Raw genomic sequence first — 245,602 nt, 5'->3', positions numbered from 1 at the left:
GTTTAAAAAAATAAACTTTTCCTTCATTTGCTGCTTATAAAAAATTCAAAAAAAACAAAAACAAAAACAACATAAATTGTTTTTTTTTCTATTTTCAATTGGCCATAAACAATGACGTACAATATAACAAGTAGAAATGTTTGGCTAATCTCTTAAATATAGAACTCGTTCATGGAATAATGTTTTAAAAATAGATTAATTAGTTAATCAGCCTTAAACTTTAAACGATAAAAACAAAAGAAAAAATGCCTGTGGCTCGCACTGGGCTGGGTTGTTGTGGGCCAAAATATGAATTTGCAGTCAATGTGCAAATATGCCAGACACTAAATAATAAACAATGAAGAAATGTTAAATAAATTATTCAAGTGGGTGGGGTCCAACACCCAGCACCCGGAAGAAATTCAATCAATAAATAAATTAGAAATCAAACTGGTGGCCACAGCTAAACAAATAAACCAAACCAAACCAACAAGCCGATCGACTGACCAACCAATTGTCGAAATGTCAAATTCCTGACCATAAATAAATAAAATGACTTAAACAAATAAACACAACAAAAAACAAAAAAAAAAAAAAATACTAAAACCACAAACAACAAACATATAAAACTTCGCAGTCGTCGCACTTTTCTTTCTTCTCCAACAAAAAAAAAAAAAACATAATAATTGTTAATAAAATAATTCATTTTCAATGTCAGACATCAGCAAAAGTAAAGTATTTAAATTGCAAGAACACTTGCACTCTGACAATTGAAATATGTGTAGATCGTAATTGAAACGGATCGACTATTTGAAATATTAAACACAAATATGCCAAAAAACGAGACCCAAAAGGCGTTCCAGGGGAGTAGAAGAGGAGAGGGAACATTTTGTCTTGTTTGTCGGTCTTCATCAAATTACACGTAACACCAGAAGTTTGTGTTAATTTTGAACAAAAACTTACCCAAAATTGGTATACCCTTTGCAAAAGTGTTGAGATTTTTGTTTTCTAACAATTTCTTTTATGAGGAACTTACAGGGCTGTTCAATGTTAAAGCTTTTGTGTTTATACAAAATATTGAAAAAATTCCCACATCTGTTTTAAAAGCCATTAAACTAATTTATCCAAAGACTTTTGGAAAACATTTCCTGATGAACATTTTTCCAATATTATTAAGGGAAATTGAATTTAGTAAATTTTCAAGACCTGAAGCCTGAGAAAGCCCTACAATGTTTAGAGAAATGTTTCGTGATAATTCAGATTCATTTAAAATAAAATCATTTGTTCTTTATATTTATAAAATAATACAAAATTTCCCAAACTATCTCTAATATAAGCACAAATCTTAGATAATGTATTGATCTATATAAAATGTCTTAATGATATTTGACTTGATTTGCTCTTCAAAAATGTTTTTAAACTAATTCACATATAAGTTAAGAACCGAAAAATTAGTCTTACTGATTGTAAGATAGGGTAATGTTTAGTTTGACTACTTGGGGCCTTTAATATCGACTAGACTTAAAGATATATAAGTTCTCATGCTCAGTTTGGTAAAGTTTCCTCAGAATATACATATATAATTCGATAAAGATTGCACAATAACTAATATAAGCCTAATCGCATAACAAAATCTTCAACATAAATCTAATTTGATTAATGTGGCTATATATATATAGTCTAAAAAATATATTCACAAACCTTTTGATAAACTCGAAAAGGCCCTTTCTTTCGAAAGAGTATAACGAGACAATGACGAACTCAGAAAGTGAGAGAGAGATAGAAAAAGAGAGAAGACTTCTTTTATGATATGTCTGTATGTTGAATCTTGTTTGTCGGTCTTGAAATGAAAAAATGAACGTTGAAATTTAATTCAATTGAATTTGTGGTCACACTTCCACTTGTTATGAAGACAAGCCAATTCGATTTCGTCATAACCTGGACGAGATGGGATGGTGATGTCTGTGGGAGTTGTTGTTGGACCGGGATGATGGCGTGCCAAAATGACCCAATTGATATGCCATTCAATTCATTTATATATCTATTTCAATTTTTCCCAATTTTTACTAATTTGAAACAGGCCGCAACGAGAAAATATTTTGCATACCAAAAATTGAAAATTCCATGAAATTCGTGAAATGCAAAAAAAGCTAAGAAGCTAAGAAAATTTTAAAATAAGGTGCAATTCGAGTGAAATATTTCAAGGTTATATTTATATGGCTACATTTGACCTCCGAGAGACATACACCCACCCACCCACACCCATGTACACACACACACACACAGCCCATAGAATTTCGACAATTTGGAGATGCAAAATTTTACAGGTATCAATTTGGTTTCGCTTGATGCCATTTCAAATGTTTATCCTTTTGTGGTCCAAACCACTCGCCCCTCCCACCCTCAACTTCAGGGTCAAAGTCCCCCAACAAAAATTAAGTAAATAAATGAAAATACCACACAATAATTGCAAAAATAAACATCGAATAATAAAATGATCTGCCAAATATTTATGCATTTCAATGTTTGGCCGTTGCTTGCAATTTAATCACTTGCCAAAATAATGCATATATCGGTCTGTGTGTCTATATCTTATCCAATTTATAGCTACATATGTACAAAAGAATATTTTCATGGCCATTGCCCTTTATCCAAAAGTTTGAGGTGCTAATCAGGTGATGCAGGGAGAAGCTAAATTGGCTTCATTCAATGAATGGTTTGCTTATTCAAAAATACAATTCTTTTCACTTTTTATCGATCTTGATGATCCACAAACAAATATAGGCCAAAATATTAGTTTAATTTGAATAGATTTTTAATATGTATTAAAATTAAATTATTTTAAATTTTATAATATATATAAAAAACATATGTTATTTTAATATATATTAAAATAATTAAAAGTATATGTTTTTTTAAGTGCTCTAGAACTTTTTAGGGACAATATTTTAGTAAAATTATTTCATTATAATAGCATATATGGATGTAGAAATATATAATATAAATTTCAGTCCAAAACTTTGGGTTTTGAAATTCATGGACTTACAGTTAATCTTGTCTTATATCTTAACTTATCTTATCTTATCTTATCTTATCTTATCTTATCTTATCTTATCTTATCTTATCTTATCTTATCTTATCTTATCTTAAATCTTATCTTATCTTATCTTAAATCTTATCTTATCTTATAAGCTATGAACCGATTGGAGTCAGGTTCAAACAAGGTTTTCGTCTTCTTTTTATGTCTATATCATAGCGCGAATAAAATGGGTTTTATAACGTTTCCTGTTTCAGTTACAAACGAAAAGTTACTAACGAAATAATGCCTCTTAAAAAAGCGAATTTGGGTCGTCGTACTCCCAACGCAAAAAGAATCAGAAGTAATGTTTCGAAAGGGACTGAAGTAGAGCAGGAATTGGTACGAGAGACGGAGCGGCTAAGGCAAAGGCAGAGGATCCTTATGAATCCAGCTGAAAGGCGTTCAGCCAGGCTTGAGCATGAGCGAGCCCGAGAGTCGGGGTCTGCAGCAATACAACTTTTAGTTGCTTGGAATGTCCGTAACTTTTGGTGAATTCGCCCCTGAACTGTTAATGTTAATTACGCAGTCAACTGGCCAAAATTTATTTAGAATCTGGAATCAACAGATAAAGTTGCGTTCCACTAAAAGCCAAGACAACTCGACCGCCAGCACAAAGCTCTGATTTGTTTACCTCTATAATATAGAGCTCTTATTTATATTTAATAAGCGCACAATACGCGTTAAAAAAAAAAAATTGGGTTTTCCCTATTTCATTCACATATTTTTTATAAACATTCAATTGAATACAAGTTAATTTATTCCAGCCCTATACAATATATAGCCCATTTTGTCCGATATGAACGAAACAATGACGAATAAATTGATTGCGAAATATGGGAATGCCTATCTTAACTTTTTGCGTATCGTATGCGATATATAATTGATAAAGTGGCTTATATATTACTTTTATATATCAAAGTTCATTAACAATCCCTTATAAAGCAAAGTTAATGGAAGTAGACAGACTGATAGGCATATATGTACTTTCTTTATAGATTAAATCGTTTTAGTTTTCGTCATTAATTACCTAACACATATTTCTTGACGTTTTGTTTCTATGAAACTTAATAAAAAACATTAATCAAAAGTACAAATTGTGAAACAATCATTGCTGATTAACACAAATATTTTCCAATAAAAAAAAAAACAGAAAACAAAAGGAAACACAACAACAATCAAATTGAACAATGTAAATTTATATCAACCATCGACGCCCAAAATGCTGATAAGGAAGTTACAATGTTTTGCATGGTTTTCGTTTTGGGGGATTGGTGTTTTTATACCGGCTACTCACAGGATGAAAAGGTATATTAAAGACGCTAAAATTTCGGTCTAGGTAAGTCCGTTTGTCTATTCATGCGAAAGGACACATTGAGATAATTGAGTCATGATTAAAGCTAGAATCATTCAATTTGGTATATAATCAACTAAAATTTGTTTTTAATTTGGTCAGGTTACTTTTAATTTAAAATATATGTAATTTTCTTTCACAATTTTTGACATTTTGTTAAAAAATCTTGAATACCATTATGTTGTTTATATATACATCTACCCATCAAATTTCATGAGAATCGAATTGAAAATAACCAAGTTTTGCTTATAAATAGAACTGCCAAAAACCAGAGTTGGTCCCTAAAAGCGCTAAAATGCACTTGTACGTGAAAGAGTGAACAAGATGGCCTAAGATATTTATAGAATTTTTGAAGTGTTGCATGGTATAACAAAGTCGATGCGACAATTTCAATTGATTTTTGTTTATTGTTGATATTGAGTGTACTTGAACTAGTTCTACCTATACCTAGATAAGTTTTGTATACGTTGTAAATATCTTCCGGCTCGAAAAGATGTTAAAGACTATCTGATAAGCTATATAGCAAATAAGTGGGTTCTCGATTGGCTTTTTGAATTTGAAATCGACGCACTTATGTACTCGTACATATGTATGTACATACGATGTTTGTGTCCAGTTCATAAATATTTTATCACATGACTGACTTCACTACATTGGAATGCCGCAATGCTTGCCGATTGGTGAAGGGGGACGGATAGGTGGAAAGAACGTAGAGAGAAGTGCGTACGCTTGAATATCAATAGGTATATATTTTCGATTTACACATGCTAATTTCTAATGGCCCAAAGCAATCGATTGGCGCTTGTTCGTTCAAGCGAGCCAATTAAGTATGGAATAATTATGTTTAAATATCGTATATTTAGTGAAAATAGGAATAACTAATCATGATAAGAATTGTTTCGTTTTTTCGTTATTTGATGACATTTTAATTAACTCGCATGTCTACATGTGAGTCGAGGCTAAAGGCGGAAAGGGGGAAGACGCCAAGAGACACTCACGTTCGGAAGTTCAAGCTAATTGAATGCAATTTTAATAGCTCGAAGTAACGACAAATAGCTAGAGAGGGAAAGAGAGTTAAGTGTCTGAATGATTGGTCGCAAATGTTGTCATACTCAAAAAGATAGAATAATGAATAGTAGGTGAATACTATATATATAAATATATATTGTTATTTCTATGACTAATTCATTGTGATTGTCATCGGGGATAAGTGGAATTTTCAAACTGAATAGTTCTTAATCACCCACCATCAAGGTGGAGCCGTTTGGAGTCAATTTTGGGGTGGGGGCGGGTGTCAGTCTAAGTCCGTAATTCGATATAATATGAAGGCATTATCATGGTTTTGCATAAAAAAATTTGTGTGCCTGTCTGCGGTTGTATTCTATTTGCTTTTATTTTAATATTGTTGCCTTTTCACAGACAGAAATTGGTGATAAAATTTAAGTTTAATGTCAACCAAATGGCGACACTGCGACTTAACGCCGTCTCTCCATCTCCTTTTCCATCTCCATCTCCATATCTTGACTTCATTCTCATCAGAAATGATGGCTTTATACCATTTTTTGTTTATTCTCCAGACATTGGAGTTTTGGTTAACCAAAAGAGAAAAAAAATAAAAATAAAGAAAACAAAGACTTGTTTTTTATTATGTTTACTTCATGGACAGTTTTTTTTTCTTTTTTGTCCATTCTTTTGTTAGTGTTATGTTTGTTCGCATTAAGAATTTATGATTCACCATACTATATGTATATGTATTCATGGCTATAGCCAAATTTCTAATCAATTTTCTAAGCACATAAAATGCAAAATTATTAAAGCAACTAAATGGTATTCATTGGCTTTATTTAGTGGAAATATATCGTAATTTTCAATACCCTAATAAAAATCGTCATGTTTATCCATCTAATTAGTAAACAAGACACTTTAGACAGAATAGTTAAAAGAGTATTAGAACTCAGATTCAAATAATTCAAATGTTCACGTATCATTATTAAACACTTTTCAATTTCCTTACATCTCTATTTTGTTTTTATCTGTTGTCCTTATGTATGTAAATGACGATCAATTAGAGCTTCTGCAATGTACTTGTCGCCTGAAGCGAATTGTGAAATCTAATATCGAAAATTTTGTTGTTATTAATAATAAGCTATAAATAATTTTTGTATAAAATGACCATTATCAGTCAATACAGATGGGTTTATTCCATAAAACTCGACAAGATCAGATGAATTTGAAAAATATCTAGGCACAAATATCATTTTACAGAAAATTTTTCAATGTTTTAAATAGAATAGGTTCAAAAATCTTTTGGGTGCAGATAATACCACAATTTCTGTCGCTGCTAAAATTAACAAACCTTTTCCAAATTCTGTTAACATAAAATGTATAAATGTAATGTATAATGTATATATGTAACAATTCGAAAATTTTCTAATATTTCCACGAAGGGATTGAAACATTTCTTGGTTAATTTACTTGAGAGATACCAACAGTTTAATGATAGAAAAGTAAGAAAATTTTTCCAAAGTTTGAACCCTCTAAGCCTCTCGCGTTTTTAAGCACATTTTAATTTTAAACAATTTTTGAAATGCACTAAAAATGGTCGGTGTTGATGATTTAATGAAATACTGAGTGGTTTGAGCCACTCATGGTGGCTAGAGGGTTAAGAAAGAAAAGACTAATAAGAATCTACAAATAAACAAATTTTTGCAATCCTTAATTATTCATTCATGTACAAAATATATCATAGAAATTCATTAAAAGTTTCCTAAAGACTCATATAAGACACAGAATTGTAATGAGATTTCCTGTCATTTTCCTTAAAGCGATTAGTATTATTTCCTCACCTCACTTGAATTAGAGACAGAGTATTGCAAGGTCGTCACTAATTTCGTATTGTACGTCATTCCTTAATGGTTGTGGGTAGATTCATTCATAAACGTTTTTGCCCTACTCATTGATAAACAAACCACAAATTACTTTCTGCTAGCCTTTTGTTTGTTTTACCCATTTATTAGCTAAATAGTCATGTGTATGGAATGGAACTTAAAATGTGGCAAAATTTATACAAATTTTCATTTTTTTTCGCTTCAGTTTTATGTTTTTTTTGTTTCCTTTTTTTTTCTTTTATGCAAATTATTTTGCTCATTCTTCAGTTTTTATGCAAAAAACAGAAGTTGCCAGAAATGAAGCCAAGTGAAATGACAGACTCATTTGGCATCAGATAAATCTGGTAAAGAAAAAAATATTGCTCTAAATTGATATGAATATAACGAGGAACTAAACAAAAAAAACACAAATATTTCTCAATTTCGCATTGTTTATAAATTTAATTCAATTCGATTTTGGCCTTGAACCCAAATTGGATCCAATTATATCTTATCAATTTCTTTATTTTTTTTGGCAAGTGTGTTAATATGTGAAACCAGAGCCAAAAGTGAAGCAAAGTTTGTTCATTTGGTTCTTTTTTTTTTAATCTTTATCACAAATCTTTCCCATGGATCGATCCTTCTTGTTTGTGAAGAGAGAAAATAAAGAAAATGTAAAATAACAAAAAGGAAAAAAAATGACCGAATTTGGCAAACAAACTTACTCAATTGGGAGGTGGTAAGTGTATGGGGTGGGATGGAGAGAAGAGGGCAGAGAGCCACCTACACTCGAGCGTCGCTGTTAACAGCAGCAGCAGCAGCAACAACAACAATCGCAGCAGCAGCAGCAGCAACGGTTTTGTTCTCTCCCTCGATTCTTAGTGAATTCAGTCAGCAGCTAGCCGCGATCGGAGTAAGAACACAAAACGCGATAAAAACCAAAGTTCGAACCCCGCCAAAAAAACAAAAGACAAAGCCAAAAATTATATTGGCTTTGCTTTCCCAAAAAACAACAAAAGTGCTGAAATATTTTATACAATTATAAAAGTTAGTATCAAATTACCAAAAAAATATAATAATAAACTGCAAAATGCAATTAGGCAAAAATAAATAAAGGGCCAAAATGCCTCAGTGTCTTAACTCTAAATACAAATATTTGTCATTTACGGAAATGATGAGCGCAAAACTTGAATAATTAAATAATTACCTACTAAAAATGGCAAAATTACCATTAAATTCTGTGCTTAAAAACAGTGTAAAATTAAACAAAAAAAAAAAAGAAATAATAATAATGATCTCTAATTATGTAGAAGTTTTATATCAAATTCTAGATTTTGTTTTGTTAAAAATATTAGCGAAATGCAAAAACCTTTTTAAAAGTTTTAACCAAAATGTAAAATGTTTTTTGAAAATGAAAAAAAAGTGTAAAGCGTTTTTCCTTCAACACGAAAAAACAAAACTAACTTTCTTAAAAAACATTTTTCATTATTCTGCTAGATTTTTCTTCAAAACAAAAAAAAAACCTTCTTAAAATAAAACATTTTGCAAATTTGTTAAAACTTTTAAAAAGGTTACAACATTATGTTAAATTTGAGCAATATTTGAAATTTTTTAAAATACTAGTTAATTGAAAACAAGCAAATTTTCCATAAAAATTATAAGAAAAGATACTTGTTTTCACATTTTAAATTTAAAATTGTGCAAAATTTTAATGATTGTGTCTTCCCAAGTTATCCCTTCAAAGTTTACTTGAAAAACTTTAAGTATGTTTTAAAGAAAATTATTTGTATGCACTAAATTTAATTTAATTGCCAATTGATTTATAGGAAACTGATAAAAAAATTAATAAATTTTTTAAAATTTAATTCAAATTAAAAAAGTAATAATGAAAGTAGGAGTAAAATTTTTTTAATTTAATTAAAAGTAATGAAGAATGAAGTAATATAATATTAAAGTATAAAGTAATGAATTGAAGCATGCAAACTTCTTGAGAGGATATTAAAAATATGAACAGCTACCTAAATTTATTGAAAAAATCAGAATAAAAAAATCGCTTAAAAATTAAACATAAAAAAATCTTTATTTGCTTCTTGTGCTGTGACAAAATTACAAATAATAAGTACTTTAAATAAATTAGAAAAAATATAGAAAAACATTCAATATTCGGCAAAAATAATGTTTATAAATTCTAAGATATTTGCAGTTATCAAAACGTTTCTCGAATTATAACAAAAAACACTTTAATAATTTCTGAAATTGCAACAAAAACCAATTAAACGTAAAAAAATTATTATAAAATAATGCCAAATATTTAAGAAATATTTGCAACAAAAACAATAAGAAAACATAAGAAACATTTGGCAATTGAAAAAATATGTTTATTTTGTAAAACTATTTAAATTTACAGCTGTTGATTTAATAGAATTTTTAGTAAAACGATTTTTTAGGTTTGAAATTTTTTAATTGATGAAATATTTTTTAACCCTTTATTTGCGGATATAGCTCATAAAAAGCCTGCCTAACTATTTCAAATTAGTGTAAACTATTTTAAAAATTAGCAAAAACTAGTTCCACATTTAGTTTACTATCCTTTTACAATAATTCTTTAACAAAAACTTACAATTTCCTGTATGTCAACTCTCTAAAGTTGTTCAAAAGAAGATAAATTAATTGCCAATTGATTTGCCAATTGAATTGCTAATTAATTAACAAAACTCAAAACTTCAAAACTTTCAAATTAATTAACACGAAATTAAAAACGGGTTCACCATTAGTGAGCCACAACAAAAATAAAAATAAACAACTGATAAAAGTAGAAAACGAAAGAATATAATAAACCAAAACCAAAACAAATTGAATGGGAGAGCAAAAAAAAACCCAAAAAAATCAAAAAGAATAAATTCCAATAAAGAACCTTTCAGACAAATGTTTGAACACCTTTTCAGAGATCAGAGACAACGTCAATGATTCAATTTGCTATTTATGTACTAGACGAAACAGGAAAATCTATTTGCATTATTATTATTATAATTCTCCTCTTTTTTTTTCGTTCGGATTTTTAAATAATAACTCAAACAAGTTTCAATTTTTGTTTGTCGTCAACGGGAGGGAGACTGCAGGAGGAGAAGGTCGAAGCGGAGGAGGAGGAGGTGAAGCCCGCTTCTTTTCTACTCTACTACTAAATTGACCGGACTTTGTTTTTATGGTTTTTTGAATTTTTTTTCGCTTGGGTGTGCTCAAAATTTTGGATGAGTTGATGACTTAGTTGTGTATTTGTATGTTTTGGGTGTTTTTTTTTTATTTTTTAGAGTTTTTGTTTATCGTATTGGGGCATGAAAGTCGAAACTATTGAGCTGACGTCATCAGAAACGGTTGAAAACCGTTAAACGATTTGGTTATTGTTGGTTTTGCAATGTTTTTTTTTGCCTGTCATGAATAATTTATTAACTCGAAATTTCCGAGTTCATTTAATGCGTTCTAATCGCCATCAAGAGGGTAATTTGTTGACACATTGCAGAGGAGAAACAAGAATGTTTTGCTTCTAATCTAATCTGAGATACATGAGATTTTTTTTTGTTTTTTTTGCCAGAAAATATGCAAATTTCTTTCTCTTGCTGATAAGATAAGGGTCACTTAATTAAAGAATGCTTTTGTTTTTGTTTTATTCCTTTTCAGTTTAGTCAATAATTATGTTTGTGAACTTTAAAGTGGCGGCTGGCCTGCTGCTAGTGGTGATCCAGCTGGGTCTGGTGGTTCAGGCCTTTGATCATACACTGAAATTGGATTTCCCAGGACCATATTGTGCACGAGAGAATACCTGTTGCAAGGATCGTCGCGATGGCTGCGCCTTGCCCATATCAAGTGAGTTGGAAAATGTTGTTAATCGAGTAAAATGTGATTAATTATTCATTTTTTTTAGCCTCTCTGTGTTATTGCGATGAGTTCTGTGATCGTGATGAGGGCGGCGATTGCTGTCCCGATTATCGCTCCTTTTGCTTCAAGGAAGCGGATCCCATTATCAGTTGTCTACACAATGGCGTCTACTTCCACAAATTCAACAATACGCGGGATAATTGCAACGAATGCCGCTGTCTAGATGGCGGACGAGTGCAATGCGACACCGATTTGTGTCTCACAGATGATGAGCTCATCCACAGTGTCAACTCGATACACCGCTTGGGCTGGTCGGCACGCAAATATGAGGAGTGGTGGGGCCGCAAGTACAGTGAGGGTCTTCGCCTGCGTTTGGGCACCAAGGAGCCAACTTATCGTGTCAAGACCATGACAAGACTGACCAATCCTACGGATGGGTTGCCTGCATCATTCAATGCCGTTGACAAGTGGTCGAGATATATCTCCGAAGTACCTGATCAGGGTTGGTGTGGCTCCAGTTGGGTATTGTCCACCACTTCGGTGGCCTCTGATCGTTTTGCCATTCAGAGTCAGGGCAAGGAAGTTGTCCAATTGTCGCCACAGAATATTCTCTCATGTACACGCCGCCAGCAGGGATGCGAGGGTGGTCATTTGGATGCTGCCTGGCGCTATCTCCACAAGAAGGGTGTCCTGGATGAGAGCTGTTATCCCTATACCCAGAGCAGGGGCACCTGCAAGGTGCGTCACAGTGGTTCACTCAAGGCCCATGGCTGTCGACCAGCTCCTGGTGTTGATCGCGATAGTCTCTATACAGTGGGCCCCGCCTACAGTTTGAGTCGTGAGGCTGACATCAAGGCTGAGATCTTTCATTCTGGTCCAGTTCAGGCCACCATGCGGGTATACAGAGATTTCTTCTCCTATTCCGGTGGAATCTATCGTCAAACGGCGGCCAATCGTGGAGCACCAACTGGTTTCCATTCTGTCAAATTGGTTGGCTGGGGTGAAGAGCACAACGGTGATAAATATTGGGTGAGTTAGGTCAAGATTCTAGAACTCGAGAACTTTCTAATCGAAAGCAATTATCTTATCTTTTAGATTGCCGCCAATTCCTGGGGTCCTTGGTGGGGTGAACGTGGATATTTCCGAATTCTACGTGGTTCCAATGAATGCGGCATTGAGGATTATGTGCTGGCCTCTTGGCCCTATGTCTACAACTATTACAACACAAAATCTGTCTAAAATGAGAAAAACAAAAACTATCTAACTACCACGCCCAGCGAATTCTAAAAAAAAAAACAAAAACAAAACCGAGTAATCTCGAGTAGTTATGATACAACAAAGAGGAGAAAAAAAAAACATCAACAACAACAAATTAAAAACTAAAATGAATTATCTCATGCTTCTGAAAATTTTCCATTTATATTATGGCACCACTCAAAGTGAATTAGGCGCTTTCTATTTTGTAAATTTTTTTATATAACCTATGCTTATTATGCTTAGAAATTTTAGTAACTAAAAATGTTTAGATTTAAGTGTAAAGCAACCACCACCTAGCACAACCACCAAGAACACCACCAATACCACCACCACCACCACCAGACTCTGATTCAAACCTAGACCCAGCAAACGAATCCTTTCATCCTTAAGGATAACCTACATCTATATATATAACACGAAACTGCCACCTTGATAACTCCACACTGCTCCATCCATTCAAAAACAAAACTCCCAACTCCCAGAAACTGCCTGCTTGTGATCGATGGAAGGATATTTACTATCTATATACTATATATATGTATATTTAGATGGCCAATAGATGAGTTTAGAATGTGTGTGTATATTTTATGAGAGATCTCATTGCGCAAAATACGATATGTATACTTCTGGCAATGAACAAAAAGAAAAAAGAAGAAAAACAAAACAATGATAAGAATTGTACTTGTATTTGTATTGTAAAATGGATGCTAAGTTATGTAATTGATTAATAAACGAATTATCATACATGTTGACAATTTACATTTTTTGACTTTTCAGAATAGCTAAAGTCGTTGGAAAGGTTTTCGGCTATAATGCTGACCCTGAATTCCGGAACTAAAGCACTGCTAAAATTTGAACTAAAACTAAAGTTGCACATTGAGAAGATAACTCCAAAATAGACATCATCTGGATGAAAGAAGGGATTACCAAGGCAAAAGAAGACTTAGAAAGCACCTAACGAGAATGGAATGACTTTCTTTTATAATTGTAAACATCAGTGGTGGATATTTGGGGGGGTTATTTTAGGAAAATTCTAGTCCTAAGAACACAAGTTTTGCCTATGAAACGATTTCCCCTCCAATAGCCGATAGTCATCATCATTAACCATCATTATGGTCGAAATAGATCTAGTCTGAACACACACAAAAAAATTAGTTATAGAAAACTATTACCATACTTTCATAGTGAACCAGAGAAGAATATTATTTAATGAATATTTAATCAAGTTGTACGAACGAAATTACTAAACTTTATATACATTCTTGACCATTATCTTAGTTTTCGACCTTTAATAGACAAGATCGAAGCTAATATTCCACATAAAATTTCAGAGTTCGACTTTTGTATTTTTCGTAAATTAGAACTTGTGCTCCGCTATGCCAAATGGTATTTCATTCTTATGAAATTCAGAGCTTTTTTGATCAAACACTAATAATTAGTTTCCCAAGGATTAATGCTTAGAAAATCATTTCCTACAAGATGTAATTTTTTAAATTAAACGAAATAAATCTATCCTATAGAGCTGATTACCTCAAATAGAGCTGAAGAGGTTAAAGATCTTAAATATTAAATTTTACTTCAAAAGCTACTTGTCTATATTAAAAAAATAAAAAATATTTGTCAGGCAAATGTTAGATTGCTAAGATTACTATACTTACTTATTATTGATCCATATCTGTAACTTTAAACTTATATTATCTGGAATCTAACTTATAACCTATATAAAATAGTGAAATATTTATGCACAAAAGGAACGAACTCGGATATTTTAAATGTTGTCCGTATTTTCTCTCTTAATTCACTTGTAATTCTCAACTTGTTTTGGTGTTAATAGCATTTGTAGATGATATTGCAAATGTAAATTCTGGTGATGAAAGAACTTAGCTTAACCTGCTGACCTTTTGTACTGCGTTTGATTTGGTAATCTTACTTTTAACACTGACCAGGCTCGAGGTCACATACCCAAGGCAAAATTTCAGGAAGGCTGAAATCCAATCACTTTTGTGCACAAATAATTTGTTTTTGTATTTTAGCTCATTTACCTCAATTACAGGGTATTTAAAAGTCAACATTTTAAATGTCTTTTACAATATATCGTTTTGCAAACAAAACTATTAAAGATTGAAAAATGACGCCCCCAAAGTTTTTGCACAGAATTCACAGACAATACCCAAAGCCCCGACTTTCCGTATGGCATTTTACTATCAGTAAAAACATTCGACAACCAACTAAGTTTGGCATGAACGTGTTCACACTGCCTACATGAGAATGTGTCCATGACTGTCACTTCACTTATTGTTAGTAGTTAGTTACAGAAGTTATTTAAAATTGTACTAGTTTGGGCTTTGTTTACATCATGCTAATAAGTTGAGCATTTTGATTTAAAAGTAAGTTAACTGCAATAACTACTTCAAAATCTTATTAATAGAAGAAAGGATGATTCGAATAGAAGTAAAAAGGGGATTTCGAAATATTATTAATAACCATTTGTAAGTGGTTTTCTATAACATAAATCTAAGTCAAAAAACAATCAAAATTTTAGTTTTTGCGAAAACAATTTATTCTTAACTTTATTTTGTCATACAAACAAACAAATAAATTGTTCGATCATTGTGTGTGTGGGTGTGTGTGTGTATATAGTTATTATATGTATATAATATTGTATAATCATTTTCATTTCGAATTCTCTTTTCTTGTTGTTTAACAATATTTTCTCACATGTGGATTAAATAATATAAGAATAAAATAAAATATATATATTTTATTTAATACCTAAATACAATTTTAAATCAGAGAAATAATTAAGAATGTGTATATATTTTTTTTTTTTTTTTTGCTTTTTGCCATGTACTATATCCTTTGCACTTACAATTAAATAATCAGATAATATAGAAAGTTAAAGAATCGACAGGAAGAGTTAAAGAAATTGTTTAAAACTGAAGAATTATGATCAATAAGCATTTGCCCTAAATTTTGTTTTTGTTTTGGAATATTTCGTTTGTTTTTTCGCTCGGTTTTTGCTTAGTAGTACAAAAATAGGCCAGACAGACGTAGATTCAGCTTATGATTTTTGCTAATTGAGAGTGATGCCAGCAAAGGATACTTCCAGATTGGCATCATTGGACTCCATGCGACTGCGTAAATGGGCTATGGTATTTTTGTAATGGCTCTCAATTTGTTTTGTCTCCTCACTTGGTTCCAAATTGGGTAGCTCCTCATTAACCTTGGCAATTAGCTTGATAATTGAAGAGTGAGTCACAGTTAGTAGGGGAATCTTTTGTGGTTAGGTGATTCAATTACCTGATTCAGCATGGCCACAGTGATGAGGGAATTGCCGCGTTCAAAGTAAAAGAGATAATGATTCAATAGCTCCACATATAGCTGCACTTGTACTCCGGCGTCTAGACATTGGGAAGCAATGCGTGCTCCCTTCTTAAGGCAGTCCAAGGTACGCTTTTCATCTCGCATTTCCTCTCCGTTTTTCCTGCAAATACAAATATTTAGTATTATTTGGATAAGAGATTTTAAGTTTAATTTGTTACTCACTTGCCACTCCAGAATAATGACGCACAGGCCACAACGCCACGACATTGATCTGGCTTCTTAAGCAATTTGGAAGCAGCTAGGGCACAATTTGTGCGCAATGGCTCAGCGTTTTCCTCGCCAAAACAGGACATTTGCTCGAATGTGGACATGATTAGGGTTATGGCCGCCAATTGGGCTTTGGAATCGGATATTTCATCTTCGTAGAGGGAGAAGGCCTGTGTCATGAACTCATAGGCCACTGTCTCATGGTTGGTATAACGTATCTCTCCAATCACCAATGCTCCCTGCAGATATAGACGTAACGCCAAATCGGGTAAATCAGCCTTGGCCAAGGCACTAATCGTGCTATGACAATATTGTATGATCTTTTGACACTTTTTATCCCAATTTTCATCTTGTTCGGCAATGGCCTTATATTTAAAGGCCAATTGGTAGGCAGCAAAGACCAAGGGCGGCAGAACATGCTTTAAACGCTGACCTCCACCGTTGCCCAGATGTTTGCGGGCAGTTTGAAGCATTTTATATTGCATATCTGGTTCGTCGGAACGCAATAGATGTATAAACCTGGCTACGACGCCTTGCTCTTCGGCGAATTCCTCGGCATCGGTACTATTGCTGCCAGATCCACCACCCAATGGATTATCCTTATTCGTTAATGTCTCGTCATCTTTGATCAGAGGCGTTATAATGGTCAATAAACTGTCAGCCTGATCAGCAGTGGATACTGTAGTCTCATTTTCCAATATATTCATCACCAAATACAGGGCCAACGATTTACGCGAAGTGTAATCGAATGTCTCGAGAAGGGGGCAGAAATTATGCAGCTGAATAATGGTCAAGGCGTTGTTATAGAAATCAATGCAAATTCGCAGGAGTCGGGATAACTCCTGATTAACCGACAACAGATGTGAAATACTAAAACAAAACGGAGATTGGCAAATTAAAATTGAACCTGCTTCAATGTGACTCCAATTTAACTCACTTGTTCATGTTCATACGCTGGAGTATTTGTGCCGTAGTGCCCAGCACTTTATCCACATAATCCACACGATCCGGATAGACTTTTTGGGCCAGACTTAATAGAGCAACCTGCAGCGATATTGTATCCTCCAATGGCATGTCCATCCTTGTCTGAACAATATTGGCCACCTGCACGCTAAACACCTCAAACAGTTCCACCTCGGCGGGTATAATGGCATCGATGGCATTGCCACTGGACTGCAAAAAGAAATAAAGTTAACCATTGGACTTGTAGCTTTCTAATAGGGATTACCTTGCCACTGCGTTGATTATAGGCAGCCAAACGTTCAATTAACGATATAATAATATTCTTAACATTCACTCCCGTCTCCAGTTGGGCACATGATTTCAGGAATGGATCCAGAGTCTGCAAATGGAACTCATCGGGAAAGACCTGAATAATGCACTCCATCAAATACTCTTGGGCAATTGCGTCACGACAGCTGACCACCTGTTCCAGTATGCCCGGCAATATTAAACGCTGATATGTCTCCAACGTGGCAGATTCCAATTGCGAGAGACGCACCAAATTGGTGCCCACCAATATTTTAAGTTCTTCACGCTCCTTCTCCCGTCGCGTCTTCTCACTTGAGTGTCCCTGATGCTGCATACGGACCCACAGTTTATTCATTTCCGCAAAATTCGTGAGGACAAAATCAATGGCATCATAAACATTGCCCTCGTGCTCATTGTCCGCCACAAGAACATCGGGCAGAATGTTGCGGGTGCACTGAAGCAAATAGTTGCGCAGGAATAGACCTCTAAGTGGATGCTGTACACCGCGACACATCTCAACCAGATCCTTAAGAATACTACGCTTCAGTGTCGAATCATTCTTGATATAGACAATGCCCACTGTGATCAGGAGATAAAGGCGTGGCACTATGGTGTGCGAGTATTGGACCAATTCATATAAATCCGTCTCTTTATTGCTTTTCTCGCTAAGATATATCTCCATATGGCATAGTTCGTTCGTCACAGCCATATCTATAAGGGATTGAAAGGATATTACTTAATCGAATGAACTAAATATATACTTTTTTCGCGATACTCACACAACTCGTAGTAACTCTTTGGCGATAGCAAAGAAGTGCGCAATTCGCTTAACATGGTGCTGGCACATTTCAGTGCATCCAACATACGTTCTTTGTCCAGAAAATGATTCATCTGGAATGCCTGCTTGCGGGCCGCACCTACCGCCTCGGCCAGTAGCTTCTCCTGGTCATCCAAACCATTGGGCATGGTCTGGAAAGAAGTATAGCAAACGGCATCGTGTGTTACAGATGATTTGAATAGCTTGGAGCCTTGCGAGCTTGACATTGACACCGAACAGAGAACAGAGCAAATTTAAATGTGACACAAGTAACGTATAGAGAAAAAAGAAAACAATATACAGAACAAGATAAGCCTTCTTTTTATATGTTTTGAGCGGAAAGCAGAGTTAGAACAATGTCACTCAAGTGAAAGTACTCAAATGAATGTTTATCACAATCCATATTATAATATTATCCTACACAATACAAGTTTCTTTCGCCTAACATTTAAAGCAGCTCATTAGGCTGCCGGCGTATACATATTATTAACAACTTTAGTTAGTAAACAGAATTTTAGTTACAATTATCAGAAAAGCAATTTGCAAATAGATATTAACAAAATTGTTTTAACTCTTGTGCAGTTCGACATTTAGACAATGATAAAGCTTGAGATTTACAATTCCGCTACCGAAAGCCTCCTCATTCAGCCTGGCTGGGAATGGAAGGCAATCAGAGAGTAGAGTAGATAGTATTGAATATTTTTGGTGTAAAGGAATTAATTACCCTAGCATCAACAGAATTGGGTGCTTGCCCGCTATACGAGGATGAGCTCCATGGGTACATTGTGGGTGAATTTTTTTTTGTGTGTGTAAATAAGGGGGGCGGGAGCTGGAGTGGCGGGGGCGTTGACGTCGTCGGCAGAGGTCCAGTTAAAAAATGTTGGAGTCTCTTGTTCTCGATTGGTTAGTCAATTTGCACGTTCAATTCACGCTTCCCGGCATCTGGTAGGCTACAGTGTAGAGGGCGGCGTACTTACCATTATCAAAATGTAGCAAATTTTTTAATTTTCCTAAATGTTTCTTTTGCAACTTTTCTTTTCGGGATTTTCTGTTCAACGTTTATCGATATCCAGATATCGATGTCTCAAATTCGAGTATATTATCGATACTTCTCACGCTCCATAACGTCGAATCTAGTGCTAAGGCGTGAGTCGAAGTGCTAAGGCCTGCGGCGATAAGTTAGCGATTGTTGGCGATAAGTTATCGAGGGCAAGTGTTTTAAAATAAAACGGTTGGGTATATATATATTGTAGTATACTTTTAGGGATAGAGTTAGTCCACATATTTTAAGTGATAGATGTTAAGTAGATAGAACTTGTACTTAGATGCTTCGCTTTATATAGCGTCCCACTTGAACTTTCAACATGTTACCAGATCCCAACTCTGATACATCTGTCAATTTAACATTTAAGCTGAGCAACCCAGTATTGTTGATTCTTCCATATAGAACCAGAGCTTAAAGTTCAAAGATAACACATTTTTCTTTTGTTTTGTTTATACACATTTATTACACGTAGAATAAAATGGAATATTCATTTGGATTCAAAGTTAAACTCTTAAACTCGACCTTATTACCAGTGTGTTTTTTTGCCTATTGTTTTTTTTTTTACAATTTTCAATTGAACTACGGCTCGAATTTGCTGCAATTTTTTGTGTTGGGACAAAAAATGAAAATTACATCTAGATTCTAGTAAATATATTTATGTATATATGTAATAGGTATGTATATATAGTAATGCATTTATGTATATTACAATTAGGTAAGTATGCACGTTTTTTCTATATGTGTTTTCCTCCAATTTTTCTAGAGTTTTTCATATTCTCCATCAATTAAGGTAAATTCCATTGTGCTGCAATATATTTTTTTTTGGTTTTTTTTTGGTATTGATATACATGCATTTGTCTTTTAATTCACATCTATAAGTTGAAATCGTGACATTTTTTAAGATATATGATTTATATTTGTATATATATTGGGTTTTGAATAAAAATCGCAAAAATTTACTAACTTTTTGTTGAACTTTTATGTGTGTTCCTTTGCCTTTTGCATTTTTGATATATGTATGTATATCGTAAAACTAAAAAACATTTTCTTTTTTTGTTCAATATTCCAATTTTGAAATGGTCCCGCGACGACTAGTTAATGTTGGAGAAACCTCTGGATTATGACCAAAATGGGTTTCAACTGGCAATAAATAAATTATGAAAATCAAAAAATTATTCTAAAATTTCTACACAAGCCCGAAAAAAATGTGTTTCTTCCATATATATGTATATAATTGTGTTTAAATATTCAATCTATGCTTTAAGAATTAACAATTAATTAATAAATATTTAAGATTATATTGAAAATTCAATTAAATTTACCATTTCAATTATACATAATTAACAATAAATTCTATTCGGCGCACAAAATGTTTTTGTTTTTATGCCAAGACTTTTTGCAATAAATCAGTACAATTTTAATTTAATTTATTTTGGTTTCCTTTTGTTTCTCAATTTTGTTGTGTCTCATAATTTATTTTGCTTATAAAATTATTGCTTTTTGATTTGGATTTCCTTTTGTAAAAATTATTTAACCGCTTTTACCTGCTCCACCAAAACAAAAAACAAAACAAAAACAAAAAAAAAATAAATCAAAAGAAATATTTAAATGTATATATATTTTTTTTGTGTTTTTTATAAATAAACTAAAATTAGGTACATAAGATTCTTAGAAAATAAATGTAATTTTAAAGCATAAAAATACAATATTTACAAAATCTTCGGGCACTTAAAGAAACCCAAATGAAAGGAGTCTATTGGTAATTTCTTTTGTTTTTTGTTTTGTTTCAATTTTGAAAACCAAAATTTGTAGAAATAAACAAAATTCTCTCAAGCTGCTTAGAGAACATGGAGATTCTCACAGCTTTTGGACTTGGAATCTCTCGTCCAGACGCGTCCCAATAGACCTTTGACCTTAAGACTGGTGGAAGTACGAGAACCGCGATATTTGCGAGGACTGCAAAGGACAAAAGGTGCAGATAAATATATTTTCTTTTCTATTTAGAATTTTTTCAAGTTTAAGTTACCTGCTGTGGGCACTGCCTGGTGGTGTACCAGCTCCTTCGCCCAGAGGTCCTGACAGAGGACCCAATGGAGTATTGGCATTCAGACAGCCAGCACTGAGTGGAGAGCAGGCGCGACGCTTTGATTTGCGGATAGAGCGCTTACGGAATAGATCCCTGTAAGAATAAATATTTAAATCATATGTAAAATAGTATTCTTTGCTGTAACTCACCTTGACTTTTCGGGATTCTCTAACTTAAGACGTATCTGCGACAGCAGACCCACCAGCAACTCATCCACATTGTGATTAATGCCCACCGAAGTTTCTATAAATTTACAGTCATACGCCGTGGCCATGGCCTTGCCCTCTGCAAAAAAAAGGGAAGGAAGTAATGGGAAAAATGTTATTAAAATATGAAATAAAAGTAAGTATGCTTGGAATAATGGTAAATCTCTGTAGCCTCTATGCTTAAGCTCTCTGTTAGTTAATCAAATCGAATGACTTCGCTTAGTTAACTCAGTTAACTCTCCCAAGGTGCATCATAAAAACCAGAATCAACAAAAACTTGGACACGTCTGGCGCAAAACACTTGTCGTAAAAATCTGAAGCATCCACTCGCCTTACATCCCATCCCATGCCATTGGCTTTGCCCCGCCCTTGAGTTTCTTTCACTCATATATTTTGTCACTGGGCCCAACATCCCGGATTTTTGCCATTGACATTGGCTTTTATGACAAATTTTATTAACGATGTGCCGAAAGTTGTTCTACGCTTTCGCCTTTTATTAGATTTTGATAGCCCATGTTTGTACGTTATACTTATTTCTCGTTTTATTAAAAATCCTACACACGCTTTAAGCATTCAACTTGCACCACGACAAAAGAAATAAGCCTAATTAAAAGTAAACATTGGCAACTGAAAATGGAATCCTGGTAGCAAGTCAACAATACGAACTTGAAATTCCCTTCAACTCGCAGTGAAAACTTAGAGTTTGAATTGATTTATTGCCAAATTAGTGCATTTTTAACCCCCAAAAGTATGCTAGGCACAAGTTTACTGGTACTTCTATTCAAAAAAGAGTTCGTAGGGTTTCCTTTTGATACTTAGAGAGAATATATAATCCGCAAAGGATGTCAGAGAGTTTCTTTTAGTTTTATACTTCTCAACGACTTTAATGTACCCTTTTAGCACACGGTCAAAAAGGTACACAAAGTGGGCGAAACTTTGCTCTCTCTTTCTCTCTCTCTTTCTCTCGCAAATTCATTTCAATTAAATATAATTTTGCCAAACATCATTAAGTATGCCAGAAACAACAGGCAATGCTAACAACAAAAAGAAGAAGGGCAGCAAAAAGGTAAAACTTCTAATGAAAAGTGGGGACAAACAAATTAAAATTGTATGAAGGGGCTCTTAAATGATTTCAACGGCAGGAGGACTAGCAATTAAAAACAACAACAAAAATACTGTTTGCCAAAAGCTCTTAAGCCAAAGTTTTAAATGGGGAGGCCAAGAATTTTGTACATGAAATTTTTTTCGTGTCTCTCTAGTCTCTAAATTCAAATTCAAATTCACTTAATTCCATTTGCTATTGCTGTGTGTTCGAAACGATGATTATGAAAATTTCGCAACATTTTTGCTCTTCACATAACTAAAGCATGAAAAATTCTATAAATACTTTATGAATTTAGGATGGAGGGCCTTTAGGAGTAACTTCCCCTAAGCTAAGTACAACAATAGGCTTAAGGGACACAGCAGTGTGAGTGAGTGGAAGGGACTTTGGGGGGACAAAAACCACATGCCTAAGGAGCAACAAAAAAAATGTAATCAATTTTTCTTTACTCTCATCTTTTTTTTGGCTTTGAGCCGAAACAATTTCCTTTACCCCCCCTGATAAAAAACAAAAAAAAAATGGCAAAAACTTTACCTTACTTAAGCGACCATTAAAACCATAAATGCAATTTAACACAAAAAATATTGAATTTCTTAGACAAAGTGAGAGACAACTCTTAGTGGTGGTAGTCGACTTTTAGTTACCCTGGAAAATGTTACATATTCTATTCACTTTTTAAGGAATTTCACAAATTAATCTTGTTATTATTGTTCTTACTAATTGTAAAAAAAGATCAATTTGGGAGCCTTCGGTTGAATTAGGGAAGAAGAAGTTAGATAGAGAGGAGTTATTAATCGATTAATTTTTAATCTACATGGTTGCATTCGATCAATTTTAGTATGCTGTGTGACGCTTTTTAAAGACGAAGCTTGGCTTGACTTACTAACTACTTTAAGAATCCAAAGGTCATAATATATTCATGGAAGTAAGCACTTAATACGATTTATTAATGATTGAAAAGATACATGGATATCAAGATGAAAACTGTCCAGTTATTGATTTTCAAAGTAACACATCAAATGGGTCCTAGACTGATGACGGAGACGATGATAGAGAACATTTTAGTTTTAGAGGTTTTAATGCAAACTGAAAGTTTAAATTCTGGTGCATAAACTGATATATAAATCGGTCGAAAATTGGCACTATTACAGGTTCACAAAGTTAGGGTTATTTGAGATTTTTAATATTTTCCGTGTAAAAAAACTTAATTTTTACTAAATCGTCATTTAATACCCTTGTCTTGCTCTTTTCTTGAAAGTATTGGGCAATAATTGATAGAGCTGTTTGATTTTAGATAAGGAATATATAGTTAGTCTTTATTCTCTTCTCTATAGTTTCTATGCAAAGCATAAACATTAGAAATCAGTTTGCTTTGCTTTGCTTTTAAAAGTCTGACAAAAAACATTTTCTATTCTGCATTGCCTTTATAAGAGCTTACTACACTTTTTGTTATAAATGTATATATATGTATATATATATGAACTCTCTTATGTCCATCTATTTGGTTAGTTGTTAAAAGCCAATTGAGCTTACCTTCAGATGTAACCAAACGACTCCTGGCCAAATCCGCTTTGTTCGATACCAATATGACTGCTTTCTGTGCTATATTCTGATTGGTCCATAGAATTTGAAGCACCTGTTCGGCTATATTGAAGCTGCTCCGGTCCGCGGCTGAATAGATGACGCAATAGCCATGCGGATCATAGTTGGTCAAGCATTCATCCGGCTGTATGTGTATATGTGTGTGTGTGTGAGTGTGAGTGTGTTGAAAGGGAAAGAGGACAACAACAAAATGACATTGAGTGAGGTTGAGTGCTGAACTGAGAGTGCTGAGAGCTTGTTTTTTTTCCGTTTTCTGCTATGTATATCCTACATAGTGGATGGACTGATGGGAATGATGCTGATGCTGGTGGCTCCTGTGCATGTTAATGGCATTATGAAAATGCCACACACAGACACTCACACACAGACAGACAGCTACATAAATTGAGTGCGATTGACCTTAAAGTTTTTGGCTTAACCCACTCAACTTTCGCCCTTTTAGGATTTACTACTATGATAAATGTTTGTGTACTTACCGTCATATCGGTATAGCCATGATCAATGAATATCAATTCGGATTCCTCGCCACTGAGTAATACTGATACGGCCTTCTCACCAGATTCATCATCTATATATACACACAGATATGTAATAATATTTAATAAATAGTTAGATACTCGTCTCAATTATAATTGAAAAACCACAGAAAATGGAAACATAGCCATAGCTGAATATTAGTTAGAAAGTATATGTATTAATGGCCAATGAATATGCAAAAATAAATAAATAACATTTGGAAAGTGCATAACTTTATACAGAGAAATATTTTTGTTGGTTTTTAGTTATCGAAATATTACATTAGGATTAGTTCATGGCGTGTGGTTTTGAGCTATGTACAAGTGTTGAATTGGCATTCCAATTTCGGTTTTTGGAACTAGGAATTTTTCATATTTTGAGTTTTGCGAATGCATGCTTGGGTTTGGAATTTCACATATTCGAAATGGGAAAATACTTCCCAACCACCCAAAAAAACCAAAAAAAAAAAGAAAACAGGACGAATGCATTTGCAGCATTTGAATTGCCCCCAAAGGTATGCTATGATATGCAATATGGCAAGTGCTTTCACTGTGTGTGCAATGTATTTGTGGTTGTATGTTTACATGTGTGAGTGTGTGTGTGTGTATGTGTGTGGTGTGCATGTCTCATATTATTCATTTAGCATTTTTAATTAAAAACCAAATGGGAAGAGAAAACACTTCAACTCTTATGACAAAAGCCACAAGTGTACACTTGACAAAAAAATAAAAAGTAAGTTATTTTTTCCCATAATTGTGCGAATACTTTTGACCCTTTAAGAAATCATAAATTTCAAAACTTTTAGACTAATAAAACTTACAACAAGTCTCTCAATAAAGTGAAATCTCAATGTTGTAAACATTAAAGTTCCTAAAAGTATGCCACAATATAACTTTTTCCATTCATTGACTCTACCAGATCGATTAATATCAGAATCAAATTTTCAGTTTTAAACTCTTTTACTTTCAACAATTCTCTACTTAATTACAAAAACAACTTTTGGAGTTGCCTTCTTTGGGATTTAAAGTTTTTGGGCTCCCAAAAGTATGTTAGGCAAAAACTCAACTATCTCAGTTGTTAAATTTTAAAGTTCCTAAAAGTATGCTAAGACAAAACTCATTTCCCTGAGATAATATACTTAACACTGACCTATTCAAATATGTTTCTTAAACTTGAAATAGTTCTTCATTTTTAAGTTTTAGTTAACATTTTTCAGTGTAAAAAGCTTATGGTAAAAATATGTGCCTTCTGTTTTCAATAACCGCATAAGCTGATTGGATGTGATTAAATATATTATATTATTTGCTATGTCAATGCCTCTTCTCCATTTAAATGAAACGAATAATAATTGAATTTTTGAAATGAATTTATGGCAACGAATTCTAATTCGTCTGTATGCTAGGTCCTCGACTGCATGAAGGGGGGGAATCAATTAAGAATCTGAATCAAAATCAAAACGCCTAGCCACCTAATGGCCTTAAATATTAATTATGTTTGAACAAAAAATAACGTTTCCCAACAAATAGTCATAAATCAAATCAAGAAACAAAAGCTGAAATCGAAATGATTCAACAATCGATTGTTTTGTTTGTTTTAGCCAGACTGCGGTGCGTATCGGAGAATATTGGAGGAGAGTGAGAGAGTAATGGTGGGTAGAGAGGAAGCGGAAACTACTTTTAGGCCTTTTGTTCTTATAAGCCGCTTGGCCTAATTATTTGGCTTAGAAGCAAGGGATTCATTGTGTGACAGTGGACTGTGTGGATGTGTTCCAAAGGACGGGGTGTGTGAGTGTGAGAGAGAGTGTGTACGTGTCGTTTAAAAGATTTAGGATCAAAGAGTAGTAGATACTTAAGTAAATCGAATTGAATTTTTTTGGATATATGTAGGTACACAGGAAGAAAAAAAAAACGCAACGCTTAAATGCAATTTTCTATGCTAATTATAAGTGGAAATTTTGAATTGGTCTTTTGTTGATACCCTTGCAGATAATTATAAGTAATTATACGTTATTTATTTATTTATTTATTATTCAAAAATTCTGCTGTATTTAGAAATTACAGCCAATCTTAATACTACCTATAGCTTTTAAATTTTAAGTTTAGTTGTAGGCAATATTATTAAGTTTTAAGAGGCCCCTAAATTGTTTTTACTTATTCATTCTACGAAGCCTTTTTGGAGACATTTATTTGTAATCCTCAACTAGTTTAAGCATTAAAAGGCGGGCCATGGGCTTTGTAATCCATTGTTGAATCTAGGTCTGCGAAATAGGGGAACATTACCCCTTAAAGTAGGCAATATGGACAAGTACTCAGTATCTTAAACAAATTTATAATTTTTCATATGCCTTGTAATCTAAAATATCGCTATAATCAATTATGGCTTCAAAAATTGTTTTTTATTCCGAAATTTCTTCATAGGTTGTAAAAAGCGATTCCTGCTTGCTTATTGCATATTTTATGGGACTACTTTTCCCCTATTTACAGTCATAGATAAGCCACTGGTGTAATCTTGCCAAGATTTGAAACTAATAGGTTTAGACTAATTCAAACCAATCGGACAAGCAAATTAATATAAAGAAAATGTCTTGAGATAGGGGTATTAAAAATGAAAATTGTAGAATCCTGGAAATATGAATACAATGCTCTGAGACATCTTCATAATATTATAATAGTTTATATTCCCATAAGATTTGATTACAGTTTAAAACTTGCAGGAACAACTCATAATATAATTTTCATAGGGAAAGTAAAATAAACAATTCAAGTATGAAATCAAGCAAAACTATATTTAGTATAATATATGCAAGGGTATCAAAACTTCGTTAGAACGAAGTATATTCTAGAATAATTTTTATTTTTTGTAATTTTGTAAGCAGTTGAGTAGCATAAGTAATAAGTATTTGGAATAAATATTATTAAATAGTTAAAAATATTTTGTGATTTTTTTTTTTCTTATTTGATTTTTGTTTTTATTTATATTTTGTTGGATTTTGTTTCTTTTTACCGTCAGCGGCTTTTTCAATATGTATGCGTATATCAGAGTTGCCTAGATCTGATTTGCGTTAAATTTTCGAAGATATTTTGTGTTTTAAATGTGTTGGTTTTTATTTTTTTTGGTTTGTTTGTTTTTGTTTTCAATGAGGTTAGTTTTTTGTTGTTGTTCGAGATGATGCGAGATAGAAAGAGAGAGAACACAGATAAATATCACACACAAAGATTTACAAAAAATTCGATAAAAATATCACAAGAGGGGGGGAGTGGGTGGGGGTTTAGCTAATTTGTTTTTTTTTCTAGTTTGGCGTGACGACAAAGAATCACAATTTTGCAGTGTGCAACTGATTTGCATATTTATGTAAGGATGTTGTTGTTTTTTTCCGATATTTGTTTGCCCATATTTGATCATTAGACCATTCACTCCAAAAAGAAACATAAAAAAACAACAAAAATTTCCATTTTTCTCTTTCAATTTGAACTTGAAAAAAAATATAAATAAAACATAAACTGTTCTGTGTGTTTTCCACAATTTTCCATGCGAGGAACTCATAAAACGCCAAAATAAATTTTGGGAAAAAAAATGGCAAAGACACAAAGAGAGAGAGAAAGAGAGACGGAGATAGAATTGGAAAATGCCAGGGCAACAAACAAAATGAAATACAAAGAAATAAAAAAAAAAATCGCAAAACACAACAAACAATCAAACACACACAAATGGACTGGGCAGGGTCATGACGGGGGGAAACCAGACAAACCACTAGACACACACACAGAGACACATTGGACACATTGGATGGGGTTAATGCAGTGCAAATCCATGGCGGTGGGATTAACAACACGGGTCAGCTAATGCAGGACTCATCACAGGATATATTTATTTTTTTAATGGGAAACTATCAACAAATAGATTAGAAAACTGTATCTCAACTCACCAATACTTGTGTCATAGGCATGCAAATACTCTGAGGTCATAAACTGTGAGACCAATGAACTTTTACCCACTGCCGGGCCACCGAGCATCAGGACTCTGAAAGGCAATAGAAAGTGACAATGATCGATTTGATTCAATTCGTTTAGATTGTGGTAAAACACAAAACTTACCTGTAGGGACCATTGCCGGGATTGGATGTGCTGCTCTCTCGACTGGAGGCCAATGATGTTCTGGCTGATGTTGAGGTTGGAGCTGGCAATTGTTGTTGTTGCTGTTGTTGTTGCTGCTGCTGCTGTTGGGCTGTTAAATGCTCTGTGCTGGAATTTGAACTTGCCACACTATTATTGGAACGACTGCGACGACTCTTTAGGGAATCACCACGATTAACCACACCCTTGCCCGTTATGGAGAAATGACGCAATCTATAGTATTCCTCCTCAACGCCAGTATTAGGCATCGAAGCCACTCTAAGCATGACAAAAAAAAGAGAAAGATTAACAAGAGATTAGCCTAATCATTGGTTGTGGGGAACTTACCGAGATCTTTGTTGGGGTAAACACAATTGATTTGGTCGTCCAGAGGCACGACTTCCGGGCATCTTAACAGATTGTGAGCGGCTGTGATGAGGTGAGCCATAGCTACAGAGGGGTAGACAGAAGAAGGACATTAAATATAAGCTAAAGTCAAAGTCACGTGTGTTTGGGTCCTTGAGCAACTGTTTTAGCCTCAATTACATGGTCAACAGGGTGCTAAATTGTTGGCAACGTGACAAACAAAAAGCAAAAAAAAAGAGAGAATGAAACCAAATGAAACGATATCCTGGCACGCAACAATGCATAAGTAAGTGAAAGCCATTAGAGCCTTGATTTTCAGGCATCTCACATACGTACATGCATGGCTAAAATATGCTTTAAATTTCAAGAACAAGTACGTATGTATATTTTAGTTGCCATTTGGCAAGGTGACTTAATCAAGATTCCATCGATGCATCATAGTCATCCTTCTCAACTCATCTCAGGTGGATTTTTGCCTAGTCAGCTTTCGATCTCTCTTTCTCCCTCTGTTGACCATAATCAATTTCAACATTTTAACTGCAGGCTAAGAAACTACGTATCGACCAACAGGTCGTATGGGTAATATAATCAGAAAAAGAAGAAAATTTAACTGATGACCGTAAAAAGCGAATGAAGAAAACGCAAAAGAAGAGAAGAGAGAAAAAGCTAAAGCAATTTAAATTTGATTGCTTTCAATCGGAAATTAAATCTCAAACTGAGCTGGGTCATAAAACGATAACGAGAACCGAGTCCAACGAGAGAACAGGAGAAATGTCAAAGAATCTTTTACTACATATATTGAGTTTGAGTTTTTGTGTTTAGCTTACCGCATTTCAAAATCTCTTAGCTCCTCAATGGTCAGCGTATTGGTTACATCCAACAGTTGCCTCATATTCTCATCCCGCTTGTGTTGTTGTTGTTGTTGTTGGTGTTGCTGCTGCTGATGATGATGCTGCTGCTGATGTGAATGCGGATGATGCTGATGCTGATGATGTCCTCCATGCGGATGGTGAGTCAATTGTTGTGAGTTACGTTTACGGGCATTCGCTGCGGCCGCTGTCAATTCTTTGCCCTGCTCCACACTGATGAAATCTCCCTCGTTTTTAATCAGCAACGTTTCCACTGTATTGTCCAAACTAAGTGAAGGCTAAAAGCGAAAGCAAAAATGAAACCGAATACTTTAGTGAGAATTGTTCATGCCTAGATAACTTTATTCACACCAAGGATATTTCCCTTTCTTTTCTTTCATTTTGGGCCCTTTGGCTCAGGGGTAGGCAAATTGAATGGCTTTGCGTGTTTGCCAAATACTTTTTCAACTCCTCTCCCAACCCCCACCCCACCACACAATAAAAGTGCTTAGTACAAATCTCTGCGTTTTCTCCCCCCCACCACTTAACCTACATTAGCCCACTCTAAATGAGTCTAATGAGGGTCTATTACTGCTTTTGGCAATTTGCTTAACTTTGCCAAAGATATTTCAATGCAATCGACTACGATTATTGTTAAAAAAAAAAAAATAAATATCTATAGAAAATAATTTTTTTGCAAAAATTTGTATTTTGCATAATTCACTTGAACAACTTTTTTTTTTGGCTAATTTCAAATTTTGTTTTGTCTACAAGTCGAAAGAAACGAATAAATTTCAAGCAGGTACAAATTATCTTGAAATTTACGTAAGCAGCAAAAAAACTTTTACCATAAATTATTACACCAAACACACTCAAACACACACACACACACGCATCAAAGTTTTACCTGTTTTTGTGGAGGGATAATTTATTTGGCCCAAAATGGTGAAATTAATTTGTATATTTTATTGGCAGGCCTGACAAAAGCAGCCACAACCAAAACGAAAAAAAAGGAAGAAAAATAGCTAAGAAAAACTTTTTTGCACTACTAATTAATAGGATGAATTTGTGTGTGTGTGTGTGAGTGTGTGTGGTTGTCTTTAATGAGTGTTCCCTGTCGTCTGCTATGTGGCCTTCTATACTTCTAAGTTACCTTTCATTAACACCCAGACTGATCCCTCCCCCTTTTCACTGCTTGCTTCTCTCTCTCTGTCTATATCAAATCTGTTTCAAGTGGCCACAAGAGAAAAGAAAAGTTTCTCTTTCGGTCATGAACACTTCTGGGAGCGATTATGTTGAGATGCCACTGAATAGACTGATACACATTTGGCCTGATAAATTTGATTGCTTTCAATCGGAAATTAAATCTCAAACTGAGCTGGGTCATAAAACGATAACGAGAACCGAGTCCAACGAGAGAACAGGAGAAATGTCAAAGAATCTTTTACTACATATATTGCCCACACATGCTGCTAGCAAAGACTTAAAAAAAGATACAATAATAAAACATTTGTAAACAGAAACAGTTGGTAGTCTAGGGTAGTTTGAGATAAGATAAACTCTTTAAACACCAAAGAGACTAAAGCAAATCTATGAAAATTTAATTAAATTATTCATTGCAAGTAAGTTTAAAAAGTTAAAGTTAAAGTTTTTGCTATTGTACAAGCTTAACTTTGAAAGTTTAGGTAAGCACAAAGCAAATTTTTTAATGGAAAATTTAAATAAAAGAACTTTCTGGTGCTTCTTGTCTTTCTAGACATAAATACTTAAAACTTCTAATATAAATGTATTGGGAAAGCAATTATAAGTCAAACGTAATAGTTTTAGGCTAACTTTCGCTTCATTTAGTTGTAATTCTTAACTAGTTCTAGTAATTGTTGACGAAGTCGTTAAGCTGTCTTAATGTCTATAGTATTTAGTTGTAATTCTTAAGTAGATTTAGCAATGCTTAACTGGTAATGGAAAACTTGCTATTATTTTGTTAGAAAATTCACATTTTCTAAGCATTTGAGACAAGTTTGTTGAACACTTAAAAGTAATTTTCAAAAATTTATAATTTAATGAGTATTCAGTTAGCTTCAATTTTATTTTCAATATTCTTTACAATTCTTTTTTTTTCTAAAAAGGAAAATCTGTTCCATAGATTTCCATACTTTGGGGCGTTCATGTTTCCAATCACTTTTCACCATTAAGCCAAACGATAGCGAATCGAAATGTGTGAAAATATTCATTCTGTTAGTGCTTTTCAATGCTCTTGCCAAAAGGGTATATTTCTTAAGAAATGGAATCGAATCATTCTATTTGTAAAGATATATATCCTTGCTTGATAAATTAACATTGAGTTTTTAGCTGATAGTTTTCAGTAAAGTGTCAAAAAACTAAATGTACTAAAACTAAATATAATATATGCATCTGTTTGATATGATATGGAATAATTACACCAAGGTGGAGCTGTATACTGAAGGCAAGTTATATATCAATTATTAAAACAATCTTAAGTAAACCTTAGTTGAATGTATAATTTAATTTATGTATCTTTAATTTAGTATTATAATTTTATTAGAATGTTTGACAATATCTTTTCCATATGAGACAAAAATTATATTCTGTATCCTTCCAACTTCCACTAACATGACCAAGAGCATAGAATTTTCGACTTTTCCAAATACAGAAAACTTTTTGTGTACGTTTTTATTTTTTTGCTAAATATTGTTTGTTTTTTAAATAGACAAATGAAATGTTAAGCATGCTTTGAATGAACTAATAATTGTGGAAAATGATAATTAAAAAATATTCAAATTCAAATTGAAAATCAACTTTAACTGTCAAATGTTTTTGGTGTTAGCGCGTACGTGCGGCCACTCAGGTTTTTGTTTATATCAATTATGGAATGCAATTGTTTAAATTTTTTTCTTTAGTGGTTTGCTTCTGTTTTTGTTCTTGTTCATATTTATGGGCAATGCAAATTAATGCAGACACAAAATGTAAATCATTAATTTGGCAAAAAAAAGAAGAAAAATGTTTACTCTCTTCTCCAGTGCTAACTATGCCAAAAATATGTGCATAAATTAGTTGGTAATTTGCCAGAAGGCGTCTGCCAGTGTTCAGTTTCACACTTTAATCGGCTGCCTGGCAGGTAACCTGCTCCCAGCCCCTTTTAAATGAAGGGTTTATAAATACTTTTCTAGTTTGTCTAAACAAGTATAAAAATATTCTATGCCTGGCATCATGTAAATTACTTGTTTGGTTTTCCCTTTTGCCCCCACCACAATATTTTCTATCCTCTGGCAATTTTCACTTTAAACGTCGTTCAATCGTCTGTGAAATTCACTTGAATTGAGTGAAGACGGAGTTTAGATGGCTATTTTTATCATCCCGAAAAAAAATTATAAAAATAATATTTCAAAAGAGTAGAGACAGAGAGAAAGAGAGCTAGCGAGAAAAATATATAGACAAACAGATGGAAAATTAGGGAAAATATCTTTATTACTTTGACCGTTTGAAACGCTTGATATTACAACGCTTTATCGACTTTTTATTATAGATTACGAATTTATCGGTGCGATAATTATCAGTGAAATGCTCTCTTTTTTTCATCGTAAATAATGTGTTACCCAAATACCTGGAAAAATGAAACTTTTGAAATTTATGGAAAGCATTGCATCAGTTTTTTCTTTTGTTTCCGGTGACCATTCGGAACAATCCTTTTTTCGGATTGGAATTAACACAAATTCATATATTTTATATTTTACAACAATATTACGAATTATATAGACAATTTCAGTGAGACTTGTGTCATTGCTCATTTAACTTTTGCTGATCTTACGACTTTAAATATTTTATTAAAATAATCTTCTATAATGTTTCAAAATGTTATAATAATTTGCGAACAATCGTACATTTTTCTAGAAGAAAGAGTTTATTTATTTCCTTGATTAGGATTATTTCTTTGAATTTAAGAGATTTTTATATGGAACCATTAGTTAATCCTTTTTTTTTTTGTCCCTAAGCTAAAATAATTTTGTAATTTTATTAATGTAAAGCTTTTTTTCTTATGAAAAAAGTATTCAGACATAATTTTAGTTTTATTAAAATGGATATTGTTGCTTTGTTGTGAACATCAAATTCGAAATCTGTACAGTTTATTGAAAAGATACATTTACGAAACAAATTTCATAAATATCCCTAAATGTTACTCTTAGGATTAGGATACAAATTTTATAAATATTCTTAAAAATACCAAAAATTAAATCCATACTTTGCAGCTGATGGGACGACACTATGTTTCTGGATGAACGTTTTTAAGAATTCTTTTCATTTAAAATGGAGACCCGCCCTAATATAGACTTTTTCTTTTCCCTTATATCTACTTTCTTTTTGGAAATTAATAAAAAACCAAAATGAATATAATTAGCTTTCTGTCTTAATTGAATGTTAATTGGGCTGTTAATAAGTCAAAGGAACTCTAAGTCTACTTAATTTATGCTTTGAGCACTTGAAATTAAATCCTTGGGTCAATGAAGTATTGAATTGAATCCTTGGTTCAAATACGTATTTTGTTTTAAGTATGATAAAAAGGGTAAAGGAAGTCTCTTTTAGATTTATATTTGGCTTATTAGTTAAATATTAAAAAATTATTTTGCGAAGACTTTGTTGAAATAGTTTATATTAGCCATATTGGTATAATTTTTGGCCTAATCGTTCGCCAGTTTATATCTAATGAAATGATTCAAATATAAGACCCAAAAAATGAAATTTCGGACACAAGATATAGATATATCATTACATCACATTTGAAATAAAACAGATGAATAAGCAATAAATGAAATCCATATTGTCTCGTTTTTGGCAATTGCCAAAGTAAATTAATAATTGTTTATGAATGCATTCATCTAGCCTAACAAATAAGCGATGATTTCCCCCCTTTATGGCCAAGTTAGTTGGATCACGCTACCAGTGCATGAATGGAAAGTGCAAAGTCTATTCACCTGTAGCAAAAAAAAAAGGAAATGTTTCCATTTCTGTGAAATGAAACTATTAGCAGCAGTGCTTGGAATTTTCCGTGCAGATGGCTATTTTTGGGTTAAGATCTTGCAACAATGCAATTGCCTATAGAATCTGCACACACACACACACACTTATACTATACTCATACATATACATATATGTATCTATATATCTATGTTTGTTTATTTATAGCAAAGGTTTATTTATGGCTCTGCTGAACTGCAGCAAATGCAACAGCCTTCGGCAACTCACAAATTGGGGTCAATGAATTCTCACTCAAAGACAGAGAGAGAGATAGAGAGAGAGATAGAGAGAGAGAGAGAGAGAGATAGAGAGAGATACAGAGAAGAAGAAGAAAGAAACGTAGAGCAAAATACAAGAAGAAAAGCAAAAGCAGCTAAAGAAATAAGTATGCAAAAAACAGAATCAGGAAAACAACGTCCAGTTGTGCCTATAAATCAGTTAATAAATGACACTTAAATTTCTAGGACAAACGGCAAAATGGGGGAGGGTCAGTGGGTGAGCCCCACACAGAAACACACTGCCCTCCTATATACATATATTCCAGTCTGCTCGCTTGTATCGGGTCATTTGCCCAATTAAAATCTAATCGAAAAACTATCATTAATAATTGCCAACCCAAAAAAGAAAAATCAAAAGCATTTTCCTTCTCTTCACTCGTTTTCTTCGGTGTGTCTGTGTGTGTGTGTGTGAGGGGAGAAAAAGAAAAAGTTTATTTGCCTTTTGGCAATTAGCAGGTTTGTTGCTTGGCCATTGGCTAAATTGCTGCCTTGACCACAACTTATGGCAAATAATTTTTTTTGGCTCAATATTCTTGGGCCAAACGGTTGACCCTGAATCAATGGCTAATGAAAGTCAATGAACCGCCTGGGAGAGTGGGTAAAAGTAGACCTATCAATTATACAATTACTGGGTGACCCATTCAAAATTGGAAAACTGGGCGAAAATTTCTTGTTGCGACCTTCAACTAGGTTTGAGGGGTGATTAAGAAAAGTTCGCAAGCATAATTAGCTAAATTAATTGATTAATTTAATTTGGAAATCGAAATTGGGGGGAATATAAAGAAGGTCAATTGACCAGGTGGCACAGTTCAAAGAACCAAGATAGATTCCATTTCTCTTCTTTTTTTCTATTCTTAAATTTAAAAAATGAAAAGTCATATGTTTATAGTTTAAATAGAAATTCTTGTGCTTGCTATTTAAGTTTAAAAGATTTTTCGAGCTCTCTCTATCATGGCTTCTAAGATTACATTAAAAAAAAAATAAAAGGAATGAAATTACATAAGCTCTTCAAATGGTTTCCTTTCTGTTGCTTTTGCTTTTTAGCCATTAGACTGGATTTTCCTTGCCCGTTTTCCTTGTAAGTTTTTGCCAAGCGAAGGACACGGCTAACATAGGTAAGGGTGCTAAATGGGGTGGGGTCGTGTGGTGTGGTGTGGTGTGTGGATGAGGCGGGAATGAAGTAAAATGCATTTGCTGTTGCTTACTTTGGGCCTGCTTATGACAGCCAAGGCCTAAACAAATGCATTTTCATGTTAACACATTTTCCCTCCGCCTCCGCCACCGCCCTCTCTCCGCTCTACCCACATCAATTTTCATGTCCACTCAATGCAAAATCAATAGGAAACAAGAACAACACAAACAACATTCATGAACAATGGCAAAAATGTTTTTGAAGCTTTCAATGTTTACTTTGAAGGCGGCTAAGCGAAAGGAGGTTGGACACATCGTTGGATACGGTGGGTTGGGGTGTTGCACTGAACAGATAGTTCCCATATATATACACACACACACACAAGGCTAGACCTGACTCGATTCGAGGTGCGTGCTTGCTAATAATTCGCACAAGACTTCAGAGGTTCTTTATTACCTGAAGGTGAACAATGGCAGCAGCAGGCAAAAGTAGAAAAAAGTGAACTGGGTTGGGGGATAGACAAGATATATGATACTAATTTATAGGTTGATATATTTGGAAAAACCCCCAAGAAGGTTGAAGCAAAAAAGAAAACCAAAAGCAAAACAATTACAAAATTTACACCCGAATGAATAATTTAAAAAGATCTAAGGACTTGAATTCACATATATATTATATGAAAAGTACATTTTGTATTAAAGATTCAATTTATTATGACTGCATTGTATAAGGTTTTAATTGTTTTTGCTACATTTGTACATACATATATATAAAGAATATGTTGTTGTTTTTTCTCTGCACGAGGAAATGTTCATACATTTTCCATTCATCTTCATGAATTTTATTTCGCATGAGGAGAGAGAGAGAGAAATGCATACACACTGACAATTATAAGGAAATCGTTAAATATCTAGATATAACTAGACAGCCAAAGAGAGAGAGGGAGAGAGAGAGATGGAGATACAGATAGAGTGGGGCGGAGGAAGTGAGATGGATCATTTCTCAGAGCACACACTTGTTTTGTTTCTGTTTGTGATTTTGATGTTTACAAGTAAATCAAATAAAATAAAATACAAAATAAAGCTATAGTCCGAATATAAAATATAAACAATCTGTGAGGGCAACCAATACTAGATCTACCACTGGCTTTTGGGTCTCGGTCTGGGTCTGGGTCTGCGGGGCATCTCTGCCTGGAAATCATGATAAAGATTTCATTTTTTTCTTCTTTTTTTGCCGTTTTTCCTGCTAGGTAGTTTATTTTGACAGCTGTCAACTGCCTGGCACGATATGTAGATACAAACAATATATGTATGTATGTGTGTGGATACTATATATATATATACTTATGTATGTTTCTTCTGGCAGTTGCAACATTTCAATTATTTAAAAATGAAAAAGAAATTACATGTAATAATAATACCCTTGACAATATTGAAGAATATTGTAGTAATTGTGATAATAAAGAGAAACTTATATTGCTTTGATCTACTTCTATTGGATAACTATGTCAATGTGAAATATCTGAGATTATTTTTAACTGTATTTAAAATATAGTACTTCACAATGTCACGTATAGTTTCTGACTTTAAGGTTCTTTAAGTGAATTGCATTGTATTTCTCTACTAATGATTTGAAAAATCCTCTTTTTAGTTTATTCAAATATTATTTAATCAGTCAATTTTTAAACTATTTTCAGATTACATAATTGTAGAATTAATTTTTACTTGTTACCTAATTCTCTAATCTAATTATATTGTATTGATTGGAAGGGGAAATGTGATCTATTTATAAGTTATGTACCAAATTATTTTTTAGAAGAAATCTATTAATTCTATTGCACTGACTTCTTAAAATAATTTAAAATATTTTTTTGTAATCCAAAACCTAATATATATATGAAAAAATTTTTCAATTCAAATTTATAATCTTAAGTTTACTAAAGAAGAACTAAATATGAAGAACTAAGAACTAAAATTCTTTCATAACAAGAAATCTATCCTAGTCAAAATATTAGGAATGACAGCTTTACAGCGACTTTTCTTTAAGAAAAAATGGTTTTTGAGTTTTAAGTTCAAGCTTTCCACTATGTTTTAAATAAAATATAAATAAAAAATTGAATATTTTTGTATTTCTGTAGTTTATAAAATTTATAAGTAGTAAGACTTGCTGTATATCATACTTAAAAGAGCAAAAATCATAATAATTTATCAGGATAACTTAAATTGGTATCAATATTATTGGAAAGAAAGTAGTATAGAGATACTAAGGGATAAGAGTATTTGCCTCTCTTTCTTTTATAGCAATATATATAATCTTATGTATATTTTACTTAATTTTTTTGGATAACTTATTGTTAGATTTGATATTATATTTATTTCAACTTTTTATGTTTTTTTCAGTTATTTCGAATAAGACAGAAAATGAAAAGGAAAGTTTATATTCCTTATAAACTATATCCTTTTGAGATACATTAGTCACAAACCAACAGCTTTCTATCGAACTACTTAATTTACTTAAAACTTTCAAATGGAAATCCTATAGATATACCTTGCCACTTAATTTCAACTTCCAGGGTATACAGAATTGATTAGAAACACCTAGTTTTCGTGTGCTTTAAATGTAAACCAATAATGCTTTAGTCAGATAATTTTAGTGGGAATAACCGACAAATTGTTATGCATGTTTTTTGCCCCAAGCAAAGTGAAAAACACAGTCATTAGAGTTGGCGTCATTGTCGTCATTGCAATACAAGAGGGATACATGATGTTCAGGGATCAAAGTTATTGAATTGAATGGGCTGATTTTGTTATCTTATCTAACTAAACTAAGTATGTAACAATTATTGTTGCCACCTAGTTGTTAGCCCATTAGCAGGAGGAAATATCAATGAAATATATCCAAAACAAAAACAAAATTATCAACTTTACCTCTTTGCAACGCTTGGACAGGCTGCGGCAGATGCGTTTATAGAATGGCGCCATAATTATATATTATATCGTATTATCTTTTATAAATTCAATAAGTCTTTTATTTATATTCTAATGTAATATGAGAATGTTTTAACTTTCACTTTATATTTAGTCTTTTATGATTTCTTTTCTTTCTTTTTGTTTAGACAAATTTTGGTCACACAGTTTACATTTTCAGCAAATAATATTAAGTCACAGGTAAAACAATACTTTTCATAAAATTTTCTATTTAGTTTTCAGAGTTATTTACGCAGTCAAATTTGAATACTATTTTTCTTCTTTTTATTATTTGGTAAATTTTTCTGCTCTTATTTTTTTGGGTTGATGTTTTGCGGCGGATCGTAAACATTTGAATGAAGCAGATCGCATACGGCACGTTGTTTTTATGAGCTGCGATAAGTTTTTCTTTTTTCCTTTCAGAGAGACAGAGAGATACCAACAGAGAGAACAAGAGAGAAATAATGAGAGAGAAAGAGAGCAGTGGGCGACAGACAAAAGCTTTTCCTTTTTGGACTGGAGAGGCCAGACAAAGAGAGAAAGAAGAGTTTTCCCCCCCAAGTGAATTTTTTTTTATATTCGCGATTGGATATATTAAGTTCGTGGAAATTTTTTGTTGTATTGATAACAGTCACCTATAAAGTGACAAATCTATATATACATATATTTCCCTACATAAAAATATCTATATTTGTTTATACAGCTATAACTGACAAAAGATCCTTTCTCTTTAAAAGTTTTTTCATTTTGTTATAATAGAGGCTCATTATAATTGACTTTACAAAGAACTTTTACTTTAATCAAAGGGATCAAAGCGAATATAAAGTAAGTTAAGTTGCTTCCTTCATTTAACCCATAAAAATTTTACACTGAGGTAGCTTTTTTTATTTTGAAGAAGAAAATTGATTTCAAAGACTTCTTGATCAATTTCTACTAATTTATCGAAACAATTATGCCAAAAATCATAAATCTCGCATTGAAATGTTATATACCAAAATAGCTTTTTTAGTCTGAAAAGCTTTCTTTTCCCATGTTTGTTTTCATTTCTTTTGTTTTCCTTTTCATATTATAAACTGTTTTGGTATTTATCAGATTTATATTCTAACAAATGATTTGATCAATTTTATAAGAAATTGTATGATTTCTTGTTAGAGATGCTCACAGCGAATAGAAAATTGATAGAAAATTGTTAATAAACACGAAAAGGAGAAATGACCAAGTCGAAAACTCTAAAGAGTTTCAGATTTTTTAAACAACAACAATACTAAGTTAATTTCTTTTAGGATCTATATTGTAGGAATCAATTAATTTTTAATATTACTGGAGTCAGAATTAATTTTTGAATTATATTGTATTATGTTGTATTGAGTTTCTTTAAGAAATTAATTAAGATTAAGAAATAATAAAGAAATTATCTATTCTTTACATAAATATTGTTGATATTCCGAGTTAAAAAAAAATAATAGAATTATTGTCGCTTTAAAATTGAAACTAAATTTCGGTGTAATATTTAACATGTTTTACACTTTATTAAAACTTTCTTCTACGTTTTTCCAATCACTTCAGTATACCAAAAATGAATTTAAGGGAATGTGGATTTAGGGAAAATATAACGAATCTTTATTTGAAAACCATTGAACAATTTGTGAGTAGAAGTTTTTAATCTTAATAATGATATTTTATGGTGGGTTTTCTAAACATTTCTACTTTATATTTGCTTCAATTTACTGAAACCACAACTTATAGTCGCTCTTTATCAAATTTTCCTACAGATTTTAGAATTCTGTTTTACTAAATTTTTATATGTAATTTATTTTTTAGCCTAACTAGACTTACTCCTTTACAAAAATGTATCAGCAATTCTGGAAATTATTTCACAAAACAATTTAAAACTCTAAAAAGAAGTATTTTCCATTTTGCATATCGAATACTTAGATTACGATTATAGTACAAAAGAGATGTATATATGTTTTCTTGACTCACCTGCTGCACCACAATGGTGGCTCTTGGCTGTTTGCAAACATTTGCTGCCTCCATGGGATTTGCTGTGACATTGATGGACTCCAAGTGCTGTTGATCGCCCAGATGTTCCTTGTGCTTGGTGCTATGATGATGTTGATGTTGCTGCTGCTGTTGGTGCTGTGGCGGATGTTGATGGTGCTTGCTCTTGAAGGAACGTTTTCGAGTGGAAGAGTCCAGATCTGTGGGACTTAGAGCCTTAAGTGATTCACTACCTACTGGACTGTGCATGTGGAGATTTAACTGGGTGCTGGAACCATGTTTTTGATTTGGGGCAATTTGATCAAACTTGTTGGCTATGTCATCAAATTTATTGAGCTCCGCATAGGAATGATCGCTGGGGGAGGATGAGGATTTGGTTTGCGGATAGAAGGCATCGGATTGGGGCACATATTGTTGATTCTCACGAATGGTTGTGTGTATCACTGAATCGGGACGTATGCGTTTGGAATTCTTGCGGGACGGTGGACGATCTCTATCCTGATAGTGATGCTGTTGCTGTTGTTGTTGCTGCTGTTGCATCTGCTGTTGTTGTTGTTGTTGCTCCTGTTGGGTTAGCCTGGAATACTGCTGAAAAATGTCGACATTTAATTTACGCTCATAAACCGAACAGTTCTCCGTCTCATCGGAATCACTGCTAGTGCTGACTGTCGTCGAGCTGGGGGCAAAGCACTCGCGCTGTATTCTCTCATAGTCCAAGGCCTCGCGATCGAAGGGGAACATAGTCCCGGAGGCAGTGCCGGTGGCCAACTCCCTTAGGCAACGTTCGCTACTTCCGCTCGAGGAGCTCGATGAGTATTTCCTGTGCGAGGCGGACGGTGACAATTGTTGTTGCTTGAAAAAGTTTCCCTCCTTTTGGGTGGGCGGTGCGGAATTAACCTTGGCTATGGCTCCCGTTGAGGAGGTTGGAGTTGGGGTCGTCGTAGTACGTTTGCGTTCACGCTTGGGACTCGACTTGCGACTGCTATTCGAGACGGGTGAAATGCTTGGAGAGATGCGACTTGTGCACCGGTTGTTGGCATTAGCATTTGGGTCACGCTCGCGGGCTCTTAGTTTTTTGTTGCGATTGCTTGAGCCACCGCCACAGCTGGCCACTTCATCCTCTTCGTCCTCATCGGCCTCACTGGCGGCAGCCACAGTATTCGCCCCTCCACCGGCGCCGCCACTGCCATATGATGAGACATTATAGGTTCTTCTTGGACCGGCTGCCTGCTGTGCTCCGCCAACTATTGCCTTCTGCTCCTCCCTACCATCCCTTTCCCTTTCCCTGTCTCTATTCCTTTCCCTTTCCCTGTCTCTGTCTTTGTCCCTAAATGTGAAGTGTGTGCGTCCCTTTTCGCTGCTGCGTGCCGATTTTGGTGACTGGGGTGGATCGAAAGTAAAGTGTTCACGCACTCGTGTTGGCGGTGGCGCCGTGCTGGGCTGCTGTTGTTGCCCTCCTGCCAGGTGGCGCCGCTGCGTGGATAACAACGGAGTGGTTGACGATGACTCGCCCGTCAATATGGATAGACAGGATTCTTGGCTCTGAGGAGAAACAAAAACACACAAACAGAAATAGCAACAGAAAACTTGTTAAATTCAGAGAAAATTAAAATTTTTGCTAGTTCGTCCTTAACAATTAAAGAGTTTAATCAGAGAACATTAAATTTTAATAGTTGCTTACTTCGGTGCTGTCCTGTAGATTCATGTCAGGACGTGGTGGATAACGTGAGCAGCTTGTTAGTTCCAGTTCAGTGCCTCGTCCACCCTCATGTTCCGAATCGATTTGTATGGCGGTAAGCAGAGGTTCTTCCAGAGAACTGAACAACGGTTCACTGGGACCAGAATTGTCGCCTACCCCAACACAACAGGCGAACCCAAAACAGAACAAAAGAAGTGAAAATGTTCGAGCCAAAGCAGATTGATTAGTTGATTAATTAAAATGACTCAGCATGCCGGCCAAGGCCATCAGTCAATCATTGGCCAAACTGACTTACCCAGGTCCAATGAATCGCAAGTCTCCGATGTATCGGTGTGAGTGACATTTGTGATGAGTGTACAGGCCGAATCCGTGGATGTATTGATATTGTTGTCCGGTATTGAGGCCGACGAAGTGCCCATAACCACCAATTTGGGTACACCAGCCATGCCCACGGTTCCATGTCCCATTGCATTGTGATAGGAGCCATTGGAAGTGGTCACTGGATTCATGGGTAGACTATTTAAATTAGAAGTTCCTCCTCCTCCCCCAGCTGTTGCTCCTGTTGTCGTAGACGTAGACGATGTGATCTTGTTCTTAATACTTCGTCCACTTTTAAAGTACAAACGTCGCAAAGCTGTGGCAGTTGATGATGAACCCGCCGATGTGGAACTAAAGCCATCATTATCCGAGCCACTGGAATTGCTACCACCCGAGCCAAGCAGTCCAATGCCGTTCAACTGAGCGGCGGCTGCTTGAGCCGTGGATGGTTTAGATCTGGACATATTAGTAGTAGGTGCTGGAGAAGAATTTGAAGCTGAAGAGTTAGGTGTAGTTGTTGCTGGTGCCGTGCGAGATATAGAATTAGTTTTAGACGGAGAGGAAGCACGTTGAGATTCTTTACTACCACCACCACTGGACTGACCCAAGGCCAGGGCCATCATGGCTGCCGAGCGAGTGCTCATATAACAAGTGGGCGATGGCTTGGTTTTAGCAGAGGAATTGCTTGTTGTTGTGTGGTTACCCTGTGCTGCATGCGAAACGGATATTGTCATGGCTAACAGAGAGAGAGAGAGAGAGAGATAGGAAAAAAAGAACGATAATCAGGTATTAAAAGGCCGAAAAGTATTCCAAATCACACACACACATACACACTTGAGTACTCTTTTGATATTGATTTAGGTTCCAGTTTAATAGACACCCAACTGACCTCAACATTTGCCTATCAAAGCACTGTTTAGCTGTTTAGGATTTTGCTGCCCGCCCTTATTGGGTTCCTCTCCTAAATCAACAAATAAAATCAATAAATTATAGCGTGACAGACCTCTGCAGCACCACCTATTTTCTCTTCACTTCCCTTCCCCTACACACATGTTGCTTTTGCTATTAAATTAAGTGAATCAGTGACTATATGTGGTGGGGGATGCCAAGCCGATTTCGGGGTGGGGGGATCGAATACGCTAGGTACTTTCCCGAGCGCAACATTTTTGCACGTAAACAAAACGTCAAGCGAAATTTGGAGGAAAAACAAACTCAGCATATAATCGAATAATCGAAATGCCAATTCCAATTCCAATCTCATCATAAATTATTGAGTAGAGGTGTCCGTGCCGAGTGTTGAGTGTCGTCTAACCGCTGTCTGCCTCGAATTGTAATTTCTATTTATATGTTTTTGTTGTTGTTGTTGTTTACCTATGTATGTATATGTGAAAATTCCAAAGAAGTTTCTTCCAACAATGGCATAAACGAAATAGTAGCAAAGGTCAAGAAAACTATACACAAAAGTTCGCCCACATTTTGGTAAGCCTTTGACCTAAAAGTTCAACCAAAAACCAAGCAAATCTGCATAAACTGCTTGCTTTAAGTGGCTTTAATATTTTCTTGAAAAGGGTATAATCATTTTCCAAAGGCATTTATATGAAAAACAAGGTCGGTCGTTTATTTCAATCTGCGTCACTCAGTTTCTGTGTCATTAGTCACATTAGTTAACAAAGATTTTAGGGCAAATCTATTATACGAGGTGTAAGTATGCTTTATTTTCAACCTTAAGAGTTTATTTAGTATATAAAATGATTTAAGGCAACTCTAATATCAGTTAATATAAATTATTATCCGTTAACTTTCTAGGGTTTTAGGTTAAGGCCTAGTAGCTACAGCTAGTAAGAAGATTGGGTATAATTTACAAACACTGCCCAATCATATTATAAATAAATAAATAAATAACTTTCTAGGATTATTTCGTTATACCTCTTTTAGAAAAAGGCTATACCTCTTTTGCTGCAGCAAGGTGTATTGGATTTCTATATACTATTAAAAAGATATACCATATCCATAATAGTCTGTTTAGTCATCATTTCTGTCTCTTCCAATGGAAAACATAGTACTTCGCTTTATCAAAGTCGACTGTAACTCGTCTATTTATTGAAAATATAAAATAGTTTTTTACGAACGAGGTGCAAGGTATGAAAACATGGAGGCCAAAATAAGGTTCTATAGTTTGAAATCTTGTTTCCGTTTCATTCTCTGCCTGATAACTTAGCCTAATGTTATCTTTAAGCAGAGACTTATTTTCTTTGAAATGGTGTATTTCGCTTCATTTAACCAATTTTTCCACACAAATCAAAGTTCTATACAGCCATACTTAATGGCATTAATTAAATTCCATCGGATTTAAGTATAAGTATATGAAATGAGTATATAGTTGTATATGTCTAATTAAAAAGGGGAGATTTTTTAGATAAGTATATTAAAATCCCTGTTGTTTATTATTAAATGTGCGATCAGGCTGTGTATTAACACAAGAAGTTTTACACTTTGCAGTTGTAAGGATATACAAAAGTCGACGCACCAGTTTCTATAATTTATTTATAATTTTAATTTATAATAATTTGTTTATAATTTTATACTATTAAACAGACAAGTGGCGAGCTAATTTGAGGTATTTTTTTATTAAGAAAGTAGTTGTTATTTAAAGTAAATTTAAATGAAAACTATATTTTTGTTCTTATAAATTTTTTTCTTCAATTATGAAGAATTGTTGTTACTTAAACATTTTAACGAAATCTGCCTTTTTCTTTTTGCCTCTCGAAATTAAATGCGGTCTGAAAAAGATATAGATAATTTTGAGCAAATCAGGCAAACTACATACATACATAAGCCAAAAAAAAAAAATTATAAAATAACATTTATACTTTTAATGCACTCAGTCAAGCCTTTTCACATTTCAATTAAATCCTTTTTTAAACTCACCTACCAAAAGTGACATTTTCTAACTGCATTTCTTTAATTCATTTTGTTAGCTGCGCTCACCTGCTTATACCTGGCTACACCCTTGCCACATACCTGTACGATCTGACACATTCTTTGTCACCTATCATCCAAGTTATTAAATAATTCAAGCTCACAAATGAAAAATTGTTATTTTTAATAATTAACTGGAATAACTCTCTGACACAAGACACTTTGAGTTATTCTTGCGTGTTAAAGTGTTAAATATCTTAGATTAAAGGAAACCGACAAAAGAAAAACAAAAGTCAACCATTCCAATTAAATATTTATAAGGCAACTTATGGTAACAATGATAGCTGCTTATTAAATAATCATATTTTAAACATTTTTCCCCCAAATGTACTTATATACTCATTGAAATGCCATAACACATAACTCCCGATAAAGAGCTTTAAACCAAAACCAATATGAGGAAAAACAAAGAGTGCCAAGTGTGTGCGTTGTGTGAAAATGGGAAAACTTTTACCTTTGCCACGACTCCTGGATGTGTGGCTGCTGCTGTTGCTGCTGCTGTTGATGGCTCCCGAAGGCGCAGCTGTTATTGGCCTTGGCGTAGGATTGCTGTTGGTAGTAATGGTGGTGTTGGTGGTATTACTACTGGCACTACTGCTGTTGGTGGCATTGGACGCATTTGTCGATGTTGGGCTGCTTTCGCGAAATATGGGCGAGCCGGGCACATAGCGATCAGGCTGAAAGCAAATAAGAAAAAACAAGATATATAGATATGTATTATTTTCATTAGTAAGGCTAAATAGAAATGCATTCAATGTTCATAAACAATAGTTAATGTTTAACTGATAAACTGAAAAGGCGATAAGATATACAATTCATTCCCATTCACTCTCCCTTTCCTGGTCTGTCATTCAATCATTCTGTTGTCAATCTTCTTTTGGTATACTCAGTGGGTTTTTAGTATTCGCCGCTTCGAGTTGTTTCTGTCAGTACGCAAAAATCAATTGAAGTCAGAAACAAAAGAGAAAAGCATTTTTCCCTCTTGTCTCTCTCTTTCTCTCTCTCGCTATCTCCATTTTCATCTTTTTGTTCTGTGTATTTTGTCCTTCCTGTTTATTGGACATGGAGCTGTCAAAATCTATCCACTTGATGTCACTTAATGCCGCATTGCCTCTGTTGCTGCTGCTGCTGCTGGGGGGAGGCGGTTTAACAAATGGTTTGTCAAATCATTTTCTTCTTAACTAAATTAGCTGTTTTATTACGAAATTATTGTTCATCATATTCGGTTGCCAAAAAACAAAAAAAGCAAAAAAACGACACGAAAATCAGGTGAATTTTGTTAATGTTCTTCAACTAGACTTCTCGGAAAGTGCTCAACATGAAAATTCAATGGACTAGGCCAAGCAGTGGCGTCTGAATTGTTCGCCAGAGACCCCCTCTAAGGGGTAATACTTAAATTGTGATAGAAGTCGTATAGTGAATCAAATTATATAGAGTAATCATAGTTAAACAAAGAGGTAACCATTTTGCTATGCTCTCATATTGCAGTCTTTCTTAAAGATTTAATTGAATGTATTGACATATCTTTTCGAACTATTTGGAAGATAAAATCTCATCTAATAATTAAACAACTTTGGATTGGGAAGACAAACCCCCATTTAATATTTAAACCACTTAGGATAGGACAAATTTACTTAGAAATAGAATGCGAGGAAAAATTTTAATAACTATCCCTATTAAATGTAATTGAAATTGGAAATGACAAAATTTTTAGATTTTGGAAGAACTTCCGAACTTTATTAACTAACAATAAGATGAAAAATACAAATGTCATAAAAAATTTAGAAATTTCAGTGGTGTAAGCTACAAAATAATTCTGTTTCAATACCAAAAATTTTAATTAATTGAATGAATTAACAGAAAAGTTTAATACATAATTTTTCATTGTCTACAAAATGCAATTGTCAAGAAAAATCCGAATAATATTGTTAAATTGATTGACCACATGAAACATGTTCATTTCACTATAATTATATAGGGTCTCGATCTATACCAATTTAGAGAATTTCTTTTCTCCTAATCCATTCAATTAATTCAAATTTTTGGTTTCTAAAAGGGAATATATTGGATTTATGGTACCATTATTTGATTGTTTTAATAAAGCTATATAAAATGCTAATGTTAAATATATTCCAATCTAAAAATCAATTTAAAGTGTGGAAGATATGGTATAGATGGATTATAAAATCCCTCTAATATTTAAGATGCCAAACGAAATTCTTCTACCAATTGTTATGAATTTGCAATTTTTATAAAGAAAAACACTTTTTCAAAGAATTTCATTATTAAATCTTACGCACAATATTTCAACAAAGAGTACACTAAATATTTTATCTAACAATGTTCAAAAATAAAACTGATAATATCATAACTATTATGGGGAAAAGATGACATCGAGGGCTCAATGGTTAGATTAACTATTAATTATTAAGATGTCTAAGGACCGGACAGAATCGGATAGACATAGTTAATTTAAAAGGGATTTTATTTTTTATGCCAAATAGTAAGGATTTCCTTCCAAAATCAAAGTAAAATTTCACATGTTTGATATAATTTAAAACTCGATTTCATAAACGATGCCAAAAACATAAGTATTTTCTTAAGTATATGTTTATTTTTCCATTTGCCATTTTATATATTTTTATTCAAGTGGTTTTGAGTGATCACAAATGACGCCTTATGACTGCTTTTGTCAGATTATTATTATTATTATTTCGGACCCCCTCTCTCGCAGATAATTCCCATCGCCTGCCTCTCCCTGGCCCATTGTGATGCCCATTGAACAATTTTGAATGTGTTTGGCAGTTGTTCAGCTGTCGACGTCACTCGCCGGCTGTGGCCGCATTTAAAATTTATTGATTGCTACACCAAAATGAAAAGGAAAATGAGAAACGAATGATACAAATCATTTCTCAAAAAGATTTGAGTGCATAATAGAGTATTTATAGATTGCGATGGGCAATGTCTTGTCTGCCACACAGTGGAAGTAATATTATAAACATTTATCTAAGATACATGATGGCCTGCAAATGTTACAATTTTGAGTCATAAACACAGACATTAGTCCCATTGTATTATCGCTATGATTTGAGGTGCCAAAATTTCCTTTGAATCAAAGCGACTAACATTTGAATACAACGAATTGAAGCGTGCCAAAGGCAAAAGAGAAAAAATTAATGGGAAAATGCAAATATATATAGAACCATATGATGCAGAAATTATAGTGCAAAAATCTCTAAAAATAGTTGCATATATCTAAAAGATTTTCCTTGGTAAAGGGAAACGTTTTTTTCTTGGTTTGCTGTAGATTTGTATTTTGGTTTTTTGGCTGTTTTCATTTTTAAAAAAGTCTCGTGTTGTTATTAATCCGTTAACACAATTTTCACCATGTTCTTGATGGTTGTTTTTTAATTTTTTTTTTTTACATTTCGCATTGACGTCATTGTTATTACACAAATGAGTGAAACTAACAGCAACAATAATATAAACAACAACAACAAATAGATGAACAAAAAAAAAAAAACGAAAATACATGTCGAGGACGTTGTCGTCTTGGCAAATAGACAGAAAGTCTGCTGCCAAAAAAAAAAAACAAAAATAATAAAAACAAAAACAAATACACAAAAACCAACAAATTTCTCACTTTTGATTCAATTAAAAAAAGATATATGTAGATATATATAAATATAATGATTGCAACTATAAATAAATTCTAAGAAAAGCACATAAAAACGACATCAGTGCACATCAGGCACATCATCAGCAACATCATTAAAATTAACATCAACCATCAACTATCAAAAGACGAAACGAACAACAACAACAACACAACGAAAAAAAGGCAATATCATGACCTCGTTCAATATTCATTTCATTATGCTTCACTTTCTATGTTTTTAAAAACTTTTTGTTGACTTTCTTCACCATTTTTTTCTATTGCAGCTCTCGATTGCTACATTTGCAGCTATGTAGAGGGTCAGACCGATATGTCCTGTTTGAACAATGTCAGTTCCCTGCCCGTTATCAACTGCACCCAGAAATATTGCCTCACAGTGCGAGAAGAGTATTTGGTAAGCAAAAAAAAAACATACAACAACAAATTTTGTTAACTTAACAAGTTTTTCCTTTCTTTGTGGATACTAAAATTTCTCTTAACAAACTTAACTCTTCACGTTTTCAGCCGGCAACAGCTGCTGCTGTTGTTATTGCTGTTGCTGTAACAACAAAGTGGCACAAAGATTTTTTTATATGCCACACACTCCCTCTGTTCGTTCCTCTATAAACTCTCGCCCTTTTGTCTTTGGCAACTTTGTGGCTAAAAATGTTGCAGGCACGTAATAGGGAAAAAGGCAACATTAAGTTAAGCTCATAGCTAGAGTAGATTCACCCTCGCCCTGCCCTCCAAGTAATTGAATCTGTCAAAATGCATATATGTATATACATATATAGAGGGCTACATGATATTGTATTTTTGGCTGGGCTCAGGCGGCGTATGAGTAATTTATTCCAAATACTCAGCATACGAAATGCAAAATCAAGTGCTCCATGGGGGAACATGGTCTCGGTCTTGGTCTCTTGTTTGTCTGTCTCTCAGATCATTCTGGGACGGGACTGGCTGACTGTCTGATGAGCTTGTTTCTGTGTCGTCGCAAATGTATTGAGAGCTTCTTCTTTTTTTTTTGGCCCAAACTGCTTTAATTTCTTACTGTAAGCCGGCGAAATTAAACTCACAAAAACAAAACAAAACAAAACAAGAGAAAGTGCATAAAAAATCCATTACCATAATTTAATGGAAAGCCAGGAAGCCATAAAAGATCCCTCCCCCCGCACACACACACACACACAATGGGGATTTTTTCTTTGGAAAGGCTTAGAGAAAGCGTTACAATTTTGTTGGTCTAGATTCTTCCTACATTCAGTTAAGGCGGTGCAAAATTTTTTTTGCATTGCATTTTTGGCCCAGCGGTTTAGTCTATTAGTTACATTTGACTTTTAAAGTAAGTTTATTCAATTTACTTGGATTAAAGTTCAACCAAAAAAACCTATGCGACAACATAGCCAACTAAAACATGAAGAAAGTTATGGTTTATGCAGTGGTGAATGTCATGAAAATAATTGGGATAAGAATTTATTTCAATCTTAAGGAAAGTATAGATTTGAACAACTCTTACAATTAGTTGACAAGTTTTGCCAGTTTATAAATTAAATCAATTCGAATTGAATACTCCTTTTGAAGTCAGGTTTAAACATCAATTAAATAGATTTTAAAAGCTTTTTAACATTTAATATTTTTTATAACATTGCATTAAATAGTTAGACAACTTTTCCTCTTTCTTGTTCTTTTGAGATTTCATAAATCGTCTTTTACTTATGGCGAATTTTCATGTAGAAAAACATGTAAAATAAGTTTTTAAATGTAGTTTTTATACTAAATTTGGAAACTTGGGTCAGTTTATTCTTTTATGTTTTGTTACGCCAATTTTAAGAGCTTTTGCAGCTTATTGTTATTATATTTTGAAATTAATTTTTTAATACCAATTTAGGGAATCCTATGGATACTCTTTTTAGGAACCAGGAACTTTCCATTTTTATGGAACTCATTCATATAATAAAGATTGATCAAGAAACAGGATTTAACCAAAAGCTAAATTTGAAATGACTACTCCAAGTGTGTTTAAACACAAATTACTATAGCTTTTATTTCAAAAGTTTAAGTGTATAAAAGAATAAACATTAAGTTCTTAAGCCTCTAACTTATTAAGTTTTTGTATGATTTTGAAAAGTAATGTCTTGATTTTTATTGGTGAGACTACCAACTAAATTCATATTTATTTTAAAATAAGCAATTGTTAATCAAAATTTTTTAAAATTTGTTTATACAAATAGAGTTTAAAAACTTAATTAAGAAGTTTGAAGAAGTAAGCGATGGTATAAGCTATAAATATAGTTTTATGAAATTGCATAAAATAAAAGAAAAAAAAAAAACCAGGACTATAACAAAAATTTAAAAACCCTGAAAAATCCTTTTAAATTTATGATATAACTTTACGATATAATCAAGAAACAGGCTGACTTTAGGCATGAAGAAAGTGGAAAGTTTTTCATAATTTATTGTTACCATGAACTTACTCAAAAGGATTTCATCACAAATGGGAAAAAGGCTGAGGTTTACTTGATTTTATATATCTATTTGCCTCCAAATTATCCTACTCCTTAAAGTTACTCTTTGACCATGACTAAGCTAATCTAATCTAAATAAAGTTATCTTCTATCTCTTTTGGTTTGTGTGCTTAATCAAGATATTTTCCACGCATAAACTTGCCCACATGCAATGCAATTAAAACTTTCTCCACTCGCCATGACCTTCGAAGTGTGTGTGTGAGTGTGTTGTCTGAGTCAAATCCTTTCTAGTTAATAGATTTTTGCGGTTTTTTGCCTTTTGGCTTTGTTATTGTTTCTTTTTTTTTTTTGTTTTCCTTGTCGTTTTTAGCAATTGACGTAGCCTTTTGTGCGGTCATCTGCAGTCAAGGGCATAAATAACTGCAACCTTTTAGACAAACGTAAATGAAAATTTGAGCCAAGAGTATTAATCAATTGGACTTTGTTTTTCTCCCCCTATCAACCAGAAAAAACCATCACAAGTGAGGTCCTTTCTACGTGACTGCAAGGAGAAGCCTTTGGTGAGAGGAACCAACAACTATTTTAGACATTTGCAAATTGAAACTAAATGAACAATTTCTTGTTTTTCCTTTCTATTTTTTTGGGGGCCTATGTAGCTGGTGAATGGCATCAGGACAGATGACACGTGTCGAACCTATCATCGCTCATGCCAGCAGAACCTCTGCAATGGCCACAACGGACGAGTGAATAACTCAACGACAGGATCTGATGGTGCTGGTTATGGGGGCAATCACAATGGCATTATACCGGGCAAAAGTAATGGCCACCAGCATTGGCAACATCAGGGTATCGGAAGCATCCAGTCTCTTCTTCTCCCACCTCTTATAATTTATCTTTACTGCTGTATATCCTGCCAGTGCAATTAGTGTAAGGGCAAGAGAGAAAAAAAGAAAAACAAAAATGAAGAAATAAACGCAAAAATGTGCTTTTGACTGGCTTTTAAGCCTGAGGCCCCAGACCCAGACCCAGACCCAGCTGCTGGCTAATTAGTCTGGCCAAAATCATATTACAAACTTTGTCTGTCACTGTATACATGTGTGTGTGTGTATTCCTATGTGTGTGCGGGTGGGCGTGGCTGTTATACTAATTGCATTGACCACTCGCTTACCTTTTTGGCCGCACTTCCGTTTTACAGTAGCCTAAATATAAATTCCAGCTAATTGTCAACTAATGGCCTGTTGACATTTTTATGCAATGAAAACTCAAATTAAATGCCAAACACAAATAAAACAAAACGCAAAACGAAAAGCAAGTCAAGTACAAAAATGACATTAAAATTGTTTTGTTGACAATTAATTAGAAACGAAGGTTGAATTGAACACAGAGAAGAAAAGACAACAAAAAAAAACAACTAGTGACGTTTTATCTAGACATTGAGTAGGAAGGGCAGGCAAATAAACTTAAATAAAATATACAATATCTTATTCGTTCATTATACCATGAATATCTAAAGTTCAAGTTCAAATTTCGCCAAAGCTATGTATAATCTCGTTTAGATCCTATGTATTAAATATATAAGAAAACATTTTTGGAACTAAGAGAGAGAGGCTATCCTTTAATATTTTAATCCATTCTATATAATGTTTTCAAGGAGTGTTTGGAATTTCAGTAGAACAATAATAAGAATAAGAATAGAGAAGAGATAATAGAGAAAAATAACTAATATTGAAATATAACCAAAAATATGAAGATTGATTTTAAAGTCGATGATAGACGTTTTATGATTACAATTCAACTTCAACAAATATAAAACTGAATTTTGTTCATATTCATGCTAAGCCAGATGAAAATATATCAGTTTGATAACAGAGAAAAAACAATTTCAGTAAAAAATGCAGAAAAAATGGCTGACAATTTCAAAGTTCACACACTCAATTATCTTGGATATGTAACTCCATCATGTTCCCAATTATGTTTACAGATTGATAGAGCAAAAGAAGAAAAAAAAATGGTACAGAAATTAAAGTGCTGTCAATGGCTTTTTCATTGAAAAATCTGTATATAAAAAACTTGCATCAAAAAGCCTGACTAAAAGCCGACTTTCACATACACTAAAACTAAGAACAGAAATACCTAAAATTTTGTTAAACTTCCATTCAAGTGAGATCTTGAAAACCCAAAAATGGATATAATATTTAGGCCTTGTAGAGACTTCTTGTAAATTTGGTTTTACAAAAGAAGAAAATAAACTACGAGAAATTCGAAAATTCTCATTTCGATTTATCTTATCGTCTATTTTATTTTATAAAGAGTATTAAGCTTCTAATATATTTATACGCATTTACTTAGGGTATTATAGAAATAGATTGCAAAATGTCAAAAGTTTTTCAGTTTTTTTTTTTGTTGCTTTTATTGTGCCAATTTCCACCCACCCACACACACGCACGCACACACAGTCGAGCCGTTAGCGAAAATTCATTATAGATTTCAAACGAATTCCGCTTCACTCTTGAAATCTTCACTCTATTCCTGTCCTGATTCCTGAATCCTGAATCCAGGCTTCAGTTTCAATCTCTAGTGGCATTTTGATGTTTGGCCCAAAAAAAAAAATAAGAAAAAACAACACCAAAAGGCAACAGCCATGGGGATGGCAGGGGGGTATATGGGGGCAGTATGGAATAAACAATTTTTTTTATATTTCTGTTTTGTTTTTTGTTGTTTTTCGTGTTTTTTTGTTGTTTTTTCGGTGTTTGCCATGCAAACATTTTTCGTGTTTTGCAAAGCGCCAAAAGCGTGTCAAGGGAGCAACAGCAGAAAAGCAAAACGGGCGTAGGGTGAGGGGGATAAGGAGAGTAGATGGCGGAAAAAGAAAGCACACACACACGCACACACACAGAAGCAAGCAAACAGTGACTGAAAAACTGTCAGGCCGGCGTGTTGGCAAAACTGGCAACTTTAATGCGTGAAGTCGACAAACAGTTACACACGGAGAGACATACATAAAGCATATGTATACAGTTATGCATGGAAATGTAGGTGAGTGTGTGTGTGTGTGTACAAACAACGAGTCGAGTTTGTGCCAAGGACATGAAAAGTATTTTTGATTTATTTGGTACAATTCAAAATATTAGCCAACGGCTGGAGACCCGAAGTTGTTATACCCTTACTTAATCTAATAAAGAAAGAAATGGGACAAATAAAGAAATGAAGAGCATAAAATGCAACTGATTGGTATACTAAGAAAGTCTTTAGACAGTTTCATTAGGCAGTTTGTTCATGATTTTTGCGAACAGAATTGTATTTAGAGAAGAAAGAACGGTTACGAAGGCTAAAAGCAAGAAACAATGAAAGTATTTACGAATTATCATGACCTCGAGCTTCAAAAAGTGTTTCAGAAAATAATTCACTATCCAGAATAGACTTATGTATGTATATAATAGTTGGTTTCGATAGATCAGTTATTTTCAAAATTGTGAATTCCACTTAAAAAAAGTCACGATTGGCATTAAAGAAAGGCAAAAGGCATTCACTACAGTTCATAAACAGCTTTCAAATTCAAAAGTAATCGACGACCTAATAAAGTTTCAAAACTTTGTCATTGCCATATAAAAATATCAATATTTCGCATCATTTTATCAATTTCGATTGTCTCTTCAATTAAAGTCAAATAATTAGATACCTATTTGTTTTTGGCTTGAGCGATTAAATTAATTAAATTCTAAGCTTCTATTCATAAAGTAATACTTTCAAAAACTTTTAGCATTAACCTTAAAGATCCTTTTCAACCCATCTATGAAACTTTATCTTTTAACTAAGCCCAACGAATACACAGATGATAAAAACTTTTACTTATAGTTTATATTGTTTTTAAAATATCATCCAGTTACATTCGTTTTATATAAACTCATGTACCCCATGTCTGTGAGAGTAAATAAAAAGTAAGGAATGACAAATAATAACAAATCCTTGCAATAAAGCAAAGAGTATTTACCTAATTTGCAAGTGCAAAAAAATTTATATAATATAAACGTGACAAGAATGTCAAATATGCCTTACAAAACTCTTAGATATGAAAAGTGGATTAGAAGACAGGTTAAGTCAAAGTAAAGTGAGGTGACATAAGCTAAATAGAGTCTTGTTCTATGGTTGAGTTTGAAATAAGATCTACTCTAAGTGGATATATCCCTAGAAATCCAAGTGTAAAGTTTTCATAGATTAAACGAACTATTAGTTTAATCTCAATTGTATATAGTCCTGTAATCCTGTTAGATTAAAGTCTGCGATAATGATAGATAAAACATTTTACATCATATAACAATATTCTAGAGATTGATCGCAATGAAATGTAATGCAAAACAATTGATATTATTATCATTTACACGTCGTGTCAGTTAGCCCAACTTATTAACCATCCCGTTGAGATTTTCTCATTAAAGTTGAAGCTTTTAACCACTTTATGCCTGAGAAAACCGCACTATACGAAAAGTTTATATGAAAATTCCAGGAATTTTCTTTTGAAAGTAAATGTAATGAAGTAATTTCAGGTTACATTTAAGTACATACATATATATATGTATATGTACATATGGCTAAATAAGCAATAAAAATTGTTTACACTTTTAAAAGAAGACGTGTGTGTGTGTTTTTGTTGTTGTTGCTTTCCAATGTAATTTCATCTCAATTAACATGCCACAACAAAATGCAAACAATTATTTTTAATTTGCAAATTAAAAGCAGAAAAGAGAGCAAATACTCAACAAGATAAAAGAATGCTAAAAATTTAAAAAAAAAAAACAACAAAATTTGAAAAGAAAATTTGAAAGAAAAACTCAAAAACGTAAGAGGAGATATCTTGAATTTCAGGCGGAAGTAATTTTAACTCAACAAATATTGACTTGATCCCAATTCCTCAGTTGAAAGCATTTCCCAGCGGGCGCCCCATCAACAGTGGGGGGTGTCGGCCTCCATTCTCTTCATTCCATCTCCCCTTCCCCTTTGATGAATCTTGGAGGAGGTGCTGACAATGTGAAATGGAGGTGGAAAGATGGAAAGATTGTACACTTGACAGTAGCCCAACCACATGAAACGATAAATAACAGAGACACAGACAGAGAAGCAGAAAAAACACAAAAAAAATGGAGAGAAATGGTCAGCGATTGCGATTCACTTTTTCTTCTTATACTCTGTATGGGCAAACGAAAGGGGTATATATGTATGTACACAAATTAGGCAACTATGAAAGATGTGCTCGAGAAACATCTAAAGTCTTAGCTTAGTTTTTATCAAAAAAAGTCCACGAAACTTTATATCATTCGTTCTTTCCCTCAATACCCAGTTTCGATAACTTCGATAAGAGATCTTTATTATCGATAAGTCATTATGACTAGACTATTTTAAAAATCGATGTTTTTTTTTTTAATTTTTTGGCTGCCTATCCATCAGTATCTATATTAATTATAACCAACAATCATAAATTATAAAACAAGAGCCATAGAACCTTCTGATCTTTCAATCTTCCCATCTGTGCTCAGTTTCAATAATTGCGATTAACGATCTTCATTATCGATAAGTCATTATGACTAGACAATTTTGAAGTACAAAATTCTCCTTTTTTTGATTTTTGTGACTGTCTATAAACATATATAAATTATATAAATTAGAAACTAAAACTATGATTAATTAGAAACTAATTTTGATATATTAACTAAAAGTGTTTCTACAAAAGATTTGGCATATGCTCTATTGAATGTCCACCACAAATCTATTTGAAAATTGTACCAAGATGAGGCGCCTGAATCATCATCTTTTAATGATGATAATCTAATGTTGAGTTCTCTTTCTTTAAAGTAACTTATTTTATGTCATTTAATACCTAATTAGGTAAATAAACTTGCCATCATTGTACAGGGTATTCGTATGGCATTTCTCTGGTGTATTACCGAAACTTTTCACTTTAGTTCGCATCGGCTGGGGAATTTTCTTTTAAAAGGTGTGTTTGCACATGCAGAAATTGTAAATTCACTTTACCAAATTGAGGACGACATTTTTTGGGTGGGTGTTGTTTAACTGAACTGAGTCAGCGTGGCAACTGAATGGAGGCTCACCTCACCTCACCTATATACAGGCAATTGCCATTCCCATCGTTACACAGCCATTCAACCCTTCTCAACTTCTCTCTCTCTCTATGTCTTTCTGTTTCTTTTAGCCATTCAGTGTCCATAAGGAAAAGAAGTGACCAGATTCTGTTTGGATTCACAGTGGCCTTCTCTTAAGGCTTTCACACACACACAAAGCAATATCTTTGCCGGAAACTATGCAATCGAGTCATTAATATTATCATTTCAGTATTGTTATTGCCTTTGCCCATTCACAAGAACAAAAAAAAAGCCACTGGCGACTCATTCTAAGGGGATTGTCCTATAAAAACAAAATGTCCGAAAAATCGAGGAATTAAAATAAATTGCACAATCGTTCTATATATGTATTTGATAAATTACACATATATACTTTAACAGCAACAATAACAATAAGATGAAGAAAAACAACAACATGAAAAAGAAGAAATTTAAATTCATAAAAATCAAAGAAGGCGGAAAAGTCGCCTGATTTATGCCTTCTGAAGAAACAGCAACAACAAAAACAAAAGCAAAATGAATGAGAATTGCGAATACGAATACAAATGGGAGCAAAGCGACCTGGTTAAAATGGGACGATGGGATAAGTGGGCGTGGCAATGTGTTCAGAGGCACGTCTGATGCGATTCGAAAATAAATTTACACGAATTTTAAACGTGACAAATTTCATGAATATGGAAATCGAAAAAAAAGACACAAAAAAAAGAAAAGACTAACAGCAGAGTCCTCGACCCTATTCCCACATGAATATGAATACATGAATGAAAGCACATTGAATACGGAGTATTATCAATCGAAGGAATGACCGTAGACATGTAGGTACATATATATGTGAGAGGAAGTGAGAAATGCTCAATTTGTCGTTATTGAATTGAAGATACTTTTTTCTTAAATTTATATATGTGATAATATTTGGTTAAACTGATAATATTTGGTTAGAATGCAAATACCAAGTTATATATTGTTTGCTGTGTTGTTATTTAATCGATGCATTACAAAAAAAATTATGGATGAAACATAGATAATAAGTGTAAGGAGAGACGGTCACACTCGCTCTTTTGCTACTCTTCGATCCCGGTATTTGTAATCACTCTCTGAGAGAGAGGTAACTTTAACGCGTCTAACGTGTGGGACAGTCGTTGCTGAGCGTTGAGGAGAGAAGGACAGATAGCGAGAAAACATTAACAATAACTATAATAAATAATAATAAGTACAGTAAAGAAATAAAATAAACTACTATAAATCCAAAGCAACTAAAACCCGAATCTCCTAAATATTCTGACATCGGTTTATTCATCTACCGCCCACATAAGTGAACGATGTTTTGAGTTTGCCTTTCAGAAAAAAAAAATCAAATTCTTATGATTTTGTTTAATGCAAATAACAGGTTATCATTAAAACAACGTCCCACATATATTATTAGTACGGCTAACCCACTATGCGTATACGTAATAATTACGTAATCGCGTTTTTTGGCCCACCTGTTCAACTTTCTATGGTAATTTCATTCCATTTAAGATCACTTGAACTACCACTACAATAAATAAAACTAAATTTAAGATAGCAGTTAGGAAACAATATATGTTTACCCAAAAAACCTGAACAAATAATTCGGTAAATATTTTTAAAATGGAGTAAAAGTAATAATTTAAATTTAAATGAATATACAGAGATTTTGTTCATATCAGGAATATAATTATTATAAGTATTATTATTATTATTATTTAGTGTGGGATATAGTTTGTAACTAACAATGATTTAAACTATAACTACAGCCCAGTTAATATAGCCTAGCATTCGAACCCGGATCAACTGAGAAGACAACTAATTTATCAATTAATCAATCAGAAATCTTAATGTATAGGTGTTTACCTACATATTTATATTTTCTCTTTTTTATAAATCAATCAACAAGTAATTCTCCTTTCCTTTTTTTATGAATTTGGAATTGAGTACTTTGAAAAAAATTTGTTATTTTTAATTTAATTTGACTAGAAATTGTATAAATTTCTGGAATACAATTTTCCATTTGATATTAACCCATTTTGGACCGCGCTTATTTTAAGTTGCAAAATGACTTTTTTAAAAAATAAAACATTCAAACTGATTCGAAAACTGGATTTAAAGGTTTATTCAATTTAATTTTGGTTTATTCAATATAATTGTGGAACTAACTATATACTTTCCCTTGATTGAAACATAGTCAAATATAATACGAAAAGTCGAACAGTTGTCCAAAATGGGACTCAATACTTTTTGCATTTCCAAAGGCATTGCCAAACAAAATTTAAGAAATATTAAATTAAGATTCTATTTTTTTTGAAAGTACTTAGTTTGTTACCTCAATTTCAAAGTTATGGCTAAAAATATTACAACAGAATTTCACATTTGATGGCTTTTTAATGACAGACCATATATTGTATAATTTATATACTACATCAACGACTGATTAATTGGCAAGGGTAGGTATGTCTATAGTATATAAATATCGACACTGAATGAATGTCTAGCTGAAGCATATAAATATATATAATTAAACTATAGCTGTAGTTGGACTATTCATAGATTCAAAACTCATCGACCTTTTTCTTTCTGGCCGTTGTAACAGAATTATTGATGAACACTTTGGCCTATTTAATCAAAATTTCAAATGACAAACGTCACTTTGGGACATTTTCTTTGCTTATTTTTCACTCAAATGATGCATGAAATTTTACTAAACGCGGGCAAAACGCCAGCATACATTAAATCTTGCGAAAGTCTTAACCAACTAACACAGCAAACACACCTTAGGAAGAAGACTTTTGAAAAGGGCAGAGGATGTGCGAGCAAGAGAGAGAGAGAGAGAGGGGGAGAGGTCTGTGGTCTGTTTAAGGGGAGGTAATTTGGCACTTGCCAAGATTCGATGACGTCAAACCCAGAAAAGAAGACGACGAAAAGATTTTCCCCCCATCAGGCAAGCATGAAAATACGGCCAGACATGGGGCACACTTTTGGCTTGGCTCTTTGGCTCTTCCTGCTGTTGCTTCTGGGGTTTGTTTGATTTTGTCTTGAGTGTGTGTGTGTGTGTGTGTGAGTGTGTGTTGTCTTTGTGGTTTCCAGGAAATCCCAATGACTCACTACTTGGACTTTTCATGCTAAAAAAGGGATTTACTTGGGGGATCTTTGTAAACAACAGCTGAAGAATAAAAGTCACTGAAATTTCATACCCAAAAGAAAGACAAGAAAATAATAATGTCAGTGAATCCATTGATGGGAGCCAGTCTAAAGCTTTTAGCTCTTTAGACAGACGCGTGCCATCAGAGCCATAAGATCAGAGATCTATATGTAAACATATGTATATATGACAGGAATATGACTTTATTCTCAACAAAGATTCGTTCCTTTCCGTTTGCATACTTATATTGTCTGACGACGAGATGATGATGAAGATGATGACAATCAATTAATTTCACATATTCTTTAACAATGGAGAAAAGTGCCGTCGGGTGCCTTAATTGTTATTAATGCAAATTGCAAATGAATTAAAATAAATATACTTAAGAAAACAAAACAAAAAAAAAAAACCCCATTTCAATTATGCCACAAGTTGTCCATCAAACCAATTGCAATCAAACTGAAATGATGACGTCAATTGGCCTATTACAAAACACCATCTGCATCATTCTCTTCCACAATTATATCGAGTCGATCTCATGCCTATTCCCACATCTTTGTCTCCATCATCGTTGTCAGCTTCAGCATCCATTGGACAAAAGTTTGGGGCAAAGGTTCATTGACATTATCATAAATTATTCTTGTTATTTCTGTTCTTTGTGTTGCCAAATGCGCTTTGATAAAAATAGTTTCCTTCTCCTTTCCTACTCTTCTACTGCTGCTGACACTCTCTGCCCCTATTCAAATGAAATGACAATTTTTCATTTTGCAATTTAATTTTAGTTGAAATGGAAATTTTTTTTTGGCAAAAGAATTTTTTCTTTTATAGAAAATGAAATATCTTAACCAGAAAGTGCTAGAGGCTAACACTCTTACGAATGTGCATTTTCTTTTATTTCTAAATGAAATACTCGTATACTTTGCAGATTTTATTAGCTAAAGATTAAGTTAGCTAAAGAAACTTTTAGAATTACTTATTAAAATCTGCAAAGTATACGAGTATTTCATATAAATCTAAGAGGAAATGAACCTCAGTTTTTAGCAGTTTAGTTGCTTTAGTTTAGCTTTAGTAAGTTCATTTTATAAGCTCGAAGAAAATAACTTTCCAATCATATAATGGAAGTTTAAAGTCTGTCTAACTCTGATTTTGCAGCCTTTATTTAGTTTTATTAATTCTAAAGGTAAAAACTCTTTTTTTTTTAATTGTATACTCTTTACATTTTTATAAAATGTTTCATATCTGGATGTATAGGATTGATCAACGTTTTTATATTTTCTAAGGAATTTCCATGTTTAAAATTTCTTCTCAGGATTTTAAGCATGGAGAAAAAAAAGAAACAAATTATAGAATTCCAAAGGTTTTTTTCTATTTTTTTCTTCTATTTTTCTGTCATTAATTTTCATAATTCCGCGTTAAATATTTCATGAAAACGCTACCTAGATTTGAATTGGTTTCAAAAGAAATTCCTAAAGCACTTCTTCTGTAGGATAATTATGAAAATAATTACTAAATGAACCTCAAACCATATTATTAATAAAGATTTTAAAATTTATTTAAAGGTTTTACTTCTACCCATTGGAAAAAAATAGTTTTTAAATCTATAAATACCAAATGCATTTACTTAAAAAAAACCGAAATTTATTTACCTAATTAAAAGATAATTAAAGTGCAGTTAATAAAAACACAGAAAAAAAAAGAAAAATCTAAAATTAAAAATGACAAAACATGTCACAATATCTTGCCATCCCCCCTCCTATCCCCTCTCCACTACCATTCTCCTGCTGAGCCGTGGCAGACCACCGACAAAAAAGCTGTCAACAAATTTGTACATTTTCCGATAAATAAGACAAACAAAAACAGAAACAACAGAAAAAAAAACCGAAAAGAGGTTATCCAATTTGTTCAGAGAGTTTCCTTATTTCATTGGCTATAAATACATGTATAAATATTCTTTCGAATATTTTTGCACAACAATTTTTAAAAACTGAGTCAATGCAATGCGTGGGTATGGATGGGATGGGGCGTGGCAAGGCGGGACGGAGCAGATCGTGTGAGTTGCATCCATGGATTGCAGCACATTTCTCGTAATTTTAATGGTTAGTATAAAAATAAAATTTCAAATTGAAAACTGTCACCCACTGAAAAGTGAAATGAAATGAAATGAATAGAAAGTGAAATTTATTTTCATCTCCCACTGTGTGTGTGAGTGTGTGTGTGTGTATGTGTGGGCCGATGGCCAAATGCAAGGAGTCAATGCGCTCATTAAAATACAGTTTCTAAACACATTTGTTAAAAACAAATAAATCATTCACCATCAACACAGAGTGAGAAAAAGAGTGAGACAGAGAGAGAGAGAGAGAGAAAAGGGGAGACAATTGCAAAAGTGCCTGAACTTTTCTCCCACTGAAAATTTCATTGACATATTTTCAATGCCAGTTGTCAGTGTTTTTTTTCTCGTTTTTTTGCGAATAGTATGGTAATTTATCAGTTTAATGAATTCCTCAAGTTCTATGACCGATTTGTATATGTTTACCATTACTCTTGACATTTCCATTCCATTTGCCAACTTGCATTCCGGCAGGCTCTATCTATCCTTTTGCTTTGAACAGCACTTTACATGCAATCCGATTGCATATTAAATTCCATGGCAAATACAATTTGCCAATATAATAAAGTGAAAAAAAGCAACAAGGAGAAAAAAGGAAAAGCCATAAGCTATTTCCACTCAACTAGAGTTGCGCTTTTTCCCCAAGAGCTTGTTGAACGAAAAAAGTTGGATGGGAAGTGGAAAATGTAATCAATCTTAAGCCTATTTCCCTTCTATTCATGAATTCAATTAGGTTCACTTTGACAAGATGATTTGCATATAATTTAGCAACACTGGCCCCAAACAGTGTTTGAGTGCTTAAAAAGTGTCAAATAATTAAATTTTTGTTTTTGTTTTTAATAGATTCTCAATTAAATTATTTATTGGGCAACTACTAAATTAAATTACTTCAACTTAATGAGTGTATGTAAGTAATTGACTGCTAAAACACATTTTAAAGTGTGTCAAGCTAAAGTTAGGCAAATTGTTTCAGGCTTCCATTAAAATTCAAAGCATAAACTAATCTCGGACTTACCAAACTAAGCATCCTGAAATCGATTAGTCTTGATTAAAGTGATTTTTTTTGTTTTTGTGTGTACATTTATGTTTGCTATGCTTCGAGATTTTCAAAATCCAATCAATAAAGGCAATCAATCTGTGCGGTTGATGATTGAGGAATTTGGCAAGTTGGAATGTATCATAGACGAATCTAAATACTCATATGGTTAATGCAATACCCTAAACCACATTCCTCGGTTTAAGATAACTTCAATTAGTTGTCAACGAATGTTGCACAAGACTTAAAGTCACCTGGTGCAATTAGTAAATTTTGTCAATTAGTCTAATAAGTCGAATTTACAAGAAAATTTTTTGTTTAATTTGGTAATTTATTATTTACTAAACCTTTAGTCCCTTAAAAACAACAGCAAATCTATCTGTATGTATGTGGGCTCCTATTTATTCTTGGATTGTTACCCGTAAAGCTTCATAACATATAGATTTATATAGAAAACATATAAAAATTAATCATATTTGTCAAGATGTACTCAAAAAATAGTATAAAAGTAATAAAAGAAAATGAAGCACATCCTTGTTTAATGGTCGATCCTGTTATAAAAACTCTAACAAATTTAGAAAGGAATTAGTTGTCTAATTCCCACTTAAATGTTTTTGAAAATTTCCTTTATTAGATTCCCAACATATATAAATTTATTTTTCTATGGCTCATTACATCATTACATTTCTTTAATGATTAAACTTTTTTGCAAACTCATTCAATTCAAATCAATAAATTCACTTTTTACAATACAAATGATTAATGAATACACAACAATTTGAATCCTTAATTGATATTTTCTATTGAAATGACTTCCAGGTATTTTAAATAATTGTGTTGAATTCTTCAAAGTTTTAGTTGAAAATCAAATCAAACAACTTTTGGCGCATTTGTCAAAGAAATTTTTGCCGAATGCCTGAAAGTATGCTTCATTTTCTGTGTGAAGGTGCGCTCCATGACATTTAGCCATTCATTTTCTCACTTTCACATTGATTGATGTCTTATGTCTTATGTTGACAATTAACTTTCTTTCGATGGCTCACCTGCCAAATTTCGATGTCGATAGTTAAGCCTTAATCATCTCTGATACATTTTGCTTGTGATTTTATCAAGTAGGCGTGTGAATAAAGTAAATGTGTTAACTGAAAGACATGTGGCAAGTCATTCTTTTAAAAATTGTCGCAGCGAGCAGAGCTCTTGAAAAAGTAGAAAATCAGAAATAAAAAATTTTAATTCCTCTCTCTCATTGAGTCGTTGTGTTCCGTGTCGAGCAACAAAAAAAAAAAAAAAAGTGAAAGAAAATACAGAAAAAGTGAAAATCTAAACTAGAAAAACCTGAGATAATTATTTCGCCTTTTCGCATTTAGTAAACGTGCACGTGTCCTTCCTTACAATCCGATCCTTTTAGCCACAATCACATAACGACATATATATATATATCGAAATAGAAAACTTACTAGAATTGCAGCAATAATGGTTACCGATTTCAAGATGAATAAGCCACAAACCAAAGAGGTCCAGTGTCAGCATTCGGCCCGTGAAGAAACCAAACAGGAGGCTGGAACAATGGCTTCATTTTCTCCATTACCCATGACGTCAACATCGATGCCAGCGACTCCGAAAAGCTCACGTGTTGGCATTTTCAATGCCGAGGACTTTCTGTCACGTGCCCAGATGAACGATAAGATTAACAATATCCTTCGCTCACCCACCAAAACGCCAAATGGTGTGCGCCAGCGTTCCGTCTATACCAACAATAATCCATCTCCGGTTAGTTTTTTTCTTCATTTCATATCTTTTTTTTCAATTGAGAGAAGGGAAGGGCGGATAAGTTGCTAAAATACTTAGTTTGATATCTAAAAACCCTTTTTCTCTTTTCAGACAACCACCATGCGGGTCGTGCCTTCGATGTCCCCACAATTGGGAATAGATGGACGCATGAGCAGCGTTTCTTTGAGCACTGGCAGTGCAAGCGCCCTTGAGCGGAGCAGCACTAGCAGCTTGAGCAACCTTAATAGCGCCAGTGTGGGCACAAACACTGCAGTTCTGGCCAAAGAGTGCTCCAGCCAGACCTCGAATGGGGGTCGTCAGTTTCTATCGATGGGCATGCCTCTAACAGCGCATTCGCATACTCAATTTGGGACGACTGGCAACTTTGATGCCGTGGCAATCCCCTTGGAAATGGATGCTGGTTCCATGACACGCAGTGCCAAGGCAATGGCCACTCGCTATAGTAATACAGCCTTTGGCTATGAGAATGAGCCTGCAGCTGGTTATTGTCTGGTAAGTGTGTTTGTGTATGTTGTGTGTCAATGTGTATTATGAGCAAATTTGATCATGATTTCTCATTAGCAATCATCCCATCATACTCAACAGTTCCCGGCACCAATGCCGCCACCACCTTATGCCTTGGGTCGTGTTAGTTCACGTACCTTTGAGTTTGAGAATAATACACCACCACCGTGTCCTGGCTCGGGACCAATTGCCATGTCTAATGGCACCATTCAGTTGCGTCTCAGGGATGGAGTGCGGTAAGAAACAAAGACAGAGAGAGCAGAGGTGGCAACCAATCGAATATCTTACTCCTACTCCTAGCATTGATATGACTCTGGACAAGGCGGTGCGAGTCTTGAATCAGCGTAGCATGGTGGCTGTGGCACTATCTCGCAATTGCAGCAATTCGGCATTAATTCATCCAAATGGACGTATTTTGCAGAGCGGTTCCAAAGTTGAAATTGTCACCTATGACGGCATGAAGGCCAATAATTTTGTGTGAGCAATCCCAATCCCTTCACTACTCCAACAATAATTGAAAGTCAGGTTACTAATAATTCATAGAGAACCAATTTGCTTTGCAGACGCTATGCGAAAATGTGGTATAAAGGTGTTAGCTTTACTAGCGAATCGTGCGCTCTAATTTATCTAGTGGATACAGCTGGCACACGCACAACAACCGACACATTCACTGATCTGACCAAGGACTACACTTTGGCAGTCTTTTACGAGTGAGTTAAAGAGAGAGAAAACGGGAGGGGGAGCCTAACTAGTCAATCAATCATTCATATATACCAATTGCAGCGACTCGCGCCACGGTCCATCATTTGTACACGATGCCCATGAGGTAATTTCAAGCTCATCGTACAGTTGCGCCGAAGATGGCACCGAGGTGTATGACATCAATGGCTTTCGCATCACCCAGGCTCCCGATGGTTTGGTAAAGGTGACACGTCAGCATAACAAATGCCTGATTCGCACTAGTCCAGGCAATGGTTCGGCCACCCTAACCACTCCGGGGATTCATTGTACCGCCTCGCTGGGCAAGACATCGCATCTGTTTGTGCGTCGCAATGAGAAACGGATGCATTTCGATGGCTCTTGTTTCATTGTACGCAATGCTGGCCATTCGGCCGGATTCAATGAGAACAATCTCTTGATTGTCTATTAATCATTAATGCGCAAACAGCCAGAAGTCGGGGGGAAAAGTGCCAAAAAAAAAAAAGAAGAAAACCCTAAAAAAAGCAACCTAGCCCCACCCCCAACCCAAAAATAACCCGTTTCTTATGCTCACCCACTCACACACACACAAACATAGATACACACAAATCCACAAAAATACTCACATTTTTACACCCCCTATGGACCGTAGCGCGGAGAGGGATCAGTAAAGGGAAATTTTAAGGATAAATTAAAAAAGAAGAAAGAACAATCTTCAAAAAAATTGGAAAAAAAAAAATGATATATATATGAGAGACAGCTAATTTTGGAAGGCTCGATAGAACAAGGCGCGAGCAAATGCAAAGGTGATTATAAATATCAAATACTTTTGGTTTGCTCGACGTAGGCGAGAATACAACTCTTAAGGAATTAGTTTTTAGTTTATCTTTTCTTTATTTTATCAACAAAAAAAGTATAAACAAAGAGAACACACCAACAAAAACACACTAAAAAAAACACATTCACACTCAACTCGCAATTAACTCGTAGTGAATAGTAAATAAGTCCGGGCTGAACCAAAATTGGCCCACTGAGCTGCCTACTGACAAAAGACAAAAAAAGAAGAAAAATAAGAAAAAGAATTAAAAAAAAAGAATTTCAAAAAATAACGCTTGGAAAATATCTCGCATCCTTTGATAGAGCTAAAAACCAAACGGTGGTGCCAGCGTTTAATGTTTTCAAACCTAAAACAAAAAAGCCAAAAAAAAAGAGTTCTTATATTCTAAATTTTATTTGCTACAAAAAAAAAAAAAAAACATCCGTAATTTCGATTCAAAATTAAGCACTAAAGTGTTAACAAAAAAAAAAGCTTTACAACAACCATCAAAAAAATGTAAGGAAATATAGTCGATTTTTCCGGGTGGCGATGAATACGTATTAATGATTTATTTTTTACAAATATTTTCGTAGGCAGCTATATATATATATATATAAATATACCTGCATATATATATATATATATATATATATATATAAATATATCGTATATATTTAGTATCAAATTCTGTTAGTTTATAAGTTATCAAGTTGTAAGTGATTAGTTTTTTTAACTAAAAAAGTTATTGCAATCCAAAATATCATGTTCATCCGCCCAATTAAAATCGTATAGTCAATGCATCGATTTGGGAGAAAGTGCAAATATTTAATAGTGCAGTTAATGAAAGTGTTGCATATTTTGGCTAATATAAAACACACATCCATACGCACCATACACACTCACACACACTCACACAAAACAAACGAACACATAAACAAAATATTAAGTGATAGGAAAACTCTCGAATTTGATAACAAAAATACACTCAAGATCATAAAGTGCAACATGTAACATCAAAACCCTAAAGGAAAACTGTAATCTCAACGGTTATTCCCGTAGTATATAGATATATATTTCAACCCAATGAAAAGAAAAAAATGTTAACATATAGAGCCTTACGACAATCTCCAAAGTAAAATGAATAACAAACTCAAAATTTCCCTCTCATGTAAAACGAAATTTATGTGAAAATCGGATGAAAAAAATTATAAATATATGATGTAGAAAAAAATGTAGTTAAAAATAATTTTCATTTCATAATTAGTCAAAATCTAAAAGGCTGGATATGAAATCTGATTCGCTTATGTTTTAAGCTACTTCCAGATGAAGACCGGAGATAAAGTCAAAACATTTAAATTGATAATTACCAGAATTTTTTGATACCAAAGTAAATTTGAAATATAAATTTCGAGAGTTGATTTAATAAAATTTATTTTAAGAAATTTTTCATATAAGCCATTTATTAAATTTTATAAGATACTAAAAGCAAGGGAAGATTAAAGAATATTGCTAACACCCATCAATTACATTTGATTTAATATTTAAGTTGAATAAAAATATTTAAGATTTGGACAACTAGAAAATTCTATTAAAGATATTTATAGTATTTATTTACAGTTTTAGATAAAGTATTAATACTATTACTAAACAAAAAACAAGAGTACTAACAGCAAGGCCTCGATCTGTGGGACTAAAAGCAAATTTTATGGAGAAAAAAATATTTTGAAACTAAGGATTAACAAAGGATAAAAGTGATATTTTATTTATGAAACAACTATTCTTTGGACGTTCGTGAGTGATCAAAATTGAACGAGTCTTCTCAGAGAGTTGAGTAAACATGTTCACTAAACTTGCTTCTTTTTTTCGTGTTCACTTCTTTTTTTTGATCGAACATGTTCACCAAACTTCTTCCTTGTTGACTTCCTCAGTGACTGACTCATTCATTAATTCGACAACTCAGTTATTCACTAATTGACTCAGCTGTTAATTAATACACTTGACTCAACTGTTCAATAATTCACTCAATTCAGCTGTTCACAGATTCACTCGACTCGATTCACTTCACTCGGCTGCTTACTAACTCACTTGTTCAGTTATTATCATACTGAATTTAGATAAGTACATGAACTGTAGTCACTTTTATTTTCAATTTTATTTTTATGTTTTTCTAAAAATTTCACTTTTTAATATCTAATTATTACAATCTCAAAACCATATCTGATTAATTATTTTCCTAATATTTTTATGATTCGATTAGCAATGTACGTAGAAGAAAGCTAAGCTCTATCTATAGACGGAGATTTTTTAATTGTTGCAAACTTTGGACTACTGCCAATACATCCTCTTCAGAGGAGTATAAGAACTGATCAGAAACCTTTGTAAATAATAAAGTAAAAAAAGAATGAACAAACAAATTACTAAGCCAATTGAGGAAGTACCTCAGTGAATGAGCAACTGAGTGAATAAGTAAAAAAAACTTGTTGTCCTATTAAAAAGTTAGTTAATGAACTTGTTCATCAAACTGAGTCGTTTGGCCTCAACGGTAATGAAAATTAAAACTAAAATGTTTACAGAATTTTCGATTTTAGTTCCTTTAATAGAGACCTTTCTGATTGACATTTCAGTGTTGTTCAGTTCAAAGTCTATTTATAGAAAGCAAAGTTTTTTCTTTTACTTCCAAATTTATTGCGATTTCCCTGAAACTAATCAAACTGAAGTCCAGCTAGGCGAAAACATAAAAATGAATTTAGTTTCCATGGCAGTTGACATTTTAGTAAGCAATATAAGAGTTACCAACTAACCTCACTCTGAGTTCATCGAAAACGTTTTATTAATTGGCCAAGATAATTTTACTACAAATCTTTAAGAGGAGGTTCTTCAATGTGTCAAGAGTCGTTTGCCTCATCTTCATTGCTTTATGCCACCTTTGTAGGTTGTGTCTGAGGGGGTCGTAAATTTACCAAAATTGGTTTATGGCCCACATATAAAAAAAGATGTAGGCGGAGCAATTTGCCAAGTACCCTCATGTGACCCTCATAGATTAGTTCTAGTACTAGGAGAACGGAGGAATCACAGTGAAGCTTCTAACACAATCAACTTTTTGAATTTGCATAATATATTAATAAAAAAACACAAAAAAGAAAACAAGGGCGCATATATAGGATACATTTATATTATATAACAAGTTGCATTTTACCTGCAGACAAATCCAAAAACATAAGGATATCGGATCGGCTGTCATATAGACTAAAGCTTCCAATAGGCTGCAGGATGTGGAGACATTTGACAAGGACACCTGATGTGGCTGTTGATAAAGATTTCTTTTGGTATATTGGTTTTGTAGGTGGTGTAAGTGTGGTGTAAAGTGGGTGAAGAAGTGGGTGGTCGGTGTGGATTTCTTGTAGATAAGCATTTTGCTGAATTGTAAGCAGAGTGTGTTAAGGTGGGGTGAAAGGTGCATAAGCCGCAACAACAGCAACAACAACTACATATATATATATGTATATATATTTTTTTTTATCAAAAGAACTTTATTTATAAGTAGAAGGTGCTTATTTTTTATCTGAGGTTATCGAACCGAATAGCTTCTAGTTAAGTTCGTATGGAAGCCTTTTGTTTGGAAAATGTCTCTCTTAGCCGCCAAAAGGACTAAGGACAAACACACACACACAGATACTTCTCGCACACATATGGCATATATTCAATGCTTACGCTTGCGTGACTCCCCAACAAATTCTATAGATGAGGCTGAGCTGGGCTGCTTCTCGTCCTTATGCCAATGGCAAAGGCAATGGTTTGAGGTGAAATTATTATAGGGAATGGAATGAGTTTGGGTCTAAGGAGGGTAACCTCTCGCGTCTGTGCTCAACATCAAACGCTTTTCACACTTAATTGGGCGTAAAATTAAATCAGAATTGATTAAAACACTCGAACGACAACAAGGCGCAAGGACAGCTTTCAGCTTCAGCTCCAACAGCAGAAGCAACATCAACTGCCTCTCTCTCTCTTTCTTTTGGTCCCAAAAGCATAAACAAAGTTTTTGGTTTTCCACATTTTTGGCCCAGCTGACGCATCGCACGTCCTGGAGAAAAAAAGTTTTTCCTTGCTCCAACAGCAGCGACTTTGAGTCGATGAATCTATGTGGAAAGTCAGAGAAAAACTCGGTGGGCGATTTCACTTTTCGCCTAGGCACACTAATTGCTTGGCCCCCACTCGCTGGCAAGTTCATCAAATTCAATTTCCGTTTAGGGTGGAGCTCCCTCCACCCCTTCCTAGGGAGGCGGACATTTAAAAAAAAAAGGGTATGGTACGCCTTTAATTTTGTTGCATTTCGCATTGTAATATTCCTGCCTCAACTTTTTCTCTTACACGCCTCCGATGAATACACATATTCAATCAATTTTAATTCATGGTCATAAATCTCTTCCATGTCCATTTGCATTTGCATACGAAAATATATGTGTGGTCAGGTCATACAGGAGCCCGTATTGAATTCAATTCAATTTAATGCTCCAACATCGAATCGTACGAGCCGATTTCAACTCGATAATTATATTTTAACTGGGTAATGGGCAGAGAAGATGATTCATTTACCATTTCGATTATACTCATTTTTCGAAATGCGTTAAATTTCAGGGATTAATTAATTAAAAGCTATAAATAAAATCACAATATATGGAAAATCTTCGTGCTTTACTGTATAGAATTGACCCTGCATGAACGAAAATTGAATATGTTATAAATCATTTCGCGAATAATTACGTGACATAAATTTTCATGCCGGAAAATTAAATGGGTTTGGCTAGCCAGAACACGAAGGACACGTAACAATTTTACCATTTTCTAGAGGCTCTTTTCTCCGGCTCTGTCCAATTTATGGTGAATTTTCAATGAAAATCGATTAAACTTGTAAGTTGTGTGGACTATAATTTGGTTTTTAAAACGGTTGGTAAGTTTCTATACTCTTTTTATAAGAATAAGAACATATCATTGATTGTTATTCCAACTTTTTAGCGAGTACTTCATACACTTTCATTATGGGATCAGATCTTTTTAGTAAAAAAGGAAGATCAATTATCATTATCCTTAAGTTGAGGGTATGGATAACTTTCTTCTCCTGACATCCCGCTCATTTTTAAAGGTCTACAAAGACATGACATGGCTCAGAAAACTTTGTCCTCAGCGAGTTTTATATTTCAGATACTCTCTGAAAGAAAAGGAAGCTCGTCCCTGCTATTTAATGTCCCCAGTATAATATCACGTAAAAGAAAAGCTCAAGAGGAACAAGAAAAGACTTAATTGCTAAAATGATTTATAGTCGAGCAAGAAGTAAATAGTTAAGCAGTTAACTTAGTCTTTAGCAAGTCAGTCACTTTAACGAACTAACAACTAAAACTGCATTCTGGGTAAGCAAAATAATGTCAAACATAAAACAATTTATCGACTAACTGAATCAGACCCTGAAATCGAGAAAGACTAACAATAAGAGTCTTTAAATAAGTGAAGAGTTAACTGCATGCTTAGTTAAATCAATGCTAAAACAGACGCTTTAGTCTACTGACAATTTTGCCATTTTAAATGCCGACTTCTGTTGTTGTTCTTCATCCATTTTTTATTAAACGTAATAAAAAGCTATGCTTATCAAATATTTTATTGCATTTCATATTATTTTTTATGATTTTACTCTATATATATTTAACCCCTCCCTTGGGTATACTTGAGAACATTATTTCCTTTTGATTTTCACTTTGAAGTCCTTAAACTTGTTCCATTTTGACTGTTGGAATCCTCCTCCTCATACTCTCTCGCAATTGAATTAGGCCTGGCAAACGAAGTTGTCAGACGAGTGGAGTAGTTACTCCAATCAAATAAATCAAATGGCAGCACCTGGATCAAAGCCAAGGAACTTGTCATACACCCACGCATCAGACAGCCAACCCTTTTTGATGGAGTCTGTCAAGATAAATTTCTGATGCGATTGTGGGTGACAATTCGAATACAAAAAAAAAACGCACGAAGAAGTTGAAAGGGCATGGAAGAAAAATGACACATAAATTTCCATAATGGTGAGTGATATTGCCTGTTATTTATGGGGTATATGTCCTTACAGTTAATGCTTGCCTCCTGCTGTCTGCATCTTCATAAATTATTGACGAAATGAATTTGTCAAATGGTGATTTAGGTAAAGTACATACATAGTAGTAGTTCTTGTTGTTGTTGTCTTGAATGCAACTTTGGCAATTAGCTTAATTAAAATTCAATTTCAATCAATTAAATGCAACTTCATCGTGATAAGACTAATCGCCTTTGAAGGCAAATGCATGGCAAAAAGATCAAATCAGCTGGAGTTCTACTTAAGGCAATTGGAAATAACTACCAACTCATGATGAATTTCTGACCAATTTTTTAGATTAATTGAATAATGTTGACTGCTATTAAAGAGTGGAAAAAATAATATGGTTTGCAATTTGATATATTTTACTCATGGTTGAGTTTGTTGCGAACTACGACAGAAACAAGATGTTTATGAGTCTTTAATTAAAGAAGATGATTTCAGCTGAAAGTTTAATGGACAAGGACGACATTCGCTACCATTTGCAGAGTGTTTCAACTTTCAATAAACTCTCAATTGAATCTATTCGTATAAGATTCAACTGAAGTCACAATTGCATTATCATTAGGAAAACAATTAGGTCCCATTGTTAATTATACTAAGCCAATTGGTGTTAGAATTTAGTACGGCAGAAATTTATTAATCACCTTGTTTAGTTTCTTTCAAAAATAGTTTTAAATTAATACTCAAATTCCAATTCGTGGTTTATAGAATGACAAAACCAAATAATTTAGAAAGTGAAAAAATGTTGACTATTCTAGCTCCACTTAATCATACCACTACGTACACCAATAGCACATTGCGTATACGTAAATATAGAGTTTCATTTAGCAACAAAGACGGAAGAAGCCAAATGAAAAGCGATAACCTTAAAACACACATTTTACATTAATTTAATATTATTAATGTATACGACAATTTAATTATACATTACATTATATACATATGAACGTCAAATTAGTTAAGGCAATACAATTTACTTTATATTTGTATATTTCGGCTTTATGACAAATTAGTCATTTAGCTAATTATTTACTTATAAATATAAATTCACCATATAATAGAAGATCTTATTGTTTCGATCGACGTCAATTCAACTTCGTTCTATTTATCTCAGTTTCACAAACACATATCTCAAGATAGTTAATACATTTTTTAAAGACCCCCTTACTAATAAAAGAAAATTGATTTTTTTTACTTTATTTTAATTTCTTACTACCTGAGAATACGTGACAGAAAAGGTTTTGTGAAAATCGCATTCCTTCTCATGTTTCTGGTAACCGAAAGGTCCCCATCTCTCGCTTTAAACGTGTTTTCCCGAAAATAGTGTTTTTCTACCGTTTTGGTAACGTTTCTTACACCAAAATTATTCCGATTTTAATAATTTTGGTCTTAAAATGTTTGGAAAACATACCGCTATAACTATTTTTGAAATTAAACTTCCTTTAATTTTTTAACCTCTTAAAGTTCGAAAAATAACCGAAAAAATTTGTTTACAAATTGTAACTTGAGTAAAAAAAAGAAAAAAATTCGACTCGGGAAAACAAAGCCTACGTAATTCCAAAAATAACGAATGTCTTCTTTTTTATTTGAGATCACGCGTTTTCCCAAAAAGCTGCCAAAACGTTACCTCCTCCATTTTGCGTGGCGAGTCTGCAATGAATTTTCCAGATCGCGGGTGGAATTTTTTTAAAAATATTGACAAAAAGTACGAAAATGTACCATTCAAATAATAACAATTTTTTGGGAGAATTCATTAATTACAGTCTGCGCAATTAATTTCCAAAAAACACCTTCATTTTCGGCCTCAGAGGGTGTCAGACCCCCTAAAGGTGTCAATTTCAAGAAAATGAACTTGTTAGGAATGTCAAATGAAAAAGAAACTACGTTTTAGACTCCATTTTAATCTCACATTAAAGCCAATTTGTTTAAAGTTAATTTTTGTATCACGTTATTTTGTCACAATCTGTTGGCAATTTTCTAAATTAGTGTTTTTGGTAGTAATTCCAAGTGCTACCTAATTAGTAAGGAATCGTTTCCACTATCTTATTTTAATTTGTACATTGCACAGCATCTATTGAAAACACTTCTTGTTTTATGGATTTACGTTTATGAAAAGGTTAATGAATATACAAGTGTCCTAGCTATCTCTAGTCTATATATTATATACACATAAATCACATGAAATCGAAAGAGTAGAAAAATTCAATATACAAAACATTTATTTCAATTTTTTACACACATATGTGATTATTTTACAAAACAACCCAACAGATTAATCCAAAAGGCTCTACAACTCAAAATGGGCTTTCCGTATAAGCCGATTTAGGAAATGCCTTAAGTACTCTAACAAAAATTAACGAAAAACAAAAAAAAAACAAAAAACAAATTGACAAAACATGCCTTTTGTTTGCTAGGATTTCAAATAATATTGTCTAGTTGACATTTTGAAGGACTTACAACTTCAACAACAAAAATAAACCAAAAATTGTTACGTAAGCAATTTTGAATTGCAAATTCCGTGGACTTATTGTTATGGGCCACAAATAACAACAATCAAAATGGGCTGATGTAAAAAGAGGTGTCAACATGATTATAATTGAGTTTAAATTAAACCCAAAATGTCAAATCCCTCAATGCATGCGGCCAAATTGAAGTTGTCAGCTCTGAGTTTTTGGCCTAAAAGTGGCAAATAATAAGCCAATTGTCCTGCTAATTAAACAGAACCTGCCACACACACACACACACACACACACACACACACACAAACACAACAAAAGCAGCCAGATACAATAAGAGTCAAACTTAGTTACAAACTGGCAGGCATCTGTTTCGGATCATAAAAACTTTTGCTTTATCCACACAGATGTGAATGAGACCCCATTGGGGGGAGGGGGTAGATAGAGGGGGCTCTGGCCTGGGTCATGGAAACGTGCCAACTAGAATATGAAACCGAAATCATCATCTGTTCGCAATTCCACCTACTGATGAGAAGCAAAACCTAAATTTATGCATGAATTGTGACCAAAATATTGCAAAATTTGTTCGTGCCCAGCTGGTTTTAGCATCATTCCCATAAAACAACATTTCCATTTCACTTCTTTAGCTCTTCATTTGGCTGTTTTGTTATTAATGTCAAGTGACCCACTAATTTTGAGGTCTTAAATAAATAGGTACCTGCTATTTTTACATTAAAATAAACTACGAGTTAAATAAACGTAGAGATAATAGGACTCAATACATTTTCTTAAACATCTGAGTTGAACTAGGCTTTCTTTCCTTCTTTCTTAATAGATGTTTGTAATGAATTTTATCAATTAAGTGTTTTTTTTTTAACCAGAAAGTATTTTAATGTTATGTAATTTTAAGTAATGAAAGTTACTTCGATATCTCATTAATGTTGATTCCTTATCGAATACAAAACAATCAATTATAAAGTTATTACTCCTAATTTTTTTAATAACTTGAAAAAAAGCGAACGAATGAATCTATTAAATGAAGAATAAAGAATGAAGGAAGGACTTTATCATTCTAAAACTTAGAGTGCTCTAAGTACTCAGAGTTTTTTCTGTATTCATACATTAACAAATTAATTAATGGTGGACTCATTCATTTAAGAACTTATTGTACTTTAAATACTCGGATTACTATAAAATTTCAGTTTGCTTCAGTTCAGTTTAGCTACTGACAAAACTTCTCATTAGTGTGTTAAAAATTTGATGAAATGGTAAGAATTTATTATACTTTGATCAATGTGTGTACAAAAAAGAAAATCCCCTGTAATTTTCCAAGCACTTGCATAAGATTTTTAGCTGTTTTGAATTCTCCATCTATCAAAAAAAAAAGACGTATCAACGTTTGGTACCTATATACATATCTCCCAACACTATCGATAGAGTTAGAGAAAAAGTAGTGAATTTCAAACTGAATATGTATTCATATGTCATTCATTCTGCCTTCTATTTTGAACACATTCATAAAATATTATCTCATTTTGAAACGGGTTAGACTTCTAATCAAACCAAAATTTGAATAAAGCTAGAATATTGTTGGGTGAAGCCGAATCAATCGAAAATAACTCAGAAACAATACTAGACCTAAAAACTGATAATAAAAGTTGGATTTAATTTACTGCAAATACAACTTCACAAGATTTTAGTTATTTTTTGCATTATTTTGTATTTGTAGTGTTATCTATTTCATATTTCAATGTTACACATCAGAAGGCTTAAACGTCACCATCCACTGGACCTACCTTTCCGTCTGAGCTGAGCAGCCCCTAGGACCCACACTGACATTATCCTAATCAGTCCGTACTTATTGTCCTCCAATGCCAACGTTTAATCAAATTTATTAATTGTTATTTATAAATTGTATGTATCATCACATTTTGTAATTTTTGCCATATGTTAACGTTTGATCAAATTTAATAATTGTCCCTTGGATAGATCTTAAATAAAGTAAACAGAACCAAAAAAAAAAAAAAAAAAAAAAAATATTTCAATGTTCGAACATCTAAAGCTAAAACTAAAGACGCAGCTAAAAAGCTTCCGAGATATAACCGAATTACAACCGAGAAAAGTAAATTACTCCCGAATTGATTTCAAAATAAAGTTTGTTTATATTTATGTATATTTTGAATATTAAAACTAGGGTATTTTCAAAGTCAAAGACGTTTCTTATATTGCGTTCTTTTTTCATTATGTTTGATTTTTTTTTTCGCAGACGAACCAATTCTCATTATTTCTCATTAAAATTCATTAACATGTTGGGCGTTTAACTGAAGTGTCCCCTTTGCCCTACCCCCTCGCCCATTCCTTTTTACACTCTGTCTGTCAACATTTTCTAACGATTTTATTTCCCTCGCGCGATTTAATTAAGTCTAATGGTAAAATGTTGTTATGCCATTAAATTGCTTTTGTTGGGTTTTTTTTGTCCCCTTCTTCAGGTATGCAAAATCAAATTACAAAATGTGCGTAAAAAAAAATAATTGCAATTTGTTCAATTGGAAATTTTAAAACTTGATGCTCGATAATGAGTAAAGAACAAAATTATTAATGTAAAACGATTGAACTAGTGTAGAATAAGTTCAGAAAATTATGATAAAATTATGCACATAATGTAAAAATTAAGCAATAAAAAGATATTCAAAATAGCAATAAAAATAAAAAAATTTAAAAAAAAAATCACACTTTCTAGAAGGTTTCTGAATGATTCCATAAAACTTCATAAAATAAAAAAAAATTTCAATAATTTTAAAAAATAAACTAATAAAAAGATGTTCTATACAACAATAAAAATTAGAAATAATCTAACTGAAGGGTATGCTAAAAAGTTCTCAAAGATCCCCAGATACAAGATAATGGATTTGAAAAGACAATTTGATTAATAATGACTTTTTGAAAAAATATACACATAAATTCGATCTTTATTTGTTATTTTGATACAAAAGATCCATTGACAAATATCTTCAAATGTCTAATCCAAATGAGCTAAGAGATTAAAGGTGGATCTAGACGAATTTATAGAAATCGATATTGAAAATTAGATTTTGTTTCCTTTATAAATCAAAATATATATTATCCTTAATTTGCTTTCAAATGAATAAGGCTAAAACTTTTGTTTCGGTTACCAAACAGTACAACTTTCAACTGCTTAAGTATTTAATTCATTAATTCTTTAAAGTAATTTTTAGATGAGAACAATTCTGATTGAAATCTACTCATATTTCCATTGAGTACTCCTCCGAACTCATTGTATTTCATCATGGGATACATACAAAAATTTGTCTCTGACCCATGTATAAATAATTCTTTTCAATAGATTCTTTTAGCATATATACAAATATCCTTTTTTATATTAATTAATTAATTTACACATTTTTACTTATTGGAATTTGGTATCTCAATTAATCAGTTAATGGCAAGCAAAGTAAAAATTTTAGTGCTGCAAAGTGAAAGCGAAACTTATGATACACTTAATACAATATCAATTGAATTTGTTTGATTTTTTCTTAGAAGTAGACACTATTCTATTTGTCTGAATGAATGATTTCAAAATGTACTCACGTGCTGGGCAAGGCCATTGATGTGGTTACCAGCTGGTGCTCCTATTCCACCCCCACCTCCGCCTCCTCCTGCTGATGCTGCTGCTGTTGTTGATGAAGATCCTGATGGTCCTTTATGCTGTGTGGGTTTGGTGGACGATGACGACGAATGTGAGCCAATGACCGGACTAGTATGCGCAAAGCCAGTGACTGTTGTGGTGGAGTTTGTATTGGTATTTGTATTGGAATTGGTATTGGTATTGGTCGATTGGTATCTGTTGTGATGACTGTTGATTAGGGAGGGGGAGGCTGGCGGTGTGGTGGTAGGTTGTTGGGTTGTTGGAATTGAGGGGCCCGTTCTGTTGCGTAAACGGGCCAAAGCACTTCGTAAGCCCTCCGTATTGTCTTTGTCGGGCCCCTTTCCAAATGAAATGCATTCGCAGAGCAATTTTGGATAATTCCTTTTGTCTCTCTTTCACACTAACTCTCGCTCGCTGGGTGCGTGTGTGTGTGTGTGGGTGTGTTTGTTGTGCGCCCCTTTAAATCACTTTAATTTATTTGATTTTAATTTATTTAGTATTCCACTAGCCAGCTTGAAACTTTTTCAATCCAAGTACAAATAAAATATACGAGCCGCCGCCAAATGCAGCAAAAGTTTTCGAAAACCAACAAAAAATACTCATTCCAAAAAACCCATAAAAACTATTGGGCCACAATGAAATAAAGAAAAATCCAAACTTTAGCAGTCACGATTCGTCCAGGAAAAAAAAGAACAAAAAAAAATAATAAAAAATATTCACTGCAAGTAGAAGAAAGAGAGAGAGAGAGAGAGAGAGAATTTACGATTACAAAATATTGAAATATTGAGCAATAAAAATGCAATAAACTTTTAACCAACATCACAAAACCCGACACGGCCATTAATTGTTGAGACTGAATCCAAAAAACGACCAACAAATTCAGAAAATTCAACAACCGAAAAAATGCAAAACAAACTTTTGATTGTAGCCAGAGAAACTTTTCATTAGAAAACAAACAAAACAACAATATTCTGCATAGACATAAACACGGACCCAAAAAACAAGGTAAAAAACAAAGTGAAACAATTAAAAACGACAGCCCCAAGGGCAGAGAATAACAGAGGAGCAAGAGCATGGCCATTTGGTTGCCATTTTGTACCTTTTTGGGTAGTCCCCAAGGATGTGAGCAATGACTTTGTGCTCTAAGCCAAAGAAAAGACGACCGATGTACGCCCTCGCTGGCATTATGAATCAGCTTGTACATAAATGGGGCAGAAGAGGTCGAGATGTGTGGGTGGAAATGGTGTGGGGAGGGGGGGATGGGTGGTGCTCACCTGGAAACATTTTGTTGCCTCTGGCCATGAGTGGAGCTTGGTGCTGCATATAGCCAACTTGACAAATGTCTTATATGCACATGACCATAAAGTTTAGCTCCAGCTTCAAACTAGCAACATGAGCAACAATAATAAGAATAAACTAGATCGTATAACTAACTTTGACTACAAAAAAGTTTTTATACCCTTACTTAGTTTTACATTTTTGCATTGCGTTTAGTTCGAGCAGGCAAATTAAAACCTTTCAAAGTCATTTTACTCAATTTCAATCTACTCTTAGGGGTCGAAAAGAATTCATTTCTACTATATAACTTGGGTTCTTTCTTTGAAAACTTTCAACTACATAAAACTATTCAAGTCGATTTTTAACTCCAATTTTAGAATTCCAAATATTGGCTACTATTTCGAAATATTTAGTATATTATATATAACTTTCCGAAATCAATTAGAATTCGACTAAAACAAAGTCACAGGAAAAAAGGTAAAGTTATTTTAAACTATTCTCTAAAACCCAAAACATTATAAATCTTTAATTCTCTCAATTTTAGAGCCACGTCTTAGAAGTCAAAACTTCTCTTTGGAATGAGATCTATCAACTTGCATTAAAACATTTAAAAATTTATTTTTTGATCGAATTTTGGAGAAAATTGAGGAGATCTCCAAAAATTCGGGTTAAAAATGTGTACGATTAAGCTGAGATGTAATTTCGAATTTTACTTATAAATTTATATATTAATTAATATGGATATTTAAACCGAACTTAAGTCTATAAGTATACAATTTAATTTCGAAAGGTCTTTTTGGTAAAAAACTTGAATTTTCTCTACTGTATTAAGAACAAATTAAAGTGAAATTATTTCCCAACCCAAAAAAAAGGACCCCCCAAAGTTATAAAACATTTCACGTAAGGTTAAATTTATATAAACTCCAACCAAAAAAAAAAAGTATTGAAAAATGTGTTTTCTTATATACAACCCATATCCTTATACATATGTCAATGTAGCCAGCCTAAAATATGGCTTTTGAATGACTTTCCGGTGGGTTAGCCCACATTTTGGTTGCAGTTCAATTACCTCATTCTGTACACGGTTAGGTGATAAATTTGCAACTCGTTGAAGAAGAACATTTTTTTGTGTTTGTTTTGAAAGAAACTTTTTATATGCTTAAAACTTTAACCAGGATGTTTTTCATTGTTTCATTGCATTTAGGCAGAAAGTTTGCCTAGAGCAAGGCTTAGGTGAAGTATGCGATATTATCTTGAAATTGATTAATTGTATGTTGGAATAAATGAAGGCCTAATATGTTAACGACTGCTATAGAATGACCAACAGATGAAATAGTCAAGATAGCTTAAGCTATACTTCACAAGTGCTGTAATGTACCCCGTCAAATGGAGGGCAAAACAAGAAGGATATGCGTTTTTATTTTACATGCTTGCTTGTTGTGTCCTTTGCATTCCTTTAAAAGGGAAAGTTCTTTTCTTTAAACTTTTAGAATTTATTGTTGTATATGAGAACTAAATTTAGATGATTTTTTCCTAACATTGAAACCCAAGCAAAGAATCTAATAGCACATTAAAATTCTTAGCAAATCTAAAAGAAACTTTTCACAATTATAATTTAGAAACAAGAAACGAATGTCTAAATAGCAAACTTTAAGTCTTAGCTCTGACTCATCTGCAATATAAGGGACAGGGCTTTGTCGCAAAAGTTATGAGACAATTCCTATTTAGCCTTTTCCATATGTAGACAAAATTAGAGAAAAGTCTTTGAGACCAGCGGAAATTAAAAGCATTATTCACACTGAAAATTATGCAAGAAGAAAAGCCCATTTAATTTATATTCAGTTGCCAATGTGTGGGATTTTGAATGTTGGAGTAAATATGTGTGGGCAAACTTGAAGGAAGCCCTTAATCCCAAGCCCTTGAATTGCAATTTCTGACGATTGTCTGGCCGCCCCTTAATAGTGAGAGGAGGTAAATGCAAATGAACCAAAAAGTCATTAAAATGCTGCTACTGATAATAATGATTTATGGGCGAATGTTAAACACGACGATGACAATGGACAGGACAATCGAGGGGTCAGACAATGCCATCCAGCCATCCAGGCAGTGGTCGAGGGACAGTTGAAAAAAGGACAAAAACCAAGAAAATTCAGAAGGACCATCACATAAAATCATTTTTCTGGTTATTTTGTAAAAAAGAAATTCCATTTTTTTTTGTTTGTGTTCTTTTCTTTATATTCTTGAAGCAATTTTCCGCACATTTTTACTTATTTTTTGCTTCATGGTGAATCTTTCTGGCAGCCATAGCAATTATTTTCTCATATTACGTATACGCAATGCGTGCCCCAATTCACAGTTAACAGATTTATTCTTCTTTCGCAAGTCAAATTCAAAGTTCTAACTCAAGTGCTTGGACAGAATTATTTGCATAATTTAGCAGCCAAGTCGTGTCTAGACTTATACTGACAAAAGCACGACAAAAAGAAGAAAAAAATAAAGAGATGAGAGATGAAATTACTTGAATTTTGAATTTTCCCATAGGCAAAACGGAAAACGGAAACAGCCAGAAAAAAAAAACCTAATGGCAACGCCTTGATGAGACCACGCATTTATCTCACACTTTCTCTCTCTTGCTTTCTGCCTCTCTCTCTCTCACTTAGTGTGAAAAACCAAATCTAAAGTGAAATTTATAGAATGCGATTTGTCATTTGATTTCTCTCCATCAAACAGGTAAGTAATTATATATCATCATCATCAAGCGGCATTTCAATAATCATATTTTTGCATTCATTACATGTGTACCTACATATGTATCCAAATATATCGAATTTGATTGATGTTTGATGTAACTGCCGCTGATGATGATGATGGTGATGATTATGATGATTATCCCACTAATTTATAATGTGACAGGCGAAACCAAACGCCAAAACAAACAGAAAAAACCAACTCTCATAAATCACACAAAATTATTCGCTCAGGTGCGAAAAAAGTAAACCAATAAATATTGCCATAATATATATACCTACATATATATTTTCTGATGTGCTATATTACTTTTGTGATGAGTTTAAATATTCATTGAATTACAAAAATTGATGGCACAGTCCGACTATATCTTTAAATATTTTAGCATGCATTTTCATGTTTCTATTCGGTTTTTTTTCGGCAGTTTGCTATGCTGACCCAAATATATTCATTTGCATAAATTCGACTCAAAAGTGATTCAGGAAAAAAATTCATAATATTTTTCCATTACCATATATTTATAAATATAGAATTATTTATTCATTTTTATCAACCATCTAAGAGCATTTGTCACAATAAATATTAATGCCTTAAAAGCAGAATATTTAAAAAACAAAATAATTTTTTGTTATGCTTTAAGTTTGCAGCTAATATTTGAAAGTGGCTATCTATCCAGATAGAGAGAAAGATAATGCAGATTTTGTTTACAATTGGCTTTTTGTTATTGGTACTAATTAATATTTTAATTGGATGCAGCCACATTTGTAGATATTATGAACCACAATAAATGTAAAATTCATAATGTTTTACCTCAACCACAATTAACAGGTAACAGAAATTTGTGGGAAATGGTATGAAAACATTGTTAAATGAAATTAAACTATTAAAATTGTTCATATTATGGTTGCCATTTATTGAAAGGTTATTTATTCTTTGTTTTTTTAGCAAAAAAAAAAATATTAATAAAAATGCAAACAGAAATTTAAATGCCATATTCAAATGGAGTAAAATGAAAAATGATTTAACTGCAATTTAATGACATTTTTTTTATACATTTTGTTTAAAATTTTAGTCTTTACTTTGTCACAATTTTTTCTTCGGACAGCTCCTAAAAGCATGCAACAAATTTGCCGAATTCGTACTAAACGATTGAAACTAAAATTTATATGCCTATTTCTATCAATTTTAAATGTAAATTCCTAAAAAGCAAGAACAAACAAAGTTTTGAAAAACCATTCAGGTAGAATTTGCTGCTTATGAAGTGCCTACAGAAGTTTTTGCAACAAGAGAACAACCTGAATTTCATGTTGTAAGGCAAAACCTTTTAGTTTTCCAAAGTGAATCAATTTGTTTAGAGCTCTAAATTAAAGCATATTTGTTATTTATGATTTGGGAAAGCATTTTATTTCCTGTTGCTGTTTGCCAATGATTTAACAATTTCAAAGGACATATATTATTTCAACATTTTTAATTTCAAATTCAACATTGAGATTTTATTTGCATTTAAATTGATATATTTATGCATTGCTTTGATAGAAGTCAACTGAAAGTTTTATAAAAATTGTATCTACTTATAATTTTATTTGATAGCCAAAATAATATGCCAACCACATTGGCTTTTGTTCGTGGAATGGTATTCAAATTCTGTTCTATTAAGTTATTTTAATAGGATTAACAAATAATATACATTTCTTGAAAATATTTTATAAAGAAGCAAATAATTCCCAGAAATTCGACCAAAATATGACTTATAATTACATTAAATTCGACGTATTAATCAAATTATTAAGAACCAATCCTAGCAAAGTCAAACAAAATTAAGTTAAAGCTAATAAATTGAGGTTGATTTTGGTTAATTTTGTATTTTTAGGTTTTACGAAATTTCATTTAGTTAGTTGAAAGAAAAATTATTCCCATTTTACAAAAAAAAATAATTAAATTTATGTGGCACAACCAATTTAGATATCAGCCGTTAAAAGGATTTGAACTTGAATTTAAGTAAAAACCTCACTCACACTCAAACAACACACACACAAATTCACAGAGGTTAGAGACATTTCTTTTGATGTTAAAAATCAACTTTGCCACACTTAAGACACACTTCAGTCTGCTTTTTTCCCTCTAATAGCCACTTAATTAACATTTCTGTTGAGGTTACTCTGAACATATGCCCCGCCCCCACAGCACCCAGCCCCAAACTGGGTTCTATGTATCTCTGATGCTTTGTGTGCACATCAAGACCATTTACTGAGGCCAATTTCCAGTTGACTGAATAGGCCAACATATCATGGTAATGGCAAACTAAAACGCAACAAAACAAAGTCATTGGGCGGGCATCAATGATAATGTTGAAGTCGCTAGAGAATAGGTTAAGTGGACCAAATAGACTCAATGACTTGCTCTTCTCTTTTCTTTTCTTTTTTTTTTTTTTAATTGTGATGATTACTCGAATGTTGGTAAAATAACAAAAGCATAAAAAAAAGCATTTAAACTAAAGAAAACAATTTATGCCATGACTTTGCATTTGAAGGACTTTATCATTTCGAGCTTTTTCTTTCTCTTTCTCTGGGTCTCTCTCTATCTCTATCTCTCTTTCGTTGTCTCCCTTTGTATAACTCTGTTTTTGTTTCTTGTGGCCGCTTTTGACACAGGTAAAGCGATTCTGGCAATCAGTTTTCAAAGGTTGCCAGGGCCAGCAGACACAGTAAACTTTGTGGTTTATACGTGCAGCATATGTAAGCAAGGAGTGTAGTTTTAATACCCTTAAATTTTAGCTAAGTCCTTTGGCTGTGCGATTGAGGTTTGATAAACATTATAAATTCCTATTCTATTCATTTAAAAGCATTTGTCATTCCACGTAGGAAACGTTAGACCTTTAGAATGATTCCTAAGCCAAGCGAACATTAACGTCTCCATAAAACAAACCCGTAACTTTAGACTAACGGTAGCTTAGAAGCCTTTAACCTAACAAATAAACAAATATAGCTGTCTCTCTTGCACTTATAACACTTATGGACGTTCTAAGCGGTCTTCTCGTTCTTTTTTGTAGTTTTTGGCGGATTTCTATATGTTTCTATATGTAGATGTCCTAAACCATCTAGTTACCACAAATGAGCTGCATATTTCAATAGGAAACATAATTACAAAGTTTCATTGAACTACTTAAAAAAGTAAAAGACAAGTTTACAAAAAAATACTGACGATTTCAATTCGATTTCACTATTAATATCGGAAACTAAATCGAATAACTCTTTGCTATGAAAGAGTATAGTAAACCGTCACGGTAAATGTTAGTCCAGAACCCAAACCCTCATTCAACTTTAATGAGAAATTGAAACAAGCAATGGGAGGAGACAAACAGACAACTTGATGATGGTTATTATAATATTCCTTTGTATTGGCTGGGGAAATGAGAATGGTCGGGTACACAAATGGCTTTTGGCTGCAATTCACACTGAATGTCAATGACCAGTAAATGCAGCTTTGTCTGGCATTTTATTATGGCTTCAATCTTGAATAAAAATCACCAATTTTCCAAATACCCTTTAAGCGCATACAAGATAATATTTCTTGATAAACTTGATTATAATTAATGGGGAGCTTATGTCTGATAATTACAGGTTTAGCGTCCTCTTATGCCCCATCTCTGTCTCTCTTTTTCGTGTTTTTTTTTCTTTGTCCCTGTCGATGCAAATGTTGCAATGAGAGAATGTTGCGCGTTTCTCTCTTTACACAAACACATACACAGAAATTTTTTGGCTTAAGCTGCGTATACGCAATTATATATTCTTGTAATTAATTAAAACGCTCGAGGAAAAGAAGGGGCATTTACTTTGTACGCTTATTACGTATTTACCCAGTGCAAGCAATTTTACGGATTATATTCTCTTAATTCTCTCTCTACTTTTTCTCTCCTATCCCTTTCTCTGTCTTTTTTCTTGAATGCTATCTACTTGAATGTTGCACTTAAAAATTCTTTAATTAAACAAAATTTAAAGTAAACGAAATCAAACCAAAACCCGTTTCATGGTATCTCCCTGCATGCGGTAACAGCAGGCGGCAGCAGCCAATCAGCTTGCCATAATCCTAGGAATTTTTAAGCAATTACCATGACAAGTGAAGCACACACACACACACACATACAGACACCTGCATATAGATGAGAGTGTGTGTGTGTGTGTGTGTGTGTACCATAACGACAGACTGATTGATGTTGTTACGCTTAACTGTCACCTGAACACGTCGAACAAGCAAAAGATAGGCAAGTCGCATAGGCAAGTGGATGAGGAAAAGGATGTTGCTTAGCTCAGCATGAAGTAGCTGCTCATAAATCACAAACAAATCAGCGAATCCTTCAAATGACTTCATTAAAAAAGCCTCGCCACACACACACACACTCACACACACACAGACTGTGCGGCCAAGTTGACTCATAGAATACAGAACACAATACAAGGAACTCAACAACGTCAGCAGAACCAGTCAAGTGGGATACTGCCATCGAGGGATTCTTCAAATTGGTATCTGTTTCTTTTCGCCCTCCTCACTGTTTCCTTCTCTCTTTCCCTCTCTTTATCTATCTCTGCCTTCATTAAGAACAATTCGAACCGCACAAGTTGGTTCCAGTCAAACTCATATCCAGCATTCAGCTCATCCCCTGTAGCTCGTCCCTTTTTTTGTCGAGCTGAGAAGCTTTTATGTGCAAATGCTTATTAGCAACACATTCATGTCATTTATGTGTGCCTACTGTACAAGGCTACAGTGAACTCATATTAAATGAATTCCGCAAAAAAGTAAATCTTAAGAAAGTGATTTAGCAATGCTTTGAAGGATAATAACAAATAAGATTTTAGTCTATCGGCATAACCTACTAAATATCCAAGCTTAAACTTAATTGATTCGCCGCTCGTATTTAAAATCTCATTAATCTTATATATAGTTTGAGTACAAAGTAGAATGGAGTTGAATTGATGCAATAGAAAGAATTCTCACATCTTTAGCAGTGGAAGGAAATTAGGAAAATTTTCATTTAACGAAGATTTACTATGTTTCAAACATTTTTTAATAATAAAAGTTGGTAGATTTCTGTTTCCGAGACGTAGTTTACTTAAAATTGTGTGATTTCACCTCTTCAAAATGTATTTTTTTAATCTGCTTCTGTATACTTATATGTCTTTATTGAAGAATTATGTGAATTTATATTTTGGAATCAATTTACTAACATCAATTCAAATATCAAAGTCTATACATATGTACTTTCAAATTAAGGTAAGGTGCGCGAAATAAATAAGAGGGACACTTCATTGCTATCTTATTCTAATTTTTATCTAGCTTTTAACCTTAGTATTACAGTTTAATTTTTATAATAATCGATTAACTAAATGATAGATTCTATATAGGGGCGTCGAGCCAAAATTTTTTCAAGTATAAAAACCAAAAATGCAAATGTTCGTAGGACAAAATACCTAAATAGTTAGTCTTCATATTTTTTCTTTTTTTTTTGTTCGACTTCAAAAACTAACATCTTCTTTAATTCTTCTTGGACTAATTCGCTATTAAATCTGACAGGATGTTTTTTTAATATATGTATATTTCATTTTCAATTATCTCAAGTAAATTACAGCCTTCTTTTTTACCTGCTTTCACTTATTTGAAAATGTCCTATAACAAATGCCATTATACATAAAAAACCTGTTTCGGTAGGATTGTAGAAAAATTACAAGTTTTCTTTAAAATATTTGTTAAGACCTGTCAGAATTTGTTGTAAATCAAACTTGGTTTTTTCTTCAGTAAATATAGAGAGATGGATTCATTTACATTAATCTACATCGACAGTTTGATCGAATAAAGAAAAAACCATTTTATATTGACATGGCTATTGAATCAAAATTGATAAGAGCTCAATTTTCTTACACTATCTTGAAGTTTCTATTTGAAAGTTTTAGCCAAAGCTGACTGACTTTTGCCCTTGATATTTCTTAGAAATGATAGCCTGGTCCCCTTAAACAAGTATCCACTGTATGACCTTTTTCCCTTTTTTTTCTTTCTTGTTTTTACCACCCTGGTATATATTTTGTGACATTCTCTTCGTATTTAGTAAACAATACTCGTCCCTTTTATATGTATATGCCCCACATCCTCATCTCGTTTGCGGTTTTGATTGAGACTCTCCTTCGTAGGGCTATGGCTCAAACGCTTCCTAATTGGAAAGGCAAAATCAACTTTGGCCCCCAAAAAATTTCTTCTTGTTTATCTTAACGAAACCGTAGCGAAATAAGCAAAATTTGTTAGAAATTTTCCTAGAAACATCATCATTAATGACGAACCAAAAAAAAAAAAACCAAGAGTACCTTTAATTTTAAGAGAAAGATGTAACGCCAAAAATTAAGCATGGCAAGTAAAATCCGGCCAATTGTAAAAGTGAACAACACACAAAAAAATAAAAATTGGGAGAACAAAAAAAAAATGCTGACTATAGCCAACTAATTTAAAGTTTAACTGGAAAAGTTTGCCTTGTTGTTGCTTCGCGTTTTTTGTTTTGCTTTGTATTCTTCATTTTTATTATTTCTTGAGCCTTTTGTTTCTCATTTTTATTTCATGCTCAGTTTTCTTTTGGCGTGCCAGTTTTCCTTTTATATATATATGTATATACGTAGATATACATATATATGTATTATTTAGACGCTATTGTGTCATTGTCCAAAATTTCATAATGACCAACACAATGAGAGATATCATGCAGAGCAAAAGACATGAAGAGAGAGCTGAGGGCGAAAACCTTACCAAGTTTTTTTTCTTGAACTCCTTAAGTAGGCATAATGGGCCAGGCTAATGATAATCGTAAATGGTCAACGACCTGAAACCGCATTAGATAGGCTCTAGAAAAGCAAATAAACCTCCGATTATGAGACACTATTTAATCATCGATTCATTAGTGGAAAAAATTGGGAAAACGCCGACGGGTACAAGAACGTGCTATAAATTACTATTACTACTACTACTACTATTAATACTACGACGACTCAACTCACGTGTGTGGGTTGTTGTTAGAGGGTGTCACTCCAAAAAGTATGCCACACTTTTTGTCGCAAGTTTTTAAATTCGTTTTAAGTTTGTTTTTTTTTAGCTATTTTCTTGGTTTTGTTTAAAAATTATATAATTTTTTTCCATTTATTTATGTTTTAGCACAATACACACGCACAACACGTAGACACACACACAGAAACACGTTGATTGAGATTCGAGCACATTTTGTTTGCTTTTTGCCTAACACAAAAAGGGAAATCAAAATTTTCTATATTTTCTTTTTGAATGAGAACAACGACCCAAAGGCAACGAGCGTACAACTGCGACTGAACACTTGAAAGACAGTTTTATAGGGAAAAACCCGACGCAGGCGGCACCTAAAAAAAACGAGTGAATATGTGAGAGGGAGAGAGGAAGAAGGGCAGCGGTCTGGGTGGGTGGTTGGTAAAACAGCGCGAAAGCCAAGTCAAAGCAGGGAAAGCAAAGCAGCTGACACATATTTCGCTTTGTTTTGGTTGTGAACTAATAAATGGAGGCCAACAAGAAGGGTAGTGACGCCGCCTTTGGGGTCTCGGGGGAGCCGGCTCCAAATGTGGCGCTCTCTCTCTCATAGCGCCTGCGCCGTAGTCCTGCTCTAGTCTGCTTACTCTGTGTGTGTGTGTGTGTGTGGAAAAGCATTTTTCTAGGCTTAAAGAAAGCAAAGGTCTGTGTCTGTTTTTAAAAACGGCTCAAGTGCTGTGTGTAAGACTATGTATGCGTGTGTGTGTGTGTGTGCGTACGTTTCGGGACACACAGAGAATTTTTTATTTTGCACAGGATTTAGACAAATCCAAAAGTTCATTTTATTGATTTCCTCTGTTGTCCAAAAAAAAAAAAAAAAAAATAACCTACTGCACCACTAAGCAAAATGAATGATTTCCCTTCATTTTTTTGTTTACGAATTTGTGTGTGAAAGACACATCAAATGATTGAGTGAATGAACGAATGTTTAACGAAATAAGTGGAAGGCAAAAGTCGTGTAAAATACAACTACTACCAATACAAATGCATTTTAGGTTGAATGACCCATCAAGCATCTACATTGTCCCACATTTAAACCCATTTCCGAATCCAAGCCAACCCCTATCCTCTCGTTGCAATTGACATTCTGCCTTTCGCTCGCTGTTCTCGATTCCAAGCGGGAGGCCATCTCCTGGCAAGTAATGTCCCTACACACACACACACAAAGAGACACAGCGACACATGTATGTGTCCTGGCAGCATGACAGACATTGTCAGCGAGAAAGGAGAGATGCGGATCTGTATATGCGGATGTGGATATGACAACTGTAAATGAGCAATTTATGGCGGACTCGTATAGAACTTAATTTCTTTAGCATGTGTTGTGCTCATAAAATGGAATGAATCCCATTAAAACCCTAAGAAACCCTCTATGAAACTCAATTAACATTAAATGAAAAGCTTTAAGAAATTTCATAGTAACAACAAAATAAAAACAAAGTAGTTGAAAATTAAAAACTTTATACTCTTAACAGTCGTTTCTTTCAGTCGTTTGTTATTAAGTTTTAAGTTCAATCAAATAGAGACCCAATATCCCAAAATGGAGATCATGTAGGTGCCATTAGTAAAAGTGTCTAAAGTGTTGACACTTGTTAAAAAGATTAAGAGCAAAATGAGTTTCAGGGTACTGAACATCATAAAGAATTTCAATCGCTAAGTCCTCAAATTTCGGCCTTTATGAAGTTTAGATTAAGATCTTTGGGTAAAACTGACGAGCCTACACGAGTCTGTAATTAATATGCCTAGGTATATTTAAATTTCATACATTCAAATGTAATTTATGATAGCTAAATGCATCAACAAAGCCGACTAATAACCCTTAGAAGAAGTCTAGAAAAAAGGAACCCAAATTTTTTTTACACCACATAATGATGTTAAAAGATTTGCAATTGATCATGAAAGAAAATTCCTTATTATTCCAAGGACTTTTGGATTAATATGCGCCACATCCTCACTACCCCACATGTCACTATTGAATTCGAAAAAAAAGACGCGAATCAAGAAAACACATTTTGGTCCCAGAAGAGCCTATCACAACTTTGTCTGATTTTTTCAGAATTTTAATTACGTTTAAAGATGTTTTCGAATATCAAACATTAGCTGCGATCTACCCTATAATTAATAAAAAAGATTTTCTAATATTAGGAAAAATAAAACCTAGAGTTACAAAATTAAAGTACAATAAGATAAAAGGTCAAGAGGGAATTTCTCATAAAAGTCAAAATAAATCAATATATTCCCCTTATCTAAATGCACTAAAGTTTTCATTCGAATTTGGTGAAATTGATCAAATTAGTTCCCTAATCAAAATATACTTAAGTTATTATTCCTAACAGGTAAACAATAACACCCATTATAAAATTAAATAACACAAATTATAAATCTTTATATGTGGTTATAAGAAATTTTAGCTTCTTCAACTATTAGCAAAACTAAAAAATACAATACAATTCTGCAGGATGTCATATGGATAGTATTTGCCTTTTAGCAACTCCTTCATCCTTTTTGTCATAGCCAAATATACACTTGTAGCCATAACTATTGGGTCTTACGGAAATTGTGCTGAAAATATACTTAGAAATTCTTTTAGAACTCAAATGGGCCAATTTCATTTTTTGCTTCATATTTTATTTTTCTCAAAAATATATCTTCTAACCTCAAGGAATGAGGAATGAAACTTAGAAATTTTATTTTGTTTTTGATGGTTAATTTTTGTGTTTTGAATGATTTTTAAATTTCTACTACTTTTGATTCTATTTAACTTTAAAGTTACACGAGAAGATCTCTCGGAAGTGAAGAATGCCAGTAGTATGCATACTTATTGTTATCTGTGTTATCAGTAAGAAAATGCTCATGGTTTCTTATCGAAAATCAACAATTTAAATACCAACATATATGAGTAATATTTATTATTTGGGAGTTACATCCGTAAAAAACAAATATCTTGTTGTAGTACGACGAACTCTTTCCAGGCCAATAAGCCACGATCCAACTTATCGACTTGTCACTTATAATAGCTTTTAGTGGAAGTAGGACAACCAATAAATGACTCCAAAACATTCATTTGTAAATTATTTGAGTTTCGAGAAAAACAGAACGAAAATCCCAAAATGCCAAACGCATTAAATTCGTGGCCGCCACTGTATGTGGGAAGATTTTTGTTAAAAGTGCGGTTTTTGTTGCCACTGAAAGTTGTCTAACAAAACGCATTCAACTAAACAAAATCATTGCTTCAGAAACACACCATGACATTCGCTTTGCATGTCTTTATTCGAATTCTAAAGCCTAAAGCATACAAATAATTGGTTTGCGCCAAAAATGAAAATATTTGTACACAGATAGAGGGAGACTTGCGGATGATATTGAAGCATATTAAAAACACATTCTTACTTGCATGAATACTCGATAGCATTACAAAATTATTAATTTTCAAATACTTGGATACAGCAGACTGCGCCCATATAAAGATGATGGCATTTTATTTATAATTTTCTATTTATAGCAAAATATGCATGTGAAGCAATGTTCATAAAGTAACTAAGTTTCTTATCATTTCTAAATTTAGAAATTAGTCATACATTCCAGAATGATTTTACAACATATGTTGCATTTAACTAAAGCAACTCTAGTTGATGCTAATCAAATAGACGCGACAAAAACGGAAAAAACAGACCAGCTCGATGAGTTACTCACCTAAGTGGAGGCTCTTTTATTACATATAAACAAACTCAGGAATTCAAGGAGCCAGGTAAACATATTCATATGCCGCACTTCACAAAAGAGTCCTTGAAAATGCAATAAGCATAGAGACCAAATGCCTTAACAGAATCATAATCTAATCACATGAATACTTTTTTGTTATGTGGAAACAAATTTTGTTTATGTTTTTGCTAACATTTTGGGTACTTATATGCCATAAAGTGCTGAAATATTTCAGAGAGTTGAGATGGTTTTTGGGCAAAAACTTTTTGATCAACTGGATAAATTATTAATTAAGAATATTTCGAAATTTTCTGCCCATGAGGTTTACTTATTTTGAACACCAAAGTTACCAAATCTCTTAATTGTCACAAACTTATTTCATATACAAAAACTCTATGTTTCCCAAGTTCATCTTTTGCCTTGTGTTGCCGCTGCTGTTCATTATTTTTATGTAACTTATTTTATACACTGCAAAAAACTAGTGTGTGCTACTAAGAACTGTTAAGAAACTTTGCCTGTTTCTGAATCTATATTTTTCATTTTTAAAGCTTATGTCGAAATATCGATAGGAATTCTGGAAGTAACCCCACCCATAGAATAATTACTAAACAGAAATCAAATTAAATTCATTAGCTTTCAATCCTTAATTGACACATTCCTATCTAGGCCATAATCTGAATAAGAGTTTCACAAACTATAAGTGCTCGTTATATTTTTGGCTTAACCCCTAAAAGTGTGCTGCAAATCACCCAAAATTCCCACAACATAATAAAAAAAACATGACAAATCAAAAAGCCGCTTTTATTTACACACACTTTTAGAAAATCAAACAACAGCTAATCTGAATAAACAAATAAAAATTGGTGACCAGACTAAATGATTCCATGAATTGCTAGATATTAAATACCAACTCCATTTATTTGTAACTACACTTGGAAAATAAATACCATAATTATGTTTTCAGATAAGACCAATGAAATTTAATCAATTACCATTAAACGAGCGAACAATTTTCCATCATAGAAAGTATTGAAAAATACTTTGTAAGTTAATCGAAGCAAAAGTTGATAAAAAGTTGTTCCAAGCGACAAAAACTAAGGCCAAATACTTTAAGTCAATCAAATTTTGGGAAAATACTTAGGATTATCAATATTCTATAATTTCAAAAATTTTTTTAAATATTTTAGAACTCCAGCGTAGAAATAATCGAAATAAAAGTACAATAATTTTTAAAAAATTATCCTCAAAAAATGTTTAAAAAGTGAAAAAGTCTTCCAAGTTTTACAAACATGTCAAATCGGATTCAACTTAACCAATAAAAAATCGGGAAAAGAATCTTATATTTAAATATTTTCAAATTTTCATAGTTAGTTTCATTTCTCTCAGTGTCATATGTACATATAAATTGACATTGACTATAAGCTAGACTTCAAGTTCGGATTTCATTCAGTTAGTTGTTAAACTACTCTTGAAGTGAATAGAATTGAGACAAATAAATAAAACCAATTCCTTTAAAAAAAAATATAACTTCTTACAGACTTTGTGACATTTTGAAAATGTGCAGTGAAGCACAGAGGAAAGCTGCTCAGGTATAAATATATAAACAATTGATAACTTTTTTTTTTAGAAACTTTCTATTGTCGGCTTAACAAAAAGTTTAGTTTCCCGGTATGTGCTTACACAGAAAGGAAGATATGGGAATTATTTTCCATGTTTTCTCACACTTTATGACTCACACATACATATGTACGTATGTAGATATGTAGGTAAATTGGGGTCCAAGTCCAACCAATCAACAACAAAATTGACAATGATGAGACAAAGTTAGCTTTAACACCTCACATAGACATTGATTATGGTAAAAAAAAAACCAAACTCACCAAATATTTCAGATAAGATAAACAAGCAAAACCATTGGGAGAGAACGAGTGATAGGCAAAGAGAGAGCTGAAAAAATATTAGAACAATTTTAGAACCAAAATGTATACAGCCGTTCAAAAAAGCACTCAACGATCAGTTGAATCTATGCCGACCAAACGAATGGTCGTGCTTTTAAACTGAAATCATCGCCTCGACAAAAAAAAAAGAAAATAAACCTGGTCAATAGCTATTGCCGGTTCTGACGATGAGTGATAAAAATATCCGTAGACGGGTTATAACACCCACAAGTGATCCTCAGAATACGGATCCATTGTTGCGACAGCGTGGCTCTACCCATGGCGATGATGAGGTAAGCCAACCTATAACCATTTAACCACTTCACCCTCAATGGGTAATCAATTATACATATGTTTGCCGTGCATCGATTAGATAGACTAATACGGGTATTGCAGAAGGGTGTGGTACCCGAAATATGGTTGGATTTATGAGTAATCCAATTAGATATGTAGATACATACATTTTGGCTTTATCAACAAGGCAAACGCATTACATATCGAATTTGGCCCCAAACCAACTTTGCAATCAGTTATCTAGTCTAGACTAGAAACCTCAATTAACTTTAGTAATCAGCAAATAACTGACTTGAAAATACTTTTAAATTGTAGGGAGGGGATTTTCTATAATTTTATAGACTACAATTTCCTAAGAAATTAATCAAAATTTGAATCATACTAAAGAAATTCTTTATTAAATCTAACCAAAAGAACAGTTTAAATTTAAAATCGTAAAAAAAGAAAGAAATAAGCAATCACCAATTTTTTTTTTATTATTTTCGGTGGCAACCAATTATCAGGTTTGTGAGTACAACATGTTGACCATACTTCTTTTATATAGATAAGATAAGTTTGTGATGGATTAAATCTAACATTTGGTACCCGATACACGCATTTCATGGCATAGAATTGTCGAAGGAGGGGTATTAATTAAGCAAAGACAACAACAACAACAACAACAAAATATAAAGTTATATGCCCTTGTCCATTTAAGTAGAGCATGTTATGACTAATCGACCTATATATATATCTGTATTTCTAACCGATCCTAGCAACCCAATGCCTGTGAACGTGCCTTCATTGAACGCCATAAGATCAAATGGTATTGGGCTCCAGCTCTATTTGCTTTTTGGCTATTTCTTTATTGCGCCATTTCCATACCTGCCTGTCATCAATTGCCACGCCCATTGACAATCGCAGAGGAGGCCAAATATCCGGAACGTTTTATTGCCGAACGCGCGGAAAAGAATTTGCAGTCATTGGTCGAACTAGGACCACGAGTGGTGGGCAGTAAACAAAATGAAATGGGAGCTGTCAAAATTCTAAGTACCAGAATGAATAAATGGCGCACAGATTCCAGTCCAATTCATGATATCGAAGTCGATATTCAGGTGGCATCCGGAGCCTATGTCCATTGGTCCATGGTCAATATGTATCAGAGCATACAGAACATTGTGGTCAAAGTTAGTCCTAAGGGAACGAATAGTACAAATTATTTGCTAGTCAACAGTCATTATGATTCGGTGCCAGCTGGTCCTGGAGCTGGTGATGATGGCGCCATGGTGGCCAATATGATGGAAGTCATTCGTGTGTTGGGCAAATCAAAGATACCTCTCAAGAATCCTGTAGTCTTTCTGTTCAATGGAGCCGAAGAGAATCCTCTGCAGGCTTCGCATGCCTTTATCACTCAACACAAATGGGCCAAGAATTGCAAGTGAGTTTGGAGAGGGAATGTTTCCTCATTCAGTTCAATTTCTAATCATTCTTCTGTTTACTATTACAGAGCTTTGATCAATTTGGATTCAGCTGGCAGTGGTGGACGTGAAATTCTCTTCCAGTCGGGACCTAATCATCCTTGGCTAATGAAGAGTTATCGCCGTGCCATCAAGCATCCCTATGCCTCAACCATGGCTGAGGAAATGTTCCAGCACAATTTCATTCCATCCGATACTGATTTTCGCATCTTTCGTGATCATGGAGCTGTTCCTGGTCTGGATATGGCCTATCAGTATAATGGTTATGTTTATCACACAAGCTTTGATCGTGCTGAGATTATTCCACGTGGAAGTTTCCAAAACACTGGCGACAATCTCTTGTCCCTGGTCCGTGAAATTTCCAGTGCTCCAGAACTCGATGATACTTCGGTGGGTTTTCATTGCCTAATTACTCGAAGAAATGATTCTACAGACTCTTTCTTTTTGCTTTCAGAAATATTCCGAGGGACACACGGTTTACTTTGATGTGATGGGCTGGTTCTTGGTCTTCTATACCGAAGTCGAGGGCATTATCCTAAATGTGATTGTGTCCTTGGCAACTTTGGGTGTGTTGGCCTATGCCATTAAGCTTATGTCCGTGAGCTCGGGCATTAAGCTGGAGAAGATTCTGCGTCGTTTATTGCACACATTTGGTGTCCAGGTCCTTGCCGTGGTGGCTGGTGCCGCTTTAACTCTCTTCATTGCTGTCTTTTTGGATTTGGTGCATTTGCCCCTGTCATGGTTTACACATTCCTGGCTTATATTGGGACTCTATTTCTGTCCCTTCTTCTTTGGCATGGCCATTGTGCCAGCCCTATATTTCCATTACACAAAAGATGTAAGTAGAGAGAAAAGTCCCATTTTGAATGAAAGATTAGAGTATATATATATTTTTTGTGTTCTAGGATAAACTTCCACTTGGCCAACGTGTGCAATTGTTGTTGCATTCGCATTGCCTCTTCTTGGCCTTGCTTACCCTGGTCTTGACCATCTGTGGCATTCGTTCGGCTTTCGTGTTGATGCTGACTTGCCTGTTCTACACCATGGCCTTGATCATCAATTTGGCCACCAAATTGCATACCAAAGGTTAGAGTTAGCTTCTTAATAGGTATTCCCTTAAACTAACAACTTTTTGGTCCTTTTCTAAGATGTTGCCTGGGTCATTACCCACATTGCTTGCGGTGTTCCTCCATTTGTGTTCTTTGCCTACTTCTCGCACGGCTTCTTTGTCACCTTTATTCCCATGTTTGGACGTTTCGGACAGAATGTGAATCCCGATTTGGTTGTGGCCGTGTTTAGTGTGGCTGTGGGTCTACTCACTTGTGGTTTCATTATACCCACATTGCATCTATTCCGTAAATCAAAAACCATTATCTGTGTTCTCTTGGGCATCGCTGTATTCTGCATGATTCTGGCGGTTACCCCATTGGGTTTCCCCTATCGCCCGGAGACAAGTGTTCAGCGATTCGCTGTCCTTCATGCCAAACGTACCTTCCACGATGCCAGCAATAATGTACGTCGCCAGGAATCTGGCTACTTTATTATGCCTCAGGATAGACGCACTTACTCGGTGAAACGTAAGATAGGCTGCCACAACTTGAATTCCTTTTTCTTTCTAAGTTTTCGCTCCTTTTCAGATAATGTTATCAACATGACTTTAGCTCAATCAGCTCACGAAGATTGCCTCAAGGAAACTATGTGTGGTCTTCCTTTGCATAATCAACGTTGGCATAAGACTAGGTAAAACCCATAAATTCAATATAAAAAGTTATCCTTCTAAACCCTTTTTTTCTGTTATAGAGAAAACAGTTTATGGATTCCCGCCTCAGAGCCCAAATTGGGTAAAAATCTACCCACCGTTAAGATTGTGTCTAAAAAGGAAATTTCATCCACTAAAATACGCTATGATATGACTTTAAGTGGTCCCGATCATATGACTCTCTTTATCCAACCCTTGGAAGGAGCCAAGGTCTCTGGCTGGTCTTTCCATCAGGCTCCATTGCGTCTAGGCTGGCAACCACCATTCTTTATCTACTTCTCGTGGGGCATCAATGATGATCCCCTCAATTTCTGGCTGGAATTTGAGGTATATAGCAAAAAAAACCCATAAATTTGGATGGATCTTATATTTGACATTGTGTACATTTTATTAGAAACCCTCTGGTGATTGGAAGAAGTCAACATTTGAGCTTGGCGTCGGCGGTCATTGGACACACGAAAGAGAACTATTCACGGACGATTTCAAAAAGTTTTTGAACAGTTTCCCCAAATATGCTGATGCTGTACCATGGCCGGCATCGTATGAGACTTGGATCTACTAAGATTCTTAATTTTGTAATACAAAAGTTTTATAAATATTTAATAATAAAAGTCAAGAACTTGAAAAATGTTCAATCAACTTGCTTTGTATTCTAATAGTTTTCCCTTTAGTTTCCTTAGCAACAATTTGTATTCTATATGACTGATCGGTCAAAAGCCAATTAATACTTCTTTGAGCCCACTAATTGTTATTACAATCAATCAATTAATCAATCAAATCAGTTGCAAATTGTCTAAAAACATTGTGGTCATCATTAGTATAAATGATTTTGCCATTGTTGGGGGAATAAATTTGCAATTGGTTTTATGACCCATATTTTGTTTATAAATAAAACCATTTTTTTATTTATTTTGTTTGTGCCAAAGTTAAAAAACGCACGCCGCTTGCAACTAATGGGACAAAGATTGCAGATAAGGTTAGATTAAGATAAGATGCCAGAAAACTTTTATTCTTTTTATTACCAACTTTTCATACATGTATTATCAATTGATTCTTAGGTAAACGACCAACGATATTATGTTAAGACCCGGTAACTCAGCGGTCTAACAATTTGATAAACTCTACCGATCTATTATCAATGCACTGTGAGGTCTGTTATCAGATAAATCAGCCGGCTAAGTGAACTTTGAAATGGGAACTCTTAGAAATTATGGTGATTAAACTGGAATTGAGTAAGGTTTTTAGAGGAAATAGCATATAAAAACAAATCATGATGCTTTAAGGTCTTTAATCTCCAATCAATTTCCCAAAGCGCTTTAAAAGATCGGATTTAGAATTAATCATTTGATAATTGTTTTAGTTTTCCATCACGATATACGTGATGTTTCATTTAGAATATTTTCCACATTTAAAATTCAAAGTTATAACTTAAAGAATATTCCCCATCAACACACAGGTGAGTAAAGTAATCACTGAATTGATTGTGACCACACTGCGTATGCGTGATTTCATTGAAATTGAGAAGCAAAATTTGCTTGTATAAGATATACAATGAATCAATGAATACAATGATGAATCTTAAACTAAATCCATTTAAAAGTTAATTTAAGTTTCACTAAAATACTCAAATAAATATTTAATCAAATATAAGATAAATCTGAATCAACTCTTTAAGGCGAATTTTGTAAAGCTTATCTAATATCTACAACAAATACTAAAAACCAATCACCTTTTCAACCCTTTAGAAATTTACTTAATAACTATTTGAATTAGATTAATTTTTCAAGTGATCAATGTATTAATGATTTATGGCTTATTGATTTTTAGTTTTAATAATTTATTAAAATTTATGATAAGTATGACACTTATAAGTACTAGAGGTTAAGAGAAAGACGAGACGATTAAGTAACGAAGCCGATAAAGAAATCATTCGAAAACCTATTCCAAATCTTGGCTCAGTTTCTTTTCATTAAAAAAAACATGCTCGCAAACTTTATCTATTTATTTTTCACCAAGGAAAACCTATTCCAAATTTTGTTATTTTTCATCAATGAAAACCTATTCAAAAACTGCTTAGATATTTTTGACCAACACACAGATAAACATCAAGTAGAGTTTGACGAAGTTCCCCGCGATATACGATCAACAGATTAATACCTCTTATCTATTAAAACCCATAAGCTTTTTAAAATATAAACAATTTTCTCAGCCCTTTACTTTTATAAACCCTTTTGTTAATTCAAATAGGTTGGTACATCCCCTTTACCACAATTCTTACATAATCCAATGAGAGTCCATCCGGATTAATCGAATTTAATAATACATCCCCTTTACCACAATTCTTACATAATCCAATGAGAGTCCATCCGGATTAATCACAAAAGTTTGGTGAAATCAACGTAGGTCACTCAGGAAAGAGATTAAGCTGTGCGACTTGGGCCACTCGTTTAATCTTGCTAATTTTATTTCATAATATATGGCCCAATGGCGACTTGGCTAATTCTAATAGATTTTAGATTTATTATGCACACAGTCCAGACGGCGTGTGGCTTTGTTCTAAAATTTCTAGGAAAGAAAATTGAAGTTAAAAAAAATTACCGAAAATGCATATAAATATATATTTATAAATAACACTCTTAAAATATTAAAGCAAACCTACCTACTTTATTCTCAGCTTCCAGTGAATCAAAACAAACAAATTATTACATTATTGATTTATGATATTTTACAAGTATTTAATTGACCCCAATTTGGTTCGACTCCCCAGGGAATAGAATTTCGTGCTTGCTGACATCTGTATAAATTATATGGCCATAAATATTTGTAGCTACTATACTAAGTATATGGTATGCATATCTGTATAATTCTTACACACACTAATTATAAGATGTCCGCCACAGTAAAAGTTTAATCTAAACCATAAAATCCATACGATAGCTTCTGATGATTATTATCGATGGCAAAGCGATAAGCTTGAGGTAAGCATGACCCTACTACTTGCCTGACTATTTCTACTTAATTCTTGGCCATTGGCTAGCATTGTGTCAGTTCCCTAACCCATGGCATGTTGTACGGTTCTACAATACTAAGCCAAGTCGCGTGTAATTTTTTGAAAAGGTACAAAACCAAACCGAAACGAAAACGAAAACGATACTAAAAGGATTTACTCTCTAATATATATCAGGCGTTATGCCACTCTAAGATTACAATCTGGGGAAATAAATCTAAGAAACGCTGTTCAGTTTTGTGATATTGTAGAAAATGTCTGGCGATAAGCCTAAAATAAGTTCTTTCATAAATTATTCAGAACTAAAAACGTTGAAGAATAAGGCAATTGGATTTAAAGGATTAACTGTGCTTGTGGTGTAACATTTGATTTATGAGTTTTGTGAATTTTTTTTTTCTTCCTTTCATTATTTGATTGATAACGAGTCCAACAGTTTACAAGATCAATTGAAAAGTAATTTGGATTATGAGTAAACATTATTTTTAGTTTCATACATCATTCGATTCGATTAATCGTATCGTAAGTGTGCACTTATTAGATTGTAATAAAACAAACAAAAAATAAACAACTTCATAAATGTTATTAGTGCCAAATGAAACGTGTGCTATAATAATTCAAAATGCCGAAAATTCCCCAAAAGTTAAATTTCTCAAAGTCATTTGAGGAATCCCCAAAAGCAAAATATTGAGTTAATACTCGTATAATATTAGAATCTAGCTAAATCAGATAAAGACACTTTCTTTCTCAAAGTAAATCCATTTGCACTCATTTAGAAAGGTTTTAGAGCAATTGTTACTTTCTTTCTCAACGTAAATCCATTTGCACTCATTTAAAAAGGTTTTAGAGCAATTGTGTAAGAAAATTTTCGCAAGTAGCCTAAAAGTAGGCACTACAATTCACAACTTTTCTCTTACTAAAATTGTTGACAGAGTGTTGTTTGTTTCTTTAACTAGATGACTTTTGACATTATTGACATTACACCCGAAAAGGATGGCCTCAAGTCGAGAATCAAAAAATGGCCATGGTATGGTGCTCCAATCTTTGCCAGCATTTGTTTTGCTCTCTTCTATGCGGCAGTTGTTCCCAGCTTCTATTCGTATCCCACCATGTTGTATACGAGTAATGAGGACCAGCATGTGGATGAGTTTATTGGCGAAAGAGCTATGAGCCAATTGGCAGAATATTCAGCCATTGGCAATAAGATGACTGGTTCGATTGCCAATGAAGTGTACACGGTGAACTTTTTGCTACGCGAACTTGGGGCAATTGTGGCAGATGCTCGCACTGATCTGTACGATATCGAGGTGGAAATGCAATATTCTTCAGGCTCATTTTTCCTCTGGAGCATGGCCATGAGCTATTCGAATCTCTCAAATGTTGTGGTGAAAATCACTCAAAAAACCAATCCAAATGACAATTATTTGCTTGTGAATTCCCATTACGATTCGGAGGTGACTACACCGGGAGCTGCGGATGATGGTGTCATGGTGGTTATTATGCTGGAGACTCTGCGAGTGATATCCAAATCGGAAAAACCTCTTGCACATCCCGTTGTATTTCTCTTCAATGGTGCAGAAGAGGCCAATATGTTGGGCTCACATGGTTTTATCACTCAACACAGATGGGCTCCCAATTGCAAGTGAGTTCAAAGGGGAATCTTATATAATTCACATGTTAATTTCATATATCTTATTTATAGAGCCCTTGTGAACTTGGATTCAACTGGTGCTGGTGGACGTGAGGTTCTTTTCCAAACTGGACCCCATCATCCTTGGCTGGCCAAGTACTATAAGGCCAGTGCAAAGCATCCCTTTGGCACTACTGTGGCTGAGGAGCTATTCCAGAATAATTTCATACCCTCCGACACGGACTTTCGCATCTTTCGCGATTATGGCAATGTGCCTGGTCTGGATATGGCCCATGTGGTAAATGGTTATGTCTATCACACGAAATATGATAATTTCAAAAACTTGGAACGAGGCACATATCAAACGACTGGCGATAATGTCTTGGCTTTGGTGTGGGCTTTGGCCAATGCCCCAGAACTGGATGATACTACAGCCCATGAAGAGGGTCATATGGTTTACTATGATTTTGTTGGTTGGTTTATGGTTGCCTACACCGAATCGGCAAGTGTGGCCATCAATATTGTTGTCTCCATTTGTGCTCTGATCGCCATTGGCATTTCCCTGTTCATGATGACCAGAGATAATGCTGCCGATGCCCCAAAAGCTTTATTCGTACGATTTGGTGTGATCTTCCTAGTACAACTATTGACAATTGGAGTGGCTTGTGGACTTACTATCCTAGTGGCTGTCTTTATGCAGGGAGTGGGTCTTGCTGAGAGTTGGTACTATCAGATATGGATGACCTTTGGCTTGTATTTCTGTACTCTGTTCTTTGTCATGGGTCTGTTGCCGGCATTTTATATTGGCTGGACAAAGGGCAAAACAAATTTAAAATTGGATCAACTGATTGCCTGTTTCATGCATGCCCATTGTGTGATTATGGTTTTGATTTGCATAATTGCCACCAGTCTGGGTGTGCGTTCCGCATTTCTACCCATGATTGGCATATTCTTTTACACGATATCGATAATTATTCAGGTTATATTGAAATTGACCGTGAAAAGTAAGTTCATTTTGTTAATTCTGTTTCATAACTTTTGTAATTTTATATTTTCTTCTTACTTTTTGTAGAGAGTTATTTTGTCACCGTTAATTTGATATGCCAGATATTGCCATACATATACTATACCTACACATGCTATGTGGTTTTGGTGGTCTTTGTTCCTATGCAGGGCAGAGATGGTCCCGATAGTTCACCGGATTTGCAAATATCTCTCTTTATAATACTCATGACTTTGCATTTTGCTGGATTTACGGTAAGATGACCCACCTTAAACAAAACTAAGACAAAGTCAATGATTATTTTTCCTCTTAATAGATTCCCGTGATGCACAAGTTTAGAAAATCAAAGACTGCCTTTTCGATGTTTGGTGTATTGACTATTATATTTATTATATTAGCAGCGACACCAGCTGGTTTCCCCTTCAAAAAGGATGTGGCAGCTCAGCGTTATTATGTTTTGGTAGGTTCCGAGAGATGAATATCAGTTCTAGAGCTCCTTAACAGAATTCTTATGGTCTTTAGCACACTGAACGCGTGTTCCATACTTTGAACAATGGAACCACAACGGATTCTGGCTTCTATATACAACCAGTAGAAAGACGACTTCATGAGCTAGACGACACTACTTTAAAAGCTGCTCGTCCCAAAGGCTGGATCGATGAGTATTGCCAATCTGAACCCTTCTGTGGTTTACCTCTATATAGCGGTCGCTGGTTGGATTGGAAGTAAGTATAACTGAAAATGTTGCTTCACGCTGAAACCAGTTGGGAATTTTAACGACATATGCATATTTCTTTCCCTCTTCTTTCTTGAGTTTACAACTTTCCCTTCCCTCTTTTTAGGGACTCTGCCCATTGGATCGACTCATCGGCACCAGAGTTTCCCATAGCCATAGATCTTACAGTGGCAAAAAATCTTAATGTTCAAAATCAAATAGGCTATAATTTCACTTTAAAGGCAAGTGATCGTGTTATGATCTTTATACAACCGACTGATGGTGTTAAAGTTGTTGATTGGTCCTTTGATCGAACACCTCTGGATGAAGGACACGAACCACCCTATTTTATGTATCATTGTTATGCCTTTGTCGAAGAACCCTTGGAGTTTTGGGTCCAATTGGATTATTCAGAGGCGAATGTAGCGGAAGGTGAAGCCTATTTCAAGATGGTGGTATCCGAACATTTTCTATATCACAAGGATAACTATACAACAGACTTTAGAGAATTCTTGGATACTTTTCCCGATTGGACTTATACCACAGATTGGTTTACATCCTATCACAGTTGGGAGCTTTGAATACGATTTGTGAATACTTAATAAATAATTTAAATTTTTTATTTATATAACTAATAGTTAAAGAGGTTCTTATTCTCTCTCATTTGATGTTTGTTCGTTGGATGACCCTGTGGGGGGGGATATACATACATTATGTATGTTTGTAGAATTAGGTAAGGTAAGTAATTATAATATAATATAATAGATGTAATAATTATCATGATGGCAAATAAAACAATTGCAACTTAGAGTTGCCAACTATTGTAGGAACCAATCCAAGAGGTAATATGCGCCCAGGCTGGGAAAGTGGCCAAGAATTCACGAAAATCTTCCTCAACAAACATATCATCGTGAGTTCTGTGGCCCATTACAGCAATTTTGAATGTTGAACCACTCCAATCCTCTGATTCATGCTATAAAAATTGAAAATTTAAACCAATCAGTTGAAGAAATTTCAAAACTTTGTTTCATTTACATACCTCAAATTCCATGGTAAACTGTAATGGTGTGGGATCCAAGGCATATGACCAGTATACATAATAGGGCGGCTCTATATTCTGTTCCAGCGGTTCTTTGGTGAATGACCAATCTACTAACTTTGAGTTATTCAACGGCTGAATGAATATACTACAATGATCGGGTCCTGAGATTTCCAATGTGTATTGAATATTTGTGGGTGAGTTGCTTGATTTCTCAATAATGGTAACTGTTGGTATATAATCCGTATTTGGCTCTGGGCCAGGAACCCAAAAGCTGTTGGGTCTATATAAAAGAGAAAACAGAATTTATAGAGTAAGTCTCAAATATTTCATCTCAAAACTTACACTGCATTAAGCCAACGTGAACTATAAATGGGAAAGCCACACATAATTTCTGAATCGCAATCAATATTCTCAGATTTGGTATAATTTGTATTTGTGAAAAGTGCCTCATTCACTGACGTAGGGCGACGATCGACTGGTTGAACAAAATAACCAGAATCTGTGCGATTTATACTGCTCTGAGGATCGCCATTATGGAAGGTGCGACTTGTGTGCTAGAAAAAATACAGGAAAATGAACTCTCTAGTCAAGAAAATTCTCTCATAAGCACTTACCACAGCAAAGAAACGTTGAGCTGCTGTCTTCTCCACATAGGGGAAGCCAACAGGTGTGGCAGCAAAAATCATGAAAAGCAATGTGCAAATGCCAAACAATGAGATAATCGTCTTCGATTTACGGAATAGGCAAAACAAAGGTATCAAAAATGGAGCAAACAGAATGCACAATAAAGCCGTAAAGGAGGCCATCAGTATATCAGGATTGGAATCACAATCACGTCCCTGCATAGGTATAAAGACCACATAGAAGGCATAGCACGAATAAGTGTAGAACATAAAGGGCAATATCTGACATAGACAATGTGGTATAAGCCAAAGGAAATCTGTAAATCAATTATGAACAAGTTAATAAATGAAAATATCAAGTGAAGAATAATTTCGCCACTTACTTGTCTTGTGCACACAAGTGGCCATATTAAAGAGCACAGATATGGTATAGAATCCTATGCACAGCATTATAATGAAGGCGGAACGCACATTATAGGTGATCATAACAGCAGTTATTACCGTCAAAATAAGGCAATGAGAATGCATTAAGAGCTGTATGCCATAGGCTAGAGGTAAACCATGCTAGAATAGAATAAAGAGGAAATTAATTAAAAGTTAAACTCTTTTAAGTCACTGCCAAACTCACCTCCTTTGTGCGACTAAAATAGATGGCCGGCAGTATGCCCAAGCCAAAGAACATGGGACAAAAGTATAAGCCAAATAACATCCAAGTCTGTGAGAACCAAGACATCGATAGACCCACAGCATCCAAGAATAAAGCTATGCATATAACCAGACCAAAGCCAAGGCCAACACCGCAAACTTGCAGGGCAGCCAATATACCAAATTTGGCCCAAATGCGTCGCCTAAACATTCCCGTAGTGCTGGACATACTCCATATATATGCCACAATTGTGGCACAGACCAAAACACAGACAAATATATTGATTATTTCGCCAACTGTTTCCGTGTAATAGACAAAGAACCAGCCCATCACATCAAAGAATATCATATGACCCTCAGAGTGTTTCTACCATAAAGTAAAGCAAATAAATTTCGATTTCTTTACAAAGTTGGCGAACTGCTTACCGAAGGATCTTCCAGTTCATGGGCATTAGCCAAAGCTTTAACCAAAGCCAATATATTTTCACCAGTCAATTGATAAGTACGCCTTGGTAGAATATTAAAACGATCGTATTTAGTATGATAGACATAACCATTTAAAGTCTGAGCCATATCGAGACCTGCAAAATGAAATCAAGGTCAATTAGAATTGAAAATTGCATCTAAAACTTTAAGTAGACTTACCAGGAATTTTGCCAAAATCCCTAAAAACACGATAATCCGTCTCTGAGGGAACAAAACCATTTTGAAATAATTCCTCACCAACAGTTGTGGCAAAGGCATGGACAATATTTTTGCCATAATACTAGAAATAGATAATTTTAGCATTACTTTCACAATAAGACCTGATCAAAAAGTATTAACAACTTACCTTTATAAGCCATGGATGATCTGGTCCGGATTGAAAGAGAATTTCACGTCCACCGCTGCCAGCTGAATCCAAATTTATAACAGCCCTAAAAGAAGAGTACATTTAAATGATAACAAAGACTCTATTTTCTTTGTATTCATGACTTACTTGACATTCTGGGCCCAAGGATGTTGTGTGATGAAGGCATGTGATCCCTGCAGAGGATTCTCTTCGGCTCCATTGAAAAGAAAGACCACCGAATAGGTTAATGGTGTCTCATATTTGGTTATCACTCGTAGAACTTCCAACATTATGACACACATCATGCCCGAATCGCCAGCTCCCGAACTGCCAGGCACGGAATCAAAATGACTATTAACCAGTAGACTAGCCTCACTAGTCACATTTTTGGGTGATAGTTTTACAACCACATTCTGTACACTTTGATAAACATTCACCATGGACCATAATAAATAGTTTCCCGATGCAATTTGCACATCCTTCTCAATGTCATAGAGATCCAAGCGTGCTTCATTTATGATTTCCGTAATCTCACTAAGTAGAAATTGTACGGCAACCTGTTCATTAGCTGCACTTCCGACAATTTTTGGACCAATTTTGGATAGTCGAAGCAAAGTATTTTCCGCACGTTCGCCTATAAATTGTCCAGGTTGCTTCAATTCATCCTCTTGGGTTTTCAGTTTGGGCATACGATGAAAACTTGGCACTACAACCAAATAGAACAGCAGAAACCAAAAGGCAGCAAACAACGGGGCCCAATACCAACCGATTTTGCTGCGATTATAGATGATCTTCATGTTCTCGTATTTGGATTTCATTTTTTTCGGTGGATTATGCACTGAAATATCAACAGAAAAAAGGAGATGAACCATAGGTTAGATGTCAGTGAACTTGCTTCATAATTGTCTGACTGGAATTCCATGTGGCTGATAAAGCAACTCATTCATTCATTTTGATTAACGCGTCACTATATATTTTCATATGCAGTGTGACTAAACACTTGAACCACCGATTAAATAATTAGGCGCTTCTGATACGAACTCGGTGCGATTAACTTGAAACTGTCAGAGACACAGAGTCAGAGAGTCACCGAGTCAGAGAATCAGGCGGCGATCTCTATCGACAGTCTGTCCACTTCTAACTTGAGTGAACGTCCGGCATAAATCTATCAATAAATTAGATTTATCAAAATGGGAAAGTAATGAATATTCAATAAAGACCCTACAAAACACACACACACACACACACACATTAATCTATGCCTCAATATCTGAATCCACGATAATCATGTCAAAAGCTTAGCAGGAAATCAATTGAAGTTCGATGAAGTCAAATGATGGCGACTAAGACGAAGACGAAGACGGCGGCATGCCAAATCAAATCAAATCAATACAAATCAAATTGGTAAACAAATTTCTTCTTTTTTTTTTTTTTGTAAGTACAAGTTGTTGAAATGATAAGAAGTCAAACTGGCAGCCAATACTCACACCTTTGACGTGATTTTTTGACTTTATCATTGGGTTTTAGGGGAAACCATTGTCGGCTGATGTGTTAGTAATTTGAATATACAATCAATAGACTTATCAACTACCACAAATAAATGATTCATAGTTAGAAAAATGGACTCAATTTTGACTCGAATTTGGTTTAGTTTATGACATTTCGTCACAACCGGAAATCAAAAGGTAAACATCCCACAACTAACTAAACTAAACGATACAATTTAGTTTATATAAATTTCAAATTATAAAAAAGGAACCCACACGTTTGCATATACATATATATTGTGATCATACAAATGAATAATGAATAATACAATAATGGGATACATTTTGTAATTTTCAGAGATATTTCATTCTTATTTATAGCCAGCTGGGGCCATAATATATTTTTGTTTTTGTTTTTTTTTTTTTTTTATTCTGTTTGTTTAATGTTCACACATGCGATCATAATAACAAAATCAATATGATGAAAAGTTATAATGAAGTGAAAATACTCTAGAAAAATACTCAAAATGGACAAGTTTTTCATTCAAAATTAATTAACTTGAAGTTATAAGTAGAAGTAGAAATAAACTTCTAAAATATTCATTAGATTTAGAGGGTCTTTATTTTTTGTTGAGCTAATTAATTTTATTTTCTTTAGTTTAAAAAGGAAACAATATTTATACACATGTGCAAAGTTGTTTAAAAAACTTTATATAGACCAATTTGTATTTCAGGGCATATATTCTATATTTACATTGGCATAGAAACTGCTTGCATGTGTGTGTGTGTGTGTGTGTGTGTGCCACATGATCGCATAAGTCTAACTAGTTCAAATGATGTCAACTTTTTAGAGGCAAAAACAAGAACTAGGCAAAAGAGTCATAATGACTGCAGGCCATAAAAGTTCTGCCCATAGTTAGAAGGCTAATGATTCGAATGCATGCAAATTGCAATTTGGGTCGATGCGGACACCCATTCGACCCATTTTCATTGGCAATCAAAGTGACCCCAGACGACCACAAAGACGTCGAAGCGATTAAAAGTGAGACAAAAAGAGAAAAACCTACATACATCGAATTGATGATTGTAAGTGGAGCAAGCTAAAGCATTTTTGCATTGCATTTTTCATTAAACGATTTGCATACCAAGAAGTCACAAATATCTATTTGAGGCTCCGACTCCGACTATGACTCCATCTCCATCTCCGTCTTCGTCTTCTATTGCCCACAAATGTGTATTTATTTAAAGAAAGAAAATAGAAAATCCAAATCCAAAGAGGGAGTCCAACTTCAACTTCTTAAGGGGCGGAGTAGGAGTAGGAGTAGTCGGAGGAGGAGGTGAAGGCGAAGGCGAAGGCGTTGCGTCAGGCAATCAAGTGTGACAAACAAACGACCGGCAACAAACACTGCATTGTTTGGATATTCCCCCCCCCTGAGTCGAGCAAGAAAATGTACAAGAAACGAACGAAAGAAACACCAAAGAGGAATATACAAAAGAAAGAACAGAAAGAAAAAAAAAACAATCATAGTATCTGACAGATATATATACATACAGATGCAGACATATGTATGTGGTATAGACGTTTGTTTGTATGTATATACAAAATGCGACACGCTGCAAGGGCCAAAGTCAATAACCTGAAAAGGAAGTTGCGGTTGCACTTGTGGCATCAACAACAACAACAACAAGAACACCATCGACTCAAGAAGAAGCCTTGCAAATGAATTAGCCCAAAAAAAAAAGCAGCTGTTTCTTCTCATTTCTTGTCTCACCTTTAGTAAATTGGCCTTCCTAATGTTTCGTCAATGGATATCCGTTCTTAGATGTCACAAAAAAACCGAAGAAAAAAAAACAACAAACCGTTGGCACGCGAAAATTATTAGCACATCTGACGAAAATAAACTTTGATATTTTTTGAATAAATTTTCGAAACTTTAGGTTTTTCAGAATGCTGAACGACACACACTTTCCGTTGACGTCGTCCAAAAACGAACTGTCGCCTTCAGCGTTTGGCAATGTTCTGATGATATTCAGATGGTCGGTCTGCACGAGCTGCTGCTACTGCACTGCAAGAGATCGCGACAAGAACTGCTCTCCTTAACTAACCCGTTCACACTCTCTCTCGCTGTTAGTCACTCTATCTCTCGTTTGTTGTTGTGGGGCTATTAGAGATGGTGGTGGATAATGATGCTGCTCACTATAACGGTAAAGGCACGTAAAGTATTTATTTTGCGTTATTCCCTTTTTAATCCTTCGACTGTTTCACGCGTGCCGACTGCTTGATGGCTACTAAATCGCCTCATTTTGGATTGAGTTAATTTTATACACCCAAACCTAAACACTCCCCCCCGGCGGGTAACACTTGAATTTCTTTGGCTAAGCACTTGAGCCGCCTTAAGAGCTGCCGCTTCCATTGCTTATCGGTTTTGCAGCTATCGAAAAGTGCTACACCTAATCAAATCAAAAAGAATTTGACAAGCAAATATGGTTAAAAACCCCCAGACATAAAGGGTGCCAAAGGGGTAAAAGGATACAGGTGTAACCCCAGTCTATAGATCAATATATGTTTGTATATAGATATAGATATCAGCAGATAAGCTGATTATGGCGATTGTGACTTCATCAATAATTAGTAGTAATCGCATTTTGATAACAAGTGCTACAATGTATGCCCACAAGCACACGCACACATATACATAGGATTTGCACTAATAGACATCTAGAAGTGGTTTTGACACTGCTTTATAAAATGGCTTAACATGCGATTTAGATAAGGATAAGTTTAGAGGAAAGGAAACCCTTCAAACTGTTTCCCATAAGCATTATCTGTAAGATGATTTGAATAATCAGACTTTCCATTCCAAATGTTATTTGCTTAAATAAAACGTCAGAATTAATTGCAGAAAAGTCAGAAATTAACATTTAAAGTTCAAATTTGAAAGTAATTTACAACTCTATATGTGTGTGTGTGAAAAAGTGTGTGTGTGTGTGTGTGTGTGTGTGTGTGGCGGAGTTAACCAAGCATAAAAATGCTTGACATAATTTGTTGTTTGAATCAATTTTCCCAGCCTTTGAGTTCATTGAAGCGTTAATCAACGATTCACTAGACAGGTGAATCTGAATTCCGTAACACACTTACACCCATACACCCACACTTACACACACACACACATACATAAATAACGTAAACAATTTGTTAATCAAGCGAAATCAACGCAAGCGAAACCCAATCCCGACTGAGAATTTTTGCACAATACAGGAAAATCAAATACAAAAAATAAAAAAAAAAAAAACAGACAAAAGATATATACTAAGGTAAGGTAAGGTAAGGTCTATGGAGTAACAAGTGGTAATCGGTGGGGAAATGGAATGACACATTAAACGAAATGAAATCAACAGACAGCAGCATACAAATAGACAACGACAACGATGAGGCACAAATTAATTAGTAAACTTTGTAAAAAGCCAGAGACAAGCTAAACAAAAATAAAAATACAAAAAAAAGACACAGTTGAAATGGGTTGGGTTTTTGAGTCTCCTCCAGTTTATCATAGATATTCGTAGTGCCAATTCAGTTTAGTACAGTTCGCGTCAGCCAGTCAGTTAGTCAGTTTGTTTTGTGCTTGATCGCGAGGAAGAACCGATCCCGATTCCCTACATCATATAATGACTATGATTATTAATACTCGACAACAACAACGACAATAACGACTATGCGGTCTATCGTCTAATCAAATATCAAGCCGTTTCTAAATTGTATAGATTTATAGTGTCAAAGTTTCAAAAAAGGCGCCGCCTCAATCAAATATTTACGTACAACAATAACAATTACAAGGAAGAAGAAACCAACTGCACGAAAAAAAAAATGAAAAAAATTCTTTTTCTGTCTTTTTATTACCCCAAAACAACATAGCATTTCCCAATAAAGATAAAAACTAAAAAGAGGGAAACAAAAAAAAAAACTTATACACGGATACGTGTTATCACCTGGACTACTATTAAATAAGGTGCAAAAAACTCCCGTAAACAAGAAGTACTACATTGAGAATAAATAATTACGATAATAATTTCACCCAACGCGTTTAACCAATAATTGCGCCAATTTATCGGGTGCAGGTGATATTGCTTTTATTATTATATCGGAAAGTCGTTTCACGATAAGTTTTCCTATATCATTTGGTTCTCCAACTACTCAAGTCTCAATTGGAATTCAAGAGTGACTAGGTGCAGACGTTTCACTAGAAATAGTATTGGATTCTAGGGAATTCCAGTTCAAAAAATCATCTCAAAATGGGTGTACGTATTTTTTATTGTGTGATAAAACGAATATTGTAAAGTGTTTTCATAAATTATAAGAACTGTTTTACAATCAAAAGAGTGCCAAAAAATTGATAATCTCAATGAAATGGAATATTGTGACAAAATTAAGGATTAATAATTAGTGAAATAAAAGAAATGCTTATATCGGTTTATTAAAAGTATAAATATATATTTCGCCAACATCGTTATCTAAAATTCCTATTAGACCAATAAATTTGGCAAACATAAATATTTTCTAGATCAGAGTCGTTTTACTTATAACTTAGACCTATGTATAGGCAAAACCTGTGGTCAGAAAAGTTTTAATTTTTCTCTTGATCGGTCTATGTGAATACCAAATGTTAAATTATCCTTACGCCCATCAATTATATCCATATCCGTCTGTATGTCAAAGATCTATAAAACATATTAAGTGTTTTTTGGCAAAAGGATCCAGTTAATTACTAATTTAGGCCACCCTTGTTAAAATTTCGTTTTAGTCGAATAAAAAGTGACAAATCCTTTGTGGTGAAAATGTGTGAAAATTTCCCTAAACAATAACTATTTTTACATCTTTAACTAAAATTAATTTCCATTTTCAAAAACGTTTCTTCTCACAAAATTGAGATTTAGATCCTTTAAAAATCTTAAATATGCTACAAGTGTTAACCAGAGAACACAAATGTTTTGTTTTTGATAGATTCAAAAGTGATATAAAAAGCTCTGCGATTTTCTATTTTCCTTTCAATCTAGCTTAAAAAGAAATTGCATAAATATTTTAATGTTACATATATTGTATGTGCTTAAAAATATTAAAAATATTTTATTCAGTCTGAACGATATGAGGCGTTTGCTTTACTACCAAAAAACTAGTTGCAAAAGTGGAACACAGATTTCTTAAATTTTGGGGATACCCACCCAAAACTAGACACCTAAAAAAATCCATCGAAATTCGGTCAGTTTATACCACATACGAATCGCAAATTCTAACAAATTGATTAATATAAACAAACAAACCAATTAAATATCAAGAAACGTGAAAGACAACATGAATCAGTGAAGATAATGCTTATTGATTGTCCTATAAAGAAATTACATTTGTCACTAGTTTAGATCGTGTTTTTTGGCTAGCTCTTATCTTAGTTAAAGGAAAATAAATTTTTTGGGCATTACCAAGAATTCATTTAAAGTCATATTCAATGACTACTTTCAATGTTAAGTATAGAAATCCAATCAGTATTTCTATAATTATGAAAATTCCACTCGAATATAATCTGTCTAGGAATTTTCGAGAAAAAAATTAACAAACTTTTAAAGCATTTAAGTGGAATAATAAATGTTCACGTTTCGAACGTGTTCCTTAAAAGAAATCTAAATACGTAAGGTGATCTTATCGTCCGTCTTGAATTTTATAATCATGCCAAGTCAGCAGTATTTAAGAAAAGTCCACAAACAAAAGAAAATATGTACAAACCTATATACATATATGAATATATATATATTTGAATAGGTAGTTTGGCGAACACCTTAGTTCAAAAGATGCCGTACGGCTTGCAAATTTCTTGTTGTTGTGGACGAGAGGCTATAAAAATTGTTATTAAATCATTAAATCATCAATTATTAATTTATGATTAGAACTTTATGATCCTTTGACCACACGCCCTAATGAATCATGTATTGAACACGCGAATGATTTCAATGTCAATGGAAATCAAAAATAAAACCGAAAAGAAATGAAAAATTGACAAAACCTAAACGAATTCAAAGAATTTTCTTATCAAAAAAAAAAAAAGGTAATAAAGTCAAACAAGTTGCCAAGTGAAGGCAGTAAATTAAGATTCAGTTGTCAAATTACATTCAGAGAGTTAGGAGCTATGTAGGAGGAGTAGGAATATCTAACCAAGGGGGGAATACCCCCTCATATATCGTAGATAAGATATTAATAAACGTGTTACTCTCTATCTTTCACTCTCTGTGCCATATAGTTTAAGTCCAAATACCATATAGATGTGGACTTTGAAGTGCCCAAGAAACTACAATGGTATTATGCGCCAGCTTTCTTTGGTTTTTGGTTTGTTTTGTATCTGGCGTTGGTCAACACTCAGATCAATAGTATGCCCAAAGCCTTGACCAAAAGTGATGAAGTGAATAATCCCTATTCATTTATTGCCCAAAGGGCAGAGGATACTCTAATCGAATTGACTCGCCTGGGACCTCGTGTGGTGGGCAATGAGGCTAATGAAATCCTGACTGTAGAGTTTCTTCGCAATGAAGTTGCCAAAGTTGAGGCTGAAATGTTGGAAAAATATGAAGTGGAATTCGATGTGCAGCAGGCCAGTGGCGCCTATATACATTGGACTATGGTTAACATGTATCAGGGCATACAGAATGTGGTGGTCAAATTGAGCGAGAAGAATAATACCAATGAGAACTATTTGTTGATCAATAGTCATTATGATTCAGTGCCCGGAAGTCCTGGAGCTGCGGATGATGGCTCCATGGTGGTGACCATGTTGGAGGTATTGCGTGTCATAGCCAAAACCGATGAGCCACTCGATCATCCCATTGTCTTTCTTTTTAATGGCGCCGAGGAGAATCCTCTGCAGGCTTCTCATGCCTTTATCACTCAACACAAATGGGCCAAGAATTGCAAGTGAGTGACTTGACAAAAAACCTCTGAAAATAATATATATAAACTTTTCTTTGTTTTCCTTTTTAGAGCTCTCATCAATCTGGACTCGGCTGGCAGCGGTGGACGTGAAATTCTATTTCAATCGGGACCCAATCATCCTTGGCTCATGAATTATTATCGCAAAGTGCCTCATCCATTTGCCAATACCATGGGAGAGGAACTTTTCCAGGCTGGTTTTATACCATCGGATACAGATTTTCGCATTTTTCGGGATTATGGCGGTGTACCTGGTCTAGATATGGCTTACATATTCAATGGTTATGTCTATCATACGAAATACGATCGTGTGAATGTCTTTCCCAGATCCTCATTTCAACATACGGGCGATAATGTCTTGGCTCTGGCCAAAGCATTGGCCAATGCTCCCGAACTAGATGATACAGCTGTGAGTAACACTTAGAAGAAAAACCAATGAGATCAATCAAATCTTAATCTTTCTCTTAAACTGCCTTGCAGGCCCATGCAGAGGGTCATAACATCTTCTATGATTTCCTCGGTTGGTTCATCATCTTCTACACGGAGACCATTAGCATCATTGTGAATGTTATTGTTGGAGTTTTGGCTCTTCTGGCCATTGGTATCTCAGTGTACTTTATGTCTGTGCGTTCTGGCTGCAGTTGGAAGGGAATCCTCTTACGTTTTGGCATCACAATTGGCATTCAACTTGTATCCTTGATGCTTGCTTTTGGTCTTGCCGTACTAGTGGCTGTTTTTATGGATGCTGTGGATCGTTCCATGTCATGGTTCAGTCAGATTTGGACTATCTTGGGCTTGTATTTGTTTCCCATTATCTTTGGCATGAGCATTCTACCGGCTCTGTATTTGGAGAAAACTAAACGTGATCCTTTAGGTTTGGGTTTTCGCATACAGCTCTTTATGCATGCCCATTGCATCAGTTTGATTCTGATTATGATGATAATGACTGGAGTGGGCATACGTTCGGCTTATCTGGTAATGATTTGTGTCCTCTTTGATATATTGGCATTGATTGTGAATTTGGTCACCAAATGGCATCGCAAGGGTAAGAAACTGTAAAGAATATTTTGTATTCATATTCATATTCATATTTTCCATTTTTTTAGCCTATTGGTTTGCCATTGCGGTGACTGTTTGTCAGGGTCTGCCCTTCATTTACTTTACTTACCTTTGTACCGCTTCGCTGATGACTCTTATGCCAATGCAAGGACGTTCCGGTTCGGAAACGAATCCCGATTTAATTATTGCCGCATTAATGTGGCTATTCTCCTTAATGTTTGCCGGTTTCATAGTGCCACTGACTATGTTCTTCCGCAAGACAAGAACGATAATACTCTGTTTTCTGGCTGGCACAATTCTATTTATTATCATATCGGTGACAGATGCTGCCTTTCCCTATCAGGACAATAAGCGAGCTCAGCGTTATTCCGTGATTGTAGGTGGATTGGAACAAGAGTTTGATGGCTTATGCTAAAAATAATCTCGTGACCCTTTTATTTTTAGCACGCTCACCGACGTCTACATAATGCCGATGGCAGCATACGGACAGATGAATCGGGAATGTATATTTATCCTCAGGACAGACGTTTCAGCATGGCTGAAGGTTGGTAAAACTTTCTCCATTCTATTTTTCATGAATATGTAATTAATGAAATATTCCTTTTTCAGGGCAATTGAAGGCCATTGGAGATGTTCATCAGGTTAGCGAATTCTGTGACGAGGAAATGTTCTGTGGCATGCCTCTGTATAATCATCGCTGGAGCAAGGCTCGCGAATATAGTCTTTGGATACCGATAAAGGAGCAGCCTGAAATTCCCACTGTATATCCACAACTAGAGCTGGACGAAATCACCGAATTGGATGGCAATGAATCACAAAAACGTTTCAATTTCTCACTGACTGGTCCCGATCATATGACCATTTTTGTGAATGTTAAAAATGATGCCAAAATTCTTGATTGGTCATTCAATGACACAATGCTCCGAGAGAATGAAGAACCACCGCATTTTATATACTTTTCGTATGGCTTGGATAACAGCACATTACACTTCCACATAGATGTTGAGGTAGGCCAATCAATTTATTTTAAAATGTATCCTATACCACTTTTAATCTCGTGTTCTTTTGCAGAAGACGACATCATCATTTGATGTGCCCAGTCTGGAAATTGGCATTGGTGGTCATTGGGTCAATGAAGATCTTAATAACATGGAGCAATTGAATCGTTATCTAGAACATTTTCCATCCTACACCTACATACAAGGTTGGGTGGGCACCTATGAGAGTTGGTATTTTTAGTTCGGTTTAGGTTACGAGGGGAGACACTTAGCGGGTGGGAATTATACATAAAATGATATTTACATAACTTTATTTTATTGATTTACTAAATTGTAATTATAGGTTATTAAGTTGTTGCTATTATCGATTGTAACTGTAGCGAATCTGATAAATAAATTGATAATCCAAAGAATAGAATAACGCAAATTTATACCTTTTTGGTTATTTTTTAAAAGTAATAATTATTTATACACTTGCTGGGCAGTCTTTGATTTGGTTTAGTCACTTAATAATTAAATTTATTTATGTGGTAATGATGTTTAAAAAAAATTTTCATGTTTGCCAAGCAATATAAAACCGATGAAAGTACTAGACACTACGTCGTTTGAACGATACTTGTCTTTAGCAGGCACTTTTGAAACTGCAAGTATTGAGTAGTTGTCTTCACCACTTCGGACTCGTATCAGCTAGTAGTTATTAAACTGAATATAACAGAATTCACTATCTCTATCATAAGACAGTATACTTTAAAATTAGACGTTCTTGTCGTTCTAAATTGAACGAATTGTATTTCTGAAAACCATGCAGATCAGAATGGACTTTGTCCCACTAATGTGATCTGAACGAAATAGAATTGTATTTTAAACATTAACTTTAATTAGAAACGACTACGCTGGCCAAAAAAACTCAGACCAAGAGACCAGAATAAAGGTTTTCAATTTCGATCGCAATCCTAAATAACAGACTACACTTTAAAGTTTTACAGTTTTTAGGGTCCTAAATCAAAGTCATTCTAAATAGACTTTTGGGTTAAGGGCACCTTAGTCTAATAAAAAAGTGAACTCTGGGTCAGGGATTTTTTTTTTTTTTTTTTTGGATACTTATAAGTTTTATATTCCTAAAAGTAACAGAAACGAATTCAGTCTAGTTTGGTTTCCATAAGGATTCAATTAAAAATTTCATCATTAGTTTGCATAGTGCAAAAAAATATGTGAGCGATAAAGTTTTGTAAAAATCGACTTCAACTTTGTTTTTTATTTAATATATATTATTACATATATATTATGTATATATTGGTGTGATAATTTTAAAAAATGTTAAGACAGTCAACAAACGGTAAGAATTTTCTTGAACAGTTTGTAAACGAAAGCAATTTAAAAAAAATACAGATCGTTTTAAATTTGTTTAAAATTTTTAAGTTTTTCATGACCGTTAAATATTAATACAGTTTGTAAATACAAGTAATAAAATATGAAAATTGTTAAAAGTCAAGAAGAGTTTGGAAAAGATGTAACAAGAGCATCTTAAAAAGTTTATATAAATCGTGATCTACTGGAAGCGTACTCAAATTTAATAATACTAATAAAAATATAATTAAATATTTAGATCTCTTTAAAGTTGTAATTAACCTATTAAGACCTAGTACAAGAAATAGATATAAAATTGATGTGCACTGTAAATAAGAAAGTAATACATAATACATACAAAGTCAATATATTTTTGGTTTGTGGCATTAGTCAAATGACAATGCCATGCCAATTAATTTGTCGAGCCAGTGTAGTCAATATAATTGTATTCATGTGTGTGTAGATTACATTCGGTAAACTGCTTTCACTGCTTCAACTGTTTCAAACTGCTTGCTTCGACTGCTTTAATTGGTAGAACCGCTTTGGCGCTCAAATTAAACACTATGCCAATAATGTAAACAAAACCTGTTGTTGTTGACTTTATAACAGAAAAACATGAAAGCAATTTCCTACTACCATACATTTCTTAGCGAATTCCATGAGGACTCACCATTAAATTTTCGACATTGATTTGTTACCTCCATGAGGCGTACACACACAGAACTATCAATTTACCAATATAAACACCCAAAGAGAGGTCATCATGACATTAGAAAGTGTTGAACTTGTGGCTCACTCGATACGTTCATATTTATTTCGCTACTACAGAGAGATTCCGCGGGCATTTCATCTATGAATAGAAAAGAGTGTGCTTAGGCGAATCAAAACAAAAATTAAATAAACAAACTTTTGTTTTTAATAGATACAAGCAATAATTTTTGATAAGATGAGCACTGAAGCTGCTCGCCAACAACTAATGACCAGGCTGAGAAATCTCGCACTGGCAATCAGCAAATCTCTCCCTCAGTTGAATTGCTCGCGCGTTCCGGAGATGTGGCGTTCCGTGCGTTCCCGCTTGCTGGATGCTTGCCAGAATCGGGTGAGGGCGCACTTATAATAACTTAAATGTTGTGCACAAAAAAAAAACATCAATAATTCCACAAACGATAGTGAGAGTTCAACAGATTTAACAAATATTGTGGAACATTGTGGTAAATTTAAATGTTTCTGCGCTCTTATTACCAAATCAAGTGAAACGAAATCCGAAACAGAAATGACATTTGTGCTTTTGATATCCATCCAACTAAATGGGCCATTGTTTAACAGACTGTCATGATTTGACCATGAACTTTCCACCCAAATGAGCATTTAGAAAACATTGTTCTAATTGATTTTATACACTAACGACAAGTATAGTGAAATTTATAAACTATTTGCAGCTCGCAAAAGTAATTCTTTACGTTATCATCTAGACAAGAAAGTTCTTTTTAAAACCAGTATTTTAGAGATTCTTTAAATAAAGATAAAACATCATTGTTTTTAGACTCATATATTTATTTTTTGCTAACACATTTTTATTTAATTTTCTTTACTATATTTAAATACTTATAAAATAGGTCAAAAGTTTCTTACATATAGCTCACATAGACCCCGACACATGTTATTACTTTATATTACTCTCTGCAATCTTTTGAAATATTTCAACAATTTTTATAAATGTCGCAATCAAATATAATTTTGTTTGGTGTTTTTTACAGAAGCGTTCCAAACTAGCGAACGCGTTAATACAGAGACAAAAAAGTATGAGTTGAACTTTGATGTCATCAAATTTGTTTATCATTGGTAGATCTTAAGGTACTCTCTACTATCTAGTAAAAAGGTTAAAATTTGAAGCAAGGTATATAGTAATTATTTTACTGAATGGAACATGCAAGCTGCAGACCACGTGTTAATTAGTAAGGTCCCTAGAGTCGCCTCCAGCAAAGAGCATTTTTATTTGATTAGTTATTTTAATTGTAGGGTATTAAAACCCTAACACAGTATTGTGCCTTAAATACTGTAGAGTTTGAATCTCAAAAGCAGTGTGATTCAGTTCCAATGGTTATTACAACTTTTTAAAATTACCATAACAAAAGATTTCTATATAACCGATTAAACACCGTAGGTTATTCCTGTTTAATCTAAGCAAGTATGTGAATAAAAATTATACAATTATTATATTTTCATATAAAATTTTGTTCTGTGTTTTTTTACATGCAAATGTCAGGAAAATTTTTTTTCTCTATTTTTTTACCTCCTGAGCTGCTAAAATTTCGATATCCAAGTTCGATATGCTCCAATTTTATTCCCCAAAACATATATCTGCTACTGCCCGAATTGTACATTGTTTAATTCAGTTAGTTTTTCTAGAAAATCAAGATCTATTAAAAAATTTAAAAACCTCTCACTCAATAATGAGTTGTGAAATCAGCCATTTAATATGTAACCAAGTAGAAAATGTGTAAAACAATGTTCCATCTCTAACATTCATTTCAGTGACTCTAATACACTTTATTAAACCAGAAGTACAGGGTACGCGCTTGTGTTTTATCTATCAGCTAATTGCTGATAACACTAAAGCAGTTTCTTGGTGAATCACAAGCGAAACGCACTGCTTTCTGAGGTGGGCAATCTTCAAGTGCTGTAAAATAATTTTATGTCAATGAACTCTTGTTTTAATAAGTGCTATTAAATTGTAAATCAGATTAAAATATAAAGATGATAAGTAGGGTATTAACAAACAACAAGATTTGAACCAAATATAAGCAAGCAGTGCTTTGTTTAACCATTACCTAATAGAATTCAAAATATTATTAATTGGCACACTTAATTAAGTACCAATTGATTTTAAGATATTAACCAAAGTCACAATGATATCACTTTTATACAGCTGTCATTAAGTGTGCTTGTGGTCAAGCGATATTGTTAATCTATAGCCTCAATCAGCAATCGATATAAAAAGGTATGAGCAGTAATTAAAAAGTGAAAACCACATGGTCATAATAAACAAAAAAGTACACACTGGTTTTACTACAAATTTTACTACCAAGAAACTACTACCACTTTGCAATTTTCAAGCATTTCTCTTACCGTTATACTAGCTTTAACCAGTGAACTATGGTTTTATTTAGTTCAACGGAATTTCCCAAAAGATTGTGTACTGAACAGTTTTTGTATTGGTGTAGGACTACATGAGCAATAATCTCATTAGTCGCTGATACTTAATCGTTTTTTTTTTAAACTATGTCTATCTTTAATTTCTAGAAAGATCTTTCTAATTCATTATATCACTTACTATTCTACCTGTGACTCTTCTACAGTTGTTGACTCTTTCAAATTGGTATTTTCATCCATAAAAAGATTAACTGCTTCCACTCACAATTCTTCATATGGCTTTAGGTGAAATAAGACTATCGAAACCCCTTTTTTCAAATCAATGAGAATCATTATTAAATAACCTTTAAAAAATTGTAGTACTACTCCAACATTATTGGATTTTTATATCAAAACCATATATGGGCAATTCTTCTGGAAAGTCAACCGAGAGCAAAAATTTCACAATTTCATAAAGAATCCACGAAGTTAATGTATTATAAATAAATTATGCATTCATCAGCAACTATAGTGCTAATATGTAGCATTTATCATATTTCAAATATACTAAACGTTGTCAAAATGATTTGAATATTTTTAAATACACCATAAAACTTATATATTGTATGTACATATATCTTTTTGAACCAGTTTTTTATACATACATATATGAATTGTGATACATCTCATATCAAGGAACTGTGTAAATTTAAGAAAAACTAAATTCAAAATCAATTCTATATTAGCCGCGTTTTTATAAAGCCTCCCTACTAGGCCATGACAGTTAAACAATATTAATTGAATAATTCTAAATATTCTTTAAAAACTGCAATATTTTTATAACCTGTTAGAAGGTGGCGCTTTATGATATTTGATTTCTGAATCGTATCTACACACTTTTCAAATTAGGGTACAGATCGTATCTAACATGCAAGCAAAGTCCAAATCCCATAATTAAATTAAAAAATTTCAACTCACACCCAAAAAAAAAATAAAGTAAAAAAAAATTGTATTATAATTTGCTTATCAAACTGATATAGTACTCGAACTTTCGGTATCATTATCAGCATAATTAGCCAATAAACACATAAATTACTAATCATTTTCAAAAACAAAAAAAAAAACTGTAGTATTAAGACAGATACTACTTTACTTGGCCTTTTAAAAGTCCCTACTATTTGGACCTATTTGGAAACATATCTTAATTTACACGATATCTCCAGTTCACGTGTGACTTTTGGCACACGTTTTCTGAGAGGAAATAAACTTCCAATAAGTGGTCTAGCAACAATTATTGTTCTGTTGCGGTGGGTCTTGAATTATCGAAAGACTTTTTATCAGTTATAAATGAAAAGAAATAAAAAAAAACTCAAAACTGTATTATAATTTTATGAGACTCTTATAAATCAATGATAACCGATATCGTATGCTATCTGAGGTTATTATAAAAAAAAATTATGGCAATTACCAAAAAAAATTATAAATCTGCACAACTTAGGCACACTTCGTTTGTTAATTGCTTTTTAAAGAAACCACCCTCGCCTTTAATTGTAATCAATTGAAATGATTACGAAAAAAAATCATAAAATTTTATTTATTTTTTATCGAAAGTTTAAGCAGAATATGGCCAATTTTATGTCCGAAATGTTCTGATATAAAAGCAGATGCAGACCAGTTATATTCAAGTAGTTCCATCAAAATGGGCGACAAGGACAGGCTTGTAAGAGTCTTAGGAAAAAATTGTCTCTGGGTCTTTTAAACATTTTCTTTGAAAATTAATTATTTTGCAGATTTCCGATGAGCCCGTCGAATCAGGATCGAGCCTGAAACGGCAACAACAGCAGCAGAATACTAGAGTTCCCTGGTACTTGGCCAGTGGATTCCTCTTGTTTTGGGTTTTACTCTTCTATGCTGTTGTGATTCCACTATTCTACCGCCTACCCACAGGTTTGACTATTGAAGATGTCAGCAAGGGTGGATTCATTGCCGAACGAGCCCAAAACAATCTTTACAATCTGGCCGGCATTGGACCCAAAGTGGTTGGCAGCGATGCCAATGAAAATCAGACAGTGGCCTATCTAATGAGTGAATTGGAATTGATTGAGCAAAATGTTTTAACTGACTATTTTGATTTGGAAATTGATGTGCAAGTCGTCTCAGGCTCTTATATCCATTGGACCATGATCAATATGTATCAAGGTGTACAGAATATTGTGATCAAACTGAGTCCCAAGAATACTACTAGCGAGAGTTACTTACTGGTGAATAGTCACTTCGATTCAAAGCCCACAAGTCCATCTGCTGGTGATGCTGGTTTCATGGTCGTCACTATTCTGGAAGTCCTTAGAGTAATGTCTAGGACAAAGCAGACATTCGAGCATCCTATTGTTTTTCTGCTCAACGGAGCTGAGGAGAATCCCTTGGAGGCATCCCATGGTTTTATTACCCAACATGAATGGGCACCGTTTATCAAGTAAGCTCCTAAGCAGTTTCCAACAGGAAATATCCTATAATTTTTATAAATGATTTCTAGAGCCGTCGTCAATCTGGATGCAGCTGGCAGTGGTGGTCGAGAAATTCTTTTCCAAAGTGGTCCCAATAATCCTTGGCTGGTTGATGTAAGTTACTTTCTTAAATATCAATCTAAGGTTGATTCAAAATGTTTTTGCTTTGTAGGCCTATAAGAACAATGCTAGACATCCTTTTGCCACTACCATGGCTGAGGAAATCTTTCAAACCGGTTTACTACCTTCGGATACGGACTTTACCATATTTACCAAATATGGAAACCTCATTGGTATGTTTATAATTTATTTATTTCCACAATTCTTGCTTCATTTTACCGATTTTTGCATATTATGTCAGGTTTGGACATGGCCCAGTGTATCAATGGATTTCTTTATCACACCAAATACGATCGTTATGATGCCATACCCCGCAATGCTTATCAAAACACTGGTGACAATGTATTAAGCCTTGTGAGGGCCTTGTCCAATGCCACACAATTGCATAATCCTTCGGTGAGTTGCTCGTCTATTGGCAAACAACTGTCTCTAAATGATGATTCCTGTTTCCAGGCCTATGCAACTGGTCATGCAGTGTTCTTTGACTTCCTTGGTTTGTATTTTGTCAGCTATTCGGCTACAACCGGCGTTTATCTCAACTACATTGTGGCTGCTTCAAGTCTATTGTTAGTTTTCATATCCTTGTGGCGCATAGCTGATGTGTCGCATATAACGACTTGTAATGTGTCCAGCTGGTTTATCCTGATCTTGATCTTGCAAATTATTGCCTTTGTTTTGGGTGTTGGTCTGCCCGTTGTGGTGGCCTATGTAATGGACATGTATGGTCTGTCATTGACATACTTTAGCACTCCTGCCTTACTGATAGGCTTGTATGTGTGTCCAAGTCTGCTGGGATTAAGTTTGCCTACATTCATCTACTTCAAACTGCAACGAAATGTAGGTTTTTCATACAGAAAACTTAAAACAATATATATTCAATGAAAGTGTTACTATTTTCAGGACAAGATCTCTTTCGGCCATCACTTGCAATTGGCTCTGCACGGTCATGCTGTTGTCTTGGCTCTTGTTGGCATTGCCTTGACTGTCTATGGACTACGCTCGGCTTATGTGATTACCTGGACTCTAATCTTCTATGTCATTCCATTGGCTTTGAATTTGCTAACAACTCTCCATGATCGTGGCTACTCTTGGAGTGGACTGCTTAAGGCCGTACAGATTTTACCCTTCCTGTACAACAGCTACCTCTTCTACACTTTCCTGACCTTGATGGTTTCCATGATGGGTCGTTTTGGCAGGTTAGTTCAAGATTAAAGGTATTTCTTCTACAGCTTAATTAACCATTTTTTATCTTTTCAGGGGAACCAATCCCGATTTGATTGTTTCTGCTCTGACTGCCTTAGGATCAGTTTTAGCTCTAGGTTTCTTGGTAAGCTCTCAGTTTATTCTTAAGAAGAATAATTGAATAAGTCGTTTATTTGGTTTTTATTCTCAGCTTCCACTCATCAATATGTTCCGTCGTCCCAGCTTTGTTTTACTCATTTTGTTGGCTGTGAGCGGCTTGACTATATACACTGCCACCTCAACTCAGATTGGTTTCCCATATCGTCCTAAAACCAATGTGGAACGCATTCCATTTTTGGTAAATATGAATTTAATTCAACTTTATCTTTTTTGCTTGCTAATATCTTCTACTATTTCAGCATGTTCGTCGCATTTTCCATGAATATGATGGAACTGTTAGCAAGGACGAGTCCGGCTATCTCTTCAATTTCCAAGATCGTCGTGGAGCTGCTCCTCTCAAGGCATACAAAGTTAATCTTACTGGCTTAGTTAGCATTGAGTCGGATTGCAATACATATATGTTCTGTGGTTTGCCTCTCTACGACCATCGCTGGGTTAAGAATCGTTTGAAGGGCATGTGGTTGCCCAGAGAAGACCCCATCACACCACCGGGAACGCCCGATTTGCAGTTAGTTAGCAAAACGATTTTAGCCGATTATACGACGGTGCGTCTAGAATACAATCTAACGGGTCCCGATCATATGAGTTTATTTATTCAACCCTACGAGGATGTCGTCATTAGCAATTGGTCTTTCCTGACCAGCTATATTCAAGCACCTGGATCGACGAGTAGTTATCCTCCTCCCTATCATATTTATTTCACTTACGGCAAAGACAAATCTCCACTGCAATTCTTCATCGAACTTACCGTGAGTATTAACAGTCTCTTCTGAAAATACTGAATAATATTTAAAACAATTTCTACTCACCATATATAGAAAGCCGATGGCGATTTTGATGTACCTGTAATGCAATTGGGCGTATCGGGTCATTATATATCCAGTCCGGGCGATGCCATCAGTACGAAATTTGTCAAAACTATACCACCTTTTGCAGTGACCGTCGACTGGCCAGCCACATATCATCGTTATATTTTCTAAAAAGAAAGAAAACAGAAAAAGAAATATATATTAAACACAAGCATAATTTGAAAAACACGTATTCTCCCACATGTTATTTCTTCTTGATATGGTTATAAAGGAACCCCCCACCCAAACCAGACATCAGCAAATAAGCTGGCAACAAGTTTAGTCAAATTAAGGCGCGGCAAAAACAAAAAAATATAGAAAAAAAAGGTACGTGCGTCGATCATAAATGGATCATAAATCTATTGAAACCGAGGGCTGATCAACGATATCGTTTAAGTAGTTCGAACTGAGATCGAGTAAAATTATTGCTGATAATGCCGATTCGTTTTCAGTCTACCCTCGTTTTGGAAGGTGATAGCCAAATTTTGGCTCTAATTGTTTGATTATTGCACTCACTTTAGCGATTATGCTCTTAAGTACTCTGGAATCAGGAATCATAAATGAGACCCTAACTGATTATAATTCAAATGTGTATTCCCTGATAAGTAGTGAATTATGGCCAAATTTTGTATAAAAGGAACTGAATTTCTATGAGGGCCAAGTAGTTCTACCAGAGGAAAGATCGTGTAAGGGTCGATTACAATGGGCGACAAGGACAAACTTGTAAGGATCAGTAGATCGGTAGTCGATTTAAATTATTAAAACTAAATTCTCAACAGATTAACGATGAAAGCATCGAGGAAGGCTCGACGACCTCGATTACCAAGAAAGTGGCTAAGGTAGTGGTTAAGTCGCAACTCCCTTGGTATTTCGGCACAGGCTCCCTGCTGTTTTGGGGCCTACTGTTCTTTTCTATTGTGATACCACTATTCTACCGCCTGCCCACTCCTTTGACCATCAATGACTCGAACAAAGGTGTCTTTATTGCTGAACGAGCCTACAATACCCTTTCTGGCTTGGCCAGTATTGGTACAAAAGTGGTTGGTAGTCAAGGAAACGAGGTGGATACCGTGCAGTACCTGTTAAACCAGTTGGCCATAATCAAAGAGGAAATTTTGGATGACCTCTTTGATTTGGAAATCGATATACAAAGACCGACGGGAAGCTACATTTGGAGCCTTATGACCAATCATTATCATAACATCCAGAACATTGTTGTCAAACTAAGTCCCAAGAACTCGACTAGTGAAACCTATCTCTTGGTCAACAGCCATTTTGATTCCAAGCCCACAAGTCCTTCGGTGGGAGATGCTGGTCATATGATCGTCTCCGTTCTGGAAGTCCTAAGAGTTATTGGTTCGTCAAGACAGACATTCACTCATCCCATCGTTTTCCTGCTTAACGGAGCTGAGGAGAACCCATTGCAGGGTTCGCATGGATTTATTACCCAACACAAATGGGCACCGTTCTGCAAGTAAGTTTTTCAACCAATCCACTGGAGAATGCTGTTATATTTCTAAATGTTTTTAGAGCCGTCATCAATCTGGATGCAGCTGGTAGTGGTGGTCGCGAAATTCTTTTCCAAAGTGGTCCTGACAGTTCTTGGCTGACTGAAGTGAGTAAATTCTAGCAACTATCAATGCCTTTTATCTTATTTTTATTCTATCTTTTTTAGTACTACAAAAAAAATGCAAAACATCCATTTGGTACATCCATGGCTGAGGAACTTTTCCAGACTGGTTTGTTACCCTCGGATACCGACTTTGGCATCTTCAATACTTACGGGGGACTGTCTGGTAAATTTATTATATTTTGTTTGAGATTCGGATATGAACTAAAGCAACTGATCATAATTTTAGGTTTCGATATTGCCCAGGTTATCAATGGTTACGTTTACCATACCCTAAACGATCGTCTGGATGTCATTCCCATCGGAGCTCTGCAAAACACCGGAGACAATCTGCTCGGCCTAGTCCGTGCCCTTTCTAATGCCACAGAACTGTTTGATCCTGAGGTAGGAAATTCTCATAAATCAAGGAGAATCTCAACCAATACTAATGATATTCTCATGTCAGGCCTATGAAACCGGACATGCTATTTTCTTCGATGTTCTCGGATTGTACCTTGTGACCTACTCGGCTACCAACGCTGTCTATTTCAATTATGCCGTAGCCGGAGCTACTATTCTTCTTGTCTTCCTTTCTCTGTGGCGCATTGCTGTCAAATCAAACATCACCCTGGAGACTGCCTTGCTGTGGGGTATCGTGGTGCTGGTTATTCAAGTCATAGGATTTGTCCTCGGAGTGGCTCTGCCTATTGTGGTGGCCTATGTCATGGACAAATATGGCCTATCCCTTTCGTACTTCAGCCACCCCATCCTACTGATTGGTCTATATGTCTGCCCCAGTCTTCTTGGATTGAGTTTGCCCTCCTACATTTACTTCAAACTGCAGCGCAATGTGAGTAATTCTGAATTTTACAATGTATTTCGAGTCTTTGACCATTTTTTTTTCATTTTAGCCCAAAATTTCCTATCCGTCTCAAATTCAATTGGCTTTGCATGGCTATGCTGTTGTACTAGCCGTTCTGGCCATTGCTCTCAATTACTATGGACTGCGTACAACTTATGTTTTCACCTGGACTCTGATCTTCTACGTCATTCCTTTGGCATTGAATCTACTGCTTACCTTGCAAGATCGCGGCTACGCCTGGACTGCACTGCTTAAGATCGCCCAAGTCTTCCCCTTCTTGTACAACAGCTACCTGTTCTACACATTCATTACTGCACTGACTCCAATGATGGGTCGCTATGGCGCCTCGACAAACCCAGATCTAATCGTTTCGGCACTGACTGCCTTGGGAGCTCTCCTTAGTTTGGGTTTCCTTGTAAGTTTAACTATCGATTGCCGTTGTTGGAAGCATAACTAATTTAGATTCCGTGATAGATTCTCCTTGTCAACATTTACCGTCGTCCCAGCCTAGTGTTCTTGGTTCTATTGGCAATCAGTGGTGTGACGATTTACGCGGCTACTTCCACTCAAGTCGGTTTCCCCTATCGTGCTAAGACCAACGTGCAACGTGTGCCCTATCTGGTAAGATCAAAGTTTTTACTTTTCAACATGGAAATGTTTTTATTTTTTATACTTTTTATACTTTCAGCAAGTGCGCCGTACTTTCTACGAATATGACGGCACTGTTAGCAAAGATGAGTCCGGCTATCTTTTCAATTTCCAAGATCGTCGTAAGCAGGTTCCTTTTGAGGACTATGTCAATCTCACTGGAATCGTTAGCCTGGAAGACGATTGTGATAAATACATGTTCTGTGGTGTTCCCCTGTTCGATAGCCGCTGGGTTAAGGCAAAAGCAGAAGCCATGTGGCTGCCCCGTGAAGATCCAATCAACCCACCATCAATTCCAACTCTCGAGCTTCTGAATAAGACTGTGTTGGCAGACAGTACGTCGTTGTACCTGGAATTCAATCTAACAGGCCCCGATCATATGAGTATCTTCCTTCAACCCTATGAGGATGTGACAATAAGCAATTGGACGTTTGCCCACACAATGCTGGAAAATTCTACCACATATCCTACTCCGTATCATGTCTATCACTCATATGGTATAAATGATGGTCCATTAAATTTCTTCCTACAACTGGAGAAACCAGATGGTGACTTTGATGTCCCACTTCTTCAAGTAGGAATTTCAGGACACTTCATTGGCAATGAGGGCGACAAGCAGGCTATTGAGTTTGCAGACTCATTCCCACCGTTCTCGGCTTTGGTAGAATGGCCAGCCTCCTATCATCGTTACATTTACTAAAACATTTTCTATGAAATAAATATTTTTCAATACACAACTTATATACTCGACTATAGAATTTTAACTATTTCTTTGGGGGATATTATTTTTTAAACAGAAGGTGCAACTTAAAAGTTCCTAAAAATGCAATGCCATCTTACTTACTCATGTAGCGCCACTTATGAATACTGTAAGCTAACCATCGTTACTGTATAATGGCAGCGATCTCAACTTTAAAATAGATAAATGTTATTAAAAAGCATTAACAAACAATGCTCAACATTCTGATGTTTTCAACTTGTACATATTCCGACAATCGGTACATCATTTACCCAAATAGTTGGAGGAAGTTGAAGGATATACTGAAGGACTAAAATGGTGTTTATGAGCTCACTTTTAACACGAAGTTCAAGCTAAATTGACTCAGAGTTGGATAGTTCTAAAGAAAATAAGCATATAAGTACCTTGCTGGGTCAGAGATGCTCCCTTGACTACTATTTTACTACCTTATCAAAAAATTAATCATCTACTACGTTTTAAACAAATCATTCGATATTGATAAGCTGACAGACATCAGCTAGCAACAAGTTTAGTCAAATTTTAATAGCGCCACAATAAAGATAATTTACTTAAAATTCATAAAACTAGCCATTTCAAAGTTGGTATACTCTAACAATAACAATATAGTTGCCAAATTTTAAAATCAAGCAGACCAATCTTAAAGATTTTAGAACGAATAATAGTACTTCCATGATTTAAATGTCAATATTTTGAATAATTTTTGACTTTTTTCATCTTTTCATATCCGCAAAAAGAAAGTCTTCGAAAAGGTCCTGAAAAAATATTCTAAATATTGTGCAACATATCCCTTTCATGACCCAATCAAGATAGGGAAACTGAAAAAATATTGGGTGCTATATTAATGAATGTAAAACCAAATGAATTTTAAGGTCATAGGTAGCCTGGGAGAACCACACACAAATGCCTATGGGCAACACTGTGGGTGAATAAAGGATCCTTCCATGGAATCTTTATTATAAATTTAGAGCAAATCTGAGTTTTAAACTTAAATTGCATTAGCCTTGCCTTTGTCTTTAACAAAATAAATGTACCCCTTTTTAAGAGGGCAATTAAAGAAAAGTACCACGGGCTATGATAAATCAATCGTAAATCTATAAACGACGGGGGTTGATCTAAGACATTGTATAAGTAATTGTAAATAAGTAGTTGATTTCAAATTCGTCTCTTCTACCGAAGAGCCATTAGGTTCAGACTTCCCTCGTTAGATAGCCCAATACATACATATTTACTATAATTGATACTAATCGCATTGTAGCGCACATTTAAGAAACATTTTCTCAAGTACTTTAGACGTAGATGTCATAAATAAACTCTAACTGATTATAATCATAATTATATATGTATGTAGGTCTAATATAAATTATCAGACAATACGTCTGATAACTACCAAATTATAGTCAAATTTTGTATAAAAGGAACTGAATTTCTATGAGGGCCGAGTAGTTCTACCAGAGGAAAGATCGTGTAAGGGTCGATTACAATGGGCGACAAGGACAAACTTGTAAGGATCAGTAGATCGGTAGTCGATTTAAATTATTAAAACTAAAATCTCAACAGATTAACGAAGAAAGTATTGAGGAAGGCTCCTCTACTTCGATTCCAAAGAAAGTGGCTAAGAAAGTAGTTAAGTCGCAACTGCCTTGGTATTTCGGCACAGGCTCCCTGCTGTTCTGGGGCCTACTTTTCTTTTCTATTGTGGTACCACTATTCTACCGCCTGCCCACTCCTTTGACCATCAATGACTCAAACAAGGGTGTCTTTATTGCTGAACGAGCCTACAATACCCTTTCTGGCTTTGCCAGTATTGGTACAAAAGTGGTTGGTAGTCAAGGAAACGAGGTGGATACCGTGCAGTACCTGTTAAACCAGTTGGCCATAATCAAAGAGGAAATTTTGGATGACTTCTTCGATTTGGAAATTGAAGTACAGAAACCGACAGGGGAATATATTTACATGACAATTGTGAATCGGTATCAGAGTATTCAGAATATTGTTGTTAAACTGAGTCCCAAGAACTCGACAAGCGAAACCTATCTCCTAGTCAACAGTCATTTTGATTCCCAGCCAACGAGTCCTTCCGTAGGAGATGCTGGCCATATGATTGTATCGATTCTAGAAGTCCTAAGAGTTATTGGTTCGACAAGACAGACATTCACTCATCCCATCGTTTTCCTGCTGAACGGAGCTGAGGAGAACCCATTGCAGGGTTCCCATGGATTTATTACCCAACACAAATGGGCACCGTTCTGCAAGTAAGTTTTTCAACCAATTCATTGAAAATATATTGGTATAATTATATACATTTGCAGAGCCGTCATTAATTTGGATGCAGCTGGTAGTGGTGGTCGCGAAATTCTCTTCCAGACAGGTCCTGACAGTCCCTGGTTAGTTGATGTAAGTAAAATCTACAAACTATCAATATCCGTTTACCATATTCTTACCGTTCTTTTCTAGTATTATAAAAAAAATGCTAAATATCCATTTGCCACTACTATGGCAGAAGAACTTTTCCAAACTGGTTTGCTACCCTCTGATACCGACTTTCAAATCTTTAACGCTTATGGCTCTCTAGTTGGTAAATTTATTACAGCTTAGTTATAATTTAGATAAGAACCAACACAATTGTTCTTCTAGGTTTCGATATTGCCCAAGTTATCAATGGTTATGTTTACCATACCCTAAACGATCGCATTGATGTGATTCCTCTAGGAGCTCTGCAAAACACTGGTGACAATCTGCTCAGCCTAGTTCGTGCTCTTTCTAATGCCACAGAACTGTTTAATCCTGAGGTGAGAGTTTCTATATATACATATATCCAAGAAAATCTTAAGCAATTCTAATGATATTCTTATGCCAGGCCTATGAAACTGGACATGCTATTTTCTTTGATGTCCTCGGACTGTTTTTCGTGTCCTACTCGGCTACCAACGCTGTCTATTTCAATTATGCCGTAGCTGCAGCTACTATCCTTCTTGTCTTCCTTTCTCTGTGGCGCATTGCTGTCAAATCAAACATCACCCTGGAGTCTGCCTTGCTGTGGGGTATCGTCGTGCTGGTTATTCAAGTCATAGGATTTGTCCTCGGAGTGGCTCTGCCCATTGTGGTGGCCTATGTCATGGACAAATATGGCCTATCCCTTTCGTACTTCAGCCACCCCATCCTACTGATTGGTCTATATGTCTGCCCCAGTCTTCTTGGATTGAGTTTGCCCGCCTACATTTACTTCAAACTCCAACGTAATGTGAGTCATTCCAAATTTAACAATGTATTTCGAGTCTGTGACATTTTTTTTCATTTTAGCCCAAAATTCCCTATCCGTCTCAAATTCAATTGGCTTTGCATGGCTATGCTGTTGTACTAGCCGTTCTGGCCATTGCTCTCAATTACTATGGACTGCGTACAACTTATGTTTTCACCTGGACTCTGATCTTCTATGTCATTCCTTTGGCATTGAATCTACTGCTTACCTTGCAAGATCGCGGCTACGCCTGGACTGCACTGCTTAAGATCGCCCAAGTCTTCCCCTTCTTGTACAACAGCTACCTTTTCTACACATTCATTGCTGCACTAACTCCAATGATGGGTCGCTATGGCGCCTCGACTAATCCAGATCTTTATGTTTCTGTACTGGCTTCCTTGGGATCCTTGCTAAGTTTGGGTTTCCTGGTAAGTTTAACAATTGATGCCGTAATTGGAAGCAGAAGTAATTTGAATTCCATAATAGATTCTCCTTGTGAACATTTACCGTCGTCCCAGCCTGGTGTTCTTGGTTCTATTGGCAATTAGTGGTGTGACGATTTACGCGGCTACTTCCACTCAAGTCGGTTTCCCCTATCGTGCTAAGACCAACGTGCAACGTGTGCCCTATCTGGTAAGATCAAAGTTTTTACTTTTCAACATGGAAATGTTTTTATTTTTTATACTTTTTATACTTTCAGCAAGTGCGCCGTACTTTCTACGAATATGACGGCACTGTGAGCAAAGATGAGTCCGGCTATCTTTTCAATTTCCAAGATCGTCGTAAGCAGGTTCCTTTTGAGGACTATGTCAATCTCACTGGAATTGTTAGCCTGGAAGACGATTGTGATAAATACATGTTTTGTGGTGTTCCGCTATACGACGACCGATGGTATAGTAGACGATTGCAAGCTATGTGGTTGCCCCGCGAAGAACCAATCATTCCACCATCCATACCAAGCCTGGAGCTCCTGAGTAAGACTGTTTTGTCCGACAATACGACAGTCCGTTTGGAATTCAATCTAACTGGTCCGGATCATATAAGTGTGTTTGTTCAACCCTATGAGGATGTGGCAATTGGAAATTGGTCGTTTATCCGGACAATGCTTGACGATCCTACCACATATCCTGCTCCTTATCACATTTACTCCTCATACGGCTCAAACGATGCTCCGTTAAATTTCTTCCTAGAACTGGAGAAACCAGATGGTGACTTTGATGTCCCACTCCTCCAGTTAGGAATTTCAGGACACTTTATTGGCAATGAGGGGGACAAGCAGGCCATTGAGTTTGCAGACTCATTCCCACCATTTTCGGCTTTGGTAGAATGGCCAGCCTCCTATCATCGTTACATTTACTAAAATAATTTCCATGAAATATACAAAATATAAATTTAAAACAAATTTTGTTTTTTTTTCGATCTAAAATCGTCGATGGACGCATTCGCGCGTAACGAATTGTGCGATTTTGATTATTTTGTCTCCTTTTATGTTTATTTTGCTTTTAAATGTAGTTGGTAATTAAACAGTCATTATTTTGATATACATATTATATATAGAGAAATTCAGATAGACGAGAAAATGTCATATTTAATTCCTTGAAACATGTCATATTGGAAGGCTGGCACAACGTTCGTAATTTTATGCTGTATTACACTCGTAAGTGTTGTGCTTTACGGTTAATTAAAAAAAGCCAGTGAATACTGGATCTTTACGAATTTTTCATAGGTTTTTACCAATGATGTGTATATAAAAATCAAAAAAATTGAGTGTACCGCAAATGAGAGACACATTGAAAATGTAACGTGTACTTTAAAACCCTTAAACTGGACGCGATCTGTATTGAATATGGATTGTGATATTATTGGAAGCCTTGAAAATGTGAGCGTAAGTCTCTAAATAGTAACGACAATATGATTTTAGAATAATATTGCTGCTCTGTACAAAATTTAGATGCGTATCGACCTGTTTTATAGGGATTTTATGCATCTTTATAAACCATTTGGATTACATCTCGAATATAATGTTTGTCGACTCCTTGGCAGTGGAAAACCCTTAAATTTTTTGGAAAGATATTCCCTATTACATTTCTTGAGTCTAACAAATGTAAATCACAGCTGCCCTTATATGGTAACATTATGTTTAAACTAATCTAAATGAATTTTAACAATTTTTATTTTTCCTTTGACTTAGGGTCATTTATATGCTCGAAATTTCTATTTGGATGATTTGACGTTGCCACATATTCCAATGCAGGAATACAAAATTTCCTTTAATTTCACAGACCTTAATCCTATGCGTTTTTTAGGAGCTCTAGTGCTTCATTTTGAAGTGTGTGAGGATTATTATGGCAAGCGAAAGAGAGTTAAACCAAAACCCAAAAATGAGAAGTTTGTGATCAATGGGTATATATAATATAAATTAAGTAATCGAACAATTAGAATTAGATTGGATTTTTTAGACTAAGTTTCTTTTAATAATAATTGTAATTAAGAGCAAATACTGGATTAAACCCAATTTTAAATGACTTGCGGCTATCAAAATATCTCTATGTATCATTATTTGTCAGTTCCGGTTCTATATGGAACCGGACCAAAACAATCGATTTTTGTACATATTTTGGTAATTTGTTGCAAAACGAAATACAGAATTATGCACAAATGTTTTCGATATGACGTCAGCTTCCCTGACAACAAAAAGGATTTTTTATTGTCTTTCTCTTCCTTTTGCAATTTTTAGAATCTTGATGTACATATATTGATATATGCATAAAAAGAAATGCATTTTTGCAACGGACGGGTATAGTTATCTGAACATTTAGTTAAATACTTAACACTTTCTAAGGTATTTAAAGCAAAATAAAAATGTATTAAGCGAAGGTTTGACTTGCAGTGATTTATTGGGGCCGCAAGCTCGCTATTTATAAGGAGAAGATTACATTGTGTCTTATGGCTAGGATCCTTGACGGTACTTAAAGCAAAATATCTAAGTATCAGTTCTATTTACCTAACATCTATCCCTAAAGACAGTGGCCTAACTCGATCCCTAAAAAGTATATTCAACCGTTTTATTTTAAAACATTTGCACTCGATAACTTATCGCCAATAATCGATAACTTATTGCCACAGTGCTCAGGCCATAACACTGCGACTGTGACTGTGACTCGATTACTTTCATCGGCAGCCTACACATCTCTATTATTTTACTGCAGCCACGGCGTCGGAGAATTTTTAAAAAACAATTTATAGGCTTAAAAAAACATTTTAAAAATGTCCTTTGATGCTATACCAAAGGATCTAAGGGGCCTGCGTGCCTGTCTAGTTTGCTCTTTGATAAAGGTAGGTTTACTTCAGATTTGGTCACCCATGTTTCAGCGGCAAAAAAAAGGTTTCCTCTCACTTGTTGTTTTCTCCTCTCTCCCTCTTAGAGTTTTGATCAATTTGAAACGGATGGCTGTGAGAATTGCGAGGAATTCTTAAGGATGAAAAACAACAAGGACAATGTGTATGATCATACCAGCAACAATTTTGACGGCATAATAGCCTTAACAACGCCCAGCGATTCCTGGGTTGCCAAGTGGCAGAGATTAAGTAAGCCCCGAAGAATATTGAACTGATCATTGATCACAACCATTTTTTCTTTTTTCAGCACGCTTCACTAGGGGAATTTATGCTATATCTGTCTCGGGTACTCTGCCTCAATCCACGCTTAGGGATATGAAGAATCGCGGCATTGTCTACAAGTCGCGGGACAGAAGTCAACGATAAATAGGCCAAGAAATTCAATACAAAAAGTTTTATTTTTAGTTTACTTTCATAACGTCAACCAATAGGGAATAAAATACATTTTAAGTACAAATGCAAACACAAAAAAAAAAATACCAAACATTAGATACTTTAATTCTTAAGAGAACTAACCCTTAGACCCTCGCCACCAGCTGTTGTCACATGGATACCAAAGCCCGCTGCCTCCAGTTCCTCTTTAAGTTTCCAGTAGACCTCATTACCCTGATAATTTTCAGGCAACAATACAATAGCGTAACCACCAGCTCCAGCTCCTGTCAACTTTGAGAAGAATCCCCGCTTGAAGGCAATGGTGAAGATTTGTTCCAGCTTGGGATGTGACACTCCAATAGCCTTGAGTAAATCATTGTTCATTTGAAAGAGACGCTCAAGTTGCTCAAATTTCGAACTGTCGTCCTGTTCGTTGCCAAAACTCTCGTAAAGAGGAATGGCAGCTTTCACCAACTCCTCGCATGCTTGCCAAATGGCGTCAATTAGTTGAGGGAATGCATCGCGAAGATGACGGACTTTGGCCACAATATCAGCAGTGCTGCGACTCACGCGACTATCCACCAAAAGGATATTTAGGGGCTTATGTATGCTCAATGATTCAAAACCCTGACCCTTAACGAAGCGCACAATGCCGCCATAAGTGCAGACTGTATTATCCACTCCTGAGGGTGTGCCATGATTAACCCGCTCCGATTCGTATGCCCAGTGGGAAATCAAAGCCAGATTTTCCTGTTCCAGATAACTCTCACTATCAAAGTGGCCCGTCAAGATGAGAAATGCTGTCGCCAGTGCAGCCCCATACGACGCAGAACTACCCAAGCCGGCGCCCACATTCAGTTCACTCTCTACATGAACTTGGAACCCAGTTTTGAGAGTCAATTCATCCTCTCCGGGAGCGGAAAGCACTGCTCCGGCTAATAAATAGTATATCGAAATAAAAGCCCTCTGTGTCGTTGCCTTCAGTGCGGGAACGCCATTGTTACTCCGCTCAAGCTGTTTGTCTATCTCTCCGCGAACCTCCTCCAATAGCTTGGCGGTGCTTCCTTTCGGATTTTGGCTACGAAAATTGGCAAGGAATGTATTGAAGTCACTTAACTGAATCTCCAAAGTACAATTCAGTGCCTCCAATTGAAAACTGGCTACCTGGCTGTCCGATTGCTGTCGAAATTGAAGTTTTGTTCCCAATCCAACAACAGCGGCCAGAGCGGGACGCTGATAGACAACTGCATGCTCACCATGGAGTATAACCTTGCCCGGAGAATGGACCTGGAACTGAAGCATTTTGTGTGTATTGTTTGAAGAAAAACTAAAACTTTGTCGTTGTCGCCTCTTATCTCTCAAAATTTGGAATTCAAATTAGATGCGATCGTCGTTTGTTTCTTTTCAAAGCGTACAAATTGTTTCGAGTGTCGAGTACTAAAATGTCAATTGCATATGTATGTATGTATGGTTTTTTTTTCTTAATTTTTATTGTTTTTTATGTAATTGGCGTAAACTCCAAATTCCGTTTCCTGCTTCGCTTCCCTTCCTCACCGTGGCGTTGCGTTGCCTTTCACTTTCTTTGTTCGACTGTATTTTATTTTTTTTTTTTTGGTTTTTCAAGTTTCAGCAACAGGTTCCCATCTACGGTTGTTATTGTTGTTGTTGTTGCACTTTCTCCCACTCTTCAGGGGTGTACGATTTTTGGGAGAACGCGTGTATTTCTTTAAGTTCCTCGGCCAGAGTGCTATTCACAAGTCGATGTTTTTGCAATAGAGTCTTGTTTTTAAATGCCTCTGATACAATTACAACGCTAAATTTTCCTCCACAACCATCGGATTCGTCGGTTACTTGAACGTGTTGAGCTTGAAGCTGCTCTTTTAACTTATCCTCCAAGTACTTCGCGGTGTATTTACTCATTTTTGGTGTTTTTTTTTTTCCAAACGTGTGTGCGGGGGGTACAAGTCGTGAGTTAGTGATGAAACCGGGTCGATTGTTTGGCTGTGTCATGAGAGATGGCACCATCGGATCACAAATTTATGACCCGGCTAATATTAAAATGTCAGTCAGTTTGTTCTAATTTAACTATACATATATGGATAATTTAAAAAAAAAACTTAAATTCTGATTCCGAGCCTTAAGTTTTTAATTATTATTTATGTATTTATTTTCCCGATATCAGACTTCTGCAGCCCTGGCATTAAACTACACATACTACCCATCTCTATTAGAAGAAAACATTTGCTAAAAGAAAGCGCCAAAATTTTTCGTTTTTATTAGAATTAAATCAAATTTTGAATGCCACAACGTTAATCTTAAAAAGAGAGCATTATATTTAGCACAGTGGACATCCGTGGTAGTCCTTTTATAGATATAAACAGACGAAATCATGTCATTCTTTGGTAACAACACACAACTTGGAGCCACGAGCACGCCTGTTAAACGTAAGTTTTTATTTAGTATCCCAAATAGGATTAGGCAATCTTTTCCAGGTATTTGAGCGGCGTTGTTGTGCCACTTGGCAGAGGTGTAAGCAGCTTCTGGACATCGTTAATGCTGTCGATTCGTATTTCCTTTGGATTGAGGCTTTGCGAATATGGATTAGGACTAGGAGTATGGTGTGATGTTCATGGCCACTTACCCCTTTTGATGGATGATGAAAATCAAATAAGCCACTGCAGACAATACCAGAATAAATAAAATCAGTAAAATTAAAGCCATTGCCGACGTTTGATCCGCTGTCTATGGTTGACCAAAGAGAACTAAGATGGGAGATAAGGGAACAGAGCGGATGCCAAACATTTATTTGAAGCGACCTAAATTTTTAATTTATTTTCTTATCGCTTCCCCAAATAGCTGGCGGCATGTTTGGTCAGGCCCAGCCAGCGCCCGCCTTTGGAACTCCAGCAGTAGCTGCACCGGCATTTGGCGCTCCAGCAGGTGCTGCCCCCGCCTTTGGGTCTACAGCTGCAGCTGCTCCCGTCTTTGGTACACCAGCTGCCACAGCAGCGGCTCCTGCTTTTGGGACCGGATCAGCTTTCGTTGGCTTTGGCAATGCCCCTACAAACGTAGCGACATCCACCGCACCGCTGGGAACTATTGGCGGTGGTGGGGCATTTGGTGGTTTCGGTACCACTCCGGCAACAAGTCAGCCAAGTTTATTTGGCACAGCAGCACCACCAGCATTCAGTGGATTCGGCCAGCAAGCCACAGCTGCAAGTTCAGCTCCAACAGCCTTTGGAGGATTTGGTGCTACGACAACAACAACTGCCGCCTCGGCATTTGGAGGCTTTGGAGCAGCAGCGGCTACTAATAATCAGTCAACCGGTTTCGGTAGCAGTGTTTTTGGGTCCAGTAAGTTCCACTTAACCGCCTAAATGCCAATTCATCCAAAACAATTCCATTATCATTTTACAGATTTCGGCAAGCCGGCTACTACAACTGTCACACCCGGCTTTGGTGGATTCGGTGGTACAAATTTCATGCTTGGACAGCCTCAACAGCAACCTGCTCCAATTTCGGCAGATGAAGCCTTTGCCCAATCCATATTAAATGTATCTATATTTGGTGATGAGCGGGATAATATTGTGGCCAAATGGAATTATCTGCAGGCAATGTGGGGAACTGGCAAGTTGTTCTACTCCCAAAGCGCCTCCCCTGTCAATATTAGTCAAGAAAATTATCTCTGCCGATTCAAGGCAATTGGATATAGTCGAATGCCTGGAAAGGATAACAAATTGGGTCTAGTGGCCCTTAACTTTGCCAGAGAACTATCGGCTGTTAGGTAGGTTTCTACTTTCTTTCACATTCTTCCTCAATTAATTGGATAATTTATTATATTCCATACAGAACCCAACAGCAACAAGTCGTTCAGACTCTGCACACTCTCTTTGGCAGCAAACCGAACATGTTGGTCCATATTGATAGCATTAAGGACCTTGATAATAAAAAATGCCAAATGGTCATCTATGTGGAGGAGAAATCACAACAAATTGCTTCAGCTCAAATCGATAGCAAACGGATACTGGCCACCGAATTGACGACATATTTAAATCAAGCTACAATCAAACCTCAACTCAATCAACTTGGTATTGTAGAGGTGTTGGCTCTGGTACTTCCCGATGAGGATCAATTGAAAGAGTATCTAGAGAATCCGCCGCGTGGTGTAGATCCAAGAATGTGGCGTCAGGCTAATTTGGATAATCCAGATGCTAGTAAATTCATCCCAGTTCCCATGATTGGTTTCGGTGATCTAAAGTGGCGTGTTAAATGGCAAGAACAGGAAACCGACACACATGCCCTCTACATGAAAAAAGTGGAGAATGAACTGACAGAGTTAAGGCAACGACACGCCTCAGCTACGGCCAAGATTTTAGAGCACAAACGTAAATTAGCGGAGCTTAGTCATCGCATACTAAGGGTAAGAGATATTAATTATTCTCCCTTATAGAAATGAATACTAAACAACTCCCCCACCTTCTTAATTATAGATTATAGTCAAACAAGAATGCACCCGCAAGGTGGGCACTTCTTTGACACCCGAGGAGGAGGAATTGCGCACTAAACTTCAGAACATGCAGGCAGTTGTATCGGCACCCACCCAATTCAAAGGACGTCTTAGTGAACTGCTCTCCCAAATGCGAATGCAACGCAATCAATTTGCCGGCAATGGAGCAGCAGCCGGATATGCCATCGACAAGGAAGCCGAGGATGAAATGAAAGCATTTTTAACCATGCAACAGAAAGCCATGGAAGTGCTTAGTGAAACTGTTAACAAAGATTTAAAATCTCTCGATGTTATCATAAAGGGACTGCCTGAGCTAAGGCAGGGCTAAAGGATAGTCGAAAGGGTTGCGTGATTAGGTGATTTGAAATAAAGTCAAGTCAATGAACAAGTTTTCTGGTCGTTACACTTTTTTTCTCTCTCGATCGATCTCGTTAATTTCCTGTAGCTTTGAACTTGCACTTTTACGGCTATGGGGACAATCAAAACGGGTTCACATCATACAACTAACAAACAAACAAACAATTCAACATCATCATCATTATTATATATGTCCCGCAATGCGGCGGAAATAATTGTATTTAAGTGTAAGAGCGTAGCGTTGGGAGGGGGGGCACAGCATCTATAATGAAGCATTACCATTTGGAGATTATTAAAAGACATTTTGTAGGCCAACCCCCCCTTTTGATTATAAATTAGCTGCGCTCCTTACGGCTAGTTCAATGACCGAGGTTAATTGCCTCCTCTCTGGGCCCCCACTGCCAAAAGGGGGGCTACTCCTTATGCTCTGTTTTGCCAAACGGCCGACTTTTCTATTGGAGATTGAACAATTTTCCCAACATTTCAAATTGCCTCTTGGCCCGCGAACTCATTATGAGTGACAAACTGCCAGTGGCCAGGTTTGTTCAACTTCAACTATGGCTTGGGGTTCGGGTTTTGTCTTAGCTTGTCTTGTCTGTTACATTAACATTATTATGCCTGCATCTGCTGCGCCACCAGTTTTTGGTGAGGAAAAACTTGTTTAACTCCAGCAGCTTCCGTTTTTTCCACAGAGATCCATGAGAGATAGAAAGAGATGGAGTTAGATGTGGAGTATAAATGATTTGGCCAAATCCATGCAGGCCTTACTATTTAGTCGAAGCTCGTTGAAAGTGAATGTTGGTAACTGTAACGGATAAATGATAAAGAAACCATCAATTAGGGTGGATCTCTTACAACATGAATAAACTGAAACTAATGTTGATAGTGAGTGTAAAGCGAAACGAAATTGCTCGTCCTCGTCCATAAATCTGTATGTTACGCACTTCCTTACATTTCCAGTTGATGCTGGGCATATGCAGCTCCTTGGCCGCTCCCATGCGCACAGAGAGAAGTCCTCGAAGTTTGCGGCATGATGATGTGCAACTACTGCATCCGCATATTATAACTATAGAACGATTGGAGCATCTCCTGAGACAGGCGGGCGAGATTTTCGGTGCATCACCAGGAGCAGGAGGTCCTGGAGATTCGGATGCCATGGCAAGTGAGGTCAATGAGCAATGGCATGTCCTGCCCCAAGGGCAACAGCAACAGCCCCAGCAACGTTTGTTGCCACCAACAGAGCAACCATATAATTTCTATTTGCCTCTGTTTGAGCACATAGAACCAAAATTGGATGCCAAGAGTCGCCGCATGGAGAAATTTGCTCCACCGCCTTTGCCCTCACAGCAACCGGATACGCACAATTACTATGCGGATAAGCCAAAGAAACAACCAAAGAAATTCAAAGCCGGAGCCAAGCATATAAATCTGAATCTCAAATGGTTGAATACCTACGAAAAGGCCATGGATGGCGTCGGCATGGCAGCTGGTCCACCCAAGGCCATGTATCTGGAGCAGGATGAACGAAATCGTATAAATTTCGATGATTCCTTTTTCGCCGTGGACATGCAGGTGAAGCCGGTGCCCGATAATGATGATCTAAGTGGCGGAGCTTACGAGGATGATTTGATGGCAGCACCAGCTCAATTAGCCTACAATTACAACAACAAGGCTGGCAAGCAACTTACATAGAAAGCAACTTATTTAATTTGTAAATGCAAAAACACACACAAAAAATATACATTGTATTAATCCCTGTCCAAAATTGAGTAGTAGTCCCTGTGATTGATTTATTCTGCTTCTTGTTTCTTGCGCAACTCCTTGCAAAAGGATTCTGCAGCACTATCCTTGGGCAATTCAGGTGCGGAACTCTTCAATTTGGCAGCCTCCTCGGCTTCTAGTTTGGCCACACCGCTGCGTACCACCCGTTCGATATCGTCTAGCAGGCCAGAGGCACCAAAGCGAAAACGTGATGGACGTAACCAACGCATGCCCAGAGTTTCATTGACCAGAGTCATCCAGGCTATGGCATCGCGCACTGTACGCACACCTCCGGCCGGCTTTAGGCCGACTATTTGACATGTACGACGCTTGAACTCCTGGATGGCAAAGATCATAACCAGACCAACGGGTAGAGTGGCATTGACTGCCTCCTTGCCAGTGGATGTCTTAATGAAATCCGCCCCAGCCAACATGCAAACCATTGCGGCTTTGTATACCTGCACGAGAAATGGTCAAATTAATATTTCTTCCTTCGATCTATTTTATTTGGTTTTACATTCTCCATGGTTCCAAGTTCTCCAATGGCCAGAATAGTCTTTAAGTGTGCTCTTTCACCGCAAGCGCTGCGCATCAGAACCACCTCATTGTACAGTGCCTCCCAATCGCCCACCAAAGCCAATTGACGATTAATTACAATATCAATTTCGGTGGCTCCGGCCAATATGGCATGGCTAATCTCTTGCAGACGGGTCTGCAAACCGTATTGTCCTGTAGGAAATCCTGTGGCCACCGCTGCAATGGCCACCTTATCGAGCATATCATATTGCTGAAGAGCTCCGTAAGCATCTTTAACCCGGGCTGGATACACGCACACAGCAGCCGTATGCACATCGGAGAGAAGGGCACGTTCAAAATATTTGTCAAAGAATTGCGGTTCAAATGGATAACAAGCACGTAGACACAATCGCCGTACATTGGCAGCCGTATCATCTCCGGCCAATGTCGTTAAGTCCGTCAACATCAGAGCCCTCAATGCCCAGGCGATCTCATTGACCCCACTCACATGGCAACGCTGTGAGATGCTCAAGGCGATTTCCTCAACTTGACGCAATGATATATTGACCGTTAGAAGGGTGGGATCTGTGGGCAATTCGGCATTTTAAATTATTATCATTCACATTTTTTTCAATAATATTTACCAAATGGCAGTGTTTTGTTGACTTCCAATACTTTAACTTCCATTTTGCGACGGATGACACGATTGCGATCTTCACAATTTAAAACAAAAACAAATAAAACTAACAATGTGATCTGATCTGACCACTTCTTATCAGTTGGCCACAGCTGATCGTGTAGGGTTGCCAATAGCTTGGAAAAAAAATGTTTACAATAAATTTTTGTTTGTTTTATACATTCAAATATTGAGCAAATAATCAAAGCAAAATATTTTGATATTATTTTTTTTAAGTTCTGGTAGGCATTCATAGGAATTCATATAAAACATTAAATATAGGTTCGTACTTCATGTTTTGAATACTTTTTGATTACAATTCCTCTAAAAATAATGTCTATGTCAAGACAACCAATTACTAATTATATTTTAAGCTTATTATAGAAACGGAAAACAAAAATTTTATGAAAACTAAGTTCTCTCATATAGACTAAGGTCTAGGATATTGAGCATGAAAACATAATTTTCCTTTAGAGAATTTATTTAATTTAAGATGAAAGTTATTTACCCACTTTTCATTTGACAATTTTTTTAATTCAATGTTTTTAAAAATAAAGTTCCATTGTTCTTTTTGTTTTTAAATATAAAAAGAAATGTTAAGTAAATAATTTGCTCCTCTGCCTAATTTATTTCCTAGCTAATCCCTTGCATAAAACAAAAGTAATAATTTAAATCCTATAATTTTTAAAATTTTTAACAAAATTTTTAGAATTGCGTTAAAGACTTCGGAATTTTGAAGGTAAGGACATGCTGTACAGTAAATCCCTAAAGTCCTTTTTTTTAGGTTGATTTAAAACTGAGTCGATAAGATCCAGTTCTAATCTCTTTTCTGTTTGTGTAGATTAAATATTAACCCATAAAATAATGGTAACTGTACAAACTGTACAAAAGGAATTTCTTTACTTACTTTTTCGTTACTTTTAAAATCCGCTAATAAATGTGCCAGGTAGAAAAAAATTACTGTTCAACAAAATTGAAATGCAAAACAGGGGAAAGGCAATTCCTCTAGCTGCCAAACACATCAATCTTCAAATAGTTTAACGAACTTTTTACCTTTTCGTATAATCATTTTAAAATTGCGACTGCACAATGTTCGGCTTTGCCCCAATGTGCAGTTTTCGTCGCTCACATGGACATACATACATACATAGATACAAATGCGGAATAGTGCGTTATCACTCAAATGTTTCAAAATTCGGAAATTGATATCCCATTTGGAAAGTATCCCCCTCGGATTTTAAGGGCATATAGTTATACACAAACGGATATATACGATTGATCAGTACTACGTGATATCTCATCGATTGATCGAGCCCCTTAACACTTGACATTAGCCGCATACCCACACACATGTATGTACACACATGCATGTACATAAGTATCTGTCAGTTCTGTTTTGATGCTCGTAGCGTGCGGTTGTGTCTTTAAAACATCATGGATCCGGCTAAAAATCTGGAATCTAGCTTAAATATATTAAATGGACGCCACATCAATATCAATGAAGATCGTAGTAAATATACAGCACATTACAATGCGCTGCGCGACTCACTTTATTCCACAATTAAAGAAAAGAATCTAATATTAAAAAAATTGCTGAAAGGACATAAATTGGAAGGTATACTTAAAATTAGTATTAGTACATATATACACATGTATGTATATATGTAAGTGTGTAAGGTAGCTAACAAAATGCAGCCATGTAAAGAATATTCTTGAAGGTCTAGTAGTTTTTGTTTTTTTTTTGCAATTGCGTACAGTGAATGCTCCCTAGTGCGGACAGCTCTGTTAAGTGGACACAATTTTTATAAGTTTTAATCATCAAATTAGTTCTCAGAAGCCAAAATCATTAGCAAATCGTAATAAAAATTACATAATACATTTCGGAAAGGTGGAAATAGTTTTTTTTTCATTATCAGAATTATAGTTTTAATTTTTTTTTTTTTTTGTGATGATGTTTGGGAGGGGGGCATTCGTAAAATTTAAATGACTTATTCAAAAATCTGTGTAATTTACCATAATTATTGATATTTTTAACCAGTAGCGAAAGTTAGACGCCGTAAAAGAAGTAGCTACAAAAACTGAAGTAAGGAAAAGTGAATGCAAGGAACTTCAAAAATTTTTCAATATTTTGATATGTTTTTTCGAAATATTACGCGAAGTTTCTGTTTCTAACCTTCAAAAGTTGAAAGAATTGGAAATTAAGGTGTCCGTTTAAGAGAGCTTTCACTATAGTCAGATAAAGATGTGTATCTATGTGTGTGTGGGTGTGTGTGTTTGTTTGTGTTTGGAAGAAATCAAGCTTACGTGGCTTGCTTATTGGCAATTTGTTTAGAAGTTTGACCCAAACCAATTTTTTATAATTTTGTTTGTTTACACTTTATTTTTTGCTGAATCAATTAATTTTTTGTCATGTACGATTTAGTAAAGATTTATGTGGCCTATACATACATACATATGAATATATTTCAATGTTTAAGTCATTAGACTTTACATATTTAATAATAGTTTAACTATCTGGGAGCTGTCTTGAAGGGAAGCGAATATTTTTATACCCTTGCATAAACGGTATATTAATTTGACGCAATTCAAGTTAGCCCCAGTCCTCTGGTTATGTATACCTGTAGGGAAAAATAATTTTTAAAATCGCCAAAATATGAATAGTTTTGTAAGTAACATGCATAAGATGCGTTTCCGGTCTCTTAAATGTATATCTAGTCATATTCATATGGAGATAATGGCGACTAAATCTAATGCAATCAAAATAATATTCGCAATGCCTTTACAATTTAAAAAGGTTTTCTATTACTCTCGAAAGTTTGGTACACAATATTGGTTATCAATTTTGTTTGGCCCATTCAAATTTCATTAGAATTTAATAAGGAAATATCACAATTATATAAATATTGTTTTTTTTTTTTACTATGCGAACGAAATAATCACATAATTGACCTCTGAAAGTAAGAGAGTGAACGAAATATCATATATTAGCCATAAATTGTAGCTGTTACTTTGCTGCATGGTATACAGAAGCCGTTTTTACCAATTATTCACTTCTTTCCTTATCGCACTATCAAATCCATTTGAGTTCCTAGAATTTAACCGTCTAACTACTAATAAAACTTTAATAAAATGACAATAAAATAATTTGTTGCTTTTGTGGCGCCCACGTAGGATCTTACGGTGACAATCTAAAAGTGGCAACTCCCGATGAATTTGATTTGGTTATCAATTTGGCATTTCCGGAGAATGACTACATCATTGTAAAAGCCGATCCCCAAAGACCAGGTAGACATTAAAAGCCAACACAAATCCATCAATAAATTATAAACCATTATTTAGGTAACGTTACCCTCGATATGACCGAGGTGATGGAACGCATCAGAAATCAAGAGCAAAATAGGGAAATATACGAACAACTTCAGAAAATTGTCAATGCCAAGAATATGCTTTTGGAAAATAAATTGCAAAGTTGGTTACAGGGTCTATTTACAAAGACCCTAAATGACTTGAATAACCGAATTGATGTGAATGGACATATATCTCAATTGGTCTATAAACGCGCAGGACCAGCGCATACCATCTATATAAAAGAACCACAAGAATATTCTGTAGATTTTGTACCCTCGATTAGGTTGTCGGCAAAGCAGATTGTCTTGGGACCGAAACAAAAAGAATACTTTGGTAAAAGTGAATACTGGAATGCCATACCAAAACCTATAAAGGGCCAACTGGGCGATAATATATCATATAGAGCATCATATTATGATGCCGAGCACAATTTGCTGAAGGATAAAGCCAATCTAAAGAATGGCATACGATTTATGAAACAATTTCGGGATACTAAACAAAATATGGGTAACTTGAAAAGTTATTACATTAAAACCTTATTTCTTTGGCAAGTGATTGAACGAGAACCAGGCTATTGGCAAAAGCAACTCAATGAAATTCTAATTGATGTAAGTTATCCCATTATCCTTTTTCTTTATTTTATGAAACGTTCTAAATGTTGGTTAATTGCAGATGTTTCATAAGCTGGCCGATTGCTTGAAAACGGCTAAAAGAAATGGTAAACTCTTATTCTTTTGGGATCCCAAATTGGATATGTTTGCTGATTTCACAGAAAGTCAACGTAAGGATATGTTCAACTGTGCTGTAGGCTGTGGTGCATATTTCCTGAAGATGGCTAGTGGTAACATGAACGATAATAATATTGAAAATGTCCTATCTTCATTCTGTAAACTGGTGGATAAGACCAATTCAAAACAGACAGAAAAACCAGGACAAACCAATGTAGCTAATCCAACTTCATTAGCGCCATCTAAGACTGCAGGACAAAATGGTCAGAATAATGCCAAGACTAATCAGCCAGAGGCACCAGTCAAACCTTCTGAAGCTGAAACTAAAACTGCCACAGGAAAAAAGACAAAAAAATCTACTACTGATCAAGAACCAAAGGCAAAGACAACTCCTTCACCACCCTCTAAACCTGTGGCTCAAAACGATGAAACTAAGGCTAAGACAAATCAGCCAAATCAGACAGCGGCGGTCAAAACTGACACAGGAACGAAGCCAAAAAAGGCTCCAAATGCTCAAGAAACAAAGGCAAATCCAGCTCCGTCTACTAAACCTGCAGAGAAAAATGGCGAAACTAAGAGCAAAACTAAACAGACAGCGGCACCAGTGACTAAAACTGTGTCAGAAACGAAGTCACAAACTTTACCTCAACCTTCCAAATCTGTAAGCGAACAAAAGAATACACAAGCCAAACCACAAACAGCAAAAGATGAGAAACAGAAAAATGAATCGTCTTGTAAACTGTCTTAAACTGAGAGGACAATTTTAAGTGAGTTAAATTTTTCTTTTTTATTTTATTAACAGCAAAATGAAAATAAGTTCGTTGTACTTAATCCTACAAAAAGTTTATGTTGCAGATGAACGTTTAGTATAATTTTTGTGATGTCATATCGTCATTTAAGTCGCTTACAAGCCGCCACCAGAGCGATCGACACTGATCTTTTGCTTAAGATTTGCCGCCTCATGTTTCTGCTCCTCCAGCTCGGCCATGCGAGCAAATCGGGAATAAGCCACATCGCCCGTCTTAATGGCCGACATCATCTGCAGCAGAAAAGAAGATATTTATTATATATATATTTTATTATATGCATGTTTTAGTGTGTTTAGAGTGCCATTTTAATAAAGTTTTATATCTGTTTGTGTGTATGCCCTTACCTGAAGATATTCATCGAGTTCCACCTGGCCATTCATATTCGTATCGATCTCTTTAAGTATCTCGTGCAATTGCTCGCCGGAGACATCGGCATCACCGAAACTCTTCAGTGCGCGACGAATATCATTGATGGACACGTATCCCTTCTTGTCCTTGTCAATGATTTGGAAACGTTTAATATATGTCTGAATTTCCTCTTTCGAAAGTTTAATGGGTATTCTTTCCTTGGAGGTGCGATTGACAGTATGTCCCATTTCGTTGGCCAAAAACTCAGTGGCATGTTTGATTTGACGCTCCTTCTCATCCTTAGACCACTTCAACTCCTCGCCCATAATATCAACAATAACCGGCAAAGCCTCGGATGCTGCCTGGACATTGAGGAAAGCAAGACGCAAACGACGAGCAATCATATCGACAGCTGTGCAGGCATATTCCCTAACACCGTAACGGATCTCAGCATCAATGTAGGGGAATTCGGGATGGATGCGATTGCCAATAATGGGCCAACGTTTGCCGGTCAGGGAAGCCATCTTGGACACGGCGAAAGCACGATCACCATACGATTTGGCCAAGTGCTGGGCAACCTCACACTCGAGACCAAAGTCCTGGACGAGACGAATATACATGGTTGGTGTCCAACCTTGTCCGCCTTCAATTTTCAAATAAGCGGTAACAGCTTCAGCACGTTCGGGCTTCAGATTGCAGGCTATCGAAATACGAAAAACGGTCATCAATAGAATTTAGAGTTTGGATTTATTGCTTACCCTTAATAGCCGCATCGATGGTGTGCTCTGCCATGGCTCTGTAGGTGGTCCATTTACCGCCAGCAATGGTAATGAGATTTGAGGGACTCACATGGACAATGTGATTACGGGCCAGAGACTGGGTATCTTCCTTGTTGGGATCCGATACCAATGGTCGGATGCCGCTCCAGGCGGACAACACATCACCGCGACGCACTTCCACATCGGCATTAAGATAATTCTTGATTTCGCTCAAAATGAACTGAATTTCATCTTCGGTGGGTGTGGGAGTGTGGGTAATATCGCAGGGTAAATCGGTTGTACCCGCAATCGTTTGACGTTGCCAGGGCAGGAAGAAAATGACACGACCATCGGAAGTCGATGGATCGAGCAGACCCATCTGATCGGGACTATAGTAGCCGGGTAAAACAATATGCACACCCGAGCTGGGGCAGCAGATGCTCTTAACCGTGGGATTATCCATTTTGCGAATGGAATCGGTAAATGGACCGGCGGCATTAACAATACACTTGGCCTTTACGGTGAATTCCTTGCCAGAAATATGATCCTTTACCTTGGCGCCACAGAGCACTTGTTTGCCCGAACCATCGTCCTTTTTGAGCAATTCCTTGACCTCCACATGATTGCAGACAGTGGCACCATGACGAGCAGCCGTCAAAGCCACCGCCAGACACATGCGGGCATCATCCTGCTGTCCATCATAGTAGACAATAGCACCGCACAATTTGTCCTTCTTCAACATGGGAAACAGCTCGAGGGCATCCTTCTTGGATAGATAATATGAGCTCTTCACATTGCGATCACCAGCCACCAGATCGTAGGCCTTAATGCCCACCCAGTAGTAGGGCACTTGCCACCACCTTAGAGATTAGATAAAACAACAATTAGCACTAGTAACTCGAGATGTGTAGCCAGAAAGTATTTACGTATAAACGGGCAACATGATGGGCAATGGATGGGTCAAATGGGGCGCCGACTCTAGCATAGTGGCACGCTCGGCCAAAGCTTCTTTAACCATACGATACTGCTCCAAGTCTAGCTGTGAAAGGACAATAATTAGCCATCTAACTAGGGAGTGGACCGTCTAGGGGCGGGTAGTGGGTGTAAATCAATGTGGTAAACACTTACGCCGAGTATAGCCTTTTGCAGATAACGCACACCACCATGGATAAGCTTAGTGGAACGCGAAGATGTACCACTGGCAAAGTCATCCAACTCCACCAGGGCAGTCTTTAAACCTAATTGAAACGAATAATAAATAAACGTTTGTTCACGATAATTTCATAAATTCCATCCTCACCTCTTGTTACCGAATCTAAGGCACAGCCAGCACCTGTGGCACCGCCACCAATGATCAGGACATCAAATTCCTCACCACTTTGGAGAGATTTGATCTGCTCCTCACGTAGGGGTAGAGTACGCTTACGTTTTGGTGGACGTTGAGTGGCATTGCTCACCTGTGGGAGGAACAATTTATGTGAGTGGGATAGGTGTCATCTGACTGAAGTGCACTTACCACATGGGGGGAGTTCCAGCGATCAATGGACCAGGAGGCCAGCACTGAACCCACACAGGCACTTGCGGCTGTTACACCGAACTTAAACATACGTGATGACATCTCCTTTCTTAGATTTCTTTTATCCTAGCTAATGTTCCCTGTATTTTGAATGCTGTCAAGGTTAGGATGAGAATAAAAAAAACTATTTTTAAAAAAACATTATATATAAAGGTATGCAATAGTATATAACAGTGGACCCTCGGTTAAAGAACACCGCGGATAACGAACATTTTAAATAAAAAACACATTTTTTTGCGACCAAAGAAAAATGAAATTTTCAGAATATGCGTTATAAAGTTGTTCAGTGAGACCATTTCGCCTATTATAAATTAAATTTTCTCTTCCAAAATCTTTGTTTTTTTCCATTTTAGGCGTATCCTGTTAGTCAGCTCTTTAAAAATTGTTATAAGTTCAATAAAAACTGAACTTAGAATGTTCATATTGGCGTATATTTCAGTTCCTTAAAAGTTTTGATGCATTTTATGTTATTAACTTTCTATTATATTTGTATTACTTTTTTATCTGGAACAAATTAATTTAGTTTACATATATGGAAAAGGTGGTTGGTGTTCGTTAACCGAGGATCCACTGTATGTATATACAACAATTGGGCAATTAGTGTTTGATTAAATTTCAAAACTTAATCGCGGGTGCTTCATCTCTCCCACTCAATCTCTCTCTCTCTCTCTCTATCTCTTAGTTCTCTTGCCAAAAAAGCTTTTTGTTGGCAAAAAAGCTTTTATTGGCTGTTTCCATCGGCGCTGCTCTGCCCGACGCATTGGAACGCAATGGGTTCGGTCGTTCGGCTACATTCGTAGTTACGTTCCAATGAATAATGGTTTAAGTATGCCAAATCAATATTATTTAGACCAAGTTAATACCGGGAGCCTACAATTACTACTCCAGTGTCCATTTGATGCTCCGACAGTTGAGAGTGATGACAGGTGATGATTTGCCACTTTTGAAAATATATTTTTACCTTGAGTTCCAGCAAACGAGACCGACATAAAAATTTCCACCGACAATGGCCCGAGATTCTTTTAGTTTTTTCGCTTTCTGAACATATGTATCTACTAGGCGATGTGTGCGAGTTTTGTCAATTTTGGCGAGCGTAACAACGAAATGATTACATCAGACTTTGAGTCACTTTTTGTGTATAGTTTTTTTTCAATGGTTTTCGTTGTGACCGTTGTGAGCTAGAGTAAATTAGTTATTAACTTTGGCTTACCGTAAATATGTAAGTTGATGCTGCTTCTGCTGACCGCCTGGAACTGAGCTGTATTAGAACTGGAAACCTCGTCGTCGACGTCGTCGTCGTCGTTCTCCGACCGTATGTTGATTCGAGTGGCTTTGCTCTGACCCGCTTGATAGTCGCCGTCGCTCTGCTTCGGGAATCCACAGTCACAGCTGGGCGGGTGTAATATGCATGTGCAGCTTTTTTTTGCTTGCTTGCTTGCTAAAACTTGCAACTTGCAAGGAACAGCTGATTATATAGCAAGCGAACACCTTTAATCAAGAGAATTAACGTCTCCGCCGTCTACGACTGCGGCAAATTTGGTTTCTATCTATCAGCTAATTAAATTGCAGGCAGTCGCCAAAAAAGAATAACAAAAGCAACAACAACTAATTCACATACGAGACTAGACGATCGGAGACTCGTGCGCGTATTTGTAGCTATCGTTGGCGTCTGCTGATCGCGTATACGTCGTGTGTCCGTACGTTTTTACTTTGTAACTGGCAAAGCGTTGCGAGCCTAAAATGAAATTATTTCTCTTTCGCCCGCGCCATTATTCAATTATATCTAGACGGTTGTCAGAGATAGTGAGATACAACACCTGACCACACGGTAAGGGTTCGGTTAAATACGAAATTGTAATCAAATCAGAACTCATTAATCGGAAATGGTTCTCCTTCTTAGAGTCCAATCAGGTTAAGTGCGGAAGCAAGTACAGGGCAAAGTAAAAAAAATGTTGATTAGTGGCCAGAGATTAGGAAAATACAAGACTAATTCATTTATGTATAACCAGATTTATCATCGACCTTAAGTCCATTAAATCTTCTCTTAAACCCCCCAAAAACCATTTAGTCAAATTTGTTATTCAAATGTCATGGAAAAACTTAAAAAATTCCTTCAACTTTAATCACTTAAGTTATTTTCCATTATTCCGGTTTTACTTTTTGGCTGTCTAGTGTGTGTCTCTTTTTTTTTTTTGGTTACTGATAAGAATAATTTCATGAAATGTTTTACGCATTTCACTGGACGACAAAATACAACAATTTTTATGAGTGATTCATTAGCGTCAATTAAGATCTACGAGAGAGAGGAGAGTGTGTATACATATATACAGAAATGGGGCAATGGGATCCAGCAGACTCTTGACATTGACGTCACAAGGCCAGACAAGAACAAAAACAAAAAATCTAGCAGACAGTAAGCAGACCTTTGCTGCACGTCACAGTCAGTCAGTCGGATTGTCGTCGTCGTCATGGGTTAGGTCAGTTCTTGGTGCGGAAAATTCCATGCTATTTTTAGAGATACAAAAACACTGATGTGAGATATCCCTAGATAAGGCAGACCTACAAATAACCTTAGTTTTATAGCCAAAAATAAACTAATATTATAAAATTAAGAAACTGAAAAGAAAAGCCGGCTATCACGTTGATTGTAAATGATACAACAACATATAGTATCGCAGATATATTGCTTTTCTTTTTTTTTTTTTGCTCCGTGCACGCAACAATGCCGTGAAAATAAACACCCACGCGGAAATATAATATACGATTATATGTATATAATTATGTGGACGACTTCGAAATACTTGGCAAGCTCCTAGCGACAGACTAAATATGCTATCTCTCTCAGCCGATGTCCGACGATCAACGTCATTTCAGTTTTTTATAGCACGTGAATCTTATCAACAATTTTGTTTTAGTTCAACACTTAAAATCCATTTAACTCATTTGTCGCTTTGACTTTGACCAAAAACATTGTTATCTTATCAGAGGAAAGCCCGCCCGCCCTAGAGTGAAGGTGAGCAATGGTACAAAATTTTGATGTGACCCCCAAAAAATAAATGGATTGTGCTATTCATATTTCACTTAGACATTCAGAAATATTATTATTAACTATCAAATACAAATGTATGTACTTATTAAAGTAATTATATTAAAATTCATAATATGAAACAAAAATGGTATAGTGTGTATTTAACTCTACATACACACACGCATTGAAAAGTGTAATTTAAATTTCGAATAAAACGTTAAAATAGAATAAAAATAATAAATACAACTACAAAAGTCATCGGTACTACTATTAATGGCTATATCCAAAAAAAATAAACAGTTTATCGGACGGCAGTTTGTGCTTACAAATTCGATGAGGAATCCGCTGCCGTTTCGGCCACATTGTCATGGCCCATGAGGTTTTGATTGTTGCTGCTTCGTGTATCTCGTACTACCATCAATTGTCCAATAATGTCGAGAAGCTGCTCATCCGTGAAGCTGCACTGCAGCAAGAGTTGTTGTAGAAATGCAAAACGTTCGGCCTCCGTACGGCTACTAGTCTTTAGGATATCCACAACTTGGGATAGCAAATTAGTGCGGCAGTTATTATTGATTTTCGATTTGGCACAAATATAATCCAATACCGAATTTGGATTAAGACGATCGCATACCACAGATGATAGATTCTCGCGTACAGCATGATCAAGAAAATCCTTGGAATGGTTCTCCGAAAGAGTTTCCAGTACAGTGGTTTTCAATTTATCATTGCCAGACATTTGATTCGACAGAAACTTGGCCAATATATTGGCATTCTTCAGAGATGGGTTTGTAGATTTAGCACAAAAGCGTTCGAGTATTGTTTCCAAAGAACATTTTTCCACTACCAGATCAAGTGCTGCATCTGGATCCATTATGGCCAAATCTTGAACACATGTAGCATTACCATCAATATCCTCTCCAGTTGTTCTTTTTGTATCTTCTTTGTTGCTTGTTGGATTCAATGTATCATTCCATTTAAGTGTAGCAAACGCCTCATCTTCGATGGGTACTTCGTTTGTCTTTTCTATTGCTTTTTCTGTTGATGCCAATCTGGCCGTTTGTTCATGGGCAAATCTCTCAATCTCTATGATACTATCCAAGCGTCCACGACGTTTGAGTGCTTGCTTAGTCTCGGATGTTTGGGCAATTTTATCCATTAGGAGACAACGTTTGGTCTTGCTGCGCGTCTCTTCGGTGTCGCGTAAGTACTCTTTGGTTACCGATACCGGTGGATCATGGAAACTAACACGTTTCCTCTTCATCGCTGGCGATTCCATGGAGAAATCATCAATGCTCTCGCAACGTAATTTTCTTTTCAATATACTGGCCGATGGACTGGCTGAAGGGGATGGCAAACGTTTTGAGAAAATCAAGAGATCTTTGGCCTGCAGCGGTGTGGATGTATGTTCCGCACCGGGCAGTTCACTCAACTCACAGGTGGGTGTGGAAACCTGTTCGGAACGATCTATACTCCTAGCCGGAGTCACCTGATGAATACGGGTTGTATGCGAATTGGCAGCCGTTAGCTGGTTATACGGTGAAGCCGTATCTAATTTCTTGTTACGTATCATATTAATCAATTGTGCCCCACGACCTGTTAGATGACCCGTTGGCTTGGGTCGCAATGTGGGGCTGGTCAAGTTGCTGGTCTGTTTGCGATCCGGTGGAGAGCTCTGTAATAAAGGTGATTATTTAGAAAACAATTCGTTGAATAAAAGATTTATAATCATTTTACCAGGTTACAGAGACGTGTGCTCGACTTTTTGGGCGACATCTCTTGATTGGTGGTCAGTGGAATAGCTGGTGTGGGATCACTATTAGTCTCGGGCATTATTTGAGTAGGTGGCACCAACGATGCAGTTTCCATGGGCACAATGGTCGAGGGTGTTTCTGCAATAGGTTTCGCTACCTGCTGCACGGACACTTGAGTTGGTGGAGAGGATGTGGCAGCTGCTGCTGTTGCCGATGACGTTGCCACCCCTAAATCGGCAAAGAGATCTTCACTTTGCATGGCAATATTAGCAGGTTTTTGAAGGTCTGCTGAGGTCTTGGTAGACTTTGGTGATGCAGCAACAGCTGTTTTGCTACTAACTGTTAAAACATGTGTATGAGAAAGAGATCGAAAGAGACAAGAAAAATATTTATCTTACCTGTTGTAACACCTGTTGTGTGTGTTTGGTTTTTGGGCGACTTTACCGTTTCAGGCTTCTCGGCTAAGGCTTCCTTTTGGGCAGCACGTTTTCGTGTCTGACGCATTGGTGTTGTCTCCTCGGTGGATTTAACGGATTCATCTTCGAGTAGATTACGAGGCTTACGGAAATTATACTTTTCCACGGGTTTACTGGGCGTTCCCAGTTCTTCAATGGGTGTGTCTTCAATAACCACAACATCTGTCTGTTCATCATCTTTCCCTGCTATGGCTATTTCGCCTTGTTTACTCTTAGATATCACCACTTTTTTGGGTGTCCAGGGTTTAATCGAATTGTCTTGCGACTGGCTCATATCATTGTATAGAGCTGGTATATCCGATTTTTCAGCCATACGTTCCTTTTGTCTCTCAGTTAGCTTCTCGGGATTCAGGCTCCAAACTGAGGGTATGATCACAAAGAGTTCTTCACCCTTGAACAATGACTTTAACTGATTGGCCATTGATTTCATTGGCAGTTTACGGAATTTCTCTTGAATAGCACGTTTCCATTCATCCAGAAAACTGCCCTCACACTTGTGCTTGGACCATGATTGAATGGCTAAAGTTAGGATGGGCTTTAGGGCATCAAACACGACCATAAGTTCATTTTGACGGAGATCCAAGATCATGTTACGTAAAGTATTCAGGCATGCTTCGAGAGCTTGCTGAGTAGGATTCTCAAAGACCACTTGGAGTAGGCCAAAGACATCTTTGTAGAGCGGAGTATCCTTGCATATGCCCAATTTTAGAACAGCCGTCACATAGGCATCGAAGAACTCTGGGAATTGTTGTTCTTCTTTGCTGCTTTTAAGGAAATCCATTAAGGCATTCTTAAGATCACCTAGGAATACTTTACGCTCTGATGCATTTTGTCCAGCACTGAGCAATTGTCGCCATTGTTCACAAAAGGCACTATCGAAGGCATTATGGACTCTTCGACCGGCAAATCCGGCGCATGTCTTCAGGGGCCATAGAAGCCAAGAGTCCAATAAAGAGGCATTTTCACTCACACGATATTCCAGAGCATTGTCCCTGAGATATGTGGCCAGCGAGGAGGAGACCTGACGCCATATAATCAGTTTAATGGAAAAACTTTCATAATCCTCCTCGTCATTGGTCCGCATCAAAAGTTGGGCAAAGGAGCTAATTAGACGGAAATCTTCCTGACTGGTGGCCTCCAAATGCTCTGATGAGAACATCAAACTGATGCAGCGGTGCAAAATAGCCGAAGGGACTTCCTGTTTACTTTTAATGCACAGTGTCATTAAGGCCTCAAATATATCTAGGCCATCGCTGCCTTCTGCACGTTTCATGGAAAGGTTCTCACTGGCTATGGTATTGAAGACCAAACGAACAACTCTTCCGTTTGCTTTCTCCAACTCAATGCACAAGGCTACAATAAGACCTGGCAATCCCAGCTTGAACATGGCCAAAGTGAGATTACGCATTAGCATCTGCAACAGTAGCTGCTCTGTCTCCGATGAATCATTGTCGGAAAGAAGAGTATAGCCTGATACACAGGCAGTCAGCAGAGGGCTCCAATTTGGCCGCATCACTTCCACACACATTAAAGGTGAGGGTTGGCTTAATGATTCCAAACGCAATTCTCTCAATATACGTTGCAGGGGCTCACTGGGCTCCATATTCATCAGGGCCACCAGACAGGGGAGAGCCAATTCCCGTGCTGTCTGATAGTTATGGATCAAACCCATTCCAGTGGATCTGGTACCGCCGCCAAAAACAAAAGTCAAAAAATACTCCACGGCATTGTCAAAGGATTTGACCAATTCTCGGTCAAGACAGGTTAGTAAATACCACCAGACGCGCAATTTGATGCCACTTACATGGGGTGAACGTGACTGAGAAGTCTTCAAAGGTATGAGCAGGAGACGCATACGCTTGGTCGAAGACAACTCATTGTAGGCGGCAAAAATTTTGATCAGGACACGCCAGCATAGGAATGATTCGGAGCGTACATTATTATCGGGACTGCGAAAGCCCAGCTCCACCACGTTTAGAAATTTATTAATGTATGTGCATCCCCGCAATAGCTCATCATCCATAATTTGGACCATAAGTGACCAAATCTTGTGCCAGTTGGAGTTCTTGGCATCGCGCATTTCGGCAATAAGTGGAACGAATTTCTGCACCAGATCCGTTCTGATCTGTGGCCAATTCTGAGCGGCATGTATAACACTTACATCGAGAGCCACCAATGCCTCTGCCACGGCAGCTAAAGCGCTATTTTGTATCTTTTGGTCTGCATCGAACATTAGTGGCAGAATATCCTTTAACCAAAACTCCACCAGCTCGTCGTCTGTAAAGGAGGTGGCCAAAAGGCCTGAGGTCTTGCAGCTGGTGGCCAGCAAATCCATCATCTAGAACAACATTAAAATTAGGTTGGATTGACTCGTTTTTGTTGTTGCTGCACTTGGCTTAAAACACTTACATTGCAATAATTCTGTCTACGCCCTGCGGTGATGACCTCTTTAGCTGATAACTGCACCGCGTAATAAGCAGCACCCGCCTCTGCATCATAGTCAATGTCCATGGCGCTGTTTGGTTGTTTTAACGTTTATTTGATTAAATTTATTTCCGTACAATTCTGGATTTCTTGCAATTAAAAAAAATTATGCCCAAAAAAGCGCGCGAACTACAGCTAGTTAGTGATGGCCTACAAGCTGAACGATTAATCGATATAATGCATTATCGATAAAAAGTTAACCGGTTAACAGGTGGCTGTTAAGTGCTAAGGTCTGAGTAAAAAGTGCTAAGGTCGAAGTCGAATCAAAGCCACCAACGTTGAACCGATGAGTCGAACAAATTTAAAAACGTCCAACTTCAGATGGTAGGGTATTCTTGAGATGTTTGACTTTTTGAAGCATTTCATTATTTTTATTATTATTTATCTATTTTAAGAAGCGCCGCTGTTTTTTATTAAATTTTTGAAGTATATATCTTGGCACCTAGAAACTCCCACAAAAACCATAAAAACAGTCGTAAAATCGTTTTTTTTCTTATTTACTTTATTCTTAATTTTATTGTATTTAAATGTACTTAATTTGTATATTTAATTTGATTAAATACAGTGACTATTTTTTTCTTTGCACATTTAAGGGAAAACATTGCGAAATCGTTTTTGTTTTTGTATTATAAATTTTTGTTCTTGGTTCTTTAGACAATTAATATCTAAGAAAAATATTTACAATTTACTAAATTGTGGAATTGTGTGTACGTTGCGTTGTCTGGGAGCACGCTTTATGGCAAAATCATAAGAAACAGCACAACGGAAAATGTGAATAGAATATATGTATGTATGTATATATAGCATAAGATTAGACCAAAAATGGATGGGGTGGGGGCGGGGGGTAAGGTCTCTTAAAATAAGATTTTTGTGCTCGCATTTTTATTGTCAGCTATCCCACACAACAACCCAAAAACTTAATGCTTGGGATCCTTATTATAATCCACATAAACACGCACCACCTCACCGGAGTATTTACGCTGTGAGGGCATGAAATAGAAATCGGGTGTATCAGCTCCACCATTCTGACGTGGATCTTCTCGAGAGCGATCTCGATGACGGCGTTCAATACCATCATCTCGGTCCCTGCTCTGGCGTGCAGCCCGACGATCATGGGTATAATAACCTCCGCCCGATGGTTGCATATTGGAGGAGCTCTGCTGGTAGTGCTGATGAGGTTGCCTTGGCAGGGAGTAGGCCCGCTCGGCGTATGAACTACGTGAATAGGGGCCACCCCCACTCGATGTGCCACCCACACTGCTCTCCTGTGTGCTGTGGCGTCCATTGGATCGACTATTGGTGCCACTGTTCTTGCCATGGTGATGGCCATTATTGGTGCTCTCATAGTACATTTGGGATTTGCTGGTGGGTGAATGGGACATGGGCAATGTTGTCTGCTGGCTGCTGGTTGTTGAACGATTCCGCGACTTATCTTTGCCAGATGTGCTCGTGGTCGTGGTGGTTGTCGTCATATGTTTCTCCTCCGTCTCGCCGTAGGGATCGAAGGCGTAATTGGTATTCGAGGCAAACTCTTTCCAGGGTGAATTTGTTATCAGTTTCTCCTGCAAATGGTAAAGCGAAATTTTGTGATTATAAATTAGCAGCTTTGTTGTGAGACCAGTCAGCTAGGCAATGTCTAAGGATATAACTAGAGTGTCCTACAACTGCATTGAAATTTGAGCCTTGAGCCTCATGTGCTTTGCCTTGTCTATGCCAAATTCTTCTTATATTGAAGGGGGTAAAGGGCATGAAGGAAGTAGTAGGAGAAGGAAAAAAAACCAGTCAAAGTTCCAGATAGATAGAAATCTTATTATGAAAATGATTAGATTAGATTAGATTACGGCTGACTGGTCTCTTTAAAATACAAGGATTATTTTTAGGATTTGGATGCAAACGAATAATGAGAATGCAGACAGAGAGATAGAGAAAGAGAGAGAGAGATAGCAGTAGCGAATATAGAAATGCTTAATGAGGTCAATTTGTCCTTTGAAGTATGTAATAGGTAGTCAAAGAATTCACTTTAATAAACTCTTGAAGCCATTAGGCATTCGCCTATTGCATACTTTATGGGGCAAATAACCTTATTTTACATCCTTTGAGATTCACCTTTTGAGATAGATATAGAGTTGATGGGGTTAGCAAGACACAAACAAAAATAACACAGGTTAATAGGCACAACATCAATATCAATATATAGAAGGATTTTCAAATTACCAATATAAGTTCAAGAATTTAGACAAGCGCGGCTCAACACACACACACACACATATACACACATATTTCCATAATTATGTAGACAGTTTTTGGTTTTTTTGTTTTTTTGTTTTTGGGCTAACTATTTAAGGATTTGATTCTTAAGGCAGTTGAATTTGTTGAATTTAGTTTTGGTACAGGCAGTGAATTATATGATTTTGTTTTTTTTTTGTTTTTTTTCTTTATAGATCGCTAGAGGGTTGATAGTAACGTTGATGCTCTCGTTGTTGTTGTTGATAAATGCGCCATTCTTCGGGTATTACGTAAACCAGCTTCAAAATAATAATATAATTAATGCATTGGCACTTAAAGCTAAAGAAAGCTACCAAGAATGGAGTAAAACTCTCTCAAAATTTGTCCATGCAAGCTTACCTTGTTACTCTTACTCTTTCGCGATGTCTTGCAAATGGTGAAAATGGCCTGAATTAGAGCTAAAAGGACCAAAACTCCTATCACACCAAGGACAATATACAAACGTGTCTCTGACAGATCGAAGAAAGACAATATCGTATCCTTGGTACTTGGTTCTTCGGCGCTTTTGTCTATAATGAATTTGTTTTAGTTATTTAATTAAATAGTTTTCAGATTGATGGACTCACATTGCAGAGCCTCAAAGTCAAGGTATTGCGGATCCACAGTCAATGAACCCACTTTTCCAGTGGCTATTTGATCCATCAAGGCCGCCTTGATGACTTGAGCATTTTTCTCAACAGCATTTTGGCTGGTCTTGTCGATATTATTCGTGTCCAGGGCATGCATTTTCTCTACATCCGTCTTGTCGAACATAGCCTGTACTTTCGCCACCACAGTGGTGCCTTGTCTGTGAAGGAGAAAGAAGATTTTTAAAACCGCCATTCCAGAAAGAATTCCCAAGTGGTTCTACTTACTTTTCAAAGCCCAAAATGTCAGTCTTGTAGTAACCAGGAATGGGATTAAGTATGCCATTGAAAGAATCGGAAATGGTGGCTGCCAGATTATTAAACTCCACTGTACCCGGTTCGGGCGCTTCAAAAGATTCAGCCAGATTCATGAGCTTTAAGCCCACAGCATAGACTAAGCGACTGGGAGCTGGTGTACTAGTGCCCACAAAGACAGATTCCATTTCTAAAAGTTTAAAATATTTCAATTATTTTCCATGCTTTCAAGGTGTTAAAGAAAAAAAAAACGAACCTTTGCCACAGGATTTAATGCAAACGCGTTGCGGGGAAATTGGAGGCACTTGCTCGTGTTTACGTATCTTCTTGTTGACCACATTGAAGGCACCTCCCAATACGGGGAAGAACAGATAAAGACAATGATCATCCGTAAAGGATAAGTCCTGTTCATCATTGCTAACTCTCTTGCGGTTGAATTCCAAAATCGTGACACCCTTGTCAATTCGTCCTGAAGCATTGTAGATATCCTGACGATCATCCAATTTGGGTGGCGCATAGCCAAGTACCCATGTGTCCATAAGGAAGGGTCTACCACTACGTCCATCTACCCAACCAATAATGGCATCTGTCTGCGACATACGCTGATCCTCACTGAACCCAATGCCAGTCCAGGTTTGGGTATTGGTGGTTTCGATATGCCAGCGCATCTCGTCACCACGTCCCGCTGTTTCCCACGATGCATAGTATTCGCAATTGTGCTCCTGGGGTGAACAATTTGATGGATACTTCCAGTGACCATAGCAATCATTGTCCAGGACATTTGTGCTCAAGTCATTGCGATCTGCGCTGGAACTTGGTTTATCTTTCTCTGCAGAGGATTAAATAGATATTATTTAGAAAAGGATAAAGCATTATTACATTCCAATAACTTACCAAAGAAATTGATTTGCGTAACACCACGTTGCATTTTGTGTCCATGATACTTCAGTTCATCCGGCTGATAGAACTCCTTTACGGATGATGACTGTGTCTCCAGACCAGAGGGTGGAACATGTACATAACTGCCAGGCTCCTGACCCTTAGCCCAGATAACATGGGTCAAAGCATCGTCCAGAGTATGATCGGTGGGTTCGTTGGCTACAAGTTTCTTACGGAAAATAATGGTGGTCATGCCGTTCTCTTCGAAACCAGTGCCCAAAGCCAAATCGGATTTGCCACCATAGAATTCATCTTTTCTCGGCGTGGAACGATCTCGTGTATAGTAATCGCCCACACGACTGGCCATGCCTCGTGCCGAACCAATGACAATATCCGTACAATCCATGGGATTAAAGTCGTGACGTGGGGTATACGGATTGAGCTTGAGTTTACGTTCTAAGTGTGCGAGATAAAGTATAACTTAAGATTTAGAATTGAACTAAGGCCATGAGTTGTAAGCTTTGTGCTATTTGTGTGGTGGGATTGATTAATGGTGAATTAAGGTGAAAAATTTTACCTGGTGCTTCAAGATTGGCGGATTTCTTAACAGAGGATTCCGGCTCTGGTTCTGGGGCACTAGATTTAGGTTCGCTTTTCGGTTCTAAGGTTAGTAATTGTTCGGAAATTTTGAAATAGAAGAGTTGGAAAGCGCTTAGGGGGAATTTTTACTGGAAAAAGCAAAGCGGACATCTTACCTGGTGAATTCTTAACAGAAGCTTCCGGCTCCGGTTCTGGAGCACTACTTTCTGGTTCACTTTTTGGTTCTATTGTTAGTAATCAGTGATTAATTAGGAAATATAAAATATTGGAGGTGCTTAGTGTAAGTTTTTACGGAAAAGGTGCAAGGCGTTTTTTACCTGGCGATGTTTTAACAGAGGATTCGGGTTCGGGTTCTGGTGCCGTAGCTTCTGGTTCACTTTTTGGTTCTTTGGTAATTGATTTTGCAAAATAGAAGGGATTGGTGAGTGGTTTAAGAAGGAAGGTGGGAAAAGTGCAAAGAAAATGTTACCTGGTGATGAAAGATTGGCGGATTTTTGTACAGAGGTTTCCGGTTCCGGCTCTGGGGCAGTAGCTTCTGGTTCGCTTTTTGGTTCTAATGTTAGTAATTTGGTTGGCGGTTTCAAAATAGAACAGATTGGAGTTGCTTAGTACAAATATCTACAGAGGAATAAGTGGGGGGAGAAAAGCGCTTAAGATACTTTACCTGGCGATGTTGTAGCAGAAGCTTCCGGTTCCGGTTCTGGGGCAGCACTTTCAGGCTCACTTTTTGGTTCTAATTTGCGATTTATTTTGAAAGATTGGAGGTGCTTAGCATAGATTTCTACAAAGGCGATTGTGGGGAAAAAGTGCAAAGGATACTTTACCTGGTGATGTTTTAACAGAGCTTTCCGGTTCCGGTTCAGGAGCAGCAGCCTCTGGTTCACTTTTTGGTTCTAATGTTAGTAATTTGCATTTAATTTGAAAAGAGAAAAGATTGCAGGTGCTTAGTGTTAAGTGGGGGAAATATATTCTATTCAAAAATAAAAAAGGTTCTAACATTTGCTAAAGGCTTGTGTGTCTTGCTAGATCTGTGTATTATCTTTCTTTGCTTACCTGGAGCTTGACGACGACTTCTTCCAGATTTGCTGCTAACGCGATATGAGACACTGGTGGCCACGGATTGAACACCATCGATGAGATGATCATCATGATTGGCCACCCGTTTGGTCTTGGCGCTTGGCTCTGAGCTTGGTTCGGAGGTTGGTTCTGCAGATGGTTCTGAGGTTGGCTCTGATGTTGGCTCTGCAGTGGGTTCACTCTTAGTTTTTGGGTCTGAGCTTGGCTCCGAAGTGGGCTCACTCTTTGGCTCTGAACTTGGCTCAGAGCTTGGTTCTGAGGTTGGCTCTGCACTGGGTTCACTCTTGGTTTTCGGCTCTGAGCTTGGTTCTGAACTTGGCTCTGAAGTAGGCTCACTCTTTGATTCGGGCTCTGATTTTGGTTCAGAGCTTGGTTCTGAAGTGGGTTCACTCTTAGTTTTGGGCTCTGAACTTGGCTCAGAGCTTGGTTCTGAGGTGGGTTCTGATTTTGGTTCCGCGCTTGGCTCTGATTTTGGTTCTGAGCTAGGCTCACTCTTCGTTTCTGGCTCTGATTTTGGCTCTGAGCTGGGTTCACTCTTTGTTTCCGGCTCTGATTTTGGCTCTGAGCTAGGCTCACTCTTCGTTTCCGGCTCTGATTTTGGCTCTGAGCTAGGCTCACTCTTCGATTCCGGTTCTGAGCTTGGCTCCGGAGCTGATCCTGCTTCGAGTGTTGTTATCAAATCTCCAATATCACGAACAAGTGGGAAATTCTTGCATTCAGGTGTCAATCCTCGTGGACGCCAACCTAGACCAACCCAGGAACTACCATTTACCTTCAACACCACCTCAATCTCCTTCTCCTCCTCCAACAATCGCCAGTACATATGATAATCCGGGGAAAGTTCCTTCTTGGCATATGAGGTCAAGTCGAGACTCGTGCTCTTGTAGGGTGAACGCTTCTGGCAGCCCAAACCATACCAGCCATAATTACAATAGCATTGACGGCGTGGCAATGAAGTACCAGCTAGATCAATACATTTTCCCTGGACACCGCAATCCGCATTACTGGTGCACTCATCTTTGTATTGGCATTGTGGTCCATAGTAATTCTTGTCGCACTTGCAACGGGAGGGGAAGTATTTGCCATTGCCCGAGCAGGTCTCCTTGAAGTCCTTGCGTTGCTTGATATCAACATCGGCACAAGACCAAAAGCGATAACTATTGGACCACTCATCGGCCTGGCGTAATAGACGCAAAGTGCAATTGAAGCATTCGAAATCCTTTGGCAGATTAACCTGATACGACTGGGCCCTAAAGTAAAAAGACAGAAAGATCATTCAAGGAACTGAAAAATAGGAAATCTTCTCAGAACTTACGTGACATCAGTGCTGACAAATTCCGAGTTGTTGACATGAGGCGTCAAATCAAGAACAGGCCGATCAAGTGCATCCAATAATTGTAAACGAAAACCGCCCTAGAAGATTTGAGAGAACAATCTCCATTATATGTTCCAAGCAAAACAATGACTGAGAACTTGGGTCTTGTGACTCCATCGTCTGCATTTTAAAAATTATGAGAACTTCTAATGCAATGTCTTGCTTGACTTTGACTACATAAGGAAAAAGCTTTTGTGGCATGTGAGGCAAACATTACCTCTCAGTCTATGATGCCTTATGAGGTAGAAGTAGCTAATTAAACTGACAGGTAAGAACAAGATAAGGCGGTTACATGAATTTTAAAACGTATGGGTTGCACCACAGATTCTACTACTGCTACTAATCATAATAATAATAATAATAATAATATAGATTTCTCTCAATGATAATAAACATACCTTGTGCGGATAGGCCAAATGCCAGGTGACATTAAACAAAGTTCCAGACAGCAAAGAAGTACGTATAGAACCTGAAATATTAATAGAGCAGAAAATATGCAATTCAATATGAAGTTTATAATAATGACAGGCCAAAGAAATGCAACCACAATAATAATAATAATAATAATCAAGTACAGTGTGAGAAATTTACAAGAAATTGGAAATCAAATATATTAAAGAGCGGTTAAAGGCATCTAATAAGTAATAGATCTTTGTTTAAATGTTAAGAGGTGCAATGGAATATTTACTTGATCTTAGTACCAAATCTTCTTTAAGAATTATTAAACGCCCCCAAATTAAACTTATTTTTAATAGGTTTTCTGGTATCTTTCGAAATTTTCAATAAATAGAGGCTCGCTTTGAAAGCTCCGAACTTAATATCGACTCAATTACGAAAGCAAAAACAAAAAATATTTTTTTTTTTGGTCATACTATTTGCACATTTGTAAACAAATTCCATTATGTGTTGTTTAAATGGATCACTTAGAAGTGAATCTTAAAGTTTTGGTCAGACCATTTCAAAATATCTTTTTAGAGATAAAACTTTTTAGAGATTAATTTGAAAATCTCTAATCCAATTTTCATAACTTTTGTGTGTTCGATACAGGAAATATCACCCCCAGCAAAAAACTTATCTTATTCTTTCCCGTTTACCAAACGATGTTGAAACTACACCCAAAAGAACATGGAATTTCAGAATTTTTTTTCAATTTGTTTGCATTGTAAAGCCATTGAATGATGTATAATATGATATTTATAAGAATTATTGAGAGACAACATCCAAATTATTTGTAGCCTACAGATTAAGGATTAAAACTTGACCCAACTAAGACAATCTATGCCATAGATAAAGATAAAGCCAAAAATCTAACCCATACTTTTTAAGAAACAAAGGTCCATGGATCAACTACTAAAATTACAAGTTTTTGGATACCTCAATCTTGAGCCAACCTCAAGCTAACGAGTTTCAATATATTTCTTTGAATTTTGAATATTTTTTATATTATGAAAAACTTCTCTCTACTAAAGCCTAGTTTAATAAGTTTTTTATAAAGATATACTGAGGTTTTGATCAATAAATTCGGCTTTTCGATTGCTGGTTTCCATGGCAGATATAAGTTATAGTGATCGGATCCGACAAACTGTCGAAAACGTCTCCTTCTCTGCGTTACAAAACTCTGACTACAATATAATACCATCAAAAGGGTATAAAAATCCAAAAATTGTGTAAAGATAAGAAAGTGTGTATATGTCTTTAACCACACCAAAAATGTATCTATTTCTGCTACATAGTTAAAAATACATGAATGTTTGAGATTTAGAGTTCAAAAAATAGTTAAATATCTTACAGTTTAGACCAAAGGGTCGTTACGGAAAAGAAATTGGTATAAGCAGGTGTTGGGGGTCTTCAGTGTTAAAAAAATAATGTGTAACTAAAGTAAAAAAGTTCATGGAAAAATACATAATGAACTTTATGTTTAACAAGTTATTTAAATTTAACAAGTTAAAACGGTTTTACATAAAATATCTTAAAGATCTTGATCTCTCCCTAATAGTTGTGATAATATTTGATACGTAAACTTGATCTTGAATACCTTTAAATAAATACAGAGGCAATCGATATAGTTAGTCAAGATCTGTATCTATAATTATTTCTCTCTCTGTAGATGGCATAATTAAATGTTTTGGCTGCTTGCACTCAAGTTGAACTGGTTTTCTAGTTCTATGCCGAGTGCAAATACTCACTAAGAGTATGTGTTCAGTCAACTGCATTCATTCATGGCGCTGTGCACCTGCGCACTAAATTCCAAACAATTTCCAATTCCAGCCCAGCAAATTGTGCATGACAATCGAAGGAAGTTGGAAAACTTCTTGCCAACGATCTTTAGCAACTATGCGCCATCATCAACATCAGCAGCAGCAGCATTGAGGTGCATATTACAAGAGGTTTGCTTATTGTCATGTATGTATATGTAGGTAGATGCTATGTATACAGATTGCATAAGATCGAATGCGGTAACCTCGACTGACCAGCTGTGAAAAAAAAAGAAATAACAACAACGACAACAAAAACAAGAAACTACAAGTGGAGTCTGAGATGAAGTCGATGAAGCTCGCTTCGCTCACACATCGTTGGCAGCCAATACAAGACGAAACGAGTTGCTAATTGAAGCCATTAAATGTTTATGGCAATGCCCAGGCTCATGCTCAGTTTTTCAGTCTCTTGGGCTCAACTTGGGACTAACTGGTAAAGGAGAGGCTAAAAAGCGAAAGGAGGCAAAGTGTCACTTTCCCGACAAATAAGGAAGCAAAAAATTATGATTACTCTATGGCACGAGTTTCATCCTCAATAGATTTGCCAACATTTGCAGTGACCACCTGAGCCAACTCATGTTAGGAGTCTCTCAATCTCTCTCTCTATAAATATATTTTGTTAATTCAATGATTCGTGGCTTGTAAAGTCCAATATGGTCAAAAGACAATGACGACAACGACGATGATGATGACAGATGGTTGCATTGGGCATGACAACGTTTGCGTTTTTGCGACTTGTTGTTGAAGCTGATTATAAGCTATAGGCGCACAGCTGCATCTGTTATTCTTTTGTAGGTCAGTAAATAATAAAAATACTGTAAAGCAAACAATCCATAGTGGATGAAAGAGAACCAAAGCTTACATAACTGAGGGAGAGGTTAAAAGGGCAATATGATCCACTGACGGAAAAAGTTTTTGCCACACCTCATCAGAAGATATCAATGAATAGCAGTCTATGCCATAATATTTCTTGAAATCCTAAAAACTTTTAAGAGGTTTTTCAAAGTTTTTTACTTTATTGGACTTTGATTTTAGCAACCTTAAAATTCGTTAATTTAAGTACTAAAAAAAAAAATGCTAAAACTTCTAAATTCTCTCTTTGGCATTACTTTAATCCTTAAACTACTTGAGAATTACAATTAAATTTAGCAAGAAAAAAGTAAAGCATACTCTAAGGCATAAGCAGATTTGTGTGAGAATATACATTCATAAGTAGTTCTTTAACTAACCGCCAGGCTTATTTTTGGGCAATTCACCAGAAGAGTCTACTTATTTATTTATTTATAATGTAATTGGGCAGTGATTGTAAATTACAGCCAATCTGCTTACTAGCTGTTTGATCTGCCCAGTTGCAGATAGTACAAAACTCCAATGCTGAATAGCGTGTGGAGTGGAGTAAGGAAAAATAAGTCTTCTCCTCTTCGAATTCCAGAAAGAAGACCTTTTTATATTTCGTTTTCATGAGTTAGAAGCACTTCATGAGCCATGTAACAGAAGCTTTTAGAACATGTTAATGTAAATACAGTGGTAGAAATTCCAATAATCTTAAACAAATAATATAAGAAATTTTAATATATACAAATCTAAGTTAACGATGACGTCTCCTCCAACACTAGCTATAGCTACTAGTCCTTAAACTAAAGGAAAGTCTATGTTTATTTGTATATCTAGAAAACGAAGCCTTTTCCAAATGATGATTCTAATCAAATATGTTAAAAATGTTTTAAGTTCTGCCCTTTTTCAAAATAAAAAGATGTATTGGTGTAGGTTTTTTTTACTTTGAATGAGTAGGAACTTCACGTTCAACATTGGAGAATTGCTCATCCTATATTTTGTATTGTAAATTTATTGTATTAAATACAATATGATGAAGTTTTGTTTGGGATCAAGAAATAATAAATTGTTAGCTAGCCATATGTTTAAAAAAAAAGATGCTAAGCCCTTTGAAAATATCAAATCAAAGTTGGAATAATTTACTAAATTTCTTTAACATTCTAATATTAAGATTCTTATATTTAGAAATGTAAGACTTAAGACACAGTTTTAAAACTCTTGTTAGAAAAATAATTTCAGAAACATATGCTTGAAATGAAAATGAAAATATGTTGTAGGATTTTTTTCGAAACCGCATAGGGTGTGGTCTCTTGTCTCATACGTTTAACATTTGTATGCAAATTAATTCGATTTCCATTTTTTAGATCAATGCATTTTCTCTATCTCTATCCCCCTTTCCCCCCTCCGAAGCTCTCTACGTTTCAATGCACCTGAACAAAAAGTGGAACACACACACAAGAAAAACTAAATCAAGGCAAAATTTGATTTAAGAAAAAAACAAATACCAAAAAAGCCGTTGAACCTGCTTTTGTTTGTCTGCCTGGTTAAATGGGTTAAGTTTGAAAGAAGAAATATAAATCAATTGTTCGCCATTAATAAATCGAAAGATCGCTTGCCAAATTATGCCAAAAAATGGGCGTCACTCTTCGTCCGGACCGCAAAAAACACCACATGCCCCTTTCATCTTCTTCGATTAACAAAAAAAATACCCTTTACCAAGTTAGCAGGTGGTTTTTATACCCTATAAAGTTGGGGTATAAGTTGTAGGTAGACATCTATGATTGTTTTTTTATATGTCTTAAGTTCTGTTATTATACCCTTGCAAAAAGGGTATATTAATTTTGGTCAAAAGTGTGCAACGCACAGAAGGAAGCATCTCCGACCATATAAAGTATATATATTCTTGATCAGCACGACGAGACGAGTTCAAATATCCATGTCCGTCCGTCCGTCCGTCTGGATCAACGCAAACTCCTCCTAGACCGTAAGAGCTACCGAGCTGAAATTTTGCATGTAGGCTTGTATATACTGCAGGCGTTGTATATCTCGGATTCAGCCGGATCGGAGCATTATATCATATAGATCCCATACAAACGGCAAAGTCACGAACAGTGACTTTTCTCAATAACTTCGTTATTTACGAGCTATCGTCGTGAAATTTAATATTGGTGAGTTTATTATACATATAAACGACTATGCCAAATTTGATCAAGATCGGGTGACTATATCATATAGCTCCCATAGGAACGATCTTTCGAAAACAGTGACTTTTGTCAATAACTTCGTTACTTTTGACGCGATTTCTTTCAAATTAAATATTTGTTAGTTTAATATATCTGGTAATGACTGTGCCAAATTTGATAAGGATCGGGTAACTATATCATATAGCTCCCTGTTTATGCCCAACCGGGCAACACAAGGGTTAAAGGAGGCGGAAGCTTTCACCTCGCGCCGCTCTCCCGATGGTGCCCATCGCTCTCCCCACGAAAGAACTCCCCACACTTCGCTCCAAGCGGGGCTTGGTGCCCTGCTCTTAATTAAGCTAGTTTTAGTGTCAAACTTACAAGTGAATAAAAAAGAACATTGAAGTGAGATTGCTGCAGTGCCCAATTTCTTGAAGGAAGACATTTTAAGGAAAAAATTCATTTAGCTGCCTACTTAGGAAATTCAACCCCCCTACGAATACATTTGGTCCTTCGAGCCGGATACTAAGATCCTCTCGAACCACTAGCATCGGTGGAATTTCATCCATATTTCAAGCTAAGTAATTTTTTTGCAAATTATAGGTATATGAGTACATGTACATGCCTCCAGCATCCGTACCCATACTCACATACATATAATTGTTGCCATTGATTCTCCTAATCCAAGTAAAAATTACTTTCGCGCAAATTTTTCCTCCTCAAAGGAGAGAAAATTTTGGTCCCCAAATTTTCATACATATATATGTGTCCAGTACATAAGGCGCCATATTGGTTCGCCCACTTCAAGTTTTTTCCTCGCACTTTGGCATATATAGGCCAAGTATATAAGGCGCCATATTTTATTTGCCTATTTCCAATATATATTTTTTCGCAATTTCAAAAAAATATTAACACATATGTATGTATGCAGTGAATCAAACCTACGAAAAAAGTGATCTCCTACATATAAGATATATATGTATATGCAAGCAGAGTGTGTGAATGTGACAAAAATTACAAACATATCCAGTGCTACATTAAATCCAAAAATAAAGGTTTTGTGCAAATACAGTCCACTCCTGGGAAAAGTGTGCGCGCAGTGAAAGGTGGTTTTCAACGAAGAGAAGAAAATTTTCAATACAAATAATAAAGATTTTTAAAAAAAAAAAACGAAAGTGAACCACCCTCTCACATATAAAAGCCACACTTAGACATTTCTGGTGACCAGACACCCTATAAAGTTGGGGGCATATCGGTTAGACACAGCAAAAGAAATCATATTAAAAAAAAAAAAAAAAAAAAAAACATTAATTTATATAAAGAAATCCGATCCATTCACACCTCTGCATATCGCCATTCCATATTTTCATATTTAAAAAAAAAGAAAAAAGAGAAAAAGAAATTTTTAAATACATATATATATACTCCAACATTTTACATATCCATACACATACATATATATACATATTTTTCCATACATAAAATTTTACATATATATTTACATATAGGAACGATCGGTGGAAAACAGTGACTTCGATCAATATCATCGTTATTTCCTATGCTAAGATTTTAGGCCGTTCTTTCGGAAACATTTGCCTTTTTAGCTTAAACGTTTTTTCCACTTTGATGGCTATAGGTAAGGAAAGAGTTACCAAAAAAATTGCAAGGGTATACAAACTTAGACTCGGTCGAAGTTAGCCCCGGCCCTCTGGTTTTAATTAAATTGTATAAAAATTGGTTTAAAATATTGTTTGCTTCAGAAAATTAAATTTTTGTATGACTTTTTATATATAGAGTATCTACTTGTCTGCATTTCGCCAACAATTTTTGGGGATTTCTTTCTTTTAACGTTTCTCATGTAGCCGCCAATGAATCTGACTTGGTCAGGTTCAAAAATTTTGTACGCTTAACCAAAAAACAAGAAAAAAAAATAATATTGTATTTTGTTTTCTGTCATATTTCTCATGAGCTGCGAATCGCGCGAAAGTTGTTCACCTTTGGTTATGATTTTTTTTTCGTTTTTTTGGAGGCTGAGGCTACGCGATGCATGAACATTGCCGCTGGCTGCGCTTGAACTCACCTCACCAACGTCGTCTGATCTGGTCATTTCGAAAGTCTGTCCCCTCCAACGTACCCGTGGAGTGCCCGTAACCGGCTCCCCCCTCCCTGTACCCGTTTCCGATCCATTGATAATGATGACGTGCTGCTAATACACCACAAAATATATTTTTTTTCGCACGAAATTGGCTTCTTTTTTTGTTAATTTCTTTTGCGTTCGAAAATTGATTAAAAATTTTACCTAATTTAAGCATTATTTAATTAGATGGAGTGGAAAAAATGACTTTTATTATGGCCATTGATTGATTTCAACTTAAAGTTGTTTTTTTTTTATTGTTCAGATTAAAGAGAAATGGTTATACGGTGAATTAATCAATGGACAGGTGTGAAAAAAGGTTATATAAAAAAAAAGATGGCGATTGGTGTGAATGAAAAGTGAAAATATTTAATAAAATTAATTTTTTACCTTAGTAGGTATTTTTGGTAGCTATTTTGGTGAGGTTTTTATTAAAAGAACAAAAATTCATTTGTAATTTTTATGGTTTTCAGAATGAATTTAATATTAAAAATATCTTCAAACGGAAATTTCGAAACATAGAAGGTAACAAAAAGCTTTCATCCCTATTCGGTGTTTACATAATAATGAGGAAAATTTCCTTCTGCCGAAAACGATATTCTTCCTCTAAAACCTATGTATATTTGTATTTCCATGTTTAAGATCGATTACTCTTACCAAAATGATAGATTTCACTATTTTTTTTTGTCTACATTTATGTATAGTGGATATAGGGCAGCAAAGGAAGGGTAAGGGGGCAGTATGCAATAAGCTTCACAAGAATTCTCTTATTGAAGCATCCAACAACATTACGAAATATACCGTAGATAAACATTAATCTTCGAGTCAAACATTGTTAATTAAGACCTTTTAAACCGGCATATGAAAAGTTATGTACAAATTTTTCGAACTTCGAACCAATTAATGCTTTTCCAGAATTTTGCATACTTTATGGAGCCAAGTTACCCTATTTTTGAGCCCGACATCCAACAATGTGTATTTCATAATGATGTAGCCAATATATTTTAATATATTTAATGGATTTTTAAAGCAATTGATGCTAATTCACAAGAAATCTTTAAAGAGAATATACAATTCTTCCCTAAAACTAAGAAGATAACTTAAGTATATGTTACTTAAAATCTTTTAAACCATTTGTAAAAACATTTCATTAGTTAGATCTCGGAAGTTCCCAACTATTTCTTTAAAAATATGTTGACACTCTAAATACTTGGTGAAATTGGCTTTTAATTTTAGGAATTAAATAGTACAACCTAAACTAGTCACTTTGTATAATTTCAAATTTAAAACACTACAATAATAAAAGGAAAGTTCTTTTAAGGAGTTTCAAACATAACTCTTTTCAAAATCGCTCAGGAAAATTCAAGAATTAAATAAAAAACAAGAGAAAATTGGAAATAAAATACGTACAAACGTCTGATTTAAAATTTAATGAGGATTTTTAACTGAGTTATTTTATTACATGTATTTCAAAATAACTTATAATTAATATTTATTTTATAGTACTTAAATTGCTTAAGTAAAATAATAAAAAAATTACACATAGAAAAACCAAAAAAATCAAATAAGACAACATCGACTACCTAAAACCAAAACGCTTTGCCAGCCAATCTTATTAGATTTATTTGCCTTGCCTAGTATTAAGAGAGTTTCTTGGCCTCACCTTGCAATGACCATATACAAACAAACTGGCTATAATCGTCTTAATATAAAGAACAACTTTGGTTCAAAAAATGTTGCGTGGGTATTAAGCAAAATATTAAAAAAATTCCATTGAACATTCCTTTTTGCAAAATTCATTAACAAATATGTATTTATTGTTTATTCATTCATGATGGGGCTTAGTGGATACTTCATGGCAATGCGAGTAAACAGAAATTGAATCCAAATACAAAATTTAATAATTTTGTCAAGTTTTGAGTTACTTCTTCCCCCTCTCTCTCTTTCTCTCTCTCTCTCTCTCTCTCTCTCTCTGTCTCTCTCTCTTCTATCACACTCTTTCTCTTTGTTTATTCACTCATACATATATAAATTGGCCATGCACGTTCAATTCACACATATCAGCCTATGCCTGCTTATAGTTATATTTATAATTTACATATATATTTTCATTTTTTTATATTTACCCACAAACGTGCATTTTCCAACAGCTTGAGAAAAAAATTAAAAAAAAAAAAACTTAAACTTTTGCTTTTGCATTTGTTTTTGCTTGCATAATGTTTGCTTTTGCTTTTGGCTTTAGCTTACTTCTGCTTTGTTGTTATTGTTATGGCACGGCATGGCTTAGATGGGGGTACGTCTGTATAATGGGGTGGGGGAGCTCTATTGCTGGGTGTTTGGTGTGTGATGGCGGAGGGGGGGCGCCCGGGATGTGGCATCTCTTACTCAATGTAGCTGCAAAGTGTTACCAATTAATTTGCATATCTTGCGAGCAAAAAAAATATAAAAAAAAGAAGCGGCGTACCGCCATTCACTTGCCTCACTCGCTCCACATATGAAAACGCAACGAAACAATTGAAAATGGGGTCACAAATTATGATATATTTATGCACTTTCGAAAAAAAAACCACAAAAAACTGAAAATCATATTGTATTTACTATGATTTTGACATTTTCGATAATACTTATATAGCATATTAATTATTTTGAAAGCCTTGAGATCATCTCAAACCTCAAGTAATTGCCAACTTGCACACACGTGCGAAGCATCAAAATGCCAAATCAATTTCATAGCTATATAAGTTACATATGTACATACATACATATACATATGTAGTAAGTAATCTATAAGACAGGAGCGTATTCAAGGGTTGGGGCCCAAAGTTTATGATTTATAAGAAGACCATTTTGAACCATTAGATATTCTATAAATTTATAACTAAGACTTAAAAAGAGTTTATTTTCAAAAGCATTCTGTGTAATGAGATTCAATTTTTTCGTTTAACGCTTTTTTTTAGGATGTAAAATTTAAGAACGTTTATCCCCAAAATTTCAAAACGAGCTGTTTTGGAAAAGTTTGAAAACAATCTTTTTGGCAGTCATTTGTGCTTGTAAAATATAGTTAGGTTGATAGTTTACAACTATGTCCTATACTTTTAATACTAATACTTTTTGGCAGTCATTGTCTAGAGACCATTTAAAAACAAGTAAAATCTTCAAAAATTGGAAACTTTATTAAGACTCTCTTTTCTCCCTGTCTCTTTTACTCTCATTCTCTCACTATGCTTTTATAAATCAGAGAATTACGGGAACCATTAATATAGGAAATTGTATAATTTATTTTTCTTTCTATTTTATTTCCTGTCAACTTATAAATTTATGTATATATCTTATTTCTGTCGCTATTTCGGTACAACGAGTTTTAAGTCACAGTGGTCTTAAACAATGCCAAAATCGATACTCGCTTTCATTCATAGAAAAAACTGGAAATATAACATTTGAAACACCAAATTTTTAGGCCTTTTCTTGTTTCTAAACCATTTCAAATAAAAGATTGGACTTAGCCAAACAAATAAAATATATATGAAAAAATACATTGACATTAAAGCTGACGATTTGAAACGAAATTAATGCTAAAGGATCTATCAATTTAGTTTTCAAAAAAGTTTTTCGAAATCAAAAGTAGAAGTTGGCCTGATGGACACTTAACTATAGAAGTTAAAAATTAATGTTAAGTTTGCGTGCCCAAAAAAGGCTCAAATGATAAATTTTGCGAGGTAAAACAAATTAATTTTTGTTGTAAGTTGGTCTTTAAATTGGAAAAGTCTTTAAAAAAACACGTGAGTTTTAAAAATCTTTTTTGTTAGAGGAAAATTGTATAATCATTTCTTCTGTAGATTGAGCATTTAAAGTTTCTATAATTGATTTATTATTAAAATTTGTATATTTCTGATTACTAGTTGTCATATTTGTCAATAGCTTGAAAGACTTTTGTTGTTGTTTTGTGGTTCAAAACTTCATAACAAAAGTACTACGATATATTCTAAGGAATAAGCTTAAGAATATATGTAAGTAGAATTCATTCAGAAATATTGTAAAACTTTATACAATTTTAAATAAGTAAAATTTAAAAGATAAATAATGTTTTTGAAAATATGGCCTTTAATTTAGTTTATTGATATATTTCCAATATGATCTTACGAAAATCCAGCACTGCCTACATTGAAATATATATTCCTTTATTTATATGTATAGGCTGAAAAAAACCAGTTGAGCCACATTTTTGCTTGCCATTTTTTGTGTTTTTTTTCTTAAATTATATACGCCGAGTGCGTATACGCAATGTGGGCTGGTTGGATAGTTGGAACTGGCTGGCTATGGCTCTGGCTATGGCTCTGGCTCTGTGTCTGACTCTGTGGTCTTTGCCTGTGGCACGTTTTAACCCATTTCGGGACATGACAACTTTTGCCTTCATTTGCCGCTTGTCTTTGGCTTGGACAAAACCGCGAATTGGCCAAGCAGGTTGAGGCTGACTGACTGCCTTGATGATCATGATAATGATGATAATGATGATCGGCAGATCATGATGATGATGCGGCGGCAAGCAAAAGTGGAATGCAACTTGCTGCAAGTGAAAAACTTTCACTTGAACATTACGGCACACCAAAACAAAAAAAAAAAAACCAAATGATTTGTTGCCATTTCTGCTGCTGTTGCTGCGGCTGCTGCTGCTGTTCCTCGATTACAGCATGGCCAGCAATTGCTATAGCCAACATATCTTACAAAAAAGTGACAGCTGAATGTCTATCTAGCCGCAACTGGTTTACTGGAACAGTCTCACACACATTCGCCGAGTGGGTTAACTCTGACAACTGTGTTGACCTCTACCTCTGCCTCAGTTGCCTCAGTGGCCTTTTGTTTCCTTATCTTGTTTGCATTTGATGCCACTTCTTTGGGTCTTCTTCTTCTTGTTGTTGTTTTTTACTAACTCAATTTGTTCATGTTTGACAATGTTGCTTGTTGTTTTTGTTATTTTACTGATCTTAAGGGTTACACGATTTGGTTTTGGTTTTTTCTTTTATGACCACAGCGAAGTAAGTTACTTGGCAATAATTGTCTTGGAATGGAGGTCAAGTTGTGGTGGTCTATTCACATCTTGTGTCACACTCTGCGGTTGAGTTACTTCAAGATGCTGCACACACAGAGCCAGTTGACAAAGACGTTTTCTATAATTATGCCAAGAGCCATAAAATAAATGAAACCAAAACACAAATGTCAAACTAAATGAGATAACGTAATCCTCAATTCAGTAATTGGAGGTATATTTAATGAACATTAGAGGCAAAACAAAATCAACTCATTTAACATCATATTAAATCTGTATCAAAAATACTTTTGGCCAGTTTCTAATTCTTGCTTCTTTAATTTCTTGATAAGCTTATCCACTTCGTAATTGTCCAGGACACTGAAGACGGTTGCATTATCAATACGTTGTAAAGTGGCCATTTCCACGGTGCTTGAACTGATTTTGGTTATACACATCGCCTTGTCAAGCACTTTAATAGCCAAATCCATGGCCTGTTTCAATGTAATCTGCTTCTCATCGGCTAACTCTTCCCTTAGCATAGCCATGGCCATGTTAAAGTTTGTGCCAATACATGTGGCCCTCCAACCGCTAAAGTTACCACTTGGATCCGATTGATAGAGCTGATTGCCATACATGGCATCCCAGCCCATGTAGAGGAATGAAACGCCAAAAGGTCGCTTCCCCCCATATTGGGTATAGGCCTGTTTAATATCACTCAGCTGGGTGACAATTTGTTCACATGGTATTACCTCATTATAGATTAATTGATAACGTAGTGACATTAGACGCAATTCACTTATCAGGACAGTGGCATCCGATTGAGTGCCCGTCACCGCACAGATCATATTTTCATTGATCCTATACATTCTCTCCGAGGGCATTACGGTCGTGTCCTGCAGTTTGTTTGCATTCCGACATTCCGTGGCCAAAACAATTCCATTCGTTGCTACGATGCCCAAGCAAGTGGGAGCATTGGAAATGGATTCCATGGCATATTCCACCTGATAAAGACGTCCGTCGGGCGAGAAGACTGTTGTGCGTGGATCAACATTCCGATTCATCGTATTATCAGGAGAATTCATGAATTTTAAAATCTAATTTTTCTTCTTCCGTTGTTACTTTTACTATAGAAATATATAAACTAATTTTTTGATACAGTTGTAACAAACTAATAGAAAGTTTTGATTATTTTGTGAAGGCAAACTATTCTATCGAAATTCAAGTCAAAAAATAAGTTTAGTCTTTGATTCAGTTTTCGAATTTACTTACTTAATGTAAGTTTCATTTCTTAACCCAGACTGCGTTAAAGGAGACAGGAGTCAATTGGAACTGAAGTATAAGGATTATATAGATTTGTAGCAGGAGATGAATGTGAAACAGAAGTCAGAGAGGAATCATGGGCTTAGTTATCAGTCTTAAAGTTATTAAACCACAAAAGTTTGTGGTCGGAAGCCTTCTAATTCTTAATTGTAGGTCTAATTTGTTCAACTTCAAAACAGTTATTGTGCTTTTTTTAAGTATATATGTATATTTAAATAAAACTTTTCGACTTCGGACCAATATATGAACCCAATAAAAAAGTTTTAGACCTAAAAAGAAAGAAATTTATCATCCAACTTTCAATACATGGTGAACTTGTATTTTAGTACCGATAAAAATTATGTTTTTTGTTTACTCTTATATTTGAGATTTAGTTAAAAAGTATCTTTATACTTAGAATCTTTATTCTATAGCAAATTAAGATACTTGTATTAGTTTATAGATTAATTCATTGGCAAATGAGATGAATAAAAACAAATATCCTTATCTTTTATCCATGGGCAGTACAATATAGTACTTATGTATAATGTTTTCTTTCAAAACATCAGACGGGAAGCAACTGCTAAAAGTGTTTTTTTATTTGAAAATTTTTCCAATTGATTATGATTTTGCTTTCAATTTATTTGGCCGTGCATTGCAGTTCATATTTCAATAATACAAACATAAGGGTTTAATTAAACTCATAGAAGGCCCTTTCTAATTAATCCATATAAAATATGATCCATTTAAAATACAAATTCTACAGTAATAAAGTAAGAATATATGACTCATTTGTTTACAAATTTTTTGCACAGAATATATCAATGTTTTTGCTTCAAAGCCAATCACATTCGACCAACTAAAGGTCATTTCACACACATGTTTATACATTTCATGTATGTTTTTGCCTCAGTTTAAACTCTGTAGTATTTAGACATCCATTTGGATTTCAGATTTTGTGCAACATTTGCAAGCCTTTTTGTGAAAAGATTTATTTTCCCAATGTTTAGTATGGCAGAGTTTGGCAGGGAAATCACATTTATCAAGCCTTGATCGAAATACATTTGTTTTAGACCATCATATTTCAATTTGAATGCCCATTCAATTTCAAACCCGCATATATATACACATATGTACATATATATATAAATAAAAACAAATGTCGCCATTGAAAGCGAAAGAAAATTGAAAAAAATAAACACAACCGAGAAGGAGAAGAAATAAAATCGCCATAGAATATCAAATGAGAGAGCGTTTAATACAATTGACATTTAAAAGAAAGAAATACAGATATGCATTGTCGGATTTGGATCCGATGTATATATGTATATGTAGTATGTATGCATGCCATAAATACCATAATACACATACCAAGTACCAGCTATAGAGCAAAAGCCAACGTCACGAGCAATTAACTAAAGCGAAACTGAAACTCCTTGACCACAGCAAACACTAACAACAACAGCAACAACAACAACAACAACAGAAATAGCAATCTTGGAGAGCTGCCAATGTTGGCAACCGACAACCAATCCGACAGCCAACCACTTGGTCAGGTTAATTTGCCAGCCCAAGTATGCAAGACAGTGGCCCGGCCATAGGGTTGTTGCCAAAGTAAAATTAATTTTATGGCATGTAACTTATTGCAAACTGCCGCTTAGTTTCTGCCCCTCTGCACACTGGGACAAAATTGTATATTGAATACGTTTAACCAAAAAAATGTGAAGAGAATTTAATTGAAATGCTTTCATTTGACATTTGATTTGTTGTTAAGGGAACAAAAGTGGTATAATTCGTTAAGCATTTAGTTTGAAAGTTAGTTTTCAAATTCACAACAGAGTTTATGGAAACAATTAGAGGCTAGAAGTAAATCTAATAGCTAATCTGACCTTTCAATAGTTTTCCCTTGAAATTTGAAGAATTTCTTGCAATGTCTGATTGTGAGTACTTATATTACACTCTCATTCTAATCAAAGAGAATGTATTAAATCAAAATAGGGTTTTAATATGGAAGAAGCAGGCATTGGAGTTTAGAGTTTTCCGATTTCACCTGTTCCCTAGTTAACTGACTTAAGCACTTAAGGGTGGAGCATTGTAAGGATCAGGATTTATGAGACTATGAAAATAATTTAGATACAAATAAACAATCCATCTTAACTTTTGAAGCGCATGTAAAGTAACTGCAGGATCTTAGAAATCAGGAATTGTAGGACAGATATTAGAGATACTATTTTAAGATGGTAAAAAGGTATTCAACAAAATGGTATTTAGATCTTACATAAGATATCTTAGATTGGATCTATTTTACTGTATAAAATATCTGTATAGGCTTGCTGGCAATGGAAATACCCAAGGTTATTTACGCCAATCCAAAGGCCTTATCCATTATACATATGTTGTCAGTTAAATATCACGAGGAAATGGGATGTCTTAAGGGTGCTAGAAGCAATTAAAGTTTGACGCATTCAATTTTTAACATCATGAATATCTGTTACTGTTCTTATTACCTTATTATATAAGTAAGATACTTTTCTAGATATTCGCTTATCACTTTAAGTACTATCCTTGAAAAAAATGATAAATGTCTCTTTACTACACTCTTCACAAAAGATAAATATTATTATTTTATAAGCACTTTTTCCGCAAATAAAAACCCATGGACTCTATTTTTCGCCAACCTTAAAATAGCACAGATAAATTATGTGAAATAGTCAGGATATGAGGTAACAGATTTATTTGAAATTGAAAGCTTTAATTTTTAATCTAGTTTGATGTTAAGATGTTGTAAAAAAATGAATTTCTGGCGTCGCTTTCAACTAAAGCTTCAGGGTTTCATGAAAGTTAAATGTCCCAAAACTCCCTAACCCTTTCTGGACGTAACTAAAATAGGGCTACACAAAGTGTCCCTAAAGGATTCAAAAATGTACCCTAGATAAAGCCATACCTAGGTATGAAATGTGAACATTATTATTATTATTATTATTAAAGTATAGGATATAGTTGTAAACTATCAACCTAATTATATTTTACAAGCACTGGCAACTAAGGCCTTCGGCTTAGACCACAATTTTTACAACTTTGACAATTTTAGTTTTTAAATTGTTCTGAAAATATTTGACTTATAAGAAATTATTATTAAACCAAGGGCAATTCGGAAGTTTTAATAACAAAAGTTTTCTATAAAATCTTATTATATAATACATTTAACCTTCGTTTCAGTGTGCAATGCTAACTAACATTAGAGCGAAAGCCAAAGCTGAAACTGAAGTTTATTTGTCAACCTTACGTGAGTCAGTGTACGAGTGTCTAAGTGTGTGTGTGTACCTATATCTTTCGTGTGTGCATTGCGGAAGTCTTTTAGTTGAGCCAACATACAAGCCATATTTGGCTCTACCCACTACCACGCTATCTGCAACCCATCCGGGGCCCCACAGCACTTCTGTCTGCTCCCCCCTCCATCTACGTAGATTCCCTGCATAAATGCAATTAGAATGCATGCTAGCCGACATTCTTCTCTATCGAGAAGCAGCAAATTGCCTCAAGGTTCGTTGATTCGAGGAAAATTATGTAAAATTCAAAAGGCGGCTATTGCATAAATGTCTGCCATATAGTTACCATAACTATCTATAGGTACATATTTTGATATTAGCCCACCAAAAGAAAAGCGAAGAGTCTGCCTGTTTGCATGAGAGTAGCATAAATAATTATTGCAACTCATGACTAAGCCAAGAGAATATGCTAATTTAGTTGAGGTCTTTGGTTAAAGTTTTTAAATATATAAAAAAACACTTTTACTTAAGTAAACGGATAAGGAAAAGAAAGGAAGAAACACATAACATAAGAAAGAAATGTTAAAAGTTTTCACTTAATTGTATAATAGAAATCAATAGAATCAAAAATAATGACTTGAATATTCAAGTTTTTGTTGCAATTTAAAGCTATTTATTAGTCTAAACTTATTAATTACAATTTTTAAGAAAATTTTTTATATATATAACTTAAAAGTAATATGTCATTAACTGGATCTTACTTAGTTAAAACTTCTTTGTATGAACTTAGTTAAAATGGCTTCACGAAACAATAATATAAATGATAAAAATATAATATATTAAAAGCTTAAAGACATTTATATATATTATATATATATTATTATAAATTTATATTTACACATATAAGTAAGTAAAAAAAACCGTCTTTTTTTATATTTTTTATTAACAATTTAATTTGAATTTAATATCTAGCTTTGGGGCCACTTTTAATTGTAAATCTATTAAAAATAACCTATTAAAACTTCTAAGTTTCAACCTTTAAACTATTTGTAAAGGAATTGTAAACTCACTGTCAGAAAAAAAAGCTTTCTCTTACCAAAACGAAGCAAAAGAAAAAACTACAGCTGAACTTTCATAAATTTTCCCACATATGAGGCACCAATTTTTTTCTTTTTGGGTCCTTATAAGTACTTATTTAAGTTCCCACCAAAAAGGGGCGACCAAAGAAAAAACGCAAATTGTTTTCGTCTGCATTGTATTATGGCAGATCAATAAGCAGCAAAAGGTAATGCTTAACCAGGTCAATTTGGTTAGAGCTTTTGTTTTTCTCATTGTACAACAAGAGGTAAAAGAGAGGCTAAAGGCAGAGGCTGAAACTCACCTTTGGGCATGCCACATGGCGGCTTGGTACGGGAATTATCCAAGAAATCCAAATCGTATTTACGTGCAGGTGGATATGTGAGAGCCACGTGTGCCTCAGTGCCCCAAATCAGGCCCAAAGAGCTCCAGCAAACAACAACGACCAAGGCAAAAGTCGCTATGGAATGGTGTTGGAATCGCTTTTGTTGGCGATCGGGAGACGTTGGTGGGGCGTTGGCCAATTGTTGGTGTTGCTTTTTATTTATAGACATTTTGGTTTTTTGTTCGTTCATATAATTTATTTCTTTAACAAATCTATTGTTATATGTGTTTTTTTTTGTTGTTGTTGTTGCTATCTGTATTTTACATTAGCAAAAGATTTCGTTATGGTGACTTTGATGTTTGTTTTTTTCAATTTGCGATTTCTTTTTAACACATCTGCAAAGAGAGAGAAGAGAAAGAATGTTAAAAATATATTAAATATTGTAGTTACATAAAGGGGATGGGGGGAGGTAAATTGAGGAAAGGGGTATAGGTTGGTCTCCCTTTCTGTCTATATCTCAGATTTTGCAAGATTTCGCAAAAAGACAATGACTAGGAAATTTCCCAGGTGAAAAATTTCAAAAAGTTCATTACGTTTTAGTTTTTTTTTTTTTGTTGTTGCTGGTGACAAAAACTTTTACTTGGCTAAAGTCGTTTTTTTTGGGTGGGCTAAGACGCGTGTGAAACCCAGTTCAATGATCGGGGTGAAATCGAAGGTTTTTACCGCGTTCAAGAAACTAATCATAGCGAATGACAGCTGCCAAAGTCAAAATACTTAAAACACTTTAAGCCGCATTTTCATAAAGCACAACAAAAAATAAAAAAACAATTGAAAACAAAAACAAAAATAAACATAAAAATGTGGACTGTGGCTAATGAAATGCCATAAATAAGCCGGACCTAAACGGTAGGTGCTAACTCAAAAAACAAATATCCAGGGGCTTAGCTTAGATTTTCATGTGTGGGGGTTGGGGAAAGTTACTTCTGACAGTTAACCTTTTTTATATAAATATTTGATTACTGTTTATCTATAGACTATAAACGTGATTTTAGCAAAGTTTTCCAAAGTCTTGGAGTGAATTCATCATAGTTATATGTAAGTATTTATGTACGTGTGCATACAAAGAAGAATTTTCCTTAACGATTTTGCAATATTTTGTTATTCAATATTGAAAACATACTCAATGATTAGCAAACCGCATTATTTAATAGAAAATATTTCAAATCAATCAATCTACAACACAAACTGTTTACAAAAAATATAACTTAAAGTGAATCAACCATTGAAAATGTCTAACTACTCAGACTTCAATTAATCGATTCCCCATAACTGAATTCCGCAGTACTTTTTAGGGAAAATGTTGTATTTGTCATCTTGAAATTAGTCCGATATGGAACCAAAATAATAAGAGCATAACTAAAAACAGTTTAAAGAGACGATCTCCCCATTCTCTGTCCAGAGATTTTGTTAAGACCAAGATCATTCAACTTGGTTCACAGGAAATAGGCATTCCTTTTGTCAGATCGAATCTAAAACTTTTTCTTACCGATGTATTTTAAATTCCTGTTTTAATTTTATTCCATTTACCAATTTTGAAATTCTTAATCCTTTCGACCCCAGCGTTGCCTGTGAGCAACATCGTCAGTTTAATAAAAATGGTTCTTCTACAGATATTGATACAATAAAACTCTTTATGAATCGAATCATTGAGAATCGTTTAGAAAATGAGTTGGGGAAAATCAATTCGAGTCCGAAAAATTTTTAACTTTCTCTTAATTCCCCCGACTAGTAACTATTTGAGATTGTCGATCGATAAATACTCAGACGGAGAAAATGCTTTCAACAAAAGTTACTATGTCAAATATCTTGACTTCTTAGTTTGATTTATCTTAAAAATTTTTGGATCCGTTCGATATATTTTCGTTAAATAACTATTTTCAAAAACATTATAATACTTTGTTTAATTGTCATTTCCCCTTTGAACATCATGAAATCAAACAAAATTTTTGAATATTTTAGTCAAAAAAGAGTAAGATCATAACTAGTTTTTAATATTTCTAGTATTTGTCCTTTCGACGATTTAAAGTCTTGTACAGCTATGATTAAGAATATCCCCAACCGGATGGAAAAAATAACGGTAAAATAAAGATGGATACATTGGAAATTAATTACATAATGAAACAAAAATAGATTTTCAGTGATTTAAAAACCAAAAATATTAAATTTGACTTAGTCAATTTAAGTGTACTTATTATTTTCATCAAGCACGTAATTCTGCAATTACATTTTTTTGTTGTAACTTTTAAATAAAATTCTTTTTCTTTTCCATATTAATGAATTATTATAAACAAATGTTCAATAAAGAAAGGTGCATTTGAATTTTTGTGATCAAGTTAATAGGAAAAAAGTTGTACCAATCTAAAGTTCAAAAAGTTAAGTTTTAATGGGTGTACTTTTTATTTTCATCATGAGTGTACATATCAAATACATATGTATTTATTCACAGTTTTTAGTTCTCAATATATAATAATACACCATATATAAAATAAATGAATAAATTTACATATTTATTAAATATATGAAATTAAAGATTTCAAGTGCCATTTATACTACTAATTCTAAATTCCACCATATATAAATGAGTATATATTCTACTAATTACAGGTAAGTACATAGTTAAAAATAAAAGCAATTCTTTACTCTCCATTTAGTTTAATGCGACTCTAATTCGCATCAAATTGTCATTTGAAGTCCGCCCCTGAACGGCTACCTGATTTAGCTCCAACTCTGTAGTTATAGCTGGAGCAGAGCCAATTGTTTTGATTTGGGGTGTAAAAACGAAAAACAAAAAAGCAACAAAAAATTGTGCCACAGTTTTGACAGGCAAATTGCATGTGGCATGCCTCGGGAGATAAATGATCGCCAATTGGTGTTAGTCGGCCGTGGCAACAAACAAGCAAACAAACAAAATGTCTTAAACTGATTGGCAACAAAAATAGAAAACAAAAAATAACAAATTTTCTGCAATTCAACAGAATGGGAGCACGAGTTTGAGACCATTTAGATGTTCCAGTTTTTTTTTTCTTTCGAGTTGGTCTTAACTATAATTAAGAATTAAGCCGGTCCAAGTCATTGTCCAATGCCAAACATATATAAACGATTTATTTGTTTTTTGTTGTTTTTTTTTTTTTGTATTTTTATAAGCCATTTCCGAGCAGCTGTTTTGGGTGACCGCCTCGTTTGGTTTTGATTACTCGGACAGACTCAGACAGTGGAAATTGTCTCTGGTCTGGCATTGAGAGACACTTGGCTTGACATTGGAGCTAAAGTCTTCAGCACAGATTGGGGCAAAAAGCAACAACAACTACAATAACAACGAACAACAAATAACATTGCCACAACAACAAGAAACACTGTGTAAAGCAGAAAAAAAACTTAATTAGCTAAACAAAGCGTTAAAAAGTAATTACAAAAAAAAATATATAGAGCAAAGCTGCGTTGTTGTTTTGTTTTTTTCTTCTTTTTGCTGTTTTGAAGTGGGCTAGAATAAATTGGCAATGCCCTATTGGCTGTAAAGTATGTATGCTCAGTTTGGTTAAGGAAATTGGAATCTCAAAACTTTGCCCGCATCGAATTTTTGTTTGCCGTTTTGTCAAAAATTTTTTTTTTTTTGCTTATGTAATTTAATATATGTAAACAATGTACAGAAAAAGCCCAAATTTTCTCTCTTGGGCAATTTACTCGCACAGCTGGAAAAAAAGCAGTCAAAATAACTAACCTAAAGCTTGAAGTTTATTTGAATCAACCAAAAGTGTTGGCTCATAGTGGGCGGAGATGGCTGTAGCATTTGGAGAATGTCAGGAAACGAATTGAACTTGAGGTTTAACTAAAGACAAACAAATTTATGATTAATTTTGAATGGAAAATTGTAGCTAAAATATTTGATTTTCCTTATATTATTAGAATTTCATTGTAATGTAAAACAAAGCTAAAATTTAGAATGCTACTTTGCATATTAAATCGGTTGAATTAATGATGTGTGAAGGGATTTGGTTTTTTTTACAGACCTAATGCTATTATTTATTATGTTTAATAAAGTTGACTTTAGTTTGGAACATTTCTATGGCTTAAACTGAGTGAACATTCCTCTCATGGCTACTACGTTTGGGGCAAAGCTGCTTAACCTTTTCAATAGATGGCCAAAATTGTTATTTTTAATATTTCAAAGGCCACTGATAATTCCTATTTCAATTATTCTTAGAACATGTGCAAAAAACTAGTTCAATAAATTAACTCAAAACTTACTTTCGAACGCCATTCATATCTTTTTTTTTTTGGCTTAGGACTTGTTTACTATACTGAATGCTATTGAAATACTTAATTTTTGGAATAAACTATTATTGAAGATATTTTTAAACAATAAATACATGTATTTAATAGCGTAATATTAAATATTGCTATTACCATAGTAAATAGATCTCTTTAAAATTTTAACTAAACTTTAAAGAATTTCGCATTAAATCCTGTTTGATATTAAAACCAAATATAAAAATGCATAAAATTGCCTTAATCTATAAAATGAAGTAATTGATATGCCGGTGGTCTCGTATATTGCTACTGATCAAGAATATATATACTTTATAGGGTCGAAAAAGCTTTCTTCTGCCTGTTACATAAATTTTAGCGACTTTAGTATACCATGGTATTAAAGGAATTGTTTATAGACCCAACGTACTTTATACGATAGCTTTTTAGAAGTCCCCGAAATGTATTAAAGTATTAAGAATCCTTATGGTCTTTAGTGTTGTCACAATCTATTTATCTTTTGACAACGAAAACAACGAGATTGTTTTTGAATAAGTCAAAAGGTTGTGAGTTTCATAAATATCGAGTAGCTTTTAATGCTTATCCGGCATTGTCCTTAAATGGTCCGAACACTAGGATCAGCATTTAGTCATGTGTCTTCTGAAACTTTTTACTTATTTAAAAAACAAATGATAATGCTTTATGCCTAATCAGATTCAAACTCGACAGAAACTCACTATTTAAATTTTAAAATTAAATATTAATTTTCTTAAATTTGTATTTGGCGGAAAAAAAGTAAAATTAGTCAAGATGGTGAGCTATCCTGATGATAGAGTATCTTAAATTTTGTATATTTACCGTAAATAATATATACATAAGTTTTCGATGAATCAAACCTTTAGCAACTTTATTTTGAAAGAAATTATTTGGTCATTAAGCTCTTTCAATTGCCTTAAACGGAATTCGTACAAATATTACATAATTTTCTTATTTTTTTTTTGAGGAAAAAAGACCAATCGATCTCATTGAAAATCAATTGCAGCTCTTTAACTCAACAATTTTCTTCCTTTTAATTTACTTTAAGTCGCGTTGGCGCGGCTATTTTCTAATTTGGCTCAGTTCGGGCCTTAAATAAAATAGAGCAGACTTTGTTTGAGAGTTAGTTTTGTAGTTGTTGTTGTTGTTGTTGTTGTTTTATTAGGAGCGGCCACCAAAAGCGATACACTTGCCGCCCAAAATAAAAAAAAAAATAAAAATAAAAAAGCAACACCAGAGATATCATCGACGTATCGTAAAACCATTAATAGTTGACTATTTTGTTTTGGGCCCACTAACCGGTTTCCGGTACAGACACCAACCTTTTCTTCTCTTTAGTTTTATTTTGAAAATTGTATCTCCCAGCCAACAACATGAATGAGCTTTGCTTTTTTTTTCTTTTTTCTCTGTGTTTTTGTATTTTTCTTTTTTGAAAATATTTCGTAACCAGTTGGACTGCATTTTTTTAAGAGAGCTTGCTGGTGTCTGTGAATCGAACATGAGTAGCGTGGCCAAATGTTTATGTCCGCAGCTTGCCTTCGGCTTATAATCGATATATATATATACTACCATGAGAGACCATAGACCCAAATCGAACAACCGACCGACAAGCGACAAGTGTTCTCGAAGAAGGAACGCACATCTAACTGAGATTGGACACGGTCTTTCGACTTGGATTAGTGCTAGATGATCGTTGAGATTTTAATTGCGTGTGAATTGCATTTTAATTTGTTTTCCATCTTACAATTAATGATGTTCAGTTCTAATTAGTTTTTCGTCCCTCTCTCTCTCTCTCTTTCTCTCTCGCTCACACTCTTTTTCTTGATGGAAATGCAAAGCAACTTGTCTCAAAAAGGTAAATTCAATTACCGTTGATACTTAATTACAACTGGGCTCCGTTAGTCTTTAAGTTGGAGTTTGTTTGTTTTTTTTCTTGTGCAAGAGGGCTGGAAATTTTTTTTGTTGGCCAACTCATTGTGTTAATATATTCATGAAAACCCACAAAAAAAAAATAACACTCACAATCAGTCAAAACATTGACTTGAAACTCTCAGACTGTCTTGTCACATTAATCCACTTTATTTAAACCATTATTTATAGAGGAAACTAAGTTTTATCAATCATAACATCTTTAGTGTCTTTCCCATTATATTTAAAATACATGCAACCATTATTATATAGGTCTGATCCCAGAGATCTGAGATGTTTGAGAATCTTTATTTGCAGTCTTCATAAGTAGAATCAAAGAGGGATCTATGAATGTCAAATGGAAATACTTGCCCATAAAAGTGTTCAAAAAAATTGAGATGATTTGCTTATGAAAGTATACAATAAACTGTTAAAGAATTCGGTTATTCTCTTTAGTGGAGTCAAAGTGGGATCTAAAAATGTGAAAATTTGCACTTTTAAGTATCCAATAGACTCTTTGAAAGTTCATAAGTAAAAAACTTTCCTTTTCTTTTAAAATATTTTGTATACTTAATATTTCTTGATCCATCACTGACTGGGATCTAATAGAATTCAGTTTAGTTTAAGGATTTAAGTGAACTTTCATTATTGAATACCTTAAAATAGGCAAAACCATACTTTGATTAAAATTTGTAGATGAAATGAAATGAAATGAAATGAAGCCTCTGCCATGTTCTTATTTAAACAATTTAAGTCACCTTTTTTGTTTTTATAATTCCCTTAATCATTGCCAAATAAAATATAAGAGTTTGAAACCAATTTATGGTCCATAAAAAAACTCACATTATTCAGTATTCTAAGCCAAAAATGGAATGATATATATAAATTGCTTATATCATTCCTTTGGATACTCAGAATCTTGAACGACTCTGGTTAATTCAATTACTTTATAAGCCTCTCACATCGAATACATAAAACTTAAATCAATTTTTATCTTTATTCAAGACTGATGATGATAATAAATGATTTGTATATTATCTCACTTTGCATTACTTTGTATGCGCTGCACAAAACTTGCACCTGACTGGTCACATTTTCTATACATTTTTCATACTCGTTTTATGTCGCGCCCATATTTATTGTTTTTATTATCTAATAAACAAAAATAAACATTTGAGCTTACAAAAAAAAAAAACTTTCTAATCACGCCTTATTGATGAACTGTGCAAGTTCGGTGGCCACCATGACGTATACGTTAAATTTGACCAGCGGCTATTAACGGTGCCCTGACTATTTGATTTTGAGAGTGTGTGTTGTTTTTTTTTCCTCTGTTTTGCTGTGGCTATAACAGGCAGCTGCGAAAGTCTTTAAGTGTTATGTGAAGGTGCTGATTTTTTTCCATGATTTTCTATTTGTAAGCCAAAAAAAATTGCTCAACCCAATTGAATGTCACGCACAAAATCAACGATACAATAATGTTTGGTAGCTGATTGACAAACAAAAATATATATATATATTCCAAGTGGGCTCATTATAATTACTCGATTTGCTTGACTTTTGCTCTGACATAAATGGCACAAGTTGTTGGAAGAAAAAAAAAGAGACGAGAAGAGAAACAGTGGCGGACTTGGAAGTTTTTGGAGGTCATAAAGTTTATATGTGAATTGAAGAGTACTTATAAGCAAATTGTTTTCTATATTCTTATGAAGCTTCAATTCAATTTAGAAATTTCTGAAAAAGTTTAGAGACTAACTTCACATTTTGCCTTGGATTTTTTTGTTGTTGCAAGAGTAACTTATTCTAGTCTCGATTCTAGAATGAAATCTTCTCTATAATCTCTGAAATCCGCACCTGAGATTGACACTGATTGAGTTTGAGCCTGTTTGAGTCTATGTGATTAAGAGGCCTGCCAAAGTTGCGTCGCCTTCGAGTGTTAATGCTCGTTAATCAATTTAATTAGTTAAATAAACACACGTATCAATGTGACTTCTGTGTCGAGTGAAAGTTGCTGACAAGTTTTTCAATTTCATTTCTTTTTTTTGTTGGTATGCCATTCAACAATCGATTTGGTATTTCATTTTTGGTTCCCCCCCCCCTTCGACACTCTCGGCTTGTTTTGATATTCGTTTAATTATAAAACAATTTTTGAAAGAAGCATATTAAATTAACATAAATTAGCACAGTGAAATATATCTATATATATATATATCCATGTGGATAAATGGGTATGTAATCTTGTTCAACTGGTGCAGCCAGTTTGTCTCTTAAGTCTTTCGTTAGCAGATTTGTGTTTTTTTTTTCGTTTTGATTTCTAAAACGCATTAACAAACTTTCACAAGAATCAAGCTATACAAGTTTGATGTTGTTTTTGGTTTTCTTTCTTCTTCTTATTATTGTTTTTGTTGTTCATAACAAAAAGCAAAGTCGAGGTCAGGGTTCATATTGCCAGCTAACGTTTAACAAACAAACTATAGGCAAAAAAGGCAAACATCTATCGTAAAGGCGTTTGTAATGTTTGCTCAGCGTAAACTTGGCTCTTATAAGATCATATTTCAATCAGTTAGCAACAACAACAACAAATACAATTAAATGATGGCCGTCTTGGCTGAGTGGTTTGTTGGCATTAGAAGGCAGTTCCCCCCACCCCCCACACACATTCGAATTCAACTTGTTTTTGCTTTGTAGCTTAATTTGAACTCAAGTTCATTTGTCTGCTGCTGCTGCTGCTTGGCCCAAACAAATTGATTCGATCATCGTAAATTGTATTTATAAATATTTAATCATTTACAAAATATTCCCCTTCATTTGTCACCCTCTCATCCCCTTCACTTTAGGCAACAGAAATCATCTTTAACGAGAAATATCCGTTTAAGGCTTGTAATGCAAAGTGTTTTCTCATTTCAATAAAACACTTCGATTGGGCATTATAATTTTAGGGAGTGGCTTGTCACTTTTTTCAGTAAAACTTATTATAGCCACATTAAATATAGTAACTTTCTTAAGAAATTAGTATTAAATTAACAATTTGGTAAAACCAATAATAAGAAAATGAGAAAAACAAATATTTTTTTTTCATCAGTAAAGATTTTTAAATGTCTTTTCGTACTCTTGTCTTTTAGACATGTTATTTCTTACTGAATCTTTCAACAACTCTTTGACAAAAACAAAAAGTAATAATTTAGTTTGGGATTCTAAAATGAAACTCAAAAACATTATAGCCTGGTAGGTTCTATTTTCATGTGTAACTGTAAGTAAAAACTGTAAAAATTTAAATTAAACAACACAAAATCTTGAAAGAAATATTTGTTTGAGCGAAAATACAGAAAATTTCAATCTAATGTAAAGCATTGGCTGAATACATTAAAAAGCCCAAACGAGTTATTTAGATTCCAAAGCGTTTTTAACAATTTCATAGCCCAAAGTATTTGATATTCCAAAATAAGAATACAATTACAGTTTTTTACTATTTACCTATGTATATTTACATATTATATTATTATGTCCAACTCAGGCCTTTGTCGCTTTGGCTTCACAACTCATTGTAACTTAGAATTAATTCCTTCTTACATTTAAATAATAATAATGTCCAACTTTTCTTTCATGGATTCTTAATTGCATTTTATTGCGAGTGTCCAAACTATATTTTATGTAAAATTTGTATTTCATAGTAATATTAAAGATTTGACAAAGCAGTAAATCTGCGTTCTAAGATTTCCTAGGCTAACAGAAATCTATAAGGCTTAAAAGATTTGACAAATGAGGAATTTTCCCGAAATGGTGAATCCCATACCAAAATGAACCCACTGAGCCCAGGCCGCATTTTGGAGTAGATAAAAGACTTAAAAAGACCCAGAGTTAGAAAACTTTAATGAATATCAAACTTTGCATAATGAATATATATATATATATATCTGACTATAAATGATTTTTGTTTGCCTTATAACAACTATTTGCCGTTTCTAAAAGTAGTTTTTGTTTTTTGAGTCCCCTGGCTCTCTATTAAATCCAGCCCTGGCTGTAACTATTCCCTGCTAACATCTTCTAAATGGCATATTGAAAACTATTAAACGAGAAATAAAAATATTTATTATTAAAATGCTTGTGAATCATAAGCTTATAAATAAGTTAGCAACTTTCTTTGTTAGTTTCTGTCGAGTTTTAATATAACACAGCAAGTCAAAGTCGTTAATGTGAAGTTAATTTTTTTTTTCTACATCCCATCTTTACATATAAGTATATGTATGTACATTTGTTAATTGATAAATAATTTGGCAAAGCGATAAAAAAGAAACCAGTTTGCATTTTTACAAACATTCCATCCCAACTTTTTTTTTGTGTTTTTATTGGCAATTTTCGTAACTTTTCAGCAATTGGATTTGCCACACATTTGAAACACATTAGATATGTGAAACAGGCCTCGTTTTTTAAGGTCATCTAGTCTTACGCATTTTATTGATTCACTTTGGCGTGACTTTGGGCAATTTACATGGAATAAAAAAAAAACCAAAAAACGAAAGACTTCAGGCACAAACTTGCCGCTAAATGCATTTGGTAAACAATTTATAAACATTTTTTTGGTTTGTATGTGTGTGTTAGTCGCACTTGAATCGACAACTGCATAAATTACAAAAAAAAAGAGAGAAAAAAAAATTGGAATTATATGTAGGTACTATACATATACAACGTTGACAGGTCTCTTGAACGAAATGATGTTCAAAGAGTCAACAGATGAGCCTCAAGGTTTTGCAGTTAACAACAGAGACAGAGAGATAGAGAGAGAAAGACAGAGAGAGAGAGAAATATTTAACTCTGTGTGTGTCTAACCAGTTTAAGTCCTCCCTCCCCTAACCCCTTTCTCACCCACCACATTCAACCATTAGATTGAGATTCTGATTCTGGTTTTTTTTTTTCGTATACCCAACAATTCTCGGCATTCTCACTTTTTCATTTTTATTATTTTTATTTTTTTAAGTTTATGCGGTTTATTGGAATTTTTGTTATTATTTCGTGTCTGTGTGTGTGTGTGTATAAGTATGTTAATAAGGCTTTATATAAGCAAATGCGGACTCTTAATAATTTTTATATTGCCTTTCAAGTTAATTAGCATATGACGGAGAATACTTCTTCTTCTTCTTCTACTTTGTCGTGGTCGTCGTCGTCGTTTTAGTTGTAGATGAAGCTACTTACTATGTGGGTAGCCCGAGACCACAAAAGTTAAAGAAAAGAGTGCGAGATGCCATCCGGTTTCAAAGCACAAAAAGCCAATGCTGTTCAGCTGCATTCCTACTGCTATGACTAACTTCTATGACTCTGAAGACAAGAGAGTTAGAGAGAGAGAGAGAGACCATACCGAAGAGGTTGAGATATGTTGAGTTATTACCTCAAGGTCATTTCAGTCTCTTGGCATGACTTGACGGTTTGCCGCCACAAAACGTTTACTTAGATTGTTTTCGGTCAATTTGTTGTTTCAAAACAGAGTCAACAATTAACAAATACAATCAAAATACATCTAGGTACATATGAGTGTGTGTGTGTGTGTGTGTGTGATGAAAGAGTGGCTCGATAAATTTCAAGTGGTTAATTCTTTGATACAATCATCCCAAGAATCACATTAACACTTTGTTAAGCGGCTTAAACACAACTGAGACAAACAAAAAAGAAACAGAGTATTAATTAGATGCCTTAAGTAGACAAAGCGAAACTAAACCCGAAAATAAAGAAAATCCAAGATCTATGACTCTGACAATAAGATAAAGATATAAACAAAGTGGCAAATGTCCATGTCGGGCCTACACTTGAGAAAAATTATTAAGTATTTAAGAATAAATGGTATTTAAGGAAGTACATACAACATATTAAAATTAAGTAAGTTGAACGAAATTTGTATTGTATTCTTTTTTCCTTTCCTTTAATTAAAACTTAGTTTGGTATATTGTTGTTGTATATAGATATTTAATACACTGAACTATAAAACTATCTACTAAGTACTTGGCAGTAATAATAATTTCTATATTTATTCTATTATTGAGATTTCCAACGAATAATTAATATTAAGAATACAGTGCCCGTGGAAATTTTTGTTAATCACATTAAACAAACTATGAAATACATTGTGTCAAAATTTTAAAATAATATTGATCAATAAGATTCTAATACACAGCAGCAAAAAAAAAAACATTTTATAGAATCTGATCAAGTTCATTTTCTGATCATATTTGACTCCTTTTTCTCTGAGAAAATTTTACCTAGTCACAAAACCTTTTAATAAGTTGCTTATAGCTTCTTCTTTTGATTAAAACCGAACTGATTAATTTGATGATTAATTTTAAACATTAACGACTAGTTTTAACGATTCATTGTTAGATATTTGTTTTGGAATCATATTTTGTATCATATTAGGCTCATTTAAAATTAAATTTGTATCCGAATCATGATAGAGTCATAATTTTGACATAAGAATGTTAGGACAAAAAATTCAAAAATTGATTTAAATATTAACATAATTCCAACTGCACAAAGTTATAAATGTTTGAGATCAGTAAATTTTAAAATCTCATTGTTTTCAGATTACTTCTAAATTCTTAAGTCAAAGATAAGTAATTTTTTTGGCTAAAGTATGTTCTTACACTAATTTTAAGATCGAAAAAGACGGTTACTAAAACAAACGTAGAAATAGTTAAGCTTTTTAACCAGTAGCATAGACCTAAAAGCATTTGTTATTTAAATAATTTGTTGTCCCAAAATGTTGAATTATTTGAAATTGATTATCTACAATCTAGATTTTAATTACGTGAAATTATCTGCTTTCAATTACTAAATTAATAAACATATGGCTGTCAAAAAAGTACGTTATGAACATAAATTGAAACTTTTTGTGTAATGTTTCAATTTTAAGCTTAGACTACAAAAGTGATTAAATAGTTCCTGTTGATTGTTTTATTTCTCAAAATGTATAAATTTATATGTCTATTTCCAAAATGTCGTAGAAACCAGCTACAAATTAGTCAAAATAAAATCTAAAAACTCAATTACAATCCACTCTGACATTACTCAATGGGATGACTTACTTTGTCTAGCCAATAATTATGTCTATGTTATGTCTATGTTAGATATTAAATTATGGCTCCTATTGTAAAATTATTTCTTTAAAACTTTTAGAATCGTACTTTTCTCATGTAAATTATGTGACTTATTCATCCAGTCATGAGTAAATTTACAATGTTAAAAGTACTTTCGAATTATTAAAAACTAACTTCATTAGATTTATCTAAAGATTCATGAATAGATTCATAGATAGATTCATAGGTAGAAAAGATCTAAAAATTTGATTATACATCCTAGGAGTGAACCAACTGAGTTAAAACTGGAATTATTTTTCCTACGTTCTAAGTAATTCATTCCTTTTGACAATGCGAAACATTGTCACCTCCAAATAGATTTGTTTATTTGAAATTCTCAATCTACTTATTGTATTTAAGACATAAAGTATTGTATCTAATAAAGGCAAGGTAAACAAGTCAGAAATTTTAATGAAATAGATATTAGATAATAGTGGATAACCCTTTAATTTCAGGCTGTGTAATCAAAAGATACACAATGTAACCGAATTGAAATATAGAACTCAAATCTCTCAGCACTCAGTATTTAATGTTTCTATGAACTTGACCTTTTAAAACATTCTCTATGAGTAACACTGTCTGAGCTAGCAACCCACTCACTCCGAGTTTAAAATATTTTGAACTTTAGAATTTAGTTACACATTAATCCCAAGGTCTATATAAATTTCTTCTAATTCTCGCAGTGTATAGAAATGACTCAGAACTACAATCCTCCTTCTTCGGTGGTTAACATTTCTTTTGTGATTAATGAATTTACAAACGCATACAAGAATTCTTTTTGGGTTTTCAGTGTCTTTTTGGCCTTTTGTTTTTTAGCATTTTGATTTTAGCAATGATCTCATCTGATGCCAGATCTCTATTTGCCACAGCAGCCCACAGCTAAAAGTCTCAAGCAAATAATTACAAAACAGACAACAGCAACAACAACAACAACAACTTGGCTCATTAATTTCACTTTTTTTCCATTAGGTTATTTCTTTTTTTGTTATCTGCAATTTTGAAATTACAAATTCAGTAAGCATTGTCAATAAAACTCGTGAGTTTCATACATATTCGAGTATTCTTCTTTTAACTGTACCCACACGACAGAAGGAAACAACTGCCAGGGCATTCCTTTAGATTGCTCACCTTAAGTATCAAAATCCGGAGGGGAGCAACAAAAAAATCACAAACACACACAGAAATTCCAACAAAAAATTATGCGATGTAGGCGGCGATAAGTTACGAAAAAAAACAACAACAAAAAACTAAATAAAAAAACGCAAGCGCAATGTTCCAAAGAGTTGATGGTGAAGACGCCTCGTATCCGACAACTAAACAAAACAAAAAATGCAGCTAATCAAAAGTTACGACACGCACGCGTTTACCGACGACTGGAGGAAGGAGTTGGAGTCGGAGTCGAGGAGGAGTAACCAACAACGCGCGGGGCACAATGCTGAGTCGTCTTCGACGTCGTCGACGCGGCGCACTTTGAACGTTAGGATGGATGATGCACTTCCAGACACAGTCACTGCAGCACAGTCACTCCGTTTGCTCACCCACACCGCTCTCTTCGGTGTGTGATGTGTTGTTTTGATGTGATGTGTTAATCAATCAACTATCGAACTGCATTGAAAGTACATTTTAATTTTAACTTATAATACAAATTCTTTTTTTGTGGATATTTTTAATCGAGATTTATTGCAAATGGCATGTAACCAAATGTGTACGTCGTGCCCTGCACTTGCACAATTGAAAGCCACGCTCCGTCAGCCAGAACTAGCGGCTGAGCAATAAGCCAAAAAACACACACACACTTCGAGTCCAAAGCACTTGGAGCTCAAAACGTCTGAATTGTAGCACGACTCGATCGAAACTGAGACCAAGAAGAGACGTCTCTGGCCAACGATGTGAAGCTTGTGGAGCTTTAAAGCTATATATACTATAAACTTGGCTTAAAGCGTCTTCAAGTGTGGGCCAACAAAGTGTTTTCTATTTTGAGCGATCTTTTTACTAAGGTACGGCAAGGCGGTATTAATAAAATAAAACTCAGGTAGATCAATCGTGTAGCCAATCAGTTAATCAAATTAATCAAATCTACTAGTTAATAACTATACACTTAAAAATAATAATTATTGACAATCAAGTCTAAAAAACTATATATATTATGAGAGTCTTAAAGGAAACATATACAACTTAAAGCCAGAAAAAAGAAAAAGGTGAAAACGTTAGTATTATAATGTTGATTTACAATCTTTGTATTAAGATTGAGTAAAAATTTAAGTCAAACAGTTCACTAATTTTCGAGAAATATTGTGTACTAAATAAAAAAATATTCAAAAATTTGTTTGAGCAGGCTTCAGGTCAATCTTACTGATTTATTGTAAGACTTTAAATCATAGGCAGCACAAAAGGTGAGCAGGTTGTCTGTATAGCTATTTCAAGAACCACCAAGTTCTATCATCAGCAGACTTCGCTAAAGAATCCACAATTCTAATGGCCATACCATATCTTCAACACTAAAACTAGTTGGGAATTACATTGCCAACTAAATGAAGCGAAAAAAGAGAACGGCAAAGCTTGCAACTGCAGATTCCACCTTTTTTGTGTGCATACCCATGGGCGCCAGCTGAATTAGTGTAAAGGGCTTCGCCTTAACCAACTAATCGTCGCGCCCAAATATTTTGTAATAGTATATTGTACTATATGCAAAAAAGAGGGTTTTTACAGCAAGTGTAAGACGGCGGGCCTTCCGTTTTTGGAATATATACTATTACAAAATATTTGGGCGCGACGATTAGTTGGTTAAGGCGAAGCCCTTTACACTAATTCAGCTGGCGCCCATGGGTATGCACACAAAAAAGGTGGAATCTGCAGTTGCAAGCTTTGCCGTTCTCTTTTTTCGCTTCATTTAGTTGGCAATGTAATTCCCAACTAGTTTTAGTGTTGAAGATATGGTATGGCCATTAGAATTGTGGATTCTTTAGCGAAGTCTGCTGATGATAGAACTTGGTGGTTCTTGAAATAGCTATACAGACAACCTGCTCACCTTTTGTGCTGCCTATGATTTAAAGTCTTACAATAAATCAGTAAGATTGACCTGAAGCCTGCTCAAACAAATTTTTGATTAACTTCAATAAGGTCGAAATCTAGACAAATAAAAAAATATTCTTTAGAAACAAATACATTAAAAGCTTTAAAAGTCATTTACATTTAGTCCCTTGTAAAATAGGAATTAAGAAAATCAATCGATTCACCAGTCGCTGACTCATTTTGTACACTATTTTAAAAAATGGTTTTTTGACCTAAATAAGTTAGGAGTTTGAAAAGTCCCCCAACACACAATCACTTGTGACTTTACAATTCTGTTTAAAATTCGGAAAAATATTATTAGAGTATACAGAAAGAAATTAGAGCTTTTGATATTATTCAACTTTAATTCTGATTTGCTTGACTGCCAAAAAACTCAAGTACATGGTTTTTGAAAGGTTGAAAACTAATTTACTTTTATCTTATTTAAATACAAAATATATCTTTCGAGGGGAAAATCGTTAAGTTTTCATTCGTAGTTTAAGGAAAAAAGTAGTTCAGTATAACTTGTATACAAAAATCTGAATTCTAATTTTACCCTCAAAATAAAAAATGAAGCTAATTTGAAAATTTGTGGTATGCAGCTTATCTTACTTTTTTCTAAATCTATATACAACTTCTTCAAAAAGTAGATAGATATTTGTTTCTATAATACTAAATACTTAGAAAAAAATATGCCAAACGAGAACGGCGATATTTTTTTAGTCAATGACACCTGCAAAATAAAGAAAAAGACCATATTGTCTGTACATCTTCTTAATACTAACAAATTTCTGGAAACATGTCTTTAATAAGTGTCTTGGGATCTAATCTGGGAAATCAGAGTTGAAGACACCAAACGCTCTAACCTCTTTGCCGCCACTGTTTACCATATCTACATATATTCCGAAAATGTCACTAAAAGATCTCTAATTTGTCCTACTTTATAGTTGTACAGTAATACAACTATATTAAATACTCATAATAATAAAGCGTAGTTGTTTCTGTCGAGATAAGAATTGAAAGCAAAAGTTTGAAGAAATATTTGTTATCTGCTAATACAAAGATTCTATGCATTCTAAAACATTTGTTTCTTATCTCTTTTGAATAAGAAATCATAAAATCATTTGAAAGTTTTTGTATATTGTGTGCACCATTCCGAAATCTTTATAAATAATGTACACACTTTGTTATTGAAAACTCAAGTTCCTTTCGGATTGAAATTACAAAGAAAAAGAAAAAGGTTTCAGGCTCAAGGGCGTAGTCGGGTATAAAGGACAGAAACAGGAAATTTACTTTTATTTTTCAGAATTCAGACTTTTTGAGATAAAAATTTAATTCAATTCACTTAATTTTACTTTTTTCTATAAATTCAAATGAAAATGTTTTAAAGTAGGCTGAAAAAAATTACTTCCCCTTCCCTAAATTGAATCCTGGTTACTCCCTTGATCTATGTTTAACGAAACGAAATAGACCAAATCGAAATATTTCACGTAATTTAACGCCTGATTGATTTTGGATGAAGCAAATTTATATAAAACAAAACCACATTGATGACAATATAACTTTATTTTGTGCAAAAATATGTATATATATTGAATCTACTCTATGGAAAAGAAAATATTCATATCCACACGCTCCTTACCATTGGCGCTCCAAACCGAATGCATGCAATAGGTTCCTTCCGGCATGGGTAAGACCGTGGTCACCATATGATTCAGATAGGCTATGGGAAGTTTATCCACAATGATGTCATGCTAATAGAGTTTTATACAATTTATTAGTTAAAGATGTGAACATTTTGACTTCAACACTCACATTGATCGGACATGAATGATTGACATTTGAATAGGGACCAATTAGATCATAGAAATATTGATTAAAAGAATTTCTATGATTTGCCAGAAATCTGCAAGCGTCCACGGTGAAATTAAAGAGGAATGGCTTATAGCCATTCAAACGCTTAAACAGCTCAATATTTACCTAAAAATCATTAAAAGCAATTACTCAAATTTAGTGTACTGGATTCTTATACATACTTACCGATAAACTTTTTAATGGTAATTTAAAGATTTTAGTTTTAACTGTTATATACTTATAGGTACGATTCACCGACTTTAAATAACAACCATCGAATTCCAAAAAACTTTTGTCCAACGAAGTGCATTTCGCATTTTTAAACTCGAATTTTGCATTAATCTATATATTTTTGTGATAATAAATTGTTTAAATTGGTTGGTCTTAATATTATATTCACCTTAGTTAAGCCAAATGCGAAGAATACTAAAAAGACCAGTCTCATGGCGCTCATTTGTGGTACTAATCTAAATTTGTAGGTACTTAATATAAAATAACGAAATAATTTCACGTTTCAATAATTTTTAACGAAATTATATATTGGATTACCATTTAGAGATAAAGGACAAACAAAAATGGTAATTAAGAGAGACAAATTCAAATTCAAGTCATTAAATGACTTAATTTGAGCAGACTCGTATAAATGCTTTGTTATTGTATTAAATGACACTACATAGCCACAGATTTACATAAATTCAACGCAATAATCTTAAATGTTTAACTAATATATATTAAAATAGTATATACATATATTAGATTTAAGTAATGTATATACATACATATATACTTAGTTTAAATATAATTAGTTACGGGGTTTTATCATAGTTTTTGGACTCAAATAAATAAGAGCAAAAACTGTCAGCCAAAAAATATTTATTCATTGTAGAGAAATATTCACAATAGGGAAATTCATAACAAAGATTTTAATATATGTTCAATAAAAAGCTTTGAACTCAATGCTTTATATAAAACTTAAAATTCAATTAATGGCGACATAAACCTTTAGATCGACACGTTCTTTGCCATATACAGTCCAAACGCTATGAACTAAATAATTTCCTTCGGGAAAGGGTAGAACATTATTGACCATGTGATTAATATAACTTATGGGCAACTTTTCCACAATCAGATCATGCTAAAGCAAATGAAATTGTATGAATTGCAAAAATTTACACTGTTTATAAAACTCACATTATAGGGACAACGATGATTCATATTGGAATATGGAGCAAATAGATCATAGAAATATTGTGTTACAGAATTTCTATGACTTGATAAAAATCTGCAAGCATCTACAGTGAAATTGAAAAGAAATGGCTTATAGCCATTTAAACGTTTGAGAACCTCCACATGGATCTGAAAATTAAAAACATTTATAATAGTTATTTTGAAAATATATTATACTTACTGTTAGATTTGCTAATGGCAACTTTAAAAGATTGGCTTTAACTGTCAAAAATTTATAGGTGCGATTTAAGGATTTTAAATAACAACTTTCGAATTCCACAAATTGTTTGTCCAGTGAGGTGCATTTTAAATTGGTAAACTCAAATTTGCCATTGATCTGTAAAAAATTAAAAACATTTGAAATGAAGTAAATAAAGAAAATTTAAGTACTTCTTACCTTAGTAACAAAAAAGGCAAAAAAAATCAGCAAGAACAGCTGGAATGAAAATTTACCAGTGGTCATTGCTCAATGATATGGAAAACGTAACTAAATTTTATGTTTTCACCTAAAATAAAAACGTTTAAAATAAAATATTTAAATTCCATATAATTTCACGTCTCATTTGGCAAATTATCTGATATTTAAAATCATATAATTTTAAGCGAAAGTTGGTAACATTTTTGTTTTTTGTTTTTATTGACGACGAGACAGAGTTCTTATTCTATAAATAAAAGTTAAATCAGGAAAAATAAAGTGAAAATCAATTGAAATAAATCAAATGAAAAGCATATTATTTAAATACTGATAACGAAACGTGTAAAACATTTAAACAGATGTATTTGCGTTATTCAAGTAATTAATAGATTAGATCCCATAGATTCTTTATATACATTTTTCAGCTTAAGGTATTTTAGTGTTTTTTTTTTAATGAACCTTTCTTCAATTTATGCTATTAATACTTGATTCCTACATTTTTGTTTAAGAATATAACTTAAGTTCCTTGTTATGATCATAAAGGATACTTTTTAATTTAATCAACAAAAATTGGTATTTATTCAGACATCATCACTGACATGCAAAACATTTATTCATTGTAGACAAATATTCATGATTTGGAAATTCATTACAAAAATTTCAAAATGTATACAATAAAAAGCTTAGACCAGCTGTTACTTTGAAATCAATGATTAATACAACACTTGAAATTTAATTAATACTTACATAAACCTTAATATCACAACGTTTTTTACCATTTACAGTCCAAACACTATGAACTAAATAATTACCTTCGGGAACTGGAAGAACATTAGTGACCATGTGATTCATATGACTTATGGGCAACTTTTCCACGGTCAGATCATGCTAAAGGAAATGAAATTACATAAATTTCAAAACTTTATATTGTTTATAAAACTCACATTATAGGGACACCGATGAGTCATATTGGAATATGAAGCAAAAAAATCATAGAAATATTGTGTTACAGAATTTCTTTGACTTGATAAAAATCTGCAAGCATCTACTTTGAAATTATAGAGAAATGGCTTATAGCCATTTAAACGCTTGAGAACTTCCACATGGATCTGAAAATTTAAAACATTAAATATGTAGGTATATGTATTTAGTTTGAAAAGATATTAACTTACTGTTAGATTTTCTAATGGCAACTTTAAAAGTTTGGCTTTGATTGTCAAAAATTTATAGGTGCGATTAATTGATTTTAAATAACAACTTTCAAATTCTACAAATTGTTTGTCCAGTGAGGTGCATTTTAAATTGGTAAACTCAAATTTGCCATTGATCTGTAGAAAATTAAAAACATTTTAAATGAAGTAAATAAAGAAAATTGAAGTACTTCTTACCTTAGTAAGAACGAAGGCAAAAAAAATCAGCAAGAAAACCTGGAATGAAAATTTAACAGTGGACATTGCTCAATGATATGGAAAACGTAACTAAATTTTATGTTTGCACCTAAAATAAAAACAATTAAGCAAAATCTTGAAATTTCATGTATTTTCACGTCTCATTGGGCAGATTATCTGATATTTAATAACATATAATTTTTAGTTGGTAACTTTTTTTGTTTTGGTTTTTTATTGACGACGAGACAGAGTTTTTATTTCATAAATAAATGTATAATCAATTAAAAAAAAAGGTACTTAATTTTCAATTGTTTCTCATTCACCCCAGACAATGCTCTCTATCCAATCGGTATAGAGATGGACTTTGGTATACACACTAGGCAATCCTTTGGTGCCACAAACCTGACCATAGGAAACTATTCCTATAACCAGTTTGAGACATGAATATTGCGGATGTTGAACAAAAATAGGACCACCAGAGTCACCAGAGCAAGTGTCTGCCTCACTTGTGGACGAGCCTGCACAGAATTGTGTACGCGTATCGATTTCAAGTTCCAGCCGATCTCCGCATAGATCATCGGTGAAACGTTCTAGGCTAACTTTCAATAAGTGTGATGATTTGTTGCCTCTATCCTGGGTGAAACCCCAGCCTGCAGCTGTTAGTTGAACAATTTCATTGCCACTGCTTGGAGGTAAACAAGCAGGTGCCACATAGTCATCAATTGTTGCCTCTTTGTCCAACTCCATGATGGCTATATCGTTTTTAAATATACCATCATCACCGTCCTCATCGTAGGCTGGATGCACTACATAGTTAACCACTTTAAAGTCCTGTACACGTGCATCATCTGTGGTGCTATTGTAATCCAAATCTCCCAGACGTATGACATATTTTGGTGAAACAAAATTGGGATCCAAACGTTCTGCTTTCGTTCTGCAATAAATGAATTTAGAGTTTAAAGATGAAAGACTTTAAAGATATAAACTCACTCAGTGGTCTCCAGACAATGAGCGGCGGTCAGAACATACTTGGGATGTATTAAGGAGCCACCACAATCCCAATTAATGTGTGTGCGAGCATAATCTTGAATGCCAATCAAAGCCATAAAGGGGAACTCCTTACCCTCGGCCTTGGTGCCGCCAACAATAAAGGGTGTGGAACGACAACTCGTCCGCACTTCATTATAACGTTTGCATTCTGAAAGGGGAAATACATGACTTAAAAGTTGTTTTTACACTTGCTTTGTTCAATACAAATTCTTCTCTTACCCTTCTCATATGGTCTGGTCGCATTTACATTTTGTTGCATTTGATAATTTAATGGCAAAGGACAGCATACAATATCATTGTATTCATCGCAATACTTAACATCGGCACCAATCAAATGCTGATTATAGAATATAAATGGACAGTCGGTATCGGTTAACTCCTTACACTGTCCCGTGCCATTATCACAAAGCTCACTTAGAACGCCAATGCTGAGTAATCCAAGGGAATACAAAACAATAAACCGGAACACAAGCATTGTGCTCGACAGCGGAAACTTAACTGAGATTTGGAAGGTGAGCAAGACCAAACAATAAGGTAAAATCAACTGCTTAAAAGCTGAGACATGTTCTCTCACTGTTGTTGATACGTCAACAGTTTATTGTGAATTCATTAAGACTTAAGATCTTATTTTATTGCATTATTTGACATTGCATAAACTTTGTAAAAACATCTAAATACTACACAAAAGTTTTCATACCCTTGCAGAGGGTATTATAAATTAGGTCAGATGTTTCTAACGCAGCAAAGAAGACGTTTTCGACCCCATAAAGTATATATATATATATATATTCTTGATCAGCATGAGAAGTTGAGTCGATATAGCCATTTCCGCCCGGATGAAACTTGCTATTATAAGAAGCGTGAGATAAAGTATGAAAATCGTCAGGATTTCACAACTATATCATTTAGTAATATACAAAAAATAGTAGAAGAAGTTAGATTATCTTTATGACATTTACTAAGATCATAGTTTTTACAGTGACACAAGTTACAACTTAGATTTATACATTTAGACACAGAAAAGGAGTTACGAAAACATTTTGACCAAGGACTACAAGGGTTTAAAAACTTCGGCATATTCTTCGTATTTTTCATTTAAAATTATTAAATTATTATAAAAGAATTGTAGTTATGCTTATAAAATGATACTTTTTGCTTAAATAATAATCTTAAAATTAAATTATATTAAAAAGTGTGCTGATTTTAACTGCTTCTCTCCGTTTAATTGTGACGCATGCCGATATTTTGCATGTGTTGTTGCTGTTGCATATGTTGCATAAACATTTGTTGTTGCTGTTGTTGATTCAATTGCTGCTGTTGTTGTTGCTGTTGTTGTTGTTGTTGTTGCTGCTGTTGTTGTTGCTGCTGATGCTGTTGCTGAAGTTGTTGTTGTTGCTGCTGTTGTTGCGGATTTTGCATTGGAGATTGATGTTGATTGTTTTCCACACTGAAAAGGTAGGAAACAGGGCTAAGTGAGTATTTTCATTTGCATGATAAATTATTCTATGTTTCTCTAGCTTTCTAACCAATTAAGATATTTAGAAAAACTTGCTAATGAATTACTAAGTTCGTATATTTAATCGCACCTCTTTTCCGTGTGTATATCCTCCACATTGAGATGTGTAATGAAACGCAGACGCATTTGCAGCTGTGGACGCAATCGCTTTATAATGGCCTCTGATTCGTTTCGAATTATATTGCCCACATAGATGTACTTGATGTGATAACTGAAAAGAACATAAGAGTTAATAACATTTCTTAGAACATCACTCATTAGTTTTACTTACAGAAAATCGCATATTTGATCCATATACTGTAATGGTTTTGGTCCATGCTGTTTATCGACAACCTCCAGAATCTCGTAGAGCAGTATTCCAATGCCAGCCACTGCATTGGGTTTCTCCATCTCAATGCGTTGCAGGAATGGACCAAAGACATGACATAGATATAGCAACTGTTGCTCGGTGCGGACACAAGGCTTTAGTTTTTCTTTGATATACCGCACCATTGCAGCCAATTTGAAGACTCCCATGTGATGAAATACAGCATGAGCCACCGCCAGAACTACAGCATAACTTTTCTCCAACATTGCCTCGCGTACCGTCTTAAAATTGAACATATCAAAAGCATTAAAACGATACGTCCATTTCAACATATTTGGGGTATTCAGCATATCCTGCAGGCGATCATAGATGCCACTCCAGTAGGGTTCAGGCAGAGCAGCGAGAACAATGCCCACAGCATTAATATAACTATGAATCTCTTTTTGTGGTATCACCGCATAACCATTAACAATCACATCGATTATATTGTTGGCCACCAGTGAAGGAGCCACCGGCAGACCCAATAGCTCCACACAGGTCACATAGAGGGCATGCGCTGGAGCATTGGGAAACTCATTGAAACGCCAGTCGGTAGTGTAAAACACATTTTTACCACTAATTGCTGGGGAAAGGATTGGATAGGAAATTTTTAAACAAACATTTAATAAAATAAAAATATTATTTCAACCTACTGTCTGCCAATCGTCGTATAAGATTCATATAATAACCCAGCTCTGGTGTCCATAGAAGATCCTGATTCTGTAGAAATACTTTATAGGGCTCGGTGATGCTCCAATTGGGTGGTCGTATCTCACTGAAAGCGCTGGTAATAGTGCTTACCTAAGGGTTAAAGTTTGTTAAATGTATAAAATATGAATTCTTAATCTCAACTTACTAGTTTCTTTTTTAGCGATGGTCGATCTCTTAATATCCGTTCGTAATAGTGCAATGTGTTGTATAAGTAGGTAATTGGGCGATCTATTTTAGAAAATGGATTCAATTCCAAGTACTTAAAATATGCAATTAAACTACTTACCGTGGAATTTGTAGAGAATGCTTAAATGATCCAATATATAGCCCAAGATTTGATGAACATTTGGTATGGTCAACTCAATGAAACGATGAACGACAACATCCAAAACGGGTAGAAAACGCAGACACACATTACTAAAGTAAACGGGCAAGGGAATTTGCGATGCCGATTCATCAAGGGCAAATTTCTCTGGATACTTTTGATGGAACGACAAGTGTTTATCTTGCCAATTGCTTTGCTTCCAATGATCTGGATTATTATCTTTGCAAAACTCTTGGACACGATTCCTTAGCTCACTGGCCTTGAGCAGAAGCAATTGAATGATCAAAAAGCAAACCTGAGCCTCGTTGCCCTCATGTGTACGCAAAGCCAGACAAAGAACCACACGATCAATGGTGACCACATTGAATTTCCAAATCATATTATTAATGGTATCCACACACTTGTGGATGAAGTCACGACCATCCGAAAAGCTGGCCACTTCAACAACTAGATAATCGCAGAATTTGCGTAAAAGTGTGGACAAAGCTCGGGCACTGATTTGCTCTAAAATCCTGTAAAAACATTATTAATGTATTAGAGGCTGGTGGAGGAACAAATTCACTTGTGACTCACTTGTAAGCCACTGGGCTAATATTCTCAGTTTCCCAAATGATCTTAAAGAGAAGACATAAGAACAGTGGATTCGCATTTGGCCTTAAAAAGTGGGCAATTATGTCATTTTCATTTGACATGGATGTCCACATGCGATATTCCTCTTCGACGGATTTCTTAAGCACTTGCTTATTCTCGGACGGCTGATTGTTTTGTGCGAAATATTCATTAAGGGCCGGAGGGAAGCAGGTCAGAGATTGCAGTGGCCAGGAATGGGGCGTATGTTGCATAATATTTGACAGGAAATCCTTACACCAGCCCTGTAACTCATCCCCACCACCATGTACATGCATGGAACGTGCCAAAGTGAGAATTAAAACACGATTCAACTCTTCACTCTCATTGGAGGCAACGGCTCCGGGTGATTTCTCATTGAAATACCTCGAGAATTGAGGCTGGAACTCTGCTGAGCTAATACTGGTGATTAAACGCAATGCAGTCGACTCAAAGCTATCGAAAATAAAAAAATAAATAAAAAACCAAATTTAAGGCACTTTAATTTGTCCAACTTACCAGAGATTAAGCTGCATTTTGTTGGTCTGTGGCAATGAGGAGAGAGAGTGAAGCAAAGACAAAAGCTGTACCCGATAATGTGTGGGCACATGATGCAGACGATAGGAGAACATCTCCATTAGAGTATGAAGCATCGCCCAGGCATGATTCTTAAATACTGTGGGCATCAATTGACCTACAAAATATATAAAGATAAGTATATCAAAATAATACAACTATATATTGAGTCATACTTAGAAATCCTTTAATGCCTAGGGACTCGATTTCCGTGTAGACCAACAGACGAGCATAAGTTTCCAACAAAGCGGCCGCTGGTACCTGACTTTTGTTTTGTGCCTGTTTTAGCATTTGGGTGACAAAACTATGGATTAAGGACATCTTGCTGTGTACCGTTAAACTATCTAGGACTGCCACTGAGAAAGTAACTGCTGGTATTTGTGCACCATTGGCAGACTTTGAATTGCCATTTAAAGCGTCGAGTAAAATGCTCATAGGACGTCCAAAATATTCCTGATTGGTGGAGTAAGCATTGCAGATAAGTATAATACGAAAATCAGAACCCAGAGACATATTCATCAGGGTATTAGGAGTGACCAGGTGCTGAAGGAAACTGGAAAAGAGAACAAAGATATGAAATATGAAACATCGATTTGACATGTTGAATTACTCACTCGTAGTGATTCTTTAGGGCAATGGGCAAGGGTCTGGTGATGTTCATGTTCTCAACTCGAGCTTTCTTCATTAAATGAATCCACACGCAAATGGGAGCCATATGACGAACCATAGACGATTTGTTAATGTCAGGAAGTTTCAGAGGCTCTTGCTCAGGATACAACAGATCAAATAATCGAAACACGGGTAAGAAATTTGTAATCTATAAAATGAAATCAATTTTTAAGTTTAACTTGTTTTGAACACTGTGATTTAGATATGCCTACAGGATTCTTTTGTATGCTTCCCGAGATAAATTGCAACAAAATCCACATCAGTTGATCCCTTCCCTTGCGTAGCTCCAATTTGGACAGCTGAAATAGTTTTTAATTGTTCGTTAAAATGTCTGAAAGTGTGTTTTGTTTTGATATCTTACCTTCTCATGCAAAGATAAAACAATGTGCATAAAACTAACGAATTGAAAGAGCACAAAATAAATCAACTGCGAAGACAGATGTAACCAAACCCACTCATATGGAGTAATTTGCTCATCGCAGGCATTAAATCCACTGCCCGCCAGTGTATCATTAGCCTCTGTCATCTCCATGGCATGTATGATTAAGTTAACCAGTTGCTCTTCCAAAGCATTGTAACGTTGTTTCTGATGTTTCTGTAAATTCAACATTTGGGAGACCATTTCTCTGGAATAGGGCTGCTCGAGAACATAGCGCAGCAATAGACGCTGTTCTTCTAAAAGTTCCGGTTCATAGGGCAGGCTTCCTTTAAAGGTGAATTTCAAGGTATTATGATCCAAGCGCCAGGAGTTCATCATGTGATCCGCATAGCCAAAATGTTCTACTATCGGAAGCATATGGGCATGACCAATAATCGACACCATTTGCGCTGTACTTCGAAATTCCTCCACAAAGTCGGTCATCAATTTATTCAGTTTCCAGTGATATGGAAATGGACGCATAATCTCATTTGCTATAAAATAGGCGGGCAATAGACAATTATTTCGATCGAATATAAACCGTATGATCTCCTCCACGGCCAACAATTGGGGCAGATAGGCGACATTTACGTTCAAAGGAAACCATTGGGTCTTGTCGCGACACACCTTCATGATTTCCCTCACACCTTTGTAGTCTACATGGACTATCACCTTCTTGATCAAACGAAAACTTTCAATCCAAAATATTTTATGTTCATATTCCAATTTTTCGCAGGACAAGACCTTGTCACATAGTGCCCTTGCCGTAATGTGATGAGCATCCACCAATTTAACCAGGGCATTCATCAACACCTTCATATGACAATGGGACGCGCTGGCGGTACGCAGCAGATAGACCCGCAGGACTTGATCCCGATTTTCCTGCGGCACTTGGCCAAAGGCAGTGACTGAAAAACATACAAAATAATTATATACGATTGGTAATAAACCAAAATATTTACCAAAATCATTTGTAAAACTTTGTGCCTTCGTCTGCTCTCCATTTGGCTTGAATACAATAACGCTAAGAAATGCCTCATCAATGGAATCGACTTTCTATAACAGAAAATGAGATGTTTACAAGTCTTCTAAAATTATCAAAGTTATAGTTTTTACCAGGAAATTGTTTACAGAGTCGATAATTTGCGTGTCCAGATCCATTATTTACTTGTTTGATGCATTTCTTCTTTTTTCTTGCCGGTTTGGTAGAAGTGATGCTCTTTCAGCCTTTTTACTGCTAAAATTTGGTATATCTGGTGACAGTGTGACCGGCACATTGAATTTTCTTGGTAAACATTTACCACCGGAGCTGGAGCTGATGAAGGTGTAACAATGAAAAAGGTGTTGGTAACAGGTGGAACTGGCCTAGTAGGCAAAGCTCTGGAGGAGGTAATCAAACAGCAACAGCCAAAAGATGAGGAATGGTACTTTGCAGGCTCCAAAGATGCGGACTTAAAGTGAGTAGATCCGGTCAAAGGATTAAGGTGTCATGTTATTAAAATAAACCATTAGGGATTTAATGGCCACGCAAGCACTCTTCGATAAGGTAAAGCCCACGCATGTGATACACTTGGCCGCCATGGTGGGCGGATTGTTCCACAATATGAACAATAATCTGGACTTTTTGGTAAGCCGGTCGCACTTCCAAGTCTAATGAGTTCTCACTAATATTGATTCTTCATTGATAGCGTCACAATCTTTTGATCAATGATCACGTCCTACAAACTGCCCACAAGCACAAATGCACCAAAGTTGTCTCCTGCCTGTCTACTTGCATATTCCCAGATAAGACCACTTATCCCATAGATGAGACCATGGTCCATAATGGCCCGCCTCATCCTTCTAACTATGGTTATTCGTATGCCAAGCGTTTAATTGATATACAGAATCATGCTTATCATGATAAATATGGTCACAGCTTCACCTCGGTGATACCTTGTAATATTTTTGGACCCCATGACAATTACCAGCCTGAGGTGAGCCATGTTATTCCAGGAATGATTTATCGCATGCACAAACTTATCAACGAGGATGAGCCAGACAAGCCGGAGAGTGAAAAAGTTTTCACAGTCTATGGCAGTGGAAAACCTTTGCGTCAGTTTATTTATTCCCTCGACTTGGCTGAGTTAATGATTTGGGTTCTAAGGAACTATGACAGTGTTGAGCCTATTGTCCTTAGTGTGGATGAACAACAGGAGGTAACCATCTATGAAGTGGCTGAGGCCATAGCTAAGGCATTTGATTTTAAGGTAAACAAAAGGAAAGGAGTACAAATGAATAAAGTGACTAATAGTTTGTTTTTACAGGGCAAACTGGTATGCGATGTGTCCAAGGCCGATGGTCAGTACAAAAAGACAGCCTCCAATGCCAAGTTACGCAGTCTTCTTCCTGATTATACGTTTACAGAGTTCGACAAGGCTATCAAGTCGTCAGTGGAATGGTTTAGAAGCAACTTTGACCAAGCCAGAAAGTGAAATGGTAGGGGAAATAATTTGTAAATAAACTTTCCACGAAAAATCAAAACATTATAATATTGCATACATAAATTTAAAAGGGAGTACAATTTGTGTTTATGTGTGCGCATTCTAATCAGTCCAGGAGTCACCATATTTATTTTTTTTGGATGGATTTTGTTCCAACGGTTCCACTGGCCGCTGTTGCACCACTACTGGCGGCTCATAGGGTTTTGAATAAGGACTCTGTTGATGCTTGGCGTAATCCTCGCGATTCTTGCGGCGCAAATCTTCATAAGTTTGACCTGGCTTAGCAGGCTCCAAAGGCAACTCCGTGTCCATTATTGAACTAGCAGCTGAAAAATAAACAATTTCTACTAGTTTAAAGCCTGTCAAATCTATTATCTTCCCACTTACAGTCCAAACTCGGCCTATAAATGTCATCCAAACCACTCAATGTGGGCCTAGATTCCGTATCCAAATTCAAGGAAGTACTGCGGCCTGGTTGATATGCCTCATCGCTGTAAACATCCGGTGAACTGGGTGAAAACGGAGCCAATGTGAAGGCCCGACTCAGGCTCTCATCCGGTGTCATGGTGCTAATAACGCCACCACCCTGGCGACGTTGTCTCAGCACTTCCGCTAGACGAGAATTTGGTAGGCGCATAATTTTCTCAGCACATTTTTGCTGATAGCTGAACTTGCCCACAAAGTATCCCAAGATGACGCCCATAATCACCTTGGGCACAGGTCCATACTTTCCAGTTCCCTGAAGATATCCATTTTTAACACCAAAATAGGCCAACAACCCTAGACCAGTGCCGAAGGGTAGCGAACGCTGGAAAAATGATTCCGAATTGCATTCACGTAACGCCTTCACCTCCTACGAAAGAGTGAAAGAGAAAGATTAAACATTGCCAAAGACTTCAGTAAATTACTTTCATACCTCGGCCGAAAATTGGTAGTCCGCCAAAGGATGTTGACCCATAGGTGGCCGCTGAGGATGCTGTTGGTCCAGGCCCTGTCCAAATTGTTCGTTCAGTGGAGAATCCATCGCAGTGATTGAATTTCTTGAACAATTGATGAAATTTACCGGCTGTTATAAAAATGCAGTTATCCAACACTGATATACAGTTCTCTTCATTTGTTTTTGTTTTGTTGTTGCTGTTGCGAACATAGAAGTAGACAGGGGTTTAAAAAGTATATAATATTTACTAATAACAAATAATTGTACACCTACAACAATCTTCAAAATTAATTTTCGTAAAACTGTTGATTATTTCCGCCAGTAAAAATATTATTAATACATATTTGTGTTCCTCCTCAAAGATTTGCCGTCATTGCCATAAATACAGTGCTGCTGAATCATATGCATTAACTTTATTTTACACGTCAATTTTAAAACAAAGCAAGCAACACAATTTCATTTTGCGTACATATTGATTTTATTTCTTTTTAACTAAATAGTCCAAATAATTGCACACAGACACCTTGCGCGAAATTCAAAATTAATAGATTCATTTGTGATATGCAGGCAAGCCAGGGCTGCAGTTAATGACCAGGGCTGCAATGTACAAGACGCAGCATTAAGAAGATTATGACATTTTCGCTGTCAAATAGAAGTTACTGTGTCGTCTGCGCTACCTGAAGGACCTGAGCCTCTGTTATTGTAATTTTTCAAACACTTTTGTATCTAAGTTTTATTTTGGACATGTTCTCTGCCAACACACACTCTGTGGTAAGGATTTATAGACGAGAGACGACTCCGCCAAGTGACTTTACAATATTTACATGTTCTGTTCTGTTTGCAGCCCTACCTATATTTGGGTAACTTCAGTCGCAAGCCACATTATTACAGCGTGAAACGTACCAAACTGCAGGGCACTCAAGCTGCAGCTCGTTTTTTTAGCAATAGAAGCAAATCAGCCGCCTCCTCTCCAACCTTCCCTACCCAGCATGACCTCGTGCTCGATGTTAAGAATCTGCTCAGTCGGTCGGGCAGCAAGTTGCAGAGTATGGTGGAGAAGGCGGCCAGACTGAATGGAATTTTGGATAAGGAAGTGATCAATGAAGCAATGGCCAAAGTGTGCAGCATTATGCCATCTATGCGCCATATCCAGGTCACATTGGAGGAGCCAAATTCCAAACAACAACAAATGATTCGTGGCCAGTTACAAAATTATCAGTTTGAAGTCTCATTGGATGGTTCAGGTGTATTAAATGGAGTGGCTGGTCAATCGAGCACAGCCTACGTGTAAGTATTACAAGACATTTTTTGAAGTGTAACTAATTTTGAATTTTCTTTTTTTATTGCCAGCAAATTGTTTCCCACATTAACCCAAGGATTGGTCAAAAGTCCATTTGTTTATAACCCACAAGTGTAAGTAGATTTCCTAATGAGAGTTTGCTTGTTAACTGAATTGGAACTATTTATAGAAATCAATTACGTGGCTTTAAAACCGATCGTTCCATCGAGGCTGAGCAAAAGCGAAATCCAACCATGAGCACTAGAATTAAGTCGGCATTGAGTAATGCACCTCAACGTGTAGATGGTGATCCACAATTACAAGCGGAGAAGCTACGAAAACTGTTGTCCAGCTCCGAGGAATTGGGGAGTACAAAGACTGCGGTAAAAAAAAATTTGGGCACATGTAGATTTTTGGTCACTTTATTGTTTGTATTCTTTTCCTGCAGGAGAATTTGAAAATTGCATTTGCCGAGGGCTACCTAGCCGCTTCCAATGCTGAAGATTCCCCAAAAACAGGCAAAACAATGAAGTATCTGAAGGTAAGACTCATTTCTAAAATCCCTTTTCCAGGTTACCTTTTTGTCGTCGTGTTCATGTTGTCATTCATGTAGTTTCATGTGTCCTGTTTCATCTTAAGTGTTTTGAATAATGCTCAGTAATTATCACACAGATTTTCCAGACTCTCGTTGTAATTGTCGTTTTTATTGGCATCTTTCTGAGTTTCTTTACCTCGTCTAATGGTTCAGTTTTCCGGTGAGTAAATATTTGTATATGCAGATAGAATTGGATACTCAAATTTGTTTTTTTTTATTTATTTGCTGGTCAGCATTCAACTGGGTAACCAAGTAGAGGTGGATCCCGAAGAGATTCATGTCACATTTGATGATGTCAAGGGTTGCGATGAGGCCAAACAGGAGCTGAAAGAGGTTGTAGAATTCCTTAAGAATCCCGATAAGTTTTCCAACCTGGGAGGCAAACTTCCCAAAGGTGTTCTTCTTGTGGGTCCTCCAGGCACAGGCAAAACTCTATTGGCCCGAGCTGTTGCCGGTGAGGCCAATGTTCCATTCTTCCACGCAGCTGGACCTGAGTTCGATGAAGTCCTGGTGGGTCAAGGTGCCAGACGTGTTCGTGATTTATTTAGTAAGTACTTTTGGAACTTAGTTCTCTGATTCAAATAATTAATATTCTTATTTTTCCTTTTCAGAGGCCGCCAAAGCACGGGCACCTTGTGTGATCTTCATTGATGAAATCGATTCGGTGGGTGCAAAACGAACCAATTCGGTGCTTCATCCCTATGCCAACCAGACCATTAATCAGCTGCTATCTGAGATGGATGGTTTCCATCAGAATGCTGGAGTAATTGTACTGGGAGCCACCAATCGTCGAGATGATCTAGATCAGGCTTTATTGCGTCCTGGGCGTTTTGATGTTGAAGTTATGGTTTCCACACCAGATTTCACCGGACGCAAGGAAATTTTATCACTATATTTAGCAAAAATTCTACATGACGAGATCGATTTAGATATGCTTGCACGTGGAACATCCGGATTTACAGGTGCAGACTTGGAGAATATGATTAACCAGGCGGCGTTACGGTAAGCTCCAGTAATTTCGCAAAGAAATTCAATTTATTATTTGTGTTGTTCCCTAGAGCTGCCATTGATGGTGCCGATACAGTAAGCATGAAACACTTGGAAACAGCTCGTGATAAAGTACTTATGGGACCGGAACGCAAGGCTCGTCTGCCCGACGAGGAGGCAAATACTATTACCGCTTACCATGAGGGTGGTCACGCAATTGTGGCCTTCTACACCAAGGAATCACATCCCCTGCATAAAGTGACCATTATGCCGCGCGGCCCATCACTTGGCCACACTGCCTACATACCGGAGAAAGAACGATACCATGTCACAAAGGCCCAATTGCTGGCCATGATGGATACCATGATGGGCGGCCGTGCCGCCGAGGAGATTATCTTTGGAATTGATAAAATTACTTCGGGAGCCAGCAGTGATCTCAAACAGGCCACATCAATAGCTACGCATATGGTTAAAGATTGGGGCATGTCGGACAAGGTGGGCCTGCGAACAATAGAACCATCAAAGGGTTTGGGTGGCGGCGAAGTTCTAGGCCCCAATACTGTGGAAGCTGTAGATGCTGAAATCAAGCGCATCCTTAACGATAGCTATGAACGGGCAAAGGCCATCCTCAAGAAACATACCAAGGAGCACAAGGCGCTGGCGGAGGCGCTTTTAAAATATGAGACTCTGGATGCGGATGATATCAAGGCCATATTAAATGACAACCAGACGTAGTTAACCACTTTTACCCATCCAGTTCCAACCTTCACTCGGATCAGCCACAGAGCTGAGCTGCAAAAGTATATATATATATTTTTTAGTTAAACCATAAAATACATAGAAACCCATAACACGAGCGGAACGCAGACGGACAGTTTACAAAATAAAATGTTATTCATAAATATTTTGGGTTAACTTATTTTAGGCCACGAAATGAACTAGAAATTCCTTACCGTAACGGAATCCATTATTTGTTTCTATTTTATTAATAAACATTTACAAATCAAGGCAAGATTGTACAAACATTTCAATTTAAAAGAGCTAAGAGTTCAAAAAAATTAAAATTTCCTTAACTTTTTTCAAAAATAAATTTGAAATATGTTTGAAATGAATTGAGAATGTGTACATGGTCACACTGTGCATGATATGACAAATACCGATATTTCATCAGTGTTGACAAACTTCCAAATTGAGCAGCTGGCTGTCAGTGCTGAAAAAAGTACGTGTAAATGTACTGGGAAAAAAATTAGTTTTAATTAATTTAATATACACCGTGTTAAGGAAAAATAATCAAACAAAATGTGTGAATATAAGATTTCGGAGCGTGCCTACACCAAGCTGATATTTCATGCAGCCAAATATCCACACCAGGCGGTCAACGGACTCCTCTTAGCGGATAAGAACTCCAAAGGTTCGCTGGTGGAAATTGTCGATGCCATACCGCTGTTTCATCAGTGTCTACATGTCACCCCCATGGCCGAGATAGCCCTAATGCAGGTAAATAGAATATAAAACGAGAGGAAGTCGAAGGGGAGCATACATATAAATGAATAATTATGTGACCCACATTCAGATCGATGCTTATGCCGAGCGCGAGGGTCTCGTTATTGGCGGTTACTATGCAGCTCCCGAGAACTTTTATGATAACCAACTGGACAAGGCTCCGGCGGCGAAAATTGCCGACAAAATTCAGGAAAATTACAAAAATGCCTGCTTTACCCTAATCGACAATAAATTGGTAACTCTGGAGCACAATCGTCCAGCCATACAGGTGTATGGTTGTTCTAATGATTTTGGTCGTTGGTCCAAGGCTAAATTTACCTTAACACATTCCTCACAAACTCTGGAGGGAGTATCGCTGCTGCTGAAACGTGGTGCCATGCGAGATGTCATAGATTTTGATAATCATTTGGACAATCCCGAAAATGACTGGACCAATGATTTCCTAAACAAATCACTTAACGATCTGCAGAAGCTATATTAGTTGCCTTAGTTCTAAGGGAATAGAGATGAAGGGAAGGCAAAACAAGGAGAAAAAAAAACAGAGCCTCGAAAGGGATTATTTCAACCTTGCAATTTTTAATTTATTGTAATTACAATTGGATTTTCAGTAATCTGTTTTTTTTTTTTTGTTGGTTTTTTTGTTTTTTTCTTTTAGAATAATGCATATAAGTTAAATAACATTCAACTAATTAATAAATAATCAATTCTTTTGGAGTACGTGTCTGTCCCAAGTCCGAGTCCGTTAAGTTTCCTTTTGGTGGTTGTCCGTAAACCTAAGTCACGTTTACAATTATCGTTAATAAATACAAATAATGCATAATAATATGTATATAATTTTGCTTATCGGGTTTCATCAACATCATCTTCCATTTTTTGAAATATTTTACAACAATATTCTAAGTTTTTTTTTTGAATTTGTAATATCGCGATTGCTGATTATACGTATGTATGTGTACGAATAATACGTATGATGTGGATATTATTGGAGATCGAAAACGTTAATTAATTTGTTTTGTTTGAACAACGCCTAACGAACTCTTTACATTTATATAAAGGAAAACTGGAACGGGGGCATCATCCTCCTAAACATCATTTGTTTTATTATCATCCCTTTGATTTACTCTTGTTTTTTGTTTTTTCATCTTGGTGTATATGTGTGTATATATATATATATGTATATGTATGTATAATATCAATCATTAGCATTTGATCAATCATTTGTAAATCTGTTGTATTGAGGGCGCGTTATTCTTTTTGTGGTTTGTTTGATTATATCCTAGCTATACAAGTATTCGGGGTACCTGAACACGTAAGCATTGTCATTTAGAAAATACATTTTATTCGAAATTTGTTCGCACCAATGTATACGTGAGTGGGTTTTAGTGTGCCATCATCACATGCTATGTTAGTTGATCTATAAGAATGAAATATATAGAAAGAAAGAAATATTGATAGACATTATGTGTAGGTATGTATGGTATCGATCTAGATGATGATGATGAAATTGAAACGTCTCAATTTGTCAATCCATGAATTTTTAGCTAAAGAAAAACAAACAAGAATGCAATTTGTCTCTGTGTTCGGGTTTTGTTTTAGGTTTCAGGTTAATTTTTTTGGGTATAAAGGATCGGATGTGTGTCTGTGTGGCGACTGTTGGACTACATTACATATACATGTATATATATTTATATAGATTGTAATTATATCTAGAGCTTGCCACCTCTGATATTTACCATTCCCGAGGACAGAGAGTTGAGGGCATCTTCCACCGTCGGCTTGTGACGATCGATTTTAGATGAATTGATGGGCGAGAAGTTGTCTAGTTTTTTTTGGTTTTTTTTTTTGGTAAGCATGATATTGAATGAATCAAAATAAAGAAAGTAAAAGTAAACAAACAAAAAACTCTTTTAAATTTGCATTTGGCCAATTACCGAGATCACCACTTGAACTGGAGTCCGTAAAACTGGGCGTGCCCTCTGTCCATGTTGGTGTTGAGCCCTCACCTGATGCCGGTGGCGTCCAGGCAAGGCCACCGCGTGAACCATAATGGCTGCTCGACGATGTATCCACCGCCAGTAAAGTATCCAGATGAACTTCGGAGACACTGCAAAATCAAATGGAGAAGGATTTACACAAATCTGTCAGTGGTTCGATCAGTGGCGAGTAATAATACCTCACAATATCCTCCTTATAGGATCCTCTATAGGCTGGACCTATATTCATTTTACGTTCCAAATATTGCGGCTGTTGTTGATAATACGGCTGCGTTCTACGTCCTATCGATGAGGTGCTATTCTTGTTCGAACTATCCTCGGAGATGTCGTCAAAGGCAGGGGGTGGAGTAGAACTGCAGGATGGTGTTGTGCCTAGCAATACATGAGAGGAGGAGCAGAGAGTGAGAAATCAACATGAGTATAAAATGAAATATGGAAGGTTCTTTGGGGGGTAAATAATGAGACAAGCCAAGCGAGTGACGAAAGTCTAAACATAGTAGTCCTTTCCCGTGGAGTAAGTATCCGTGCCGGTACTTTCGGGTATGGTAGAAGGAGCCGCCTTTGGAGCACGTCTTTTGCCACGTCGTGGAGGATATTTTGGCTTCTCTTCCTTCACAATGGGTTCACTTATGGGCACCTCTATTCTAGGTGGAGTTCGTTTCGGCCTTTGTACGGCCTCCAGTTCACGTTTGACTTCTAGGAAAGCACTAACCGATTGCAGGAGATTATCCTCTTGAGTGTCACACACATCTTCACCCAATGCCAGATCGGCATAGTGCAGATATCGTTGACGTTGCTTCTCTTTCATCAAACGTCGAGGTGAAGTCGATGTTATGGTCCCAGTGGAACGTGATCTAGCCGAACGATAGCTATCCGCTCGTATGGGTGGAAAACTTCGAACAATAGAACCCACCGAAGATCGTTCACTGCGGGCCATGAAACTGTTTTGACGCTGGAATATGTCCACATGATTGAGCAGACGCGGCTGTTGCCTACGGAAGCTGCTCTCCGACCTAGCAGTGGAATAGGCTGACTGCAGTGAGTCTCGTCGCCGGAGGGAGCTAGATCGCTGCAGCGCCGGCACTACAGGAACTGAACACTCGCTTGCTTCGAAGAGATCATGCAATTCCAGCCAATCCTGGACATTGCTGGGCGAACGGCGATCACCGAATCGTGGCCTCGATGGCTCACTAGGCACCTGAAGCGTTTGATTCGTCGCCGACGATACTGGTGTGTGATTAACATTCGTACCTGGTGTCGAACGATCCTGGGCATCCTTGCGGCGTGGGGAACCTCGTGGTGGCACCGGAGGCGGAACCCTGGCCTTGAGATTACTACTGGCCGCTGCCGCTGATGGCGTTCGTTTGCTCACCGGTGGCGGTGCACGATCGGCGGCGCTTGCAGCCATTCCTGACGAAGATGTTGGTGCGGGCTCTGTGGCAGCTGTTTTGGCGGACTGATGCTGATGCTGATGGATCTTCCCGCTGCTATGGGAATGTGAGGCATGCACCGCTAAAGGAAAACACAGAAATGTAGTTAGTAAATGAAAGGATCTTTAGCTTCAATCCTCATCACTTACGTCGTGACGTCGTCTTCGTCGTCTCCGCTTCGTTTTCACTGTCTATGGACCTTTGTATGGCCTTCGAGAGACTTTTTCTCTTTGAGGGTGAATGCTTTAGCGCTGCAAAGGATTTTAGGACACATATTAGCAAAAGTGTAGGACAAAAATCTGAAAAATTTGTCTTTTTCTTTAAGCAGGCACTGGCATTTCAAAAAAAGCTTTTTTCTAAGGATCAAGTTCAACACACGGAACACTAACGTGAGATTGAGAGGCATGCTTTATCGTCCATTTAATCAGTGCAGTGAAAATCATAGATATATATATTTGATACATAAGACACAACAAAGAAACCATAAATTTTTTTTTTTAGTAAAACAAAATATTTATATATTAGATTAAAAACCAAAGAGAACTTTTAATTATATCGAATGAAGCAATTAATTTTTTTTTTGTTTTTTTACCTATGTAACTGGTTACCAAGGTACGAAATTTTCTGTGATTCCCCTTGATCTCTGGGAGATCCACTAGGAGGCGTTTACGTAGTTTAGGTGTGTATGGTGAAGAAAGCAGAGAACAAGAGCGGATTTTGTTTTTTTTTTTTCGATTTTTCGTTTGTTTGTTTTTTTAAGAGTTTAACATTCAATTAATATATGTAGATAGTTAGCATTTAGTTACAATATTAAAAAGGACTACCAAGGCCAAGTGTACTAATGTACTATATTGCATTTTCAAAATTAGCAAGATACAAGTGTGAGTGTGTGTGTGTGTAGATTGAGTGTGTGTGTGAGTGTCGGTGTATGGGTGTTTCTACGCAAAAAAGAAGAACCATCAAGATTCCATTCGATTCTTGGTATTGGTATTGGTATTTTGCCAATTTTTTTTGTTTGTTTGTTTTCTTTTTGTTCGTATAAACAATAAAAATGCTTTATAGTACTTGTACTTAGCCCATTTGAGTTTGGTTAGTCCTAACTTACGGGATGGTATCTTGCGGAACACGGTCTTGGCCATGAAATTTTGAAATCTTTGAGCATAGAACGAAGGACGACATACCGAAACGGTTTCCTGTTTGAAAAAAAAAACAAAAGAAATACATTAATCTTGCAAAATAATCTTAAGGAGTATATAAATTTCAGAACTTAAGGATTAGAAATTATGAGAACTACATTCTAAGGAAACTCAAACTTTTTTCAATCCTTACCCCATCGTGTATAATGCTTTTAAAGGTATGCTCCAATTTCTTCTTCAGCCTATAGGATTGCAAAATATCGATGATGCCAATATAGAGCAGGAGTCGTTCACCTTTTTCACTGCGTGCAGGAATGCCACCGGGTCTAAGGAAAAAAAAACATATGTTATTAAAAAACCCTCAGGAAAATTTGACTTTTCTACTTACGGAACATCCTCTTCATCATCTATGGGTTCACTCTCCGCCTGTATACTCTCCATGGCTGTGGAATGGGCCACCAGACGCTGACGATTAACCGATCTATATGCCACACTAATTATCGTTAAAGCATTAAAAATCTCCAAATAGTTAAGACCAAAAACTTGACTTACTTATTTCGACTAATACCCGTAGCTGTATCTAGGCCATCCAATGGCTCATCACCATCCACATCTGAATCATCGGCCAGTGGTGCTCTTACAGGTTTCTTTTGTTCACTTTGTTTCTCTTTTAAAGCAATATCCAAATTATGGACACCCAAGAGCAATGAATAGTCCATAATTTTAAATGATTCCAATACCGTACAATCCCTTTGAATGGTCTTGATTAAAGCCGAATAGGTTTCCGCTTCCAGAAATATACCATTCGGATGTTGTTCCATAAAATCAAGATCCTTATATGTCGGCGATTTCTTGGCACGTTCCGCTTTCGATGCTTTTCGTTTAAATGTTGAACCCTTCAGATCATATTTCAAATGCATCCGAACCGATGAGGGTAACAGATTATTCATGACCACCAGTCGAATATTTTTGGCATTGCTTGTTTGCAGGCAGTACAGGCCGAAGAATTTCGGTAATAAAGTGCGCGGATTTTGATTCAGATTCATATAGTAGCTACCAGAAAAGAATTAAAAGAGATTACTCAACAGAAGACGGATAACTAAAGTTGATTTTGCCTTACCCAGGCAGTAGTTTTTGTAAAAATTCACCCTCTTTGTGTTGCACTGTTTTGATAATGAACTCATCGTCATCCGTTAAATAGAATATTGAGCCGGAAGCACCTGGATTCGATAATTCACGCAAAGGCGAAGTGCACATAGACATCTTAAAAATTAGAAAAAAGTAAATTAAATTTGTTTAAAGTTGATAGTTGGTACTAGATCTTACCATAAAGTCATCTGGCTGTATGCCAAATAGATCACGAAAATAACGAAAAGCTATGGGGGCATAGATCTTATAACGGAATTCACTATAATGGTGGGCAGGTGTAAGGCTAGAACCCTCTGGAGGAAATGTAATGCTCTCAATTTCCCAGAAGTCCATCATAAGTAGATCACGCTTGGGTTTCGATGCCAGGCTGCCGACCTATGAATATAAAATGTTAGTATATCAGGTGTAAATTTTTACTTTAACTCCATCTTACAGTATGTTGTATGCCTAGCTGTATGGATCCCATAATCTGTGATGTCTGGATTTTCTTATAGGTAATCTCACCGCCCTCGCCCACACGTCGATGTCCAATTTTACGCTCTTTGTCCGCCTTGTTAGCCGAGCGTAATGGACGAGTGCCCAACTGTAAATAAAATTCATTATCCTTTTTTTAGTTTCATTGACATCCATATCAATATAGTATATCAATTACTACAAAAAACTTTCACTTACGTCGGGTGATGAGTTGCCCACATGGTCGGTGGTGGCTAGAAGAGGTCAAGAAGTTTATTATTAGTTCAGATTCATGATTAAATTAGTAAGTAACGAACGCAGAATAGTCAATGACCGAGCGACAAATGAACGACCCTTTCGAAACTTTCTTTTGTTATCATGGCTATATTTCCAAAAATATAAATTGTTTTTTTTTTTGAGAGAGAGAAGGTGAAGTAAAGTAGAGAAGGGGGGTTAGAGTGGAGGAGTGGTTCTGCTGTTGCTAGTGGTGGTGGTGGTAGTGGTGCTGCTGCTGCTTCTTTCTTCTATTTGCCAGACACATGCGCCACGGGCACTTCCATTTGATGGCCATTCATTGATTTTTTTTTTCGTTTTTCGTTTGCTATCAGTTTTTTTTTTTTTGGGACGAAAAAAAAATGAATTTGCAACTACTAACCATCAGCAATTTTAGCCTGCGATGTGGAGGAGCTGTCCATGTCAATGGTATTGATGGTATCACCATCGCCAGAAGCCATCTTGGCTCAGATGTCTCTGGCTATCGCGTCTCGTCTCGTCTCCAGTCTATCGTCTGCCCTTACGTAGCTTATTACTAGGACATTTTAGTTGAGATTCCCGTAGTTGATTGAGTCCGTTTTCCTTGACTCGTCTCGATTGTGGCTTGGGCAATCCAAATGGGCCTTGGCTTGGATGACTTGAATGCCTCAATGCTTCTTGATTTCCTATTTTTTTTTTGCCCTCTTTCTTTTTGGCTTTTTTGTATTTTTTGCTCTGTCTAAGAACGCGCGACGATGTTGTGTTCAGCTGCTGTCATTTTTCACTGCATACTCATGGGCGCACTGGAACGGTTTTGGAAATGGGCTATGCGCATGAACGAGCATGCCAGGGCTGCATTCTCATAACACAGAGTTGATTCGAGGGAAATTTTCGCGAATACACTTACTGAGGGTATGTTATTTTTTGCAAATGAAGAGAGCTTATAGCGATCCTAAGTTTTTGAATATCCTACTTTGGATTTAAAGCACAATTTTTGTTTGTGTTAGGAATTAACTGAAATACTGATTCCAATGTGAATCACATCCTAAAGTATGCAGTACTACGTCCAAGACATCAATATTTAAAAAAATTCACTTTAAAAAAAATATAATATAATATAGTTGTAACAAGAATCAATACCGAGATGATAAAGCGAATGGAGGAGAATGAAAGATAGATGTGGAATGGGGATGATATGTGCTCCATAAAGTATGCAACATTTAGTGTATTTTCAAAATCTACGATAAACTTTGCGAATGATCAATGTTGACAAAATCTTTACATATTGTTGGCAACACAAAACTATTTCTTACCTAGACAATTTAACTGCATTATAAGTAAAACAAATGGACAAAATTTACCCTTAAAGTATGCAAAAGATAGTGAAAGAACTTATTTTTCGCAAGCTCTAAGTACATTTTTGGATGTCCTGTGATTTAAAAAGTTTTTGCAATGTTATTTATGTATATTTAAAAAGCCCATTAAAAAGAGAATAGAGATGGAATATTAAATTGGGATAATTTGTCCTTTAAAGTATGCAACTTTTTTTAGAAGTATTCTTTTTAGGAAACAAATTAAAAACTTTTCTAATATCGTATCCTCTTTCCAATCTCGAATATCCTAAAAAGTAAATTTCTAAAACATTCTTTGACAAAAATTTGTGAACTTTTTCTAGCAGAATTCCCTCCAAATTTTTAAGAAGTGAATCGTAGCATACTTTAGGGAACCAATTGCCCCCATTTAATTACTATATTTCCGCCACTGTCCTATATAAAAATAGCAATTTTCTTTTGATTCGTTTGTTTGTTTGTTTTTTTATTAGCATTTCATTACTCAATTAGACCTATACATCTCATATAACTATTTATATATATATGTATATATATATTTATTTATGTGGTAAATATATGAATACAATAATTTGTATTTACTTTTGTCGTTTAGTTGTCTTTCTGTGTACGTGTATGTGTGTGACTGTGTTTATGTATGTATTGTATATATTGTATGTATGTGGGTCTAGTTTGTTTTTTGTTTTTTTGTTTTTGTTTTTGTTTTGTATACTTACATTTATATGCATTTACAAAATAAGCGCTTTTTTTAAAAATACCGCAAAAAAATTACGTTTATCCGTTTTTTTGTTATTTGTTTTTTTTAAAAGTTCTATTCAAAAATGAAATGACAAGAAAACACTCTATAAGAAAAAGGGGTGAATAAAATGAAAAACCCAAATATGAACAAATCTAAAAATGTTTAACACTAAGAAACTAACTGCTTAAAGCTAAGGATGCGATCGACATAACTACGGCGACTGTTGTCCATTTGCGTTGTATATTTGTGGCCTTATCTAAAAATTGAATTCGAAACCGATTAGAACACTAACGATATAGTGATAAGAAGATCTTACCTACCTCTACTTACCATAGAAAATAGTCTCCCTGCGTTTGGTATAGTTTGTGCCAAGCAGGAAAAACGCACAGGTTATCGGTGTAGGGGATTCTAGTTGATCTCGTGGTATTCGCGTCCTTACGGTCATGCTATACAGGCCGCTTGGATCTTGATCCAGTTGCGTAAGCACCGAGTCCAGTATGTGTGTATCAAAGCTAAGAGAGAAAGAGAAAACGAAAACAAAGTTTCTGTTTATTTAATTCCAAATTTTCTGGTTACTCTTATCTTACATGACAGATAACACTGGCTGGGGGAAAACATGTTGAACCGCACACATTATGTCCACATCTGTGTGTTCGCCGCCCATGCGTGCCTCCAGCATGAAATCCGATTCAGGAACTGAAGTACATAGAAAGGGAAAACAGCCGAGAGTGTGGGAGAAGGTAAGGTTTGAATCGTGAGAATTAATCAAGTGTCAAACTAAACAAAAACAAAAATATCCCCAAAAAACAACAACAACAACAGGTACTGGGGAACCGCAGCCCCATGGCCACATGACACGCATGCAAATACATTTACATACATATGAAAAAGAAGTCTTACACTGACAGAAAATAGAACTCGAAGTAATCTCTTCTATTTCTTTGAACTCTCTTATACATTACTTGCTAAGACTATAATATTAAAGTTCCATTAAACTAATCAACCAGAGGCAAATGTGTTCCATAAAGTATGCAATTGGTAAAAAAAACCTTTTTTAAAACTATGAAGACAATTTTAGTAGCATACTTTTAAGAGCTAATGTATATAAATTCACGTTACTAGAAGCGCAACTATTTTTAGCAGATATTTTAAAAGTTAAACTTTGTTTTTTAGTTGAGTAAAGTATTTTATATAAAGGATTATCATTATCATTATTATATATCTATCTTTAAAAACTTGTTTTACGATAAATTTAGAAAGAAAATGTCTCTATTAAAGAAAAGTTGGTCCAATCGAACAACTATAACATCGTTCGAAAGTTTAAAGAACCTTTGATAAAAGTAATTTAAAGTAAGAACTTTTATTTGGCATTTCCAATAGTTAGACTGAATGAATTCAGTTCTTTAAAAAGTGCAAAGTTCGAGTGCACGACGAGGAGACTAATTTTAAAGGGTCATTTATGTATTTAAATGGCGCCATTGTGATGAGACAGAGAAAAAAAGAGATTAAGTGCTCAATGACTACAAGAGAACAAAAACTTTGGCACAACTAAAGTTGACTTTTTATAAGAAATTATACGATTTCTTTTACTGTGTAACGCACGTGCCTTCCTCACAAACACAAACACACACACACCCATAAACACATAGACACACACACACACTCATAACATCAACACCTATGCAAACAAACAATTTGACACCCATTCAAAAACCCACCCATTCCACCCGCCCCCACCTCTTAGACTTAGACTCGTTTAGACCACCCACCAATGATTTGTAAGCGGGCACTTCGCTTATCCGTGGACTCAAAGGTTTGCACCGCACATGTATACTCCCCCGTCATGTTCCAGTCGGGATTCTTTATCGATATAACACCGGGACTGCCCTCCATGGTGAATATTTTCGTATCTATCTTGGCCTTCATGAAGCCCTACAATAATACAGCCAAAAAAAAAAAAAACAAGAAGGGAGAAAGAAAGAAAGAAAGCGAATTTTATGTTAATTAATTTTTTGACTTTTCCTTCCACCTCCACCAACTGGTGGTGGAAAGGGGCTTAAGGAATACATGTATGTACATGTATGTTGGCAATATGACTCACCATGGCAAAACCCTTGACTGAGGGTATCCATTGATAGATGGAGTGATTGTTAAACAGCCACTTTAGGACAAATCCCTTCTCACGCGGACCTATCTCATATTCACAGTCGAGCACGAGAGGATCGGGCTCGATATCACGTTCTAGTGTGTAGGTATGTGGCACACGCAGATTGGTAATGCGTACCGAGTGGGTTGCTAATAATCCGGAATAAATTCGACATAAAGTGGATGATGGAATGATGGAGTTCAATTGTGGATTTCTCTTACCCGTCAGTAACGTCAGCCAGGCCAGCAGCGTTGCACACAAGATGCTCCAGCTCGCCATGTGCTCGTCCTAGAGTTCGTCCTGGTCCGCCGTTGTGGTTGTTTTTATTTTGCTCTAAGGCAAATCGTTGTGCTCGAGGATGGACGTTAAACGTAATGGTTGCTCCTACACCGTTTACCCGTTCAATGGCCATGGAGGCCTAAAGTCACACGGCTCATTATGAACCGTAACACATCAGCAAAACAAAAAAGAACACTCACACACACAAAATATCACAAAACCTTTTTCTTCTTCTCCTTACGTAGGGCGGAAGGCGCGGGGGATTGGCTATGGGGCAGGACGTTGTTCACTTTTAGGGCCAAAATAGAAAAAAAAAACTTTTCTTCCCCTTATCCCTTTTTTTTTGCGTTTGTGGATGAGCTCAGCACAAATAACGCACACCAACAAAAAACATATATATATATATTTATATAGATGGAGGGGGAAAAAACACAATTTTATTTGAAGGGGGGTGGGGGGAATCGCAGCAAAATCAAAGCTCTCACACACTTTGTCTACATCTCTATGAAGTTTTAACGTTTTCCCGTGTTCTTTACGATTTTCTATCGTTTGCTATCGCAATTGCATTTTATGGTCAGCAATTTAAAGTTTTGCACATATACAACAAACTTCAATCTATGGTTTTCTTTTTTTTGTTGGTGGAAAATCGACTTTTTGCTACGCTTCGCGTGAGTGTGTTGGTGTTCTAGTACGCGTGTGTATGAACGAATGTGTGTGTGTGCGTGTGTGTTTGTGTACGGAGAATTATGCCAAACGGAGTTTAGAGTCGGAATCGGAGTCAGAGTTGTTTTTTCGTATGCCGCTGGATACCAATAGTGTTGGTATCTTCTATTTAACCGTTGTCCTTTTTCCAGCGTAGCTTTTCATGTTTTAACACTGGAATACCAACGAGTGTACTACGTACCGTTCCGTATCAAGACACAACATGGGACAACAGCCTGTGGAGATAGAGAGAGAGAGAGTTAGTGAGAGAGAGAGCTTTTGCGACAAGCTTTATGCAAGTGTAACATATGCTTGTCCTTGTTCATCCTGGCTACACAAAAAACAGCTGACTTTTCGATAAATGCCAAACATTTAGGCGCATGCGTCGAAACCCTCCATATGTCACTTTGACACTTGTCATGTTTGACAGTTATCGCTGCAGTCCAAGCTGACTGCGTGCAGTTTTGAGCAAGTGTGGCCCAACTTTTAAACATATTTCAATTCCTACCTAAGGAGTATATTTTTTTTTTGAGGGAGAGAGTCCAATATGGATTTAGTAAAAACTGAAATACTAAGAACATGCAAATAGTGAACACTTCAAATTTACAATTCTGGCGTAGTCTAAGCGCTGAAAACGGTTGAAAATTCCAAAAATCCAATATATTTTCTCTAAAATGATCACAGAGTTCCATTTGCTTACTAACTTGTTCTAGTGATCGCAGAAATTTATATACATAAAATCTGTAAATCTCATAAATGTGAATCCTGTAGAAATAAACCGAGTGTTGAAACATAAAGTGTTATCCTTAATATAGAAAGCCTTAATACCTTAAAAAAGGAAACAGGCCTTGTAAAAATAAATTATCCTATGTCCAAAATTGACTACAAATTCAAAACATAATTTATATATTTATTCAGAGAGTTTTCTATAATATCTACATAATTTTATTGCCCAATAATCAAAACGCTTTCGTCCAATTCTCCCTTAAAAAAGCAAAACGCTTGATGAGTTTTTAAATTAGACCCTATGTATAGCCTAATACCCAATCGATTTTTATCATTTTCAAAAACAATAGTATAATGGTTTGGTTAAATAGTTCCATCACCGATAGTAGAAAACAAAATGGATTAGCAAGAAATTTTTTAAAACTTTTTTCGCTGGAAAATATTTGTTTTAAATTCGTTGTATTTACTGATACTCAATATTCTTAAAGAAATCTAACTAGTCTTATAATAATTCCATTCCAAATTTCACATATCAAAGCTCTGAATTTCAATTAAAGCACATTACGATCAAATATTCTACAAACTGCTAGCATTATTTCCTATTAAATTGAACTGACTAAATCCTAAAAGTATGCTGTAAAAATATGTATTAATTTTACATTCAGGTTGAGAATTATAGTTAACTCCATCTAGGCCTGCAAATGAGGAACTTTGATCCCCAATGTATCCAAAACGGGACGATTGTTTTTCGAAAGTCCTTTAAATATAAAATACCATTTGAGGCTACCAATGTTTACAGATAATAATAAAAATATTAATCATTTGAAAAGTTATACACTTTTTAAAACTATTTTAGAGTTCTTCACTTCATACTTTAGGGGGTAAAGTTTTAAAAACCAACAGAGAATTCTTATTGAATGGGTAAGTGGGATACATTTTCATCTTGAATATCCAAAAATGTTCGCATAGTGCTTGTTAAAAGTGAATGTGCAACAGGTATTATTCTTTCATCTATTATATGGGTTTTTATTAAATTGTTTTCTTTTCTTTAATAACATCAGCAAAATTCTTAAATGCCTAAATTATAGTTAATAGTAATTTTGTTTTTTATCATTTGCAGTTGTAGTTACACACACACACACATACGCACACATACAAGTAGTATACATATATATAATATATATAGAATTTGCTTTAAAAGTATGCTATAAATATGCATTAATATATATATACATATATAGTGTATGTATGTATGGATGATGTTTGTTTTTTTTGTCAGGTCTATATACGATATATATATCTTTATGTGTATATATAAGATTTATACAATTGAAATGGACTCTTGCATTTTTGGTCGCTTTTAAAATTCATCATCCCGGCCATCGATCTATGATACTAGATATATATGTATGTATATATATATAAATTTATAACCCCAATCTACTACATATAACTAAAAGTATTACCACATACAGAGAGAATTGTTTTGTTTAAAAATGGAATCTTGTTTGTTTAATCACTAGCCTCATCACTAACACTGATTCCGATCCTCTGATGATGATGATGCGGATGATGATGATGATGATTATGCTGATGATGATGCTGCTGCTGTTGCTGCTGATGATGGCCACCGATTAAGGATTCAATGCGAAAATCTTTGGCATTATTCGAGGAACGCAAACTGGCTGTTATTTTGGGACTGGACGTGATGGCTACTGAACTATTCGATACTTCTGCCTGATCAAAGGGCAAAACATCATTGGGGGCATCCAAGCGATTCGTGCAGACACTGTCCACCGAATCGGATATGTGTGAATCATCTGGCTCATGCTCATTGGCACTTTCCACATCGATCTTATCATCACTTGAGGCATCATCGCCATCGGCGTCGCCTTCTGCTTCGGCCTCTGCTTCCACATCCTCCGCAAATGAGTTGAGATCCGTGTAATTATTACGTTCCACATAATCACTGGCACTGGCAGCTGATGTCATCGTTGAGATTCCATCAAATGCATAGGGATTTTTGTACTTGCTGGCAATTCTACTGCTTGTCGCTTCGGCTCCTGCACCACCAAGAGGCAGTGCATCGGCTGGATCACCACCACCACTTCCACCACCAGCACGACGATTGAGGAACGATAGCCGATCGAATTTATCATTTTGATAGAACGATGCCTCCGCATTGGCAAAGAAATTAAATTTCTTATCAGCCCTCAGAGCCGTATCGAAGACATCGCTTGGCGTGTGCATCACATCAAAGTCACGATTCCCATTGAAATTGGGCACATTGAAATGCACCGGCACCAATGGCACCGGTTTCCGTATCCAGAATGGCGAAAGAGTCCCGAACACCGCCGGAAAGGAGAATCTCTGCATGGCCGGGGCACGTTTATAGCGTTTACGTCGCCGCAGGAAACTTCCGTTATCGAACATATCCTCGGCCAGCGGATCCAAAGTCCAGAAATTACCCTTTCCAGGATTTCCTGGCTCTCGTGGAACCTTAATGAAGCAATCATTCAGGCTCAGATTATGGCGGATGGAGTTTTGCCAAGCGGGAAATTTATCCTTGTAATATGGAAAGCTGCAAAATGTAAGTGAATAAATTGGTTAAATGCTTGTATTAACCTTTGGGAGTTACTTTTTTTAAATATTCTCTAGAATTATTAGGTAAAATAAGTTCTTAATAATCAACAAAAAAAGCTACTCATCGGAATTTTATTTAGTTTGGAAACCAAATTCGAACCTTAACTTGCTTACGAATTGCTTAAAAATACATCTCATTACTGAATCGCTGTGAAATTAAAAACTAAAATTGAAATAAAATTTAATTAAACTGAACAATTTTTTTATAATACACGAGTGTATAACATAAACAAATTCATTAACAAAACAGCAACGTTGACGGGTCCCTTACAATCACTTATTTTAATTCATTATTAATATTTATTCTCATTTTCTATTCTAGTGTCAATTGAATAATAATCCTAAACTCTATTTAATTTGATATCAGTTTCCTTTCTCATTTAATTTTATATCAGCTTTCCTTTTAAATGTAAAATTAATTAATACAAATTTGAGGATAGCTCTCATAAATAATTTATGTGCATATTATTCCATCTTTTGTTATCTCAAAACGATGTTGTAAATGCTTTTCTCTTTAAATATTATATTAAAACATATAACGTTTTGAATTAATCATCTCTGGATTAATTTTAATCTAAATGTCAAATTTGGTTTTGAGATTTTTACATTTAAATTCAAAATCGGTTAGATGTGGTATTTATTCATAGAACACAAGAATTTTGAATATTTTGAAAGTTCTACCATAAAATTTGAATTCTGCCACTAATAAGTGTATATTTTTTGGTAGTAATATGTCCATATTTAGTAGTTGAAAGTAAAAATCTTTTTGTATTATAAAGATATACGATGAATAGGATAAATATATCCTTAATATTGAACCATCACATCCGATTTTTCTGATAATAATTATACTTAATTACCTCTGAATGACAAAAAAAAAACTATTTTTAATTTCCTATATGCTACAAGCAATTTGACCAATTTTTTTAATACAAGAGGTCAAATTTTTTAATAAACTACAATACTACAAGTCAATTTTTTTAATATTTAAGACAATTTGAAATATATTCTCAAATAAGTATATTCCATATTAACTATTCCACGAGGTACAAAAAAGATGAAAATATAGATTATTCATACATATGTAACTATAAAAAAAGAAAATATTCTAAATTCTTACACCAATTAAATAAAATATAAATATAAATTATCCGTTGGCATAGTTTATACCAGTTAAAATATAAAAACAGTTGTCCACTTTTTAACACAATTTCCACTTTCATTATTAATCCTTTTCCGCCGTCGGCTTTAGGTCGAACTTACCGTGACATTATGAAATCACATATTCCACTGAGAGTTAGTTTCTTGTGCGGCGATTGCAATATGGCCATTGTGATGAGGGCTATATAGGAATATGGTGGCTTCACCAATGGACCACCAGTGGCAGCTCCCTGACTGTCTTTGTTGTCGCCATTGATGCTGCCGCCGCCGCCGCCGCCGCCGACGGATGGCTCAATGTCGCTGTCATCACAGACCATGGACATGGAGGCGTCGGAGGCAGCATTACGCGATGACCCGCCGCGCTGTGTCCTGTGCAAGGGCGGTGATAGGGAGACACTATCGTGAAGAGCATGCATGGGATCTGTGCTGGTGTGCATGATTATAAAATTGCTAATACTATATGCTATTAGTTATTATTGTATACACTTTGTTAAGATTAAAAACAGGACGTAACACTTTTTTCTTTTAATTTTCTTTGGTTTATGCTTTTGATTTATACTTTTGTTTTATTTTCTTTTTTTTTTTAGATTTTGCTCAAGGAACTGTTTTAATAACTTTTTTTCAAAATTTTTATTTTCCGCACTTCCGTTTCCGTTTTCGTTGCCGTTGCCGTTGCTGATCGCGTTAACTGTACATGCGATACAGAAGTTGCCAAAAAGTTGCAAAGTTACATTTACAATTACAGTTACAATTTACAGTTGCTCGTGTGAGAGAGAGATGCGCGTGTCTTCTGTTGTAGGCGGAATCCTTTTGCCAAATGTTAACTGAAACGCAACGATAACGAAAATCTTCTCGCCCGAAATGTTTTTCTACATAACTCAAACATTTATTTATGACAAAACCGCTGCCGCTGCCGCTTCCATGGGCTTTTGTCGGCTCTGCTATGTTTTCGTATCCTCAAATAACTGTGATTCTACAGCCAACGTCGCTGTCGGCGTCAAGCGTTGCGTCGTCACTCATGCTGCTGCTGCTGGCCGAGAAAGAGATAGCGACTTATAGTTTTGGTATTTAAGGGTTGGAGATGCTGCTGTAAACCAATCTAGGATGAGAAGTGGCAGGAGCATACGCTCTCTCTTTCTATCTCTCTGTTGCTCTCGTTTTGCACATAAAATGGTGGAATGTATGTCCCTGTGTGTGTGTGTATGTGTGTGCTGTAAATGTGATATTTGTGTTTTCCTCTACAGCTTTTTGTGTAACTCAAATTGGCAGGAGGCGGCTACGTCAACGGCAACGTTAACGTTAACGTCGGCAGCAGAAGCCAAAACTCATGCCAAAAACCTAGACAGGGCAGAGGGATGGGTGGAAATTCACAGGACGGGGTGGGGTGGCATAAAACATTTTGCGCAAATTTAGATACCTTTTGCAGCTTTGACGTCGTGGCTCTTAATAATGTTTCATTATGTCAGCCACATAGACGCTGCCTCTAGCTGCATCCCTTCCCCTCTTGTCATCCTCCACACAGACTTCTACGTATGTATGTATGTAAGTATGTGTGTGCGAGTGGGTGTGCATGTGCATGTGTGTGTGTGTGTGTGCTACGGCTCGTTCAAATGTTAGCATTTTTATGTGCGAATGTTTTTCTAACCGTATGTCGGCGTTCTCGATTCTAGCTCTCCAACAGTCCCCTCTCTCACTCTCTCTCTCTCTCTCTTTATGTCCCCTTCACACTTTGTTATGTGGATGCTGCTTCTGTCCCCCGCGCCCTGCGTCCTTCTCTTATGGTTGCGCCATTTTGACTCAACACAATTGGGGTATTTTGTATACATGTGTCTCAGCCTGGATATGGCAGCAGATTTCCCCCTTTGTTGTTAGCTTGGGCATTATTTCTCTTTTTCATTTTCGCTATTTTTGTTCTCGAGTTGTTAGACATTGTTGTTATATTTGTTGCTGTTGTTGTTGTTGCTCGTTTCTCCCTTTTCAAATTAAACATTCAGTAGTCACTTTTATTTGTTGTACTTTGTTCAAATTAGTTTTCAGTTTTACGGAAGTTACTCACACACACACAAACACAAAACACACACATACACACTCACACCATTGTATAGTGTCCGCCATCTTTACATTGAGTAGAATATTGATATCGTTTCTTTCACTTGGCTTGATTTTCATTACACTTTTCCGACACGCCATCCCCCCAAATCTGCCCCCCACAGCATCCTTTCCAATTTTGCTCCATCATTCCACTTGGTTACAAATCACTGATTTTTATATGGGGCGTGGCGGGGTTACTACAAATACATACATACATACGTACGTATGTATATTTAGATATGTATATGCGATTTAGGGATATCATTTCCTCTGCCCCTAAACCCCTCAATGTAATTTAGTTTTCGGAAAATTTATTGCGGTTGCTTTGTCTTTTTTTCCCTCTTTTCTTTTGCCTTGATACGTACATATCAATAAAAGTATATACAAACACGTAGGTTATATGGTCTGAGAACCATTTTGGGATGAAAAAATATAGATATATGTACATAAGTAAAGAAAATGAAAGTTGGGTAAGTCTAAAAGAAATTATTACTCATCTGACTAGACAATTATCCTTTTTGTAGAGGTAAGTAAATTAAGAGACTATGTTGAAAGTGAATCTAGCGGAATTCAAAAAACTATTCATAAAGTCCGGAAATTGTTACAAAGATGCTAACAAAATTAAATGGAATGTAAGTAAAATGTAATTAATTTGGATTAATAATGTCAAGCCCTTCTTCATTCCATATTTTGTTACGTCCCAATAATCCTAAATAAGCTTTTTTACATTGTAGATTAAATAATTATTAATAAATTCTACATTTTATGCACCTTTAATTATATCCTCTGAGTGTCTTTTAAAAAAGTATAATCAAGTAAAAAAATTATTTAAATTCTTTTTTAGTGTTTTTAGGGGAAACCAATTTCAATGACAAAACTTTAACTTCTATACTTGTAGAAATAAGAGTCAAGAATCTTTACAAGCTAGAACGATTTCAAGGAATCAAGTCAAAACGGTGTTAGGCTGAGTTAAGAAAATATCTATTGCATGCTTTGAGGGGCCATATTAAATAATAATATTTCAAACAAAGGAGAATTGACCATTAAAATTAAGATAAAAGTTATTAAATAATAATGAAAATAATTCTGAAAAGTAATATAAAAACTAATAATGAAATACATTAAAAGTATTTTGATATATTTTTCACTAAGTCTACTCAAATAACGACATATATGTACTTACATACATATATCACTGTAGTCTTTTTGATCAATAGTTTTTATTACATTTATGTATATAAAATAATAGTCCGATCTGGACAATTGTTATACTCTATATCAATTAGGCGTGGATATATCTCTCATGCTGATCACAAATATATATGTATGTAATGGATGTAGACTGGAAACGTCTCCTCCTTTGCCTTACAAACATCTGACTAAGTTTTTTATTGTCGTCTGATAGAAAGAATATAATTTTTTTAGAAACTTAACCTAATTTTGCCTCAGAAACTTAACAATATGTTTCAAATTATAACAGAAAGATTTAACTTACTCTTTACTAAAACTAGACTTTTTGAAATAAGAAACTTGTAACTAGTAATCATAATTTAACTGTAGTATTATATACTAATCCTTTCTGGTAGGCATAACAAGATGATATGACTTTTCTAATATTTTTTGTTTGCTTTAACGAAGTACATACATAATTAACTGTTTGTTTAATATAGGTATATTTGGATACCAAAACCTATTTGAAAGTTTACCAAACAAGTCCCTAAATATATATATGCCCTATATTCTCCAACTCGAAATATGGGAACCATCCATTTCGAATTTGTTCTCAACATTTTAAGAGATAATTATTCGAATAGCAAAGAACTTCTTCGTACTCTTTTATTAAAGAGGCATTACAATATTCTAAGGGCCTTTATTAGATTCTCAAAAGTGCGCTTTATTACCATTAATTTAAAATTTTGTAAATTAAAAACTGGTAGATTTCCGATTTCTGACGCCAAATTTTTCTCCTAAAGTTTCAAATTTCCTTAAAAAACTTTTATAAAA

General features: G+C 35.2%; 35 protein-coding genes and 1 long non-coding RNA gene across 57 annotated transcripts; 16 read left to right on the top strand and 20 right to left on the bottom strand.

The window, feature by feature from the left end:
- Window positions 1-8,169: 8,169 nt before the first annotated feature.
- Window positions 8,170-13,153, top strand: LOC6638466 (tubulointerstitial nephritis antigen-like). Its single transcript, XM_002061253.4, has 4 exons — window positions 8,170-8,323; window positions 10,952-11,137; window positions 11,196-12,178; window positions 12,245-13,153. Exons 2-4 carry the CDS (start codon window positions 10,966-10,968, stop codon window positions 12,386-12,388), a joined length of 1,299 nt encoding a protein of 432 aa, XP_002061289.1. The 5' UTR covers window positions 8,170-8,323; window positions 10,952-10,965; the 3' UTR covers window positions 12,389-13,153.
- A 2,010-nt stretch (window positions 13,154-15,163) lies between these two features.
- On the bottom strand, window positions 15,164-19,122 carry LOC6638467 (vacuolar protein sorting-associated protein 35). Of its 3 annotated transcripts, none has more exons than XM_002061254.4 (7): window positions 18,790-19,122; window positions 18,028-18,217; window positions 17,226-17,959; window positions 16,935-17,170; window positions 15,953-16,867; window positions 15,707-15,890; window positions 15,164-15,641 (listed from the first exon to the last, which is right to left on the bottom strand). In XM_002061254.4, exons 1-7 carry the CDS (start codon window positions 18,847-18,849, stop codon window positions 15,480-15,482), a joined length of 2,481 nt encoding a protein of 826 aa, XP_002061290.1. In that variant the 5' UTR covers window positions 18,850-19,122; the 3' UTR covers window positions 15,164-15,479. The 3 variants fall into 3 exon arrangements, with proteins under 3 accessions (XP_002061290.1, XP_023033582.1, XP_046865475.1); XM_023177814.2 differs by having other exon boundaries at window positions 19,043-19,122; XM_047009519.1 differs by lacking the exon at window positions 18,790-19,122 and having other exon boundaries at window positions 18,028-18,319.
- Window positions 19,123-20,743: 1,621 nt separating this feature from the next.
- LOC6638423 lies at window positions 20,744-39,393 on the bottom strand. 2 transcript variants are annotated; one of them, XM_047009517.1, is made up of 11 exons: window positions 39,317-39,393; window positions 29,928-30,247; window positions 29,083-29,184; window positions 28,717-29,013; window positions 28,548-28,642; window positions 27,626-27,673; window positions 24,583-24,674; window positions 24,038-24,230; window positions 21,346-21,481; window positions 21,137-21,289; window positions 20,744-21,066 (listed from the first exon to the last, which is right to left on the bottom strand). In XM_047009517.1, exons 1-11 carry the CDS (start codon window positions 39,368-39,370, stop codon window positions 20,949-20,951), a joined length of 1,608 nt encoding a protein of 535 aa, XP_046865473.1. In that variant the 5' UTR covers window positions 39,371-39,393; the 3' UTR covers window positions 20,744-20,948. The 2 variants fall into 2 exon arrangements, with proteins under 2 accessions (XP_046865473.1, XP_046865474.1); XM_047009518.1 differs by lacking the exon at window positions 27,626-27,673 and having other exon boundaries at window positions 39,317-39,392.
- A 3,136-nt stretch (window positions 39,394-42,529) lies between these two features.
- Window positions 42,530-83,355, bottom strand: LOC124459819 (putative lysozyme-like protein). Its single transcript, XM_047009531.1, is given in 7 exon segments — window positions 42,530-42,679; window positions 42,681-42,898; window positions 43,038-43,207; window positions 43,351-44,109; window positions 46,807-47,029; window positions 80,898-81,162; window positions 83,303-83,355. Coding segments are annotated over 7 exon segments (1,767 nt in total). The 3' UTR covers window positions 42,530-42,600.
- Window positions 47,420-53,551, top strand: LOC6638425. The gene is made up of 4 exons (XM_002061257.4): window positions 47,420-47,508; window positions 50,295-50,422; window positions 52,979-53,032; window positions 53,129-53,551. Exons 1-4 carry the CDS (start codon window positions 47,442-47,444, stop codon window positions 53,396-53,398), a joined length of 519 nt encoding a protein of 172 aa, XP_002061293.3. The 5' UTR covers window positions 47,420-47,441; the 3' UTR covers window positions 53,399-53,551.
- LOC6638439 lies at window positions 66,066-69,271 on the top strand. 2 transcript variants are annotated; one of them, XM_015179249.3, is made up of 6 exons: window positions 66,066-66,676; window positions 66,788-67,189; window positions 67,283-67,437; window positions 67,502-67,678; window positions 67,765-67,911; window positions 67,985-69,271. In XM_015179249.3, exons 1-6 carry the CDS (start codon window positions 66,380-66,382, stop codon window positions 68,349-68,351), a joined length of 1,545 nt encoding a protein of 514 aa, XP_015034735.1. In that variant the 5' UTR covers window positions 66,066-66,379; the 3' UTR covers window positions 68,352-69,271. The 2 variants fall into 2 exon arrangements, with proteins under 2 accessions (XP_015034735.1, XP_002061294.1); XM_002061258.4 differs by having other exon boundaries at window positions 67,259-67,437.
- A 13,942-nt stretch (window positions 83,356-97,297) lies between the features above and the next one.
- LOC6638440 (endoplasmic reticulum metallopeptidase 1) lies at window positions 97,298-101,855 on the top strand. Of its 2 annotated transcripts, none has more exons than XM_047009516.1 (9): window positions 97,298-97,358; window positions 98,756-99,417; window positions 99,487-99,847; window positions 99,912-100,295; window positions 100,363-100,543; window positions 100,606-101,034; window positions 101,095-101,197; window positions 101,258-101,543; window positions 101,611-101,855. In XM_047009516.1, exons 1-9 carry the CDS (start codon window positions 97,326-97,328, stop codon window positions 101,776-101,778), a joined length of 2,607 nt encoding a protein of 868 aa, XP_046865472.1. In that variant the 5' UTR covers window positions 97,298-97,325; the 3' UTR covers window positions 101,779-101,855. The 2 variants fall into 2 exon arrangements, with proteins under 2 accessions (XP_046865472.1, XP_023032088.1); XM_023176320.2 differs by lacking the exon at window positions 97,298-97,358 and adding an exon at window positions 97,828-97,999.
- A 2,435-nt stretch (window positions 101,856-104,290) lies between these two features.
- Window positions 104,291-108,180, top strand: LOC6638441 (endoplasmic reticulum metallopeptidase 1). Its single transcript, XM_002061260.3, has 7 exons — window positions 104,291-104,333; window positions 105,177-105,862; window positions 105,923-106,854; window positions 106,923-107,107; window positions 107,170-107,313; window positions 107,376-107,578; window positions 107,696-108,180. Exons 2-7 carry the CDS (start codon window positions 105,177-105,179, stop codon window positions 108,147-108,149), a joined length of 2,604 nt encoding a protein of 867 aa, XP_002061296.1. The 5' UTR covers window positions 104,291-104,333; the 3' UTR covers window positions 108,150-108,180.
- Window positions 108,164-114,267, bottom strand: LOC6638337 (endoplasmic reticulum metallopeptidase 1). Its single transcript, XM_002061261.4, has 11 exons — window positions 113,970-114,267; window positions 110,858-111,548; window positions 110,711-110,795; window positions 110,524-110,644; window positions 110,305-110,459; window positions 109,862-110,245; window positions 109,617-109,797; window positions 109,225-109,550; window positions 108,953-109,164; window positions 108,608-108,890; window positions 108,164-108,541 (listed from the first exon to the last, which is right to left on the bottom strand). Exons 2-11 carry the CDS (start codon window positions 111,526-111,528, stop codon window positions 108,374-108,376), a joined length of 2,586 nt encoding a protein of 861 aa, XP_002061297.1. The 5' UTR covers window positions 111,529-111,548; window positions 113,970-114,267; the 3' UTR covers window positions 108,164-108,373.
- A 2,158-nt stretch (window positions 114,268-116,425) lies between these two features.
- LOC6638338 (endoplasmic reticulum metallopeptidase 1) lies at window positions 116,426-121,648 on the top strand. Its single transcript, XM_002061262.4, has 8 exons — window positions 116,426-116,493; window positions 118,482-119,149; window positions 119,216-119,573; window positions 119,645-120,209; window positions 120,271-120,599; window positions 120,668-120,767; window positions 120,833-121,230; window positions 121,295-121,648. The coding sequence occupies exons 1-8, from the start codon at window positions 116,488-116,490 to the stop codon at window positions 121,460-121,462; spliced, it is 2,592 nt and encodes an 863-aa protein (XP_002061298.2). The 5' UTR covers window positions 116,426-116,487; the 3' UTR covers window positions 121,463-121,648.
- Window positions 121,649-123,619: 1,971 nt separating this feature from the next.
- On the top strand, window positions 123,620-130,701 carry LOC6638339 (endoplasmic reticulum metallopeptidase 1). Its single transcript, XM_023177520.1, has 11 exons — window positions 123,620-123,667; window positions 127,491-128,173; window positions 128,234-128,318; window positions 128,377-128,497; window positions 128,566-128,720; window positions 128,778-129,161; window positions 129,225-129,520; window positions 129,582-129,651; window positions 129,718-129,864; window positions 129,926-130,435; window positions 130,505-130,701. The coding sequence occupies exons 1-11, from the start codon at window positions 123,620-123,622 to the stop codon at window positions 130,664-130,666; spliced, it is 2,661 nt and encodes an 886-aa protein (XP_023033288.1). The 3' UTR covers window positions 130,667-130,701.
- A 535-nt stretch (window positions 130,702-131,236) lies between these two features.
- Window positions 131,237-134,353, top strand: LOC6638365 (endoplasmic reticulum metallopeptidase 1). Its single transcript, XM_002061264.1, has 9 exons — window positions 131,237-131,257; window positions 131,314-132,008; window positions 132,065-132,149; window positions 132,210-132,330; window positions 132,394-132,548; window positions 132,610-132,993; window positions 133,055-133,420; window positions 133,480-133,626; window positions 133,694-134,353. The coding sequence occupies exons 1-9, from the start codon at window positions 131,237-131,239 to the stop codon at window positions 134,351-134,353; spliced, it is 2,634 nt and encodes an 877-aa protein (XP_002061300.1).
- A 1,427-nt stretch (window positions 134,354-135,780) lies between these two features.
- LOC6638366 (endoplasmic reticulum metallopeptidase 1) lies at window positions 135,781-139,015 on the top strand. The gene is made up of 9 exons (XM_002061265.3): window positions 135,781-135,914; window positions 135,971-136,665; window positions 136,723-136,807; window positions 136,868-136,988; window positions 137,048-137,202; window positions 137,271-137,654; window positions 137,714-138,079; window positions 138,138-138,284; window positions 138,352-139,015. Exons 1-9 carry the CDS (start codon window positions 135,894-135,896, stop codon window positions 139,009-139,011), a joined length of 2,634 nt encoding a protein of 877 aa, XP_002061301.1. The 5' UTR covers window positions 135,781-135,893; the 3' UTR covers window positions 139,012-139,015.
- A 1,806-nt stretch (window positions 139,016-140,821) lies between these two features.
- Window positions 140,822-141,507, top strand: LOC6638377 (transcription elongation factor SPT4). The gene is made up of 3 exons (XM_002061267.4): window positions 140,822-140,987; window positions 141,077-141,239; window positions 141,298-141,507. The coding sequence occupies exons 1-3, from the start codon at window positions 140,919-140,921 to the stop codon at window positions 141,414-141,416; spliced, it is 351 nt and encodes a 116-aa protein (XP_002061303.1). The 5' UTR covers window positions 140,822-140,918; the 3' UTR covers window positions 141,417-141,507.
- Window positions 141,430-142,724, bottom strand: LOC6638378 (mevalonate kinase). The gene has a single exon (XM_002061268.3). It carries the CDS (start codon window positions 142,722-142,724, stop codon window positions 141,546-141,548), a length of 1,179 nt encoding a protein of 392 aa, XP_002061304.1. The 3' UTR covers window positions 141,430-141,545.
- Window positions 142,725-142,888: 164 nt separating this feature from the next.
- Window positions 142,889-143,342, bottom strand: LOC6638379 (bolA-like protein 2). Its single transcript, XM_002061269.4, has one exon. The coding sequence runs from the start codon at window positions 143,340-143,342 to the stop codon at window positions 143,076-143,078; it is 267 nt and encodes an 88-aa protein (XP_002061305.3). The 3' UTR covers window positions 142,889-143,075.
- A 235-nt stretch (window positions 143,343-143,577) lies between these two features.
- LOC6638380 (probable nucleoporin Nup54) lies at window positions 143,578-146,317 on the top strand. The gene is made up of 5 exons (XM_002061270.4): window positions 143,578-143,866; window positions 144,279-144,776; window positions 144,840-145,206; window positions 145,272-145,842; window positions 145,913-146,317. Exons 1-5 carry the CDS (start codon window positions 143,812-143,814, stop codon window positions 146,255-146,257), a joined length of 1,836 nt encoding a protein of 611 aa, XP_002061306.1. The 5' UTR covers window positions 143,578-143,811; the 3' UTR covers window positions 146,258-146,317.
- On the bottom strand, window positions 143,851-144,209 carry LOC26528848. Its single transcript, XM_015179270.3, has 2 exons — window positions 144,064-144,209; window positions 143,851-144,008 (listed from the first exon to the last, which is right to left on the bottom strand). The coding sequence occupies exons 1-2, from the start codon at window positions 144,141-144,143 to the stop codon at window positions 143,897-143,899; spliced, it is 192 nt and encodes a 63-aa protein (XP_015034756.1). The 5' UTR covers window positions 144,144-144,209; the 3' UTR covers window positions 143,851-143,896.
- An 877-nt stretch (window positions 146,318-147,194) lies between the features above and the next one.
- Window positions 147,195-147,983, top strand: LOC6638381. The gene has a single exon (XM_002061271.2). It carries the CDS (start codon window positions 147,220-147,222, stop codon window positions 147,976-147,978), a length of 759 nt encoding a protein of 252 aa, XP_002061307.2. The 5' UTR covers window positions 147,195-147,219; the 3' UTR covers window positions 147,979-147,983.
- A 7-nt stretch (window positions 147,984-147,990) lies between these two features.
- LOC6638394 (deoxyribose-phosphate aldolase) lies at window positions 147,991-149,442 on the bottom strand. The gene is made up of 3 exons (XM_002061272.4): window positions 149,208-149,442; window positions 148,565-149,148; window positions 147,991-148,505 (listed from the first exon to the last, which is right to left on the bottom strand). Exons 1-3 carry the CDS (start codon window positions 149,248-149,250, stop codon window positions 148,077-148,079), a joined length of 1,056 nt encoding a protein of 351 aa, XP_002061308.1. The 5' UTR covers window positions 149,251-149,442; the 3' UTR covers window positions 147,991-148,076.
- Window positions 149,443-150,619: 1,177 nt separating this feature from the next.
- LOC6638395 lies at window positions 150,620-154,473 on the top strand. Its single transcript, XM_002061273.4, has 5 exons — window positions 150,620-150,854; window positions 152,411-152,524; window positions 152,579-153,195; window positions 153,260-154,082; window positions 154,159-154,473. The coding sequence occupies exons 1-4, from the start codon at window positions 150,674-150,676 to the stop codon at window positions 154,061-154,063; spliced, it is 1,716 nt and encodes a 571-aa protein (XP_002061309.2). The 5' UTR covers window positions 150,620-150,673; the 3' UTR covers window positions 154,064-154,082; window positions 154,159-154,473.
- On the bottom strand, window positions 154,084-158,153 carry LOC6638396 (glycerol-3-phosphate dehydrogenase, mitochondrial). 2 transcript variants are annotated; one of them, XM_002061274.4, is made up of 8 exons: window positions 158,017-158,153; window positions 156,747-156,900; window positions 156,531-156,687; window positions 156,359-156,468; window positions 156,157-156,269; window positions 155,231-156,090; window positions 154,469-155,172; window positions 154,084-154,354 (listed from the first exon to the last, which is right to left on the bottom strand). In XM_002061274.4, exons 2-8 carry the CDS (start codon window positions 156,846-156,848, stop codon window positions 154,220-154,222), a joined length of 2,181 nt encoding a protein of 726 aa, XP_002061310.1. In that variant the 5' UTR covers window positions 156,849-156,900; window positions 158,017-158,153; the 3' UTR covers window positions 154,084-154,219. The 2 variants fall into 2 exon arrangements, with proteins under 2 accessions (XP_002061310.1, XP_023033762.1); XM_023177994.2 differs by lacking the exon at window positions 158,017-158,153 and adding an exon at window positions 157,768-157,845.
- A 1,722-nt stretch (window positions 158,154-159,875) lies between these two features.
- On the bottom strand, window positions 159,876-164,688 carry LOC6638397 (telomere-associated protein RIF1). Of its 2 annotated transcripts, XM_023177985.2 has the most exons (5): window positions 164,471-164,688; window positions 161,984-164,399; window positions 161,569-161,924; window positions 161,269-161,506; window positions 159,876-161,172 (listed from the first exon to the last, which is right to left on the bottom strand). In XM_023177985.2, the coding sequence occupies exons 1-5, from the start codon at window positions 164,570-164,572 to the stop codon at window positions 160,157-160,159; spliced, it is 4,128 nt and encodes a 1,375-aa protein (XP_023033753.1). In that variant the 5' UTR covers window positions 164,573-164,688; the 3' UTR covers window positions 159,876-160,156. The 2 variants fall into 2 exon arrangements, with proteins under 2 accessions (XP_023033753.1, XP_023033747.1); XM_023177979.2 differs by having other exon boundaries at window positions 159,876-161,506.
- Window positions 164,689-165,094: 406 nt separating this feature from the next.
- On the bottom strand, window positions 165,095-190,293 carry LOC6638494. 6 transcript variants are annotated; one of them, XM_023177951.2, is made up of 16 exons: window positions 190,025-190,293; window positions 172,042-172,112; window positions 171,584-171,681; window positions 170,245-171,518; window positions 170,016-170,084; window positions 169,856-169,924; window positions 169,661-169,744; window positions 169,509-169,577; window positions 169,347-169,415; window positions 169,169-169,252; window positions 168,607-169,047; window positions 167,969-168,541; window positions 167,686-167,902; window positions 167,398-167,618; window positions 167,171-167,340; window positions 165,095-166,107 (listed from the first exon to the last, which is right to left on the bottom strand). In XM_023177951.2, exons 1-16 carry the CDS (start codon window positions 190,272-190,274, stop codon window positions 165,463-165,465), a joined length of 4,404 nt encoding a protein of 1,467 aa, XP_023033719.1. In that variant the 5' UTR covers window positions 190,275-190,293; the 3' UTR covers window positions 165,095-165,462. The 6 variants fall into 6 exon arrangements, with proteins under 6 accessions (XP_023033719.1, XP_023033727.1, XP_023033730.1 ...); XM_023177966.2 differs by lacking the exon at window positions 165,095-166,107 and adding an exon at window positions 166,854-167,070; XM_023177959.2 differs by lacking the exons at window positions 169,169-169,252; window positions 169,347-169,415.
- LOC26530214 (proteasome subunit alpha type-4) lies at window positions 184,279-185,261 on the bottom strand. The gene has a single exon (XM_015179296.3). It carries the CDS (start codon window positions 185,155-185,157, stop codon window positions 184,372-184,374), a length of 786 nt encoding a protein of 261 aa, XP_015034782.2. The 5' UTR covers window positions 185,158-185,261; the 3' UTR covers window positions 184,279-184,371.
- Window positions 190,294-195,719: 5,426 nt separating the features above from the next.
- On the bottom strand, window positions 195,720-196,427 carry LOC124459813. Its single transcript, XR_006953823.1, has 2 exons — window positions 196,131-196,427; window positions 195,720-196,068 (listed from the first exon to the last, which is right to left on the bottom strand). It is a non-coding gene; the product is annotated as an uncharacterized LOC124459813 (long non-coding RNA).
- A 14,264-nt stretch (window positions 196,428-210,691) lies between these two features.
- LOC124459818 lies at window positions 210,692-211,413 on the bottom strand. The gene is made up of 4 exons (XM_047009530.1): window positions 211,348-211,413; window positions 211,132-211,287; window positions 210,904-211,068; window positions 210,692-210,847 (listed from the first exon to the last, which is right to left on the bottom strand). Exons 1-4 carry the CDS (start codon window positions 211,411-211,413, stop codon window positions 210,692-210,694), a joined length of 543 nt encoding a protein of 180 aa, XP_046865486.1.
- A 231-nt stretch (window positions 211,414-211,644) lies between these two features.
- Window positions 211,645-212,894, bottom strand: LOC6638496 (serine protease snake). Its single transcript, XM_002061278.3, has 3 exons — window positions 212,617-212,894; window positions 212,338-212,545; window positions 211,645-212,281 (listed from the first exon to the last, which is right to left on the bottom strand). Exons 1-3 carry the CDS (start codon window positions 212,870-212,872, stop codon window positions 211,663-211,665), a joined length of 1,083 nt encoding a protein of 360 aa, XP_002061314.1. The 5' UTR covers window positions 212,873-212,894; the 3' UTR covers window positions 211,645-211,662.
- A 438-nt stretch (window positions 212,895-213,332) lies between these two features.
- On the bottom strand, window positions 213,333-218,790 carry LOC6638387 (mediator of RNA polymerase II transcription subunit 23). The gene is made up of 14 exons (XM_023176804.2): window positions 218,681-218,790; window positions 218,527-218,620; window positions 217,508-218,472; window positions 217,359-217,445; window positions 217,092-217,294; window positions 216,654-217,030; window positions 216,421-216,595; window positions 215,869-216,357; window positions 215,257-215,807; window positions 215,116-215,198; window positions 214,913-215,060; window positions 214,185-214,842; window positions 213,984-214,124; window positions 213,333-213,844 (listed from the first exon to the last, which is right to left on the bottom strand). The coding sequence occupies exons 1-14, from the start codon at window positions 218,723-218,725 to the stop codon at window positions 213,619-213,621; spliced, it is 4,242 nt and encodes a 1,413-aa protein (XP_023032572.1). The 5' UTR covers window positions 218,726-218,790; the 3' UTR covers window positions 213,333-213,618.
- A 56-nt stretch (window positions 218,791-218,846) lies between these two features.
- Window positions 218,847-220,121, top strand: LOC6638388 (probable GDP-L-fucose synthase). Its single transcript, XM_002061280.4, has 4 exons — window positions 218,847-219,021; window positions 219,077-219,191; window positions 219,253-219,813; window positions 219,871-220,121. The coding sequence occupies exons 1-4, from the start codon at window positions 218,897-218,899 to the stop codon at window positions 220,036-220,038; spliced, it is 969 nt and encodes a 322-aa protein (XP_002061316.1). The 5' UTR covers window positions 218,847-218,896; the 3' UTR covers window positions 220,039-220,121.
- LOC6638389 (OCIA domain-containing protein 1) lies at window positions 220,069-221,181 on the bottom strand. Its single transcript, XM_002061281.4, has 3 exons — window positions 220,964-221,181; window positions 220,435-220,900; window positions 220,069-220,373 (listed from the first exon to the last, which is right to left on the bottom strand). Exons 1-3 carry the CDS (start codon window positions 221,069-221,071, stop codon window positions 220,150-220,152), a joined length of 798 nt encoding a protein of 265 aa, XP_002061317.1. The 5' UTR covers window positions 221,072-221,181; the 3' UTR covers window positions 220,069-220,149.
- Window positions 221,182-221,409: 228 nt separating this feature from the next.
- On the top strand, window positions 221,410-224,747 carry LOC6638183 (ATP-dependent zinc metalloprotease YME1L). 2 transcript variants are annotated; one of them, XM_002061282.4, is made up of 9 exons: window positions 221,410-221,755; window positions 221,829-222,271; window positions 222,335-222,397; window positions 222,454-222,646; window positions 222,712-222,804; window positions 222,945-223,018; window positions 223,092-223,405; window positions 223,470-223,860; window positions 223,917-224,747. In XM_002061282.4, exons 1-9 carry the CDS (start codon window positions 221,729-221,731, stop codon window positions 224,578-224,580), a joined length of 2,262 nt encoding a protein of 753 aa, XP_002061318.1. In that variant the 5' UTR covers window positions 221,410-221,728; the 3' UTR covers window positions 224,581-224,747. The 2 variants fall into 2 exon arrangements, with proteins under 2 accessions (XP_002061318.1, XP_023032270.1); XM_023176502.2 differs by having other exon boundaries at window positions 222,936-223,018.
- A 271-nt stretch (window positions 224,748-225,018) lies between these two features.
- LOC6638184 (ER membrane protein complex subunit 8/9 homolog) lies at window positions 225,019-226,085 on the top strand. The gene is made up of 2 exons (XM_002061283.4): window positions 225,019-225,342; window positions 225,419-226,085. The coding sequence occupies exons 1-2, from the start codon at window positions 225,145-225,147 to the stop codon at window positions 225,827-225,829; spliced, it is 609 nt and encodes a 202-aa protein (XP_002061319.1). The 5' UTR covers window positions 225,019-225,144; the 3' UTR covers window positions 225,830-226,085.
- Window positions 226,086-226,496: 411 nt separating this feature from the next.
- LOC6638185 (phosphatidylinositol 4-phosphate 5-kinase type-1 alpha) lies at window positions 226,497-232,529 on the bottom strand. 8 transcript variants are annotated; one of them, XM_047009512.1, is made up of 18 exons: window positions 232,166-232,529; window positions 231,730-231,764; window positions 231,491-231,640; window positions 231,235-231,432; window positions 231,029-231,171; window positions 230,461-230,961; window positions 230,297-230,401; window positions 230,102-230,234; window positions 229,878-229,965; window positions 229,365-229,427; window positions 229,162-229,179; window positions 228,922-229,023; window positions 228,594-228,854; window positions 227,522-227,714; window positions 227,280-227,452; window positions 227,082-227,167; window positions 226,707-226,762; window positions 226,497-226,649 (listed from the first exon to the last, which is right to left on the bottom strand). In XM_047009512.1, the coding sequence occupies exons 1-17, from the start codon at window positions 232,242-232,244 to the stop codon at window positions 226,754-226,756; spliced, it is 2,337 nt and encodes a 778-aa protein (XP_046865468.1). In that variant the 5' UTR covers window positions 232,245-232,529; the 3' UTR covers window positions 226,497-226,649; window positions 226,707-226,753. The 8 variants fall into 8 exon arrangements, with proteins under 8 accessions (XP_046865468.1, XP_046865467.1, XP_046865469.1 ...); XM_047009511.1 differs by having other exon boundaries at window positions 226,497-226,762; XM_047009513.1 differs by having other exon boundaries at window positions 226,497-226,762; window positions 230,297-230,389.
- A 1,027-nt stretch (window positions 232,530-233,556) lies between these two features.
- LOC6638186 lies at window positions 233,557-237,190 on the bottom strand. 2 transcript variants are annotated; one of them, XM_002061285.4, is made up of 6 exons: window positions 236,218-237,190; window positions 235,952-236,145; window positions 235,620-235,782; window positions 234,438-234,546; window positions 234,181-234,362; window positions 233,557-234,106 (listed from the first exon to the last, which is right to left on the bottom strand). In XM_002061285.4, exons 1-6 carry the CDS (start codon window positions 236,273-236,275, stop codon window positions 234,027-234,029), a joined length of 786 nt encoding a protein of 261 aa, XP_002061321.1. In that variant the 5' UTR covers window positions 236,276-237,190; the 3' UTR covers window positions 233,557-234,026. The 2 variants fall into 2 exon arrangements, with proteins under 2 accessions (XP_002061321.1, XP_023032635.1); XM_023176867.2 differs by having other exon boundaries at window positions 234,047-234,106; window positions 234,171-234,362.
- Window positions 237,191-239,118: 1,928 nt separating this feature from the next.
- On the bottom strand, window positions 239,119-241,984 carry LOC6638196 (fork head domain-containing protein FD3). The gene is made up of 2 exons (XM_002061286.4): window positions 241,610-241,984; window positions 239,119-240,284 (listed from the first exon to the last, which is right to left on the bottom strand). The coding sequence occupies exons 1-2, from the start codon at window positions 241,942-241,944 to the stop codon at window positions 239,216-239,218; spliced, it is 1,404 nt and encodes a 467-aa protein (XP_002061322.3). The 5' UTR covers window positions 241,945-241,984; the 3' UTR covers window positions 239,119-239,215.
- Between the last annotated feature and the right edge of the window lie 3,618 nt (window positions 241,985-245,602).

This window comes from Drosophila willistoni (assembly GCF_018902025.1).
Source record: "Drosophila willistoni isolate 14030-0811.24 chromosome 2L unlocalized genomic scaffold, UCI_dwil_1.1 Seg139, whole genome shotgun sequence".
NCBI classification, from domain to species: Eukaryota; Metazoa; Arthropoda; class Insecta; order Diptera; family Drosophilidae; genus Drosophila; species Drosophila willistoni.
The sequence above is the reverse complement of the archived record's forward strand: the minus strand, read 5'-3'. Positions and strand labels throughout refer to the sequence as shown.

Coding starts and splice junctions, on each gene's coding strand:
- LOC6638466 (XM_002061253.4), top strand. CDS start 10,966: ATGTTTGTGAACTTTAAAGTGGCGGCTGGCCTGCTGCTAGTGGTGATC. Junction 11,138..11,195: donor CTGCGCCTTGCCCATATCAA/GTGAGTTGGAAA, acceptor CATTTTTTTTAG/CCTCTCTGTGTTATTGCGAT. Junction 12,179..12,244: donor ACAACGGTGATAAATATTGG/GTGAGTTAGGTC, acceptor CTTATCTTTTAG/ATTGCCGCCAATTCCTGGGG.
- LOC6638467 (XM_047009519.1), bottom strand. CDS start 18,292: ATGTCAAGCTCGCAAGGCTCCAAGCTATTCAAATCATCTGTAACACAC. Junction 17,960..18,027: donor AAAGAGTTACTACGAGTTGT/GTGAGTATCGCG, acceptor AATCCCTTATAG/ATATGGCTGTGACGAACGAA. Junction 17,171..17,225: donor ATAATCAACGCAGTGGCAAG/GTAATCCCTATT, acceptor TTCTTTTTGCAG/TCCAGTGGCAATGCCATCGA.
- LOC6638423 (XM_047009517.1), bottom strand. CDS start 39,370: ATGGCGCCATTCTATAAACGCATCTGCCGCAGCCTGTCCAAGCGTTGC. Junction 30,248..39,316: donor TGTCCAAGCGTTGCAAAGAG/GTAAAGTTGATA, acceptor TTTCGCTTTTAG/CCTTCACTTAGTTTGGACAA. Junction 24,675..27,625: donor TATTGAAAAAGCCGCTGACG/GTAAAAAGAAAC, acceptor GTGTATATATAG/ATGATGAATCTGGTGAGAAG.
- LOC6638425 (XM_002061257.4), top strand. CDS start 47,442: ATGTCACTTAATGCCGCATTGCCTCTGTTGCTGCTGCTGCTGCTGGGG. Junction 47,509..50,294: donor GGGAGGCGGTTTAACAAATG/GTTTGTCAAATC, acceptor TTTCTATTGCAG/CTCTCGATTGCTACATTTGC. Junction 50,423..52,978: donor CAGTGCGAGAAGAGTATTTG/GTAAGCAAAAAA, acceptor CCTATCAACCAG/AAAAAACCATCACAAGTGAG.
- LOC6638439 (XM_002061258.4), top strand. CDS start 66,380: ATGGTTACCGATTTCAAGATGAATAAGCCACAAACCAAAGAGGTCCAG. Junction 67,679..67,764: donor ATGAAGGCCAATAATTTTGT/GTGAGCAATCCC, acceptor TTTGCTTTGCAG/ACGCTATGCGAAAATGTGGT. Junction 67,912..67,984: donor ACTTTGGCAGTCTTTTACGA/GTGAGTTAAAGA, acceptor TACCAATTGCAG/CGACTCGCGCCACGGTCCAT.
- LOC6638440 (XM_023176320.2), top strand. CDS start 97,895: ATGAGTGATAAAAATATCCGTAGACGGGTTATAACACCCACAAGTGAT. Junction 100,296..100,362: donor ATTTCCATTACACAAAAGAT/GTAAGTAGAGAG, acceptor TTTGTGTTCTAG/GATAAACTTCCACTTGGCCA. Junction 101,035..101,094: donor ACGCACTTACTCGGTGAAAC/GTAAGATAGGCT, acceptor GCTCCTTTTCAG/ATAATGTTATCAACATGACT.
- LOC6638441 (XM_002061260.3), top strand. CDS start 105,177: ATGACTTTTGACATTATTGACATTACACCCGAAAAGGATGGCCTCAAG. Junction 105,863..105,922: donor AGATGGGCTCCCAATTGCAA/GTGAGTTCAAAG, acceptor TCTTATTTATAG/AGCCCTTGTGAACTTGGATT. Junction 106,855..106,922: donor ATTGAAATTGACCGTGAAAA/GTAAGTTCATTT, acceptor TACTTTTTGTAG/AGAGTTATTTTGTCACCGTT.
- LOC6638337 (XM_002061261.4), bottom strand. CDS start 111,528: ATGAAATCCAAATACGAGAACATGAAGATCATCTATAATCGCAGCAAA. Junction 110,460..110,523: donor GGATTTTGGCAAAATTCCTG/GTAAGTCTACTT, acceptor TTCATTTTGCAG/GTCTCGATATGGCTCAGACT. Junction 108,891..108,952: donor TCACGTTGGCTTAATGCAGT/GTAAGTTTTGAG, acceptor TCTTTTATATAG/ACCCAACAGCTTTTGGGTTC.
- LOC6638338 (XM_002061262.4), top strand. Junction 119,574..119,644: donor CCGAACTAGATGATACAGCT/GTGAGTAACACT, acceptor ACTGCCTTGCAG/GCCCATGCAGAGGGTCATAA. Junction 120,600..120,667: donor CTCAGCGTTATTCCGTGATT/GTAGGTGGATTG, acceptor TTTTATTTTTAG/CACGCTCACCGACGTCTACA.
- LOC6638339 (XM_023177520.1), top strand. CDS start 123,620: ATGTGGCGTTCCGTGCGTTCCCGCTTGCTGGATGCTTGCCAGAATCGG. Junction 128,721..128,777: donor CACAATTGCATAATCCTTCG/GTGAGTTGCTCG, acceptor TCCTGTTTCCAG/GCCTATGCAACTGGTCATGC. Junction 129,521..129,581: donor ATGATGGGTCGTTTTGGCAG/GTTAGTTCAAGA, acceptor TTATCTTTTCAG/GGGAACCAATCCCGATTTGA.
- LOC6638365 (XM_002061264.1), top strand. CDS start 131,237: ATGGGCGACAAGGACAAACTT. Junction 132,009..132,064: donor AAATGGGCACCGTTCTGCAA/GTAAGTTTTTCA, acceptor AAATGTTTTTAG/AGCCGTCATCAATCTGGATG. Junction 133,627..133,693: donor TGCAACGTGTGCCCTATCTG/GTAAGATCAAAG, acceptor TTATACTTTCAG/CAAGTGCGCCGTACTTTCTA.
- LOC6638366 (XM_002061265.3), top strand. CDS start 135,894: ATGGGCGACAAGGACAAACTT. Junction 136,989..137,047: donor CGCTTATGGCTCTCTAGTTG/GTAAATTTATTA, acceptor TTGTTCTTCTAG/GTTTCGATATTGCCCAAGTT. Junction 138,080..138,137: donor TGCTAAGTTTGGGTTTCCTG/GTAAGTTTAACA, acceptor ATTCCATAATAG/ATTCTCCTTGTGAACATTTA.
- LOC6638377 (XM_002061267.4), top strand. CDS start 140,919: ATGTCCTTTGATGCTATACCAAAGGATCTAAGGGGCCTGCGTGCCTGT. Junction 140,988..141,076: donor TAGTTTGCTCTTTGATAAAG/GTAGGTTTACTT, acceptor TCTCCCTCTTAG/AGTTTTGATCAATTTGAAAC. Junction 141,240..141,297: donor TGCCAAGTGGCAGAGATTAA/GTAAGCCCCGAA, acceptor TTCTTTTTTCAG/CACGCTTCACTAGGGGAATT.
- LOC6638378 (XM_002061268.3), bottom strand. CDS start 142,724: ATGCTTCAGTTCCAGGTCCATTCTCCGGGCAAGGTTATACTCCATGGT.
- LOC6638379 (XM_002061269.4), bottom strand. CDS start 143,342: ATGAGTAAATACACCGCGAAGTACTTGGAGGATAAGTTAAAAGAGCAG.
- LOC6638380 (XM_002061270.4), top strand. CDS start 143,812: ATGTCATTCTTTGGTAACAACACACAACTTGGAGCCACGAGCACGCCT. Junction 144,777..144,839: donor TAGCAGTGTTTTTGGGTCCA/GTAAGTTCCACT, acceptor ATCATTTTACAG/ATTTCGGCAAGCCGGCTACT. Junction 145,843..145,912: donor TTAGTCATCGCATACTAAGG/GTAAGAGATATT, acceptor TCTTAATTATAG/ATTATAGTCAAACAAGAATG.
- LOC26528848 (XM_015179270.3), bottom strand. CDS start 144,143: ATGGCTTTAATTTTACTGATTTTATTTATTCTGGTATTGTCTGCAGTG. Junction 144,009..144,063: donor TTCATCATCCATCAAAAGGG/GTAAGTGGCCAT, acceptor ATATTCGCAAAG/CCTCAATCCAAAGGAAATAC.
- LOC6638381 (XM_002061271.2), top strand. CDS start 147,220: ATGTTACGCACTTCCTTACATTTCCAGTTGATGCTGGGCATATGCAGC.
- LOC6638394 (XM_002061272.4), bottom strand. CDS start 149,250: ATGGAAGTTAAAGTATTGGAAGTCAACAAAACACTGCCATTTG. Junction 149,149..149,207: donor CAACAAAACACTGCCATTTG/GTAAATATTATT, acceptor AATTGCCCACAG/ATCCCACCCTTCTAACGGTC. Junction 148,506..148,564: donor AACTTGGAACCATGGAGAAT/GTAAAACCAAAT, acceptor TTTCTCGTGCAG/GTATACAAAGCCGCAATGGT.
- LOC6638395 (XM_002061273.4), top strand. CDS start 150,674: ATGGATCCGGCTAAAAATCTGGAATCTAGCTTAAATATATTAAATGGA. Junction 150,855..152,410: donor GAAAGGACATAAATTGGAAG/GTATACTTAAAA, acceptor GCGCCCACGTAG/GATCTTACGGTGACAATCTA. Junction 152,525..152,578: donor AGCCGATCCCCAAAGACCAG/GTAGACATTAAA, acceptor ACCATTATTTAG/GTAACGTTACCCTCGATATG.
- LOC6638396 (XM_002061274.4), bottom strand. CDS start 156,848: ATGTCATCACGTATGTTTAAGTTCGGTGTAACAGCCGCAAGTGCCTGT. Junction 156,688..156,746: donor GCTGGAACTCCCCCCATGTG/GTAAGTGCACTT, acceptor TTCCTCCCACAG/GTGAGCAATGCCACTCAACG. Junction 156,270..156,358: donor TGCAAAAGGCTATACTCGGC/GTAAGTGTTTAC, acceptor GTCCTTTCACAG/CTAGACTTGGAGCAGTATCG.
- LOC6638397 (XM_023177979.2), bottom strand. CDS start 164,572: ATGGACATTGACTATGATGCAGAGGCGGGTGCTGCTTATTACGCGGTG. Junction 161,925..161,983: donor CACAACAGGTGTTACAACAG/GTAAGATAAATA, acceptor ATGTTTTAACAG/TTAGTAGCAAAACAGCTGTT. Junction 161,507..161,568: donor GCACACGTCTCTGTAACCTG/GTAAAATGATTA, acceptor CCTTTATTACAG/AGCTCTCCACCGGATCGCAA.
- LOC26530214 (XM_015179296.3), bottom strand. CDS start 185,157: ATGAATTCTCCTGATAATACGATGAATCGGAATGTTGATCCACGCACA.
- LOC6638494 (XM_023177951.2), bottom strand. CDS start 190,274: ATGTCTATAAATAAAAAGCAACACCAACAATTGGCCAACGCCCCACCA. Junction 172,113..190,024: donor GCCATGTGGCATGCCCAAAG/GTGAGTTTCAGC, acceptor TTAATATTTCAG/GTTCTATACGTACTTCTTTG. Junction 171,519..171,583: donor TTTGTCAGCACTGATGTCAC/GTAAGTTCTGAG, acceptor TTTTTACTTTAG/GGCCCAGTCGTATCAGGTTA.
- LOC124459818 (XM_047009530.1), bottom strand. CDS start 211,413: ATGTCCACTGTTAAATTTTCATTCCAGGTTTTCTTGCTGATTTTTTTT. Junction 211,288..211,347: donor TTGCCTTCGTTCTTACTAAG/GTAAGAAGTACT, acceptor AATTTTCTACAG/ATCAATGGCAAATTTGAGTT. Junction 211,069..211,131: donor TGCCATTAGAAAATCTAACA/GTAAGTTAATAT, acceptor TTAAATTTTCAG/ATCCATGTGGAAGTTCTCAA.
- LOC6638496 (XM_002061278.3), bottom strand. CDS start 212,872: ATGCTTGTGTTCCGGTTTATTGTTTTGTATTCCCTTGGATTACTCAGC. Junction 212,546..212,616: donor GACCAGACCATATGAGAAGG/GTAAGAGAAGAA, acceptor TTCCCCTTTCAG/AATGCAAACGTTATAATGAA. Junction 212,282..212,337: donor CATTGTCTGGAGACCACTGA/GTGAGTTTATAT, acceptor CATTTATTGCAG/AACGAAAGCAGAACGTTTGG.
- LOC6638387 (XM_023176804.2), bottom strand. CDS start 218,725: ATGGATCTGGACACGCAAATTATCGACTCTGTAAACAATTTCCTG. Junction 216,358..216,420: donor AAAATGCAGCTTAATCTCTG/GTAAGTTGGACA, acceptor TATTTTCGATAG/CTTTGAGTCGACTGCATTGC. Junction 215,199..215,256: donor CATTCTCTACAAATTCCACG/GTAAGTAGTTTA, acceptor TTTCTAAAATAG/ATCGCCCAATTACCTACTTA.
- LOC6638388 (XM_002061280.4), top strand. CDS start 218,897: ATGAAAAAGGTGTTGGTAACAGGTGGAACTGGCCTAGTAGGCAAAGCT. Junction 219,192..219,252: donor ACAATAATCTGGACTTTTTG/GTAAGCCGGTCG, acceptor CTTCATTGATAG/CGTCACAATCTTTTGATCAA. Junction 219,814..219,870: donor CTAAGGCATTTGATTTTAAG/GTAAACAAAAGG, acceptor TTGTTTTTACAG/GGCAAACTGGTATGCGATGT.
- LOC6638389 (XM_002061281.4), bottom strand. CDS start 221,071: ATGGATTCTCCACTGAACGAACAATTTGGACAGGGCCTGGACCAACAG. Junction 220,901..220,963: donor ACTACCAATTTTCGGCCGAG/GTATGAAAGTAA, acceptor ACTCTTTCGTAG/GAGGTGAAGGCGTTACGTGA. Junction 220,374..220,434: donor TTATAGGCCGAGTTTGGACT/GTAAGTGGGAAG, acceptor TTTATTTTTCAG/CTGCTAGTTCAATAATGGAC.
- LOC6638183 (XM_023176502.2), top strand. CDS start 221,729: ATGTTCTCTGCCAACACACACTCTGTG. Junction 222,647..222,711: donor TGGGGAGTACAAAGACTGCG/GTAAAAAAAAAT, acceptor CTTTTCCTGCAG/GAGAATTTGAAAATTGCATT. Junction 222,805..222,935: donor AAACAATGAAGTATCTGAAG/GTAAGACTCATT, acceptor ATTATCACACAG/ATTTTCCAGACTCTCGTTGT.
- LOC6638184 (XM_002061283.4), top strand. CDS start 225,145: ATGTGTGAATATAAGATTTCGGAGCGTGCCTACACCAAGCTGATATTT. Junction 225,343..225,418: donor CCGAGATAGCCCTAATGCAG/GTAAATAGAATA, acceptor ACCCACATTCAG/ATCGATGCTTATGCCGAGCG.
- LOC6638185 (XM_047009511.1), bottom strand. CDS start 232,244: ATGGCTTCTGGCGATGGTGATACCATCAATACCATTGACATGGACAGC. Junction 228,855..228,921: donor GACGAAGACGACGTCACGAC/GTAAGTGATGAG, acceptor GTTTTCCTTTAG/CGGTGCATGCCTCACATTCC. Junction 227,168..227,279: donor CAGTTCAAGTGGTGATCTCG/GTAATTGGCCAA, acceptor AAAAAAAACTAG/ACAACTTCTCGCCCATCAAT.
- LOC6638186 (XM_002061285.4), bottom strand. CDS start 236,275: ATGGCGAGCTGGAGCATCTTGTGTGCAACGCTGCTGGCCTGGCTGACG. Junction 236,146..236,217: donor CTGGCTGACGTTACTGACGG/GTAAGAGAAATC, acceptor CCGGATTATTAG/CAACCCACTCGGTACGCATT. Junction 235,783..235,951: donor CAGTCAAGGGTTTTGCCATG/GTGAGTCATATT, acceptor GTATTATTGTAG/GGCTTCATGAAGGCCAAGAT.
- LOC6638196 (XM_002061286.4), bottom strand. CDS start 241,944: ATGCACACCAGCACAGATCCCATGCATGCTCTTCACGATAGTGTCTCC. Junction 240,285..241,609: donor TGTGATTTCATAATGTCACG/GTAAGTTCGACC, acceptor TACATTTTGCAG/CTTTCCATATTACAAGGATA.